The sequence below is a fragment of the Podarcis bocagei genome (genome assembly GCF_964188305.1).
Source record: "Podarcis bocagei genome assembly, chromosome: 1".
In the NCBI taxonomy this organism is placed as follows: domain Eukaryota; kingdom Metazoa; phylum Chordata; class Lepidosauria; order Squamata; family Lacertidae; genus Podarcis; species Podarcis bocagei.
In genome coordinates this window covers 124,658,080-124,901,872 of record NC_138125.1, presented here as the reverse complement: position 1 = coordinate 124,901,872, position 243,793 = coordinate 124,658,080, and the positions used below count along the sequence as shown (strand labels likewise).

At 44.9% G+C, this 243,793-nt stretch overlaps 2 protein-coding genes and 3 long non-coding RNA genes across 8 annotated transcripts in view; 3 read left to right on the top strand and 2 right to left on the bottom strand.

The window, feature by feature from the left end:
- The first annotated feature begins 1,404 nt into the window (after nt 1–1,404).
- Nucleotides 1,405–46,221, top strand: STAT1 (signal transducer and activator of transcription 1). Of its 2 annotated transcripts, none has more exons than XM_081166820.1 (24): nt 1,405–1,523; nt 5,572–5,700; nt 7,573–7,717; nt 9,033–9,131; nt 12,691–12,780; nt 14,020–14,098; nt 16,022–16,113; nt 18,038–18,189; nt 20,938–21,096; nt 21,257–21,349; nt 22,210–22,269; nt 23,307–23,336; nt 23,433–23,523; nt 25,645–25,683; nt 26,922–27,005; nt 27,621–27,719; nt 30,313–30,448; nt 31,930–31,979; nt 33,633–33,727; nt 35,644–35,783; nt 37,940–38,125; nt 39,449–39,521; nt 42,388–42,484; nt 43,588–46,221. In XM_081166820.1, exons 2-24 carry the CDS (start codon nt 5,573–5,575, stop codon nt 43,603–43,605), a joined length of 2,235 nt encoding a protein of 744 aa, XP_081022946.1. In that variant the 5' UTR covers nt 1,405–1,523; nt 5,572; the 3' UTR covers nt 43,606–46,221. The 2 variants fall into 2 exon arrangements, with proteins under 2 accessions (XP_081022946.1, XP_081022945.1); XM_081166819.1 differs by lacking the exon at nt 1,405–1,523 and adding an exon at nt 1,877–1,896.
- A 907-nt stretch (nt 46,222–47,128) lies between these two features.
- On the bottom strand, nt 47,129–124,880 carry GLS (glutaminase). 3 transcript variants are annotated; one of them, XM_081169494.1, is made up of 18 exons: nt 124,481–124,879; nt 115,452–115,548; nt 114,808–114,929; nt 114,044–114,173; nt 112,701–112,780; nt 110,175–110,338; nt 106,384–106,442; nt 98,229–98,261; nt 96,819–96,877; nt 89,708–89,774; nt 88,954–89,004; nt 87,654–87,830; nt 86,585–86,716; nt 85,683–85,775; nt 57,244–57,305; nt 52,802–52,878; nt 52,640–52,703; nt 47,129–49,357 (listed from the first exon to the last, which is right to left on the bottom strand). In XM_081169494.1, the coding sequence occupies exons 1-18, from the start codon at nt 124,789–124,791 to the stop codon at nt 49,201–49,203; spliced, it is 1,935 nt and encodes a 644-aa protein (XP_081025620.1). In that variant the 5' UTR covers nt 124,792–124,879; the 3' UTR covers nt 47,129–49,200. The 3 variants fall into 3 exon arrangements, with proteins under 3 accessions (XP_081025620.1, XP_081025622.1, XP_081025621.1); XM_081169496.1 differs by lacking the exons at nt 47,129–49,357; nt 52,640–52,703; nt 52,802–52,878; nt 57,244–57,305 and adding an exon at nt 80,794–82,340 and having other exon boundaries at nt 124,481–124,880; XM_081169495.1 differs by lacking the exons at nt 47,129–49,357; nt 52,640–52,703; nt 52,802–52,878; nt 57,244–57,305 and adding an exon at nt 84,001–84,367 and having other exon boundaries at nt 124,481–124,880.
- A 43,650-nt stretch (nt 124,881–168,530) lies between these two features.
- On the top strand, nt 168,531–172,572 carry LOC308585204. Its single transcript, XR_014007147.1, has 2 exons — nt 168,531–170,307; nt 170,501–172,572. It is a non-coding gene; the product is annotated as an uncharacterized lncRNA (long non-coding RNA).
- A 45,658-nt stretch (nt 172,573–218,230) lies between these two features.
- LOC308582112 lies at nt 218,231–222,469 on the top strand. Its single transcript, XR_014005494.1, has 3 exons — nt 218,231–218,651; nt 219,939–220,005; nt 222,355–222,469. It is a non-coding gene; the product is annotated as an uncharacterized lncRNA (long non-coding RNA).
- A 19,082-nt stretch (nt 222,470–241,551) lies between these two features.
- Nucleotides 241,552–243,793, bottom strand: part of LOC308582084 — a 2,706-nt gene continuing 464 nt past the window's right edge. Inside the window, exons 1-3 of the long non-coding RNA XR_014005481.1 lie at nt 243,019–243,793; nt 242,500–242,695; nt 241,552–241,741 (exon numbers count right to left, since the gene is read on the bottom strand). The exon at nt 243,019–243,793 is cut by the window's right edge and continues 464 nt beyond it. This is a non-coding gene — a long non-coding RNA (uncharacterized lncRNA). The remainder of the gene's footprint in view (nt 241,742–242,499; nt 242,696–243,018) is intronic.

Genomic DNA, 243,793 nt, shown 5'->3' with positions numbered 1-243,793 from the left:
GGAAACACACAACTGTGAAGACTTGACCTTTGGGGAGGTACGAAACCATAGGGAAGCTTCAAATATTTAAACAGAATCTGTAATCTGATAGGCTTTTAAAAAGGTAAAGGGATCCCTGACCATTAGGTCCAGTCGTGGCCGACTCGGGGGTTGCGGTGCTCATCTCGCTTTATTGGCCGAGGGAGCCGGCGTACAGCTTCCGGGTCATGTGGCCAGCATGACTAAGTCGCTTCTGGCGAACCAGAGCAGCGCACGGAAATGCCGTTTACCTTCCCACCAGAGCAGTACCTATTTATCTACTTGCACTTTTGACGTGCTTTAAAACTGCTAGGTTGGCACCGAACAACAAGAGCTCAGCCTGTTGCGGGGATTCAAACCACCAACCTTCTGATCGGCAAGTCCTAGGCTCCGTGGTTTAACCCACAGCGCCACCCGCGTCCCTTTTACCTGCTTTTACCTGGGAGCTAATCCTATGCAACTGGGAGGGGGGGCTAACTTCAGAGTAGAGCTACAGAGCATTGTGCAGGAAACCCCTTTTTGCTACAGCCTTGGATCTGTAGATTCCACCTAGGACTGGATTGCTAATTATTTTGTGCCAAGCACATGCAAAAATTAGGAAGCCCTCATCGTGCAATCCTCTCAAACTCACTAACCTCGAGGTTTTTGTCCCTGTTGGAACAAACAGAGCCCCTTCTTTGTGCGCTTCTTCCAAGTGAGATCTGGAGGGTGGCAACATAAGAACGGGCCTTTTCTGCAGTGGCTCCCTGTCTATCGAATGCTCTCCCCAGGGACATTCGCCTGGTGCTTTCATTATATATTTTTAGCACCAGGTTAAAACACTCCTGTTCAACCAACCTTTGGCTGATGAATATTCTACAGCATTTTAAATGCATCTGTGGGAAGGGGGAGGGTGTTTTGTTGTTTTTGCTTAATTATTTACTGTGCTTTATCTTGAATTTTATTCTTTGAACTGCCTCTGGGATCTCTTGATGAAGGGTAGTATATATTTAAAAAAAAAAAAGCAGCAGTAGTGTCAAATTCTGTCAAAGAAACATCTGTCAACAGCCCTGAGATATATGTATTGCATTTGATATTTTTAAAATACATAAAAATCCACACCCACACATTATCTTGCCAAGGGGAACAATGCTTTTTATTTATTTTTTTAAAGGGCAAGAATGAGGAGACGGTAGAGAGCGCGCGTTAGCTAGCTTTAGGAAACGTTTGCAAAAAGAACACAGCAAGATCAGAGGACGATAATAGCACGGCCCCTTTGCTAAGCTACAGCTGTGCTTTTGCCGGAGAGGGAGGAGAGCGCAATCGTGGGAACAGCCTTATTATTCAAAGAAGGCGGAACACACTCTCCTGAATGGTTGCTCGCCGAAAGCAACGCCTCGCTGATTGGTCGCGCTACTGCCGCCGCTTGCTATTTCCTAGTCCGGCTTACTTTCGTTTTAGACAGAGTCGGGGAGCATTGGAGGGGGGAATCGGCGCGCGCTCCGGGGCATCTGCAGACCAGCCAGGTAAGCAGAAGGAGCAAGGTGCCGCTTGCTTCCGTAGTTTTGGGCTCTCCAAGAATGCAAGGGAGATAGATGCATGCAAAAAGGGCCAGCCGTCTGCTTGGGCCTTACGGTGATGGACAACTACCTGACATTCAGAAAACATCTTAAGGCGGCCCTATTCAGGGAAGCTTTTAATGTATGATATTTTAGTGTTTTTTGGTTTCTGTGGAAGCCGCCCAGAGTGGCTGGGGAAACCCAGCCAGATGGGCGGGGTACAAATAATAAATTATTATTATTATTATTATTATTATTACGGATTCCCAGGGTCTTCGCGCAAGCGTCTCTCCAACGCCGGGATATAAAATAAGGCTGCGCTCCCCCGATTTATGCGAGAGTAAGGCTGCATCCATTCTAGGCATTGCCTTCCATATATATATATATGTGTGTGTGTGTGTGTCTATACTGTATATATATGTATCTATATATTGGGGAACTGTAGCTTACTCCGCACAGAACTGGAATTCGCAGCGCGCTTAAACTGATAGTGCCAGGATTCTTTTTTTTGGGGGGGGGTGTAAAATATGCATCAAGTGTGCTTTACATTTATGGTGCGAGTGGTTTCGAAGTTTTTTCTCTCCCCCCTCCTGTGCAAATGCACCAGTTACTCAGGAAAAACCTTTTTTTTTGCCATTCAGATTTTTCGTTTTTTCATCATGCCAAGTTCTGTTCGGAAGCAGCTGGACGCGACTTCCAAGTATACGTGGGAGATGGGGCTGGACAGTTGCATTCTTGGAATTTGTCGCAAACCCTTGAGTGTTGCAAGCTTCGCTGGCGATTGCACTTATTTTCCGGAGCCAGAATGCGTAGCCAGGGGCGGGCACCTCCCCCCCCCCCATCAAGTAAATAAATAAAAATATAACAATCTTCCTCCCTGGCAAGTATTTTTCCGTAGAAAACATCAGTGCCTGATTTTGTATAATAATTTTTATTAATTTTTAATCACATTGATCCAAAAGAGCCACATTATCACAATATCAAATTACAATACAATTATTTTAAAAATGGTTTAATTTGGTATTAGAATATTTTAAGGGTGACTTCCCGTGTGTTGGATTTCAGGGTGCAAAGTTCTTATTTCTTTCTGCTTCCATAATCTTGATTATTCTAATGACAGCAGTTCTGATTTTGAACCTTTATTTAGCAGTGCCTGCTTTTGTTACTTATGTATGTGGTATATTATTTTATCCTTCCCTCAAATGTGTGAGCCGTTGTCTGCAGAACATCAAAATTTAGAATACTGACTGACCATCTCTCTTGCTCAGTCTTGCACTACTACTTGGACCATAGAGCGGTCATTCAGTCCCTTGCGGAGCATAAAGACCTGGCTAAGGTCAGAGGTCACAGGGGAGTCTCAGTGGGCTATGCTTACTGAGCGTGCACAGAAAAACTGCATTGGAAAAAAGGAATTTGAGAAGGAAGTGTGAACTGGTTTTCAGCAAATTCAAGAAAACTTGTTTTAGTTCAGGGTTGTTGTTTTTTAAAGGGCGTGTTTTTTGTAATTTTGCAAATTATACCCTTTAACTGCATGAAAGGTACACCCAGATTTTTTTTATTTATTTACCTTCTAGTTGTCAAATGACGTAAGATTTTGACAGATTATTCTGGGGTCAAAAGAAAACAATTTAAAACAGCTGTTGTTGAGACGTTTCATTCTGAATCTGCTAGACAGAGCCAGATAGAAGTCCTGCCCCCTGCCCAACATAAATCCTGGCTACGCCCATGGCAGAATTAAAGCAAAACAAGAGGGAATTGGTTATTAAGGTGCTAAAGATTGGGTTATTTCTCCCTACTTGTCTTGGTCCAGATTGCGATCTGTTTGGGGCCAATGCAGAAATGCACTGAGCATCATCCCGTTCAAATTAAGCATTATTTTGTCCCTCTGATTTCAGTGGGGAACGATTAAAAGCATGCCTGTTAAATCTTGCCCACTGAACCCAGTGGTGTGCGATACTGCTTAACTTAGGGGTTAGATTGCACCTCTTTTCTCCAGTTGCTGAATTAATGTAAGTCACAAGAGGGGGGAGATTTCTGAACTTTTTGCAGGATGTGTCCACATGCCAAACAGTTTGGCAATTGTCCTGTACATTTTACCGTATTTTTCGCCCTATAGGGCGCACTTTTCCCCCTCCAAAAATGAAGGGGAAATCTGGGTGCGTCCTATGGGACGAATGCAGGCTTTTGCTGAAGCTTGGAGAGCGAGAGGGGTCGGTGCGCACCGACCCCTCTCGCTCTCCAGGCTTCGGGAACACATCCGCAGCCTAGGCAGCCCTGCGGGAGGTCCCGCAGGGATGTCTAGGCTGCGGATAGCAGCCTGCCGCCCAGCGCGAGGGGCGCCCTGAAGCAGAGTGCCCCCCGCGCCCGGCAGACATCCGCAGTGTGGGGAGCCTTGCAGGAGTTCCCCGCAAGGTTCCCCACGCTGCGGATAGCAGCCTGCCGCCCAGCGCGAGGGGCACCCTGAAGCAGAGCGTCCCCCGCGCCAGGCAGACATCCGCAGCGTGGGGAGCCTTGCAGGAGTTCCCCGCAGGGCTCCCCACGCTGCGGATAGCAGCCTGCCGCCCCGCGGGGGGGGGGCGCCCTGATGCAGAGCGCCCCTCGCGCGGGGCAGACATCGGCCAGCCCCACAAGCTCGGGGGACAGCAGGAAGGCGCAGCGCCGCCATCCCGCTGTTCCTTGACCTGGTTCTGTTTCCCCGACCTGCTTTTTTTTGGGGGGGGAAATAAAGGAAATTTTCCCCCCCTTTATTTCCCCCCCAAAAAAACTAGGTGCGTCCTATGGGATGGAGCGTCCTATGGGACGAAAAAAAGGTAAATTATTTGTACCTACATGCACTATCCACCTAACCTTATAACAGAAGAATGCTATAAAAGTAAGCCCTGTTGCATTCAGTGCGGCTTACTCCCAGGTAAGTGGGTATAGGATTGCAGCCTAAGTCCTGCTCATCCCCATTTTTCACCCTTACAATTCCTCCACTAGCCTTTTTACTCCCTGTTGCAAAGGCAGAAAAATTGTGCTGTTCGTATAGCATAATAATAATTCATACCCTGCCCATCTGGCCAGGTTTCCCCAGCCGCTCTGGGCGGCTTACAGCACGTATAGAAACATACCGTATTTTTCGCCCCATAAGACGCACCGGCCCATAAGACGCACCTAGATTTTAGGGGGGGAAATGAAGGAAAAAAATTTTATTTCCCCCCCAGGTGCGCTGCGCTACACCAGGAGCTTGGGGCGTGCGGAGCTCAGCGCGCCCCAAGCTTCTGCGTGCCGGCAAGGTCTCCGCTAGCGTGGGAGAGCCGGAGCCTCTCCCAGGGCTAGCGGACCCCTGCGCTAATCCAGAAGCTTGGGGCATGCTGAGGTCAGCGCGCCCCAAGCTTCTGCATGCCGGCAAGCAGTCCGCTGCCGCCCCAAGCCTTGCGCACCCTGCCTTCAGGGCGCCCGACGCTCCGAGAAGCAGGCTGCTATCCGCAGCCTAGGCAACCCTGTGGGACCTCCCACAGGGCTGCCTGGGCGGCGGATATCTTCCTGAAGCCTGGAGAGCGAGAGGGGTCGGTGCGCACCGACCCCTCTCGCTCTTCAAGCTTCAGCGAAAGCCTGCATTCGCCCCATAAGACGCACCCAGATTTTCCCTTCATTTTTGGAGGGGAAAAAGTGCGTCTTATGGGGCGAAAAATACGGTAGTAAGACATTGTATATTAAACATTATAAAATGCAGTGTTGCTTGGCACAGAATTCAAGTTTGCTTTTTAGTACAGCTGGGCCTAAGCTGTACTAATTATTATTATTATTATTATTATTATTATTATTATTATTATTATTTCTGATGGCGCAGCCTTGTGAACACACAAGTTACTGGCTTGCAGGTCTCTGCCTTTTGCTAGCTTCCTAAACTTTTGGTCGCCTGCAGTTCCATTCTGATCACAGAGAAGAGGAAGCTAAAATCTCCACTGAGGTGTGTGATAAGAGAACGTTACGGTAAGTATTCTTAAAAACTGTTCTCCTTTTGATTCTGCAGGATGAGTCAGTGGTATAAACTGCAGCAGTTGGATTCGAAATTCCTGGAGCAAGTGCACCAACTCTATGATGACAGTTTCCCCATGGAGATACGACAGTATCTCGCGCAGTGGCTGGAAGCCCAAGACTGGTGAGAGGCCAACTTGTGTTTGAGATGTCAAATGATAAGATTGTGTTCCAAACTCTGCATGGCCTAATTTGCTCCTGTCAAAACGCTTTAAGAAGTGCCAAAGATAATGTTTGCATAGGAACTAAGTTTTGGTAAAGCAAGTAAACATGTTTTATTGTAAGCCCTTGTTTGGCAACCAGCTTAATGTTGAGATGTAAGCAAGTTGAGCCAACGACATCCTAAGTCTTGTCAACTAAAGTCTTGTCATCCTGTTGAGGATGTTACTTGCACGACATCACGGTACCTGGCAGTGTTTGAAATTAACAGGCTCATTTTGCATCTGGTCCTTGACCACTTGTGACCAAGTGAAAAGTGCCTGACATCTCCACCAGCCAGGAATAATTGGATCTGGACTGTTTTTGCACACTAATACCCCACCCTACCAGTTACGTTTTATCTGCTCAATCGGAATGAAATTCTGGAACGAAATTGCTTTTCCTGAGCAGTAGCAGATATCGTTAAGAAAGAGGTCGGAATAGGCCAATACAGTGGTACCTTGGTCCTCAAACTGAATCCGTTCCGGAAGTCCGTTCCAAAATCAAAGGCACGCATTCCCATAATGCAAAAATGGATTAATCCATTCCAGACTTTTTAAATAAAAAACCTAAAAAAGCAATTTAACCTGAATTTTACTATCTAACGAGACCATTGATCTATAACCAGAGCCAGTGTGGTGTAGTGGTTAAGAGCGGTGGACTCGTAATCTGGTGAACCAGGTTGGATTCCCCGCTCCTCCACATGCAGCTGCTGGGTGACCTTGGGCTAGTCACACTTCTCTGAAGTCTCAGCCCCACTCACCTCACAGAGTGTTTGTTGTGGGGGAGGAAGGGAAAGGAGAATGTTAGCCGCTTTGAGACTCCTTCGGGTAGTGATAAAGCGTTATAACAGGGGTCAGCAACCTTTTTCAGCCATGGGTCGGTCCACCGTCCCTCAGACCATGTGGTAGGCTGGACTATACAGTGGTACTTCAGGTTACATATGCTTCAGGTTACAGACTCCACTAACCCAGAAATAGTGCTTCAGGTTAAGAACTTTGCTTCAGGATGAGAACAGAAATCGTGCTCCAGCGGCACAGCAGCAGCGGGAGGCCCCATTAGCTAAAGTGGTGCTTCAGATTAAGCACAGTTTCAGGTTAAGAACGGGCCTCCGGAATGAATTAAGTACTTAACCAGAGGTACCACTGTATTTTAAAAAAAGGAAAGGAAAAAAGAACGAATTCCTATGCCCTACAAATAACCCAGAGCACGTTCAGCTTCCGAAAAACATTTGCAAGCTGGAACACTTACTTCCAGGTTTGCAGTGTTTGGGTTCCAAGTTGTTTGAGTACCAAGGCGTTTGAGAACCAAGGTACCACTGTATATATGTGAAGTGTCCCTGGATCAAGTGACTTTTCTTCTTCAAGTTCTCAAACTTCTCATCCTAGCTCAAGGTTGTCATCTGAACAAGCCAGATGTTCAACTGAGAATCGATCACAACCAGTCCATCATTTGCAAAGCAAGACTTCAGAGCCGTCTTGCCCCAAAATGGCAACTAGACATTCTGTTTTGGCGACTGCAACCTTGGTTTAAGGAGCCATTTGGCATGTAGCTTCTATATCTTGAGTTTCTGACACTGGTACCTGGTGCTGCTCCAACCCGAAACATAATGGTGGCACACCTGTCTGCTTTATTTGTACCTATTTGATTCTAGCTGCTGTGCAGTATTGTTATTTGGGATTGCTGCTGCAAATAATAAACCAAAATAGGCTGCTGGAGGGGCGGGGGACCTTGCAAGAAGGTTTGTGGAAGGGTAAAAAGGCTGAAAGTCAACATCTTCCATTGCTCCATCTCCCAGGGACCATGCTGCTAGCGATGTTTCACAGGCGACTCTGCTGTTCCATAACCTGCTGTCTCAACTGGATGACCAATACAGCCGCTTCACACAGGAAAACAACTTTTTACTTCAGCACAACATTAGGAAGAGCAAACGTAACCTACAGGTAATGTCCCTGTGAATGAGAAGTATCTCTGTAAAAAAAAAAGTAAAATTATTCACATGGTTTACATACGCTCTTCATTCATGCAAGGATCTCGCCATGATCCTTCCGTTCAGAAGGGCCTTGATAGTGTCCCCAAGTAAATGCTGGATGTTTTCCTGGTCACGTACCAGTGAAACAAATGAGAACAGTCTAAGAACACTGCTAAACCAATTTTATTTATCCAGTCAATCCATCTTCATAGGGTACTCTTGAAATTGTACCTCTGGGACTGGAATAATAATTTTATTATTTATACCCCATCCATCTGGCTGGGTTTCCCCAGACACTCTGGGCAGCTTATGTAGCACATAGAAAAACCTCAAACATTAAAAACCTCTCAATACAGGAGAGGAGTTGGTCCCCTAACAACTCTTAGCATCTGTAACAAACTATAGCTCCCAAAACTCTCTTGGGGGAATGTTTAAAGTGGTATCGTAGTGCTTCAAATGAATGCATGCAATTACCGTATTTTTCGCTCTATAGGATACACCAGCTGATAAGACGCACCTAGTTTTTGGAGGAGGAAAACAAGAAAAAAATATATTCTGAATCCCAGAAGCCAGAACAGCAAGAAGGATCTGGCTTCTGGGATAGCCTCTTGCTGTTCTGGCTTCTGGGGTAGCCGCGCAGCCTGCATTCGCTCCATAAGATGCACACGCATTTTCCCTTATTTTTTAGGAGGGGAAAAGTGCGTCTTATAGAGTGAAAAATACGGTACTTCACAGCCAATAGCTTTGTGTATTACGGTCCAGAAAATTTTAGCATGTCTTCAAATCAAGGGTAACGTTGGCAGATCCCCCCCCCCCTTTTAATGTTTGTTCAACACTTACTGGTCCACAATCTTGGATCTTGTGTGTTGAACTGGCCCCCCAAATTTGGGCTGCTACATAACAGCTGCAGTAGTGAAGTTTATGCATATTGACTCTCTACCTGCAATAAGGTGGCTCTCTGAAGGATGTTGGATACTTGTGATCTGTCTTCAGAAATGCAAAATACTGAGATGAGCATAAATAGGTGCAGATTTTCCCCGGGACTATGGTTTGCCCAGGTGCATGTGTGAATAGGTTCTACTTCTGCTTCTTGGCAGCTCACCTGTTGTGTGGTTGAGTACTCGGCATCTTTTTTTATTTGAGTTTGACGGGACGTCGAAACCTGAGGATGCCCTGCTCAATGTTGTTTAGTTCCTCCTGTTGTTGTTATTTTATAGGCAAATGTAACAAAAAGAGAGAGAAGCTGGGCCAGCTCGCATTAACCTGTTCTTTATGGTGTATTCTAGAACACGTTTGAGGAAGACCCCATGTTCATGGCCATGATGATCTCCAAGTGTCTGCACGAAGAAGAGAAAATCCTCAAGGTGGCTGAGGAAGTAGATAAGGTAACTGTTTTCTCCCTCGCTTTTTTGTCTCTGGGCAAACAGCATCATGTCGTTGAGAGATATCCTCTAGAGCAGTGTTTCCCAACCAGTGTTCCGCGGCACACTAGTGTGCCGCGAGACGTTGCCTGGTGTGCCGCGGGAAAAATTAAAAAATTCGAAAGATAGCTTAATATCCGGAGAGGCGGCCTTCAGGCGAGTTTTAATTTTAATTTTCCTTCTCCCACTTAATGCCCCACGCTCATCCGAGCAGCTTGCAGTCCTCTGTAACCACGGCGACCCGAGGGAGGGGAGGGAACAGGGAAGTCGAGGGCGGTGGCGAGCCGCGATGACGTCAGTGGGCCGCGCCGCCTCGCCCTGGCACGGTGTGAGAGCCCCGGCTAGTGGCGCGAGCTTCGGAATAAGTGGGATCCGCGTGCGCGAGACCGAGATCGCGGGTAAGGAGCTCAGCCCTGGGCAGGAGGAAGCGGGGCCACGCGTGCGGGCCACATCCCCACAGAGAGCGAGCCTCCCCCGGCCCACCACTCCGGGCAGGTCCACTCGCATGAGGGGGCGGTGATGGCGACGGCCGGCAGCTTGCCTGCAATGCCATCCCTCGAGCAGGCGAGGAGCCCGGAGGCTACCAGATGCGAGTCCTCTTTCCCACCCTGCTCGGGAGTCCAGAGCACTTGGTCGCATTCAGGATCTAGAGTGGGGAAGCGGGGCTTGTGTCTGGGCTGGACACATTGGGCTGCCTGTGCCGCTCAACCTGCGGGGAGAAATCAGGGTGGGAGTCACGACCGTGAGGCAGGGCTGCCAAGTGTGGCAGAAGAGGACACGGCCGTCGCACCTGTCCTTAGGTAGGAGCTTCTTCCGTGTCGACCTGCTGCCCTAAAGTCTTGGCTTTTTTCTTGGCTTTTTGGCGGTTGGCACAGAAGGAAGGCAAGGGGGAGGGGAAAAAATTGAAACTTACACTTTCATGCGTCCCTCCCGACGTCACGGGGCTGTAATGGTGGTGTGCCTTGAGATTTTTTTCATGAAACAAGTGTGCCTTTGCCCAAAAAAGGTTGGGAAACACTGCTCTAGAGATCCACAGCGACATTCACACAGCACACCATGTGGAGTGCTGCCTCAACATTATATGCTGAAGCTCAGGGTGGACTTCCAAGAAGATCTCCTTCACTGTCAAGTCTGCTCAGAGCCTGCGATTGTCTTTGGGTGCTTCTGTTGTTGCTAGACCTGGGTGTCATCAAAGTTAAAACAAGTGAATGGCAGAGCCTTCTTAGTGCTGGCACCTCAGCTGTGGAACAATCTCTTTTTTAAAATTACTCTTGGGGTTTTTTAATATTTCATTTTTTAAACAATGTTGTTATACATTCACATCATTTTCAGTTTTTACACTCCCGGGATTACTTAGGTACCTCGGACTTCCCCCTCCCCCACTCCTGATTTCCAATTCCCCTCTATATTTTTTGCATCTAATTACATTTGTCTAATCCATTTTATCTCGTTTTCTACCTTAACTAATATTACATTATAAGTGTTACAGCAATCCTGCTAACGTTTTTAAGTATACACAGTGGCCTTTAAGATATTCTATAAACTTTCCCCACTCTTGACTGAATTTATTGTCATCTTGGTGCCTGATCCTCACGGTCATCTTGGCCATTTCGGCATAGTCCGTCCATCTTGGTTATTCACTCTTCTTTAGTTGAGACTTTCTCTTCCTTTCACATCTGTGCAAGTAGCATTCTTGCGGCTGTTGTCGCCTACATATTCTTTTTTATTCTTTTGTTATTTCGTCTCCTGTTAAAACCCTAGTAAAAAGGCTTCTGGTTTTTTGATAAAATAATAATAATTTATTATTTATACCCCGCCCATCTGGCTGAGTTTCCCCAGCCACTCTGGGCTGCTCACAATCAGTGTTAAAAACAGTACAGCGTTATCTTAAACCTTTTTTTTCAATTCATTGTATCTCATTTCCCAGAAGTCTCTTCCTATTTTACATGTCCTCTACATGTGGTAAAAATAACCTTCTTTACCTTTACACTTCCAACATAAATGGAGGTTTTTGTACATTTTTGCTAGTTTTACTGGAGTCAAATACCAACAGTACATCATTTTCATGTAGCTTTCTTTCAATATACAACAAGCCATAAATTTTAAGTGGAACAATCTCGCTGCAGCCAAGAGAGTCTCACCCAGTGCCTGCTTTAGGACGCAAGTTTTTTTAAAAAAGCCGTATCTGTTTAAATTTCTATCTAAAATCTGTTTTAACTTATTTATTGGTTATGTTTTCTTACCTGCAGTTTAATGTTATTGTTTATAAGCTTTGTAATTGGGCAGCACATGCAATTTTTGGACAAAACTGGCGGCTGTATTTCCAAATATGTTTGCTTTCATGTTGAACCGTAAGTCACCTTCAAGCCACCGTTAAGCTAGATGATACTGAAAATGCAACATTACGTTTTGCATATCTGGTTTTATTTATTTTGCTTAAGCTGCACCCAGTGGTAGGGATCCAACTGGGATTGCAGGAAAGAAGAGTGAGTTTGGTTTCCCCTGCCAGCCCCACTCCCAGAACTGTGATCCTAACAGAAATGGGTTCCTTTCTCTAAAGCTGCTATCTGCTCTGGAAGCAAAGCTACTATTGATGCTGACGACAACTTCCTTTCAAAGGAAATACCCCCCACTTTTAGCATTATGGTTCCAATCCTGATCAGGCACCATGGCTGCGTTAAAAAACATCAGCAAACAAATGCAGTTTCCCATGACGTCCAATTCAGCCCCAATTCCCTTTGAAACCAACGGTACTAACCGCCCCAAGAACATTGTGCCTGAAGCCAGGCGTTCCCTGGAATGCTGGAATTCACAAAGCATTGCAGCGTCCGTAGGACTTTCATTTTTGTAGTCTGCATCTCCTTTCCCTGGAGTCTAAAATCCCGTCAAGACTCCCATATACCTGGGAGTAAGAGATCAAGCGACAGAATAATCTGGCCACATTAAGGAAGTTTTGTCCATGGTATGATTATTTTCCACCTAGTCATTTTGACACTTTGGCGCCCTATTTGCAAAATTTAACAATTCCAAAATACAGACGCGCTTTCACTTTTGCAAGATTGAATTATACTGTACTGCCTTCGGCTGGTACTTGAGGGTCGATTCCACTGGGAAAACGGTTATGTTCCTGTGGAGATGGCAGTATTGAGTCAGTGGCTCACGTGCTTCTGGCATGCACTCTTTATAAAGATTTGAGGAGTGAGGTTATTATTACCCTTCTATTATTCTCCACGCCGGGTTGCTGAAGTGAGATTTACGTTTGAAAACACATGGGTGGGACTGTGTTGATTTGAAAGATTTCTCCAAGTGAGCAGGTGCTCAGTTTGCCCGTCCCTTGTAGAGAATAATTTGTTTTGGGGGTTTAGTTTCTTGTACGTAGCCATGCGGGTGGACAAACTGCAGACCTTCAGATGCTGTCAATCTCTCATCGGTCCCTGCCAGCATGGGCATTGGTCAGGGGTGATGGGTGTTGTAGTCCTTCGTCCCTCCTGCATGTCGTCATGCATTCTCGTTTCCATTCCAGATGCAGATGGGGAATGTGCAGAACACAGTAGTGCTGGGCAGAGTGAAGGAACTGGATGCGAAAGTCAAAAGCGTGAAGGATAATGTCACTGTAAGTATTGAGAGTCCAGGAGTTCTTAAGCTGAAACTTGTTGACGAAAAGCACTTGAAGGCATGCTGAGAGGTGCGAGAGCAAAATACTGGACTTGTCTTTCCTCGCCGCATTTGGACAGGGGTTTGTTCATCTTTGGAGTCGACCAGGGGGCTCTACCTCATCAGTGCTGCTGTAGAGTTTTGTTGTCTGCTTTCTTGCAAGTTTATTTCACTTGGTATCTCACGGGAAGAAACGCAACCACAAATTTTCAACCAAAGAGTGGTTGGGCTATCGCCCTTTCCAGACAGTGTTTTTAGAAACCCACATTATGTTTGTAAGTTGTTTTAATATTTGTTTTTAATGCTGCAACCCACGCTGGTTTCTTGGGGTGAAGGATGGGCAATAATTAAATAAACATACATGTTAAGCCCTACATTGTTTTCAATTTCATTGAAATTGCCTAAACTAGCCTTTCCCAATGCTGGTCCACAAGATATTGCTAGACTATGAGCTTTAGCCCTAGCCAGCTAGATCCTAATGGTAGTTGTCATACCAAATCCATAACCAAGCTTAGGGAAGGTTGATTTAAGCCATGGTTATGGTTGGGAAACCATGGTTTAGAATGAGTGCAGAACCTTTTTGCATCATCATGGTTAAGAGTGGTCCCAGGGATGGTCTGGGAGCATCCGATTCGCTGAAGCCCCATGCCAGATTGGGACCAATGGAAAAACGATGTGTTAAGCATTGCATCTTTGCGGGATTTCTTAACCCAGCACCACCAACAGGTTTTTTTAGTGTCTCAATGCACATTCCACAATCCCTGTACGTTTGGAATCTGAACCAGTGTTAAAGTTAACCAGAGTTAAGTGTGAATGTCTTTACTGTGTCACTGACTATCCTAGATGTCTAAATTGGTTTACTTAGACAAGTCATGACTAAACGGTCTCTCCCTTCGGTCCTTGAAACCTCACTATAATAAGGAGCCAGTATGGTATAGTGGTTCAGGTGTTGGACTAGGAATGGGGAGGCTTGGGTTCAAATCTCTACTCAGACACATCTCACTGGGTGTTCCTGGGCCAGTCAGTCTCTGTCTCTCTTAGCCTAACCTTACCCCTCAGAGTTGTTGCAGAGATAAAAGGGGGTGGGAGGGATAAGCTGAGCTCCCAGGAAGAAAGGTGGGTGGGGCAATTTAAGAATTCTTTGCCATTTCCCCGTGCGTAAGCTTGAATGCCGAAAACGAGGTCATTGCTTTTCCAGGAAATCGAACAGATCATCAAAAATCTGGAGGATGCGCAAGACGAATACGACTTCAAATACAAAACCTTGCAGGTCAGAGGTGAGGAGTTCAGCTTTGCAGGGGTTCAGATCCATAACGGTTCTAGTAAAATGCTTGTACTGCTTTGTTGGGAGTTGTGATTTGAGGGTGAGGCCGGCTTTTCATGCGAAACTTACTATAGAAAAGGTAAAGGGACACAAGTGGCACTGTGGTCTAAACCACTGAGCCTCTTGGGCTTGCTGATCGGAAGGTCGGCGGTTCGAATTCCCATGACAGGGTGAGCTCCCGTTGCTCTGTTCCAGCTCCTGCCAACTTAGCAGTTCAAAAGCACGCCAGTGCAAGTAGCTAAATAGGTACCATTGCGACAGGAAAGTAAATGGTGTTTCTGTGTGCTCTGGTTTCCGTCACGGTGTTCCCTTGTGCTAGAAGATGGCCACATGACCTACCTGTCTGTGGACAAACTTCGGCCTGAAAGTGAGATGAGCGCCGCAACCCCATAGCTGCCTTTGACTGGACTTAACCATCCAGTAGTCCTTTTCTCTCAGTCTTATTTCCTTAAAAGAATTTTTTTTTAGAAAAACCCTTGGGACCATACATTTTCTCTCTGGAGCCAGGCAATTGTTTCCTCAGGGACAGAATGCAGGACTTAACATTATGAAGACGGCCTGAGGCCTTAACAGAAAGGGAAGATTGGCAGATGGGAGAGGAGCTCTTAACCCTTTCTGTATGTGCTGTTTTTCCTTTATAAAAATGCTGGCCTCCGCCATTTAATATTTTTTTATCCTAACAGATCTCTGAAACTGGACATAAACTGGGGGAGGGGGCTGAGGGGCGTGTGTGTGAGAGAGAGAACACACCATACTTGGCTAAGTGCCTCTAGCAAATTACCTCAGCAAATGAAGGTTTGGGGAGGGTCTGCGCAAAACATATGGCTGCCTGAAGTGGGGCGGCAAATGGCGTCTCCTCCATGGGTCCCAGGATGTGGCTGGCTAAGTTTGCTTCAGCACCTGAGACAGAAAATCCCACAAGCTCATCTGCCAGGGAATAATACAGGAATGAATGAAAAAACTTACCGTATTTTTCATCCTATGGGATGCACCACCCCATAGGACGCACCTAGTTTTTTTGGGGGGGGGTTAAAGAAAAAAATATTTATTCCCACCCCATGCGCGGGGGAAGCCCGAGCTTCCCCCAACCCAAGCCCCGAGAACAGCCTGCTATCCGCAAGCCTAGGGAGCCCGGCGGGAAGTCGCGCCGGTCTCCCCAGGCTTGCGGAGAGCTGCGCGAAGCCCGGGCGTGCTCTTCAGCGCACCCCAGGCTTCGGAATGCAGGCAGCTCTGCGCAACCCTTGGGAGACTGGCGCGAAGTCGCGCCGGCCTCCCGAGGGTTGCGCAGAGCTTCCTGAAGCCTGGAGAGCGAGAGGGGTCGGTACGCACCGACCCCTCTCGCTCTCCAGGCTTCAGTGAAAGCCTGCATTCACCCCCATAGGACGCACACACATTTCCCCATCATTTTTGGAGGGAAAAACTGCGTCCTATAGGGCAAAAAATACGGTAACTTTGTTTCCCTCTCATTACACTCTAAATCGGCTGCCTATGAACAGCTTGTGGGTTTGGGAACATTGGTTTTTTGAGATAAGATTCTAAGTCCGCCCTCAAGGGTTTACTCTTCTGTTGAACGACACAATATATATGTGGGCTTTGAGGATGCAATTAGTACCAGTTTCCCTAAGCATCGTTAACAAGGAAGTTGGTCTTAAGACCTTTGTCTATAATGCGCAGGAATAGGTTCCGGATTTTCACAGCACTTCTGCTTTTGAAGGGGACAAAAAAAAAAAAAATCAGAACTCCCCTCTCCTAAATACATTCCAGCTGTTGAACTATATGGTTTTACTTTTCTTTTTAAAAAAGTTCCACAAACTTAAGAGTGTTCTTTAAATGTAATGCCGTAACACAGGAATTCTTCTTTGGTCTGTTTTTGCAGAAAATGAGCCCTGTGGTATGACCCAGCAAGACTTCCTAAAGGAAAAAATGCAGCTCCACACAATGTATCTGCAGCTGGACCTCATGAGACAGGTGATTCTTTGGTGAACTTGTGGAGAGGCATTGTATACCTGTCTAAATTGCTGTTTGCAACTCCCTCCCCCCTCCCTTGGCTTAGCACAGGTGGGGAACTGGCAGGCAGGCAGGTGTTTTCCTTAAGAAACATCTTGACCACTTGTGCTTCATCTCTCCTTGCAAAGTACAGGGAAACTTTGGTTTTTATTCAAGGCCAGGGGTAGCCAACACACAGGACCTTCCAGATGTTGAATATCAGCCCAAACCAGCACATAGCTGTCAACTTACAGATTTGAAAATAAGGGACCAGCAGCCTTGAAAATAAGGGACCAGCAGCCAAAATAAGGGACCTGCAGCCTCACCTGTTCCAGGCACTCCAGTCTTCCTGTCCTCCTGCAGTCTGGTCAAACTCATGCTGGTAGCTTCGAGAACACTGTCCAGCCAACTTTGTAACCAGAGGTTCAACTGAATAGAATCTGAATCACTTGCACCACAAGGCCTATGCAGCCTCAACTTAAGATGGCTCCCCGGCCTGGCTTTGCACTGCAAAGTTTGCAGCAGCACGTGCAACAAAATGGTATCCAGCATTCAAAAAACCTCTCAGCTTGCATTAACTAGCCACACACACAAGGCATGCAAACTCCACCCCCCAGTCGTTCTTAGACTTCTTATTGGGTGAGCAACACAGCCAAGCAACACAGTTGGAGCCTTCCTCCTCCCTGGCCGGCAGGGAGGGAGGGAGAGGAGCTGCTTCCTTTGAAATTTAAGGGACATCATTTAAGGGACATCCATCAATAAGGGACAGCAGCGGAACATGGCGCTGGAATAAGGGACTGTCCCTTCAAATAAGGGACACTTGACAGCTATGAGCCAGCATAGCCCAATGGTCAGGAAATGAAAAGTCCATTACATTGGCTGCTCCAGGCCATGCTTTCAGCGGAGGGAGAAACTCGACAAGCTTTCAGTGGTACCTTGGTTCCCAAACTTAATCCATCCTGGAAGTCCGTTCCAAAACCAAAGCGTTCCAAAACCAAGACGCGTTTTCCCATAGAAACTAATGCAAAACAGATTAATCCGTTTCAGACTTTAAAAACAACCCCTAAAACAGCAATTTACCATGAATTTTACTATCTAACAAGACCATTGATGCATAAAACAAAAGCAATAATCAATGTACTGTACTATAAAATAAATAAGACAGTATTGTAGATGATAAAAATTAATGATGATAGTCATTGTTTGGATGGGGGGCTTTTATCCATTTCCGTAGTCACACAATTGATCAGTAGCTGAACAGCCGCACAGTCACAAAAACAAATTAGCCGAAAAAGCCTCAAAAACAAAAGCGCAAAATAAATAACAAAAGTGCCAAACTTAATCCGTTCCGGAAGTCCGTTTGACTTCCGAAATGTTTGAAAACCAAGGCGTGGCTTCTGATTGGTGCAGGCGCCCTGGAAACAATAGCCAACAGCTGCATCAGATATTTGGCTTCCGAAAAACATTTGAAAACCGGAACACTTACTTCCAGGTTTTCGGTGTTTGGGAACCAAGGTACCACTCTAGTTGGTTCCCTGCACGAACTGAGCATGTGTCCTATTGCACTTCCCAAAGCCTATTACTTCAAACGTTTCTGGATGTGGAGGCATGTTTGGAAATGTGAGCAGCTTTCATGGTCATCGCAAAGTACCCATTTTACAGAAGGAAAGTGCACCCCAAAGGCAAAAAAACACCCCAAAGGCAAAAAGTACCCCAAAGGCAAAAAACCAGAGACCTCAAAGGAGAACCTCTCTGTCCCCAAACATACAACCCTTCTCAACCAATCAAGATATGAGGATGAAGGGACCGGTTTACATATTTAATAAATAATAAATGCTATTGATGTGAGATGATTTTTAGAATTCTAAATGCTCCTACTCATTCCTGAACGGCTCTCTGTCTCTAGGATGTGCTACAGAGAATAGCCAATGCACTGCATGTGTCGGAACACACCCAGAACGCCTTGATTCGAGAGGAGCTGGTGGAATGGAAGCAGCGGCAGCAAATGGCTTGCATTGGAGGGCCGCCCAACGCTTGCTTGGACCAGCTTCAGAACTGGTAGGCCTCTCCTAAGCAAGGCCTTTTGGGGAGGGGTCTGGAAAGAACCGAGCCCTGCAAAAGTTGCTTGAGAATTGTTTGGAGGTTCTAGCAGGGGAGTGCAGCTATCGTATACCCTTGACCGAAGAACGGTACACTCCTTCTATCTGGGATGGTCGTCTTCTTCCACCGAGCGTGTCCTCTTCCACCGTATGTAGAGGCTGCTTTTCCAAAGCTGCTTGGGGAAGCAGGGAGTGTAAATGGGAGCCTTCGCACAGCCTTGAAGCCCCCTTATTGAACCTAAGCAGGTCTGAGTCTGCTCAGTGCCTGGATAGGAGACCACTTTTATTTTATTTTATTTTGAATTTATATTCCCAGAGGTCTCGGGGTGGCTCACAGAAAAGATCACAATACAGTGGTACCTCGCAAGACGAATGCCTCGCAAGACGGAAAACTCGCAAGACGAAAGGGTTTTTGGTTTTTTGAGCTGCTTCGCAAGACGATTTTCCCTATGGGCTTGCTTCGCAAGATGGAAACGTCTTGCAAGTTTGTTTCCTTTTTCTTAACACCGTTAATACAGTTGCGACTTGACTTCGAGAAGCAACTCATAGAACGCGGTGTGGTAGCCTTTTTTGAGGTTTTTAAAGACTTTGGTGATTTTTGAAGCTTTTCCAAAACTTTCCCGACACCGTGCTTCGCAAGACGACAAAACTCGTGGAACGAATTAATTTTATCTTGCGAGGCACCACTGTATATAAAATACAAATAAGAACAATAAGCCAATAACACACAAACACCCCCCCCCCAAAAAAGTGCCACATTTTAAAGGGTATAGGATGTCGCATCAGGTCAACCAGAGGCCTGGTTAAAGAGGAACACTTTTGCCTGGTACCTAAAGGTGTACAGTCATTTTGCGACTGGGATCCGTTCTGGAGCCCTGGACGCTAGACGAAAAGGACGCACGACAAAACGCTGCTCTGCGCGTGTGCAAGCGGCAAATGCAGAAGTAACCCATTCCGGCGAAATGGATGCTTGACGAGGCGGACTCAAAACGAGGTACCACTGTATAATGAAGTGGCCAGGTGAGCTTCCTTGGGGAGAGCGTTCCACAGATGGGGAGCTACCACAGAGAAGGCCCCGTTCTCGTGTGGCCACCCTCTGGACCTCTCAAGGAGAAGGCACACAAAGGAAGGCTTCAGAAGAAGATCTCAGGGTCGGGGTAGGTTCATATGGAAAGAGGCGGTCCTTGAGGTATTGCGGTCTTGAGTTCCGCATTGGAACTGCACAGTGGAAAGAAAGCAGGTTAATACAGGTGACTTGGAGCGGCCAAGACCATAAAACACCGTTCTTGAAAGACCTACACTGGCTCCCAGTACGTTTCTGAGCACAATTCAAAGTGTTGGTGCTGACCTTGAAAGCCCTCAACGGCCTCAGTCCAGTATACCTGAAGGAGCGTCTCCACCTCCATCGTTCAGCCAGAACACTGAGGTCCAGCGCCGAGGGCCTTCTGGCGGTTCCCTCACTGCGAGAAGCCAAGTTACAGGGAACCAAGCAGAGGGCCTTCTCAGTTGTGGCACCCGCCCTGTGGAACGCCTTCCCACCAGATGTCAAAGATAAAAATAACTACCAAACTTTTAGAAGACATCTAAAGGCAGCCCTGTTTAGGGAAGCTTTTAATGTTTAATAGGTTATTGTATTTTAGTGTTTTGTTGGAAGCCGCCCAGAGTGGCTGGGGGGACCCAGTCAGATGGGCGGGGTATAAATAAATTATTATTATTATTATTATTATTATTATTATTATTATTATTATTATTATTATTATTATTATTATTCAGTAAATGTTTCCTGCAGATTCTGCTCCTCTGTGCTTGGCAACATCCACTGGTCCAAACACTGCGTTCTCTCTGCTCCACACCGTGGGAGGCATTAACTAAGGAAGACAAGGGCAATGTCTTCCCTTTTCTCTCAAGGCCAGTTTCCCCCCTCCTGCCTTCTCAGTGTTCAGAAGCAGCATGTTTGTTGGTCTCCCCTGACAGGAAGGCAAAACAGGTTCCTGAGCTCCCTCAGAGATTGGCTTTCCCCCCCTCTGTCCATTGGCTTTGCTGAGGGATGCAGGTGGCGCTGTGGGTTAAACCACAGAGCCTAGGACTTGCCGATTAGAAGGTCGGCGGTTCGAAGCCCCGTGACGGGGTGAGCTCCCGTTGCTCGGTCCCTGCTCCTGCCAACCTAGCAGTTTGAAAGCACGAAGTGCAAGTAGATAAATAGGTACAGCTCTGGCAGGAGGGTAAACTGCTTTTCCGTGCGCTGCTCTGGTTTGCCAGAAGCGGCTTAGTCATGCTGCCCACATGACCCGGAAGCTGTATGCCGGCTCCCTTGGCCAATAAAGCGAGATGAGCGCTGCAACCCCAGAGTCGGCCGCGACTGGACCTAATGGTCAGGGGTCCCTTTACCTTTATATTGGCTTTGCAGGCCTTGGAGGAATAAGTTTTTCTCTCCCTGCACCCCACACCCCAAGTCTCTGAAGCTGCAAGTTGACGCAGGAGTGTTTTGATCTCAGGTGCTGGGACATGCTGTGCTCCTAAGCTTTGCAGAATGAAAAGCTGTTAAGGTTGGGATATGCAAGCACTGCTTTTCCTTTTCTTTCCTAGACAAAAGAAATTTGTCCGCCCCCCCCCCCCGGTCAAGTAGAGAGTGTTCAAACCTTAACTCTGCTGCGTTCCAGCTGCATTGCTTAGCCCTGTTAAAATATATAACCCTTGTAAATGGTAGGTTTACTACAGTAGCAGAGAGTCTTCAGCAAATTCGCCAGCAGCTTAAAAAGCTGGAGGAGTTGGAACAGAAGTTTACCTACGACACAGACCCCATCCCTCAGCAGAAAAATGGGCTGTATGAACGGACATTAAGCCTCTTCAAGCAACTGATTCAGAGGTAGGCTTGGGGGTTTTCTTTTGGGGTTTTTGGGTCCGTTAAAAATGAACCAAAATATTAAAATAGATTATATTTTTAATGTCGCTCTTTTGTGCCCTTTGCCATAATTCATTCTCTTTTCGAGACAAATTAGAATGCCATTTCTTTATTCCTTGTCCAGTTCCTTCGTGGTAGAAAGACAGCCTTGCATGCCGACCCACTCTCAGAGACCGTTGGTTGTGAAGACTGGAGTGCAATTTACAGTAAAACTCAGGTAATCCCCCCCCCCCAAATGATCCAGATTATTGCTCTTTTAGGTTAAAAACAACCAACCAGCAACACGTTTCAAGGCGGCCATTCCACACCAGTTGTAATGTTACAACTCCAAACCAGGGAGAAAATGGTACCATGTCTTGTCCAAACCACAGAGGAAAATTGTGCCCAAACAAAAGGGCGGTAATTGGAAAAAGTGTCACGTTTCTGTTTGTGGACCAGTTGCAAACTTACAGCTAAGGCAACATATCTGACTACTAATTTCTCACTACCTCTAGTACAGGGGTCAGCAACCTTTTTCAGCAGGGGGCCGGTCCACTACCCCTCAGAACTTGTGGGGGGCCAGACTATATTGGGGGGGGGGATGAACGAATTTCTATGCCCCACAAATAACCCAGAGATGCATTTTAAATCAAAGGACACATTCTACTCATGTAAAAACACGCTGATTCCCAGACCTTCCGTGGGCCGGATTGAGAAGGTGATTGGGCCGGATCCGGCCCCCAGGCCTTAGTTTGCCTACCCATGCTCTAGTAGTTTCTCTATCTGATGAAAAGCCAATTCTACAGAGCACTTGTCAGGTAGTGGTTGATTGAGCCGAACGACATGTGGCTATTCCAGCTATTAACTGGCTTCTGGCAAGTGTGTTCATGACAAAACCAGATGGGGGCTGCTTCTGTAAAATGTTGTGGGCACATGTTGATTTTCAGTATATGAATCGGCTCCCCTGTTGCTGTGTTTGGAAAGGAAGCTTTCTTTGTTGTCTTGAGAACTTGAAGGAAATGCAAGGCTCGTCATGAAGTTAAAGATGGGAGTAATTTCTTCATTAACACGCTAGTGATATATGTCTTGTGCTTCCAGATTACTGGTGAAACTGCAGGAACTGAATTACAAATTGAAGGTGCAAGTTGTATTTGATAAGTAAGTAATGCCTTGCATATGTTATTGACATCCACATCAAAATTTCACTCAAAACTGAAGCATTAGTTATTTACCTTTGCCCTCTTTCTCTACCCATTTAACCGTAGCCACCTTTATTCCAACCAGAAGGAAGCTTCTCTGAAAGCTTTCCACTTTCTAAGAAACATCATGAAGGGTGATAATAATAATAATAATAATAATAATAATAATAATAATAATAATAATAATAAATAAATAATTTATTTATTTATTTATTTATTTATTTATACCCCGCCCATCTGGCTGGGCTTCTTCAGCCACTCTGGACGGCTTCCAAAAAAATATTAAAACACTGTAATACATCAAACATTAAAGGCTTCTCTAAACAGGGCTGCCTTCAGATGTCTTCTAAAAGTCTGGTAGTAGTTGTTCTCTTTGACATCTGGTGGGAGGGCGTTCCACAGGGAGGGCGCCACTACCGAGAAGGCCCTCTGCCTGGTTCCCTGTAACTTGGCTTCTCGCAGTGAGGGAATCGCCAGAAGGCCCTTGGCGCTGGATCTCAGTGTCCATGCTGAACATTGGGGGTGGAGACGCTCCTTCAGGTATACTGGGCTGAGGCCATATAGGGCTTTCAAGGTCAGCACCAACACTTTGAATTGCGCTCAGAAACGTACTGGGAGCCAATGTAGGTCTTTCAAGATTGAAAATAGACAATCTACTAGTGGTTGTAGGGTTGAGTTTGCATCCACACAACCCATTTAAAGCATAACCTGATTCCACCTGTGACAATAGATCCCTGTTGTCCTTCCCCAGCTTTCACACTTTTCCTGATCTCTGTTTAGGACTCTAAAGTAAAAATTCTGGTATGGTTTTCTGCTGACATGTCTTGCTCATCTTTGAAATAGCAGGTCCTGCAGTATATAACATTTGCATGCTGGAGAAGTTTACCACTGCTTAAAACACTCACTAAAAAAACTACAGTAAAATGGATAAATTTGCCATATACATTGTCAGCTCTATATAATGGATCTCCCCTCACTATTTTTATTCCTTTGCAGAGACGTCAACGAGAAGGTTGCTGTTAAAGGGTACGTTGACTTCTTGTGTACGCTACTGCTTGTTCTTCTTGTCACACAGTGAATTGATTAGTCTCAAAAAACTTTTTAAATCTGTTTTCACTGAAGATTTAGAAAATTTAACATCTTGGGGACGAATTCCAAAGTGATGAACATGGAAGAGTCGAATGGAAGCTTGTCAGCAGAATTTAGACATCTGGTGAGGCATATCTTTTTGGCATTCAGATTCTCAAAATATCTTCATAATGTTCTGTCTTCGGCGTCCCCCAAAACGTTCTGTGCTACTGATGTTTGTGTATTGAAGGGATATATATACCATACAGGGACGCAGGTGGCACTGTGGGTTAAACCACAGAGCCTAGGACTTGCCGATCAGAAGGTCAGCAGTTCGAATCCCCGTGATGGGGTGAGCTCCCGTTGCTCGGTCCCTGCTCCTGCCAACCTAGCAGTTTGAAAGCACGTCAAAGTGCAAGTAGATAAATAGGTACCGCTCCGGCGGGAAGGTAAACGGCGTTTCTGTGTGCTTCTCTGGTTCGCCAGAAGGGGCTTAGTCATGCTGGCCACATGTACGCCGGCTCCCTTGGCCAATAAAGCGAGATGAGCGCCGCAACCCCAGAGTCGGCCACGACTGGACCTAATGGTCAGGGGTCCCTTTACCCTTTATATTCCATACAGGCCACAACTAGCAAGTCTGTCACTGTTTTGTATTCACTTCTGCTTTTATTTAACACACACACTTATTTGTGTGTATGCATGTACAATGACATACAACACACAAACACCCCTATTCCTTTTTGTCAGGATTGCTTTCGTAAGAAATCTTCTTGTTCTTTCCTTCTGTGCCAGAGCTTTTCCGTTTATAAGACTAGCTGTTTGTTTATATTTTACAAAAAAAGTAAGTTTAAAATTGGGACTTGTCTTCTACACAGGTAGTGCTGAGGGGTGTTTTCTTAAATTGCAGTCCCCCAAAATAGTCTTATACATGGGGGCATCTTATACACGAAAAAATATGGTAATTTTGAAATACTTACCTGCTTTGGTTTTTTTTAAAATGTGGGTTTTACATGTGCATTAATTCAGTTATACTCTATATTAATGTTGGTACATATCTTATACAGTGGTACCTCCGGCTGCAAACAGGATCTGTTCCAGAGGTCCAGTTGTATCCTGAAGTTTTTGCTACTGGAGGTGCTTCTTCTGCGCATGTGCAGAGGTGGTTTTTTTCCTCGCTTCTGCGCATGCGTGCGTGGCGAAACACTTCTGGGTTTGCCGGTAACGTAACCAGAAGTTTATGTTACCCAAGGTTCCACTGTATAGCACAAACTAATGTTTCTTTACAGACCCATAACTAGGGCTGGGCAATATCTGTTTTTCAAAGTCGTGCTATATCACCAGCTAAACATCGCGTTATATCAATATATCACAATGTCTGAAGTAAGGACGGAGCTATGCGGAGGCATTGGCTGGCTTCATGGTTTTCCCGGATCATGAATTTTACCGGATTGTTGAATATTGCTTTAGTTGATATAAGTTGTTAAAGTTATGTTTTTATTACAGCTTTTTTTTTAATAGGATCAGATTGTTATTAGGCATCTATTTTGTTTTTCAGCTTGTAAATGGCCTTGTGTGTAGTAATATAGAAAGGCAATACAGTGGTACCTCGGGTTACATACGCTTCAGGTTACAGACTCCGCTAACCCAGAAATAGTACCTCGGGTTAAGAACTTTGCTTCAGGATGAGAACAGAAATTGTGCTCCGGCGGCAGCAGGAGGCCCCATTAGCTAAAGTGGTGCTTCAGGTTAAGAGCGGACCTCTGGAATGAATTAAGTACTTAACCCGAGGTATACAAATTAAAAGTGAAATGAAAATATTGGGGGGGGGGGAGACACAATATCACAAATTTCTCTTTCAATGAGAGGGGGAAAGATTTAAAACAAAATCCTTCATGATTCACGTGAAATATAATTGCACAATATTGCTGCCTGTGAGTCTAATGTTGACTAGTTTCATCCAGATCTTCCTTTGGGAGAATCTAGTAAAGGGGTAGTCAAACTGGTGCCCTTCCAGATGTTTATTGAACGAGAAGTCCCATCATCCCTGACCATTGGCCGCACTGGCGGGAGTTGGAATACAAAACAACTAGAGGGCACTAGGTTGGTGAAGTTTGTGTTAGGGTGTTGCTCACCCCTGGCTAGTCAAAATGTGCACCATGGTTTGGCACCTGACACGTTGGTCTTTGAACTGTGTCTTTGATTGGTTAATATACTGAAAAATGAACATAAATTTCACTCACTTTGAGACATTCCTTCGTTCTTACAGCAATTAAAGGAGCAAAAGAATCCGGGAAGAACCAATGAGGTAAGAGGAATCAACACCTATGCCGTTCATTTTGCTTACTCGGTTTTCTTTTAATTTAACAGCGGGTTTTTAATAAGCAGTGGTAGTAGACTACACAAAGGGATACGGGTGGCGCTGTGGTCTAAACCACTGAGCCTTGGGCTTGCCTATCGGAAGGTCAGCGGTTTGAATCCCTGTGATGGGGTGAGCTCCCATTGCTCTGTCCCAGCTCCTGCCAACCTAGCAGTTCAAAAGCACACCAGTGCAAGTAGATAAATAGGTACCGCTCTGGCGGGAAGGTAAACGGCATTTCCATGCGCTCTGGTGTCTGTCAGTGTCCCGTTGCTCCAGAAGCTGTTTAGTCATACTGGCCACATGACCAGGAAAGCTGCCTGCGGACAAACACCGGCTCCCTCAGCCTGAAAAGTGAGATGAGCGCCACACCCCATAGTCGCCTTGGACTAGACTTAATGGTCCTGGGGTCCCTTCCCTTTTTTACCTATTTTACCACACACCATGATCCCCCATAGATTTGAGGTTACTCTTGCTTTAACCTTAGCCTGTAAATGTTAAACCTGATATTGGTTAGAGTGATAATATAATTATATAACTGAAAAAAGTACCAAGGTCTCCCTTGTTAACCTTTCATATAGAAGAGCAGGATTTTTAGCTCAGCATACCAGATATTTTATTTTCCCCATCCTACTGGGCCAGCTTTTGACAGGGGGTGGGGTCACCTTCCTGTTAGGCACCTGATGCAATAATGATGTCAGGTGATTTGACAAGTGGTTGTCCTACCTATATTGGGGGGGGGGGGAGAGATACTGTCCAATGAGGATTGCACAGGAAGTTCAGTCCTTTTAAAAAAAATGGAAATTTCAACACAATAGTTTTATCAAAAATATATTATTTTTCCCTCCATTTTTTTGCCCTCCCCTCCCCCTAAACAAACAAACAACCTCCCACCCCCGGACTTCCCTCAGCTCCTTTCTCTGATTTCTCAACACATATTTCTATCTGCATGTTATAAAATTGTAAAAATCCTCAAGTTGTCTTTCTATATATTACAATAAACAGTTTGTGAATGTTTATTCAAGACCTGCCAAAGAGTCCAGTTCATTTTCAGTCCTATGTTCTGAAGGGTTTGGAGAATCTAACCAGTTCCCTTCTTCCCCAGCGAATGGGATCAGGGGAGTTGTGTAGTGCGACAGATTCCTGTAATTGTTATTTTTTAAATCTGCCTTTTTTCCTATATAAAGGGACCTCTCATTGTAACAGAAGAACTCCATTCTCTCTCTTTTGAGACAACGCTGGAACAGTGGGGCCTCATAATTGATCTAGAGGTAAGTGTGTTAACTACTCAGGACATAAGGCTACGTATGTAGCAAGAGTGGAGTGAATTTTGGGAAAAGTCTTGTCCCAGTCTACCCACGAGCCAAACTGTGAACACAGCCTTGCACTTCCTTCGTTTGTTAGAGTGGCCCAGCCATGCCTCGTTTGCCAAACTGGGAGCAGTTTGCTTTTGTGCTAAAAGCAATTATATGAAGTTTGGCTCGCTCTGCAGTTTTTTTTGTTTTTAAATTCACCAAAGAGCTTTGAGCGTAGAAAAGTGAATCTTCCAACCTTGGCTATACAGGCAATGACCGATTTAGTTGCGTCTGAGCAGGTGCGCATGGCGCCAAACCAGGAAGCAGCCCCAAAATGTCACAGATGTCATGAAAGGCGACATGCGCATGGTCCACCGATGCGCTTGGGGGTCTGGAATGCAACCCCCCGCGCAAAACGAGGATTGCCTGTCATATCTTCCTGTGTCAAAATTTCCAGCCATGTTTTGCTAATTGTAATGACGTGATGCTGCTGCCTATAAGAATTTGGTACTGTGTCTCCCCTTAATTTCCGTGCCTTTGACCATCTTGGAAGCGTTTGCTCAATTTTTCCCTGTCACCTTCGCTTGCCAGACCACCTCCCTTCCCATTGTTGTGATCTCCAATGTCAGCCAGCTGCCGAGCGGATGGGCTTCCATCTTGTGGTACAACATGCTGACAAATGAGCCCAGGGTGAGTATCCTGGCATCCTTTTTTAAGTGCAGGATTTGGGTGGGTGAGTGGATATTGAAACAGTTGAAAGAATACTCTTTATTAAAGCAAGCCCCATTATTTTGTTCATCGATTTATAGTCGTACCTTTGTTTTCAAACAGCTTAGTTCTCGAACGTTTTGGCTCCCAAACACTGCAAACCCGGAAATGAGTGTTCCGGTTTGCTAACTGTTTTTCGAAGCCGAACGTCCGACGTGGCTTCTGATTGGCTGCAAGAAGCTCCTGCAGCCAATCAGAATCCGCGCTTTGGTTTTCGAATGCTTTGGAAGTCGAACAGAATCCGTTTTGGAAGGTACGACTGTATTTATTAAATTTATATCCTGCTCCTCGAAGAACCTAGAGTAGCAAAACTTCTGAAAGAAAGCAATCACGCTCTCACAGCCAAAGAGCATTGTAACTTACCAAAGTCAATAATAGTACATGGCACAAAAGGAAAACGATTGTGACAGAGGAGGAAGCAAGCTCTGGTTTTGAAGGCTCTGTTTATGAAGGCTGATAATCCAGCATTGGTCATATATATGCACAGACCCATTGACCATAAGTTCAACACAAGACCCATTGAACATGGACATAAGTTATTTCAGTGAGTTTACCCTGAGTATGGCCCATGTTGGAGATCATTTCTTGGAACAACCATTTGGAATGAAAACTGTTTAAGGAGAAAGGAGCTAAAAGCGGCTGGCTCTTCAGCTTGTGGTTTTGCAATATTAAATAGCTCATGTAAAATGGTACCTTTTAAAAACGTAATTGGAAAGCTCCATTCAGTGATGTTTTCTTCAGTTACGTCCGCTGAAGACCTGATTGGACACTTGATTTTTTTGGAATTGCTTTTATGACCGTTGCGTAAACATTAGCATTGTTCGAACTCTTTTATACATGGCATTTTGGGGAGAAAAAGCAGCATTTTTCCTCTTGATTCAAATTGTACAAGGGCAGTGCTATTCTCTGTGTAAGAAGAAATCACTTGCTTTGCTGATGTTGATCATATTTCACTTTAAAAAACACACACCAGCTGCTTCCCGTGTAAAATTAAAAATGGGCATGAGAACATGCAAATGGATTGTAGAGTTGTCAACAAAAGGAAATGGAAGAATGTGGACAAAATGTAGACAGGAGAAACTGCACACAACAGTCACCGAGAAAGCTTAAGGATTATAGTTAAATCCATAGCCATTTTTAAAAAATAACATTTTTGAAAACAAGCAACAAGTCGCAACTACAAAATTGCAGGAAATTTTATTGGCCCTCCCCCTCACTCCAGCTAAAATAAACAATTATTGTTAGAGTTTCCATGTAGGTTGTCTGGAAATCCAAAGACCATTTTAAAGCAGTGTTCCCCAACCTTGGGCCTCCAGCTGCTTTTGGACTACAATTCCCATCATCCTTGACCACTGGTCTTGCTAGCGAGGGATGATGGGAGTTGTAGTCCAAAAACAGCTGGAGGCCCAAGGTTGGGGAACACTGTTTTAAAGGATGCGCCCTGGTCTGCCTCCTGTTTCCTTTTGAAATAGTAATGCTTTCTGTTGCATTGAAAGCCACCCTCCTCCTCAAAATGATTCCACCTTTCAGGAGTATATGTCTTGTTGAATGGGAAGATAAAAAAAGGTTTTTTTCTGAGGAGGTTGAAGCTCCCTGATAGGGATGTAAAAACTCCCCACATGGGTGTTTAGGCCTAGCCTTGTGAGAGCCAATATGGTGCAGTACAGTGGTACCTCGGGTTGCAGACTCTTTGGGTTACGTGTTTTCAGGTTACGGATGCGCCGAAACCCGAAAGTACCGGAACAGGTTACTTCCGGGTTTCGGCGCATGCGCAGAATCACATCACGCGTGCGCAGACGCGGTGCTGCGGGTTGTGAACGTGCCTCCCGCATGGATCATGTTCGCAATCTGAGGTTCTACTGTACTTAGTATTTCAAAATAAGGGGTGGGTCAAGACACAGGTTAAAAACGCTATAAATAAGTCAGAAATTAAATCATTGCAATGAAAGAAAAAAAATGCCTATGTAAAAATCCATATAAACTATTTTGCTCTCTGGCACCATCTGGTGTTGGATATTTATAACACAATCAAACGTATTACAGTGGTACCTCGGGTTAAGTACTTAATTCGTTCCGGAGGTCTGTACTTAACCGGAAACTGTTCTTAACCTGAAGCACCACTTTAGCTAATGGGGCCTCCTGCTGCTGCCGCTGCGCCGCCGGAGCACAATTTCTGTTCTCAACCTGAAGCAAAGTTCTTAACCTGAAACACTATTTCTGGGTTAGCAGAGTCTGTAACCTGAAGCGTATGTAACCTGAGGTACCACTGTAATGTGACGAAATGTAGCTGAGTCCTAGGACCAAGGAGACTGGTTCAAATCTCCACTCTACCAATGGCTGACCAGTCATCATGTCTCAAGTTTCTCTTACCAAGCAAGGTTATGAGAATAAAATGGGAGAAATTTCTATGACACTTGGGCTCCTTTGGAAGAAAGGTGGGATGATATTCCTCTAAATTAAATGAAAGTCAGTAAGCAGTGGCTCAGGTTCTAAATGCTATCCTTTTCCTCTCAAGAATTTGTCCTTCTTTCTGAACGCGCCGTGTGCAAGATGGTCGCAGCTTTCCGAAGTGCTGAGTTGGCAGTTTTCTTCTGTCACAAAGAGGGGACTCAACGCAGAGCAACTGAGCATGATAGGAGAAAAGTTGCTTCGTAAGTGACGTTCGAAAATGTTGCTTGCACTGTCAACCTCCTTTAAAAAAAAATGCATGCACCTTCCCACCAGGTTTAATTAGAGGTTATGCCATTTCTTTTGCTGGATATTTTATATCCATCTTTTCTGCCGCACAAGGCATAACAGTTTTATTTCTTATCAGTTAGGAGGGAGAGAGAAAACAAAGCAGGAGACAAGGTAGAATTGAATTGAATTGAATTTATTATTTATACCCCGCCCATCTGACTGGGTTTCCCCAGCCACTCTGGGCGGCTTCCAACAGAGTATTAAAATACAGTGGTCTGTTAAACATGAAAAGCTTCCCTAAAGAGGGCTGCCTTTAGATGTCTTCTAAAAGTCTGTTACAGTGGTACCTCAGGTTAAGTACTTAATTCGTTCTGGAGGTCTGTACTTAACCTTAAACTGTTCTTAACCTGAAGCACCACTTTAGCTAATGGGGCCTCCCGCTGCCGCCAGCGCACGCTTTCTGTTCTCATCCTGAATCAAAGTTCTTAACCTGAAGCACTATTTCTGGATTAGCGGAGTATGTAACCCGAAGCGTATGTAACCCGAGGTACCACTGTAGTTGTTTTTCTCTTTGACATCTGGTGGGAGGGTGTTCCGCAGGGCGGGCGCCACTACCGAGAAGGCCCTCTGCCTGGTTCCCTGTAACTTGGCTTCTCGCAGTGAGGGAACCGCCAGAAGGCCCTTGGCGCTGGACCTTAGTGTCCGGGCTAAATGATGGGGGTGGAGATGCTCCTTCAGATATACTGGACCGAGGCCGTTTAGGGCTTTAAAGGTCAGCACCAACACATTGAATTGTGCTTGGAAACGTACTGCAAATTATCTGCAAATTAACTGTAAAGTATCGGTTCGGCTCAGCTACCCCCTGGGAAGCTGTCAAGTCCCCACCTTTTCGCTCACCCATATATTGTCTTTTTGAAACACTCACCACAATGTTATTTCGATACTGGTACTCAACGATATGGCGATTTATCACACAGCCCCTACTGTGGACCACCTGGCTGAAACTTGCCCAGTTATGTAGCTCCTGCCCTAAAGAAATTGTGAGCTATTCACTCTTAGAATCTGTTTGAAATTGGAAGTATTTCTGGGTTTATTATTATTATTATCATTATTTCACAAACATCACATTTGTCAAAAGCGAGAGGGAAGCAAAATCTGCTGACTTGATCAGAATATAATTGGGGAGGGTAGCATCCTGATTTCTCAGTTACTGGGAAATTCCTAAGGCCTTAGCACGGCAGTGTAGATGAGAATATGGCATTTTCCAATCAACAGGGTTTTTCTTTTCTTTCCTGGGAGTCCTCCCTCTCCCTTTGCCCTTGGGATTTAATTTCAGTCATTTGTGTTCTTGTAGGGTAAGATTCTATCTCCAATGTTACATGTGATACAGATATATTAGCCTAACATAATTACTATCTGTAGAGTAACGTGGCAATAACTTGTTTCCCTTTAGCGAACGGATGCACTGCAGACGGCACTATTACTTGGGTGAGGTTCTGTAAGGTAGGATATTTCCTTTTTTTTCTTTTTCTAAAGGGGCCAGAGTCCAACCACTGCTGGATCCATTGATAACCAGTTGGTTGCCTAAGTCGGAGACAAACCATAGCATTATAAGGGAGTTTAAGGTGGCGTAATAAATTGATGGCAACCATTAAGCTAAAGTTCTGTGAAGATTGCCAAAGGAGGGAGTCAGGCTGCGCCCTGACCAAAGGCCTGGTGGAACAGCTCTGTCTTGCAGGCCCCGCAGAAAGATGTCAAGTCCCGCAGGGCCCTAGTCTTTTGTGACAGAGCGTGCCACCAGATTGGAGCCGCAGCCGTGATAAAGGCCTTTGTTCGTCATCTCAAAAAAGTTTTTTGGGTGTGTGATTTTTTGAGCCACTGCAGAAACCTGAAAAACAGAGCCTGAACTGTCATTTTTAAAAACTTGGGGGGCGGGGCGGGGAGGAGCTGTTGTTTGCTAAAACAGCTCACCTCAGGTCTTATAATCTTGCATTCTCTCCAGTTGCCAGCAGAGGGTACTAAATAGAACAGAAAACACGTCAGTGTGCTGAGCATCATTTTGTTGTGGTTGTAGTTTTACTGATGCAGTGAGCACCAGGGTGGGGGGAGATTGGGCCGAGGGGGGAGCACCCAAGAGAGGAGTCTTGTATTTTCGGAAAAACAGACTGTCTTGAGTGCACAACCATAGGCAACATCATATTGCTGAACAGTAGGAGTCTCTCTCTCTCTCTCTCTCTCTCACACACACACACACACACACACACACACACACACCCTCCTGATACAGGGAAGTGCACAGCGTACACTGCATGTTTGGACTGTGTGGTTTCGGTCATTTTCAAGAGAAAGGCACATGTGCAAAGTGCAATCTCTTTTGGTGCACAGTTGCCTTCTATGAATCATCTTGCTCCAAACACCTTTTACTAGCTTTCACCAGGCTTGTTCATAGGTTACACTGAGTACAAGTCGCAGACTGTGTGCATGTACAAGTGTTTGTGTTGGCTGGTTTTTAAAAATATATATGGTAATTATTTTTATTTTTATTATTTATATCCCACCCGTCTGGCTAGGTTTCCCCAGCCACTCTGGGCGGCTTCCAGCAGAATATAGAAACATAATTGAATGTCAAGCGTTAAAAACTTCCCGATACAAGGGTTGCCTTCAGATGTCTTCTAAAAGTCAGATAGTTGTTTATTTCCTTGACATCTGATGGGAGGGCATTCCACAGGGTGGGTGCCACTACTGAGAAGGCCCTCTGCCTGCTTCCCTGTAACCTCACATCTTGCAATGAGGGAACTGCTAGAAGGCGCTCAGAGCTGGACCTCAGTGTCTGGGCTGAATGATGAGGGTGGAGAAACTCTTTATGGAGCAGTAGCTCAACTATTGGGCACACAAGTTTCACACTCATTGAATGCAATGTGTGAACACCCTTACGCACAATAGCATAGAGGTGGCCTTGAGACTTGTAAGACAGTTGGAATGCATGTGGGAACATGAATGAATGGAACACAAAATCAGAAGACCCAAGAACAGCTGTGAGGAAAAAAATTAATGAGAAGAGCACTACTGATATAACGGATACTCTTAACGTACGAGTTGTGGTTAGCTGAAGTAGCAACTTCTAACGCGCTGTTCTTTTGTTTCCTTCAATTTCAGGAAAACATAAATGACAAAAACGTTCCCTTCTGGTTGTGGATTGAAGGCATCCTTGAACTCATTAAGAAACATCTTCTCGCCCTCTGGAATGATGGGTAAGAATTTCAGAGGCTTCTAGAGGGCAGTGGATGGCCTTGGAATCCTAAATAAAACCACGTCTGGAATTAATAATTATAATTATAAATTTATTATTTATACCCCCCCCCCGCCCACCTGGCTGGGTTTCCCCAGCCACTCTGGGCGGCTTCCAACAAAAGATTAAAAATACATGAAAACATCAGTTAAATAACATTAAAGGTGTTCCAGTTGGAATTGGGCATCTTACAATGCAGTCTTTATGCATCTACTCCAATATAAGCGTAATTGAATTCATGGGATTTTATTCCCAGGACCCTTGTCTTCCCCCTTGAAATCAGTGGTGTTCAAACAATGCTTAGCTTTGCCCCCACCAAAAAGAGAGAGACCATTTTGCATATGGAATAGTCTTGGGGGCACGAGGAGAGAGAGAAACACAATGAAGGAGATTTCAGTTTTAAGGTAAGAAGGTTTACGGCAAGGATGGGGATCTGTCGCTATGCAGATGTTGTTGGAATTCAGCTCCTCCCTGCCCCCGCCAGAATGACAGACAGTCAGAGATTTTTGGGAGTTGCAGTTCAGCAATATCTGGAAGGCCACAGTTTCCCTGCTCCTGGTTTAGGGACTGTTGTCAGAACGGCAGCTCAAAGACCCATTAAAACGCAGTTTAAATGGCTTATTATATATCTGTTGGTAGGCTCCAAACAACAGCAGTCTAATTAATTGTGTAAACAGTAATTGCTCAGACCGTCAAACGATAGGCAGTGCTGAATGTGTGCCCGTTTCTCAAAACAGAACTTTAATAGCCCTGAAATTGCCTTTTTTTTAATGGAGCAGTATAAAGTATATGTGGGGAAGAAGCTGGGGGATAAATAGACCTCTAGAGAGCTATTGTAGCTTGTTATCCACAGCATAGCAAACAGGTTTATTGAGAACATAAAAGCGTTTTTATGGATTGCCTTGGTTATGAAAAAGCAAGTAATGTAAAGAGACGGATAGCTGCGACCTGCAAATATTTGCAGAATATTTGAGAGCTTCTAAACTGTGAAAGGGACGCGGGTGGCGCTGTGGGTTAAACCACAGAGCCTAGGACTTGCTGATCAGAAGGTCGGCGGTTCGAATCCCCGCGACGGGGTGAGCTCCTGTTCCTCGGTCCCTGCTCCTGCCAACCTAGTAGTTCGAAAGCATGTCAGAGTGCAAGTAGATAAATAGGTACTGCTCCGGCGGGAAGGTAAACGGCGTTTCTGTGGGCTGCTCTGGTTCGCCAGAAGCGGCTTAGTCATGCTGGCCACATGACCCGGAAGCTGTACGCCGGCTGCCTCAGCCAATAAAGCGAGATGAGCGCTGCAACCCCAGAGTCGGCCACGACTGGACCTAATGGTCAGGGGCCCCTTTACCTTTTCTTTAAACTGGGAAAAGGTTCTGTCTTGACCCCTCCCCTCCAAATTAAGGTGAAGGAAATGAGGAACAATTAGCAAGTCGCATCCCTGATTTATAATGCAACTTTTGATTTTATGGTCAGTGAAGGTGGGTATTTTCTTACTTAATAGTAAAACCCAACTTTCACTGCAATGATTCTCCTAAATCTATACTGCTGCCATGATGGGGGTGGAGACGCTCCTTTGGGTATACTGGGCCGAGGTTGTTTAGGACTTCAAACGTCAGCACCAGCTCTTTGAATTGTGCTCGGAAACGTACTGGAAATACTCATTTGTAAGCCATTTTGGCAGTTGTGAGCGGATAGGACTTTACCATAAATTGGTGCGCTCTGGATGTTGCTGGACTTTGACGTCCATCAGCCCTATTCGTTGGTGTGTGAGAAGAGTTGGGAATCTCTAGACAATACCTTCAGGGCCCCAGGTTGACTTACTACAAGGCCTAAGGCCTGTCACAAATGTTTTTGTGCATCTGTGCTCTTCTCTTTTTGACTTTTCAGAAGCATCATAGGCTTCATAAGCAAAGAACGAGAACGTTGCTTGCTCAAGAATAAGCCCACCGGTACCTTCCTCCTGAGGTTCAGTGAAAGTAGTCGAGAAGGAGCCATCACTTTTACCTGGGCAGAAGGCCCACAAAATGGTAGGCAAACACTCAAAAAGAACGCTCATTTTGTGTTCAAGGGCTTAATTTTTTTAAAATACGTTAATTATTATTATTTTTTAAAAACCCATCCATTGCATATTTTTTTGTGGCAGCACATATACAGTGGTACCTCTGGTTACATACGCTTCAGGTTACATACGCTTCAGGTTACACACTCCGCTAACCCAGAAATAGTGCTTCAGGTTAAGAACTTTGCTTCAGGATAAGAACAGAAATCGGGCTCCAGCGGCGTGGTGGCAGCAGGAGGCCCCATTAGCTAAAGTGGTGCTTCAGGTTAAGAACAGTTTCAGGTTAAGAACGCACCTCCGGAACAAATTAAGTACTTAACCCAAGGTACCACTGTACTACAATTGGAATGATACAGAGTAGATTAGCATGGTCCCCGCACAAGGATGACACGCAAATTCATGAAGTGTTCAATTTTTTTAAATGTTGTGCATGTGCCATTCTTCCAAGTTTTTCATCTGATACCTGCATACAAGGAATGCTAGAATTCTTAAAAGCATCTTCACGTGGAACACTACCAAGATTGATATAAGAATTCCACACTGTGGATATTACCAGTATAAGAACTGAATAGATTGTATTTCCTGATTAATCTGCTGGACTTTAATTTATCATATTATGTTTCGTTTATATGATATGTTGGTCTATAGAACCATATATTTTGATATGAAATGTTGAATCACATTTTAAAAGAACTTATATAGTTACAGTATTTTTCGCCCTATAGGACGCACCTTTTCCCCTCCAAAAATGAAGGGGAAATGTGTGTGCGTCCTATGGGGTGAATACAGGCTTTTGCTGAAGCCTGGTGAGCAATAGGGGTCGGTGCGCACCAATCCCTCTCCAGGCTTCAGAAGGCTCTACGCAGCCCTAGGGAGCCCGGCGTGAAGCCGGTTGCGCAGAGCTGCCTGCGCTCCCAGGCTCCGCGCAACCCCCCGGAGCCTGGCGCGAAGCCGCGCCGGGCTCCCGAAGGTTGCGCAGAGCTGCCTGCGCTCCCGGGATCGGCGCAGCTCCTCGCAACCCCCCCGGAGTGATGCCGAAGCTGCGCTCAGCTCCTGTTCTGGGGTCGGGGGAAGCTCGGGCTTCCCCCGCCCCCAGCCGCGCAAGCTCCCAGAGCGATGCCAAAGCTGCGCTCAACTTCGGCATCGCTCTGGCTCCTGTTCTGGGGTCGGGGGAAGCTCAGACTTTCCCCGACCCCAGCACCCAGAACAGGAGCCAGCTCGGGCATCCCCTGCCCCAGGCCCGTGCCTGGGTGTGTGTGTGGGGGGGAAATAATTCCCCCCCAATCTAGGTGCGTCCTATGGGCCGGTGCGTCCTATAGGGCGAAAAATACGGTATATACAGCCTGTATATTTTTCTGTGTTGTTATTTTTTTGTGGCAGCAAATCCTCCCATGTTTGTTGGAGCCTTGCTCTCCCAGCACAGTTGTTTTTTGAATTGGGCCTCCTACACAATAATAATGCTTATCGCTAAGCTATGGAAATTTCCTCTTGCACCCCAATTTCTCAAAAATAAAAAATTGGAATGTGCCTTCCTTTGAAACAAGTCTCTTGCTTCCTGTTTTCCTCTTGGCATAATTGTGGGAAAGGGAGTCCAGGCAGGGATTTTGAGAGAAACGAGAGAATGGAGAAAAACATGGAAGGAGAAGCTGTGGTTGTTTTTCTGACTGCTGTGTAATTGGAATTTATAAGATTATGGAACGCAGAAATTACATAAATCGTCAAACCATTCATTCTAGCACGCGGGGGGGGGGATGGGCACATAAATTATATAATTTGACATTTGAAAGATTGGCATTATCAATTATAATTTTGTATTGGCTTTCATTTTCATTGTAATTGAAAACTAATAAAAAAAAATTTAAAAAATGGAAGCTGAAGTTGGCAACTTCTTAAGAGCCTTCCTCCTTTTAACTCTGAGGGAAAGCTCCTCACCTGCTAAATTTCTCTTCTGTTACAGACTTGGGTGGTGGTGAATGGCAACCCTAATGTGAAGGATAAACAGTAGATAGCAGCTTTCTGAGTTCTGTTAGCTTCTTAGCAGGCCAAGTGTGTTGAAAGCTGAGTTTCTGATCTTGCTTTTAATTCTTGTCTCTCTCCACCCCCACTCCCCTGGCTACGTACCAGATAATTTATGTCACTCAGTGGAACCCTACACAAAGAAGGAACTCTCCGCGGTTAGCCTGCCCGATATTATCCGCAGCTACAAGGTGATGGCGGCTGAGAATATTCCGGAAAACCCCCTGAAATTTCTTTATCCAGATATTCCCAAAGACAATGCCTTTGGAAAATACTACTCCAGGCCCAAAGAGAGTGAGTACTTTTCCTTTGAAACAAAAACCTGTGTGGTCAGTTCCATGAAGCATCAGTAGCTGAATTTGTAGTGGTGAAAGGCCATGTTCTTTAAAAAAACCAAAAACAATTCCCTCTCATTGCACACAAAATTGGGAGTGCCACCCCATCTTTTTTCCCTGGACCTCAAACAGGGATGGCACTTGTGGGGGACAGGGGGAAGCTGTAAGGAAAATAGCAGGGAATAGCAGCAAGTGGGTGATTTGAAATGTAGTCTTGTCCATTGCTTTTTCCAGTGCTTTTTTTCTTTAAAAAAATGTTTTCCTACTCATATTGAAATACTGCCCCTCAATGAGGCCAGACTTGGATTCACAAAATGTTTATGGGTATGTGTGTCCCCCCCAGAAAAATAGCACTGGCTTTCCCCCCCAGTTCTAGACCTGACGATGCACGTTTTGACAATTCTGGGTGCATCCACTGCGATGTCATAGTCGCCAATATGGACAGAATTGTTACAGGCTTGGAATTCCGACATCAGTGTTTTCAATCGGCACAAGTGTTTCATCTTGCCGGGCAGAACAACCCCACCTCTTCCCCCCACCCACCTCGTGCCGTTGTGGAGGGTCTCTCTTAGCCCCACCCCAAGCCAATTGGGTACAGAGGGTGGGGGAGCCCCATTGTACGAGCGGAAGTCCTTGCTGGGGGCTTCCGCTGGCAAGTCTTGTTCGAGGAAACCCAACCGTTGTCTTTACATTAAAGTGAAGTCCCAAGAAAAGTAGGGAGTGCTTTTGTAGTATTTTAATATTATGTTAGGGATGCGGGTGGCGCTGTGGGTTAAACCACAGAGCCTAGGACTTGCCGATCAGAAGGTTGCCGGTTCGAATCCCCACGATGGGGTGAGCTCCTGTTCCTCGGTCCCTGCTCCTGCCAACCTAGCAGTTCAAAAGCACGTCAAAGTGCAAGTAGATAAATAGGTACCGCTCCGGCGGGAAGGTAAACGGCGTTTCTGTGCACTGCTCTGGTTCGCCAGAAGCGGCTTGTCATGCTGGCCACATGACCCGGAAGCTGTACGGCCAATAAAGCGAGATGAGCGCCGCAACCCCCAGAGTCAGCCATGACTGGACCTAATGGTCAGGGGTCCCTTTACTAATATTCTGTTGGAAGCCACCCAGAGTGGCTGGGGAAACCCAGCCAGATGAGCGGGGTATAAATAATAATGTTGTTGTTGTTATACTAGGGGTTGGAATATCTGCACGGCCCTCCGGAAGTTGGCCGTTTTTGGCTGGATGAACCAGCCGTAGTTACTAAAACGGTTTTGTATGTGTTTTTCTTTCATCATTTTAGCCGCAGAACCCATGGATGTGGACGGCGGAGGAAAAGGATACATCAAAACTGAATTAATCTCTGTGTCTGAAGTGTGAGTTTGCTGAGAAGACAGCTGAATGTACTTTAAAAAAAGAAACCTGTGATAGATGCTAAGAAGTGAAATTCCTGTGTTGTAATTACAGGGTAGAACACTCCCCACCCCCACCACCCCACATACACACACACACCTTCCTTGCTGCTTTTGCAGTGCGGACCTTCATAGTGACCTCTGGGGTACCAGCACAGCTGAACTATATAACCTGTTCATGCCTAGGCTGACTCCAGAAGCCCCTCCCAAACACATCTTGCCTTCCAAACACATCACCACTTCGTGATGCACTGCACACTCGGGGGGCGGAAAAACCTCACGCACAAAGAAATGTCAAAATAAAATGTTAATTTTGGATATTGGTATAATGTGCTTCTTTGGCGGTACTTAATTTGGGATGGACAATCAGATTTCCCCAGGGCTTTTTTTGTTTGTTGTTTTGTTTTGTTTTTGGAAGGGGGGCAAAGGGTTACGACTCCTGGGTTGTCAGCTGGCAAGGGGATGCAGCTGGGGGTGGGGGGAGTCTAAAGGGAAGGGACTCGGAGCCTGGGCTGAGCCCACAGGTGGTTCTGCACAAAGGAGCAGCAATGCTTTAGGCAGGCAACTTCCTAAGTGGGGGGAGAAACCTGGTTTCTGTTTTCTCCGTGCCCCCTTCTGCTTGTCCCACCACTCAGATCATTCTTTCCTTTGCTAAATCTCTTTGTGGTCTCCCTGCCCACTGTCTGCATTCCTCTGGTCCCCCTTCCTCCATAAATCCCAATTGCACCCTCTATTCCCTAGCTGCCCCCTGTCTTTCCCACTGGAACACTCAACACCTCCCCCCACAAAACCCAGTTTGCTCCTTCAGTTAGTGTGTTTCAATATTCTGATTTAAAACTTGCCCCTTGTGTGTGTGAAGTAGATGGATGGATAGATACAGTGGTGCCCCGCAAGACGAATGCCTCGCAAGACGGAAAACTCGCTAGACGAAAGAGTTTTCCGTTTTGGAGGTGCTTCGCAAAACAAATCTCCTATGGGCTTGCTTCGCAAGACGACAATGTCTTGCGAGTTCCTGCTGGTTTTTTCCCCTCCCCCCTTTTTCTAAGCCGCTAAGCCGCTTATCAGCTGATCCGATCAGCAGATAAGCCGCTAATAGCGCTAATCCGCTAATCCGTCAATGGGCTTGCTTTGCAAGACGAAAAAACCGCTAGACGAAGAGAATCACAGAACGGATTCTTTTCGTCTTGCGAGGCACCACTGTAGATAGATAAGATTGTTCCCCACCCATTTGACTCTCTCTAAACAAATTAGATTGTAAGCCTAGAAGGCAGGGACACTTGTCTTGTTGTATGTGTTTTGATACAGTTCCCAGTTCTTTAATGCTAATAAAGTATATAGGCTCCTTCTCTATCCTAGAGAGCCCTTTTATCAGTTTCCAGCTATATAATTGAGAACACAGTATGCCACTGTAAGTTAAATAATATTCCAGACTTCTCTCTTGTTCATCCATCGGGGAGCAGGCTCCATCAGCTTTGTAGCCACTCCCCCTGGAATGACATCATCAACCATATATGGGTAAATGGGTGGAGCTATAGCTTAGCAGTAGCTTTGCAATCAGACCTCTGGTGTCTCCTTGTAGGTGTGGGAATCCCTGGAAAACCACTACCAGTCAGTGTAGATAATATTTCTCTTAACTAACCATATTTTTTTTAAAGGTGTTGTCCAATTAACCAGGATTGCCTTTTAAAATTGATTTAAAGGGTTTTTAATTAAAGTTTGCAGCCCTAATTTTTAATGTCACACTGGCCCAGCCTCCCAAAGTGTCCTAACAAATAGGCAGATCTGGTAAAGTCATTGTTTTTAGAAGAAGAAGAAGAAGAAGAAGAAGAAGAAGAAGAAGAAGAAGAAGAAGAAGAAGAAGAAGAAGAAGAATAATAGGACTTCCGGGGGCGGCGCGAACGACAATGGCGGTCTCCTTCTCGCTGTGAAGGGGAAGCTCCGCAGAAACGGGTCATCCGCTACGGCGAAGCAGAGACCCACACCAGAAAACCACAGGCAGAGTTAGCCTGTGGCCGTGGGACTCGGCGGGCACCATCAGCGCCCCCCAAAACGTTGAAGGAAAAGGTGCTTCTTTGTGAATAGGAACAGGTCAAAGATGTGTGCTGCTTAAAGTTGGGAGGGTTGCCTCTGTATATTCTTTCCAGTATGCTGCTTTTTCTGTGTGCAGCATGTAGGATATTCAAACACACGATCTCTTCCTGCCCCTCTGAATTCGTGCGCTAGCTCCTTACCGGGCTGCTTATATTTAACTGTGCATGCCTGAGCATGGATTGCATGCGCCGTGTATCAAATAGGATCCGCCTCCGAAGGTGTGGCTATCCTAACTTAACGCTTGCATTGCCAGTTAGGCCTCTGTGTACAGGGATGACTCCCCACTTGGGTCTGGTTCCAGTTTGGCTCCTGTATTGGCAAGGGTAATGCTGGACTTCTATGCTGGGGGGGGGTGCTGTTAAAATTCTACTGTGCTGTTTGAGGCGATCCGATTGTCTTAGCAGGGCAAGAAGGGTCCGCTGTTGGGCTTACCTTGCTTTTGGGCAACTCTTAATGGTTTCGAGCACTTTAAATTAACAGTTTGGCCAGAGGTATCCTCTACTGCAGGGGTGAGGAGAACCAGTCTCCCTCCAGATGCTGTTAGATCTGACTCCCATCAGTCACACCCAGTTTGGCCTTTTGCTGGGGAAGGTGGGCACTGATCTCCCAACATCTGCTCGGCGTCTGGTTCCCCAACCTTGCTGATACCAGGACTAGTGATTCCCTGGTTGCTCCCAGCTCATTAGAAACAGTCACGTTCTTGTTGTTTTCTTCCCGCTCCCTCTTTCTTATCTTGCAGCCACCCCTCCAAACTGCAGAGCACGGATAACCTCTTGCCAATGTCCCCGGAAGAGTTTGACGAGGTCAAACGAGCGATAGGCTCTGCAGACATGATGGTGAGTAAACCACAAAGCCCGGGGGCTTCTGAAGCCTTGCTTATCTGTCGGGCACGCTTTTGTCATGGATGCAAGAAATTCACATAGTGCCGCCATCCCCGAGAGACTTAGCATAATCTTAAATAATATAATAACAATAATTTATTATTTATACCCCGCCCATCTGGCTGGGTTTCCCCAGCCACTCTGGGCGGCTTCCAACTGAATATTAAAAACAATACAGTGGTACCTTGGGTTAAGTACTTAATTCGTTCCAGAGGTCCGTTCTTAACCTGAAACTGTTCTTAACCTGAAGCACCAATTTAGCTAATGGGGCCTCCTGCTGCCGCCGCGCCACCGGAGCCCGATTTCTGTTCTTATTCTGAAGCAAAGTTCTTAACCTGAAGCACTATTTCTGGGTTAGCAGAGTCTGTAACCTGAAACGTATGTAACCCAAGGTACCACTGTACATCATCAGACATTAAAAACTTCCCTAAGCAGGGCCGCCTTCAGTTGTCTTTTGAAAGTAAAATAGTTGTAAAAGTAAAAAAATAGTGCAAGTAGATAAATTGGTACTGCTCTGGTGGGAAGGTAAATGGCGTTTTCATGCACTGCTCTGGTTCGCCAGAAGTGGCTTAGTCAGCCGGAAGTGGCTGTATGCCGGCTCCCTCGGCCAGTAAAGCGAGATAAGCGCCGCAATCCCAGAGTCGATCACGACTGGACCTAATGGTCAGGGGTCCCTTTACCTTTACCTTACTCAAAGCCAGCCGGTGCAATTTATAGCAATCCCAATTTTAACCCTGGTCTCCTGTTAAGAGACACCGTTTTTTGGTGTGTGAGGGGGGAGTGATGATGAAGTGGAAAATAGGCCATTGTGCAGACTCGGCTTTGCCCCACTGCTTTTCAAGTTAATGCAGGGCACTGTATCTGCTTCCATCTCTCCAAGCAGCCTCCTTTAAATAATAGTGAATAAGCTGGTGCACAGGCCATGGGACTCAAGAGCTGCTCTTCAGCTGGTTAAAAGCGGATTTGTAGGATGAAGCATTCCACCAAAAGTGTAGAATGTTAAGTGTCATTCGTCATTGTCACTTGGGTAACCTGTCTTTTTTTCTTTTCTTTTCCAGCTATGTCCAGATTATTGAACATAAGGGCTGGCTGGCTAGGCCTGCATCAAGACTTAGCCACTTGTGAGTTGAGGACCTATAATGGCTGTAGAATCCATATTATGCAGTTCTGGTTTCTGAGCACTGCAGTGCCTTATGTATTGCTGCTGTACTGCTTTGTTTGCCGAAATCGCAGCTTTAAAAAGTTAAAAGGGTTTGTTCTTTTGTTACGAAAATAGTGGTTTAGGCTAGTGATCCAGGGCATAACTTATTTTCCAGCAACTTGTTTGTGTCTGTCGGTTGGTGTGTGCTTATGGCGATTTGGTTTTATTAACTTTGCATGCATTCCTAGCTTGTTCCCTGTGAAATGGAATGTTCTTTTAAAAACAAAGAACCAAGAACGTTCAAATTGGAAGCCTAGATTTTCTGCAGAAATCAAATCTGGTTTTGTTGCTGTGTCAGAGAGAGGCAAAATGCATACAAATCAGGACTCCTTGGTGGGGTACCGTTAACCACATTTCTGACTAACTGGAGTCCTAGTTGTGTCTCTTTCAAAGTACAGTCATACCTCGGGTTGAATGTGCTTCGGGATGAGCACGTTTGAGTGGCGCTCCGCGGCAACCCGGAAGTAACGGAGCGCGTTACTTCCGGGTTTCGCCGCATGAGCAGACGCTCAAAATGATGTCACACGCAGAAGCGGCGAAAAGCAACATGTGTACAGACGCGCTGTCGCTAGTTACGTTTGCTTCTAGATGCGAACGGGGCTCCGGAATGGATCCCGTTCACATCTAGAGGTACCACCGTACACCCCCTGTTCCATGGGGTGTAGCTTGACGTAAGCATTGTACCCCAAGTACACAGCACTTGTGCCTATTCTAACACTTGCAATTCCATTTTGGCCTACAGGAAAGCTAAGTGAAAGTGTGTGGGAACAAGATCATTCACCAAATGCAGAGCACTGGGGTGGCAGGGAGTCCCCCGGGAACTTTCAAGATCCTGAGGGATATCTCAGTTGGTAGAGCATGAGACTTACTACCGAGGTCATGGGTTCAAGCCCTCATGTTGGGCAAAAGGTTCCAGCACTGCCGGGGGGGGGGGCGGGTTGGACCTGATAGCGCTGGGGGATGCTGCCAACTGTACGATTCTATCAGAATACATGAAGATACTAGAGGAAATGTTTACTTTTCTGCACTACCAGCTCATTTTCCCCTGTAGGATTTCAAATGATGGTTCGCAAAAGAAAATTGCTTCTTCCTGTCTTAATTGTGTATTGTTGTGTCATTAAAACAAAACTGAACAGGTGGATCAGGATTTGCAGCTAAGAGTTACTGCAGAGTTCAGCAACAGGATCACGGTTGTTGCTGTGTCCAGTTTTAAAGAGCAGAATTCTCTATTATATAACTGATTATCTTTTCCTAAATACAGGAACGCTTTAATGACTTAATGCTGAAAGCATTTACAGGGCAGAGGCAGGTAATAGTTCCAGCTCTCGTAACTCATCTGGTGGTGGAGTCAGTTTTTACCAGGAGTGCCCCCCAAAATAATATGCCCATTCTGTAGGGTTCTATCCAGTAAGCCGCTTTTATTGCAATCAAGTGGTATATAGATTTTGTTACAGGCACACTCTGCGTATCAGAGCCATTCAGTAAAAGGATGAATTTGCAAAATAAGCAGCATTGCTAGAAGTGTGGGGGGAGGGGTTCCCCTATTCCTGCCGTGATAACCTTTTAATGATCCCATGTATTTTGCATTCTGTGTTGGCAGACCATAAATGACACAGAAAGTTTGAAGACTGTAAATAAGTGGCAGTGCCTAATAACACGTGTGTAATTGTGGCACACCTTCGGTGTGTTTGGTTGCTAATGGAATACAGTGGAACCTCTGGTTAAGTACTTAATTCGTTCTGGAGGTCCTGAAACTGTTCTTAACCTGAAGCACCACTTTAGCTAATGGGGCCTTCTGCTGCTGCCGCACGATTTCTGTTCTCACCCTGAAGCAAAGTTCTTAACCCGAGGTACTATTTCTGGTTTAGCGGAGTCTGTAACCTGAAGCGTATGTAACCCGAGGTACCACTGTAATGGTTTCCCATGGTGTGCCTTTTTGTTAAAAGGGAATTGCTTTCTGGAGTGAGTCTAGATTGTGGAGGGAATTAAGAGACTGATTCTGTTGCATAGGCTGTTTAGTGGCTAAGGCTTGTGTGTCTCACTTCAGCTCCAGAAATATTAGTTCTACAGCTCCTCTATACAACCCTAAAAGCAGTACGATCCTCTTAAGCAAATTAGAGTCCCAGCAGTGCACATTTCACAATACACAAGTTCAGACTTGACTCCCCCCCCCCCCATCACTCAGCAAATGTGTTTTGTAAAGCTACTATAGAAAGTAAGTATGAAAAGTTTAATTAATATGCTTCCACTGAGAACACACAGGCATAGATGGGGGGAAGAAAAAGCAAACCACCTTTGTTTTTTTGTAAGCATGTTTATTATGTTGTAAAATGCAACACCACTGAATTTGGTAATCCTGAAAATAAATCTTACGTTCAGAAGTGGTACAGCTCAAGTATATTAAGTTTAGATTCAGTTTATGGGGAAACTGTCAAGAGGCAAATACAATCATCATAGTTTCTCCTCTACAATAAAGAATGTCAAATGTCAAGCCCAGGTATTTTACTCATTGGGTCACTACAAACAGTCACTGGTAGTTCTGCTATGAAACTAAAAAGGACATTCGTCCAGCACAACACATCCACACAAAAAATGGGATAGCGGATTCTAGGACTATTGCAGGAGCCATTTATGTACGAAGCATAAAACTGACTTAATTCTATAGGCTGTGATGAACAAGTATAGACTGCTTAGACTTTAAAACTGAGTGTGTTCTTCAAGCAAAAAAAGCCTTTTTGGTAAACAAAAAACATGTTAGCAACAGAAAACAGAACTAAAGGACAGTGTATTTATAAATAAACCCACATGTAAATGAACTGCCTCCAGTGGGCCACAATTACTTTACAAATTGCAACTTCCTCTTGTAATGAGGAAAAGCTAGAACTACCTTCGAAGAGGCTGGTACAGTGGTGCCCCGCAAGACGAAATTAATTCGTTCCGCAAGTTTTGTCGTCTAGCGAATTTTTCGTCTTGCGAATCACGAAATCCCATAGGAATGCATTGAAAATCAATTAATGCGTTCCTATGGTCAAAAAAAGTCCAAACAAAGCCAAATTTGGTACAACAACAGTTTATTAACTGCTCTTTAAAGTCACACATACTGTAAAGAGCAGTTCAAAAATTGAAGGGAAAATAAATTAACTTTATAAACAAAACATGTCTTTGTTTTTAGACAAAGGAAACAAAGTCGCGAGACATTTTCGTCTTGCGAAGCAAGCCCATAGGGAAATTCGTCTTGCGAGGCAAATCGAAAACGGAAAAACCTTTCGTCTAGCGAGTTTTTTGTCTTGCGAGGCATTCGTCTTGCGAGGTACCACTGTACTAAAATAGTTGCTATCTACTAGCAGGGTGGAAATACTAATGTTAATCTCAAAACTATTTGAGGGGAAATGGCTTTCATTTGCTAAAAGCTTTTTTTTTTCCTTTGCAGTATTACAATTTGATTAAATAGTGATAACTATAGACTACTGAAATGTCAAAAGGATAAATTTGAATACTTTAAGGAAATACATGTAGAATATGATCCGTTTTGGAGAAAAGAACAGCTATGACTCTAGGCCCGGCAAATGGACTTTTATACTTTCAGTCTTCGCAGAATATTGCTAAGCACTCCTGAGGAATTGCAGTAAACCCTGTCCTCAATTTGGCTCAAAGAACATTAGTGGAGGGGTGTGGCACAGAGCCCAGTGGATGGCATTTAGGAAAATAAAGCATGTGGAGTTCTTGAAAGAAACTCCTAAAACCTGTGAACAAATAGGATATTCTCCCAGTAATGAGAGGTTTGCTAAAATGTGCAACTTCCATCTTTTATTTTTGGAATCCACTTTTAAGCCTCACTTGTTACGCAGGACCTGTTTTGGATCCTCACGCCCATACCATGTGTTTTTCTGTGCGTCTCCTTTCCTCCTCCTGGCTTTACTATCTACTCTTCCTTGTTATACAACAAAAATAACAGAAAATGGTGGCTATGATTCTGGTGCAATCCACCTTCATATGGCCTGCAACCCAGTTCTGATCCACTGCTTATTATAAGGTAAAATCTCAGGCCTATCTCTTCATATGCTCAGTCTCAAACCCCTCGTCTTTCTATGGTGTAAGCATTTCCTTAAGGATGCAAATCATTCTACTTCAGTCATTGTTTCCTTCAACAAAACCCAGTCCACTCTCTAGTAATGGCTCAGCTGATCTTCCACAGGAGGGGTAGCAACATCAACACCACATGGAATCCTTATTTCAAGTTCATAGGTATTTAATATAGCTCCTACCTTTATAAAATGCCATTTGTTTGCATCTAGATTGATTCTGACATGATGAGCGTCCATAATAACAACATCACCATTACCTGCTTTGGTCAGGTCCCTTAAACAAGTTGCACATAGCATGAGTGTCACCAAGTTGAGAGTGGAGGTTAGTTGGAAGTACCCTTCTGACACCATTGTTGCAATTATTTCCCCTGGCGTGAGACCAGCCCCCACATCATCTTTATCCACAAATAATTTGAATTTAGATTTACACACTATAAAATGCCAGGTTTTCTATTTATACCTGCAAGTCCTTGACTGGAATAAAGCATTTGTCACTGCTAAATAAAGAATACAAGGAGGAAACACTTGCCATCAGTTATAGTCCAATGTGGTATGTATACGACAATTTGGTGAAAACAAAAAGTGTTGAAAAGAACCAGCGGCTGCCAAAGGACTGAAGAGTATTTCAGCAGCCCGACACAAGGATAAAGCAGATTTGATAGAAATATCTAAGATCTTGTGGTTATCGAATTACATTCCTCTATATCTTTTGGTCAAACAAACCTTAGAACAGATTCCCTGATAAAAACGCTATTTGAATAAAAAGTTAAGCCTAGACCACTGACCCCAGTCAACAATCTATACTTCTGAGAATTTACATGATGTAAACAAGTATCATGGGAAATTAAAAACACAAATACGTAAGTGCAGATTTTAGCTTGACACACACAGACTAAATCCACATCCAAACGAAATCCACGTCAGCAACAAATCTTGAAAATCTAGCAAGACCACATTGACACTTGTGTGTGGCCCAGTTCCACTCAGGCACACTTCCCAGACGGCGTCAATTAATAATTTTTTTAACAAAAATAAATGCAGAAGGGGGGGGGAGTTCTTGACCATGGAGTGAAGCATCACAGAAAACAGAAAAATAAATTAAGTAGTGCACAAAGCCAACAGCAGCTAATATTTCTTTTTCTCTATCGGTTATAAGTAGCACGAGGTAATATTGCTCACATCATGAATGGAGACTTGGAAGTTTTGTTTTTCTGAAAGAGAAACTAGACTTGTCTGTGCGCAATGAAGAAAGCTCTTGTAACACTGAAACAAAGGTACATCACTATCCAATAGAAACACACACGCTCTTCATAATCATTTTTTCCACAATTAGATCAGTAATCTCAATTCCTCGGATCTAGCGGGGGGGGGGGGGGGAAAGAGGGTTATAGTAAGCCGTCGAGGTTCTTCTGCACAGTTTGGTTTTCCTTTCCACTGCCAGAATCGTCCGGAGGCGTGTACTGGACCTGATATTCTTGAAGAATTTTAAATACATCATGATGTCCAAAGTGCAAAGCTTCATCCATAGGTGTGTTGTTCCATCTGCAGGAGCAAAAACATTCAGGTTGACGAAGAAGATGTGGGTATCAAAATATTTCGGAAGCTCTTGCCATATTTGTAAAACCGACCCCCTTTTCACCCAAGTTTGGAGCAGCTTTTTAGAATTAAAATAACCCAGAGAAGCAGGCTGATAAAGTGACTTGCCCAAGGTCAGCCAGAATGTTAAGCGAGGAGTTAAAATGGGGATAGTGAGTTTCTCTTTTTCCAAGTGAAAAGGCAGGGAGATGGTGTGTCGGGTTCCACCCAACATTGTGGGTGCCCGGCGCACGTGTGTGACATCAGCATGTGACATCACACATCGTCGCCGCAGCAGGAGGCATCAATAGGTGTCTTTAAATCACAAACATTTAATGAAAGCAGCGGGCAACACGTCTGCCTGCTTGCAGAACAAAAATCTGCTTGTGCAATGGCACTGAAAATTTCTCTTAACTCCCCCCCCCCTTGTGCACCCTAAAAACTGCTCAAGAGGGTCCCTCCAACCTTCTGGAGCAGAATCGGGGGGAACCACACGAGGGAGGAAATCCTGCCGCAACCTCGCCCAATAAACCTAATTGCTTTTTAATGTACGGTGATGGTTATGGCGAGGAACGCAGCAGGGAATACAGGGTTCAGGCACGACTGACTACCATGGAAGAAAACCCATGCAACGTGAATGGTTGTGCCATCATCACAGTTCCCAATCCGTAGGCAGGCTGCATGTTTCTCTCCTCCACAGGAACCCGTTGCAATCGGCAGAAGAAGCTCAAAGCATCTGAAGCAACCTTGAGGGCCTCAGGTTTGTTTTCTGTAAACAAGGGACTCCGCTAACAAGCCCATTTCATTCTACCGGAGAAAGTTCCGCATGGGGTTACGTCAAAAGCAGTAAAACCGAAGGTGAAACTCGAAGTGAAGTTGATTATAAGCAATAAAATCATAGATGGCCTGAGTATGGATATATGTCTCAGACCTTTCAACAGCAGGACATTCCAAATACCGTACTTTTCTCTCTATAACATGCAGATTTTTTTCTCCCAAAAAGGAAGGGGAAATGTCTGTGCGTGTTATTGAGCGAATGTGTGGTCCCTGGAGCCGACTGGCACGAGTGCAGGGGCAAAAATCAAATCGTGCCTGAATAGAGGAAGCTGTTGCTTTCCTGCATTCTGCCTCTGGGTCTTACTGCCCACCCTCTTCTGTTTCGGTTGCTGTTTGCTCAAACGGAACAAAGAGCACCTCCCCTCCCCTCCAGGCAAGCAGAGGGGAAAGGAAAGGATCGCGCCCTTCCTTCTAATTCCTCTCCGTGCTCCGGTGCTGCTGCGTCCAGGGAAGCATTTTAGGGACTCGCAGGCAGCCGGAAAACATGCAGGTGGGAGAGAGAGAGAGGGCTGGGTGGGTGGGGGAAAACTTTTGCCTTCCTTTCCTCCCTCCCGTTAAACCCCTCTCCTGCATTCTTAGCCACCTTCTTCTCTGCACACCCCTCTCGGTGCTCCTTGTCCCTTCTGTGTTTTTCCTTCCCTTCCCACTTAAAACGTGGTTACAAAGCATGGATCCACATGGATCCTCAGGATCTTTGCATTGGGTCACCCCAAATTCGCCATCAGATCACATAGCATGTCCATCGCTACAGTCTGCACCAAAAAAATCACACACCCACTGTTGCCTGGGGCTGCAATGGTGCAAAAACGTGGTTACAAAGCATGGATCCACATGGATCCTCAGGATTTTTGCATTGGGTCACCCCAAATTCACCATCAGATCACATGTCTGTGGCCACAGCATGAGGCAAAAAAATGATACATCCACTGTTTCATTCAGAATTTCCCCCCCCCTTGTTTTCCTCCTCTAAAAACGATGTGCGTGTTATGGTCAGGTGTGTGTTATAGAGCGAAAAATACGGTACTTGGTCTCACTCACAGTCTGACCTGTGCACAGAATCCTAAGAGCTGGAAAGGACCCCAGGGTCATCCAGTCTAACCCGCAAACAATGCAGGAATGGTTCGATGTGCCAAAGCTCGTTGAATTAAATAGGCTTAAGGACATCTGACATTGCACAAGACCAGGCCAGGAGTCTGTTAGTTTGTACAGGGAAGCATGTTGAGAAAATGTAAAAAAAATTGGAGCACAATGTCTACTTTAGGCTCGGGTGGCCCGGAATGCCTTCCATCAGCTTTGGCTGGTGGTCCAGCTATGCCCCTATCTGAACAAGGATAGCCTAACTACTGTTGTCTATGCTCTGGTAACATCAAGGTTAGATTACTGCAATGTTGTTATATGTAGGGCTGCCTCCGAAGATTCAGAAACTTCAGCTGGTGCAGAATTCAATGGCCAGGTTGTTCACTGGAACAAGAAGGTTTGAGCATATTACACCGATCCTGATCCGACTGCAATGGCTACCAGTTAGTTTCTGGGCCCAATTCAAAGTGCTGGTTTTGACCCATAAAGCCTTAAATGGCTCAGGGCCGCAATACCTCAAGGATCGCCTCTTTCCATGTTTCTATGTGGACCCTGAGACCATCTTCTAAGGCCCTTTGTGTGTCTCCTTGAGAGGTCCAGAGGGTGGCAACTCGAGAACGGGCCTTCTCTGCAGTGGCTCCCTGTCTATGGAATGCTCTCCCCAAGGAAGTTCGCCTGGTGCCTTCATTACACACCTTTAGGCACCAGGCAGAAAGGTTCCTTTTTAACCAGGCCTTTGGTTGATCTGTTTGACATTCTGTGCCCTTTAAATGTGGCTCTTTTCTGGGGATATTATTGGGTGGTTGTTTTTATTCTGATTATATATGTTGTGATCTTTTCTGTGAACCGCTCTGAGACCTTTGGGTATAGGGTGGTATAGAAACTCTAAATAATAATAATAATAATAAATATAATAATAATAATAATAATAATAATAATAATAATAATAATAATAATAATAAATATAATAATAATAATAATATAATATATATGATTATATATGTTGTGATCTTTTCTGTAAACCACCCTGAGACATTTGGGTATAGGGTGGTATAGAAACTCTAATAATAATAATAATATTTCACTGCCTTGATTCCCTCCCAAGCACATGTAGACTAGGCATATTCTGTAACTAAGCCCAGAACCCTTCCTCCCGACTTCCCTAATAGCAGAATCAGCAGCCGCCTGGCTTGCATATAGAGAATTCTCATTACGTTCCCCATAAAATACCCCCTTTTCAGCACACAAATTCCTCGGAGAACAGCGCCCACGAAGCCAGCGCTGCCGTAATTTAATTGCGAATACTCCCCTGTATGTTCAAGTGCAGATGCTCACCTGTCTTTGGGGAAAGGATTCACTTTGCAGGCTTCCAGCAAAAATTTAACTACCTCCACGTGACCTACAAAACACAAGGAGGAGGATAATTTTATGCACTCGTTATATTAAACGGCGCTAAAATGTTAACAAGAAATGCCGGAGATTATTCACTGCCACAACCTTCCGCAGCCGCTACGTGCAACGCTGTCCGGGAATCGTAGTCTCTCTGCTCCATATCCATGCCTGACAAAGCAAACCTGAAATAAATAAAATTATTATTAAAACTTGAGAGGGTAATGGGGGGAGAGGATAAAAAGCTCAGTCCCAAATAATGCAGAACCAAGCATCTAGTGTTTCCTAAGCCTTGGATAAGAGGAAAGCTCAAAAATTAGAAGTTCAAAATATATTGATTGGTATCTAAAGCTTTCCATATGCTGATGGAAGAACTTTGTCAGCGAAATGGGAGGAAGGCCATTTTGGGCAATTCCCCCTCTGCCCTCTTCCCAAATCTGTTCCGCAAAGTGTTGGTGGCTCTGTCTGGAGGCAGATTCAGGAGGGCTGAAGGGGGACTCACCCAAAAATGCCTCTCTTCCTCATTTCACTGACTGAGTCCTTTCATTAGAAAATCGAACACTGGTCCTGAAAGACCTACATTGGCTCCCAGTAAATTTCTGAGAATAATTCAAAGTGCTGATACTGACCTAAACCAGGCACCCCCAAACTCGGCCCTCCAGATGTTTTGGGACTACAACTCCCATCATCCCTGACCACTGGTCCTGTTAGCTAGGGATGATGGGAGCTGTAGACCCAAAACATCTGGAGGGCCGAGTTTGGGGATGCCTGCCCTAAACGGCCTTGGCCCAGTATACCTGAAGGAACATCTCCATCCCTGTCATCCAGCCTGGACACTGAAGTCCAGCTCTGAGGGTCTTCTGCTGGTTCCCTCACTGCGAGAAGTGAAGCTACAGAGGGCCTTCTCAGTAGTGGTGCCCTCCCTGTGGAACGCCCACCCATCAGATGTCAAGGAGAGAAAGAGCTACGCAACCTTTAGAAGACATCTGAAGGCAGCCCTGTATAGGGAAGTTTTTAATGTTTAATTACAGTAATTTTCCTTCTATAAGATACACCCATGTATAAGACACCCCCTATTTGGGGGGACTCCATTTTAAGAAAATGGGGGGAGATGGCCCCCGTGTATAAGACGCCCCCAAATTTTGGACATTATTTTTTAGGGGAAAAACCTAGTCTTATACACGGAAAAATACGGTATGTTTTGGTATATGCTGGAAGCTGCCCAGAGTGGCTTCAGCACCCCAGTCAGATGGGCTGGTTACAAATAAAACAATTTATTATTATTATTATTATTATTATTATTATTATTATTATTATAGCATTGGGCACCACCCACTGACCTGGTTTGCACTTAATGCTAAACCCATTATTTATTAAACCATGATTTAAGCGTTGTGTGAACCCAATTTAGCGGCTTAACTCATTCTGGTTGAATTCACTCATTAACTAAGGCTTGTAGTTGCTTTATAAGCCTTTGCTAACATTAATCATAGCTTAGTGTTATGTGCAAACCTAGACCTCCTGCTCAACTATAGTTAAATGTGGCTAGCAGCATTTGAGCAGGGCTGGCTCGAATAAAGAGTGGGAAGTAGGGGAATTTGAACCTCTCTCAAGGCTCAGCTGCTGGTGTTTTTAACTACACTGGTACCTTGGGTTACAGATGCTTCAGGTTACAGACTCCGCTAACCCAGAAATAGTACCTCGGGTTAAGAACTTTGCTTCAGGATGAGAACAGAAATCACGCAGTGGCGGCGCAGTGGCAGCAGGAGGCCCCATTAGCTAAAGTGGTGCTTCAGGTTAAGAACAGTTTCAGGTTAAGAACGGACCTCCAGAACAAAATAAGTTCTTAACCAGAGGTATCACTGTATTCTTCGATATAATAAAGTTAGGTTTAAGTGTTCATCTGCCAGACACCACAGCTTTAACTATGGTTAGTGTTTGCCAGGCCTTAGCTAACCGGGCCATTAACTGGGGAATGTGTTTTAGTCATCCAAATTGTAATGCGTTTGCTAGGAGGCTCTGTGTGAAGAGCTTTCCTTTCCGGTCATTCTGAAAAGCCTTGGTTCCCCCCTTTGCATTCAAGCACTGTCCTGGCTTGTAAAACAAAATACCGTATTTTTCGCTCTATGACGCACCAGACCACAAGACACACCTAGTTTTTGGAGGAGGAAAACAAGAAAAAATAATATTCTGAATCTCAGAAGCCAGAACAGCAAGAGGGATTGTTGCACAGTGAAAGCAGCAATCCCTCTTGCTGTTCTGGCTTCTGGGATAGCTGCGCAGCCTGCATTCACTCCATAAGACGCACACACATTTCCCCTTACTTTTTAGGAGGGAAAAAGTGAGTCTTATAGAGCAAAAAATACGGTAACATCAGAGCAGCCATTGGTTCTGCATATACACTAGAAAGGCTGGAATGTTTCAAAACAAAGGCAAAAAAAATTAAAAGACGAGCAGAGGGCATGTAATCTCGCTCCTGTAATATTTTCACCACGGCTCTGGAAGCTTTAATCACTTGCTCTGCAGAATTAATTGATGAAAGCTTTAATTGGTATGCTTTTTAAAACCCGCAATTGTACTAGCTTTGTGGAACAGGTTACTGGCATTCCCAACAGTATTCATTGAAAATAATGGAGCACAAACAGGGTTGTGGGGAGTGTGCATCTCAATCGCAATATTAGGTATTAAAAAATAATTTATATTGCCAGCGGTCACATGCACACAATGCACTTAAATCACATTTATACCATATATAAATGCCCCCCCCCCTTTTTTCTTGGGAGGCTCGAAGGGAAGTGTGAAACATGGCTAAGCGACACCTGGAAACTTTCCTCTCAATCTTATCCCCTGAAACCTTGAAACTATGTACACTGATAGTTCTCTAGGTAAGTCAGGTCAACTTCAAAGGAACCGACTGGTGCTCAGTGCCAAAGTCATGGCTCACCGGAAATAATCCAAGGAACCTTAGATTACCCCTCGCAAAGCGACAATTCCCAGTGCCCTTAAACTACCGTTTGCAGGATTATTCCCTGGGGGGAAGACATGTGCTCTGGCTGTATGGGGCAGATGTGGCCACTCTCCAGCCAGAATTTATATTTATTTTTTATTTTATTTATTTATTTTTAATTTCTATAAATATTTAAATCAATCAATCAATAAAACTCAATGGGTGTCCATCAATATGCAGATGATACCCAGCTCTATCTCTCTTTCAAATCAAAACCAGTGAAGGCGGTGAAGGTCCTGTGTGAGTGTCTGGAGGCAGCTGGAGGATGGATGGTGGCTAATAGATTGAGGCTGAATCCTGACAAGACAAGTACTGTTTTGGGGGGACAGGGGGTGGGCTGGTGTGGAGGACTCCCTGGTCCTGAATGGGGTAACTGTGCCCCTGAAGGACCAGGTACGCAGCCTGGGAGTCATTTTGGACTCACAGCTGTCCATGGAGGCGCAGGTCAATTCTGTATCCAGGGCAGCTGTCTACCAGCTCCACCTGGTACGCAGGCTGAGACCCTACCTGCCCGCGGACTGTCTCGCCAGAGTGGTGCATGCTCTAGTTATCTCCCGCTTGGACTACTGCAATGCGCTCTACATGGGGCTACCTTTGAGGGTGACCCAGAAACTGCAACTAATCCAGAATGAGGCAGCTAGATTGGTGACTGGGGGCGGCCGCCGAGACCATATAACACCGGTCTTGAAAGACCTACATTGGCTCTCAGTACGTTTCCGAGCACAATTCAAAGTGTTGACCTTTAAAGCCCTAAACGGCCTCGGCCCAGTATACCTGAAGAAGCGTCTCCACCCCCATCATTCTGCCCGGATGCTGAGGTCCAGCTCCGAGGGCCTTCTGGCGGTTCCCTCATTGCGAGAAGCAAAGCTACAGGGAACCAGGCAGAGGGCCTTCTTGGTAGTGGCGCCCGCCCTGTGAAACGCCCTCCCATCAGATGTCAAAGAGATAAACTACCTGACATTCAGAAGACATCTGAAGGCAGCCCTGTTCAGGGAAGTTTTTAATGTATGACATATTAGTGTATTTTTGGTCTTTGTGGAAGCCGCCCAGAGTGGGGTACAAATAAATAATAATAATAATAATAATAATAATAATAATAATAATAATAATTATTATTATTATTATTATTATTATTATTATTATTATTATTATTTATCATTATTATTATTATTATTTATCACTGGTTCCCCACAGGAAACATGATTATTAAGGAACCATGTAGTAATCGAATCCTCTTTCCACCTTGAATAGACTGTCTCCGGAATATAAGACTATTATTGTTGAAATGGATCTTCCATCACTCACAGTGTCTCTGAACACGGCCCGGCCAGGTTTAATATATACATTATATAGGATTGCCATACGTCCGGGATTCCAATGACGGAATTAGTGTCTGGGGGATTTTTTTTGGAAAATTTGCAAAATGTCCGCGTTTTTGAAACTAAAAAAAAACACGCTCAGATTTTTACTTCTTGAAATATGGCTACCCTATATGGCATACACATTTCACATAATGCAGCACAAAGCAAAATATGGATTTTACCTTCGTAGTGCAGACACATCACCAGTGTAGGCAGCAAACAGGAGATTTATGACAGATTTCACCTGTAATGGAGAAGGGAAAGGGAGAGGGATTTATAATGGGTTTTTTTTTCTTTCTATTTTCCTGGGAGGTTCAGAAGGGAGTATAAAAACATGCTAACAGCTGCAAACTTTCATGTCAGCCTTATCAACAGCAACTTGGCCTCTGTATAAATTTCTAGTTCTGGACAACTTCAAAGCTATTAAACCGGTGGAACACAGCCAAAGTTGTCACTTGGAAAGGTTAGCAGCTGATATCTGAGAAAGGCTGTGTTTAAAAGTGAGGTAGGAGAGCAAAAGCAAAACAAAAAAGTAACTTCTGGCAACCAATCCGCCAATTTGGTTTCAGATAGTACATGGGTAGTCGAGTCTACGAAGGCCAGGACACAAATTTCCACAGCCCTCTAGTAGCTCATCTACCAGAAGTAATGTATTTAGCATTAACTCTGGAAGTATATGGGTCGCAGGTGGCGCTGTGGGTTAAACCACAGAGCCTAGGACTTGCCGATCAGAAGGTTGGCGGTTCGAATCCCCGCGACAGGGTGAGCTCCCGTTGCTCAGTCCCTGCACCTGCCAACCTAGCAGTTCGAAAGCACGTCAAAGTGCAAGTAGATAAATAGGTACCGCTCCGGCGGGAAGGTAAATGGCATTTCCTTCCCGGGAAGGTAAACAGCATTTCCGTGCGCTTCTCTGGTTCGCCAGAAGCGGCTTAGTCATGCTGGCCACATGACCTGGAAGCTGTACGCCGGCTCCCTCGGCCAGTAAAGCGAGATGAGCGCCGCAACCCCAGAGTCGGCCACGACTGGACCTAATGATCAGGGGTCCCTTTACCTTTACCTTTTACTGAAAGTATATACTCAATTCTGACCACAATGTATATTGTGCTCTAGGAGGCTTAGTTTGGTCTAAATTTGTGTCCCAGGCTTTTTTGACTCATCTATCCATATACTATCTGAAACCAAAGGGGTACACTGGTTGCCAAATATATTGCCAGAAATATATTGGCATTATAACCCTAACCCTACCCCACTACAATGTCAGGTAACCAAAATACTATTTAAAAAGAATATATATTCACATTCGTAGCACATTTATATTTTATGTACATTTTATTATTTAAAGAGACCCAAGAGAGTGGGTGAAAGAAGATAATTAAACATAGGACAGGCAGAAACTATTGGGAGACAGCTTTATACAACAAGCGCTGAGCACACTTTTCAAGCTCTTACTATTTCACATGTTGGACTTAGGCACAGGTTATTTATCCAGTTAATTCAATTTATACCCCTATCCTTCCTCCCAAGGGACCCAGGGCATCAAACATGGCAGCAACCATATTGTTTCCAGTAAGGCGTGACCCATGCAAAGGCTTCTGGGAAACTGCAGCACAGTGCAGGGTCCATTCCAAAGAGGAAGCCTGTGAGTTTTTGACAAGATCTTTCTCTAAGAGTCATCCCACAGAGACCCCAAAACACATAGCCAGCTCCAGCACTATTTGTAGAAGAAATTACAGTGGTACCTCGGGTTACAGACGCTTCAGGTTACAGACTCTGCTAACCCAGAAATAGTACCTCGGGTTAAGAACTTTGCTTCAGGATGAGAACAGAAATCGTGTGGTGGCAGTGGGAGGCCCCATTAGCTAAAGTGGTACCTCAGGTTAAGAACAGTTTCAGGTTAAGAACGGACCACTGGAACGAATTAAGTTCTTAACCAGAGGAACCACTGTACAGTGTGTTCTACTTAAACAGGGATCTCCCAGAACAAATAGTACCCACTCGATCCCTACTTGGGTTCACTACTAGGAACATGCTAGTGGGAAGTGGGCCCCTCCCAGTGACACCACATATACAGAAAAGGGAGTACACACACACACACACACACACACACGGCTTTCAGGCAGTTTGGAACCCTGATCCCTCAAGCATTCCAGAACCTTGATCCCTCAAGCGTTCCAGAACCCTGATACCTCAATGTTCCAGAACCCTGACACCTCAGCATTCCAGAACCCTGACACCTCAGCATTCCAGAACCCTGATACCTCAATGTTCCAGAACCCTGACACCTCAAGCATTCCAGAACCTTGATCCCTCAGCGTTCCAGAACCCTGACACCTCAGCATTCCAGAACCCTGACACCTTAATGTTCCAGAACCCTGACCCCCTCAGTGTTCCAGAACACATGGAAACCTGTATGCAAGGTGGCTCCCTCCCTTCTGACTTTGGTACATGAAGATGCCAGGGGAGAGGAGCTATCCCCACCCTCTCGTTTTCTGTTCCTGCTTCCTCTTTAACCATGAGCAGAACGGCACTTCCCAAGTGGAAGGAAGCAGGATTGGGCCGCAGCTCGTCCCAGACTTTGTCACCTCGTGCAACCCCTGCGCAGGCCTGCCTGCTCACCTCTCAGCCTACCTGCTTGCCTCTATTTGTTGAATTGCCAGCGTGTTATCTTGGCAAAAAGAGATTATCGCCAGCAACTCTCCCCAACAAACAGAACTCAAAGCCAAGGATACGGCGGCAATGATACACTACCCTGGCCTATTTGCAAGACTGACTCAAAATGTGGCAGCTTCCGTCCTTGCGTGGGTAAGGAATAGAGAGTCCTTGACGCTGTTTTGCTTAGATACAGAAGTGGAGGAACTGGCAGAGTAACACGAGAACCACAAGAACGATGAATTCGCAAAAGTTCAAATGTCCCTGCCTGGCTAATCAATTATTAAATTGACTCAAATAACTCTTGGCCAAATAATCCATTTTTTCCCAAGTTTTGGTGATAGTAAGAAAGCAGCTTGGTGGGAGAGCATGTGCCCTGCTTGCAGAAGGGCTCGTGTTAAGTCACCGGCATCCCTAGGTAGGGTTGGGGCAGTCCAATCTGAAAGCCTGTACGCCCGTCAGTATAGAAAACATTGAACTTGGTGGACCGATGATCAGTGTATGCAATAAGGCTGCTTCCAACATTTAAGAGCGAGTTTATACTAAGCCAGAATGATTTCCTAAATCCATTCAACAGTTTGCTGGCATGAGGCATTTTTCTTGCTGCCATCTAAAATAGCACTCATGTTTAAGATTTTTTTTAAAAAAGAGCTGAGACCAAGAAAGCCAAATGGAAGGATGCGAAATACAAGAAGCAGAAACCAATTATATCACATAAACCCGCTTTGCAACTAGTTACCATTTTCTTGGTTTAAACATGATAAGATTTTTTTCAGTCTGCAATCCCTTATGTGTAACTCCTGGCTTCGGGCTCATAGTTTTCAAAAGACAACAGAGGGGCAAGTGTGATTTTCCCTCAAACATTTCCCACTCGAAGGGAACCTTCATAGCAGCTTATGATTTTCTTGATATGGTGCTGGTTTTGACACCAGCACAAAAGAAAAACGTTAAGTTTGTTTTTGTTCTATTTAACCCAGAAACACATCCATTCCATTAGTAAGGCAAGACTACATCTATGTGCTTCGATTTATATATACAGTGGTACCTCAGGTTACAGATGCTTCAAGTTACAGACTCCGCTAACCCGGAAGTAGTACCTCAGGTTAAGAACTTTACCTCAGGATGAGAACAGAAATCGTGCTCTGGCAGCAGCGGGCGGCCCCATTAGCTAAAGTGGTACCTCAAGTAAAGAACAGTTTCAGGTTAAGAACGGACCTCCAGAATGAATTAAGTTCTTAACCCGAGGTACCACTGTATGTATTTGAAAACACATAAGCAATATTCCACCAGCAATATTCTATTAGTCGTGAAGGTAAAGGTTTGAGAACTGCTGTCCTAGAACGGGCAGAGAATTTGTGATTAAGGACTGATTCATCCAACAATCTGTTTCAGACTCCCCAAATGAATCACTCCTAACGTGGCAGTCTAGTTTTCGCTTAAAATGCACATTTTCCTTCTCAGCTCAAAAGGGGGGCAATTCCCTCCTCACCTAGCCTCTGGATTGCTATGCATGCAAAAACAAATTCCTCAAATGAATCAATTTTGCTCAGAGCTTGATTAAATTCCCTGAGATTTTTCTGCCCGAGGTCACTGTGGTTTGATCTACAGATGTCGGAATGGTCTGCTTTCCAGGCAACTCCGTCCCTGCTATCTTTGAGATAGAATCCCACTCCTTTAGATTCCTGATTATTAAATATAGATATTAGAGGCTTTTAAACTTTCCACACGATTACTCTGCGGAATAAAGGAAAGAAAGAACGTAAAAGTTACATTTGTTGAGAAATTCTTCCTTACATCACCACGACAAAAAGCAGGAGAGCAGCATTAATCAAAGATACCACTAAGGCAAAGAATCTCTTGCCAAAATCTAGGTATTAATATTTGCAAAGGTGTTAACCAAATGCCAATCATCTTGGTAAAGGTAAAGGTAAACGGACCCCTGACCATTAGGTCCAGTCGTGACCGACTCTGGGGTTGCGGCACTCATCTCACTTTATTGGCCGAGGGAGCCGGTGTACAGCTTCCAGGTCATGTGGTGAGCATGACTAAGCCGCTTCTGGCGAACCAGAGCAGTGCATGGAAACGTCATTTACCTTCCCACCGGAGCAGTACCAATTTATCTACTTGCACTTTGATGAGCTCTTGAACTGCTAGGTTGGCAGGAGCTGGGACCGAGCAACAGGAGCTCACCCCGTTGCGGGGATTTGAACCGCCAACCTTCTGATCGGCAAGCCCTAGGCTCTGTGGTTTAACCCACAGTGACACCCACGTCCCTAAGATTATACAAAACCAGGTCTATTTCCCCCCAGCCAGAATTGAGTTCCGGCACTTTTGAGATAGGCGCCATTGCCATTCTAAGAGAACGAGGGAGGTGTTCATGGTGAGTTCTGGCAACTCTCTTTCTAGAAAAAATATCACTGTGCTGAACCTATTTTACTCATCCCAACAACTGCAAAACTGCTCAGTAAAATTGACCAAATTTATCTCACTTTCTGAAACCGCACAAACGGAGCACACACACAACACACCCTCCCTGGCTCATTGACGCAAGCAGAACACACACGAGAGCATGGCATTAATAAAACGATCCTGGTGTCAGCACTGCTCAATGGCTTTCCTGGCCTGTTTCCAACAGACCTTCAGGATCTGCAGAGCACTGTAACGGACTTAAATTCTGCGTGTTGCTGTTCAAAGAAACGGTATTAGCAGCAGCCAAGTGGCAGCGTCTTTCGTGTTTACCCTTGGCCCATCTCCAAAGACGTTCAAGATAGTAATCTTTGATTTCAGCTGTGTCACAATCAAAGCAGCATTCTGACCAGTTCACAGGCAGCCTGAGGATCTTACATTGCACCCAAGTGAGCTGTATTAAGGGGGCAAGTATCCAAGAGCAAAATGAGGCAACAGCTGTTGTCCTTGCAGGGCCTCGGCACCTATTGTTAACAGGATGTGCCCCCGTTAATCCGGCTCAAAGTGTGATTAGCGCCGATGTGCAAAAAATAGATTCTGTACTGTCTGAGGTGAGTGTGTTTGTGGTGAACCAGAAACAGTAGCTTACTGGGAGAGCTCTGCATTTGCGATCACAGGTTTTCTCTCTCCTCCTATCAAATAAAAAGGAAAAAGGCAACAAGAAAGATATCTATGCAATGCCTGTGTATGAAAGAATCTGAAAAAATAGCCCCATTTGACATCATGCTAGGTACAGGTTACAAATGGTATCTGGAAACTCAAACAAAGGGCAACACTTAATTTCGCTGAACCATATTAATCAGTGCCACCACACAACCCTTGCCCTATTCAAAACCAAACCAAGCGCCAGGAAAGTGAAAACTGATCAAATCCCATCCCCAGACTTCAAAGCTAAAACGGAACTGCAGTGCTGAACATGGCAGCGAAAACCTCAACGCTACGTTACGAGATGCCCTCCGACAGCATCGAGTCTTGCAGTATACCTGAAGGAGAGTCTCCACTCCTATCGTTCAGCCCAGACACTGAAGTCCAGCTCCGAGGGCTTTCTGGCGGTTCCCTCACTACGAGAAGTGAAGCTACAAGGAACCAGGCAGAGGGCCTTCTCGGTAGTGGCGCCCACCCTGTGGAACGCCCTCCCACCAGATGTCAAGGAAATAAACAACTATCTGACTTTTAGAAGACATCTGAAGGCAGCCCTGTTGAGGGAATTTTTTTATGCTTGATGTTTTATCGTGTTTTTAATATTCTGTTGGGAGCTGCCCAGAGTGGCTGGGGAGGCCCAGCCAGATGGGTGGGGTATAAGTAATAAATTATCATCATCATCATTATTAGTGCAACTGTGAAAAACTTCCACAATAAACCCTGCATGCAGAAATCTTGTATCCGCAAGAAGCCTCAGGGTCATCTCAAAACTGAAACTGGTGTGAGGACAAAGCAAAGAGGACGCCTTCACCCTGGTATGGCTCCCCTTTATTACACACACAGCCCAACTAGACAACAAGAAAAAGCACAACAACTCCGATTTGGCTAATTTGACCCAACAGCACCCCCCCCCTTTACACACAAACAAAACTCACTGCAGTCAACTTTAGGCAACCAATCAACGAAAACATGAATGGAAAGAGAACCTACTTTCCCTGTGACACTGACACACAAACTGCACACACAACACTATGTAAAAGTGTATCCCCCCCCCACTCCTCTTCTCCCCCAAACCCATACTGCCTATAACATTAGGGTCTCACATCGAATGAAACTGACTTGTGGGAAGGACTCTGTGAACTGAAAGCACAGATGCCGTACACTTGTTACCCAAGGAAATCTTAATAAAAGCTTTTAAAAAAATAAATAGGTTGATATGGCGGAAGATAATGCAATGGCACAGAATGAATAAAGAAAGACTACAATATATTCTGCTTTTGACTCTGCCGGCAACAGCACTGATTTTCGTACTGTACAATTTTGCCAAAAATAATTGTGCGCTCTCTCTCTCTGTAATGCACTCAGTCTGGCTATTCTGGTACAGCACCCAGAAAGATGGTCTAAAATTTACTATCCTACCAAAACCATGAAACTCCCCCGTTTTCGGGTGCCACATTATTCTTAATCATGTCACTGCAAGCAAGCAAAGAGGAATACAGTGGTGCCCCGCAAGACGAATGCCTCGCAAGACGGAAAACTCGCTAGACGAAAGAGTTTTCCGTTTTGGAGGTGCTTCGCAAAATGAATTTCCTATGGGCTTGCTTCGCAAGACGACAATGTCTTGTGAGTTCTTGCTGGGTTTTTTTCCTCCCCCCCCCCTTTTCTAAGCCGCTAAGCCGCTTATCAGCTAATCCGATCAGCAGATAAGCCGCTAATAGCGCTAATCCGCTAATCCTTCAATGGGCTTGCTTAGCAAGACGAAAAAACCGCTAGACGAAGAGAATCACAGAACGGATTCTTTTCGTCTTGCAAGGCACCACTGTATCATCAATACCTCAGGAATTGGACAACTCGGGAGATGGTGTTGGACTTTCGGAGGAAGAGAGGAGAACTAGCCCCGCTGTACATCGGAGAGGGCTGTGTGGAGATAGTCTCTTCCTTTAAATTCCTAGGAGTTTATCTCAGTGAAGATCTTACTTGAAAAATAAATACAACCCAGGTGGTTAAGGAAGTCCAACAGAGACTCCGTCTCCTCAGAGTATTGCAGAAGAACAATGTCAATCAACACCTGATGATCTCCTTCTACTAGTCAACAATAGAAAGTGTCCTTTCATACTGCATCACGGTGTGGTATGCTGGTTTGACATCATCTGATAGGAAGTGCCTACAGAGAGTGGTGAATACAGCACAAGATATTATGGGCTGTCCCGTGAATCCGCTGGATGATATAGCAGAAGAACGTTGCCTCATGAGAGTGAGGAAAATTCTCAGGGATGATTCACACCCTGGCCGGCACTTTCTTGATTTCCTGCCCTCAGGCAGAAGATATAGAAGCATGATTAGTCGCACCAACAGGGTAAAGAACAGCTTCTATCCATGGGCTGTTAGGCTGCTGAATGAAAAAATAACAACAGGGCAACTGACTTTCGGGTTTGGCAGGTGTGCATCAGTAAACGAGGAGAATTAAGACTAAGAGAGCTGAGTGGGGGGTGCTCGTGTAATCTCACTGCATACAAGTTGTACAAGTGACAATAAAGTATTTCAATTTCAATTCTTGGGAGAGAGACAGCTCCTGGTTTTTGCCCCCTAGGTGGTGCACAGTCACAATATTGTAGTGTCTGTTAGGTTGTTCGATAGTTCCCCCTCAACCCTCTGCCTCCCTACAAACGCACTGGCATTAACTTCACAATGCTGTTAGGGTAGCTTTTATTTTGGGAGGCCGGCGGCAGCATTAACTCGCAAAGCTGCTTCCAGGGATTTCATTTTGGAACCACAGATGCAGAATTAACTTGAAATGATGCCCACCTAAGCATTTATATTTGCGCGGATACCTCCCCCCGCACCCCCACAAAGTCCCAGCTTGCTCTCGGCCGTTTCAAAAGTCGAGCTGAAAATACAAGAGGAAGGAACCCAGAAAAGAATAGCAGCAGCAGACAACGGATTCAGCGGGAAGCTTTCCCAGCCTTCACTCAAACCGTCTTAATATAGAAATTCGTTATCTACAGAAGTATGCAATTGAGAATTATTAGACAAAAGAGCCGGACTCAACAATAATTTGGATTTCCGAGATCTTCGAAAACCATACTAGGTGTTAGGTTCAGTAAAGTTAGAACGCAAGAGGAGCCAATGACCCACCTAGGGCAGGATCCTGTTCTCAGTTGTGCACTGCTGTGACACCCACAAACCAGACCTGAGCGCAACAACACTCACGACTCCCCATTTGTGTTTCCCAGGAACCTGCATTCAAAGGTAAAGGCACGCTTTCTGACCGTGGAGATAAAAGCAGCCATTCAATGTCCCACTAGAATAGTGGCCATTGTTTTCTGGGTGGAGAAGTGCAAAATGTTCTCTTTAAGAATGTGTCCCTCAACAGACTAACAGGGAACACACAGAGAAAGCCAAGACTATCACCAGGGCAAACAGCTCCTCTGTTCACATATTAGAGGACAGTTTCCTAAACTTGGATTTGCTGCTGCTGTTTTTGGACTACAACTCCCATCATCCCTGACCACTGGTCCTGCTAGCTAGGGACGATGGGAGTTATAGTCCAAAAACAGCTGGAGTCCCAGGTTTGGGAAACCCTGTAAGCTACACTTTCAAGGATCCCCCCGAACAGTCTCCTTCCAGAGCAACATCCCATAAGGCCACCGTTACAAGTTAGTTTCACCCTCCCTGTGCACGAGCCAAAGCACTCCGAATTTATGGGATGTGCGTATGGATTTCACCCACTGTCACTGCATGTAAATATGGATATGCACTGGTTTTCGCTTCTGGGCTTCTCATTGATTTCTGATCCTGTGGGCAATGGCATTTTATTATACCAATAATAAACTATCATCTTCCAAACCAACTACTCTATTCCGAACTTAAAAATGGAAAGCACAATGCTGGTGGACAACAAAAGAGGTTCAAAGACTCTCTCAAGGCAAATCTTAATATTTTTTTTAGTATAAACACCAACAACTGGGAAACACTGGCCTGTGAGCACTCCAGTTGGAGAACAGCCTTTACCAAAGGGACGTGGGTGGCGCTGTGGGTTGAACCACAGAGCCTAGGACTTGCCGATCAGAAGGTCGGCGGTTCGAATCCCCGCGACAGGGTGAGCTCCCGTTGCTCGGTCCCTGCTCCTGCCAACCTAGCAGTTCGAAAGCAAGTCAAAGTGCAAGTAGATCCCGCTCGGCGGGAAGGCAAACGGCGTTTCCGTGCACTGCTCTGGTTCGCCAGAAGTGGCTTAGTCATGCTGGCCACATGACCTGGAAGCTGTACGCCGGCTCCCTCGGCCAATAAAGCGAGATGAGCACCGCAACCCCAGAGTCAGTCACGACTGGACCTAATGGTCAGGGGTCCCTTTACCTTTACATGGGCTTTGAAGATGCTCGAACTCAGGATGAAAGGGACAGATGCGCTAAGAGGAAGGCATGCTTGGCAAACCCTCACCATGATCGACTCCCACCCAGAAACCTATGTCCCCACTGTGGAAGGATGTGTGGAACTAGAACTGGCTTCCACAGTCACTTACGAACTCACTGTTAAAACCATGTTTATGGAAGACAACCTTACTCGGCTACGAGTGATCTCCAAAGAAGAAGAAGATCACATTTTAATATCTGTCTGAAGCCATGACGAAAAATCCTACGTAGCTTTGGACTACTGTCACTGATAAACTCAGGGCTCGCAGAAATTCAGATGGGTGCCATTGCCATCAAATGGCAAGAAGGGAAGCATTCGTGGCGTGTTCCAGCAACTCTTTTTTCTAGAAAAATAGCCCTGGCTATACTGTGGGTTAAACCACAGAGCCTAGGACTAGAAGGTCAGTGGTTCAAATCCCCGCGACGGGGTGAGCTCCCGATGCTCGGTTCCAGCTCCTGCCAACCTAGCAGTTCGAAAGCACGTCAAAGTGCAAGTAGATAAATAGGTACCGCTCTGGCGGGAAGGTAAACAGCGTTTCCGTGTGCTGCTCTGGTTAGCCAGAAGCGGCTTAGTCATGCTGGCCACATGACCCGGAAGCTGTATGCCGGCTCCCTCGGCCAGTAAAGCGAGATGAACGCTGCAACCCCAGAGTCGGTCACAACTGGACCTAATGGTCAGGGGTCCCTTTACCCTTTATCTTTATACTGCCACCCACCTCGGTAACTAAGCTATAAGAAATGACTGCAACTGTCCTGGACAAACGTTTGGAAGCTGTAATTCAAGGTGATGAGGGTCAGCAGGGGTTGACAGCCTGAATTCTGAAAAGATGGAGATAAGGGAAGACTGGGAGAAAAAAGTTTGCCTGAAAATAATGAATTGGCAATTAATGGGCTGGACCAGATCTTACATAGCCAGGAGAGCTTCTTGAGCTCAGCTTTGACAGCTGAAACAGATGGCACTACTGACAACACACACCTTTGGATATCAGATGTATACAAAATACTGGCTGCATTCCCTCCTGACCCGCAAAGATCTTGCGAAAGATCATCCATGCCCTTGTAACCCGCAGATTGGCTGTGGCATTGCACTCTGGCTGCCCTTTCAGATTACCACAGTCCACCTACTCAGAGGAATAGCTTTGCTGTTAGCTTCAGGAGCCAATTCAAAGCACTCAGATTCTGACATTTAAAACCACACAAAGACTGAGGACCAGATACCTCAGAGTGCCACTCCCTTTAAAGAACACACTCGCAAACAGGGAGATGCTTGAACAGTTTTGGGATGAAGGAGGGAATCAAAATATTTAAGGGGTTGGAAGTCTCAAGTATTTTAGGCTTTCTCGGCCAGGAACAAAAAACGGGATAACTCATTGGGGACATGAGAGTGGTTTGTAAAATTGTGCACCGAGGTCTGTGAAACCCTGCGGAAAATGACAGAGAAGCATATGATGAGCAGGATAGATAATAAAGAGAGGTTAGAATTTGGGGTTTCCCAAACTTGGGTTTGCTGCTGCTGTTTTTGGACTACAGTTCCCATCAACCCTGAACACTGGTCCTGCTAGCTAGGGATGATGGGAGTTGTAGTCCAAAAAAAAAGCAAAAAAAAAGCTGGTGACCTGAGTTTGGGAAACCCTGGGTTAGATAAAGAGGTGAGATTTAATTATATATATATATACAGTGGTGCCTCGCAAGACGAAATTAATCCGTTCCGCGAGTCTCTTCGTCTTGCGGTTTTTTCGTCTTGCGAAGCACGGCTATTAGCGGCTTAGCGGCTATTAACGGCTTAGTGGCTATTAACGGCTTAGCGACTTTAAGAAAAAGGAAACAAACTCGCAAGAACTCGCAAGACGTTTCGTATTGCGAAGCAAGCCCATAGGGAAATTCGTCTTGCGGAACGACTGAAAAAACGGAAAACTCTTTCGTCTTGCGCGTTTTTCGTCTTGCGAGGCATTCGTCTTGCGAGGTACCACTGTATCCCTACAAACTAAGAATGTTTCCTACTATGCCTACTGAAAATGCAGACTTAACATTAATCTCCACAAAAATGTTTTTCATGTATATTTTAATCACAAAATATGTATTTAAATGCTACGGGTCACAGTCTACGTAGTGCTAAAGGTTACAAGTATGCAGAACGACTTCTGCTTGGTTGGCGAAACATTCTCTCCTCTCCTCCCCCTGCTCCCCCAAACCTGCTCTGGGTTCCCACCCAAAACCCCCAGAGCAGATTTAGGGGGCCTGCAGGGCACATCTGAGTGGAGGAGAGAGAGGGGCGCAAGTCTTGTTGCGCTTAGCGGACCCGCTTTTGTGTGTGCCAAAAGTTAGTTGAATACCACTCATATTATCTCAGAGCAGGCATTTCTAGACATATTTTATAAGGAGTAGCATTTTTTTTTTTAATAAGCACCCATTTTGGAACATGTTTTGAGTTGAAAACTGTATTGTAAAATTCAGAGAAGGGCAGAACCTGAAGGATAACTACATTCCAGTTTTGACATCAAGATGTGGACTTCTTTAAAAATATGGAAACAGCAAAATTTTCTGTTATGCCCAGTATTAAATGCACTATCATACATAGCACATAGAAGAGAATGAGGTTTTTAAACTGTTTCATATACCTCCACAGAACAAGCCACAGGAAATTGGAGGGGTTAAGCCTGATGATGTTCGGTTGTTCTTGTAAGATCAGAAGAGCCCTGTTAGATGATATCAAATGCCCTTTTAAAATGTGGGTTGTTCTTATGGAAAGAAGGTAATGGAAATTGGAGAATTTGAAAAGGATGGTTTTATTTTTTCTTTTTCTTCGTATGTTTTTGTTTTTCTTTCTTTTTTGTAATTTTGTCTTCTTTTTTGTGTAATTTAAAAAAAATTGTTTCAATAAATATCATATTAAAAAAAAATATGTGGGTTGTTCTTGTTTTTATTATGTGCCATGTAGAATTGTAATTTTATGTTGCGGACTGCCCTGAGACCAGCAGATGTAGGGCGGTGTACAAATTTAAATAATAGTAATAATAATCTGGGTCTCCACCCCCCCCCCAACAAAAAAGAGGTGCCAAAACTCACTGTGAGGCTGTTCCAGTAAGTGTCACACTTTTTTTAAAAAAAGCAACCCCTAAATAGGCGCCAATACTCTCCATGAAGCTGTTCCAGTAAGTGCCACACAGCGACAAGAGAGGTGCTGGTACTGTGTACCTTTGAGTACCCCCTGGAAAAAAGCACTGATAATAATAATGATAAATCAGTCCAGTATTTCGTTCACACAGTGGCCAAGCCTAAAAACAGAAACTGGGCAAACAGCGCTCTTCCTACTTGTTATTGCAAGTGATTTTCAACGCTGTCATCAAGCAAAAAGAAGTGTCAACATGCCTCAGTCCAATGAAAGTACTCGCATGCGAAGCATCATAGTTCCCACTTGCATTTGCTAATTATTTTAATAATTGGTGGCGGGGAGCTTCAATGCAAACTCAGCGATTTGCATCCCGTTTACACAGTGGGAACAAACATATTTTGAATTACCGTACGGATCAAAATAGCTGGCTCCATGGGAAGGCAGTTGCGACGTTCAAAGTGAAAGAGCTTCAGCCGGAATAATCCCTTCATTTTTAACCAATACGTTTGCCACTGGAGCAACTGGTGCACTGATGTAGCCCATGCTACGAAAGGACTGGGCATGCCCGTTTGTATTTCAAAATTTATTGGTAATGCTAATGATGATGAGCTGCGCTTTCTTAGTCGCAATTCAAAAGGATCTGCACTTGCCCTGCCTTGTTATTATATATAGCAATATATTTAACTACTGGCAGTTTTAAGATGCGCTCCTGCCACTAAAAGATTTAGAGCAGAGCACCTCATTCAAAGCACCTAATCTGGAGACTTTGAAAATAGGACTTTCAAATCAACAATTCAAGCCAGGGTTTTTAAAACTGACCTTCAATGGTTCTACCTGCCTTTACTGGACAGAGAATACCCTCCACTCCAGACACGCGAGCAGGTATGTTGGCTATACAGTGGTACCTTGGTTCTAATGCCGAAAACCCAGAAGTGTTCCGGTTTTTGAATGTTTTTCGGAAGCTGAACGTCCGAAGTGGCTGTCGGCTATTGTTTCCAGGGTGCCTGCACCAATCAGAAACTGTGCCTTGGTTTTCAAACATTCCAGAATGGATTAAGTCTGACGCTTTTGTTTTTGCTATTTATTTTGTGTTTTTGTCTTTGAGACTTTTTCAGTTAATTTGTTTTTGTGTCTGTATGGAACCCAGTTCAGCTACTGACTGATTGATTGTGTGACTGCGGAAATGGATAAAAGCCCCCCATCCAAACAATGACTATCATCAGTGCAGGTAAGAAAATAATAATAATTTTAATTTTTATCATCTACAATACTGTCTTGTTTATTTTATAGAACAGTACATTGATGATTGCTTTCATTTTATGGATCAATGTTTTTGTGAGATAGTAAAATTCATGTTAAATTGCTGTTTTAGGGGTTGTTTTTAGAAGTCTGGAACGGATTAATCCGTTTTGCATGACTTTCTATGGGAAAGCGTGCCTTGGTTTTGGAACACTTTGGTTTTGGAACGGACTTCCGGAATGGATTAAGTTTGAGAACCAAGGCACCCCTGTAAGATTTCTATCATCTGAGATGAATGAAAATTTAATATGGGAAACAGTGGGAACACATGGGGAAAGCCACAGGATGTAATGAGCCTTTAAAAAGGAGACCAGAAAATCTACAAGTGTCCTATCAGCCCTTAATGCATTTCTAAACGACGTTAAGTTGGGTTTGGGATTTTGCTTTTAAGGAAATCACACATTCCTCAGCAGGTAAATCTGCTGGTCAAGGGGAAACTGACTAGAAGTCATAAGCAAAGCAGGGAAGCAGGCAGGCTTCTTACCTCAAACGCCTTCTACTTAAATTGCATTCAGGATTTCAAATTGCCCTCTTTTAAAATGAAAGTTATTGATCTCATACCTATGGAGTGGGTTAAGAATCGGTTCTACAGCGGAGGACTATAAAATTGACACATCAGATTACAAGAGGCGAAACTCAATGCACTGGAAGAGGTAAGTGGAAAGGAAGTAGACACCCAAAATATTTGGTTCAGTAAATCTAAATGGAGCAACACATGCAGAGAGTTGATACGATTCGACTACAGGCTGAGATCAAGAAAGTGAACTTTGAAGTATTAAAGTAAGAGAGCTTTCAGAAGAGGCAGAGGAAGGTCAGGAAAGTCTGTAGCCTGAATACAGGAGAAGATAACCCAATTCCCGTCAGTGGCATAAAGGAGAAAAAAGATGTTTCTTGTGAAGTTAACCATGTTAAGGATAAAAGCAGGCACTGCTAGCAAATAAATGGGAAGTATCACTGACATTTGGGTTTAGAGGTCAGAGCCTTTAGCAACATCTATTCAGAAGAAGTAAGAAGAGACCTCAAGATTTAAGTGTACGTTTGAAGGAAAGGAAAATGCATGAATTGAGTTTGGATGTAAATACACAAGCCATGGTTTGGACATCAGGGCTGAACGTTGGGCTCACACTTTCCCTTCTCCCCATAGGAACACTGAATTTATTCCCACAATGAATGGTTTAAGTTTGCCATTGTTTCCAGGTCAGGCAAACTCTAGTTTGTGCAAACCATGTATTGCCTCCAAACCAAAACTAGAATTCCATTTCAAATTCTGCCTTCCACCTCTGGTTTGGGGTAGACAATGGTTTCTCCAAACCGTACCTTACTCGGTTTGGATATAATGGCAAACCATGGTTTCCCTATATGAAGATTAGAAGGTGGGAACCTGAAGGTTGTAAGCAACTGTCAACACTAGCGTGACCCATTAAATCAATGGACTTAAGTTAGTAATGTCCATTTGTTTAAATGGGTCTACTCAAGAGGATGATTTTGTGTGATACAGTCCATGAGAACAGAGAAGGAAGCCTAAGGCTCAGCCCTGAGCGCCAAACCACGGTTTAGCAACCACATCCAAACTGGGCCAAAAAAGTTGACCGTAGTGCAAGCAACAGAGAATGTCCAAGAATTATTGCAAATTTAGAAGGATTCACCATTACATGCACTACCTAAAAAAACCAAGGGAATAAAATTTGTATATTGTGTGTTCTCCTTTGTTCTTCTCTTTCTTCTCACTGTATTGGAAAGAAAGAATAAATGTCTAATTAATATTGAAATCCAAGCATGATGGCATTTAAAATGCTTTTCATCAAGTATCAAAGGATTAAATCCAGGGGAAAGTAAAATAAAAATAAAAATGCTCTCATTTATTAAAAGAGGAGAAGGCATGTTCTTCTCTTGCAGGTAACAAACACATCTTAAAAAGAAACTAAGAACTGTTGAGAATAAAAGTTTGTGTCACATCTACACAGAGAAGACAAAAGTTATTTTTTTAAAAAAGCAGAAGGATATAAGAAAGATGGTAATGGGAGATATATCATCTAGAAATTTTATTATTATAGAAAAATGACACCTGGATGTGTAAATGGGCCCAACATCACTCCAAAAGATTTCTTTAAAATGTGGAAAACTTGGGCAGATTTTCCTGAAAGCAATCAGAAAAAACAAAGAGGGCCCTCTTTAGTTACTAAAGTTTACCACCTCCTTTTACATAAGATTAGGAAAATTTCAAATGCTTAATAATTGGCAGTATTTTAACCCAACAAACGGCTAGATATTATTATTTTCTTACTGCCACATTAAAGAATATACTATTTTGCAACATCAAGTATATATATATTTAACATCAGGTAATTTTTTCTACACCTCTCAAGAAACTAATGAGAAACTAAGTACACAAGAAAGCTGCATGCAGTTAAATAAGTTTTTTTTAAAAAAATCAATGTTAAGACTATTATTTCAGAGAAATTTTTAACAATGAACTAACTACACTGACAAAATAATGGGGGGGGGGATCTTTCAGATCTCAAAAATCCCAAGATCTCAAAGAGTTAAATGGGGAAAGCAGTCTCTGAAGTTCATCATTACAAAATAGAACAAACTTGTCTTCCAAACGGGGTAAATAATAAATCATGCCATTCCTACGTTCTCTGGTTTTGATTTAACGTGTGATCCTGTTAAGATTCTGCACATGCAGTCGACACGGAGCATCCTTGATGACTAAGGAAGGCATATAACGTCCAAAATTCCTTTACTGTTAAGCACAAGGAAACTGTGGAATGCTGTGAACCATGTGATCACTGAAGCAGTCTTTTGTCTGGTGCCTATGTTTGATATGTGGGTCTATTTACTCAATTTTACTTGCAAAGGTTTTACACAATTGCTGCCTCCTATTCACATCTAAGGTCTTCTTCTGATCCCAGGTGAATCTGGACAGTGTTTCCAGGGTGGCAGCTGAACTTTCAAAAGGATCTTTGTCTAGTGTCGGGAACTGCCATTCCTGGGGACAATGCAACAAATGCCCTTGCGTGTGACACTTTTAGCACACCTATGCAAACATTATCAGCCAGGGGAGTGTTTCCCCCCCCAAAAGATACACTTGTTGAAAAGCTCAGAATTTCCTAGTCCAATCTAACGCAAGCAAAGGGACGTTCACCAAAGCCAATAATTAAATGTTTTTTAAAAGTGTTATTAGATGGAATTTTTTGAACTTTTCCGAAGCAAAAATAATAAACAATGCAGATCAGCAACTTTCTGACGAGTTAAAAAAACAAGACCAAAAACCCACAACACAACACTAAGAAACAGTATTTGAAAACCTGTTCAAAACCAAGGTGAGAGCCCAGTAGGCAACTTTTGTTTTGTTTTTTGCTTTTGTATAATATTTTAAGAAATATTGTTTAGAACCAGATTTCAGCATTTGGGGATCAGTTGAAAATCCCTAGAAGTTCTCAATGCACGATAATAACTTTTGAAGCCACCAGTTATAAAAGATGAAATCAATTTAGCTATTTTGAAATTTGGTAAATCGTGCATTGAAGTGGTAAATCTCTAAGATTGGCTGGACTTTCATCCAAATTGTATATAGCCTGCTTGACTGTTTTATTCAATCCTTTAACCAATAGTATAATTAAAATTACAAGGACAGGCATCTTACCTGTTAGCATGGGAAGGAACACAGATTTATAACTGGAGAAAACCGTGCCACACCAGACTTACGTTGTTCGAGATCTGTGCATCAGGTTTTCAAAGTTATGGACATCTTGACAGCTGAATTAAAACTCTTAAATATATTCATGGATGTCAAACAGAATTTACTAAGGGACAGAATATAACAGGTGTGATTGTGAACTTTAAATGGAAACTGTAGTATTGCTACAGAATTGTGTGAAAAGGTCTAACTGAACTATGAAATATCAAATTTATTTTGATGCAAGAATCTGTGAAATAAAATGAATGATTGGATGGCTGTCTTTAAAAAGTGGTAAAAAGCAGAAATGTTTTAACTGAATGTTGATGTTTAACTTGGAAATAATGCCCAAATCTTTGTTTTAATTCACTATTGAAGTAAAATGATTCTGTACTACTTTGTTTGTTTCTTCACACTAGAGTGGTTTTAGTAATCTGGGTTTTATTGACAAATATGAAATGAAAAATGGGACGCGGGTGGCACTGTGGTCTAAACCACTGAGCCTAGGGCTTGCCGATCAAAAGGTTGGCAGATCGAATCCCCGCAACGGGGTGAGCTCACATTGCTCGGTCTCAGCTCCTGCCCACCTAGCAGTTCGAAAGCACGTCAAAGTGCAAGTAGATAAATAGATACCGCTCCGTCGGGAAGGTAAATGGCGTTTCCGTGCGCTGCTCTGGTTTCGCCAGAAGCGGCTTAGTCATGCTGGCCACATGATCCGGAAAAACTGTCTGCAGAGCGGACAAACACCAGCTCCCTTGGCCTGTAAAGCGAGATGAGCGCTGCAACCCCAGAGTCGTCCGTGACTGGACTTAACTGTCAGGGATCCCTTTACCTTTATGAAATGAAAGCCTTCCAAACTACTCAGTTTTTAACCAGTTGCCAAGTCCACATAGGTATCTGTGCTAAGACATCTAGAATAACTGTTTGTGCAATATTGGTCTGCAGCTGGATGTTTCAGGGACAGAAAAAATGAATAAACCTTGCACCCGCAAACTTCAGAGAATCAGCTGAAACGCGAGTACCGCATATCAACTCAAAAATAATGCTCACTAACCACAATTGTCAGGTATAGGGATTAAATCAGACTTGAAATAATACGCTCAAGGGATAAGAATGAATTTAGTGTGAAGATGATCCAGTGAAGTACTATGCTGAGTATCTGTTAGCTCAGCTGGTAGAGCATGAGGCTCTTAATCTCAGGGTTGTGGGTTCAAGCCCCACATTGGGCAAGAGATTCCTGCATAGCAAGGGGTTGGAATGGATGACCCTTGGGGTCCCTTTCTTCTTTTCTGCAAGGCACAAAGTTGGCTTCGCAGCACTAACAGCCGCAACGAACTTGTAAAATACCGAGCAAATGTGGCAATATTTTTTAAAGGATATTGCTCCAAAATGGGGCAGGAATATTGGGAAGCAACCTCTATTCTCAGGTGCAGATCTAGAGACCAGAAATAAAAATAGATGTTGCATGACAAGCCGAGGATTACCTAGCTTAGTATGCCGTAAATCTACGTTCGAGTTAAGCTGGAGTACTAGGATTTGAGATGATTTAATGCTGTTTGGACTTTAGTTTCTCCTGCTTGTGCCTTACATATGACTTTGATAATAATTAACCTTAAATAAGGAAAGTGAGCTTTCGGCATCCTCCTAAGGAAGCTAGCATGAAAGGAGGACTGGACAGGAACACCTGACAAGCATCTTTATTACTTGAAGTATACACAGCTTTTGGACCAGATTCAGGGGCAGAGGGGATCTGCATGACAAAGCTGGTCCCATCATTTAAGGGAAGCCTGTGGATTTGGGATCACCCCAACCACAGAGATCAGTCCACTTGGTTCTTATACCCTGGTTCTTTAAACAGATCTACTAGCACCCAAACAGTGACAGGTTGCATTTTGTTTACCTAACAAGTTTCGCAGGACATTTTCAACCACCAAATCTACAAATACTTCAAATAATGGTACAGTGAATTCTTCACGGCAGAGAATACGAGTCACCTAGCAAACTGTGTTTCCCTCTACTGATTTTGGATCCCCTATAGATGGGACACAAAGATTGAAGGCTACTTTTTTGTATATGATAATCTGACACTTTACTGGGAAGAGACTTTAGATTTAATATTTGTTTCAGATAAACTGCTCGTTATTAAAACCACATACAGAGGTTTTAATGTTGCTCAGTAAAATAATTAAAAATAAACATAACCAAGCACACACTGTGTATCATATGTTATAGCACAATCCTATAGTCGTACCTTGGTTGTCGAACGCCCTGGAATTCGTACGTTTTGGCTCCCAAATGCCGCAAACCCGGAAGTGAGTGTTCCAGTTTGTGAACGTTCTTTTGGAACCTGAACATCCGACGGTGCTTCCGCGGCTTCTGATTGGCTGCAGGAGCTTCCTGCAGCCAAACAGAAGCCGCATTTGGTTTTCGAACGTTTTGGAAGTCAAACGGACTTCCGGAACAGATTCTGTTCGACTTCCAAGGTACGACTATACATGCTTACTCAGCAATATGTCCTACAGACTTCAGCAGGGCTTATTCCCTAGTAAGTGGGTATAGAATTGGAATCCCAATGGCATGTACAGTGGTACCTCTGGTTACGAACTTAATTCATTCCAGAGGTCCGTTCTTAAGCTGAAACAGTTCTTATCCTGAGGGCAAAGTTTGCAACCAGGAGCAGCTACTTCCAGGTTAGCGGAGCTCGTAACCAGAAGCGTTCACAACCAGAGGTACCATTGTATTATCAAGACCTGGGGAAAAAGCACAAACAACAGTATTTCCAAGAAGTGTGCATGTTGTTTTGCCTTCCTTGTATTTCCTTGCCATTTCCTTTTACCATTTCCTTTGGCTTCCTTTCCATTCTATACATTTTGCATTATTAGTAGTTAGTCACAATAACCAAATCTATAAAGATGCAGCAAGGTGCACAAGATTAAACCCAGGAGAAACCAGTCATTTCTGAATGCAGTTAGCTGTGTCTAACTGTGGCCAATGATTTCAGCGAACTATTTTTTTTTAAAAAAAAAAAAAACTCAATTGGCATCTACAGTCACAATCCACAGAATTATGTGCACGCATGTGCATGCACAAAGGCAGAAAAGCTTCTCGAAAATGATTTTGCACAGCAACCCTACCTGCCAAAAGGGCATTTTTTTTGGCTGTTGGGAGCTGCTTTGATAAAAAATAGCAAAGGAAATGTTCATCTGTGTGATCAGTTCTTGCCTACACAAGCATACAGCTTGTAAAGGATATAACATAAGGTATTAGACTAATTAGACACTTGTTTAAGCTCAAAACTGCATGACCTAGTAAGTAAGCATCATTATATATGTTACATAATCCAAAGTGCCAGGTGCATGAATGTATGGCATTTCTGATAATTTGCAGGGAGGGGTGAGAATCACCTGTTTTTGCCAACTGGTCCTAACTAGCCTTCCACCCACCACCACCCCAAAGATTTTTCAAACACTCAGGAGTGCTTCTTCAGTTAGCACAATGTTCTACATCAGAAATGTGGGTGGTGGCAGCAAATACGGCATGTCGCCGTTTGGATTCAAGCCAACACGTTCACAAAACATAAAATGTTCACAAAACATAAAATGTTGGATTCAAGCCAACATGCTCACAAAACATAAAATGTTCACAAAACGTAAAATGTTGGATTCAAGCCAACATGCTCACAAAACAAAAAATATGTTGTTCTAACAAAAATTGCAGGACTAGACAACAAACAAGAGCTGTTATGCAAAAAAGTTAAAATTACAACTTTAAAATGGAACTAAAAGCTGGCTAGAGCTTATACTGAACTCTCAATACTTCAAATTTATACAGAATGCTATTTTGATGTAAGCACAGGAGATTATGGAAAGTGTTTTTTATTCCTAGTTTCAAATCATGGATCTAGTTGCTATTGAAAAGGAACAAAAAAAATACAAACTGAGCAGCTCAAAATAAAATTTATTATAATACAAAAGTGTATGTGCTGGAGATACATAAATAGCATACAGTGGAAATGAAAAGAATGGGACACATGACATATCACTTCAACTGAAGCAAAAGCATACAACACATGCCAAAGCAAAATCTAAATGCATTTACATTTCCAAAGGAGCATTAATGATGCCAACAAAAAAAAGGAAAAGGGAAAAGAAATACGACAAGTAAAATGCTTGAATATCAAGAACTGTTATTGCCGTGAACACAAAAGTACATTGAGCTTTATTAAGAATATTTAGACAAAAGCATGCTAATATTCTATCAGCTTTTAATAACATATTCATGATCTTGCTCATCTGACAAATTCCCCGCTGGAATGTAGCCACTGCTCTGTTTAACCAGACCCACTAATAAGCTGAGTTCACATTCTTTTTCTTAAAGTCATGTGGAGCATTTTCATACACGAGGTGCTTCAGATGGTGTTGAACTTGAATGCAAAACCTACATTCGCCAGAATGTTCATTCATATTACATTTTCTTTTGCAGAGATGCTCACATGGCTGGTTTTGTTTCACTTTCTGTGAACGCTGGGCTTGTCGTTACACACAAATCAGAAATAAATTTCAAATAATGAACGCTGGTCAAAGCAAAGCAGCTGGTTTAGCCAGCCAGAGTTTAAAAATTTTAAATCAAGGTCTCCATTTCATACTTTATGACAAGCCGGGATTAATAGAAAGTGAAATCAAATGCTGTAGAGGAGAACACACAAACCTGAGGCATGAGCTTGTTTCAGCTCATGCACATAGCAGCGAGGCATGTATGAAAGGTTTTGGACAGTTGAGGTTGCTCATTCATATTGGTCCAGTCATTATGGATTACATCCAAAGAAGTCATCTCTTTTGCACAAGTCCCTTCTCTCTTCCTATGTCATTTCCCCACAACCCCTCCAAACTCTGGAGTATTGCAGAGAGGAGAGGGAGGGGAACTTTCATTGCACAAACAGAAATTATTGCACGGACAGGACAACTTTGTGGAGTACAACCATAAGTTAGTAAAGGAAAGAGTTTAAATTGCTTTCAACTCAAACGCATTGAACCAATTATAGGGGCATGCGAAGGACACCAAAAGGACGCCAAAGACCAGCAAATATTTTGTAATTAACTGAAACCAACAGCCCAGACAAGTCGTAACAGCGCTGATGGGTCAGGGAAGTGTCACCTCCATCACAAAGTGTACTTCAAAGAAGCTGAAACCCATTCTCTGAGCATCACTTTCCATACCACATAAATAAATGTTTTAATGGACTCCCATGAGCCATCCTCCGGGCTAAACCTTGTGTAGGCTCAACTTTCTGAAAGTGTGAGGCCAATATACCCAAGAAAACGGGGAGAAAAATATGGACAGGAGTGGAGGATTACACAGGATAACACAAGTCCATGCTTCATCCTCTCTCCTCAGGAAGCATGCAGTGCAACAGAAATTTAAAGAGGACAGAATTGTTGTTGTTGTTGTTGTTGTTGTTATTATTATTATTATTATTATTATTATTATTATTATTATTATTATTATTATTATTAATTGCCACTCTCCGTTTTAGAGCAAGCCATCACAAGGCAGCTTATAACAGATGTGTAAACATAAAACAGTTGAATGCAAAAAAACAACAACAAACAACCACCCCATAACAGCAGAAAATAAAATTATAGGCAGCCAGCAATATAGGGGGCAATCAAGAAGCCCAGCAGTATAAAAAACACCATCAGAGTTTGCTTAAAGACCTCAAGGGAAGGGGCCAAGCAGAATTCTCAGGAAAGGGAATTCTTTGAATACGGGGGCCGCTACTGACAAGGCCTTGTCCCTGATACTCACTGACCTTGATCAGCCTTAGTGGTAGGCCAGGAAGCAGGACCTGTGAGATCAATCTTAGGACCCAGGGAGATTCATGTAAGATATAGGAGGTCCTTCAAATAACATTTGAACTAAGCTTCAAAACAAATGGATAACCAATGTAAAATTGGTATAACGAACCACCTAGCCCCTACAAGCATTCTAGTGGCTGAATTTTGCACCAGCTGAAGATACCAGATTGTCTTCAGTAGGCCACCCTACCAATAGGAATGTGACGAGCTTGCACCGTAACACCTTCCAGTCCAAATACAATTATTCAGGTCATCCCAATCACAACAATACGGGAGACTCTGAGTGCCACATTCCACTCTCCCAACAGTTGTGCTGATTTATCATTCCGGACCCCATAGAATTTTTGCATGCTTTTTGGTTTAGGTTTATTTCATCTCCCGTGCTCTTCTTTTTAAAGCTTTAAGAGCACATCCCTGGCTTAGTGCATGGTCCTCTTTATTGCTGCTCAAGTTCATCAGTCACTGCATCTCCCATACAATGAAGACACCCATATTTGTCTGAGAGGTTGTTTGGATATTTTCCTTCCTTGGGATCAACTGCTGGTGGGTCTTCAGATTGCAACTCTCTCCTCTTTTAGAGAAGATTTCATGTTCAGAAAAATGCAGGGGCCTCCTAATTCATTTGGGAGGATGGCAGATACACAAAACACCCATCCCTTAATTACAGATGCCGCCTCGCTCCCTTGCACTCCATTCCCACTCAAAGGTTTGAATGTCCCTTAACTAGGACAGGGAAAGCATTATTTCACTCTTGTGTGATTCACCAACATGTTTTAAACTCACAAAGACAGACTTCAATACTCCAGATCTCCTAACAGTTTAGGAATAATCAATGTGCATTAAAAAGTTAGCCAGTGATTACATTGAGAAGTACCGTACAAAATCAGACTCGCATCCACTTAATCCAGCATTCTTTTCAGGAATCCCAGTAGCCCAAAGGCGCTAAGTAGTACCCAAGTGGATCATGGTCTACTTTCTTCATGGCTGGTTCTAGATCAAAGATGTAGGTTGCTTCCACACTAACCCTTTCCTCTGGGGTGGACATCTCTTGTTCATTCAATTTTTGCAAGGAATCGGCACAACGCTGCTGTTAAATCATTGCAATCTAGTGTTTTGTGTTATCCTTCTGTGCTTTCCCCAGACCTGATTTGTTGTGGGGGTTTTGCTGTAAAATGCAATTGCAGCAACATCCTGTCAGTTGTGTACGAGCAATTCACTATTAGGACTTCTTAGGGGAACGGTACCTTTCACGTGAAAGCTTCCTGTTTGCAGGTTCAGGCCGTTTTATTGCTTCCCCAAGTCAGCACGTAGGGATAAACTGCCCTTTATTTAACCCCCCCCCCATTTTAAGGGAGAGGTAGTGCTGGATACCTAATCTCCTCTCAGGACCATTGTTGTACTTACTGGGAGGGAGAGGTGGTGGTGAGGTTAGTGTTTTCAGGTACACTGCCAGAACCAATCCTGTACTGGAACTGGTGCACTCACAAAGTGCTGACCCCTGACCTCTTTTCACAGAAAGCACAGCAATGTCACTGACTGCACTTCTGTCCCCCACAAAAGGGAGTGGGGGAGGAAAGAGGTGTTGCTTTCCATTATTACTTTTAATCCCCTCTTTTATTTCATTATAGTGAAGCAGCACTGACTTAAATTGACACATGCCAGGAACAGAAGCTGACTAAATAAGGGGTAGTTCACTCTTTCAGCCACAAGGATCACAGAAGCAATGAAGCAGGTTGAGCTTCTGAACAGGAAGCTTTTAATTAACATTAGAAAGGGCATTTGTTGAATGTAAATTTCCTGTGAGCAGGCATTCTAAGAAGATATTGGTCAAGGGGAAACAGGGTTGCTAATTACATAGGAAGTTGACTTTTATGAAGTCAGACTACCAGCTCACCCACCTCACTACAGCCAAACTTTACAGTGACTGGCAACAGCTCTCTATGAGTTTCATACAAAAGCTCCAGATCTACCTGGAGGTGCCAGGATTTGAACCTGGCCCGTTCTGCATGTAAAAATGTGCAGACTACCACAAAGTTCCTTCCCCTTGCTATGTTAAAACTGGAGGTTCTGAAAAGCGTTTAATACCACTTTCAGCGAACGACAGAAAAGCAATGCCTCCGTGTGTTAAAGGGCTCTCAAATGTGAAACGCTTTCTTTCTTATTGCACCTATTGTTATTTATTTCTTGCAGAATCTAGAGTAATATATATGTTATAATATATATGGAGTGTATGTCTCTCAGCCATTGGTTCTATCATTTTTCAGAAGTCAAAGGCACAACGCAAGCATGGTTTCCTAATATGCTGCTATTAGAAGATTAACTTGAACTTATCAATACTATTCTATACTTTGGTATATTTCAATTTTCAATATATTTAAGAATTGTTTAAACTAGGTTTCTACATATTGTTACATAACGACTGATACAAAGAATCCTATCACCTCCATTCATTTTCAGCCTTTTCCAATGTTGCACAAGTTGAATGAATGACTTTGCATATATTTGCTTGAACTGAAAGCAAATGAACCTGCTTCCAAATGTTTAGGATTAAGATACTAAAAGACAGAGAGAGAAAAAAAATCTAATGGAGGATTTATTTAACAGTCTGTTAAAATCCAAGCAAATTGTGACAACAGTAAAATTTATCCACTTATAAAAAATATATGATCCGGGTATTACTTTTTCTATATCTATTGTTCCAATTTTCTTTTGTAGCCAATATACCTTTGTGTTTTGCTGCACTGCAAATTTTCTGTATTTTTGTTTTTTAATACCCCATGAAATTTCCTTTTGAATTCATTCCTTAAGCATGATACAATTGCAAGTATAGGCCACACACATTCTCGTGCTTTATTTCCGCTTGCTTTCTGAAAAAGTGATTAAAAGGAATCTGCATAAAACCAGATACTAATCTTTGGTATCTCGGAGCAGTTATTTACAAAACACTGAAAACAAAACTAGCTTCTCTGGAACTGTGCGATCTAGAAAAACGGGAGCATGTTTATAGATGAAAACCAACTCTCTCTGAAACTAGAGCCCATTTCTTTAGTTTTGCTCTCCTCGACCTTCCATTCTATACACTACAGTGGTGGAGATGTCCTCGTTTGCCTCGGGTGACACTTTTTTCCACACAGTCTCTTTTAATGCAAGTTCGTGCTGAAGGCTCTCATAGTCCAGCGGTCCATAGGAATGCTAGTTGTTCAAGCAACACACATTATTTGTTAGATTACCGGTGGGAGGGAAACATTCTAGCATTATTGATATTTAGCAATTAGCGTTAAGCCAGCTGTTAGCACTGACTTTCCGCTACCTCTTGACATGGTTATGCATTCAGTTTTGAGACAGTTAAGGGGATTTCTGCAATGCAGAAGGTGGAGGGGGAAGGAAGGCAAGAGCCACTCCTCCAACCAGCTTCATTCACTATACGGGAAGTTGGGGATATTCAGAAGGCCCAATCCTTGGATTCAGGGGTTCACTTTCCTTCTTCAGCTATCCCCTCCCCACAAGGCTTCACACACTGCTGCTCCCCTGAACTTGGAGCTGCAGATGGGCAGAGGGTCATTCCCACAATAGCATGGCGATCCTAGCCATGGGTCTGTTTGACCTGGCCAAAAATCGTAGTCCCTCCCCCCCCCATATCAAAACTGTGCCCCCAAAGTACTCTGTGAGACATAAGAGCTATAGCCAGAAGAGGAAGATTGCATAAGCGTCTCTCCAAGCCATCCGGTATAGTTAGGAGAAAAACTAAATGGGAAGCTTCCTTCCTTTTTCTAGCAATTCTTAATGCAGCCAACAGAGCACCAGACACTGCAAAAGGCAGTTCACAACTGCTACCCTGAGCACCAAGAATAACAAAGGGGTTTCTTCGCATCTATACTGCAAACATGTACACGGAGACTTGACTATACAGTGGTACCCCGGTTGTCGAACGTAACCTGTTCCAGAAGACCGTTCGCCTTCCAAAACGTTTGACAACTGAGGTGGCAAAAGGTGGCCGGCAAATTCAACTGAGAAAATTGAGAAACACGCCTCGGAAGCCGTTTGACTTCTGAGGCGCGTTTGAAAACAGAAGCATTCACTTCTGGGTTTTCGGTGTTTGAAAATTGAAATGTTCGGCTTCTGAGACACTCGGAAACCAAGGTACCACTATGCTTTGGAAGGCATGCCAATGTTGCTCCATAGTTAATTGGCCCAAGATGACCTTAGATCTTTCTATAAATGACGGCCTTGCTTGAGGCTGGCTTGAATATACTAAACCAAACCAAGGCATGCTAAAAGCAACAGCAAAACCTAGTGTGCTACCAGGTGCCAAGTTACTAAGAGAGTAGGCAAAATGGCAAAAACACAACATCTGGCATTAAGCTCCACTTATGGCAATTAGGTAAACTGAACTTGAACCATTAGAATTTACATATTGATGCAATACATGTCATTGATCGATCTTATTTTGGAAAAGGAGAAACCTAGTAAATACACACTAATAACCTGAAATACCTTTCCTACTTACCCGCTGATCACCACCTTCCCTGCGAGGATCAAGCTTCTTCGCAAAGTGCCTCAAATTATCGTAATTATGGAAATTGCACAAAGATACCAGTTCCTGCAATGGTCAGAACATCACATCATTCTATGTGCAGACCAGCAAAGTTTATAAGTTTCGGTGCTTTACACATCTAGTCTGTTATTATCCTATTATATAGCTAACTGGAGCCCATTAGAAAAGCTCACTGGCTGATACGAATTTTGCAATAATAATAATCTAAAATTGGTTTGAAATATTGTTGAAACTTATGGATTCGTAGGTGAATAGAAAGCAAAGAACCAGCATTTTTGGCAGCCAACAATATGTGAACTGCTAGACTGAAACAGATAAGTGCATTTTGGAAGACTTTTTTTCACCTGCAAAATGTACTTCCTCTTTGAAGTGCATCTTAAAGTTGCAGATTTAGCATCATTTTGTTTAACAGGTAGTCTCAGTGACATCATGATATAACACTGACCAGTTGCTTTTTGGAGCTCTATTATTCAGAAGACAGCTGGCTCTTTTCTCAAAATACCATGCAAATTGCAGCCAAATGGGGCAAGGAACAAACAGTAACAAGCCGGATGAGATGGGTGTGGCTCTGTCAAACATCTGGGAGCCCTGAATATCTTTCACATTGAAATAATGTACACGCCTTAGTATCTGGCTCAGCCCTAACATGAAACACCATTCATGCTGGAATCTGAAAAAGGGTTTTCCAGATGACATTTTCCAAGCACTTGCAAAAATTCTGCAGAGCAAGTACAGCTTTGCCTGCCCATCTGTTAGATTATGACGAAATTAGAGGTGGGAATGAAAACGGAAAGTCTACTAAAATTCTGATGCAAACCAAAGAAAATATGCAAGTGAGAAGGCTTGCTGCTTACGTGACAAAAGTGTATCCCCTTAACGCTGTTGCCCATCTTGTCCAGAGGAGGGGACCAGCACATCATGCCCATAACATTGGGAACAACCAGCAGAATGCCACCAGCAACCCCTGATTTTGCAGGAAGACCAACCTAGATTAAAGGGAACAGCAGGAAGGCTTACATTTAAGAATTTAAAATATATTTAAAATTTAAGGACTTAACAGATATCAGAACTTAGTCCCAAAGAGAGCTTTTCATGATCGACTTATTGGTGTCAACTCATGTCCTAGGTATTATTTCGTTGGTGAACTCATACAGGTAAGCTCGGAGTTTGCCATTATCACAGACACAACTTGGGCCTCCAAAAGACGAAGTGCCTTTGACTAGCTGTAGCTATGACCACTGCTGGATAGGGACAGTATTACTATGGTGACCTAGGCTGCCTTAACCTCCTGGTTGAGCTACTGTGCTGTGTTGTTACATGTGAAACAGTCTCCAAAGACTGACTGGAAGCTTCAATTCAGAACATCAACTAGAACAGTTCATTAAGACCACGATCACACCTGCTTTTAAAAGAATTTCATGATAGAATTGGACCCTGAAACAAACAGGCAAAGTCCTAAACAGTTTGAGATTCAATATCAGTGTCCCCATACTCTTAATTCCAACACCCTTGTCAGAGTGCGCCTGCCATCAGAAGGGAAGCAGCTGCCAACCAGGTATGTAATGACTTCCCTATGGATGTTTGCTTGGTGTCAACTTCGCTGAACTTTTTGTTCTCACCTACTTATTTTATTTATTTAAATAACATTCTGCTGGGTTTGTTTTTTTTATTTACTTGCTATTTGAACTACAGCTTTTACCGTTAGCTTTGTTTGATTGAGTTGTATTTTCAACTTTGTGTCTTGTCACTTTATATTGTTATGAACTGAATCAGTTTTGACGGAAGGCAGCATATAAACATTTTAGATAAAATAACATTAAGTAAAAGCTTAAAATTGCTACTTTAGAGAGTGAATGATACCGCTTAGCCTAAATGTTTCCTATTGACGCGTCTACTAAATGCTAGTTTGAAAATGCTACTTACGTGGAAGGCAAACTGTCCTGAGAAGTCATACATGCCACAGGAGTGCATTAAACTTAGAGTGTTCCGAACGGCTTCTGGGCTCAGTACCCTCTCACCAGTGATTGGGCAAAACCCTCCATTAGCCAATGTTGCTGCCATTACACTGGCCGATTCGCAAGTCACTTCTATGGAGCACAGCTTAAGAAAGGTGGGGAGTGAGAGTAGGAACAGTTACAAACTATGACACACAAGTGGTATACTGCGTAAGTAAACAGATTAAAAGACTGCCTTACAAAAACTAGATCCAGCTATAGACTGCAGCATATGGAATCAGCTGTCAGCAGATTAGGGAGGAAAGCCAAAGAGCTGCGCGCCTTCCATTCCATTTGTCTGCAGTCGGCGCTTTCACGGGATGATGCTGCAGCGACCCCCTTCTCCGCTTCTGGGTCCCTCTGCTGTGGAAGCGCCGACTGCAGGCAAACGGAATGGCAGGCGCACGGCTCTCTGGGCTCCCTGGCTCCAGCTGCCCGCCTGAGTTGCTGAGCCCGCCCCGCTCTGGGAAGGAGGCAGGATGGCAACGGAAGGAATGGGGAGCCCGGCTATGGCAACCAGGACGATCGATCCGAAGGAAGCAGTAGGCAAAGCACAGGGCTTGTGGCACACTGCTCTGGGCTGCAGGCGGCTCCCTCATTTGCCACCACCACCGGGCTGAGCTCCGCGCTCGCTCGCTCTCTCTCGAGCTGGTGCTTTGCGCCAGATGGGAGGAGGCACACCTCTCGAGGCTGGGAGAGCAGAGCGCGCCGAGAGGCTGGGGCGAGGGAGCCTGGCATGCGGTGTGGGGAGAAAGCACTGGGTCCCTCTGCTGCTGCTGCTGCCGCTGCACTGAGCAAAGGAAGACTGTGCCAACAAAACGGAAGTGCACACCCGAACGGAGTACGTTCGCAATCTAAAAAATAATATGCAAACCAGAACACTCATTTCCGGTTTTGAAGTGTTCATAATCCAAAACGTTTGTTGGCTAGGCTGTTTGTAACCTGAGGTACCACTGTAATAGGAATCCACTGCTAAGATAACTTACTCTAACTTCCATAGACTAAAGCTACAATAACAATTTAAAGAGAGTTTGATAGCATCTGATATTGGGGTACGGCATTTTTATTGTCTTTCTGAAATATGCAAAAGTAAGTTAGTTAAGTATTGCAGTATAGTTAACTGTTGACCCCAATTTTGAGATTTTTGTCAACCTTACACTTGCCCAATTGTTTCTGTAGCTTTTTACATTTCCCTTTCAGGATTATAAAAATGAAGTTCAGATAATTACCTGGAAGTAGAAGTCCAATATGCCAACCATATCTGTGCCTTCTGGAAAACACTAGAAAAAATAGCAGAGGATTTTAGTACACAAGCTAGGCCATGAGGTTTCACAGATATGGAGGTGGTATCATGACTTCACAGCCAAAAGCCATTTAGAGGTAGTTTCTGCTGACAGAACAGGCTGTTTGTGCCTTCATATTTGTAGAGGAATAGGTACATCTGACAAGAATGCGGAAGTGCAAGTGACTTATATTTATTGCTGTTTATCAGATATGCAAGAGCCACTTTGGACACCATCTTGTGGGAAAGTGGCATACAAATAAACAAGTCTGTTAGGTGTGCTTCCAGACAGCAGAAACTGCTGTTTTAACCTTGCATGCACCCTTTGGTTTAATCACCATTATATCCTATACTCATTATGCATATAGTCACACCTTGGCTCCCTCCAAAACGCCTGTTTTGGAACGTTTCGGCTCCCAAACACCAAAAACCTGGAAATAACTGCTCCTGTTTTTGAACAATTTTTGGAAGCCGAATGGCTTCCGGCGATTTTTTTTTCCTTTCTTTTTTCCTCCATTGACTTTGCCGACTGCGCTTTGATCCTCGGTTGTCGAACGTTTCGGAAGTCGAGCTGTCTTCCGGAACAGATTACGTTTGACAACCGAGGTTTGGCTGTATTTGAAAGGCTGTTCTGTGGTAGTTTGCTTAGTACATAGCCTGAAAAGTGAAGAAACTGGTGGCTATGTAATCCTCCAACATACCTTTTTCTCTTTCAGATAGTAACCTATTGCAAAGTTTCGATCACCACTCTCTCTTTCAGACTGGAACCTAGTGTGAGGAAATACGAAAATGCACCATAAGACCAGGACACTTATTAACAGTACTGAACGCTTCTGACTAGGATACAACTTTTTAAAAAACAACATAATATTTATTTAGCAAGATAGAACTAATTTCTGTATGCTGAAAACATTTTGTTAATGTTGATAGTTCTGCTACCTTCTTTAAGAGAGAGGCTTAAGTGGCTACATCAGCTGTTGCCGACTCATGGGTGCCTCTCCCGTGGTGTCTGTGAAAGGTTTTTGTCTTTAATCCCTTAAAAAGCCACAATGCATATGAGACTACTGAGCATAGTGATGGTTGGTGTACACGACTTTTTTCCACTGATGAGGAGGAGGGGAAGCACGCCCGTGCCTTTTTGTGGGCCTGTCTTTTTTTCCTTTTCTTTTGGATGTGGCAGCCCCCAGGAAATTTTAAAAAATCCAAATGTGCCTGTCCACTGGCCCAAAAAATGTTAGCTACCCAATCTACAGGTTTAGCAAGACACAAGCTTAGTTTAAAAACAAATTAGTGTCATAGGGCATTACTGGCCAAAACAACAACAAAGGCTGCCTATTGAGCATTTCTCCAGGACTTCCGGGTTAGCGCCATCGGCAATGGTGGAGTTCCTCTGACCGGGAGGAACCCGCTCCGTGAAAATCGGGTCTTGCCGTGGCGGCGAAGGTGGAGACCCTTTAAAAATCCCAGGCGGAGGAAGCCTGGGAACATGGGATTCGGCTGACACCAGGAGTGCCTCCCCTACTTGCAGGGAAACCCCTTTTTGGGGATCCGAAGCGACGTGGGGTGAGCAGCGCGGTGTTTTAAATCGACTGCTACTTTTACGGAGTGAAGCCTCACAGCCGTTGCCGGAGAGCGCTGACTTTTTCCTGTGGACAATTGGACTCTAAACAAATACCCGTGAGTAAAACGGAAAATTGGATTAAGAAACATTTTAATTTGGCACTGAAGCGGGAAGGTTCTAAACAGGAAGTCCGCCTTCCGCTTTTTGTAAATAGACTGAAGCAAAAATTTGCAAGCTAAAGTCTGGAAAATCGCATATAAAGGACTAAATTTCCTTCAGTTATAACCATCAAAACCCCTTTTGGAAGCAGGAGAAAAGGGGGGAATTTTGATTGTTCAAGCCTGCAGGAGAGAGAGTAAAGAAAGATAAATTTCCACCGTCTCAAACCTGGGAACGGGGTGCCAGAGACAGAAATTCTTGGGGAAGTTCATTGACTGTGAATGGAACTTTTTTTGACAGATAGTTAAAAAAAAGAGAAACAAACTGATTCCAATGTTGCCTTTTGCAATCAAAAGATACAAAATATATGAAAAATGAAAGTAATTTTCTTTTGTTGGACCTGTTTACAAAAGATGGATACAAATAGAAACTGTCTCCTCTAGAGGGAGCTTGTTAAATTGTTGCTGGAGGCGATCTGGGGATTTTACAGCTGCAAGATTAGGATCGTGAGACTAGACTCTGGCCTTGAATAAAAATGTGTTTAGAAGAAGTTTTGGTGCTTGCTTTTTGCAAGACAAGCGCTTTGTTGGAGCAGATGCATGAGAAGATGGACTTGATGACTGTTGCAGTCAAAAACTTTGGACAAACGGCGAATACCCATATAGAAACCATCCAGGAACCAACTCAGGAACTTGTTTTGACAGGGCAAGTGCAAGTGCAGAAGATAATGGAGGAGGTCGCTGTTGAACCTCAAGTAACACAAATGGAGAGACCCGAGGCCCTGCAGGAGCATAAGCCGCTGTTCTTGAAGATTGAATCTGGAGTGGGCCAGGGGGGGTCTGGAGTTGTGGGGGCTTTTAATTTTGGAGGGTCTTTGACACATGCTTTTAAATACTTTTTGGACTACAGTGCTGAGTGTGGGGAATGGGACTGTGGGGAATGGGCTGATCTGCTGAGGGGAGATGGAGATATCTTTGGGTCGGAGTCTCCCCAAGTCCTATTCCTCAATGAGAAAGGAAAGAAACTAAGAAAAAGATCAACAGAAGACAAGGTAAAGTGCAGGTATAAACAAGAAGAAGATCTGCAGAAGGGGCATGGAAGAGACTGAAGAGCCTCGGACACAAGAGCACCAGGTTGATGGACTAGATGGAATGGACAGTAAGGACTGACATAACCCGAGACCAGGAAGAAGAGACGTTGGATGAAGATTGGAAGAAAGTTTTTTTTTTAAAAAAAAATTATTTTGAGAATTAGTGTAAAACTAATGAGTATTAGGAAAAATGTTGGAATGAAACTATTTGGCTTTAGTAGAAATGATATAAGGAGTTATGTATAAATAAATATTAAGTTTTAAGCTTTAAGGTATTTTATGGTAAGATAAGGTTAAACTAAATTAAGGTAAATTGAATGACAGAACATAGTGAAAGATAGCAAGGATTTGCTGAGTGAATTAATATGTTAGACCGTTAAGATAAATTACTTAACAAAAATTGAGAAAGATGGAAAGAATTTGCTGGAAAAATTAACTAAACTAGAATACAAAAAGGGAGGTGTGAGGAGGTCGAGGAAACAAGCAAATGAAAGATAAAGATATGGAGTATTGGATGTGTGTTTTTTATTGTTGTATTGTTGTATTGGTTTTTATGTTTTTTATTTTCCTTTTTATGTATCGAAATGTATGTCTTGTTGAATTTTTTGTTGTTTTCCTTTTTTCTTTTTTCTGTAATTTCTAAACCTCTAATAAATATCTTTATATAAAAAAGAGCATTCTCCATTGTCTGATTTGAATAAATTTTCAGTAAAACTGCAAATTATTAAATAAGGAAACTAGAAAGGGTTGTAAAATACGGTCAGTGCAAACCTAAACATGTCTATACAGAAGTAACTTGTACTAAGTGCAATGGGGCCCACTCCCAGGAAAGGGGAAGTGTTACAGATGCAACAAGCAATTCTTAGTTTTGCAGCAAAAAACAAACAATTTCTAAACTATAGAAGGATTCCATGATTGTGTTTCATTGCATATTAAGGTGCCATGGTCTGATCACTACGCTCTGAAAGCCAGGATTGACTTTCCACCCCCACCCTGCTTAGGTGGCGAGCCAATTTGGGCTCGCCCGCAGAGGCTGATGGACCCTGAGAGATTCCGCCAAGCCTTGCGGGACCTTGCTCCCCCTGGCGACTCATTGACAGAGCTTGTTGAGGACTGGAATGCCCAGCTCCTGGCAGCCATCGATGAGATCGCACCTAAGCGCCCTCTGCGACCCCGCAGAAACCGGGCTCCCTGGTTTACCGAGGAGCTCCGGAAAATGAAGCGGGACCTCAGACGGCTAGAGCGAGTATGGCGGGGTGCCCGTGACGGAGCCTCAAGAACATCTTATAGGGCTTTTATGAAAACCTACGAGATGGCGGTGAAGGCTGCTAAGAAGTCATACTTCTCGGCCTCCATTGCATCCGCTAGCTCTCGCCCAGCGCAATTATTTAGTATAATCAGATCTTTAACGTCCCTTGAGGGACAGCCAAATTTAAATAACAAATTGACACACGGCTGTGAGGCATTTGCGAGCTTTTTTGCGGAGAAGGTCTTGTCGCTCCGCCATGACCTCCCTGCCAATTTGGATACAATAAAGGAACTGGAGGCCCCTCGACTGTCCTCGGGTCCAGTATTGGACCACTTCGACCAGATATCCCCAGCCGATGTGGACAGACTCCTCCGAGCTGGAAAGCCCACCACCTGTCCTCTCGACCCGTGCCCGTCTTGGCTGATTAGAGCGTGTCCAGACGAGGTGCGGGCCCTCCTGGGGGATATCATCAATTTGTCCCTTGGCACGGGGACATTCCCAGGGGAACTGAAGGAGGCAGTGGTGCGCCCGCTCTTAAAGAAAACATCATTAGATCCTTTAGATCTATCCAATTACCGCCCAGTTTCGAATCTTCCGTTCCTGGGTAAGGTGATTGAGAGAGCGGTTGCTGAACAGCTTGGTGGGTTTCTGGATGAAACATCGGCTCTGGATCCATTCCAGTCCGGCTTCCGTGCTGGTCATGGGACCGAGACGGCTCTGGTCGCCCTAACAGATGACCTTCGTAGACAGCTGGATCGAGGCGGGTCGGGGCTGCTGATTCTTCTAGATCTATCAGCAGCTTTCGACATGGTCGATCACGAACTTCTGGACCACCGCCTTGCCGACGTGGGGATCCAGGGCACAGTCCTTCAATGGCTGCGCTCGTTTCTCTCTGGTCGGGGACAGAGGGTGGCGCTTGGGGGGGAATTGTCATCGCGCCACTCCTTGGTGTGTGGAGTACCTCAGGGTGCGATACTCTCCCCGATGCTTTTCAACATCTTTATGCGCCCCCTCGCCCAGCTTGTTCGGAGTTTTGGGCTGGGTTGTCATCAGTATGCCGATGACACCCAACTCTATCTGTTGATGGATGGCCATCCTGACTCGGCCCCAGACACACTGACCAGATGTTTGGAAGCTGTGGCTGGATGGTTACGTGGGAGCCGGTTGAAGCTAAATCCTTCGAAGACAGAGGTCCTGTGGCTGGGACGGGGCGATATGGGATTGGGGGGGCAACTCCCATCTCTTGCGGGGGCGCAATTAGTGCCAGCACCGTCCGTTAAGAGTTTGGGTGTAATCTTCGACACCTCCCTTTCCATGGAGGCGCAGATTGCAGCTATAACAAAGGCGGCATTTTTCCATCTCCGCCAAGCTAAGCAGTTGGCTCCTTACCTCTCTCGCCCTGACCTAGCCACTGTGATCCACGCGACGGTCACCTCCAGACTGGATTATTGTAACTCGCTCTACGTGGGGCTGCCCTTGAGACTGACCCAGAAACTCCAGCGGGTGCAGAATGCTGCAGCGAGACTCCTTACGAGGTCTTCGCTGCGAGATCACATTCACCCGGTGCTATACCAGCTGCACTGGCTCCCGGTGGAGTACAGGATCAGGTTTAAGGTGCTGGTTTTAACCTTTAAAGCCCTATATGGCCTAGGACCCTCGTACCTACGGGACCGCCTCTCCTGGTATGCCCCACAGAGAAACCTACGGTCTTCAAATAAAAACATCTTGAAGGTCCCAGGCCTCAGAGAGGTTAGGCTGGCCTCAACTAGAGCCAGGGCTTTTTCGGCTGTGGCTCCGATCTGGTGGAACGCTCTGTCACAAGAGACCAGGGCCTTGCGGGACTTGACATCTTTCCGCAGGGCCTGCAAGACAGAGCTGTTCCACCAGGCCTTTGGCCAGGGCACAGCCTGACTCCCTCCCTCGACAATCTTCGCAGAGCTCTGGCCCAATGGTTGCCAGTGGCTTGAATTAATTAATTTTTATAATGAATGATTTTAGAATGTTGTTTATGTTGTACTTTTGTACTGTTTTATTGTTGTTAGCCGCCCTGAGCCCGGCTTCGGCTGGGGAGGGCGGGATATAAATAAAATTTATTATTATTATTATTATTATATATCGGATGAGCAAGGGAGTGGCAACCTGCAGTTCCCATATAATGTAGCTCAGTGGGTACAGCATGAGACTCTTAATCTCAGGATTGTGGGTTTGAGTCCCATGTTGGGCAAAAGATTCCAGCATTGCAGGGGGTTGGACTAAATGGCCCTCGTGTTCCTTTCCAACTCTGATCATGCACCTTTCTATGAACTTTGAAGCTAGGCCAGGCTTTAACTGGTACAGCAGGCTGCTTCCTGGCAAGCGATCAATGGATGTCAATTCTACCAGCACTCTAGAATCTGCACTGGCTTCATGTTGCTTTTGAAACACAGTTCAAGGTGCTACCTCCCTCCATAACTTTTGCAAAGCTATTAACAGTTCGGTTTGAGCATCTCCAAAGCAGTCTGTTCCTTGAGCCAGACCACATAACATCATGAGTCAAGTATAGACTGCAAAAGACACAGGGAAGCATTCACTCAGGGGTGGCTGAACTACAGCAATCCAGCTCTTTCCGTAGAAGATGCTCTAATGCCAAAACATCTTTCAGCAGCTTTTAAGATCTGTTTATTCTGGTTGACTTTTGTTGGCTGAAGCGAAGGCAATGAAACAATGGAATTTTAGAATGCCCTCTTTTTTTTCAAGCATCCTGAGCGTATTTTAATCAGGATTTCATAATCTTATTTGCTAGTGGCAATGTCCTTCTGCTGTCCAGCGAACACTCCCTGTGCTTTCGCAAAATGTCCTGCTCGTGGCAAAAACTCTTTCTCCTTTCATCCTCAAAAATGCTTTCCCTCCTGGCACGTTGAGCTGCTGAGAAAAACACACCAGCCGCTGCATCCAGCAAAACCTGATGGAAAAAGGAACAGTACTGCCTGCCTTTTTCATGGAGAAAAGGGGTGGTGGTGGTCTCTTTCCCTTTCTGCTCAGTTATTGCAGAGGGAACCTTCCACCCAACTCTGCAGCTGAAAAACCACCTATTTCCCTCCACAATAATATGGAAAGAACTAGTTTTTGTACTGCAGTTGGGCATGCCCTGCTACTGCTCCCCCCCAAAAAAAACAACCCTAAAAAAAGAAAAAGAAATACATTTTCTTCTCTCAAGAGAGCTTGGAAGAAGTGGAGTTTTGGAGGCGGCAACAGTAGTGAGGCACTGCTGGTGTTTTCCCCAAAAGCCAAACTTACAAAGGAGAAACTGCCTCCCTGGGCCTTTGCAGGAATCACATCTCCTTTTCCTTAAGTGCTACAGGACTCAGAAAAGGGAGTGCTTGGTGAGAACAAGCATAAATAATGCTCCATTTGAATAAACCAACACTTGTTTGAACTACAGTGGAACCTCGGTTTTCGAGGGTCTCCGAAGCCGAACATTTCCGTTTTCAGACACCGAAAACCCGGAAGCAATTGCTTTCGTTTTTGAACATGCCTTGGAAACTGAACGGCTTCCACTGAGGGTTTTTCAATTTTCTCCATTGAAATTGCCGACTGCCCATTGTGACTTGGTTTTTGAATGTTTCGGAAGTTGAACGGTCTTCCGGAACGGATTACGTTCGAAAACTGAGGTTCCAATGTACTTACTACCTAACTTATGGTAACAGAACTAAGTATAGACGTAAGAAGAAACTGGGTAAAGAGGAAATTTTTAAAACTAAAAAACATACTTACGTGGCATTACTAAACCCAACATATTCATTTCCAGCCATCTTATTCATGAACTGCATCACCTATTAAAGAAGCATCACAATGTTTTCAGAATGTACAGTATCCCCATACGCCTAGGATTCAACATTCATTGGCCTGGTTCAGATGAAATATGAAACCTTGGTTTTGAATCACAAGAACAAGCCTTAGGTTTATGCACTTCCACTCCTCCTTCAGCACAGCCATGAGATTGGGAGCTTCCACTTCTGTGGTCTAGAAGACGCCACAGTTTACTATGTTATGTCCCATTGAGGGACTCAGGTTAATTTAACTGATTGTTTAATGAAACAAGACAAGATCAAAGTAGGGTTTATTATCTGGCTTATTTCAATAAACCATAGTGTAAAGTAACTACAGTTTTGGTCCAGATTAGATGTAAACTGTGGTTATTTTAAACCAGGAAACAAATGCTTCCATTTCCTCCTTGGACTGAAAGATGAAAGGGCAGTGTGTGCCTCCAAGGACTGTCCCTATAATGCTGAACAATGGCCTAGCATTTTGTGAGAGCTGGGCTGTTAAGCTGCACAAACAATACTTAGGTGTTTCAATGTTTTTGCTGTTTTCGCCAGTGTTAGAGGAATCGGTTGGTTGCTCGAGAGCAATCAGGCAATATGCCTCAATAGTCTGTTCTAAAGCTTTCTTATTGGTAGTAAAAAACTTTAGAATGCAGAGAGCCTCTAATTCCGTGTCTTGCTCATTCACTGGCAGAATCTGAGAGTGGGCGGTGCTTAAATCTTCCCCAGCAGAGTAGTTTCTTGACCCCCAGTCTGCGCCTCCCCTCTCTGTGTGGAAGCGTACTGCGCAAGGACGGCTTGCGTAAAGGACGACCTCCCTCCTCCCCGCTTTGCTCAGGCAAGGTGTCCTGGCATCGCCTTGCCTCCTCCGAGCCCTGCATCTCCTCTCCACTAGAGGCGTGGCTTCCTTCCTCCGCTGAGGAAGTGCTGCTTCCCACGATCTTTGGGGGCTCTCTGTAATCCATTCGGCTTTTCCCCTCTTGCCCCTGAGCCGATGGCAGTTCCCTGACAGCCAACTATTCAAGTTTATTGATGTTTGGCATGTTTTGGAACTGAAGTTCCTTCTTCAGCAGCAATGTAGACTTTCAGAAATTGAAAATAATACAAAAAGGAAAGAAACTGATTCTCGAAAGCACCAACTATGAAAAGTTTATCATAGCTTGGTGTGTTTCAGAACCCAAGTTCATTCTACAGGAGCAAGATTATGGCTTTTCTTTTCTTTTGCTTAAATTAGACTCTGAATGCCAGTTCACAGATCAGAAATGAAGGGGGAAAAGCAAATACCAAAATAAAATCTTACCCTACAGTTTCAAACTCAACTATGTGAAATAATTTTTTTAAGGTTTGATGGTTCACTTACATAGTCAAATTTCTCAGCATTATTTGCTCCTTGCTGAAAGGAAAGAAGACATATTTACAAAGTTTGTTAATACAAGAGAAGTTTTAATTCTAATTTAACTTAGTTTAAAGAAAATAATTCATAATAATCTATAACTACTTAAATATTTAATATTAAACTATTGTTTTATTTATTAGTCTAAATACCTAAAGTTAGATTACTAAATTGTTTATATCAAACTTAAGAACACTACAGAAAGTTTCAATTTTTGAAAATTACTAAGGTGAGGAAACAGAGATGAACACTGAATAAGGCTAGCTTTATTTTAAGTGCTCTACTCAATTATGAATTAGTGCCTTGGAAATTCACTTATAGTTTATTGTAATCAGTGGATACATCAATGTTCCATTCTTGTAGTCCAAGACTTTATTTTACATTATGCTGGATACTAGAATGTTCAGTGCTATTTTATTTAGGGGCCAGTGACGGTTGTACGTAAACTATCGAGTAGAAGATGAGAGTTACCACTGCTATAAGGGCAACTGCATGAAAAAGTCTAGCAATAACCAAAGAGCCCTGCTGGGAACTTCCATTTGTGCATCCCTTCCGCCACTTGTTAAGCTGCTGTCAAAACTGAGGAAATGACTCCAAAACAGCACGAACAGCAACTGGGGAAAGTATCAAGGATGCCCTGATGCACACATGGGAAATTCTGGGTATGTGCATAAGCATCTTTACACCCCAGCCATAAATTCCAAAGTTTTATAGGTAAACATCTTACAGTATAACAGAAATTGCAGTAGCAGATATACTGTCCAAATGCAGTTCAAAAGATGCCTGGATTTTATTAACTGGCGAACATTTTAAAATATCCAGTTAAGCATCAGTGGGACTCAAAGGACAGAGCACAATTCTTATGCTTCTCTTCCTCTACCTTGACACAGCCTCTATTTCAGCATTATACCCTTGCTTAGAAACTCAAGGAACTATATAAAGGCAATTGACACTGTTATGTTTTCATGCTTGCTATATGATATAGCAAGTGTAAAGCCTGCAATCATCAATGCCTGGGTGTATATGTCTAGGAACCCTGGCCCAAGCTGTTACTCTGCGTAAATTATATTGGGAGCAAAGAGAACTTGCTGCCCGAAAAGGGAAAGCCTCTCTGTACAGATCTCCATTCACTCTACTCTGGGTTGTGGCCACAGAATCAAGTTCTTGCTACAGGTACTTGATATGTGGATATTTAAAATGGGTATTTCCTTTTGTCAAAAAAACAGAACTTTTTTTTTAAAACCGTGCTGTCTTTTTCCATATGTAGTCTCTTATTTTCAAGAATATCCCTGGTTGCCAGCTCAAAATTTAAAAAATAAACACTATGGAAACACAGTTATAAACCGCTATGGAGGTAGGGTATTTTAAATAAGGCAGATTTACCATATTTGATGGGAATGCGGCGGTATAGGATAAAGGAGCATTGTCCTTATCCTGAACAACAGTCTAGCAACTGTATCTGTGTGTCCAAAGGACTAACTTGACAGGCAATTTCTAAGAGATTTGTTGTGAATACCATTTTACCAACAGACCGTCTCCAGAACTAAATGTGGCTGGGAATCTATTGTTAAGCATCAGGATGGGTGAATGCATATTGCATAAGTTTATTTTTTATTATTATAAATATACTTAATAAATTTTAAAAACAGACTGTCACAAATTAATAGGCATTACTTAATGCCTCAGAAACATCGGGTTAATATGTTATATAGTTCTGTTATCTAAAAGCACTACCTCAAATCAATCCAAAAAACATTACTTGCACTATGTTTAATATAGGGGAAAGAAAAAAAAAACCTGAATCCTGTATGTACCAGAATTCTACTCATGAAATGCATAAAGCCAGCCTCATTTCCCATTCTACAAGTGGATTAGGGTGTTGCAGATAATCTGTGAAGCCACACGCACCAGCTCATCTAGTGATGTGCAGTCATACACGTATGATCACCAGCTGAAAGAATACCACACTGTTGTGTCAAAAGTTATGCACCAATAAAGTAAAAATACTGCTACCCATAGTCAATGACTATTTAAGAAATACGCTAAAAAGGTTAAGCATTGTGTTGAAAGGCATTAGAAAAACAAGCTTTTTAAAAAGTGTAACTCCAAATCTGTTCAATGAAAAAATAATTAAAAGAAGAAATTACCAACTTCATTGAACTGTTGCAGTTGTCAAAATATTCCATAGATCCTAATGCTGTAAAATATGTAACAACATTTAAACCACAAAAACCTTTTAAATGCACAGTGAATGTTGCTTTGGGAAAGTGGGTCAGCATTAGTTACGGGATGCCGTACTGGTCATTGTCGTTAAGGTTAAGGCAGTTAAAAACTGAAACAAGTTTTGCATTTCTCCCCCATATTACAGGGTAAGGAGAAAGATGCTTAATGCCAAAAGTACAGAAAGGATTGGTTCTCTCCCCGCACCCGACCTTAACTGCAAAAAAACAAAGGAGCATCTTCATATGTTTGATACTATTAGCAGAGTAAACATAGCAAAACAATGGTGTCTGAGCAAACTTATTTCAGCATTTATCAAATTCAGGGTTTCCCTGCCTTTAGCTCCCCCCAAAAAAACACCTGACACACACAAAAAAACACTCTTTCACAGCACCTTCTAGATACCAGTTTAAGCACATTGATTAAAAAGTAAGCATCTTTAAAAAGCAAAACCCTAAACTTGGATTTAGCTTGTACTGCATGAACTATTCGTTAAAATGGGACTCTTAATGCATGTTCTTAACACTGCCAGTTTTTCCCATTTCTTTTACAGATTAAAGGAGGCAAAAGCTGTAGGTAAAGTCAACCAGAAATGAGGCACCAAGTATGTGAGAGTTGCTTTCCCCCCTGGCAATTTTGAAAATATTTTCCCCGGCAACTTTAAGATGGAACACAGAGCAGTTCTTTGTTCTCTCCAAATTTTATTTTGACTTCAGTCTAATTTTCCACTTTGTGGAGTCTCAAGTTTTATAGATATGAAGTTTTACAAGCAGTTCATCTGTCTACAAACGTACCATGCAATAATTTCACAAACATAATATATACATATACACACTTGCCGTGTGCATGCTTGAATGTATATTTATGTGTATATGCACACTTTTGTGTATATACAATGAACGTCTATGAACACAAAGTAGTTTTAGACTCAGACAATCCAATGACACACCATTCATGCAAGTTTTTAAAAGAACATTTACATATCCATATTAAATTAGAGGATAGGCTCTCATTTTATTTATTTGTATTATAATTGCATCAGCATGCAATAGGATCTCAGCAATACTTATATTTTTCTTATAGCTCTCAGTTTTGAGGTACCACCTCACCATGTTTAATTCTGTGCTTAATACTGCTACTTGACTTTTATTATGCAAGCTTATGTGGTTCTTCCTCCAAAGGCTGATTATGCAACTATGTACTTGCAAGGAATAGCACCTGTGCAACAGAACTTACCCCACCTCCCTCTGCAACATCCCCAGGGTTGAAAGAATCCCCCAGAACAGATTGTTTTTTTGGGGGGGCGGTGGTGTCAGAATACTTAAGATACTTAAGATATCCTGATTCAAAGTTCCAGAATTATTCAAATAAATATCTATAAACCACATGCTCACTGGAGTTGCGTGAAACCCATAAGTTCAATGTCAGGAAAATAACTATCAGTAAAATCAACACCATATGCATACGGTTTTCCCAAACAGTGGCACAGAAGAGAACTTTCAGTGTGCAAATTGGAAGTCACAGATAATTTGTCCCACTGATTTCAAAGGGTCTGCTCAAAATATGACTTTGTCTGGATCTAGCCTCTGATCAGGGATTGACTGAATGATTTGAGAGCATATCTAAACACAAACAAGATCAATTCTTGTACTATATTTATCACTAGTAATAAATTTATGGCTAGAATTTTAATATGTAAACTCAATTTGTAATTGTTGCTCACAAGTTACATTTAAACCTTCGAATGGACCATATTGTTTAATAATCTTTTGCTTTGTTTGTGTTTTACATCTGACCAGCACTTCTAGCCTAGCTTGAATTGGAACCTAGGAGACCCTGGATTAAGTAAGTCTCACCTCAGAAATGGACATACTGGGGAGCCTTGGTCAATTCACTCAGTGGGACTACTTCTATAAAATTGGAATAAAGGATTGTCAAGATGAAAGAGACAACCTCAAACAGCAGAAGTGTTGTATTAATTAATATTTTCATAAACAACAACAACAATAATAATAATTTTTATTTATACCCCGCCCTCCCCAGCCAAGGCCGGGCACAGAGCGGCTTACAGACCATGAATTGGAAAACTAAGCAAGTTACTATTAGTATTTTTTTCAGATATATATAAAATTTTGAAGAACCTACAGGAAAAGACAATTATCATGTCTGAGTAAGCAGGAGGGAGGGAATGGGAAATGTGATCTATGTTTAAAGAAATAAAGCTGTTTCTGTACATATATCCATTTAGCTGCAGGATTACTAAACTGATATAATCAGCTGAAACACAGGACAAAAGGCTGAATATATTCAGAAGCTATAGGGTATGAAGAGCAGAGTTGTCGTATAACATTTATAGGGATGAGCCTGCAAGAACTGCTAGCTTTCATTACATCTAGTACAACTTCTATGCAGATAGAGGTTAGTTCAGTTCTCAACCATTTTCATAAGTAAATGGGTTCCAATCTGAGACTTAGGTAGCCCTAGTCAGTTTAATCACTAGGAATATGTCCACACAAACATTACTTAACTCCAATTATTCCAATGGGTCTATTCCAGGTATTACTTTGTTGGCTCTCATGAAACTGCAAAGACGTTCAGATACAGCAGTTTATTTAAGACTCGTGTATCTTTTAACTAGAGCTTGGGATTCCCACATAAGGGGATTTTTGTATTTAGAATTTAGGAAAAGAGAATAGCTTTCATTAATTAAATTGTGCACTTGCCAGGGGGCGGGGAAAGGTAGTAACACCAAACTGTAAAATTGTAACGTGTATGTATAAATTTCAACCATAGTCAGAACGGCAAGGTCTGACCAAAGGAAGAATTCACCTCATGTTATGGTGGTGCACACCAGAAAATGGGTGAAAAGGAGCAATCATTGTTATTGAATTCTCCGCTCACCTATGTACATGATTATAACTAGATGACCTCTAGATGACCTCTCTCTCGTAACAGTGGTCATGCGGTATGTTGCATGAGAATTAAAATCTTTTGAATTCTAATGCCAATCATTCACCTATGTCCTACATCACAGACTTGGAGCTGTAAATACACTATTATTCAGCAGGTTGACATAGCAAGCATCTCTCATTCATTAAGGCTTTTATGCACAGCTCCTGACATACAGCTGCCACTATGCAAGATCCAAAACTGTATAGTAGCACTTTGAGAAGCAACAGACCAGAGTATGCGCAAGAACAAGAAACCTTACGTCACTAAGAACGGCTTTCTTAGGCCATATCAGAGATCTATTTAGCCCAGCAATCTCCCCAGTAGTGGCCAACAAAAACCCGGCACATCTTTACTGCACACTCAATACAGCTGCATCTAAGTACAGTACAAAGTGAGTTTAATTTTAATGGAGATGTTTATCACTGGCCCAATTTGTACATGACATCAAACCATAGTTTAAAACAAACTATGGCTTTATGTTAGCATGCTAGTGCTCAAACGGTTCCTGCAATGCTCCTATCCAACTCCCGCAGCTACGACATCACAGCCAACGTAAGTCTGGCTTGTTGCACTCTTTGAACCCAGACCCTCAAAATCATGGCTTAATATCAGTGGTGGCCATTGACTGCTCTAGAAAATAACTTTACTTTACTTTCTCTTACGTATCATACTTTAGGAGTCAGTGACTAATATGCTTTAACCACTCAAGCTAAAGGAGCTTCTATAACTTTCCTTATATACAGGAAAGGACTTGGGTACAACTCAGCATCATGAAAGGCAGTAGTAAACAAAATATGCTAACCAGTTAGAACTATTGCCCTATTGAATATACAATTGTGAAAAACAACATGTAATAAGGTACACATTTAAGAGACGCAACAAATGAATTCCCAAGGTTTTGCACCCTCTTTAACAAAACAGATTACATCTTTGGACTGTAGCTTTAAACAGCCATTTGCCTTGCCACTCTGTACTAGACCAGGCAGATAAATTTTAGTATTCTATGATCTTGAGCTAACAAATGCTCAGAATTCACGTATGAAGCTACTCTAATTCTATACATAGGCATTAGAAGTAGGTCTCATTGAAGACAGCAAGGCTTATTTCCAAGCAAACATACCATTAGCCTGTGGTTGTGAATGTTACTAAGTGTGAGCTTACAATTAACTCAGAATGATAGGGAAAATATTTCTAAATTAAAACCAAGTATTAAAAACCCAGTGCTGATCCCTAAGTTTTCATAGTCACTCAATTTTTATAAGTAGTAGATAGGTAGCCGTGTTGGTCTGCCATAGTCAAAATAAAAAAATTCCTTCCAGTAGCACCTTAAAGACCAACTAAGTTAGTTCTTGGTATGAGCTTTCGTGTGCATGAAGAAGTGTGCATGAACACGAAAGCTCATACCAAGAACTAACTTAGTTGGTCTTTAAGGTGCTACTGGAAGGAATTTTTTTATTTCAATTTTTATAAAATAGCTTCCCAGTAGATGTATCACAAAAAATGTCTTACAATCACTTTAAACAGATGATGCAATATGGTGATTTATGTCTGCTGGACATGCAAATATACTACATGCAAAGTTTCAATGCAATCCAGTACTGGCTACAAAAGTTGCTATAGTGTTCTTGTAATGATATCACGATTGCATGCAGTAAAAACTAAAACTGCAGAATATTACAACAGCCTGAAACCTACACTGTTGTGATAGAAAAACACATTTTAGACTAATTACAGTGGAACTTATTTCCAGGAAAGTTTGCACTTTGGATTTTACCCTACAGTACTTTTTAACAGGCTGTACTGTGGCAATAATTACAGTCAAGTATTTGATGTATTGTATATTGCTTATTCTAACCCACTGTCAAAATGAATTTCAAAGTTATTTAAACCTACAGAGAAAAGTTAAACATGAATAAATTTACCTGTCATACTTAAGGCCATTTTCCTTCACCTATAGCTATTAAAGATAAATGTTTTAAGCAGGATTTTATTTTATTTTATTCAATATAACGAAAAGCAGAAAATCATCAGCCAAGACTGAAGTAGCCTCTCATATCTAAAAGTCTGAAAACAAATTAATGTATGTTAAGATGTAATCAACAGCATAGGTTGTCCATTTTTAAGGCTACTAGGGGAGTGAAATGTTGATTAGCTTTCACTTATTTCTAGAGAGCCACTGCTTCCAGTATAAGTTTTTAATTCTTACAGATATCTCATCACACTAAATGAGCAATTAAGGCATATTAATGATGTAAACACCCAAAGTATGTTAATACTTGTAAATATAATGAACAATTCTGACATTCAAAATATACACTTGATGCAGAAACAATTTTTGTTTTAAATCCTCTAGAAGAGCATCACTGCAACAAAAGCTAAAATATGTAAGAAACAATTTAAACTGTATATTAAAACTGATGTACAAGTTCTCATTTAACAGACTTTAAAATGAGTTGCATGTTTCACAGAATCCATAAAATCTCAAGTAGAAGGTGTTATGCTTATCTAATATTCCTTCCATTTTAATATAATTCAGGCCACAAATCTAGAGAAGCATGTGTTACTCTGAAAAAAGTAGGAGCCCATCTTTAACCCAACCTATTTCAAACAGCAGTTTGGAATCCAGCAAATTTAAAGAAGGAGGGAGAAGAGAGAAATAACACACCAGGAGCATTTCCCCTTAAAATTATTTCATACCATACCTCAGAACTGGTTTTTGAACATACAGGGTAGGGTTTAGTTTCAGAAAACTAACAAGGAAAACAGTTACTTTCACACATACCCCTCTAGATTCAAATATTCTTGCATATTTGCCCGCATGCTTGTGTGGACTACAAACTGCAATTCAAATTAAAATTTTCATTGTCCGTGCAATATCTAACATTGCACAACACAGCTTTCCACAAAAATGTTAATAATGCACTTCAGAAAATTTGTGTAAACATTTTACCTTGATCAAGGAAGTGATCACAATTGCTCCAGCATTCACCATAGGATTGTGAGGTTTGTCTGCAAAACAAAAGTTATTCAGTCATGTACATTCACTTCCCAAGGAATTAAATTAACAAAACGTGTGTGAAAACCAGCACAATCTATTCTCTTCTCCATCAATCAACTTTCCACATGTAGTCAGGATTCCCTACTGCATAAGTGGACTAAATTCCAAACCAGAATGAAATGCAATAGACAGCTCTTACATGCCAGAGATAATGGCACATGCATTCACTTCATCTAAAAAGAAGTAACTCTGCACTGAGAAACAGTAGAAATAAACGTTTTCAATTAAACTAAATGAAGCAAACTTTTTTTTAAAAAAAATTGATTAACATATACAAACTTATTAACATGGGGCTTTATTCACCTAATGAACCCTGTCCTAGTACTTCCACTTCTGCAAAGGGCTCCCCCCTCCCCCCCAAAAAATAAGCTCAGTGGGAAGGGTCCAGGAGAACCCCCAGAATGTACTGGGAGAGATAATTCAGTCTGGCAAGCTGATATGCTTGCGCAGACAGATTTGGAAATCTCAACACTGAATTAGTTTTGTTCTGTTTACTACACCCCATTTATGTTTCAGCTATAAATTCTACACGCAGAAAAGGGAGTTGTTACTGAACTAGAACATCTTGGCTACAGGACCTAGTGGTGTAAGGGTATCCAATAAAATATGCTGTAAAATATATGCAAGGAGAAAACAGGTAAAAAAAAATAGTTCAGTCCTAAAAACAAATGTTAGTAATTTTTTAAAAAGTCTTACGGTGAGGTGAAATTACCTCAGCTGTTTTCAACATTCAGCGATGATTATCCATACTGTTAAGATGACACTGTGATATAGGAAAACTAGTGGACTATATTTAGGATAGTCAATGAAAGTGCATGCGCTCTACTCCTAATGAAATATTGAGTTGGCACATAGCAGTAACTTTTAGACACAACAGTTGGCGCATCCTGCCTGTGGAAACAACTGCTGATACTCACACACTTGGAACTGTGCCAAGGACATTACAGTATCCTAGTTCTGATGTATTAAGAGCTTAGTAATCACCATCAAGAAGTTAATGGCCTGGAATTCAAGGCTAAATACACCTACAAGTGAACGAAGTTACTTATGCTCCTAGGCTAATGATTCCCACAGATGGGTCCAAAAAGAGCAAAGAGGGCAAAAAAGGAAATTAACAGACAGCCTATGGAACCAGCAGACCTCTGGACCAAGTTTCTTCTCCCCCCCCCTTTCAAATCCTTTATTATTTTATTCACATAATATACATTCTTTACAACAAACAACTCCAAAATAAAGCCAAGTTTCTTTTTAATGTCTCAACAAAAAGTAGCATCAGTTACATCTCAGACTACCAAGGGGACTTTTCTGTATCAGTATTTGCTGATGCTTAATTAAAGTTCTGTCTTTCAAACCTATATTCTCTATTCAAAGTATAAACCAGCACAAATCCTTAACGTACAGAGCTGTTCAAATGCTCCACATTAATTGTTAAATTAAGAACTTTCCAGAGTCTCTACGACATCTGTGAGCATTAATAAAACTATATTAAAATACAAAAAGAGCTAGACAGGCTAATTTTATGACTAAATATCTATCTTTTAGCAGTGGCTTTAAGTCAAAAATGTGTGCTGTATTTCTAAATTACAAGCATTTCCTTTCAGATAAACAAACACATGAAATCTATTCCTCGGCAGAAAGATCACATGGTCTTCAACTGCCATCTCTTAATTATCATTGTATTAAAAATTAATTTGGTGTCATGGCAACCGAGAGGTGTCTTCTCTCACCAAGCAAAGATACTGGGAGTATGCAGGTTTTTCACTAATAAACCCAGTCTTTCATTCCTCAGCTAGATGAGTCACCAGAATGTAATTTCACCTTTCAACATATTTAGTGACAGCTTATGCAAAAAGCCACACAGAGGGAGAGATCCAACATCACAGCAAAGGACGCAACTGTCCCCTCCCCAATTTGCCCCAACCCTCCAGAGCAAATCTGGGAAGCATGTGGGGTATTGCAGGGGAAAGGAGAGAAAAAAGGAAGTTCTGTTCATACAAGCAATAGTCGGTTGAACAGGTGGGGCGCCACAGTTAGGTATCACCCAGAAAACATGCAATTTTTTAAAAAAGACTTTTACTTAAGAGCAATTTATTAACTCTTATCAAATGATGAGCAACAAAGCAGCAGTCAACTCCCACCAACCACACCCTAAAACCCTAATGTCACATCCCATGCTGTTCTAAAGGGCCCCCTGCCCCCAGAAGAGGTCTTAGGGGTTTGCAGCGGGAAAGGGGGCAGTAAAGCCCTGTGGCATGGGCAAAGTTTGGCAGACTAATGTTCACATAAAGGATTTTTTTTCTCCACACAAAACATTCCCAAGTGCACCATAGGTACAATGCGGTGTTTACAACCACAGCACATGGGAGACCATATATAGTCAAGGATATCACATAAACTGACAGCACAATATACACAACTCCCACTGATGTTAGGTTACCAATAGTATTACTTTCTATAATGGAGAAGACAGACAAACAATGTCCCTCATTATCTTATCACCATAAATCAGAAGGATGGAAGGAGTTTCACTCAACAACAGCAACGGCTAATCTTCCAGCCTACAGGTCACATTCACGTTGGCAATCTGCCACCCTTCCAAGGACTGCAGTGGTGAGCATGACCAAAGTATGTACATCACAGATACATTTTCTTTTGTTCATGCAGTCATGCGCTCATACTTAAATGCATATGATCGCATGCACAGAAGCACACAGCCCTCTCACATAGCACTCTAATTCTGTCCCTCCCCCAACATGATAGGGCAGAGAGGAAATGCTGTCCTCTGCTCTTTCAAGACAGAGTTCCCTTTCCTGTCCTGAAGGGGAAAGCCTTGTGAATTTGAGCACCAAAAGGTTGATTGAGATTGGAGAATCTTTCAAAGATGGTCACTACTTCTTGATCTACTGACCAGAAATCTGCTGGTAGCCATAACCATGAGCATGTACCTATGAATGACAACAGATCAGGCAGCTGCATGGGTGAACTCCTAAGTATGCAAGCTTGGTTTTTCTGTAACACTGCTGCTTCACTTTGGGGTCACTAAGAATAGCAGGGTCCAGGATGAGGAGATGCAAAGGGTAACAGTTGTCCCATCTGTATGAACTATAAGGCTGGCCCAGAAACCAGTGTGTTTACTTGGCATTAATCATGCCCGCAATTCTAGAGCAGGAGCGATTAACCCACACATTTGAAGAGAAGAGAAAGGTTAAGCACGGGGGGGGGGGATCATCACAGCACTGGACTGGATAGTGAAGTTCTTTATACCTTTTCTCTCACCCTGGTGCTATAATCCTTTCCCCACAACCCAACTCTGGTATGGAACACACCAAATGAGTATGTGGAACAATGCAAACACCACAATTTCCCCAGGAAAATATCTAGCTAAAGTATGCACTCAAGTTTCTTTGTTTTACACAGTCTGCTACCCAAGCACTCTGGCAAACACATCTGAATATGCACAACATCTTCTCATTCACTCTCCTTAAACCATAAAACGACATTAGTTGCAATTGTTTCTAAAACCAGAAAAAAGATCTGCCCAAGCAATTTCATAGAACAGGCAAAGGGAGGAGGCACTCCAGTTCATTCTTCCCTTATACTCACTTCTCCATCTTCCTCCATTCCTCACTGTTCTTATAAGATAGAATATTGGGAAATGGCACATACATATACAGCTAACTTACCATCTTCATTGAGGAACAATTTGTTGAATCTTAGTCCACTAGGCTCTTTACCAACATATCTGTGTACATAGTCCGTGCCAAGGTCATTAACAGCAATAGCATACTTCAAAGGCTTTACACAGGACTGAAGACAAAATGGAACTTTGGTATCTCCAACAGAATGCCTGAGAGACAAATAACATATTAGTAACTGTGCATTTCAACTTAAGGGGAAAATAAAATTGTCACACTAGGTTTGAGAAATAGCTATAATCCTGGGGAAAGGGACTTTTGAAGCGGGTTCTATTATTTTTGTTCCGTTTATATGATGCATCAGGCTGGAATATAGGTTTATTATTATTATCATTATTTCACTACTATCCTAGTTTGTTTTGGTGGGAAAGGTAAACAATTAAAATATATATGCAAAAATTGCCAGTTAAAATATTCAACTGTACGGTTCTTTAAGTGTTGCAACAATAATAATGAAGCATGAATAACTGGCTCCCCCTGGAACCTCTAAGAAAACAGTATTGGCTACAATACAGTATTGACTACAATTGGGCTGAGGGGAAGAGGAGGTTTTAACTTTCCCATTCTCACACATCAAGGGCGAGGGGAGAAGAAGAGCGTTTGTGTTTCTGTGGTTGTGGGTGGGGGACTATATGTCTGTTTATCCCACATCTCTAAGGAAAATCCTGCAAAAATACAGCAGCTACAATATGTGGCAGGGTACGTAAACAGGAAGGTTATAAATTGCACAGGCATTTCTTCCAAAGACAAGCCATAGTTTAACCTTGCCCTCAGCAGTTTCCTGTTCAGGCTTAAAAGATGAGCGCAAACCATAGTTTACAGACTTTGATGAAACAGCATCAGACGAAGAGCTACAATGCAAGAGTAGAGAGGGGGAGTATGAAATCTTTAACAATGAGAATCATAATAAGGTGTTGATGCAAGTTTTCATCTGTTTGACTCTATTGATATTTTAACTTAATGCAAGTTTCTTGCTGATTTCATCTTTTTTGTAAACTGCTCTGAGGGTGTGTCTTTTTTAACAATCAGCGTAAAAAATCAAGAAATAAATAAATAACATCTGCATGGGCCAGGGCACATAAAGCAGGGGTGGTTAACCAGTGGACCGCCACATGTTGTTGGATTTTAACTTCCATCAGCCTCAGCCAGCATAGTCAATGTTGCTGGGAGTTGTAGTCCAATGATTAGCTTCCCCCCAGACACACACCTGGAAGCGAACTGAGCTTTTATTTAGTCATGCCAGGGAGATTTACTAAGCTTCATTTTTGTGGACTAACTCAGGAAACTGAGCTCTGAAGGCTGGAAACCTTTCCCTCAATTAGATCCTATGGCCTGGCCTCAAGCCAGAAAAACAACTATTTGGGGCTTCCTGCACTTCCCTGTGAGAAGTGCTGTGTGTCCAGTATTTTAATTAAAAGATTAAAAACAAATGCGACACAACTGTTAAAAATCTGATATATAGTAATGAAAATGAAACCAAAATCAAAACTAAGTATATCATTTTAGTTCAACTCTGCTTTATCTGATTCTCAACACATCCTCAGAGGAAGTGTTACACTTAAAATGCGTCAAGACCTCGGTATTTTCATTGTTTGTAGATTTCTAACCTGTTGGCTTGGATCAGAGAAACAGGCAATTTCCTCATTATTTTCAAAGATACTTGCATAAAAATCTCGTAACCAGAACACATACACCAAAATGGTGTAGAATAAATTCCAAATATATATATTAGCTTCAATTGTACAAGCCACAACCTACCAAAGTCACATCTCTCATTGGTTTTAATAGCCAAGGATCTCACCTTAATTAGTTAGAGGCTAGCTATGAAGTAGCATTACTGTATAGATCAGGGGTTGACAAGGTTTACCTTGCCTGGGCTGGTTCACTCCAGCAGAGATCCCTCCGTGGGCTCTGTGAGCACGCGTGGCTGCGATTTCTGGTGTCTGCGTCGACGCAATTTCTGGTGTCTTTGTCTGTGCAGACACTATTTTTGACATCTGCGTCTGCACAGACACAATTTTCGGCATCTGAGCATGCACAGACGCGATTTCCAGCACCGCATGTGGACTCGCTGAGCGGGCAGCTCGTGGGCCGCTTAAACGACCCCTGTGGGCCGCTTGTGGCCCATGGGCCTTAGGTTGCCTACCCCTGGTATAGATAATCTGGATAACTACCCACCCTCAAACTGAGCAAAACTGCAAAGTCTTAACACTACTTCAGAAATATTCTCAGAAAAGTGCTTAGGCAAACTGCTACTGATATGACTACCAAAAATTCTTCTATATATTAGGAAGAAACTAGAAACCAGATCACACAGAATGCTAAGCCAAATCATGCTAAGCAAACATCAGTCCAGACAAGCCATGAGCTGTAACCAACGATTGTTCTTGCTAGCTACTTGTGGTTTGTCTTCTTCATACAAATTGCAAGCCCAGGTTTAGACACAATGCGTACTGCTTCTATCACCTATAGCTGAAATTGGGACAGTTAAGATATTTAAGAATTGTACCTTACCTCTGTCCATCAACTGTACAAACAGAAACTGCCCACAAGTCAGGACTGAATTTAGCCAGTTGTGGAATATAGTCAGCAACCTATCCAAAATGAGATTAATAATGTCAATTTCAGAATATCACACTGCATTACTACAAGTGTCTTGAGGAAAAGTACAACTAAAAAAAAATGCTAGAGAGATAAATAAAACTAAGTTCAAACCCAAACTGCCCCAAACAACAAGTGTACAGTGAAGGTTCTTTGATAAAACTTTCAAGGGTGTTTAATCACACAGCCTTTGACAGGAGCTTACTTGAATTAACATGTTTAAGGGTAAAGGTAAAGGGACCCGACCATTAGGTCCAGTTGTGGCCAACTCTGGGGTTGCGCCCCTCATCTTGCTTTATTGGCCGAGGGAGCCGGCGTACAGCTTCCGGGTCATGTGGCCAGCAGGACTAAGCCGCTTCTGATGAACCAGAGCAACGCACGGAAATGTCATTTACCTTCCCGCTGGAGTGGTACCTATTGATCTACTTGCACTTTGACGTGCTTTCGAACTGCTAGGTTGGCAGCAGCAGGGACCGAGCAACGGGAGCTCACCCCGTCATGGGGATTCGAACCGCCGACCTTCTGATCAGCAAGTCCTAGGCTCTGTGGTTTAACCCACAGCACCACCCGCGTCCCTATACAATCCCTTCCCTCGCATGTTTACCACAGGCCAAAATAATGTATCCATCAATTATTGTGCCAAACCAACAAAAGTTGCTTACAAATACCATTGGCTTGGAGCCCATGACAAACTGTTAAATGATTTTCTGCTGCTTGGGTGTTTTGTTTTTTGTTTTTTTGTACCACTGCTATTTTTACAGCATCTTGTGTTTTAATTTGGAAGTAGTAGCAAATATACTTCTAAATGAAGAAAGACAACCAAAAATATCTAAAACTGAAAAGAAACAAGGAATTCACACCTTGCACTGATTCTGAAATCAGGAATTCCAGTGGCCACTCTTTACTCAAAGTATTCTTCAAGGCACATAAAAAGCAAAGGTTGGCCCATAAGGGGGAGGACCCCAGCTGGGCAATCTCTTTATTAGGACCAAAATATCTATACTAGTCACAACACACAACAAGCTTTTGCATTCTCTAGAGTTCTTCATCAGGCAAAATGTTTTCCAGCTTGCACTCCATGCTTTGTGAAACAACTCACCAGAAGAGCTCTGGGAAACTCAGAAGCTTGTCACATTTTTGTGACTTTTTGGTTGGTCCTAATAAAAGTATTGCCCAACTGCGGAATAAGGAGGGGTTTTTTCTTAAAAGTACATGAAAACATACTAACACAACAAATATTTCATATGAACACTTACCGTTCCTCCAGACTGTGTTTTAGCATTTTCATACAGTTCATCAATGTGAGAAGTAAATGACACAAAATCTGGAATGACAAACTTTCGTCTGAAAGCCTGAGTAAGCAAGACAATATTGCTTTGGACACACCTATGAAACATGAAAAAAAAATATGAGTGAAAATCTCAATTATGTTCATTATCATACAGTACACGTGAAGGCCGAAGTAAGCTCACTCATACATGCTAGAGCAAAAGCAAGGGCTTAGTAGTAACTAGACAGTATAGTGTTTTTCCATTACATGCCAAGTAAGAGTTCAAATGTCTAAATATTTATAGTTATTAAATTATGGAAGCTCCCCTCCCAGAACTAGTTGCTTTGAGGTGAGATCATCAGGACTGTGTTGCAGGGGTGGGGAACATTAAGTGCTCTCTTTACAGACCTGATCAGTCCACATTCCTGTAGCCGCCATTAAATTTTAAAAATTGTGACATGTTAATTGTAATCAAGCAGGAGTGGCCTTAATAGCTTGGACAAGGGACAAAGGTTATATGTTAATAAGGTAACATTATGGTACAAGTGTTTTAAAATCTTTTCATTCTTCAGCACATATTTCCACTACACTGCCAGCAAAATGAAGCAAATTTTGTCAACCTGTTTTTCTAGGAATATTGTTAGTTTGCCTCACTCATGTTCCCCCCCTCCCATCACACTATTTTCATATCAATAAGCTGAATGTGGCAAATTTTAAGTTTTTGTTTTAGATTAATAAATAGGTATTTACTTTTTAAAGAGATCTTTATCAAGCATGACACCATCTGATGTTGTTTGAAGAGTCAATCTTAGCATATCCATGCATTCTTTCAGTCTTGGGTCAGATGTACGTAAACCTGTTGATTTCAGGGCCTGTAAAAAAGGAGTAAAGGAGTAGAACATTAGAAATATTTCCTGTTCTAAAAATTGACTCAGATAATATGCTATCCTGGTATCAAGCACCATCTGATCTCATTTTCCAACACAATGCAACTGACAGCTGACAGACACATTCAGAGTACCTGTAGTTCTGTTTTTCGATACCTTGCCATAAGCACATTTAGAAGATTTATAACAGTGTACCCTCAGTTTTACTACAAGAGTAAGTAGATTATATCATAGACGGACATATTTAGAGAGTTAAATGTATGGAATGTTCATCTTTAATAACCATCCTATCAACACACTGAGTTGTTGTGAGGATAAAATGAGGAGGGGTACATCATATTTGTCACCATCAGCTCCCTGAAGGAAAGGTGAGGTAGAAATGTAATGAAGAATAAAATTGACCTCTAGCAACCTTGAGCCATGCACTGCTTTTCAAAAGTTACCAAAAAAGTATTAAACTGTACTATTTACCATATAGTTTATTTAAAACAAAACAAAAAAGCTTACCGTGATGAATTTGTGAACTGGTATTTTTTCTTGCCCTTCTGCAATAGTATAGAACAGCAAATCCTCCAAACTAGGCAAAAGACCTTGCTTTATCTTACTGAGAAGAAACAATACATGGAAAGGGTGAGAAACAACAACAAAATTCTAGGCCACTGATACTCTTATCATTTCACCACTGAAACACATCTGACCACTATTTGGGTAATTATATGCCCACCTGCTAGCACAAACATTCGACTGACAATTTTATTAAGCTATCATATCTAACTAGGAACAGGCATTTTACTGCTTTCATAAGCAACTTCTGCTGCTTAGTTCATTTACATTTTACAGTATTACTTATATATTAAATATCTATTCCACCCTTCCTCCCAAAGGATCCTAAGGTAGAAAAGTATGATTTCAAGCTAAGAAAATGTACATGTCAGAAAGCTATAAAGTATAGCTGAATATAATGCATACTTTCTCCCATAATAATAGATTCTCTAACTATGAAAAACTTAAAACAATGTGTGGAACAGAACTAGGTATTCAGATATTTCCCTAGTGCAGAAGGGCTATGGTAAAACACATTATGAAACTGTAAATTAGTGTAACCCATTAATGTTTATTGTAAGCTTTATGTTTCGTGTGGCATGTACAAGTCTCCTAAAATATGCACATACTTTGATTATAGTATTTTAAGAATGCTAGTGTTCAAAATTCAAAATATTAAGCATTAGTTTTGTGAAATATTATGTTTTTGAAAAAGTATATAGACTGCATATCATTCACAGCTGTTGCAGTTAAATCAAGCAGACTAGCCCAATATTTAGCTTTGAAAGTAACCCAGCCGAGAAAACAAACATGGCAAACGTTCAATTTTCATACAGAAAATACCTTAAATGGACTATTATTGTACAAAGCTTATCAGTTAAACTGCAGTATAAGCTTTTTCTCCCCCTATTTCCCAGGTCAATACTGTTATATAATGTTTGTTCAACCTAAGAGCAGTGTTTTAGCATCATTAAATACTTAGAAAAACACATATTCAGCATATGCCAAAAAGAGCTAAGATATAAAGTGGGCATGGTATTGTCACAGTTATCTTTACTATATGCAAGTGAATGTTTCTTATCTGCAAAGTTTAAACCTGAAAAATGCATAGAAAGCTAATTTGAAGGCAAAACGCGTTAAGAGTCACTGTGTTGCAAACATGGTGCTGCCCTTCAAATGCTTGGTACAAGACCATACAGTGAATTTGAAACCTGTTACTGAATCTCAGTTCTCCGTTTGCAAAATGGAAATGTTAGTGACCTAGTCATTATCCTAAAACCAATTCTGGACTGATCAAGTATGTTTGATTTATGTTTGGTAAACAAGTCAAGGGGCGAGGGGAAAGAAAACGCCACAGTACTTTTAAACAGTGTTGGTAGCACCCAATCATGTCCCTTTCCACAGTTTTTTGATCCAACGGAGGCTTCCATTAGCTAAAAGGATAGAGGCCACTTTTTGTTGGGTCCCTCAGTAGCTCCCGCTACCCTTCCAATCTGGTCCAGAGGGTTGTGAGACTTTTCGTAATAGCCTGGCAGTTAGCATATGGGGGTGCAGGAAGGGTGGGGGGACTTGCAAAAATACCACCTTCCACCTTTTAGCTCACAAAGTCGTGGTAGATCACGGTCTTTCAACAGTGAGGAGACTCAACTGGATACAACAGACTCCTCCCGCAGCAGCTAAAAGAAATTTCTCATTGGTGGGAGTGTCACTATATTCTCAAGTATCATAGCACATTCAAAATGTTGTGTGGACGTTTTTTTACCAGGATACGTCTAAGTCTTTTAACAGTATAAACTTCCATTCTACTTTTTAGATTTTATGGGGGGAGGCGGGGAATAATGACAACTGTATTCATTTTATCATGCGTTATAATCAGCTGAAAATGAAAATCACAAGTTTCATTTTCGATTCCACAAGTTTGGAATGGGTACTAAACCAATCAAATTACTCAGTCTTAGCTGATTATGTTACTAATTACATTTTTAGAAATGTACAATTCAGTTAAATTACTTTTTCCTTTGCATATTTTCCAATCTCCAGATTACTTCCCACAAGGGTATTCTTAGAGTGAAGCAGGAGAAAGCCTCACTCTTTTTAATAGTCAAAACTGTAACGAGAACAGTAGTCTCTTTCTTCCAAAATGTCATTCAGTGCAATCACATACTCAGTCAAGTCACATACTTCTTTCATTTTATATGCACTAACTACATAACCTATAAACTTCTATGTTTTGTACTACAGCTTAGTCCCCAAAAGTTTTGGGTCCCGAACGCAGCAAAGTGACTGTTCTGGTTTGCGAACTATTTTTGGTAGCCGAACGTCCAAAGGGGCTTCCACAGCCTCCTGCAGCCAATCAGAAGCCGCACTTTGGTTTCCGAACATTTTGGAAGTCGAACGGACTTCCAGAATGGATTCTGTTCAACTTCCAAGGTACGACTGTACATAGTTTTCTATGTATGAGTTTGTTGCTCTCATTAGGCAAATAAATGAAAAGATGCAATTTAAGACATAAGAAAAGCTCTGTATAAGAATCTGTTTGTTTTTCAGAATCTTAAAAGAATATAGGCGACGACCATTTTAGGCGCATCCAATTGACAAGTGATCGCCAACGCACAGGTCTTTTTAGATCCAAAGAGGGCAGACTGGGGGCAGAATGGGGGCATGGCATAACAGGGTGGGGTGTATTTGTGCACACTCCGCCAATGAGCATATAATACAATCGCCACCTGGTATTATAAAGCCTTCTAATGTAAAAGCATGGCATAAAGCAGGAGTGGCTAGGCTTTTTTTCCATGAAGGATCTCACAGAAGTAAAAAAGATCCTGTCTATGTTCTGTCTAACCCATGACTAAGCAGAGATGACTCATCGGATGGACTCTGATGACATAAAGCTGAAAAACTTAATGGGGCCTCCTGACTCCAGTGCTAACACAGGCACAAACCCACAAACATCTCTGGAGAAGTGACCTTACACCAATCTGAAGCTGTGGATGAGTTTGCCAACACACCTGGGACAACTTTCTCACTTGTGGAATCTAAAGGGGAGGTCAAACTACTTCCAGTCCCTGGGAATGCTGGCTTCCAATGGTGCAGCCACCAGCAGCCACCCACTAAGGGGCCGTGTGCCTCAAGGACCATATGAACCAGGCCCCTCAAAAATGAAAGCAGAGACTGTTGAAGACTGAGGTAACAAGTTGCAGCTGCTGCCTACCCTGACTGACCCTGTGCTACAGACCCCTACCTCTTGAAAATCTGCCTACCTTTGGACTGCTCTGCTGTGTTTGCCCTCGGCTTTACTTCATGACCTTGGTGTTGGACCACACCTTATCAGACTGCCTCACCATGCTTATCCTCAGCTTCTCCTTAAGACACCGTGTTTCTGGACTGCCCTGATATAGAACTGCTACCGTAACTCTTCAGATTTTGGTCATTTCCCTAGCCTGGGGATCTAACTTCCCCACCCAAATACAGTGGTACCTTGGTTTGCATACGTTTTGAATTACAAACACATCAAACCTGGAAGTGTGTGTCCCGGTTTCCAACCTTTTTTTGGATTACAACCTTTTTTTATTATTACAAACAATATTTTTGGAGGCCCCATTGATGAAAGCGCGACTTGGGTTACAACCTGTTTTGGTTTACAAATGGACCTCCGGAACGGATTATGGTTGTAAACCAAGGTACCACTGTATAGTCTCTTTTAGATAGCGCTTTAACATATTTGGTAACAAAAAGTTACAGTTTAAAACAGAATGCTCTTTTATATAGTACCAGACACATAAGTAGCACTCTATAAATAAACATTTAAGAAACAAACAAATCTGAAATGGTAACAATTACAAAGGCATACTGAAAACCTTTTGGGAGTCAAATGGACTCCCAGAACGGATTAAGTTCAAGAACCAAGGTTCCACTGTATGTAATTATATCTTCTCAAGCTAAATATATTTGGGAAATATCTATATATTTAATCCATGCTAAATTTTGCATTTTAAGAATTTGCAGTGCATTTTTTTCTTTGCAGTGCAATTTACACAATGCACATGCTATTGAATTCCTATGAAAATAGTTAAAAGTATTCCAATAACAATATTTTCCAATGAAAGTTTAAAAAACAAAGTACATTATACAGTACAGGAAACTTTCCAGCTTTATTTTCCTACAGAAAAAAATATGTTTCATAAGCTGATTAGAAACAACAAATGGATGGAAGTAACAAATAATGAATGCCAATTGAATGCATTCATTAAATTTGAATGCATTCAAAAAACTTAGAATTTTTTAAAATTCTAAAGTTTGGCATTATTATAATGGACTAGCTCTATGGCTTACTGGAACCATAAGGGATCCTAGAAAGAAGTTCATGACCACTTTGTTCCTCCATGGTATTTTTTACTCCCACACCACACTAAGTTAAGTCAAAGGCTCATGGCAACTATGCACTGTAGTCAAAATTCCTACCCCAACCACTAATTTGCTACTTTTAGCTACTGGAAACACTTCTAAAGTATTTATGGATCAGGGAATAGGGATTCAACCTGTGTTGGATGGGGTAACACTCCCGTTGAAGACTCAGGTTCGAACTCTGGATGTAATTCTGGATTCTGCCCCAAACCTGGCCATTGTTAGAAACTCAGATATATAAGATAAATGCCAAATGGCTCCTTAAACCAAGGTTACAGTCACCAAATGGGATATCTAGCTGCCATTCTGGGGCAAGACGGCTCTAAAGTCTTATTTTTCAAATTATGGACTATTACTGATTATGGGTTAAGCATGTGACTTGTTCAGATGACAACCTTGAGCTAGGTTAAGAACTTTGAGAACTTTAACCTGGGACAGTCCACATACACAAGAAATGTGGCCAAGAAACTTTAAGGTGGTTATGCAATTAACTGCATGCAAAGGGCTAACTGTAATGCATGGACGTAATATTCAAAATAGTATCTAGAAGCATCTCACCAGGTTTAGTCTATTCGACAGCTTCATTGGTTACCTGATGTGGATAACAGCATGACATGCCAAGCCAAACTATGACTTACTGAGACCACACACACATGCAGGCTTCCAGAGAGACGATAGCAGCTGCTTTTCTCCTCCTAGGTCCTTTTTGCTTCTGTGTCACACTGTGCTAAACTCTGGTTTAGCACGTAGCCTGAACTGGGAGTCATGGCTAAGCACTTTTCTCACTAACTGCAAGCTGCAGCAGAGACAGCTGGTTCCTTCTCCCATTCCATCACACTGTATGTGTAGAAGGTGAACGTATGAGGTGGGAAGCCTACTCTATATATGCAGGCTCACACATTATTTAAAACTCTGTGTTCACTAGCAATAACACATGCAGAACAGGCTACTCACTTCCAGACTTTCTCCGACACATGGAGTTTATTGGGGCTGGAGTCAATGAAAACAGCCCTTCTTACCTCCACACAATTCTCACTGCAAAAGCAACTTAAATTTCAGCTACAAATCCCATGCTAAAGTATTTATATTCCACCATCAACAAATCCAAAAACTAATGAAGTTAATTGATTTTAGTGTTACTTAATTCCTTTTAAGTTGCAGAGCCTGGTGTCTTTGCAGAATGTCTGCTGAGAGTCTTTTTTTCATCATGAAACAAGGCAACGTATGTGTGGTTCCCAGGCAGTATCCCAACCAGGCCCTAACCAGTTAAACTAGCTTAGCTTCTGCAGGGAAATAGCCTCATATCCTTTCAGGTCTGTAGTGGCATGAACTTGAACCATGGGCACCATACAACTGTCTGCTTACATTATTTTCCTGACCCCTAAAAGCTCCATATAGACCCCTGCTGGTTTCAAGGTATATAGTTGACAACAGTTATATGGTGATAGGAGGGAAAGCACTTTAACATTTTACCCTCAAGCCATTTCCCCATTCAAAATCACCCTCTAGTTGTTTTTCCATGAAGAAGAAAAAATACAACCTGCATATTTTCTCATGGTGGGATTCAAAAGTGAAAATATCTAGAGGGTGGGGATAAATAAGCAGCCCCTTCCTATGCCCATCCTCATAACTTCCAGGCTGCTTTTGGTTTTGAGTTGGGAGAAAACACAAACAACAATGCATAACTATTGTGGGCCTCAGTCTCAGAACTTTTCTTGATATTTCCATTGTTATTCCAGATGAAAGTGAGCAGTTTAGAAAATGGTACCAATGAATGTTTTAAAACAGTCTTTGCCAATCTGGTGCCTTTCAGATGTTTTCAACTATACCATGAGCCCAGGCCAGCAGGAGGGCACCAGCTTGGCAGAGACTGTTCTAAAGACTGCATACTACTCTACAGTACTATAATAGCTTCTGATCCACTTTTTTTTAAAGGGAATGTAAAATTATATTTCATGGAAATAAAAAAGACAAAAAAGTTTTTTACTTTAAATTTATTCAGCTAAGAGAACATATTTTATCCAGTGTGAGATAACAGTAAGCCTTAATCTGAGTAACAATTATTTATAGCAGGCAGATTTTGTTCACTTTTGACAATAATGCACAGCAAATATGGAAAATGTGCTGCCCAACTAGCACTGTAGTACTAAAGTTAAGAGCAAACACCAAGATCTCTGGTTTTGCATACTTTCCTCAAAGCCATAACTGCCAGAAACCAATGCAGTCTCTGGACATAAAACTTAAATTTTATTATCTTTTCATTAATCCTGCCCCATGCCTGCTATAATCTCAAAGCAGTTTCATCTACATACCAGCCAATGATGCAAATGACAACAAACGGTAGCTAGTTCTGATAGAGATATTGCACACTATCTTGGCCAAAGTTTTAAAGGTGATCTCTAGCACTGCCTACTTGTGTTACCAAAACCAGCTTTTAAAATTAAATTATTTTACTTACAACCTTGAGATACTAGCCAATACAAAATATTCTGTATGACCAATTGTCACTGGTCTAGGGGGGGGGGGGAGTGAGAAAATTTGCATCAAACTTGATAATTCAATTTCTTCATGCAGCCAACATTATCTTTACTGAAAAACTAGTTATTTATCACAGTGCCTTGATAGACAGAAAAATATAAAAAACTTTTGTGGCACTTAAAGACTAACAATGCTATTCATTCTAAGATGTGTATCCACTTATCTATTTTGCCAACATTGAAGGGATGACTAATTCAACTAGAATATTCTTCACAAGCTATATGCAACAACTCAGATGTTTCATTGTTAAAGATAAATGTTTCATCTTACGCTATCTGTAACATTCAGTTCTTGATGCTGGGAACTTGCAAGGGTCAAGAAAACTGATCCAAGAAGGGTAAAGGATGACACAGCAGCCAGTGTAGCATTTCAGGGACAAATTTCTCTGAATTCATCCACTCTTCCATTCTGCACAGTGACAAAGCTTTGCATTGGGAAGGGAGCAGTATAATACCGCTAATCGCTGCCTGATCAAATCTGAATAATACATTGCCAATGCTACATATAAGTAATCACTTTTATACACACATTCCTTCATCCAACACACCCAGCAGAACAGCAGTTCCCATTATTTTGTAAACATATGACAAAAGAAGCTGCCTTACACCAAAGCCAGGCCACTGCTCATCTAGCTCAGTACCATCAACACTGTGGTCCTCCAGGGTTTCTGGCAAGAGACCTTCACAACTCTCTCTAGAAATGACAGAAATTGAAACCTGGGACTTTTTGCATGCAAAGTATGTGATCTGTCACCGGGCTACAACCCTTTCTCAAAGGGGAAGATGGTAGATCATGCTTCTATAGCTACAAACCTGAACACGTTTCTTAGACAGTAAGCTACACCAAATGTAATGATGCTTACTTCCAAGTAAACATACACAGGGTTGTGCTGTCAGTCACCTTGTGGCTGTAGCTAACAGGCTTTAACGCCACAACCAGCTACCACAAATGAACAGCATTTCTCATGTGGATTCATAGAATCAGATTTGGAAGGGACCCAGAGGGGTCATCTAGCCCAACCCCCTGCAATGCAAGAGTCTCAGCAGCAGTGTCTAATGTTTAAAATCAAAGGTGCCAGACTTCAAGCTTAACAGGAAGCCACCTGAGTGCCTGGCTTGGGGCCCCACTTCTTTGGAGCCCTTAGATGAGTGGAGCGCTCACCAAAATTTTATTCAGCAATGAGGAGGAGCCAGCAGGTGCTTAGAGGCATCTTCCAACCACATGACTTGAAGTTTTCCGAAACCAAGCCCTTGGGTCAGGGCAGTGCACGCCCCAAAACCCAGGGAGTGCGAGAGTGGCTCCCAATTCCCGTGGGGAAACTAAACGTCAAGAGGAATATGGACCCGGGCAGGGGAAACTAAACTTATCCATACACACAAAGCAAAAGGACACATGCTTCAGCTTGGGTCTCACACTCCTAGAAAAACCTGTAGGTACCAATTTTGGAAGGTTTGAAGAACCTTAAGTGGTTAGATCCTTTTTAACTCAGTACATAACTCTATACCTTATCTTCATGGTGTTGTTAACTATAACAACGTGCAGCACTATTTAGAAAATTAGGGAAACCATGGAGGGATTTTTTAGGGGGGGGGAGGGTTGGAGAGCCCGAAGTTAAATAATTGCAAATTGGAAAATGCTGTTGTAACTTCTTCCCCCACCCTCCTCCCGGAAATACATAAATGAGAACTTATTCAAAAGGGGGGGGGGGTAAAGATCCTAAATGTGTGGGTAGAGAAACGCAGGACTGCCTCCATCCTGACGTGCAAGGCGGCGGGCGTCCTGTCACGTGTCAAAGGCAAGGAGGAAGCCGAGCAACAGCATCCTCCCCGCGTGGCCGAAATATATAAATAAAAACTTATTATTATTTTTGAAGATCCTAAGTGCGTGGGGAGGGGAACACGGGACTGCCCCATGCTGACGTGCAAGGCGGCGGGCGCCCTGTCACGTGTCAAAGGCAGGGAGGAAACCGAGGCACCTCCCTTGCAGCCGGTTGGCATCCTCCTCCTCCTCCCCGCGTGGCCTGGCATCCCCTCTCCGCCACCCGCACTCACTTGTCGCCCATGCCGCCGGCTTCGGCGCCGTGGCTGTTGTTGGCGCCGGGCTTCTCCGCCGAGGGCGCCGCCTGCTGCTGCTGCTGCTGAGGCGCCGGAGGGCCCTTTCCCGGCTCGTCCAGAATCCCCTCCGAGCGGGTGCATAAGGAGCGGGCGGCGCCGCTAGGCAGGCGGCAACCGGCGGCGGCGGCGGGATGGAGCCGCCTCAGTAACGGGCGGCGGCAGCAGCCAGGCCCGCCAACGACCGCGGCTCCGCTCTGGCTGAGCCTCAGCAGGTCCCTCAGCAGCGCGGGGCTCCGGAGCCGCATCATCCTCTCTCTCCCTTCAGCTGCCGAGCGGGAAGGAAAGTGCCTCAGCCAGCCGCCGACCCGACGTCCCCGCTTCTCTCACACGCCCCGGCGGGGCCCGCCTCAGGGCGCGCGCCGCCGATTGGGCGGCGGCCGCCGTCACCGCCCGACGCTGTCGGAGGCCATTGGCTCAGCCCGCTGCACGTCAATCCTCCGAAAGCGGCCCAAGGCCCGACGCCGCCTCCTCCCCACTTCAAGGGGAGGCTGGAAGATGTGGCGCACTTGGAGCTGGGCCTGCAGAGCGAGGAGGGGAAAGGAGGGAGCGGCGGGCTGTGAGGCGAGATAGCCGAAGTCGAGCCAACTCCGAGGCTGCTTCCAGCCGACTCTTCCAGCCCTCAGAGATTTCGGGGTGTTTCCCCTGCTCTCCCCCCAAGCCACAACTAACACTTCTCACGTTGTTGTTTTGTTTCAATAAACGCCCTTGGGCCTGAGGGGAAGGGAAATATTCGATAGGATTCCTGGCTCTCCCCACCACCACCAGCAAATGATGGGAGAAAAAAATAGCTTTTCATGCGGGAATGGGGCAACAGGGGCGTCAAACCAAGAAAACAGGAGAAGAGGACCTGACAGCTAGGTCACTAGTCCCTGGTGAGGCGGGCTGCAATCTCCCCACCTCCCAAACCGTTAGGTTTTTTTTTTTTCCATAGCTGAGCGATTCCTAAACTCTTGGGCGGTCACTCCTCCCTCCACAAATTGACTATATTCCTGGGACAGAGCCATTGCTTAGTTTGTTACGAATGCACAATAACTGAGGTGGAGATTTTAAAAAGCAAGGGCAGCCGAAGTGGCTCCCTCCAAATATTGCAGTGGGTTGGACTGGATGACCCTTGGGGTACCCTTTCCAACTCTACAATTCTATTAAAGGTTGCGGGTTGCCGCAATCGGGACGCCACCACGCTGTCTAGCCAGCCCCTTCGCAAAAAGGATTTGTGGTGGCAGCAGCTTTCCAGAGCTTGCACCCCAACAATACGTTAGTCCTGGATGATATGCTGGTTTTGAAGTAATGCAAAATAATAATAAAAAACCGTTTTTTCGTCGGTGCATGATTGGATTGGATTTCATTTGCATCCCAGAAACAGGGATCGCCCAAGACTGACGTATAATGTGTGTGAGAGAGAAAATCAGAGAAAAAAGAAGGATCAATAGCTTGCCCAGAGGCCTAAGTAGGAAGCTAAGGGGGGGGGGGTCGGCCAGCAGGACTAGTGGGCAGGAAAACTTGTGTGGGCAGGAGGCAGACGCTCGAAAGAGCACGTAGGATTTGCTTGTGATTAGATTCCTGGGCATTTTAGCCCAGATGTCTTATTGCAAGTTCAACGTCATCATGCTCGGTTTTCCCTCTTCATCCCTCAAGCTCAGACATATTTGGCATTCTACTTTTTTAAAAAAAACTGGTTACAGTTTCCCTTTCTGGAAGTTTGCACAAACCCCAGGCGCTTTGGTCGAGTAACTGACACGAGCAGAAAGGGAAAAAGGCAGAAGATCTCTGAACCCCAACGGCGTCGTTTTCTTATTAATATCTTATTTGAAAACGGAAGTTTTGAGTTAAGAAGGAGAGAGAGTTTGGATCGACGCCGATAGAGAGGGATACAAAAAGCCGGCGGGGGGGTGCATTTAAAAATGCTTATGCATTTAAATACATACATTTAAATGTGCATTTTAATACATATGCATTTAAAATGCATTTCAATGCACATGCATTTAAAATGCATTTCAATGCACATGCATTTAAAATGCATTTTGACGCACATGCATTTAAAAATGCATAGGCAGCAACATTTTGGAACCTTTCCAAATTTTCCGTGGGATTTCGCTAAAATAGACATGTTCTGTCATGAAATGAAGAAGTGCCTTTCTCTTTTTCGTTAGCGAAAGGGAAACAGTCGGCCTCATGGCAATAAAATGACTGTTTAGCGCCTTTTAGCAGGGCTTAGTATCAGAAACAGTTAAAGTGTTCCTGAAGGTGTTGATCTGAGCACGTATTACATATGTAGCACTTTCTATTCCTGATTCATTTAAAATGTGTTAGGAATGGAGGGAACAGCTGTAAGTAATGTCACGCTGTAGTTACCATGGATACAAGTTACTTTTCATGACATACCAAATGTGCTGCCACCTTCTGGGGGAAAGGAGGAACCCACATTTACATTCATAGCGATATATATATATATATATATATATATATATATATATATATATATAGACACACAGCAGTAATTTATAACACAATCCTTAAGCAATTAGCAATTAATACATTTTGATCGAAATCACTTCAACACCCAAACTACTGAAAATATGAGGGGTTTAAAAAAAGGGCTGTGGCAATTTATAGATGATCCAGGCATTTATAGTTCTCTGAGGTCCATATTCTTTAAATACTGTATACAAAACCCTTCTCCTGACTATATACCATATGTCATCTCTCTCTAATTAGTATATCTCATCTTTCATAGTTCTCTGGTTAGTATGGGAGTAGTTTAACAATTTGGGGGTATAACGGATAGCCTGGTTTTGTAGTGGAAATGTAAAAATGTGGCATTTTAATGCCCTTCTAGTGATTAAGATGTCTTAGGCTATACATATTCCAGTTTTCAAGTATCTGATTTCTTTGGAAATCTCTACAACTTTATAGGGCTCACATATCTTTATATCCATACCACGATTCTGTGCCCTATAGCTTATGAACAGTAAATCCTTCCTACTCTATGACTCCTCGCAAATTATCATTTGTTGATAGTTACATTTTTATCTCTATAGTGCAAAGGAAACTTTGCTAATTCCTTTGTAGAAAACCTTCTCTGGGAAGAAGGCAGCAGAGGGTTTTTTTCCAGTTCAGGCAAATCCATCAACAAATGTTTGAGGGGAACTATAAATCAGCACATCAGACCTGCAGGACCAATATTATATAAGGAGCAGAAACTAAGGATTATCTTGAAAGTGACATGGAATTTTTTTACAATGCTATTTTAAGCAGTTTGGCTGGTTGCATCACATTTAATGTAGAAAAATAGCTTTCTGAACAGAAAAGCTAAAGATTCAGACACATAAATCCTGATTTCTAGAAGCAAATCATTTTCCTCTCGGGAAACTTGACTCTAACTGGATTCAGCACATACCGTATATATGTGAATAAAGGCAGAATACCCACTGGGCACATAATACCAACACAAAAGGTTGTTTTCAGCTCTCCATACTGAAAATAATATGTATTTTATTCTGGCACCAATTACAATTATTTGTCATTCCAACTCAAATGGGAATAGTTCCTATTCAACAGATTCCCTGGAGGAGAAGGAACAGAAGTATAAACAGTAACTATGGTAATTTTAACCTGGAAAACATGTAAAAGGCAAACAGTTGGAGAACAGCGATCTGATAGCCAGATTGCAATATGATAGATGAAGGGAGAGATTAAGAGATCATATGATAAAACGAGGAAATTAGATATTATATAACATCATTTGTGCATTTTCCATTGCAAAATGATTTCAGAGGCGCTAGACAAATGAAGGTTCTCTACCAGGGACAGCTGCAGATTTCCATGGGCCTGCAGAACTCCTGCCCCGTCATGTTATGGGGTCTCCCCACTGCAAGTGGGTCCAGTTGCCTTCACACATCCTCCCAACTTCCTCCGTCCTTGACCCAGGAAGCTGCTGGGATGGGCCAGAGAACATTAAAGATTCATCATTTCAGCACTCTTTCCACAACAATGATCAGTCAGGTGGTTCTGGGAAGATCATACTAATACGTGAAGATGGTCCAAGATAACCCTAGCACACATCATTTCCCTCTGTAGTTGTTGTTGTTGTTGAAAACATATTTACTGAAGTGTTTTTCACATAAGTATAACAACCATATGGGACGCGGGTGGCGCTGTGGGTAAAACCTCAGTGCCTAGGACTTGCAGATCGCATGGTCGGCGGTTCGAATCCCCGTGGCGGGGTGAGCTCCGGTCTTTCGGTCCCAGCTCCTGCCCACCTAGCAGTTCGAAAGCACACTCAAGTGCAAGTAGATAAATAGGTACCGCTTTATAGCGGGAAGGTAAACGGCGTTTCCGTGTGCTACACTGGTGCTGGCTCGCCAGAGCAGCTTTGTCACGCTGGCCACGTGACCTGGAAGTGTCTCCGGACAGCGCTGGCCCCGGCCTCTTAAGTGAGATGGGCGCACAACCCTAGAGTCTGACAAGACTGGCCCGTACGGGCAGGGGTACCTCTACCTTATAACAACCATAAGCAAAAGCAAAACACAGAAACAAAAGCACATATGGAAATCAGGAATTAAGTATGCTTCTTTCTTTTACAACCGGGTGCACGGAAGAAAAAGAAATTGATGTCCTCATTAGACAAGCCATTTGGTCTGAAGGACTGAAGGTACAAAACGACATGTTCCTTCTTGGTTTGTGAAAGGTATAAAACACCAGTTTGCAGCAAAGGAGTCTTTTTTTATTCTTGCCGCTTGCCAGATGCTAGCATTGCATTAGCTTTTTCGCTAGGGCTGTTTCCCACACCTTATTGTACCACCTGTCCCAGGTGAGCCCCTTTAGGTCTCTCAGTGTTGGGCTCTCAATGTTCTGGCTGCTATAAGGAGATATCCCACTTATTTCTATTAGTAGCACATTGATTTGGTCCTATATACAGATATAATTAGGGACACAGGTGGCACTGTGGGTTAAACCACAGAGCCTAGGACTTGCCGATCAGAAGGTCGGTGGTTCGAATCCCCGTGACGGGGTGAGTTCCCATTGCTTGGTCCCTGCTCCTGCCAACCAGCAGTTTGAAAGCACGTCAAAGTGCAAGTAGATAAATAGGTACCGCTCTGGCGGGAAGGTAAACGCCGTTTCCGTGCGCTGCTCTGGTTCACCAGAAGAGGCTTAGTCATGCTGGCCACATGACCTGGAAGCTGTACGCCGGCTCCCTTGGCCAATAAAGCGAGATGAGTGCTGCAACCCCAGAGTCGGCCACGACTGGACCTAATGGTCAGGGGTCCCTTTACCTTTACCTTACAGATATAATAATGCTAACTCCAATGTTGCTACTATTCCCGAGTTTGCTTCTTCATTAATTTCTATGAAACCCATCATTTCCCTCTGTTCTACCTTCTTTTTCATCATTTTGATTTTGTTTTGTCTCCTGCTTTCATTTATTTGTTTTAAGAATGTACAAACAAACCGCCATCCATCCATCCATCCATTCAAGAAAAAAAGACTCTGTAGAGGCACACAAAGCAATGTAGAACTGCAAAAATTACAAAAGTGTTATGCATCCACAGTACGATACGTTAAAAATTTACCCGATTTCTAACCTGCACTGCATAGTTCAAACCTCCTGCCTGTTCTTTAGACCCCCTTTCATCTTTTAAATCTTTCTTTGATGCCAGCTGTAATCACTCCTACTTTGGGAAAGAAAAAAAAACTTCTGTTGAGCCTTCTCATCTCCATTGCCTTTCTTCGCTAAATCTTCTGAAATAGCTTTATTTTACAGTGGTACCTCGGGTTAAGTACTTAATTCATTCCGGAGGTCCGTACTTAACCTGAAACTGTTCTTAACCTGAAGCACCACTTTAGCTAATGGGGCCTCCTGCTGCTGCTGCTGCACCGCTGGAGCACAATTTCTGTTCTCATCCTGAAGCAAAGTTCTTAACCTGAAGCACTATTTCTGCGTTAGCAGAGTCTGTAACCTGAAGCGTATGTAACCTGAAGCGTATGTAACCCGAGGTACCACTGTACTGATTTTATTTTTCTATCTAATCAAATGCTTTCATTTCTGAATCTTTCTTCTATTTCTTTGTGAGCTTTCTAGTCTTTTGCCACCTTCATATGACTTTTGGTTTCTGCCACCTTGTTCCTCTGTACTTGCCTTCTCATCTGTCCAGCTGTTCCTATTGTCTTTCCACTAATCAACATTTTTCTTCTTCGTTTCCTTACTCTATTGGCGTTCTCAGGATTCCAAATACTTTTTAAAACTCACCCTTTCTCTCTCTCTGTTGCCAATGGCACGACTCATATGTTCTTTTGTTATTATCACTTTCACGTTAACATTTCAAAAATTATTTTGGGGGCCCGAGATCAGACCCCATCTTCAGTCCCACCCCCCTCTTTCTCCTTGTTGGCTCCATTTCTTTTTGGACAATATTTTGCTTCCTTAAGTTGAATTTCTCTGAGCGTCTTTCTCTCTCTTTTTCAGCTTCTTCCTGAGTTCCTTCCATTTCCAGTTCTGTATGTCGCACACCAGAAATCTTGACCTTGTGTTTTTCACTGCATCTTCAGGCACGTTTTTGATTACACCATTGTGCTTATTAATATTCATTAAAGTTTTTAATGTTTGATATTTTACTGTGTTTTTATATGTGCTGCAAGCCACCCAGAGAGGCCAGGGAAACCCAGCCATGTGAGCAAGGTATAAATTTTTGTTGTTGTTTAGTCGTTTAGTCATGTCCGACTCTTCGTGACCCCATGGACCAGAGCACGCCAGGCACTCCTGTCTTCCACTGCCTCCTGCAGTTTGGTCAAACTCATGTTAGTAGCTTCGAGAACACTGTCCAACCAGCTCATCCTCTGTTGTCCCCTTCTCCTTGTGCCCTCCATCTTTCCCAACATCAGGGTCTTTTCAAGGGAGTCTTCTCTTCTCATGAGGTGGCCAAAGTATTGGAGCCTCAGCTTCACGATCTGTCCTTCCAGTGAGCACTCAGGGCTGATTTCCTTAAGAATGGATAGGTTTGATCTTCTTGCAGTCCATGGGACTCTCAAGAGTCTCCTCCAGCACCATAATTCAAAAGCATCTATTCTTCTGCGATCAGCCTTCTTTATGGTCCAGCTCTCACTTCCATACATCACTACTGGGAAAACCATAGCTTTAACTATGGTATTATTATTATTATTATTATTATTATTATTATTATTATTATTATTATTATTATTATTATTATTATTTCTCTGAAGAACCCTGCTGGATCACGCCATGGGTCTATCTAGCCCACCAAACTGTTCTTGCAGTGGCCAATCAGAAGTTTGTGGGAAGTCCAAAAGCAGGACAACAGTGGTCTCCCCATCCAAGTCATACTGCCTCCAACAGTAGAAGCAAAACATAGCCACCATGTCTAATAGTCATTGATAGCCAGTGATCTTCTATGCCTCTTCATTTTCATACCGTCAAGAGGGGCTGGGAGCTGGGGGCACTGTTATACAGTGGTTCCGCTCCTTCCTCCTGGTCTGTGTTCAGAAAGTGGGGGGGGGGATGAGTGTTCAGACCCCTGGGCCCTCACTTGTGGGGTGCCTCAGGGTTCCGTCCGCTCCCCCATGCTTTTTAATATCTATATGAAGCCGCTGGGAGAGATCATCAGGGGGTTTGGGCTGGGTGTTCATCAGTATGCGGATGATACCCAGCTCTACCTCTCCTTTAAATCAGAACCAGTGAAGGCGGTGAAGGTCCTGTGTGACTGTCTGGAGGCAGTTGGTGGCTAACAGATTGAGGTTGAATCCTGACAAGATAGAAGTACTGTTTTGGGGGGACAGGAGGCGGGCAGGCGTGGAGGACTCCCTGGTCCTGAATGGGGTAACTGTGCCCCTGAAGGACCAGGTGCGTAGCCTGGGAGTCATTTTGGACTCACAGCTGTCTATGGAGGTGCAGGTCTATTCTGTGTCCAGGGCAGCTGTTTACCAGCTCCATCTGGTATGCAGGCTGAGACCCTGCCTTCCCGCAGACTGTCTCGCCAGAGTGGTGCATGCTCTAGTTATCTCTCACTTGGATTACTGCAATGCTCTCTATGTGGGGCTACCTTTGAAGGTGACCCGGAAAGTACAACTAATCCAGAACGCAGCAGCTAGACTGGTGACTGGAAGCGGACGCCGAGACCACATAACACCGGCCTTGAAATATCTACATTGGCTCCCAGTATGTTTCTGAGCACAATTCAAAGTGTTGGTGCTGACCTTTAAAGCCCTAAACGGCCACGGTCCAGTATACCTGAAGGAGCGTCTCCACCTCCATTGTTCTGCCCGGAAGCTGAGGTCCAGTGCCGAGGGCCTTCTGGCGGTTACCTGACTGTGAGAAGCCAAGTTACAGGGAACCAGGCAGAGGGCCTTCTCGGTAGTGGCACCCAACCTGTGGAACACCCTTCCACCAGATGTCAAGGAAATAAACAACTACCAGACTTTTAGAAGACATCTGAAGCAGTGGCGTAGCGTGGGTTGTCAGCACCCGGGGCAAGGCAAGTAATTTGCGCCCCCTAACCCGTGGATTTGCAGCCCCTAACCCGTGGATTTGCGCCCCCTAACCCTAACCCCCAGATGTTGCGCCCGGTGCGGCCGGCCCCCCCTGCACCCCCCACGCTACGCCACTGATCTGAAGGCAGCCCTGTTTAGGGAAGCTTTTAATGTTTAATGGACCATTGTGTTTTAATATTTTGTTGGAAGCCGCCCAGAGTGGCTGGGGAAACCCAGCCAGATGGGCGGGGTATAAATGATAAATTATTATAATAAATTCTTATTATTCATAGCTTACTTGCTGATCTTCCTTCATCCCATCCAAAACCACTGGCATCCACTCTATCGCTTAACTTCACTTCTGTTCTGGGGACGCGGGTGGTGCTGTAGTCTAAGCCACTGAGCCCCTTGGGTTTGCCAATTGGAAGGTTGGCGGTTGAAATTCCCACGACGAGGTGAGCTCCTGTTGCTCTGTCCCAGCTCCTGCCAACCTAGCAGTTCAAAAGCACACCAGTGAAAGTAGATAAATAGGTATCGCTGTGGCAGGAAGGTTAACGGTGCTTCTGTGCACTCTGGTGTGATGGCCTGGGATTCCGAGTCTGAGAGCGATCCGGAGGAATCCCAGCCGGCACAGGAGTCCCCGCCTCCAGGGCCGGCTGAACTGGGGCAAGGCCTAGATGCTGAGGAAACTCAAGAGCAGGCACCAGGTGAAGCCATTCTGGCCCCAGAGGTGCTGGAAGACTCAGTGGCCACAGGTGAGCCTCCTCCAGGGCCCAGTAACCCTTCGGCCTCTCCTGATCTGCAGAGGCTTAGGGCAGAGAGGCGAAGGGAACTGGTTGCCCCCAGGAGGAGTGCTCGCCTTAAGGCCAGAGTAGGCGGGGCTCCTGGGGGTCGGGACCGCCCCTGACCTTAGAAGAGGATAAAAGCCCACTCATCCCGGCCCCAGGTTGCGGGAGCAACGTCGTTGTTGGCTTCGGACCTTCCTGTGATCCTGATCCCTGCTCGGCCTCCTGTTCCTGACTAACCGGTACTCCTGTTCCCTGCTCGGCTTCCTGTTCCTGACTATCCAGTGCTCCTGTTCCCTGCTCGGCCTCCTGTTCCCGACCATCTGGTGTTCCTGTTACCTGCTCAGCCTTCTGTTCCAGCGTTCCTGTTCCCCGCCCGTCTCTCTGCATCGGACCTCGCCCCGCTTCGTGTGGACTCTGCTACACTCACGGTACCTTACCCCCGGGACCAGCACAGTTTGCTCCCGCCACACCCGCACTCCCCCTTCGTAGGGGTGCGTTCGGGAAGAGCCAGAGGCCATGGAGGACCAGGCGGCTGCACTGGTGACTTTGGCCCAGGAGAACCAGGCCTTGACCCACACCGTGCAGCAGCTCAGTGACGCGGTCGTGGCACTTCAGCAACGCTTAGAAGCCCTACCGGCTCCTGGGGCCGACGCCCCGGCTCCTGGCAAGTACCCAGTGGCTTTGCCTGAGAAATTTGATGGAGCCCCGGCCAGCTTTCCTATGTTCCTGGCCCAGGCCAAGTTGTATATCCAGGGGCGAGCCCGGAACTTTCCTGACGACCGCACCAAGGTGCACTTTTTGATTAGTTTGTTAAAGGACCAGGCAGCCAAGTGGGCGTTGCCGCTACTCAGGCAAGACTCCCCCTTGCTAGCAGACTATACGGGATTTTGCAATCGTTTGGAGGCCGCGTTCGGCAACCCCCAGAAAGGGAGTCAAGCCAACCGGGCGATTCAGCGTTTGAAACAGGGCAAGTCCACGGTGGCCGCATATACCACGGAGTTTCGGCTGTTGGCACAGGACTTGACCTGGAATGATTCGGCACTGCGGGACCAGTATCTCGAAGGGCTTTCGGACGAGGTACTGGACCAGTTGGCCACAATGGAACGCCCCACCACGCTAGACACTCTCATTCAACGGAGTCTACAAATAGACGACCGGTTGGAGGATCGTCGTCAGGCCCGGGTTCGCCGACACTTCCAGTTCACGGCACCAGCTTTTTCCGGCAGCCCCACGGTCACAACTGATTTAACAGAGGAACCTATGCAGCTTGGGGCAGTGCGGCCACGCCTTTCCCCCGCAGAGAAGGCGCGGCGTCGGGAGGGAAATCTCTGTCTTTACTGTGGCGGAAGTGGACACTTCGCTCGGTCTTGCCCTGAGAAACGCCAGCCGCAGGGAAACCGCCAACCCCAGTAGCTGATGGCCCTAGCTACCGGGGGTCCCAAACCGCACAGAATGGGGCCGCACCAATTGAATTACAACACCTTATGGTTCCGGTACATCTATACCCTCCAGGAGGGCCATGGATTCTTACCCATGCGCTGGTGGATTCGGGCGCAACCCGCTCTTATATGGACGCTGCTTTTGCTGCCCAGCATCGGGTGCCACTTCGGAACAAGCCAGAACCGGTGCAGGTGGAGGCAATCGACGGACGGCCCCTGCGTTCGGGTGCCATCACTCAGGAGACCCAGCCCCTGGTCCTGTGCCTCCAGCAGCACCGTGAGATGCGAACTCTGGATATTGCCTCCATGCCCCGGTTCCCCCTGGTGCTTGGGATGGACTGGCTGGAGGCTCACAATGTGCGGATTGACTGGGTCAAACGGACTGTACACTTCCCAGACCCCAGTTCTCCTGCTGAGACTGAGATGCTAGCAGCTGCGCCCACTGAGGAGGTTGCGGCAACGCTCCCCGCTGAATACCGGGACTATCACGACGTGTTTGAGGAACGGGGGGCAGACCAGCTGCCGCCGCATCGGTCCTTTGACTGTGGCATAGACCTCCAGCCCGGAGCGCCTCTACCGGTGAGTCGCTTATACTCGTTAACCGAGCCAGAGCGCGAGGCTTTACAGGACTTCTTGCGCAAGAACCTGGAGCGTGGGTTCATTAGGCCTTCTACCTCGCCCACTGCTGCGCCAGTGCTCTTTGTTAAAAAGAAATGTGGGGAACTCCGCCTTTGCCATGATTACCGGGCCCTGAACAAAATCACCATCCCGGACCGGTACCCTTTGCCCCTTATTTCGGAGTTACTGGAGCGGGTGCAAGGGGCGCAGGTGTTCACCAAGCTAGACCTCCGGGGTGCCTACAATTTGATTCGGATCCGCGCCGGGGACGAGTGGAAGACTGCATTTGGGACCCGGTACGGACAGTTCGAATACCTGGTTATGCCCTTTGGTTTGTGCAACGCGCCTGCTGTGTTCCAACGGTACATCAACCACGTGTTCCAGGACTTGCTAGACAAGTACGTGGTGGTGTACTTGGATGACATTCTGGTTTACTCCCGTGACCCGGCGTGCCACGAAGGCCATGTCCGGACCGTGCTGCAGCGCTTGCGCGAGCATCGTCTGTACGCAAAGCTCAGCAAGTGCGAGTTTCATCAGCGGTCAGTGGACTTCCTGGGTCACCGACTCTCACCAGGTGGGGTGCAGATGGATCCTGGGAAGGTGGCAGCGGTTCGAGAATGGGCGGCACCTCGGAACCGCAAGGACCTACAGCGTTTCCTGGGGTTCGCCAACTATTACCGGACCTTCATTGCGGACTATGCTCACCGCACCACCCCGTTGACCCGACTACTGCGCCCCAAGACGTCGTTTTCCTGGGACAAGGAGGCGGAGGAGGCGTTTCAAGGGTTGAAGGCCTGTTTCCAGAGAGCGCCAATCTTGCAACATCCGGATCCTTCTCGACCCTTTGTGGTAGAGACTGACGCCTCCAGTACGGCTCTCGGTGCCGTCTTGTCTCAGCAGCACGGACCGGAAGCGCCACTTTTACCCTGCGCCTTCTATTCCCGCCAGCTCCTCCCAGCGGAGCGTAACTATACCGTGTGGGAGCAGGAACTACTGGCCATCAAGGTGGCCTTTGAGGTTTGGCGCCATCATCTTGAAGGAGCACGACACCCGGTGGAGGTGAGAACCGACCACCGGAACCTGGAATACCTCCAGACCACCCGCAAGCTGAACCAAAGACAGATCCGGTGGGCGTTGTTCTTTTCCCGGTTCCAGTTTCGGATCCGCTACATCCCTAGCTCTCAGAATCAGAAGGCGGATGCCCTGTCCTGGAAACCTGAAGACAACGCAGACATGGTACAGCAAGCAGAACCCACCACGATCCTACCTCCGGCTGCATTCCTGGCCACCCAGGAGGCGCAGCCACTGCAGGTTCGGGTGCGGGAACAGCAGCGGGTCAACGCTTGGGCCCAGGATCGTCTCCGGGAGCTGGCTGAAGGGTCCAGTCCACAATATCCGGGGCTGGTCCTGCATCAGGGCCTGCTGCTGCACCACGGTCGTCTGTACATCCCGCCAGGGCCTCTACGGCTGGAGGTTCTCCGGATGGCCCATGATGCCCCAGCAGCGGGGCACTTTGGACGGTATCGGACCACCCATTTGGTCAGTCGGGAGTTTTGGTGGCCCCGCCTGAAGGCTGACGTGGCTCGCTACGTTGCTGGTTGTGATGTCTGCCGTCGCGCCAAGGGTCCTACCGGGCGACCCCCCGGCCTACTTCAGCCATTGCCAGTTCCACCGCGCCCTTGGCACACGGTTTCGTTGGACTTTGTAGTGGACTTACCCTCGTCTCGTGGCTGTACCTGCCTTCTGGTTTTCTCCGACCATTTCACCAAGATGGTACACTGCGCTCCCTGTCCATCTGTACCCACAGCCAAGGAAACTGCGCAGCTGTACCTTCAGCATGTCTTCCGCCTGCATGGACTACCTGAGCGCGTGGTGTCCGACCGGGGCGTTCAGTTCACATCCCGGTTCTGGCGAGCATTACACCAGACCCTCGGGACAGAGGTCTGCCTCTTGTCAGCCTACCACCCACAGACCGATGGCCAGACGGAACGGGCGAACGCGGTGCTAGAGCAGTACCTCCGGTGTTACTGCAGCTACCAGCAGGATGACTGGGTCGACCACCTGGCATTGGCGGAGTTCGCCTATAACAACGCGGTGAATGCGTCCACCCAGCAGACCCCGTTCCAGGCCAGCTATGGTTATCATCCACGGCTGTTTCCAGAGGTGCTGCCGGCATCCGCGGTCCCGGCAGTGACGGAGTGGCTTCAAGAGCTCCAGTCCCAGCAACAGCTTTTGGTGGAGCAACTGCACCAGGCCAAGGAAGCGTACAAAGCCCAGGCCGACCGCCACCGCCAGGTGGGGCCGGAACTTCGCGTCGGTGACCTGGTTTGGCTCTCCACTCGCCATCTCCACCCTTCTCGACCTTCGCGGAAGCTGGACGCCCGGTTCACCGGCCCGTTCCCTATCGTGAACCAGGTCTCGCCTGTGGCATTCCGTCTCCGGTTGCCAGCACACCTGAAGGTTCACCCGGTATTCCACAGGTCCCTTCTGAGTCCGGTGGCCCCACCCGACGAGTTCCACCCGAACCGTCCCCGACCGCAGCCAGTTTTGGTGCAGGGAGAGCCTGAGTACGAGGTGGAACGCATTCTGGACTCCCGATACCGCAGGGGAAGGCTGCAGTATCTCATTGACTGGAAGGGATATGGGCCAGAGGACCGTTCCTGGGAACCAGCAGCCAACGTCCACGCGCCTGCCTGCATCCGAGAGTTTCATGCGGCATACCCCAGCAAGCCGGGTCCGGACCCTCAAGTGAGGGGGGGCCTGGGAGGGGGGATGGTGTGATGGCCTGGGATTCCGAGTCTGAGAGCGATCTGGAGGAATCCCAGCCGGCACAGGAGTCCCCGCCTCCAGGGCCGGCTGAACTGGGGCAAGGCCTAGATGCTGAGGAAACTCAAGAGCAGGCACCAGGTGAAGCCATTCTGGCCCCAGAGGTGCTGGAAGACTCAGTGGCCACAGGTGAGCCTCCTCCAGGGCCCAGTAACCCTTCGGCCTCTCCTGATCTGCAGAGGCTTAGGGCAGAGAGGCGAAGGGAACTGGTTGCCCCCAGGAGGAGTGCTCGCCTTAAGGCCAGAGTAGGCGGGGCTCCTGGGGGTCGGGACCGCCCCTGACCTTAGAAGAGGATAAAAGCCCACTCATCCCGGCCCCAGGTTGCGGGAGCAACGTCGTTGTTGGCTTCGGACCTTCCTGTGATCCTGATCCCTGCTCGGCCTCCTGTTCCTGACTAACCGGTACTCCTGTTCCCTGCTCGGCTTCCTGTTCCTGACTATCCAGTACTCCTGTTCCCTGCTCGGCCTCCTGTTCCCGACCATCCGGTGTTCCTGTTACCTGCTCAGCCTTCTGTTCCAGCGTTCCTGTTCCCCGCCCGTCTCTCTGCATCGGACCTCGCCCCGCTTCGTGTGGACTCTGCTACACTCACGGTACCTTACCCCCGGGACCAGCACATCTGGTTTCCATCACAGTGTTCCGTTGCACTAGAAGCGGTTTAGTCATGGTGTCCACATGATCCGGAAAGCTGTCTGCGGACAAATACCGGCTCTCTTGGACTCTCTTGGCACCCCATAGTTGCCTTTGACTGGAATTAACCGTCTAGTGGTCCTTTACCTTTTTTTACCTACTTCTATTTCGATAGGTAGGACTATGCATCACCTCTATTTTTTTCTTTTCTCTTTGTGTTTTTTCTCTAGTTGGGTTCATTTAATTTTTCCCATTTTAAAAAAATTAATGCTTGCCCTCTGTTCCTCCTATTTTTCTCCTCTAAATTCCGCTTTATACTTCTTCCAGAGCTCTGCGTTCCTCTAGTACGAATAGCACGAGGCGGACTAATGACACATCTGCTGTCTCACGCCTCTGTCCAATTTCTTTGGCACAGTCATATCTGTGGAATCTGTTGCCTCCAGATATTTGCATGACTCAGTCCCTCCCAGATATCTCTTTTCATGCACTTTTCCCTAATTAACAGAGATATGTTAACTGAGTCTCACTTCCTCCATAGTCTCTCCTTACATCCTTCCTCTTTCCTTTTCCTCGTGTGCCATGTTTATTTAAATTGTAACCCCGTGGACAGAGTTTTAGTGTTGTTTAGGTCAGAGTGTTTGATATTGTACAGTGCCTCCTTGAATTGTTTCGTTTTGCATTCTTTAATCTTTATTTTCATTGGCCAACTCGCATAGTTCTGCATACCTAAGAATGCATACCACAGTCAACAGCTCCATATTGCTTCACATAGATTGGCATTCAACCACCTCTGATTCTGGCAATATATACAAGTCAGACTGCAACAAAACGTTGCAGAGTATCATCACCACCTAGAAGGAGTGCACTACTATTCAAAATGCAGCATACAAGCTTTCAAATGACTGTGCAATATGAGGCTTTACTGCTCAGGACACGGGTAGAAGAGAAACCATTTGAATTTCCAAAACAATGTGCAAAGCAAAACACAACCATCCTTTTAAAATCTGCACTTTTCTGCATTTTGCAAAGCACTTCTCTGTCCGGGTAATATGTACGAGTGCATATCCTAGGGTAAATGCACATATTAGTGAAAACAGCATGCAAAAATGCATTGCATTGGGCAAAATTGCTTTTGCACAAAAAAGTGTGTATTAGGCAAAATTGCATAAATTGATAAAATTGTGCTAAAGTGGTGATGAATTTTCACACCACTTAAGTGGAAATGTAGGTGGAGATGTGAAGAACTGAATTCAGGATTGGAAAACTGAGAAGGCGAGAGAAACCAAAACTGGTGGATCGGCTCCGCCACCACCTCAGGCCCAAAGGGGAGGCAATCATCTATCTTTGGCAGGCAGGCTAGTAATCTGGTGGCCTCTTCACTGCTAGGCTTTCCTGATTTAGTGGAGGCAACATGCTTGGGAATACAATATGATCCTGTGGTATCTGATGAGCCATGCAAGGAGAATTATGGAATATGGCGTGACTGTCTCAGCTGAAACTTCCTGCCACCCCTTTCTCTGATCTGCAGTCATGGTGGACACAAGGAACCAGCATGACATGAAATTAGTACCTTTACTTAGGCAGAATCCACAGTTCTTGGAAGCACCTTAAGTGTGCCTTTGCTATTGTTATCAGCATTGCAAAACTCCAAAAAAAAATATTAACTTCCGTCAGCAAGAGATATGGGAGGGGGAAACCCCAACCCCATAATCCAAGCTACATCCTATCCAGCTAGTTCTCTTTGAAAAAGTAAAAAAAATGTTGATGGTGGTGTAACTCTTGGATCAACAGATCTGCACACGTGTCCAATCGTTTGGACAAGTTCTTGTTTGACATTGATACATTTATCTTATCAACTTGACCTACGCTGATATACAGCACTCCTGGGCCAATTTATGTTTGTATATACACAAGGAGATTGCACCTGGTTAGCTAACATTGGTCTGGAGAACGAGCTGGCTATGTGGGCAAAGGCTTGCAAACGATGTGTCGCCATCCCCTCTTTCCAAAGCTCTGGCCCTGGTTTTGCTACCACTGCCACATCAACATGAACATTTAAGTTGCACGTCTTTCCTCAAAGAACTCTAGGAACTATAGTTTGTTAAGGGTGCTGGGAGGAGTAAACAGCAGTTCCTGGGTGCTGTGGGAGAAGTCACGGGCTTGAAATGTGCTCAGGATATAAGATGTGTAACTCAGTTAGCAGATACACAACCTTGCTTATGATTCTATGCAAAAAAATTAATTAGAGAAGTGTGCACTGGTGAGCAGGCATGAAATATAGCATGGGGAATCTATAGTCCTCTAGATCAAGACTAGGCATCCTCAGGCTCAGGGGATGGACATCTGTGACTGGCTTTCAGAACTCTTCCCAGGCCACTAGCTTCATCCCTCAGGTGTTTTCGACTGGTTGGAATACCGTATTTTTCGCTCCATAAGACACACCAGACCATAAGGCGCTCCTAGTTTTTGGAGGAGGAAAACAAGAAAAAAAATATTTTGAATCCCAGAAGCCAGAACAGAAGAGGGATCTGGCTTCTGGGATCACCTCTGGCTGTTCTGGCTTCTGGGATAGTCGCTGAAGCCCCTTCAGGGCAGCAGGATGAAGGCTCCCCCGCCCGGAAGAGGCTGCGCGCGGCTAAGGCAGAAGCCAGGACAGCAAGTGGGGCTCCGTTCCTGTCCTGAGGGAGAGCTGCGCAGCGCCCCTTCAGCAAAGCGGGAGGAGGAACAGAAGGGCTCTGTTCCTCCTCCCGCTTCACTGAAGGGGCACTGCGCAGCTCTCCCTCTCTGCGCTCCATAAGACTCACTCACATTTCCCCTTACTTTTTAGGAGGAAAAAAGTGTGTATTATGGAGCGAAAAATACGGTATGTCCCTGAACACTGATAATGCCTCTTGCTTGCTTTGGAGAATCGGATTCCTCCCACGGTGGCAGTCATGAAGCAGAGAAACGATAAAAGCTCTTACCATGCAATTTATTCAATAATTCACAGAGAGCGACAAAGGAATGCCGTCTTCCCTAAATAATGGCATTGCTCCAAGTAAAGTCCCACCCTCCTTTCGTCTCCCCTATTCTACGTCACTCCTGCATTGGCTAATCTGAGCTTTCTGCCTCTGAGCTCTCTGTTCTACTGTTCTACTACCCGCAATGCATGCCTGGTCCTTGGGGGTGGTGGGTTAGGAATGCTCTCCAAAGAGACCGAGTCTGTCAGCTGTCTCTCCCCTGGTGCTTCTTCTTCTTCTTGCTGTTCCTCTTCCAATATTTCAAAGGTTCTCCCCTCTGCAGCTTCTGAACCATGCCCTTCTGCAAACCACTGTTCTAAATCTATACTGTCCTCCTGTCCTCGGGAAGGTTCAGGAGAAGGGGGTGGTGGTCCCCACCATCCCTCCTCAATCCAGCCCATGACATCTGCCATCAAGGTAACATCTGCAATTGTTGCTCCACCCACTGGGCAGAAAGAAATGCATCTGAAGAATCATAGAATTATAGAGTTGGAAGGGACCAGGAATCTGCAATGTCCCCTGTGCCCCCATGCTCTGGATCAGAGTTCTTCAACCTTTAAGTCCCTAGGTGTTGCTGGACTACAACTCCCATCATCCCTAACAATTGACTAAGTTGGAGTTGTAGCCTGACGAAATTTGACAGCCCAAGATGATGATGATGATGATGATGATGATGATGATGATGATGATGATTATTATTATTATTATTATTAATATAATACCGTATTTTTTGCTCTATAGGACGCACCCGACCATAGGACCAACCTTGTTTTAGAGGGGAAGAACAAGGGGGGGAAATCTCCCCCTCCCTGTGCAGCGCCCCTTCAGCGAAGCGGGAGGAGAAACGGAGCCCCTTCCATTTCTCTTCCCGCTTCGCTGAAGGGGCGCTGCGCAGCTTTCCCTCTCTGCTGAAGTCAGGAGAGTCTTGCTCTCCTGGCTTCAGCAAAAGGGACCTGAAGCCTCCGGAGCGCAGCAGGAACTCGTGCTGCGCTCCAGAGGCTTCAGACGGCTATGCCTGAAGCCTGGAGAAAGAGAGGGGTCTGTGCGCACCAACCCCTCTCGGTCTCCAGGCTTCAGCGAAAGCAACGCGAAGCCTCCAGAGCACAGAGGGAGTGCTCCCTCCGCGCTTCGGAGGCTTTGTGTTGCTATTGCTGAAGCCAAGGAGCCTGCATTCACTCCATAGGATGCACACACATTTCCCCTTAATTTTTGGAGGGGGAAAAGTGTGTCCTATAGAGCGAAAAATACGGTATTTATACCCCACCCATCTGGATGAGTTCCCCCAGCCACTCTGGGCGGCTCCCAATCAAGTGTTAAAAACAATACAGCATTAAATATTAAAAACTTCCCTAAATAGGGCTGCCTTCAGATGTCTTTTAAAAATAAGGTAGCTGCTTATTTCCTTGACATTTGATGGGAGGGTGTTCCACAGGGTGGGCACCACTACTGAGAAGGCCTTCTGTCTGGTTCCCTGTAACCTCACTTCTCACAATGAGGGAACTGCCAGAAGGCCCTCAGCGCTGAACCTCAGTGTGTGGGCTGAGCAATGGAGGTGGAGACGCTCATTCAGGTATATTGGGCCGAGGCCGTTTAGGGCTTTAAAGGTCAGCACCAACACTTTGAATTGTGCTCAGAAACGTACTGGGAGCCAATGCAGATCTCTCAGAACCGGTGTTATGTGGTCCCGGCGGCCCCTCCCAGTCACCAGTCTAGCTACCGCATTCTGGATTAATTGCAGTTTCTGGGTCACCTTCAAAGGTAGCCCCACGTAGAGTGCATTGCAGTAGTCCAAGATTGAAGAACTCTGCCCAAGACATTTGACTCCAATTCCTGCCAGCTGTGGAGCTGTAATCTAACAGCTTCTGGAGGGTCACAGAGTAACCTTCGAGAGTAACGAAAACCCATCGGAGCCAACTCATATGGGCTGAGGTCCCTTTGGCCACCCCAAATATGTACCGTATTTTTTGTTCTATAACACGCACCAGACCATAGCACGCACGTAGTTTTTAGAGGAGGAAAACAAGAAAAAAATATTCTAAATGAAATAGTGGATATATGATTTTTGTGGTTCATGCTGTAGCCACAAAATGACCTGACAGTGAGTTGGGAGTAGCCCAATGCAAGAATCCTGAGGATCCATGTGGATCCATGCTTTGTAACCATGGAGGAGGGAAGGAAGGGGAATCATGGATCCACTGCTCACGACTGCAGCAGATCCCTCCCGCCACCCGCAGGCATTTGCTCTATAACACGCACAGACATTTCCCCTTACTTTCTAGGAGGAAAAAAGTGAGTGTTATGGTGCAAAAAATACAGTAATCGATTATGCAGGTGAGGCTTAACTGGGGCCCCTCAATATTTCATTCAAGTTGACACCCCTCATTAAGCCTAACGATCTCCTACCTTTCTTCTCTTTTTAAGGCCCTTGCACAGTACAGCTGAGTCACAGAGGAAAATACTGGCAGATTGCTACCCCAACAAAACAAGCTGTTCTTTGCTTCAACACTTAAAAACACTATTTTAGTCAAATTATAACCTGCCTGTTCTCTGAGGAGCTCAAGGCAGTGCATGTGCTTTGCCTCCGTAAATTTACCTCACAACAAACCTGTGAGGTAGCTTATGCTGAGAAGAGGGGGAGAAATGACTGGCCAAAGGTCATTCAGTAAGTCCATTCCAACTCTACAATTCTATGATTATATGAATCTGGGTCTCCAGTCACTCACAACCAACTTTTCTGTCTTGAGGATGCTGTCACGTTTTGTTCCTCAAGCGTACAATCTCTGTTCCCATATGCGCAAATAGTTGAGCTGTATGCTCATACACTGATTCACATGTAATTTCAGTGACTTTACATTCTGTGTCCCTGCGTACACAATAGCTCAGCTATACAGTGGTGCCCCGCAAGACGAATGCCTCGCAAGACGAAAAACTTGCTAGACGAAAGGGTTTTGCGGTTTTTGAGCTGCTTCGCAAGACGAATTTCCCTATGGGCTTGCAAGTTTGTTTCCTTTTTCTTAACACCCTTAATACAGTTGCGACTTGGCTTCGAGGAGCAACTCATAGAACGCGGTGTGGTAGCCTTTTTTGAGGTTTTTGGCGATTTTTGAAGCTTTTCCAAAACTTTTCCGACACCACGCTTCGCAAGACGAAAAATTCGCTAGACGAAAAAACTCGCGGAACGAATTAATTTCGTCTTGCGAGGCACCACTGTACAATTCAACAAGTGTACATGAAGGGCTGCCATATGTCCAGAATTTCCAGACATAGCCATGATTTGGCTCTCGGAAACACCGTCCAGGCAGGAATTGTCAAAATGTCCAGGGAAAGCCGCTTCTGGCGAACCAGAGCAGTGCATAGAAACGCTGTTTACCTTCCCGCCGGAGTGGTACCTAAATAGTTGCACTTTTTGGTGTGCTTTTGAACTGCTAGGTTGGCAGGAGCAGGGACTGAGCAATGGGAGCTCACCCCGTCGCGGGGATTCAAACCGCCAACCTTCTGATTGGCAAGTCCTAGGCTCTGTGGTTTAACCCACAGTGCCACCCGCGTCCCTTGCCGCAGCAGTACCTATTTATCTACTTGCACTGGCATGCTTTTGAACTGCTAGGTTGGCAGGAGCTGAGACAGAGCAACGGAAGCTCACCCCATCACGGGGATTCAACCCCCCGACCTTTTGATTGGCATGCCCAAGAGGCTCAGTGGTTTAGACCACAGCGCCACCCGCACCCACAAGGGTGTAGTACATGTTCTTGATGCTATTTCTGTTGTCTGATCTTTGACTGCAATAAGGATCGATTGCATCAATTGACCCTTTCACACAAACACTTGCAAATGTGTAGAGACAGCTTGTACCTGTGTTCAATGTGTGAACAAGCCTACTGCCATCTATTCATGGTGGTGTTCCTATGTTATCATCTACTTTAAATGGACACTCCCGGATGATGTACTGATTTTATTTTTACTGGCACTCCCAGCATGTTCAGTCTTCTGCGCCTTTCCTGTCTGGTTGCTAAACACATTCACTTCCATTAATTTCTGCCTGTTTTGCCTGCTGTCTCTTATCAGTGCTTCCACAGCCATGGCAACAGTTCCGCTAACAACCATTGACTGAGCTATGGGCATTTGCTTCCTGCAAAGGAAGCGAATAGTGATTATACTACCCGACCATTTCCACCTGCTGATAGTGGTAGCTGCAACTAACCAGTGTTTATTGCCCTTTAGGAAACTAGGGTTGTTTGTCTAGAGCAGTGTTTCCCAACCGGTGTTCCGCGGCACACTAGTGTGCCGCGAGAGATTGCCTGGTGTGCCGTGGGAGGGAGGCGGGCGAGTCGGGCGGCGAGAGGCGGGGCGGCGGCGGAGAGGATCCGCGTCGAGCCGGGGGCGGCTCCGCGGTGGTGGTGCCGAGGTTTCTCTCTCCATTCTCCCCTCACACACACACACAGGAAATAACACAGGATCAGCTGACAGGACCTGGCCAATGGGGCGGCGGCGGGGCAGCGCGCGCAAAAGGGAGGAGCGCGAGACAGCGGACGAGGAGGAGGCCGGCATGTCCGGGCAGCAGCAGCAGCAACAGCAGCAGCAACTCCCGGCGACGGCTCCTCAAGCCCCGGGCAACCCTACTCCCTCACCGGCCTCGGCCGCCCTCCTGCTCCACCCGCCGCCGCCTCCCCCGCCGCCGCCCCCTCCTCCGCCCGCTATCGCCGCCACCACCACAACAGCCGCCGCCGCCTCAGCTGGGCCCATGCCTGCCGGGAGCGGCGGTGGCAGCAGCAGCAGCAGCAGCGCCCCGGGTTAGCGGAGTCTGTAACCTGAAGCGTATGTAACCCGAGGTACCACTGTACTTCCAAGTCAGCGTGCAAGGGATTGCAGGACCGGCGGACTTGGCGGTGGGGGTGGTTGCTGGAGCCTTGTCTGTCCTTTCAGCCCCGCACCCACCGCAGACCCCTTCCTATGCCACTGGTAGCTAGGCGAGGCGGGGGGCACTGGGCGCCACACCTCGGCGCCTGCAGCGTGCCTGAGCCATGCGTCTGCGGGCGAACTGCCCGCAAGCTCCGCTCTGGCCTCTGCCCACCGCCTCAGCCTCCCTACAGCTGAGGGGGAGGCTGCAGCGAGGCTCCACGCAGCGCGCCCTGCCATGGCTCGCCCCCATGGCACTCGCCCCTGGTTGCAGGACGCGCGCGCCGCCCCGGGCCCCTGAGCGGCTAGCTGCGCCGCTGCGCTGAGCGCAAGGGATACGTCCTCTCCGAGTTCGGCGTCCTCTTCGTGGGCAGCGCGAACCGCATCTCCAGCTTCGGGTGGAACTTTGGCCAGGTAGGGGGAAGCCTTTGGGCGGGGGGGGGGCTGGAGACCGGGGTGGGGAGGGGTTAGGAGAGACACTACCGGCGCTGTCCAGAAATGCCCAGAGCAACTGGAGCTCAGCTACGCGCACACATGCGCCCTCCAAATCCCGTTTCCCACCCCTTTCTCAAAAGAAGAGAGAAAAAATGGGTCCTGGGTGTGAAACCAAAGGACCTTTCCAGCTCCTCCTCAATTCCAGGTGTGGATGGCAATGCCTCGTGTCTCCTCCCCCGCGACCAGAGCACACTTCCTAGGCTGGTTGGACGGTCCCTGGGGGTCTTCGGGTTGCCATATTTTGAAGAGCAAAAAACAGGACACATTTGTCGACTTCTGCTTTTAGCTATGGATCAGTGGCCTAGCGTGGGGGGTGCAGGGGGGGCCGGCCACACCGGGCGCAACATCTGGGGGTTAGTGTTAGGGGGCGCAAATCCACGGGTTAGGGGGCGCAAATTACTTGCATTGCCCCGGGTGCTGACAACCCACGCTACGCCACTGCGGCCCTGAACGAGCAGGAGAAGGAGCTCAAGTGACGCTGCGCGCTGACGTCACGGGGCTGTAATGGTGGTGTGCCTCGAGATTTTTTTCATCAAACAAGTGTGCCTTTGCCCAAAAAAGGTTGGGAAACACTGGTCTAGAGAATAAAAGTAAAGTAGCAGCAGTGTGGCAAAGCTTCTGCTCTAACCTCAGACCCTCCAAGTGTCTCTGTTTTCCAGGGAGAATCCTGGATTTACAGAAGCTGTCCAGGTTTCTGTTTTGACCCTGGAATGTCCCGCTTTTCCTTAGGACGTCCCTCTTTTCATCAGAGAAAGGTTGGAGGGTATGGAGTTATGCAACCCCCGAGCCAAGGAGATGAATAAATATACAACCTTTAGAAGGCATCTGAAGGCAGCCATGTATAGGGGAGTTTTTCAATGTTTAAAGTTTTATTATGTTTTTATATATGTTGGAAGCGGCCCAGAGTAGCTGGGGCAACCCAGACAGATAGGTGAGGTATAAATATTACTATTATTATTATTGAATAGGATGTTTTCACCAGAGAAATGTTGGAGGGTATGAATAAAATAAATAAAATGAATAAAATATTGAATAAATATTGAATAAATTTTATTCAGTAAATAAAATATTATTTTAATAATATTGAATAAAATATTAGGGAGTCCAGGCAAGCCCTGCCTGCATAATTGATCACAGATGTGGCACATGCACACCATTTGAATAGCAATATTTCAGGGGTGACCCCCTTGACTATTTTATTGGGGGGGATGATTTTTAAATGTTTAATGTTTTGTTATGTTTCTATATATGTTGGAAGCTGCCTAGAGTGGCTGGGGCAACCCAATCAGATGAGTGGGGTATAAATATTATTATTATTATTATTATTATTATTATTATTATTATTATTATTATTATTATTGTCATACCTAGGAAGTCAAACAGAATCCGTTCCAGAAGTCCGTTTGACTTCTAAAATGTTCAGGAACCAAGGTGCAGCTTCCGATTGGCTGCAGAAAGCTCCTGCAGCCAATCGAAGTTCGGGTTCCAAATAACGTTCGCAAACTGGAACAATCACTTCCAGATTTGCTGTGTTCAGGAGCCAAAATGTTTGTCTCACAAGGCGTTCGACTTCCGAGGTACGACTGTATTATTATTATTATTATTATTATTATTATTATTATTATTATTATTAAACAGGATGTCCCTATTTTCATCGGAGAAATGTCGGAGGGTATATAACATTCAAATCTGATTCATCCATTTCATTAAAAACCCAGTTAGAGAGTCTTACTGAAGGAGTCAAAGGACTGCATAGTGCCCAAAAGGCAATTAATTAATGCATCTTGGGGAAGGAGAAGGGAGGGGATGAGGCTAAAGTCTCAAAAGGGGTGGGGTATCAGTCATCTTTTACTTTGATGAGAGCTACATATACTATGTTCGTTAAATATTACTCACAAGGCTCACGCAAGAGTGATAGAGAGGTCTTGTGTGATACCTCTATGTTATTGATTTTCATTTTTCACAAGCTGAAATTACAGGGTGGTATCCAACCACCCTCCTCTAAGCAGACTTATTGAAATACATGGATTTAAGTTATTTAAGTACGCGCTGTGTGGTGGTGTTGAGAGAACCTTTCCTCCACACTGGGCTGTTGAAATTTGGACTTGCCGCCAAAAACAAAATGGCTAGTTTCTGCTCCGGCGAGGAACAAACTGAAGTAGGGGCATGGCAATGGAGACCACCCACCAAAATATCACCACATATGTGACAAACTACTCCAAAAATCATAGAGCTGGAAGAGACCCCAGGGGTCATCTAGTCCAACCCCCTGCAATGCAGGGATCTCAGCTAAAGTATCCAATACAGTGGTACCTCGGGTTACATATGCTTCAGGTTACAGACTCCGCTAACTCAGAAATAGTACCTCGGGTTAAGAACTTTGCTTCAGGATGAGAACAGACATCGTGCTCTGGCAGCAGCAGGAGGCCCCATTAACTAAAGTGGTGCTTCAGGTTAAGAACAGTTTCAGGTTAAGAACGGACCTCCGGAACGAATTAAGTACTTAATCCGATGTAACACTGTAAAGATGGCCACCCAACCTCTGCTAATGGGTGTGTGTCTGTGTTTTGAGAGAGAGAGAGAGAGAGAGAGAGAGAGAGAGAGAGAGAGAGAGAGAGACTGGCGTTTTGGTGATGTGGTTTCTGTAAAACCCTGTGTCCATGAATCGCCTCACCTTTTTCAATTTATGTTTTGCAGACATAAGATAAAGGCAATGGGAAATCAATGTGTTGCTCTCCAGAAATTGGAACTACAACTCCTATCATCCTTGAACATTGGCCATTCTGGTCAGGACTGAGAATGGCTGCTTGTTGGAGCAGACTGTTTTAGCTTTAATGGGCCAGTAGTTTGACAGGGACGCGGGTGGCGCTGTGGGTTAAACCACAGAGCCTAGGACTTGCCGATCAGAAGGTCAGCAGTTCGAATCCCTTCCTGCCAACCAGCAGTTTGAAAGCACCTCAAAGTGCAAGTAGATAAATAGGTGCTGCTCCGACGGGAAGGTAAACGGTGTTTCCGTGCGCTGCTCTGGTTCGCCAGAAGCGGCTTAGTCATGCTGGCCACATGACCTGGAAGCTGTACACCGGCTCCCTCGGCCAATAAAGCAAGATGAGCGCTGCAACCCTAGAGTCAGTCACGACTGGACCTAATGGTCAGGGGTCCCTTTACCTTTTAGTCTGACAGTATATGACAGTTCCTAATATCTAGCAGCAAGAACTCTGTGGTATAAGGCTGGCAGGGAGCACGTGCCTGTGAGCTTGATCTTTTGTTCTTGAATTTCTCATTTCATCTGTTCAACAGAAGTCTTACAATTCCAGAATGCTGAGCTTTTAGAAATGTGTCGGGCATCAAGAGACGTGCAGCAAAATTGCTTGCACTGGCACTGCAGGAAAACATCTATGAAAATCAACAAAAATAATCCCTTTAACAAAAGCCATGTAACTTGGCTTTTCTTCTGGTATCCATTTTTGTTTGGAAAGCTCCCCCTCCCCCCCAATACGTGAACCTCGTGTCTAATAAAGGATTTTGTTTCTTCTGTATAGGGGAAATTTTATCTCATGTTTCTAGTTTTTGACAGCATGCTTACCTGAAACATCACACAATGTTCCCTTGCAGTATAAGGTCATTCACCTGTGTTTGAACAAGATTCTAATCTTCCGAACCGTTCCTAAGCATGAAAATTCCGGTGATGACTGAAGGTTTATGACATTGACCGAGTTATAGGAAGGAGAAATAGTCAGGCCTGTCCCGATTAATAATTGACAATGCCACATAATTATTTTATTACAAAGGTACTACACATGCTCCATGCCGTGAGAGGGCATATGCTATAATAACAGGCAGAGGTAGAGACGCATGCTTTAACACTGATGGAAATAGTTTTCCTGCTGTAAAAGTAACTGCCCATCCTATAACAGATTCCCACCCCCATAATAACTTTGCTTTCTACGGAAATCAGCCAGTTTGAGCTTGCTGATCATAAGGTCAGCGGTTCGAATCCCTGCAACGGGGTGAGCTCCCGTTGTTCTGTCCCAGCTCCTGCCAACCTAGCAGTTCGAAAGTATGCCAGTGCAAGTAGATAAATAGGTACTGCTGTGATGGGAAGGTAAACAGTGTTTCCGTGCGCTCTGGTTTCTGTCACAGTGTCCCGTTGTGCCAGAAGCGGTTTAGTCATGCTGGCCACATGACCCAGAAAGCTGTCTGTGGACAAATGCCGGCTCCCTTGGTCTTGAAAGCGCCACACCCCATAGTCAAATTCAACTCGACTTAACCATTGAGGGGTCCTTTACGTTTACCCCATCTACAGAAATGAACAGGCAATGGGGACCTGTGGAAATCCTCACTGCTCCCTATAGGTAAAGGTTTAATAACTTTTCTTGTGTATTTGAATTAAGAAAAGCAATCACCTTGGAATGCTTCAAATGTGCCCAGGCCATTTGGTCTCAAATGTCACATGTCTCTCACTGTTTCCCTGGCAAGCAGACTTTTGTCAGGCTGTTGACATTCCTTCCTTTATCTCAAGTCCCTTGCTTCTTCTTTCTTCCAGGAAGTTTCAAGCATAGATGGTTTTACACTCTGGTCCTAACTCATGATGAACTTAGAATAACAACCTGGAGGGTCATTTGTGCCACACATGATCTATGCTACAAAGAGCATAATGGGTGTAGACATATAATAGACAGAGGTGCTGTTGTTTAGTCGTTTAGTCGTGTCCGACTCTTCGTGACCCCATGGACCAGAGCACGCCAGGCACTCCTGTCTTCCACTGCCTCCCGCAGTTTAGTCAAACTCATGCTGGTAGCTTCGAGAACACTGTCCAACCATCTCGTCCTCTGTCGTCCCTTTCTCCTTGTGCCCTCCATCTTTCCCAACACCAGGGTCTTTTCCAGGGAGTCTTCTCTTCTCATGAAGTGGCCAAAGTATTGGAGCCTCAGCTTCAGGATCTGTCCTTCCAGTGAGCACTCAGGGCTGATTTCCTGATAAAAGACAGAGGTAGATGCATGCTATTTTCCTAAGGAAAAGCAGGACATTCTGGGATCAAATCAGAAACCAGGACGGCTTCTGTAAATCTGGGACTGTCCCTGGAAAATAGGGACACTTGGAGGGCCAGCATAAGTAGAACTACCCTAAAAGCTGAAGATGGAGGGCAGTACAGTTGTACCTTGGATCCCGAACGCCTTGTGTGTCGAACATTTTGGCTCCCGAACGCCTCAAACCCGGAAGTGTGTGTTCTGGTTTGCGAACGTTCTTTGGAACCCGAACATCCTCTTCGGCTTCCAATTGGCTGCAGGAGCTTCCTGCAGCCAATCAGCAGTCATGACTTGGTTTCCAAACATTTTGGAAGTCAAACAGACTTCCGGAACTGATTCCATTCGACTTCTGAGGCACCACTGTATATTAATTTCAACAACAACAACATAGACCATCTTGACTTGTAGCCATTCATAGCCCTATCCTCTCATAGTACAAGCCTATGCATATTTACTCTGAAGTAAGACCTACTGAGTTCAATGAGATTTTACTCTTATGGTAAGTGGATTTTGGATTGCAGCCTTGTGTAAAGATAGAGCAATATTATGGGGCCTGTGTAAAACAGCTCAGAGTGAATTACAAGCTCAATGGATTTTAAGTAGCAAATTGTCACCTTGAATTTTATACTACAGGGAAGTGGTCAAATATTAACAGTATCTGTTTGAGCTCCCTGGAACTTGAATTTAACAAGATGAAACTATTTCTCCAAATGTTCTTCGCCTTCCACCCAACCAAGCAGTTACGACGGATAACCTTTGTGTGCAGACTTCATTTATGAAACCAGCCTGCTTATTCCAGTTAGGATCAGCAGCTACTTAACCTTCAGGTCTTATCTCCAACTGAAGAGCAACGGCTCATAAATTTTTCAAAAAGGAAGATATAAGAACGTTAAAACAAACTTCCTAGAAGGCTTGGTCGAAAGAAAATGTCACAAATCTAAATCTAAAAGAGATGTGGAGACCAGTGCCAAACAGTATATTGTGGGTGAACATGACTTAGCGATCATAAAATCTAATTTGGGCAGAGTTCACGAGCAGCTTACCATTAACATGTTGAGGAACATGTTCATTTTCCTACGCAACTTTTAGAAGACATCCGAAGGCAGCCCCGTATCAGGAAGTTTTTAATGTTTGCCATTTTATTAGGTTTTTATATTTTACTGGAGTAGCTGGGGAAACCCAGCCAGATTGGTGGGGTTTAAAGAATAACATCATATCATCATCAATTAGTTTTTGATGTATTTGGCATATTCCTGTTGATCTTGGTACACAATTTATTAATATAACTTTTTAAAAAAACTAAAAAAACAAACCTTTCATGTCCCGTACCCCCCCCCCCCCGCAAAATGGAAGTCATTTGGCAACCGATTTAAATGACAGCTCAGGGGAGGGACATTTTAAAAAACTGTCAGCTAATCAGAACTTCTCTGATAGCAGTTTGGTATAGATCTGGTCCCCCCGAATCTATAACAATATCCACATACACAAGCGCCTACTCCATAGTTTGAACCACAGCTGCTGAAAGGTTTGCTTTTACTTTCATTTTAATTGTTTATTTATAACTTGCCCTGGGGGAAAACCCGCAGTTTTCTTTTCTCCCAAGTCACTGAAGTGTAGTTTACTGTTGTTAGCCACTCCGAGCCTGGCTTTGGCTGGGGAGGGTGGGATATAAATAAAATTTTATTTTATTTTTTATTATTATTATTATTATTAGTAGTAGTAGTAGTAAAAGCTTGAGATTTCTCCTTTGTAGATGGAACTGCTGTCAGTGAACTGAATGACCTTAAGTGATATATTGGCTACATCAGGTGTAACCCATAAATGGAACACAAGATACAGAAAAGTCATGCATCGCGATGCCCAGAGATTGGCTCCAAGCGACAGCTCCATAGGTCATATAGCTCACATATCGTCCCGTGACTGTGCCTTGCAAGCTCTCCACATAACTCTGGCCAGTCCTGTCCTGGACAATAGACGGTCTTCCCCAGTGCCCTTTTATATCCGAGTTCACACTTTGAAACTATTGATGCAGCCACGTGCCCAAACATGCCTGCTTGATAAATGGCATAGTGATAGCTTTATGAGAGCAATATGGGTCAAAGCCCAAAATATGTTTGCTTTGCAAGAGATATGTAGCAGAGAGAGGAAGTCCCGGCAAGAGGGCAGCAAGCAGCTGTTTACCACTGAACCATAAAGGTCATGTGAGGAGAACAAAATTAATACTCTGACTAGCTGTGACCTAACCGGCGTTTGTGTGACACAGAGAGAAAGAAACTAGCTCACAAGTGCATGCACAGAGACCCACACAGGGAGAGAGAGCCTTGCTAACTCTCTCTCACAAAGGTCTAATGTTATGTCATATTGTTCTTTGTTGTTGTTGTTTAGTCGTTTAGTCGTGTCCGACTCTTTGTGACCCCATGGACCAGAGCACGTCAGGCACTCCTGTCTTCCACTGCCTCCCGCAGTTTCGTCAAACTCATGCTGGTAGCTTCCTCAGTAGCATGTTGGATGCCTTCCAACCTGAGGGGCTCATCTTCCAGCGTCATAACTTTTATATGCCTGTTGTCTTTGTCCATGGAGTTTTCTTGGGAGGGATACTGGAGTGGCTTTCCGGTTCCTGCTCCAGGTGGATCACGTTTGGTCAAAACTCTCCACTATGACCTGTCCATCTTGGGCATAGTTCATAGCTTCTCTGAGTTATTCAAGCCCCTTCGCCACGGCAAGGCAGTGATCCATGAAGGGGCATATTGTTCTTACCCTAACAGAAAACTATAAGGGGGAGGAGTCCACTGCCATTAGCTGTGACAGGAAAGGCTGAAATGTGTCATAGGTGGAATGTAGACACATATATAGAAAATGCTGTGAAAATGCTTTAAAAAAATTTTTTGGGGGGAAATATGTTGAATTTGCCATAAGCTCCCCATTGCCATCTAGTGCCACATTTGTATAATGTACTTAAAACGTTATATTTGCATATGTGGTGGGAATGTAGAGAAGTTAAAAAATTTGGGGAAATGATATATAATTAATTGGAAAAAAATGTTTAAAATGACATTTGTAAAAAACAACAACCAGAAGCATATTTGTTAGGGATTGTAGGACAAGACCTGCAAAGAAAAGCAAAGAATTTATTTATGTATGCGATAACAGCGGCGAGAGTCTTGATAGCACAAGGATGGAAGAATGAGGAAATCCCAAAGAAAGAACAGTAGCAAGAAAAATTGATGAGCTATGCAGAGTTGGCTAAATTGACATACAAACTGCCTGATAACGACAACTGTGACTTTAAGGAAGAATGGGAACTTTTTACAATTTACCTAAAAAAGAATAAAATGAACTGGACTCCTTGGCAGGTTTTGAATAAACATACACAAATTTAGATAAGGTAAGGATATGTATAATTTTATAAAATGCAGAGAATAATATGTGTAGAGAAATCAGAGAGAGGAGCTGAGGGAAGTCCTTGGGGGGGGATTGAAGGGGGAACGGGGAAGGGGGGGAATAACGTATCTGATTAGATGGTTTGATAATTTGTTATGTTGAAATTGCTTAATAATTTTTTTTTAAAAAAAAACACCATTATATTTGCAGCTGTATAGCGGAGTATAGGGATGTGGGTGGCGCTGTGGTCTAAACCACGGAGCCTCTTGGGCTTGATGATCGGAAGGTCGGTGGTTTGAATCCCCGCGACGGAGTGAGCTCCTGTTGCTCTGTCCCAGCTCCTGCCAACCTAGCCGTTCAAAAGCACACCAGTGCAAGTAGATAAATAGGTATTTCTTCTTCTCTGGCTGACAGATTGCTCTGGGCCAAAGTGCACATGACGATGGAGAGCTCTCTCTCTTCTTTTTCTCCAAACAGAAACCACCGGACGGTTAGGAGAATCTGGATCGGGACCACTGGGGTTTAAGACCATCCATTCAAACACTTGGGGACAAGTGTTTGTTATGCTGAAATTGCTTAATAATTTTTTATTAAAAAAACCCATTACATTTGCAGCTTTATAGTGGAGTATAGGGATGCGGGTGGCGCTGTGGTCTAAACCACAGAGCCTCTTGGGCTTGATGATCGGAAGGCCGGTGGTTTGAATCCCCACGATGGAGTGAGCTCCTGTTGCTCTGTCCCAGCTCCTGCCAACCTAGCAGTTCGAAAGCACACCAGTGCAAGTAGATAAATAGGTACTACTGCGGGGGGAAGGTAAACAGCGTTTCCATGCACTCTGGCTTCTGTCACGGTGTCCCGTTGTGCCAGAAGCGGTCCTTAACGTTGTGCCAGAAACGGTCCTTAATGTTCACGTCAGCCTATTGCCAAGTGAATTGTTTGGGGCGCAAAACACCTAGAGAGGTGGGAGTGAAAGGGGGGGAGGTAGGACGAAAACTCACGGGAGAAGAGAGTTTCATACATCCGCAGTATAAGGCCTTCAGGGACGTGTTCTGCGAGAAGAAGGCAGATAGGTTACTCCCACACTGACCTTATGACTGCAAAATAGACCTGGTTCCAGGGCCCAAATACCCACCAGTCGTCTCTACTTCATGTTGGAGGCGGAGTTAGCCAAGCTGAGGGAGTGCTTGTGGAAGAATTTGGCAAGGGGTTTTATCCGGCCAACGAAGGCGCCAGGAGGAGCCCCAGTCTTTTGGGTAAATAAGAAGGACACCCCTGTAGTCATCATGGACTACAGAAAGACCAACCAACTCATGATTCTCAGTGGGTATCCCTTGCCACATATTGGGGATCTGCTAGAGAGGTTGAGATCAGTGAAAATTTTCATTAAGCTGGACCTGAGTGGGGCCTACAATCTGATACATGTGAGGCAAGGCGATGAGTGGAAGACGGCCTTTAATACCAGATATGTGACTTTTGAGTGTCTAGTGATGCTGTTTGGGTTGCAGTCGGACACTGCCACCTTCCAGGCCTTCATAAACCATGTCTTGGCAGGCTTGCTGGACAGGAATGTGCTAGCTTACCTCGACGATATTTTGATCAACTTGGAGAGCCTTGATGAGCACATGCAACATGTAAAGGAGGTGTTGCGACGACTGCAGGTGCACAGGCTCTACACCAAGTTGTGGAAGTGCCAGTTGCAAGTGAGAGAAGTGGATTTTTTGGGATAGTGTCGCCTGACGGGGTATACATGGATCCTGCGAAGGTGAAGGCGGTGTTGGGAGTGGCAGAAGCCCAAGATGAAGAAGGATCTGAAGAGGTTCTTGGTCTTCGCTAACTATTACCGGAAGTTCGTGCCCAGCTACTCACAACTCACTGCACCCCTCACGGACTGCTTCAAGGGCAAGAAGCTGTTTGCCTGGACAGAGGAGGCACAGCGCACATTCGGCAAGCTCAAGGAGATGTTCACAGCAGAGGAGCATCTGCACCGCGCAGATCCATCTCGACCGGTGGTGGTGGAGATGGATGCTTCTGAAAGGGCAGTAATAATAATAATAATAATAATTTATTATTTATACCCCGCCCATCCGGCTGGGCCTCCCCAGCCACTCTGGGCGGCTTCCATAAAACCCCAAAATACAGTAAAATATCACATGTTAAAAACTTCCCTGAACAGGGCTGCCTTAAGATGTCTTCTGAATGTCAGGTAGTTGTTTATCGCTTTGACATCTGCTGGAAGGGCATTCCACAGGGCGGGCGCCACTACCGAGAAGGCCCTCTGCCTGGTTCCCTGTAGCTTTGCTTCTCGCAATGAGGGAACCGCCAGAAGGCCCTCGGCGCTGGACCTCAGCGTCCGGGCAGAATGATGGGGTTGGAGACGCTTCAGGAAGACAGCCATGGCGACTTGAAGCCATGCGCATCCCACTCTCAGAAGCTGAACGCATCGGAACAGAACTACACCATTTGGGAGAGAGAACTGCTGGCTATAAAGGAAGCCTTCAGAACATGGAGGCACTTCCTAGAAGGAGCACAACACCAAGTGGAGGCGAGTATGGATCACAAGAACTTGGAATATTGGCAGACCGTGAGACAACTAAACTAGAGACAAATCAGATGGGCACAGTTTTTTGCCCATTTCAATTTTCACATACAATATGTGCCGGGGCATTTGAACCAGAGGGCGGGTGCCTTGTCCAGGAAACCAGAATACATGGAGGGAGAACAGAAACAAGAGTTGAAACACATTCTGAAGCCAGAACAGTTGCGACTGGCGGCGGCGACTGTAGTTTGAGTGGAGGAGTTTAAGCAGCAAACAGAAGGAGATGCATTCACGCAGAAGAAACTGGCGGTGATACAGAGCGTTGAGAACAACGTTGAAGGATTTGCTGAAAGGGAAGGCCTCCTGTTTAAGGCAGAGGCGCTCTATGTGCCAGAAGGGGACTTGCAGGCAGAAGTAATGCGGCAGTGTCATTACAACCCAACAGCAGGTCACTTTGGGCAGTATAAGACCGAGGATCAACTAAGGAGGCAGTTTTGATGGCCCAGGGTGACAGAAGAGGCTAACGAGTATGTCAGGGTATTTGTCAACGAGCACAAACGCCTAGGGCAGTGCCAGCAGGACTGCTACAGCCACTTCAAACTCCACAAGGACCTTGGGAGTTGGTCACGATGGACTTTATCACGGACTTGCCACCCCCTCGGAAACAGACAGTGGTCTGGGTGGTGGTGGACTTGTTTATGAAAATGTCACACTTTGTGCCATGTCCAAAGCTGCCGTTAGCACAGGAAAGGGCACAGTTGTTTGTCGACCACATGTTCAAACTGCATGAGTTGCCATTGCGAGTGATTTCGGATAGAGGAACACAATTTACCTCACAATTCTGGAGGAAGCTGATTCAGCTGTTGGAAGTGGAAGTGTGTCTGACCTCAGCGAGGCACCCTCAAACCAACAGGGAATCAGAGAGGACCAACGTGACGCTGCAACAATACCTGCATTCCTACATGAACTACCAACAAGAAGAATGGGTGGACAGATTGGGTCTAGGAGAGCTTGCAAATAACAATGCGGTGCATGCATCTATCCAACAAACACTGTTCCTAGCCAACAACGGAAGACATCCAAGAGTGTTTCCGGAACCGTGGAGCACCTTGTTGGTGCCTGCCACAGAGCAGCTCGTGGGGGAGATGCAGACCTTGCAAGAACTACTGAGGGGGAAACCGAACAAGAAATAAGTGGATGAACGCAGATGACAGGGGGAGGGGATCACAGTGGGGGATAAGGTGTGGTTGTCAACAAAGGACCTGCCGATGAAAGGAAGGTGCAGGAAGTTGGAGGCAAGGTGGATAGGCCCCTTTGAGGTGGCAGAACAGATAAATCCAGTGTCGTTCAAAGTTAGCTGACAACCTCAATGAAGTTATACCTGGTATTCCACAAGGCTCTCTTCTCACTCTACATTCCTGCACACCAGTACCAGGAACCTAAGCAGGCACCTCCTCCCCCAGTTATGGTAGGAGATCAGGAGAAATTTGATGTCTAAAATATTTTAGAATTCAGGTGGTGTAGAAGACAGTTGCAGTATTTAGTGTCCTGGAAAGGTTATGGAACAGAAGAAAACTCTGGGGTACGCAGCCAGGATTTGCACGCCTCAGACTTACAGAGGCAGATCCAATATAGGTACCCCCACATGCCCAAGCGCAGAGGGTGGGGGGAGAGATGAGGACCTTAGTGAGGAATGAGATGAGGAGAGTGATAATGGGTGGGCGCCAGAACCGAGAGAACCCTCCGTAGCAGGCAGCGAGGCTGAGGAGGAGGAGGAAGAGGAAGGGGGGCTTGGAGGAGGGGGTGATGTCAGCTGCATCCCATTGCTGACATAGGGTTTTTATCATAGGCCAAGAAATCAGCCGTCGGCTACTTCACCTGCGGAAGAAAATTTTTGTGAAGAAATCCCTAACCCAGCCGTTTCCACTTCACTAAAAAATGGTACCAAACTGTTGAAAATGCTTCCCTGAAAGGTTTGGCAGTGGAAATGGAAGGGTTTTGATCAATGGCCAAGAAATGAGCCCTCGACAACTTCACCTGCGGAGAAATGTTTTTCTAAAAAAATCCCTAAGGCGCGTGGTCACAATTTCATCAAAAATTGGTCCTTTTCCACTTCACTGAAAAATGGTGCCAAACTGACCCACGGGGTCGGAATATCACAAAAAAATCTGACGTTCTGCAATTCACTCAAAAATGGTGCCAAACTGTTGCAAATGCTCCCCTGAAAGGTTTGGCGGTGAAAACAGAAGGCTTTTTATCCTAGGCTAAGAAATCAGGCCTCTTTTTTTTGAAAAAATCCCTAACACGCGGGGTCAGAATTTCACAAAAAATCTGATGTTCTGCAATTCAATGAAAAATGGTGCCAAACTGCTGTAAATGCTCCCCTGAAAGGTTTGATGGTGAAAACTTTTTATCCTAGGATAGGCTTTTTATCCTAGGCTAAGAAATCAGGCCTCGACGCCATAAGCTGCGGAAATATTTTTTTGGGAAAAAATCCCTAACCCGCAGGGTCAGAATTTCACAAAAAATCTGATGTTATGCAACTCAATGAAAAATGGTGCCAAACTGCTGTAAATGCTCCCCTGAAAGGTTTGGCGGTGAAAACAGAAGGCTTTTTATCCTAGGCTAAGAAATCAGGCCTCGACGCCATAAGCTGTGGAAAATCTTTTTTTGAAAAAATCCCTAACCCTGAGCACAGGCCAGGCCATGCTGTTTTATACCTGCTGCTGGGATTGACAAAGCTGCCTCTGATTGGTTGACAAGGCTGCTGGGATTGACAAAGCTGCCTCTGGTTGGTTGACAAGGCATTCTTTGATTGACAAGGCATCTGACCCTCCCCTTCACCTCATAGCTCACCAATTAACCCATTAACGCATAGCCAAACCAATCAACCCACTTGAAGGATTACTGTTAATCTCTTTTCCTTAGGGTGTCCCTATTTTCAATGGAGAAATGTTGGGGGGTATGGAGTTCTCCAACTCCCGAGCTGTCGGAAGGCAATCCTGTACAGTGAAGGGTTTTGTTTAAAACGTCTAGTGTTTTATTATGTTTTTATACATGATGGATGCCGCCCAGAGTGGCTGGGGCAACCCAGTCCATTGTGTGGGGTATAAAGAATAAAATTATCATTATGGAATGGGGCGTCCCTCTGTGTGTGTGTGTGTGTGTGTGTGTGTGTGTGATGCACTTGGAGGGAAGAGCTGGCTGGAACTCTAAACAGAAGCAGCAGAGTGCGGACTTCCGGGTTAGTGCCATCGGTAATGGCGGAGTTCCTCTGACCAGGAGGAACCCGCTCTGCAAAAATCGGGTCTTGCCACCCCGGCGAAGGCGGAGACCCCTCAAAAATCCCAGGCGGGTGAAGCCTGGGAACATGGGATTCGGCTGACACCAGGAGCGCCTCCCCTACTCGCAGGGAACCCCTTTTTCGGGGCTCTGAAACGACGTGGGGTGAGCAGTGCGGTGTTTTGAATCGACTGCTACTTTTGTGGAGTGAAGCCGCATAGCCGTTGCCGGAGAGCGCTGACTTTTTCCTGTGGACAATTGGACTCTAAAACAAGTACCCGTGAGAAGAAACGAAAAAATTGGATTAAGAAACATGTTAATTTGGCACCGAAGCGGGAAGGTTCAAAACAGAAAGTCCGCCTTCCGCTTTTTGTAAATAGACTGAAGCAAAAGCCTTGTAAGCTAATAGCCTGGGAAGTCGCTTACAAAGGTCGATATTTCCTTCATTTTACAATCACTAAAATCCCCTTGGAAGCAGGAGAAAAGGGGGGGGGGATTTTGACTGTTTAAGCCTGCAGGAGGGAATAAAGAAAGATAAGTTTCCACCGTCTCAAACCTGGGAACGGGGTGTCAGAGACAGAAATTGTCGGAGACGTTCATTGACTGTGAATGGAGCATTTTAACAGATAGCTAAAAGAGAGAGAGAGAGAGAGAGAGAGAGAGAGAGAGAGAGAGAGAGAGAGAGAGAAACAATCTGATTCCATTGTTGCCTTTTGCATTTTAAAGCTACAAAGTATTTGAAAAATGTAAGTAATCTTTTTTTTTGTTGGACTCGCTTTAAAAAGATAGATACAAATAAAAATTGTGTCCTCTAGAGGGAGCTTGTTAAATTGTTGCTGCAGTTTGCCTGGAGACTCTACAGCTGCAAGATTAAGATCATGGGATCAGTCTTTTGACCTTGAATAATAATGTGTCGGGAGAAAGCTTTGGTGCTTGCTCTCTGTAAGACAAATGCTCTGTTGGAGCAGTTGCATGAGAAGGTGGATTTGATGAACAAAAAACTGGATTTGATGACGGCTGTAGGGCAAGAACTAACTCAGGAACCTGTTTTAACTGGGCAAGTACAAGTGCAGAAGACAATGGACAAGGTTGTGGTTGCACCTCAAGCAATACAAATGGAGAGATTTGAGGCCCTGCAGGAGCATAAGCCGTTGGTTTTGAAGATTGAATTTGGAATGGGCCAGGAGAAGTCTGGAGATGAGGAGACTTCTAATTTCGGAGGGACTTTGAAACATGTTGTTAAATATTTTTTGGATTATTCTGACGACTGCGGGGAGTGGGACTCTGGGGAATGGGCTGGTTGGATTAAGGGAGATAACTTTGGTTTGGAATCCCCCAGAGACCTACTCTCCAGTGAGAAAGGAAAGAAATCAGGAAAGAGACCAACAAAAGACAAGGGAAAGTATAAATATAAACAAGATGAAGAAGATCTGCAGAAGGGGCATGGAAGAGACTTAAGAGCCTCGGACATAAGATTACCAGGTTGATGAACTAGATGGAATGGACAGTAAGGTCTGACATAACCCGAGACCAGGGAAGAGACGTTGGATGTACATTGGAAAAAAGTTTATAAAGAAAATTTGTTATATTGGGAATTAGTGTAAATTAATGAATATTGGGGAAAATGTTGGAATGAAACTATGTGGCTTTAGTAGAAATGATATAAGGACTTATGGATAAATAAGTTTTAAGTTTTAAGCTTTAAGGTATTTTTCGGTAAGATAAGGTTAAATAAATTGAGGCAAATTGAATAACAGAATTTGGTGAAAGATGGAAAGGATCTGTCGAGTTAAGTAATAGGTTAGACGGTTAAGATAAATTGTTTAATAAAAAGTTAGAAAGATGGAAAGAATTTGCTGAAACAACTAATTAAGCTAGAATACAAAAAGGGAGGTTTGAGGAGGTCAACGAAACAAGAAAATGAAAGGTAAAGATAGGCAAAAAGGGATTTTTTCTTTTTTGTTGTTGTGATGATGCATTGGTTTTTTATGTATTTTTTCTTTTCCTTTTTTCCTTTTTATGTATTGTGGTGTTGTTTTCTCGTGCTTTTTCTCTTTTCTCTTTTTCTTTCTTTTTGTAATCTTGAAAACATTAATAAATATTATTTCAAAAAAAAAGAAGAAGAAGCAGAACGCACTGCAACATTTGGTTGCAGGTCCCATTTGTGACATACCACAGATGAAGTCCCTACTTTGAAGCATTTACCATATAGAAATCCTCCTCCTCCTTTTGGGCTGACCAGTGTAAAAGCATGAGACAAAAGGAGCTGGAAGGAAAGAGGAAACTTTGCACAATCTGAAAGAGAGTGAAAGAAGGAAAGAGTGGTAAAGGAAATAAAGAAAACAAAAAACCTGAGATTAGGTGGGGGGGGGGAGAAGAAAAGTCAAATCCAGAGGGAAAAGAGAGAGAGAAATTGGGTGGCCTGAGCGCAGGCCAGGCCATGCTGTTTTATACCTACTGCTGGGAGTGACAAAGCTGCCTCTGATTGGTTGACAAGGCTGCTGGGATTGACAAAGCTGCCTCTGGTTGGTTGACAAGGCATTCTTTGATTGACAAGGCATCTGACCCTCCCCTTCACCTCATAGCTCACCAATTAACCCATTAAGCAACACATAGCCAAACCAATCAACCCACTTGAAGGATTACTGTTAATCTCTTTTCCTTAGGGTGTCCCTATTTTCAATGGAGAAATGTTGGGGGGTATGGAGTTCTCCAACTCCTGAGCTGTCTGAAGGCAATCCTGTACAGTGAAGGGTTTTTCTAAAAACGTCTAGTGTTTTATTATGTTTTTATACATGATGGATGCCGCCCAGAGTGGCTGGGGCAACCCAGTCAGTTGTCTGGGGTATGAAGAATAAAATTATCATTATGGAATGGGGTGTCCGTGTGTGTGTGTGTGTGTGTGTGTGTGTGTGTAATGCACTTGGAGGGAAGAGCTGGCTGGAACTCTAAACAGAAGCAGCAGAACGCACTGCAACATTTGGTTGCAGGTCCCATTTGTGACATACCACAGATGAAGTCCCTACTTTGATGCATTTACCATATAGAAATCCTCCTCCTCCTTTTGGGCTGACCAGTGTAAAAGCATGAGACAAAAGGAGCTGGAAGGAAAGAGGAAACTTTGCACAATCTGGAAGAGAGTGAAAGAAGGAAAAAGTGGTAAAGGAAATAAAGAAAACAAAAAAACCCGAGATTGGGGGTGGGGGAAGAAGAAGAAAAGTCAAATCAAGAGGGAAAAGAAAGAGAGAAATTGGGCGGCCTGAGCGCAGGCCAATGGTCATGCTGTTTTATACCTGCTGCTGGGAGTGACAAAGCTGCCTCTGGTTGGTTGACAAGGCTGCTGGGATTGACAAAGCTGCCTCTGGTTGGTTGACAAGTCATTCTTTGATTGACAAGGCATCTGACCCTCCCCTTCACCTCATAGCTCACCAATTAACCCATTAACCAACACATAGCCAAACCAATCAACACACTTGAAGGATTACTGTTAATCTCTTTTCCTACTGGAACTAGCTCCCATGTTTTGTTCCTCTCTAAGGAATCAAGCTCAGCCATGGCATTTAACCATGGCTCAGCATCCTTTGAATCCAAATCCTGGATTTCTTGGAAACTTGAAGGTTCAAATACCTTCTTGGAGCTTTTAACAGCTGCCACTGCTGTTTTAGCAAATTCATCAGCAAATCTCTTTGGAGGTCTACCCTTTGTGGCTCTCAGAGACCTGCGAATTAGCCTTAGGTCTTCAACACTCTCCTCTTCCTTCTTAGGAGAAAAGTGACCTATGGTGAACAAAGGTTCCTCCAATTCTTGATCAGAGCCTTCAGAGGGTCGCACAGAGGCTTTTGCACTCTTGAAATCCTATGAATCATCTGATTCAGTCTCAGACTCAGGATCAGGACCTTCATCAGTGGGTTTGGGTTGTTGCGGCAGCTGTGCCTGTTGTTGCTGCTGCTGTTGCTGTGGCTGTTGCCTATCCTCAGTCTCATCACTGTCATCAGGATAACATTGCGAAATTCCCACATTCTCCCCCCACTTGGCATTGTACTCAACACTTCTTGTGAGCCTAATTGTCTTAGAGTCAGTCATCATTATTCTGTAAGAATTTTTCTGATAACCAAGAAAGATTCCATGCAAACCACGCTTGCCTAACTTGGAGCTTTGTGGTGTGTGAACCCATATGTCAGAACCAAAAATTCTCATGTGTTTGATGTATGGTTTCTTGCTAAACATCTTCTCATAGGGGGTACAACCAATTGCTGATGATAATCTTTGATTGTAAGTGTAAACAAAATATGAGAGAGTTTCGGCCCAATAACTCTCTGGAAGATTGGCATCATGCAGCAAGGTTTTTAACCCTTGAAGCAATGTTTGATTTGCCCTCTCACAAAGTCCATTCTGCCATGGCGAGTGAGGATCAGACAAATCTGACGTTCTGCAATTCACTCAAAAATGGTGCCAAACTGTGGCCAATGCTCCCATGAAAGGTTTGGCGGTGAAAACAGACCGGTTTTTTCCCCTAGGCTAAGAAATCAGGCCTCGACGCCGTAAGCTGCGGAAAATCTTTTTTTGAAAAAATCCCTAACCCGCGGGGTTAGAATTTCACAAAAAATCTGACGTTCTGCAATTCACTCAAAGATGGTGCCAAACTGTGGCAAATGCTCGCCTGAAAGGTTTGGCGGTGAAAACAGAAGGGTGTTTATCCTAGGCTAAGAAATTAGGCCTCGACGCCGTAAGCTGCCAAAAATCTTTTTTTGAAAAAATCCCTAACCCGCGGGGTCAGAATTTCACAAAAAATCTGACGTCCTGCAATTCTGCAAGCAGGTTGGAACTGGTTCAGACATGTAGTAACCTGTCCAAGCCAGTTGGAACTGATGGAAACCAGTTGGAACTGGTCCAGATGGGCTTGAACCGGTCGAAGCTGGTTGGAACCAGTCGAAGCTGGTTAGAACTGGTTTAGACTGGTAGGAACTGGACCAAGCCCGTTTGAACAGGTCCAGGCTGGACAGAACTGGTCCAGACCAGTTGGTACCGGTCATAGACGGTTTGGACCAGTCCAAGCAGGTTGGAACAGGTTCAGACTGGTAGAAACTGGTCTAAGCCGGATGCAACAGGTCCAGACCACTACGAACCAGTCAAATATGGTTTGAACTGTTCCAAGCTGCTCGGAACTGGTTCAGACTGGTAGTAACCGGTCCAAGCTGGTCAGAACTGGTGCAGACCAGTTGGAACCGGTCGAAGCCAGTTTAAACTGGTTTGAGCCAGTCAGATCTGGTCAAGACCGGTTTGAACCAATCCAAGCCGGTTTGAACCAGTCCAAGCCAGTCGGATCGGGTCTAGACCAGTTTGAACCGGTCGAAGCCGCTTGGAACCGCTCGAAGCCGGTTGGAACTGGTTCAGACTTATCGTTATCATTATCGTTATAGATATCCATAACCATAACAATAGTGATAGCGATAGCGATATGCATAACGATATCGATAACGATAAGTTAGCTATAAGTTCACTATTGATATTGATATTGATTTCGATATCATTATCGTTATCGTTTTTTATATCGTTATCATTATCTTTATCTTTAAATGGTCAAAGCCGGTTGGAACCAGTCGAAGTATGTTAGAACTGATTCAGACTGGTAGGAACCAAACCAAGCCGGTTTGAACCTCTCCAAGCTGGTTCAGACTTATCGTTATCGATTTCAGTATTGATATCGTTATCGATAAAGTTATCGATATTCATAACACTCTCAATATCCATAACGATAATGATATCAATATCGATATCGATAATGATAAGTTAGGTATAAGTTCATTATCGATGTCAATGTCAATATCATTATCGTTCTCGATTATCGTTATTGATAATGATAACGATAACTGGTCCAGACCAGCTTGGACCAGTCGAAGCCGGTTGGAACCAGCCAAAGCCAGTTAGAACTGGTTCAGACTGGTAGGAACCGGTTCAAGCCGGTTTGAAGCCAGTTGGAACCGGCCAAGGCTGGTTGGAACTGGTTCAGACGGGTAGGAATCAGACCAAGCCGGTTGGAACCAATCCAAGCTGGTCAGAACTGGTGGAGACCAGTTGGAACTTGACGAAGCTAGTTGGAACCGGTCCAAGCCGGTTGGAACTGGTTCAGGCTTATCGTTATCACTATCATTATTGATATCGATATTGATAACGTTATCTATATTATTACCGTATTTTTCACTCCATAGGGCGCACCTAGTTTTAAAAAAGGGAAACATTGACAGCTATGGGTGTAATGTGTCCAAAGCCCTTACCACATTCTAAAAATCCATCAATATATGGCAATGACAATATTGTAGAAACTATAATGCTGCGGCTAAAGAATGCATTACACACAAAACTGCAGCCAAGCTGATGCATTAGAAAACACCATTAAAATATGGACTATCTCCATGTTTCACAATCTGAAAACATTCTTCTTCTTTCCTGTATTATTATTATTATTATTATTATTATTATTATGCCTAAGCACTCACAGGATACTAAAAACTGAGAACAATGATCACTTTAAACAACAGAACAAAGGAGGAGCTGTTTAGGTTTCAACTACATTGATCCACAAAGAAAACTTTTTTTAAAAAAGATATTTATTAAAGTTTCCAAAGTATTACAAAAAGAAAAAAAGAAAAAGAGAAAATACAAAATAAAAACAGTTAAAAACAATTCAATCTTTCTGTATCTTATCTTTCATTTGCTTGTTTCCCAGACCTCCTCACACCTCCCTTTTTTGTATTCCAGTTCAATTTATTGGTTCAGCAAATCCTTTCCCTCTTTGTTTTTATCCTGATCTTTAATCTTAATATATTATAACTTTAGAATATCACCTGTTAACAATCCATTTTTACATATTCCTAACATTACTGCTAAAAACCACTTAACTTCAATCCAACATCATTCTAACATTCATTAATTTTGCAATATTTCTGTAAATAGTCTTTAAATTTCTTCCAATCTTCTTCCACCGACTCTTCTCCCTGGTCTCCGATTCTGCTGGTAATTTCCGCCAGTTCCATATAGTCCATCACCTTCATCTGCCATTCTTCCAGGGTGGGTAGATCTTGTGTCTTCCAATATTTTGCAATGAGTATTCTTGCTGCTGTTGTTGCATACATAAAAAAAGTTCTGTCCTTCTTTAGCACCCATTGGCTGACCATGCCCAGGAGAAAGGCCTCTGGTTTCTTCAGGAAGGTATATTTAAATACCTTTTTCATTTCATTATATATCATCTCCCAGAAAGCCTTAATCCTTGGGCACGTCCACCAAAGGTGAAAGAATGTACCTTCAGTTTCTTTACATTTCCAACATTTGTTATCGGGCAAATGATAGATTTTTGCAAGCTTGACTGGTGTCATGTACCACCTGTAGATCATTTTCATAATATTCTCTCTTAAGGCATTACATGCCGTAAACTTCATACCTGTGGTCCATAACTGTACCCAGTCAGCCATCATAATGTTATGTCCAACGTCTTGTGCCCATTTAATCATAGCAGATTTCACCATTTCATCCTGAGTATTCCATTTCAGCAGCAAGTTATACATCCTTGACAAAGTCTTAGTTTTGGGATCTAACAGTTCTATTTCCAATTTTGATTTTTCCACCTGGAATCCATTTTTTTTGTCCAAATTGTATGCCTCCATTATTTGATAATAATGAAGTCAGTCTCGCACTTTGTTTTTTAATTTTTCAAAACTCTGCAATTTCAATTTATCTCCCTCTTGTTCCAAAATTTCCCAATATTTCGGCCATTTGGCCTCCATATTGAGTTTTTTCTGAGCCTTCGCTTCCATCGGTGACAACCACCTTGGGGTTTTATTTTCAAGTAGGTCCTTATATCTTATCCAGACATTAAACAATGCTTTCCTGACAATATGGTTTCTAAATGCTTTATGTGCTTTGACCTTATCATACCATAAATATGCATGCCATTCAAATACATTATTAAAACCTTCTAAATCCAAGATGTCTGTGTTTTCAAGAAGCAGCCATTCTTTCAACCAGCAAAAAGTTGCTGATTCATAATAAAGTTTAAGGTCTGGCAGGGCAAATCCACCTCTTTCCTTTGCATCCGTTAGTATTTTAAATTTTATTCTAGGCTTCTTGTCCTGCCAGACAAATCTAGAAATGTCTCTCTGCCACTTCTTGAAACAATCCATTTTATCCAAAATTTGCAATGTTTGAAACAAAAATAACATTCTAGGCAATACATTCATTTTTATCGCAGCAATACGGCCTAGCAGTGAAAGCTTCAAATTTGACCAAATTTCTAAATCTTTTTTCCCTTCCGTCCAGCATTTTTCATAATTGTCTTTAAATAAGTTCCCATTTTTAGCTGTCATGTTAACCCCCAGGTATTTCACTTTCTTAACCACTGTTAAGCCTGTCTCGTTCTGAAACCTCTCTCTCTCAATCGCTGTTAAATTTTTCTCTAAAACCTTTGTTTTTGACTTATTCAGTTTAAATCCTGCAACCTGACCAAATTCTTGAATCAGTTCCAAAACTCTTTGAGTACTAGATTCTGGCTCCTGTAATGTCAATACTAAGTCATCTGCAAATGCTCTCAGTTTGTACTGTTTAGCTCCGACTTGTATACCTTTAACCAACTGGTCCCTTCTAATCATATTCAACAGGACCTCCAGGACCGATATAAAAAGCAATGGGGAAATTGGGCAACCTTGTCGTGTCCCCTTTTCTATCTTAAATTCCTCCGTCACCACATTGTTAACAATTAATTTGGCCTTTTGTTCAGAATAAATTGCACTTATACCATTTCCAAAACCTTCACCTACCCCCATCCCCTGTAAGTTCTTCTTCATAAAACTCCAAGAAATATTGTCAAAAGCTTTCTCCGCATCCACAAATATCAAAACTGCCTTGGTATTAATATTCACTTGTAGTTTTTCTAAAATATTAATTATGTTTCTCAAATTGTCAGACAAGTGTCTACCCGGGAGAAAGCCTGCTTGGTCTTTATGAATCTCCTCCACCAGCACTTTTTTCAATCTTTTGGCCAAAATATCTGCAAAAATTTTATAATCCACATTAAGCAGTGATATGGGGTGGTAGTTCTTAAGCTGAGTCTTTTCAGTCTCTGTTTTCGGTATAAGTGTGATATACGCTTCCTTCCACGACTCTGGTGCCCTTTTCCCTTCCAATATTTCATTACAGACTTCCTTTAAAGGTTGTACTAACCATTCTTTTAAGGATCTGTAATATCTAGAAGTCAGTCCATCTGGTCCTGGAAATTTGCCTAATTGCATATTCTGAATGGCACCTTCTACCTCCTGTTCAGTTATTTTATAATTCAACGTTAATTTACTTTCTTGGGAGATTTTTTGTAATGCATTTATCTTCAAAAATCGATCTATATCAATTTCTTTCTGTGGCCCTTGTGTATATAATTGTTTAAAGTACCTCTGGAAACAGTTTCTAATCTCGGCTGGGTTCTGTATGTTCTTTCCTTCCACTTCTAAATTTATAATAGTGTTTCATTTTTGTCTTTTTTTCATTTGCCAGGCCAACAATTTCCCACATTTGTTAGCTGACTCAAATGTCTTTTGTCTCATTTGTTTAATTTTCCATTCTATTTCCTGATTCATCATTTTCATATATTGTACTTGATATAACTTTATTTCTCTCAAGATCTCTTGCGATTTTGGTTTTGCTCTCAATTTCTTCTCACTTTCCTTTATTTTCTCCAAAATTTTGTCTTTCTTCTCATTTTGGCTTCTCTTCTTTATTGCATTCTGTTGTATCAAGAACCCTCTCATAACCGCTTTGCTTGCGTCCCAGATTACTCTTTTTTCAACATTAGTATTCATGTTTATCTCGAAATAATCTCTCAGGGTTTTTTGGGCCTTCTTAGTCACTTCTTCATCTCTAAATAAGGTGTCATTCATCCTCCATCTGAAAGAGCCAGTTGGTGTTAGTTTCATCTCCATCTTCACAGCATTATGGTTGGAGCAGGTTCTTGGACAAATTTCCACTTTCCTTGTCTTTGGTGCCATTCCTCTAGTTACCCATATTTGGTCAATTCTTGTCCATGTCATTTTGGCTTCAGAAAAGAAGGTTCCCTCTCTTCCCAAGGGATTCTTTGTTCTCCAGATATCAACTAAGTCCAAGTTGTCTGTCATCTCAAAGAATGTTTTCGGTAATCTACCATCCTTGGTGACTACCTGTCTTTGTGCCTTGTCCATATTTGTAGATACCACTCCATTCATATCCCCCATCAAAATCAGATTATAATCCAAATAGTCCATCAAGGTCTCATGCAACTTTTTAAAGAATTCAGATTTCCCCTCATTAGGTGCATAAACTCCTACTATCAGAAATTTCTCTCCTTGTATTTCAATCTCAATTGCCACAAATCTTCCTTGGTCATCTTTAAAGATAAATTTCGGTAATAAACTCTCCTTTGCATAAATCACTTGTTGTTGTTGCTTAGTCGTGTCCGACTCTTCATGACCCCATGGACCAGAGCACGCCAGGCATCTCTGTCCTCCACTACCTCCCGCAGTTTGGTCAAACTCATGCTGGTAACCTCGAAAACACTATCCAACCATCTCGTCCTCTGTCGCCCCCTTCTCCTTGTGCCCTCCATCTTTCCCAGCATCAGTGTCTTCTCCAGGGAGTCTTCTCTTCTCATCAGGTGGCCAAAGTACTCGAGCCTCAGCTTCACAATCTGTCCTTCCAGTGAGCGCATAAATCACTACTCCTCTTTTTTTAACTTTATCCGATGAGATAAACTCCTGACCCAGTCTTTTATTAATCAATACTTTTCTATGTAGCCTTATCACATGTGTTTTCTGTAGACAAATCAAGTCCAATTGTTCCTTTTTTAATAAATGAAAAATTCTTTTCCTTTTCTGGGGGGAGTTAAGACCATTACAATTCCAGCTTAATAGTTGCAGAGCCATGATGTGGTTGCTTTGCTTTTCCTCCAACTGCACCAAGTGTTTGTTCTTGTTCTGTCGGTGGTGTCACTTTCTCTGAACTATGCAGTCCAAAAGATAATTTTTCTATGTCTAGTATTCCTCTTTCCAGTGCTCTTAGCTCTTCTCCAGATTCTTTCTGCAGGTCTTCTCCGTGATCTTTCAAAAATCTTTCTTTGTCGTCCACTGATCTTATCTTTATCTTCCTTCCTTTGAAGCTAAAAGATAGGCCTTGGGGAAATTCCCACCTAAAAACAATTCTGTTACTTCTCAACAGGGCGACCAGATTTCCGTAGTTGGACCTTAGTTCCAAAAGATGTTTCGGAATGTCTTTAAATATCTCCACTCTTGACTGATGTATTTCCAAGGTCTTCTGGAAATGCAGACTCAAGATTTTGTCTCTCTCCTCTTTTGTTCGGAGGGTAATCAAACAGTCTCTCACCTTGTTCTTCTCCCCCCCCCCCTCTTCCAAGCCTCACTATCTTGAATTCTTCCTTCTCCAAATCTGGTTTCCAGAAGTCTGCAAATTCCTGCATAAGAAAGTCAATCAAATTGTCTTTCTCAAGTTCAGGTACAGCCCTGATCCTCAAATTCATTTGTTTCTCCTTCAATTCAATCATAGACAACATTGACCTGTGGTCCTCAAGTTGCCTATATATCGGTGGTATCTTCTCTTCAGCAGCAGCTGCTATCTCCTTTGCTTCTTCAGCTGTCTTTCGGGTCAAAGTAGATTCCTGTAGCAGTTTCTCAGTAGTTTCTGTATTAGTGTTCACCTTCTGTCCCAAATTATTAATGCTTGTAGTGTTTTGATCAATTTTAACTGATGCTTCAGCTACTTGTTTATTTGTTTCAGCCACTTGTTTACTTAGATTTTCCAAAGATTCATTAATTTTAGCTAGTGCCAAAGCTAAAACATCTTCAGATGTCATTCCTTTTGGTTTAGATTGTACAGGTGCAGCCCCTGATGGTACAGAGGGGCCAGATGTTGATGCTCTTCGCTGCAACCCGGTGTCTGTGCGGAAAGATCTACCAGACCTCGTTGTTTTTTCTTGAAGCAACTCTATCTTTTCTTTTCCATCTGCCATAACACTCTAGTTAAAACCCAAGGTCAGTCCCACGGCCAGAGTTTGTTTTAAAGTGGAAAATTCCCCTGGCCCAGTTGTTATTGTAACAGTTTCAAACTTCCTCTAGGGGGACACAGTAGCAGTCAGAACTTGTTACCTTAAAGAAAATAATTTTTTTTATCCCCCAATTCAGAAAATAGACGCCAGTTTCAATTTCACTTAATTCCCAGTTACTTTAAAACCAGGAGAAGCCAGCCAGAAACACTGTATCTCTCTTGCAGAGTTAGCTGTCAAAAAGTACTCTATTTACCAACAGCGCTTTTCACAGTACGGCATTCCTATTGTCCATTGGCAGTCCGTTCCCAGGTTTTAAGCGATGGATTTCAGCTTCCTTTCCTCTCTTTTTTGCAGGAAAATACAGTTCAAACCTTTTCCCCCTCCTCTCCTGCAACTGGGGGGGGGGATCGCTTGTTTGATGTTAGGATTATAATCCTTTTCAAACGTCTTTCAAGGTTTTAGCTTACAGTCTCTTTGCTTTGATCTATTTACAAGAAACGGAAGGCGGACTTCCTGTTTATACCTCCCCACTTTGGTACCGAATCAAGCCTTTTTTTCTTCCTTTATTTCCAATTTTATCCTACTCACGGGTAGTTGCTTTTTATAGCCGAATTGACACAGGAAAAAGTCAGTGCTCTCCGGTAACGGCTGTGTGGCTTCACTCCGCGGAAGAAGCAGTTGACTCACAGCACCGCGCCGCTCGCCCCGCTTCGCTCCGGAGCCCGTAGTTGGGTTCCTTTGCAAATTGGGGGGGCACAAAAGGTGCCCGCTGAGTCCCACGCTCACAGGCTTCACCCGCCTGTGATTTTTGAAGGGTCCCCGCTTCACTGCAGCGGTGCAGACCCGATTCCCGCAGATCTGGTCCCTCAGAGTCAGAGGGAATCCGCCATTACCGAAAGGGGGTATGGTGCTTTAAGTGGTGGATTGGGCCCTCAACTCAGCCATGAAGCTCCCTCTCAGCCTAACCCAGGCTTCCTCAACCTCGGCCCTCCAGATGTTTTGAGACTACAATTCCTATCCTCCCTGACCACTGGTCCTGATAGCTAGGGATCATGGGAGTTGTAGGCCAAAAACATCAGGAGGGCCGAGGGTGAGGAAGCCTAACCCTACCTCACAGGGGTGTTGCGAGGATGAAATTGAGAGGAGAACCATTTACATCACCTTGAGAGGAAAGGTGGGATATAAATAATAAATAGTATGGGTGGATCTACACACGGGGGGGGGGGACGTGCTATAAAAAAGTCAGAAATTAAACCGTTATAACAAAAGGGAAAAAACGCTATGGGAAATTGCGTATAATTTTCTTTTATTCTCTGGCGCCATCTGGTGTTGCATGTTTATAATGCATTCAAAACTGTGTTTCCTTACTAATGTAATGAAGCAGACTGTTCACTAATGGTAGGGTTGCCATATTCCAAGAAGCAAAAATCAGGACACAAAAAGTTGTTGTTATGTACTGAGTTGAATAGGATCCAAAATGCAGGAGTCGGATTGGTCCTAGGACAAGAGGATTCAGACTGCAGCAGTCTGATTGGTCCTAGAACAATAGGATTCAGAATGCAGCAGTCTGATTGGTCCTAGAACAACAGGATTCAGAATGCAGCAGTCTGATTGGTCCACATGAGCCACACAATCCAGCTCCAGGTGGAAGTGAATCCGCAACCTTATTGGCCTACAGGAGAATCCCGGAATTAGCCAATCACGTGGGGCCCATTGTGTAAATAATGTATATAAGGCAGACATTCTGGGGGAACTGGCATTCCTCCTCACCGCTATGAGCAGAATAAAGAGCATGAAATCCACTCTCGACTACGAGTATATTTCAGTTGTTGAGACTTTTTTCTCTTTCGGAAAGTCGTTAAGCTTTTTTGTGCAAAGTTTCAAAAACCCGGACATTTTGCCGATTTCCTGAAATCCCCCCCGGGCGCTATTTCTGTCATTGGCAATCCTAGCTAATGGGGATTTCTGCCTTTAGAAAAGATGGAATTGGTTGTGAATTGGATGGAATTTGGAGGTCTACCCTTTGTGGCTTTTTGTGACCTGCGAATTAGGCGTAGGTCTTCAAAACTCTCCTCTTCCTTCTTAGGAGAAAAGTGACCTATGGTGAACAATGGTTCCTCCAATTCTTCTCATTCAGAGCATTCAGAGGGTCGCAAAGAGGCTTTCGCACTCTTGAAATCCTCTGAATCATCTGATTCAGGACCAGGACCTTCATCAGTGGGTGTGGGTTGTTGCGGCAGCTGTGGCTGTTGCTGCTGCTGCTGCTGTGGCTGTTGCCTATCCTCAGTCTCATCACTGTCATCAGGATAACATTGGAAAATTCCCACATTCTCCCCCCACTTGGCATTGAACTCAACACTTCTTGTGAGCCTAATTGTCTTAGAGTCAGTCATCATTATTCTGTAAGAACCTTTCTGATAACCTAGAAAGATACCATGCAATCCATGCTTGCCTAACTTGGAGCTTTGTGGTGTGTGAACCCACATGTCAGAACCAAAAATTCTCATGTGTTTGATGTAAGGCTTCTTGCCAAACATCTTCTCATAGGAGGTACAACCAATCGCTGAAGATAACCTGCGGTTATAACTGTAAACAAAACAAGAGAGAGATTCGGCCCAATAACTCTCTGGAAGATTTGCATCATGCAGCAAGGTTTTTAACCCTTGAAGCAATGTTTGATTTGCCCTCTCGCAAAGTCCATTCTGCCATGGCGAGCAAGGACTAGACAAATTGTGTTGAATTCCTTTCTCAGTCAGAAAAGCTTCAAACTGCTGAGAAGTGAATTCCCCCCCCCCCCCGCGATCAGTGAAATTTTTTTATCTTCTTACCATGCACATTTTCCAACCAAGCACAGAATTCCTTGAACCTTGGAAAAGCCTCTGATTTCTGCTCGAGATTGTAGACATAAATATACCTAGAAAATACATCAATGAGAACCATGAAGTACCTGTTTCCACCCAAAGAGGGCGATAGTGGACCAACCAAATCAGTATGAACAACCTGGTATGGTTCTGTAGCTTGCCTACTAGACACCTTACCTTTCGCAGCCATTTTCACCTTGTTTGCTGCGCATGCCTTACACTTCATGTGGTACCTGCAGGGTTTAATAGTCATACCTTCAACCAAGGCAGGCATTTTAGATACTGCCTCAAAATGCAAATGACCAAATTTCCTGAGAAAATCATGAATACATCCTGCATGCAAACTTTTGTTAGAACCTGCAATGCAACAAGTTTCTTTTTTTAATTTTAAATGATATTTATTAGAGGTTTAATAGTTACAGAAAAAAGAAAAAAGAGACAATAAAAAATTACAATACATCAAAAATAAAAACAAAAACAAAAAACAATACAACAAAACAATAAGAAAAACAATAACATTTAAAAACACATCCAATATTTCCATATCTTTGCTTTTCATTTACTTGTTTCATCAACCTCCTCACACCTCCCTTTTTTGTATTCTAGTTCAGTTAGCTATTTCAGCAAATCCTTTCCATCTTTCTCAATTTTTGTTCTATAATTTATCTTAGCACAATCTGACCTTAAGTTTTCCACTTTGGCCAATTAACAGTCTATTTTTACTTAATTCTTTATAACATTTCTGCTAATGCCATATAACTTCATTCCAACATCCTTCTAACATTCATTAATTTTGCAATATTTCTGTAAATATACTTTAATTTTTTTCCAATCTTCTTCCACCAACTCTTCTCCCTGGTCTTGGATTCTGCCTGTCATTTCCGCCAATTCCATGTAGTCCATCAGCTTCATCTGCCATTCTTCCCGGGTGGGTAGATCTTGTGTCTTCCAATGCTTTGCGATAAGTATTCTTGCTGCTGTTGTAGCATACATAAAGTTCTATCCTTCTTTGGCACCAATTGGCCGACCATGCCCAGGAGAAAGGCCTCTGGTTTCTTCAGAAAGGTATATTTAAATACCTTTTTTATTTCATTATAGATCATCTCCCAGAAGTTCTTAATCCTTGGGTATGTCTACCAAAAGTGAAAGAATGTGCCTTCAGTCTCATTACATTTCCAGCATTTATTGTCGGGCAAATGGTAGATTTTTGCAAGCTTGACTGGTGTTATGTACCACCTATAAATCATTTTCATTAGATTCTCTTTTAAGGCATTACATGCCATAAACTTCATACCTGTGGTCCATAACTGTTCCCAGTCAGCCATCATAATGTTATGTCCAACATCTTGTGCCCATTTAAACATGGCAGATTTCACCGTTTCATCCTGAGTATTCCATTTCAATAGCAAGTTATACATTCTTGACAAATTCTTAACTTTGGGGTCTAACAATTCTGTTTCCAATTTTGATTTTTCCACCTGGAAACCTAGTTTTTTGTCCAAATTACATGCCTCCATTATTTGATAATAATGGAGCCAGTCTCGCACTCTGTTTTTTTAATTTTTCAAAACTCTGCAGTTTTAATGCAACAAGTTTCATCCTGCACAACATCATCATAATACAAAACAAACAAACAAACGACCAACATATTCAGCATGCAATACATAATTGTTTTTCTTTGTGATGGTGCACTTCTTGTTCTTGAAGGAAACGTCAATTTTCCGTTCATTCAGCTGTGCAACACTGAGTAGATTGTGTGCAGCACCTGGAACGTAGAGAACATCTTGTATCGATAAGTCCAAACTGTGAAGAACAACAGTTCCGTAGCCTTGACTGGGGATCGTGTGGTCATCCGCCTGGTGAATCGCACCTTCCTGCGGTGTAAAAGACATGAACAGTCGCTTGTCATTGCATAAGTGGTGCGTTGCGCCCGAATCCACCACGAAGAAAGATCTAGACGTCTTCTGGACCTTTGCAACCTTTGGAGTGAAGCGTGAGACCATTGCCTTGTGCTGCGTTGTCCTGGACACCGGACCTTTGCCTTTGCCTTTTCCACGTGTTGAGCTTTCACTGTGCTGCTCTGTCTTGGCCTTGGGAAATCTGCATTCCCTCTTCATATGGCCTAGACGTTCACACGAGTAGCATTTCACTGCCTTCAAAGCTTTGGCACCATCTGGTGGTTCCACTGCATTCTGGGATGACGTCTGTGATGACTCCCCCTTACCCATGCAGCTAGCACCTCACCTGTCTGCTTCATTCAGAACAACGGCAGTAAATGGGCTACCGTGAGCTGAGCAGTTGGCTGAACAGCAATCTGAGTGGCAACGGACTCCCAACTTGAACCCAAAGAATGTAGTATCATGAAGGAATACACAGCCTCTGGAAAGGTGAGTCCTCTCTGTTGCAGCTCATGTCTCAGATTCTGCATCTCCATCAGATGTGTACGAACATCTGCACCTTCAGCAAGTGCCATATCATGCAGCTTGGCATAGTAGAACAGAGAAGCACCAGCTTCTGTTCTCAAATGAGAATCTCTTAAAGCGTCCCAAATCTCTCTGGCTGAGGTCTTATTACGCAACAGACAGAGCTCTTATGGGGAGACTATCAATGTAAGAGTTCCCCTTGCTTTTGAATCCTTAGCTCTCCATTCATCTGTCAACGGAGCTGGGGGGGCATCTGTAATAACAGTAAACAGACCCTCTTTTCGCAGAAGAGCCTCTGTGTACAGCACCCTGTTCACGTAATTCTTCTTATTGAGCTTTGGAATCCCAAAAGCATCAGCCAGTCTTGCATTAGCCACCATTGCTGCTTTAAACAAGCTGCGTCTGTATACAGCTGCTTCATTCCAAAAGCACTTTTAAAAGTACTTTCGGTTTTCAAGCCTTTTAGCCTGTGCCACGGCAAACGGCTTTAAAGGTTCAAAGTCCAGCCATAAAGCCATTAATTAGGAGCTGGCAGGCTGCCCGGAGCAATGAGCACATACCTCTCATCAATCTTCTTGACGCGCAGAGCAGATAAGACCGTTCCATCTCTCTGTTCCTCTGCTGGCATTCCGATTCCATTTATCTGGGCCCATAACCAAAAATCTGAAGCTGATACAGGCTTATCTTATCTTGAGCCCAAGCAGAGTAGCCCACACAGCAGAAGGATAAGCAGTATGTGCCACATTCTTAACTTTATTTCCACTCTATGCTGAGAGAATACAAACATGCAGAAGCAACCTGTCTCTCTAACAAAGAAACCGAGAGAACACTGAAAAACAGGAAACCAGTGTACGTCACATCCAGTCTCCCATTCCCGTGGGAATCCAACAGCAACTCTGACTGTGGAATGCAAAACAATGTCTTGTGACTGCAGTTGCTGCTCAGTGAGGGAAATAGAAACCAACATCGGTCAGGTTCAACAAACCACACTTTCTCATCATATAGTCTCCTGACCAGTTCCCTACCTCTCTCCCCCTCCCTCTGCAAAAGTTCCATCAGGCAGTCTTCTGACAGGATTGCTTTAAAAAAATAAATGATGTGCCACCTTGGTGACTATGAACTTGATCAGAAACACACAGGAGAGAGGTGCTTAACCTGTTCCCCTCTGACTATTTTTTAAAATTATTATTAGCTCAGAAGCTATCTCTCAGCATCTTTTCCTCATGGGGCTAGAGACAGTAACTAGTAATAGCTCAGGCACACTCCCCCCTGCAATTCCTCGGCTCAAATTCACACCACACTCAGTTATTTCCATTTTTTAAAATGACACAGCGTTGGTTTGCCACGCAACATCTACTTTAGGGAAAAGAGCGAGTGAGAAGCAGAGCACAAAGATTTTCGGTCCATGTCCTGCTTTGACCTTTAGTTAATCTGCCTAGTGTTCTCTAATAACATGTTTTCATTTTATACAGTAGTAAATAGATCATCTGGGATTAAATTCAATTTTTGTGAAAATAGTAAAGATTCCCACCCCCTGGACCTGAGATCAGCTGTAGTGACCTACATAGGACCAGGAAGAACACACACACACACACACACACACACACACACACACACACAATATTGCATGCACATCTTAAAGGGTACCATGTATTCCTCCCCGCCCCAATACCAGATTTTTCCTGGATAGAGCCTTAACGTTGAAATCTTGTTCTGGCACTGAGCTTTCAAGAGCCGCAACTCAGATTAAGTGCCAACTCTCACACCAGTGATGCCTTCTAAGAACTGATATTATTTATTATTTAGTCATTAAAAAATATTTATATACTGCTATATCATAAAACTATATCAGAGTGGTTTACAACGATATAAAAACGTAAAGCCAAAGAATGAAACCATAAAAAGTTTAAGAAGAAGTTAAAAGCAAAATAAATTAAAAGCAAACATCAACAGACCTTTGTGGGGAAATGTACTCTTAATTGCCTGCATGGGCCTGGCAGAATAAAAAAAAGTTTTCAGCCGCCATTTAAAAGTCATCGCAGAAAGTGCCCTGAAATGCTCCCACTCTTTAAGAAAAAAATATTTTCAAGGTGGCTTACAGATCAAACAACAAATACAGATTAAGACAACAATGACAGTTTTGGATAGCAGAACAAAGCCACACAGGTAAAACTCAGCAAGCGCATGTTGTTTGTGCAAAAAAAGAAAAGAAAAGAAATAATTCCTGGATGCCAAGATCCAAGTTTGGGGAAAGTACTCTTTGGTGAGAGATCCCCAACAGAGATTTAAAAACGGAAAATATGCTGCAAAGTAAAGCATGGAACTATAGGCTGTGAAACCTTTAAAATGTGAGTGAGTTCCAAAATGCCCCCTTAAAAAAATTCTTTTCAGAGTTTCCCTCTTCCTCCAGCATAGGAAAAGATGGCAGATTTGGTAAGTTTAAAAAATGGTTTACTTACAAACTCTTCAAAGGTCAGATTCATGTGCTTCAGGATAATTGCACAGGCAGTAAAATTTAGCTGGCGCAACCATTTCAAACCTCTTCATACATTGAGCATCTCAAACAGGGGGGGGGACGGGGGACGGGACGGGACAAAAGCTTGATTACCTAGTTCCTTCACAGAGGAGGGGAAGTGGACATAGCCAAGCCTGGCAGGACTGCTTACTCTATAGTATTAACGCCTTCATGCATTAATTAGCCTTAAGCATGTTGGTTATATGAAGCTGGTTATCCCACACACATTAAAAAAGATGGACCATTGGCCATTTAGACCTACGTAAGTATCAAAGTCTAAAGTATCAAAGTATCGAAGTATCAAAATAGGGACGCGGGTGGTGCTGTGGGTTAAACCACAGAGCCTAGGACTTGCTGATAAGAAGGTCGGTGGTTCAAATCCCCGCAATGGGGTGAGCTCCCGTTGCTTAGTCCCTGCTCCTGCCCACCTAGCAGTTCGAAAGCATGAAGTGCAAGTAAATAAATAGGTACCGCTCTGGCGGGAAGGTAAACGTCGTTTCCGTGCGCTGCTCTGGTTCACCAGAAGTGGCTTAGTCATGCTGGCCACATGACCCAGAAGCTGTACGCCGGCTCCCTCGGCCAATAAAGTGAGATGAGTGCCGCAACCCCAGAGTTGGTCATGACTGGACCTAATGGTCAGGGGTCCCTTTACCTAATGGTCAAGGGTCCCTTCGTACTTTTATCAAAGTACGAAGCATGCTTTGGCATGCCAAGGGCATGGATTCCATCTTGGAATGGAACAAAGCTTCCCCAGGCAAATGAGTACAGAGACCAAAAGCACATGCCAAATTACTTATTTTAAAGTTGAGTTTTAGATACAGGGCTGGGGGTAGGAATATGGGGAAACCAATGAGTTGGGTTCCTGTGTTTTTCCAGTTACTAAGAAGCACACAGGGGCACTGTGACAATCCTTAACACGAGGTTTAGCTCATGGAAGTGGCCTCTAAAGACATCCTTAAGGACAGGAAAATAACCGCCCCATTATGCATTTTGAGGGGATGTTTCATCTGCAACAGAAAGAAGGGGATGTGTTCTGTATTCTCTTTAACACACACACACACACACACAGAGAGAGAGAGAGAGAGAGAGAGAGAGAGAGAGAGAGGAGTTTCATAATTCCTCCACTGCATGGCAGCAGAGCACCACAGAAAATCAACAGAGATTAATTCAGCTAGCAGTGCTTAAGCGACTTCTTGAAGATGAGAAGTCATACAGGCATTGAATAGACTCCCATAACTTCTGTTCCTGCGTTGTTTGTAACACATACGCAACACACCTTCGGTTTTCTGGCATGGGACCTGAAGTCAGATTACACCCACAGCCCCCTTTCAAGTCAGATATTCGAGGCAGTTTATGTTCACAATGATAAAGAAAGAAGATGAACCATTCTGCCTGAAACCTACTGCTGCTCGGAGTGCGGTGGTGAAGTCAAACAGCACCAAAGTGAATTCTCCAAGGCGCAAGCCCGGGAAGTGTGATCTGGTCTGCCCAGATAACGAGACCTCCCTCTCAGCCTCACTGATGTGGTCCAAAGGAAAGCAGGGCAAAGCGTTCTGGCTTCGGGGACAGCCCGAGAAGCCTCCGGAGTGCAGTGGGGTGCCTTCATCCCACTGTCCTCCGGAGGCTCCATCTCGCTGTTCTGGCTTCTGGGGCAGCCCATGAAGCCTCCGCAGGGCAGCGGGATGAAGGCACCCTGCTGCCCTGCGGAGGCTTTGCACAGCTAACCCCAAGCTAGAACAGCGAGACGGAGCGCTGCGCAGTGCTCCCTCTCCCTGTTCTGGCTTTGGGCTTAGCTGCGCAGCCTGCATTCACTCTATAGGATGCACACACATTTCCCCTTAATTTTTGGAGGGGGAAAAGTGAGTCCTATAGAGCGAAAAATACGGTATATACAACGGAAAAATACAGTATATACAATGGAAGTTCCCAGCAGGCTGTGCTGGAAGTAAACAGACATGTGGCATACAACAACTCCACATGCCTGTTCTAAAGGTGGAACGGAAACTCAATATCCTAACACTGGGAAGGTAAGCGCAATGGCTGGGGTTTTGGCTGGGGGGTGGGGAGGAGGACTACTTGCCCCCCTCACCTCTTCTTCCAGCTCCACCACTCCCCGGCCCACCACAAGTTCTGAGGGACAGTAGACCGGCCTGCTGCTAAAACAATTTGCCGACCCCTGCTCTACAGCATGTGCAGAAAACACCTTCTTGACCGTTGGACTCACTGTTGATCTCGTCTCCTCAATCCACCGGAGCCTGTCTTCCCATTCAGGTGAAGTCCCTGACTCACTAATGGTTTGAGTCCCATTGGATTGGTGGTGGACTCTCCTTCCATGGAGGTTTTTAAGCAGAGGCTGGATGGCCAGCTGTCACGTGCAATTTACTTGAGATTCCTGCATCGCAGGGGGTTGGACTAGATGACCCTAGGGGTCCCTTCCACCTCTACGATTCTATTATTCTATAATTCACTCTGCACCCTCAGACATGAATTAAGGTGGGTGGGGATGAACATCTTGTCACCAGGCAACCCCCCACCTCATTTGATTTAAAACAGCCACTATAGAGCAGTTCAATGTTTAGCCACCTTCCATCAGTATCATGGAATAGTAGTCTCATGCAAAGTAGGTATGCTGTTCACAGATGCCACCCAATGGCATGAAGGGTATTGCAGCACCCTTCTTCAGAGTACAGTAGTGCCTTGAACGTCGAACGGAATCCGTTCCAGAAGTCTGTTTGACTTTCAAAACATTCAAAAACCAAAGCACGGCTTCTGATTGGCTGCAGGAAGTGCCTGCAGCCAATTGGAAGCTGCGGAAGCCCCGTCGGATGTTCGGCTTCCAAAAATAGTTTGCAAACCGGAACAGTTACTTCCAGGTTTGCGGCGTTCAGGAACCAAAACGTCTGAGTACCAACGCATTCGGGATCCAAGGTATGGCTGTATAAGAGTTTCCTGCGTGAGAAAATTTTCTCCACAAAGCATGCTCAGTGTTGCATTCCTCCCTAATAGCAGGGCTTTTTTTCCCCCAGCCAGCATTTTATTGCTCATATCTCCTAATACAATTTTCACATGCAATTTTGCCTAAACATATAAATATTTTCTATGTTTTCCCCCAACATATGGTGGTTTTGTTTTTGGCACATTTTTGGTTAGAGGACTGCACCACAAAATGCAAAGAAGCATCGATTTCGAAGGCTAGCTCTGTTTCAGTTCACATTTCGTTTCAAGACGTTTCGGGAATTAGGTAGGTTTGATGCAAAACTTGGCCTAAGCCAAGCTGAATTTCTGCCCCGTTCCTTTCTAGGATGTAATAATTGTTTTTCCTCTGTCTTTTACATTCTGCCTCTTCTCTTCTCTATTCGATATCTCCGTCCTCCTAGCCAAACGCAGAGAGGAGCCCTGGAGATGTGCAGAGAGATCCAGCAGAGAGGAAGGAACAAGAGACACAGGACTCAAAGCCAGCAATTGAATGTTAATAGATTTTGTGGTTTGGCATGTATTATTCAGATTTGCAATGACAGAATGTCAAGGATGGACTTATGAACAGGTAAGGCCTCTTTCTTGTCTTCTCTTACCATTGTTTCTTGTCTTCTCTTACGTTACACCTAGGAAAAAGCGAAAGGCAACCAAAATCCGAATTAGGAATGGGGGAAAAATATTTATAGTGCTGTTGGATGGGAAGGGTTAGGGTAGTACATGTCGACCCCCACCATAAATTTCTCCCTATATTTGGGATCCTGCTCCTGCCTGCACAGGGTGAGTCTCTGCTCACGTGATCGGTACTTTTTATTTTTGCAGCCACAGATCGTGCCATCAGGGCCCGTGTGCAGTGACTCGCCGTAGCAAACAGTCACAGAGGGAAGGGCCTGACGCAGAGGGCGCCTCACACCAGTTTGAGTATCTGCGTTCACTCGATGGGTTTTCCTTTAGGAGCCTCCTTGTAATTTTTGCTTTCTTTGCTGAATAAAGAAGCTTCACTGCAAGATAGCCTGGCTTCTCTCTCTGTCTCCCTGACCTGCGAATGACATGTCTGCTCTGTGACACTGGCAAGCTGAGATGCTTGTGCCAATGCAACGATCAGAAGAGCACACTAAGTAGAAGAATTGAAGCTTTGCCACCCCACTTGCCATTCCCCGCTCCCCCTCTTTCCCCCGCTTTTCTTCCTAACCTAACACTGTATCCAACACTTTTTATAATAATAATAATAATAATAATAATAATAATAATAATAATAATAATAATAATAAAGTTTCATTTTTAATAGATAAATACAATCCCCCCCCACATAAATTCTTCCTCACATGAGCTGGACGACTTCCCTCCCTTCCCGCCTCATGGTTACCTTAAATTCTTACTAAATCATCGCATTTATTTTTTCCTATTTACCTTACAGTGGTACCTCAAGTTAAGTACTTAATTCGTTCTGGAGGTCCATACTTAACCTGAAACTGTTCTTAACCTGAAGATCATTTTAGCTAATGGGGCCTCCCGCTGCCGCCACGCGATTTCTGTTCTCATCCTGAAGCAAAGTTCTTAACCCGAGGTACTATTTCTGGGTTAGCGGAGTCTGTAACCTGAAGTGTATGCAACCTGAAGCATATGTAACCCAAGGTACCACCGTACTTCCATTCCATTTGTCACATTTTAAATAAATCTAAAAAGGTAGATTCTTCAACCTTAAAAGGTAAAGGTAAAGGACCCCTGATAGTTAAGTCCAGTCACGAACGACTCTGGGGTTGCGGCGCACATCTCGCTTTACTGGCCACGAGAGCCGACGTTTGTCCGCAGACAGTTTTTCTGGGTCATGTGGCCAGCATGACTAAGCCGCTTCTGGCAAACCAGAGAAGCACGGAAACGCCGTTTACCTTCGAACCAGAGCGGTACCTATTTATGTACTTGCACTTTGACGTGCTTTCAAACTGCTAGGTTGGCAGGAGCAGGGACCGAGCAATGGGAGTTCACCCCGTCGCGGGGATTCGAACCGCCGACCTTCCGATCAGCAAGCCCAAGGCTCAGAGGTTTACACCACAGCGCCACCCGCGTCTTCAATCTTACAAGCTCTTAAATAAGTCCTGCTAGTGTTGTTAGTTGTTTACAAATGCCCTTCAGATATTGTATAAATTTACCTCAGTCTTTTTGGAAAGCTTGATTTTGCTGGTTTCGGATTTTCCCGGTCAGCTTCACCAGTTCTGCATATTCTATCATCTTCGTCTGCTACTCTTCAATAGTTGGTAATCCCTGTTGCTTCCATTCTTGGGCTATCAAAGTCCTTGCTGCAGTAGTTGCATACATCAATGATTTTTGGTCTCTCCTAGGTATTTCTTCCCCTACTATATCCAGTAAAAATGCCTCTGGTTTTTTAACGAATGTACTTTGGTACATTTTCTTTAACTCATTATATATCAAATCCCAGAAGATTTTTACTTTACTGCAAGTCCACCACATATGGTAGAAGTTTCCTTCTTTTTCTTTAACCGTATGTGTCAGGGAACTGCCATCGGAGCCAAGAGTGAAGGTAAGGCTCTCCGACGATGCGGGAGAAGGAACCAGCAGAGGGAGAGAAAACACTTCCCTTGGGGAAGGAAATCAGCGTGACACCTGGGAGGAAGGGGAGCAGGGAAGGACTTCGGAGGGAGGGCTCCAGGACTCTTCCACAGAGACCAGCGGGGAGAGTCCAGGACCTCTGCTGGCCACGCCCACTCTGCGCAGAAGACTTCCGCGCAGGGAGTCTAGGCGGAGACTTGGTGTCAAGGAGTTTTTATGTTGGAAGAAGTTCAGGAAACGCCCACTGATGGATTCTGCCAGTGACTGACACAGCCACGGAGTAAAAGCTGTCCAGCCAGGGAAAGGTTTAGCCAGGGAACGTTGCCTAGAGCATCCGCACCCTCTACGCACAAGCAACCCCCAATTCCCTTTACAGTATGCAACATTAGCGTCTCACAACAAATGAAACTGATCTGTAGAATTCACAGTTTGAAAAAAAGAGACAAGGCACGTATTTTTGTAAACTAAGAAATCTTTAAGAAAAATATATTTAAAAAGAAGAAAATAAGAAAAGGACACTGCCGAATTTCCAACTCCTTTGACTCCCCATCCACCCTTCCGTGGATCCACCCTTCCACCTTTGACTGGACTTAACTGTCCAGTAGTCCTTTACCTTTACCTTTTTTTAGCTGCTTAAGCACAATGTGGCATGATTTTCTCCTTGCTACACCTGCTTTATAAGAGGATGGTTTTGTACTAGTAGCTTCAATGTACTATAGCAATCAAGAAATGCAATGATCTGCAACCCTCCGTGGATGTTTTCATTACATTAGTGACTATCAGTTTGATGAGAACCCCTCTTTAATGAATACCTGACAAGGAAATCATTCAAAAGGAACGGTTTGACTTGACAGAAGCGAATTTCATATACTGTTTATGAGGTAAAAATATTCAGCAATTAGACTTAAAAAAAACCCCAGTGGGGTGTCACTATGAACCAATCATTCGAAATTATGAAGATCTCAAATTTTCTTTTAGCGTGGTTCACTAATTTAAAATGTTGGGGGTCAAGGTGGGCCTTATAATAAACTTTCCCCAGCAATATGTTATGAAAATCGTGAGCTCTAGGCTGAGAAAGGCCTACTGCTCAATAAATGAGATATACCATATTTTTTGCACCATAACACTCACTTTTTTCCTCCTAGAAAGTAAGGGGAAATGTCTGTGCGTGTTATGGAGGAAATGCCTACGGGTGGCATGCCTACGGATTTTCCTCCTCTAAAAACTACGTGCGTGTTATGGTCGGGTGCGTGTTATAGAGCGAAAAATACGGTATTTAGAAGGAAGTTAGTAGACTGAATCAGTCTTTTTTTGTTTTTGTTTATATTTTCAAATTTATATATTTCATTAGTTTTACAATCAATTTAACATTTCAAAATTTGACTTGCTTCCCCCTCTTTCTGTGCTTCCTTAAATTCACCCCCCCCCAATTTTCTGCATATCCCAATTCATTTAACTTGCTCATTTCTTTATCTACTGTAAATATATACTCTTATAAAACTGCAGATTACATTAATCCCACTAATGTTTTTATCTGTTTCCAATTTATCTGTAAATATTCAATAAACTATTTCCATTCGTTTATAAAAGTTGGTTATCTTGATTTCTTATTCTTCTGGTAAGTTTCTTCATTTCTGCATATTCCATAAGTTTTTGTATCCATTCTTCCTTTACTGGGACTTCTGGTTCTTTCCAATTTTTGGACAAGCATCATTCTTGCTGCTGTAGTAGTATACATAAATAAATTTCTATACAGTTTTAGGCAGTTATGTCCCTATAATTCCTAAAAGATTGAATTAGCCTTAATGCATATCTCTGCTAACACACCACAGTTTAGCACTGAATATATTTTACTAAACCTCAGATATGCAGATGACACAACCTTGATGGCAGAAAGTGAGGAGGAATTAAAGAACTTTTTAATGAGGGTGAAAGAAATATGGTCTGAAGCTAAACATCAAAAAAACGAAGATCATGGCCACTGGTCCCATCACCTCCTGGCAAATAGAAGGGGAAGAAATGGAGGCAGTGAGAGATTTTACTTTCTTGGGCTCCATGATCACTGCAGATGGTGACAGCAGTCACAAAATTAAAAGACGTCTGCTCCTTGGGAGAAAGGCGATGACATACCTAGACAGCATCTTAAAAAGCAGAGACATCACCTTGCCAACAAAGGTCCATATAGTTAAAGCCATGGCTTTAGTGATGTATGGAAGTGAGAGCTGGACCATAAAAAAGGCTGATTGCCGAAGAATTGATGCTTTTGAATTCTGGTGCTGGAGGAGACTCTTGAGAGTCCCATGGACTGCAAGAAGATCAAACCTATCCATTCTGAAAGAAATCAGCCCTGAGTGCTCACTGGAAGGACAGCTCGTGAAGCTGAGGCTCCAATACTTTGGCCACCTCATGAGAAGAGAAGACTCCCTGGAAAAAACCCTGATGCTGGGAAAGATTGAGGGCACAAGGAGAAGGGGACGACAGAGGACGAGATGGTTAGACAGTGTTCTTGAAGCTACCAGCATGAGTTTGACCAAACTGCAGGAGGCAGTGGAAGACAGGAGTGCCTGGCGTGCTCTGGTCCATTGGGTCACGAAGAGTCAGACACGACTAAACACCTAAACAACAACAACAACATATTTTACTAAATGAATGGGCAGTTTTTCCTATTCAAGTAGTGGGAGAATGCTTTTAAACAGATGCTTCTGTGAAAAGTCTATAGCACTGTTTGCTTGATCAATACTAAGCTCCTGTTTTATTTATGGAAAGAAAGGCCAATGCGATGGGACACCTAACCGTGCGTTTGAGTCGTGTTCCGTAAATGCTGCTTGTTGAAAGGATCAAGTGTCCTTGTTACAGCAAATCCTTCTAAAATCTGCTTCTCTCCGAGTGGAGCTTGTGCACACAGACTGGGAGTGGGGTGGGTGGGGAGTCACAAGCATTGGGAATCCAAATTAAAACTGGATATTAAAGGATGACTCTGTCAGGTCCGAGCATGGCTGATGTCACAGGAGCGATAGGCAAGCTCACCGACCAAATAATCAGAGGTCATCACCGCTATCAGCATGGATTGCCCCCCTGGTTTTGATAGGCTGGGCACCATTCAATAATAAACAAGGGACAAAGGGACGAATAGAGAACAGGGAAGTTCAGCAAGCTCAAAGAAAAAGCTCTGCAGCACTCAGGACAATTCCTGGGCAATGGGCAGCACGCTCCAACAATTTCAACAGCCTTCTCCCCATCAACAACATGGACCATTATGTCTCCTGGCCACCTTTTACTCAACCTGCAAGAAGTTGGTACTGAGTTCCTCCTGAAAATGGCCCAAGGTCCACCTGTGGGTTTGGGAAACACCAAACTCAGTCCTCATAATCTGGGTTTAGATACCTCCATGCAACTACTAACTATGCCTTCCATGGATGCTTAATAATAATAAGGTAAAGGTACCCCTGACCATTAGGTCCAGTCGCGGACGACTCTGGGGTTGCGCACTCATCTCGCTCTATAGGTCGAGGGAGTCAGAGTTTGTCTGCAGACAGCTTCTGGGTCATGTGGCCAGCATGACTAAGCCGCTTGTGGTGAACCAGAGCAGCACACGGAAACACCGTTTACCTTCCCGCCGGAGCAGTACCTATTTATCTACTTTCACTTTTACGTGCTTTCGAACTGCTAGGTGGGCAGGAGCTGGGACCAAGCAACGGGAGCTCACCCCGTTGCGGGGGTTCGAACCGCTAACCTTCCGATCAGCAAGCCCAAGACTCAGTGGTTTAGACCCTGCCCATCTGACTGGGTTTCCCCAGCCACTCTGGGCGGCTCCCAACATAATATTAAACAGAATAAAACATCAAACATTAAAAACAACCCTAAACAGGGCTGCCTTCAGATGTCTTCTAAAAGTCAAATAGTTGTTTATTTCCTTGACATCTGGTGGGAGGCATTCCACAGGGCGGGCGCCACTACTGAGAAGGCCCTCTGCCTGGTTCCCTGTAACTTCACTTCTCACAGTGAGGAAACCGCCAGAAGGCTCTCAGAGCTGGACCTCAGTGGCTGAACGATGGGGGTGGGGACGCTTCTTCAGGTATACTGGGCCAAGGCCATTTAGGGCTTTAAAGTCATCACCAACACTTTGAATTGTGCTCAGAAACGCACTGGGAGCCAGCCAATGTAGATCCTTTAAGATCAGTGTTATATGGTCCCAAAGGCCACAACCCAGTCTAGCAGTCACATTCTAGATTAGTTGTAGTTTCTGGGTCACCTTTAAAGGTAGCCTCACATAGAACACATTGCAGTAGTTCAAGAGGGAGATAACCAGAGCATGCAGCACTCTGGCAAGACAGTCTGTGGGCAGGTAGGGTCTCAGCTAGCGAACCACCAGAAGGCCCTCAGAGCTGGACCTCAGTGTCTGGGCTGAACGATGGGGGAGGAGACGCTCCTTCAGGTATACTGGGCCGAGGCCATTTTGGGCTTTAAAGGTCAGCACCAACACTTTGAATTGCGCTCGGAAACGTACAGGGAGCCAATGTAGGTCTTTCAGGACTGATGTTACATGGTCCAGGAGGCTACTCCCAGTCACCAGTCTAGCTGCCACATTCTGGTTTAATTGTAGTTTCCGAGTCACCTTCAAAGGTAGCCCCATGTACAGCGCATTGCAGTGGCCTAAGTTGAGATTCCTTACTAAGTCTTGGGAGAAAGTGCTGGGCTATACAAACAAGACACTACAGGAAAATGTAAGATTTTCAGAGGTGAATATGCTCTTGAACTACATATCCATTGTATGGAAGTTGACAACAGGACAGCAGAAATGGATTCTATGAGCCCTAATGGTGGCCAAGAGATTGATACCTGTCAGAGCTGCTTGAAGATCCTAGCTCACAGAGGATCACGCTAGCCAGCGATCATTAAGTAAAAGTCTTTATTGAATTACAGTTTCCATTCTCACGCTGCTGCGCGCAAACTCTACGTCTAGTAGCTAGATCGGCGAAGCTCCGTCTGAGTCTCCGCCCCGTGTGCACCAACTTAATATCCTAGCCTTGCTCCACCTTTTCCGCCTGACTGTCCTCCTCTGGGTCCCTCTACCCCCCGGGGCTTCTTCCTTCCGGGATTCTTCTGACGCTGACCCGGACCCTCCTGCCTCCTTGCGCCGGGCTTTAGGACCTGGTTCCCTTTCGGGGCTGCTTACTGCGCCGCCTTCCTCTGCATTTGAACTTGGCGCGCGCGCCCAACCTTCCACCTTCCTCTTAACCGTTTCTTCGCTCCCCGATGGAGGTGTGGCCACTCCTGACTCATGCCCTCCCTCCTGTGGTGAGCTGCCAGCGCTTCCCCCCTGGCTCCCTTCCTCTTCCCTGCTTCCTGGCGGTGACGCTGGTCCCGATTTCCAGCTGCTCCCCCCTGAGTCCCTTCTGGCTCTATCTTCCTGGGGTGCCCCCCTTGCCCTGGCCACTGGTGCTCCTTTCTGTGAATCCTCTGATTCACTGGAAAGACTAGGAGATCTCGGGTCGTCGTCATCACTCATCTTTTCTTCTGCCTCCTCCCCTTCGCTCTCTGTTTCCTCCCTTGCCCGTGCCTCTGCTCCTGAACCCCTGACATCCATCCCCCCCTCGAAGCCCCCCATTCCCCCCTCCCCTCCTTCCGGTGCTGGAGCTGGGGGCTGCTGTTGCAAAGGGACGAACGTCGGATATCGGTCGCTTCCCGTGGCGGGCCTCCATCTGAAGTCTTCCGGTTCTTCCTCCCTGCTCTCGTCGACGACGGTCACCTCCGCTTCCATCTCTGTGCCGCCGTGCTCGAAACCAGGGTCGTCTCCGAAAATGTCCATGTCCGTCTCTCCCTCACTTCCTCCTGGCGGCGTTGCTCGTCCTGAGCATTCCAGCCACTTTCTGCGGAACTGCTCCTCTGGCCTATCGTCCCACCAATACGAGGGTTCTGAGGCGGATCCCGAGGGTGACCCCTCCGGGGAACGGACGTCTCGTGTCGGTTCCTCGTCCGAGTCGAACCCCCGGAACGTGCTGGCCGAAAGCGTGGGCGTGAAAAGCCAGTCGTCGAAAAAGTCTGCTGGCATAGGTCTATGTGGGAAGAGGGCATGAAACTCGTCTTTGAGCAGAGGTTCGTCTAAGGCGTAGCCCGGCACCCAGCTGTTCGCACTGGCCGGGGTGCCCTCCTTGGCGAGAAAGTATTCTACCCCCTCTTCCCCCCATCTGGAGTCCAAAATCTCCGTGACTTCGTTGATGCGCTCCTTCTGTGCCACTCCCGCGTGCCCTGTTCTGTCTCTGGCCGGACTCGGCGCCGTTCCGGGTTCCTGGAACCTGTGCGGTGCCTTGTAGGGAGTGAGCACCGATCTGTGGAATACCGGATGCATCCTGGAACCCTCCGGAAGTGCCAGTCTGAAAGCTACCGGGTTGACCTGCTCTTCGACTTGGTAGGGCCCCAGTTGCTTATGCCCTAGTTTCTTCTTGGCCAACGACCTGGCCGGCACTGCGTGGGCTGCTAACCAAACCCAGTCTCCCACGTGGAGCTCTTCTCCAACCCTTCTGTGCTTGTCTGCTTGTACCTTGTATGCGTGCTTGGCCAGCTCCAGGTGGCGCCTCAGCTGATCGTGGACTTCCTGCAGCTCCGACGCGAACGCATCTGCTGTCTGCGGCTCCCCCTCCCCCATTCTTTCCAGTCCCGGGAAGGTTCTGGGGTGCCTTCCGTTGTTGGCGAAGAACGGCGTGACCCCCGTGGACACGTGCTTCGTGTTGTTGTAGGCGAACTCGGCAAGCGGCAGGTAATCCACCCACGTCGCAGGCTGTTGATTTGCATAACATCTCAGGTACTGCTGCATGATGGCATTGACCCGCTCCGCTTGCCCGTTGGTCTGCGGGTGTCTCGCCGACGCCAGGTTGATCTTGACGTTCAGGAAGCCCATCAGCTTCTGCCAGAAATTCGAGATGAACTGCCGCCCCCGGTCGGACAGAATAGACCGTGGCAGACCGTGAACCTTGAACACGTGGTCTATGAACAGTTTGGCGGTTTGCTCCGCCGTGGCCACCTTAGCACACGGAATGAAATGGGCCATCTTGGAAAACAGGTCCACCACCACCAGCACTGCCGTCTTGCCCCTTGAGCTGGGCAGATCCGTGACAAAGTCCAGGGCCACCCTTTCCCAAGGTTCGACCGGAGTTTGCAGGGGTTCCAACAGTCCGGCCGGCGGTTTGTGCACTGGTTTGGCCCTCTGGCAGGTGTCACACCTCGCCACGTAGTCTGCGACCTCCCCTCTCATTCCAGGCCACCAGAAATCCCTGGCTACTAATTCCACCGTCTTCTCCTTGCCAAAGTGCCCGGCCGTGGGCGCGTCGTGCAGCTGCTGCAGCACCTTGGCTCGAAGTTCGTCTCCCGGCACGTAGATGGCCCCTTTACGGATGAGCAATCCATCTCTTAGCTGGAAACCGTCGGCCGCTGCCTTGCCCCTTTGCACCTCTGCCATCTTTGCTCGTGCGAAGGAGTCCCCCTGCAACGCTCGTCGCACCGCCTCTAGGTCCACGGTCGCCGCGGCGCACGCCCACACTGTCGGTGCGAAGATGTGCATGGCGGCCGCTGGTGTTGCGTCCTCCAGATACTGTGGCTTACGGGAGAGAGCGTCTGCCATGATGTTGGTGTCCCCCGGGACATACTCTATTCGGAAGTCGAAGTTCGCAAAGAACTCAGCCCAACGTATCTGCCTCTGGTTCAGGAACTGTGCCGTGCGCCAGTGCTCTAGATTCTTGTGGTCCGTGCAAACCTGCACCGTGTGCTTGGCGCCGATCAGAAAGTGCCTCCACGCCTTGAACGCTGCGTGAATGGCCAGCAACTCCCTGTCCCATATGGTGTAGTTCTGCTCGGACTTGCTGAGCTTCCTGGAGTAAAACGCTCCCGGTCGCCACACCCCCTGCGGGTCTTTCTGCAGCAGGACCGCCCCCACGGCTCTGTCCGAAGCGTCTGTCTCCACCCTCATCGGCTTGCTGGGGTTGACATGAAGCAGCTGCTCTTCCGACGCGAAGAGACGCTTGAGTGCCTGAAAGGACTGCTCCGCCTGCTCTGTCCAAATGAACTTCTTTTTCTTGGAGCTAAGCGTGTCAGTGATGGCCGCCGTCTGCATCGCGAAGCCCTTGATAAACTTGCGATAGAAGTTCGCAAAGCCGACAAACCGTTGGACCTCCTTCCGGTTGCGCGGGCTCTTCCAATCCAACACCGCTCGAACCTTGGCGCTGTCCATGGCGAGCCCCTTGTCAGACAGCTTGTAGCCCAGAAAATCCACCTCTGTCACGTCGAATTGGCACTTCTCCAGCTTGGCGTAGAGCCTATGTTGCTTTAGCCTGCTCAGCACTTCCTTGACGTGTTTGTCATGCTCCTGCTGCGACTCCGAAAAGATCAGGATGTCATCTAAGAAACAGACGCACGTCTTGTAGAGAAGTCCCGCCAACACGTGATGCATAAATGCTTGAAAAACGTGGGCGCCATTTTGCAATCCAAAAGGCATAACTCTATATTCGTAGGTCCCCAGTGGCGTGAACATGGCTGTCTTCCACTCATCACCCTCCCGCATGCGAATGAGGTTGTACGCCCCCCGCAGGTCCAACTTGGTGAACACTCTGCCCTTCCGTACCTTTGCGAGAAGGTCGTCAATTCGGGGCATGGGGAAGTCCGATGGCCTAGTCACACTGTTCAAAATCCTGTAATCCACTACGAGTCTCTTTTGGGGCGTGTCCCGCTTCTTAACAAAGAATACGGGACTGCCCCCCACTGCCTTGGACTCCCGGATGAAGCCGCGCTGCAAATTATGATCAATGAACTCCTTGAGTTCTTGCAGTTCGTCCTCTGACATGGAATACAGTTTCCCTTTAGGCAGCGCCGCCCCCGGCAGCAGGTCAATTTTGCAGTCATATGGTCTGTGAGGGGGTAGCCTGTCTGCCTCCTTCTCGCAGAAAACTTCCAAAAATTCAGCGTACTTGTGGGGAATCGCTTGCAGCGTGCCGAGCAGCAGCTGTGACTCCTCTTCCTCTCCTTCCTGCCTGGGCACGATGCAGTGTTCAGCACAAAAGGAAGAGCCGAAGGTCAGCTGCCTCTGGTACCAAGCCATCGTTGGGCTGTGCTTGTCCAGCCAACTCATGCCCAATACAACGGGCGTGTCAGATAGTTGAGTGACGTTGAAGCTGATGATTTCTCTGTGATTCCCAAGTCGCATCACCATTGGTGGCGTCTGTTTCACCACTTGCCCCCCGAGCAGCTCCCTGCCATCCACCGTGACAACCTGCAGGGGCAGTGTGGCCGGCAGCAACTGCACAGCGTGCCTGTCTACAAAGTCCTGCCCTATAAAGTCCGCATTGCTGCCTGAGTCAATGGTGAGTGGCACGTCTATGGTGATTCCATTGGGCAGCTGGAGAGATGCTGTGAGCCTCACTACTGGTTTGGGCGGGAGGGGGTTCACGGGCTGTAAAACCTCTGGGGACTGCGTCACTAACACGTCTGGCTGGGCCCCAGTGCCTCTTCCTCCAGCCAGACTGAGTCGTTTCCCTGCTGTGGTCCTCCTTGCTGCGTTGCTGCAGTCACCATTGCTGAGGCTGCAGTGAGCTTGTGGGGCCTCTGGGGACACTCTTTTGCCATATGCCCTGGTTCCTCACAGACGTAACACTTCCTGGTCCCTCTAGGAGGCTTCGCTTTCACTGCTGCCGGTGCTAGGGCTCTGGTTGCTGACTGAGCCCTTGCACCTCCAACCTCCATAGGTTCGGCTCCTCCTCCTGGCGGAGGCGTGGATTGCGCCCGCGCTGCTTCTCTGGGAAGGAAGGAGGGGCCCCCGGCTGGTTCGCGCCCTCCACGCCCTTCGTCCTTGCTCCACGGACGTCCTTCCAGCCTCACCCCCACTGCCAGTGCCCTCTGAACGACCTCCTGGGTGGTTCGGGGTCTCTCCCCCCTCGCGATCTCATCTTTAATCGAGTTGTGCAGCCCCTCCCAAAAGAGGTCTCTTACAGGAGCCGAATCTCTGTCCCATTCCAGGGCACTGACCAAGGCGAAAAAGCGGGCATGGTACTGCCTGACGCTGGCCCTCCCTTGTCTCAGCCCATGCACCTCCTTCCGTGCAAGATCCACGTCAATACTTGATAAAAAGCACCCATCCATCGCTTTAATAAAGGCATCCGCATTCTGGAGCGCCGGATCCTTATCTCTCCATAAATTGCGTAGCCATGCTTTCGCATCCCCATGCAGATGGGACATGATGAACCCCACTCTCTCTTGTTCATCTCTAAAGTCTTTATGCAGCAGTTGCAGTGCGCACAGTACGTCGGCTCTAAAGTTGGGATACTGTTGCAGGTTCCCATCGAAGTGAGAGACTAGCCCGCCTGTCCGTCTCGCCAACCCAATTCCCTCCTGCCGGGGTGTCTGCTTTGTCAGCACGTCTAACCTGACCTGGAGATCCCTGCAGGCGGCAGCTGCCTCCTCCTCTCTCTTCCTGGATGCGAGAACCTCGGCGTTCAGTTGTGCCACTGCTTTTCTGAGGTCCTCTATCTGCTGCTCAGCCGTCATGTCGTCTGCCGTTCGTGAGCTCGCTAGTAGGCACCTGTTTCTCTCCCCTCCTCGAGGCTGTAGATGCCCACAATGGTGTGACGGAGCTTACTGTCAGAGCTGCTTGAAGATCCTAGCTCACAGAGGATCACGCTAGCCAGCGATCATTAAGTAAAAGTCTTTATTGAATTACAGTTTCCATTCTCACGCTGCTGCGCGCAAACTCTACGTCTAGTAGCTAGATCGGCGAAGCTCCGTCTGAGTCTCCGCCCCGTGTGCACCAACTTAATATCCTAGCCTTGCTCCACCTTTTCCGCCTGACTGTCCTCCTCTGGGTCCCTCTACCCCCCGGGGCTTCTTCCTTCCGGGATTCTTCTGACGCTGACCCGGACCCTCCTGCCTCCTTGCGCCGGGCTTTAGGACCTGGTTCCCTTTCGGGGCTGCTTACTGCGCCGCCTTCCTCTGCATTTGAACTTGGCGCGCGCGCCCAACCTTCCACCTTCCTCTTAACCGTTTCTTCGCTCCCCGATGGAGGTGTGGCCACTCCTGACTCATGCCCTCCCTCCTGTGGTGAGCTGCCAGCGCTTCCCCCCTGGCTCCCTTCCTCTTCCCTGCTTCCTGGCGGTGACGCTGGTCCCGATTTCCAGCTGCTCCCCCCTGAGTCCCTTCTGGCTCTATCTTCCTGGGGTGCCCCCCTTGCCCTGGCCACTGGTGCTCCTTTCTGTGAATCCTCTGATTCACTGGAAAGACTAGGAGATCTCGGGTCGTCGTCATCACTCATCTTTTCTTCTGCCTCCTCCCCTTCGCTCTCTGTTTCCTCCCTTGCCCGTGCCTCTGCTCCTGAACCCCTGACAATACCGATGAATTGGAAGAATAGAGATACAATTCCCCTTGATCAATTAGCTCGTTTCCCCGAAATTTAAAAACCAAATATTGTTGGCAGGATCCCTTAGGGAGTTTGCAAAACAATTGTACATGTATTTCATACACTTACATATTTTTCAAGTAAGTGTACAGGAACAGCCAGACGCTGGCAGGAACATGAGTGAGTTTTCCACCATTCTCAACAGGTGGTCTAATGCTATGTGTTCACAGTTGCTGGCACATGACAGTGGTGTTGTCTCTGCCTAGGAGCTCATAGAAAGGGAACTATTTTCATTTCATTCTCTATATGGTAGTGAGATTGAAGTAAGTCGATTCTGCCAGGGTTATATTTCTCAGGCAGAACAAAACAGGGCCATTCAGTTAAGCCGAGTTTGCAGGCTTGCTTATTTACGGATTTGTCTGCTTGCAAAAATTTTATGTCAAGGCATTTCGCAATCTAAAGTGACGGCTTGCAATCTAACAGCTGCAACATAAAAGGAAAAAGGGCTGCGGAGGGAAGAGGGAAAGAAGCAATGGCAGGTACTGTCTTGTCAAATGCAAGGTGGTTCTTTATAAATGAGATTCAGAAGCAATACAAAAGATAAGTGAGTGAGAAGATTAAATATTTTATTCTGAACAGCAAGCAATATATACATACAAAGCAAGCACTTTGAAGCCCTCAAGAAGTGGTGAAGTGACTCCCCTAGGCAGTCGGAGAGCCAGTGTGGTGTAGTGGTTAAGAGCAGTAGTCACGTAATCTGGGGAAATGGGTTCGCGTCTTCGCTCCTCCACATGCAGCTGCTTGGGCCAGTCACACTTCTTTGAAGTCTCTCAGCCCCACTCACCTCACAGAGTGTTTGTTGTGGGGGAGGAAGGGAAAGGAGAATGTTAGCCGCTTTGAGACTCCTGAAGGGTACCACTGTAATGATGATCAGGGCCTTGCAGAGCCAGGTAGAGGCCCGGGCCAGGTAGATAATGTGCCCCCCCTTTTTTTTTTACCTTGGGGGTAACTGAAGTCTTATAAATAAGTAAGTATATAAATAATTTTCACAAAAGTTATGCTGACAAATAATTTTCAAGGCTTGAACCCCCGCTTTTGCGCCTCCGCGTTCGCCCCAGTGTAGCACCCTGCTTGTGGTTAACGCTTAGCTGGAATGAAATATTCAACGCAGCAATAGAGAAATTAAAATAATTATTTATTTGTCAGACAAATAAATGAGAGGCACAGTGGTATATGGTTACCAAGCTCTGGCCTGGCCTCCTGCCATTATGGCCAGCACTTATATTCCCTTAATCCAGCCCCCTTTGCTCCTCCTTTGGCTGCCTCTGTCCAATCAGCCTGGTTGGATTTCCTATTGGCTGATTGCTATATCCAATCCTAAAAGATACACCCATATCCTCCTGTCCTTATAAGGAACACAAAGAGCTATATATTGTTACATCTATAAATGACAAATAAGCAGTAATATATCTTACATGTGTCTCAACAAGGAATCTTAATTACCAGCTCACCTCTTGCCCTCCTTGCCCTATTGCCTTCTAAAACAAATGGTTAATCTTAAATTTTTATCTTAAACATATGTCAAGGATCTTGAGTTTCACATCAACATTGAAAGATATCCTTCATTTGAAGGTTTCTAAACAAATGTCTGACAGCCATATATCAGGACAGCTTGGATGGCGTCTCTTTGTCTAGCAAGAGGGCTGGGCTCGTGTCTGACTTAATTCCAGGATAAATACAACTCTTTACAACTATATGAAATAAGAATCTAGCATTTCTAAATCCTTTGCATAATTATATTTAAGACAATATATTTAATACACAACACAGGTAGCCTCTTAAAAGGAATAAGGTCTTTGTAAAGTAGAAAAGGGAACTCAGTATAAAACAGTTTCAGAAGAAACCTCTTTAGTTTACATCTCCCCCCCCTTCTCCAGCCAGTTGCTTTGTTTCCATTAGCTCTTCCCAACATTTATTGCCCTCAAACTCTCTCAGTTCAGCTTTAAAAAGACTTCCCAAAAAGCCTCTCTTTCTGCCAGCTAGATGCTTCTCCATTTGGTCTTTAACCTTAGAAAGAAGATCTGGCTCATTTTTCTGGGAGGCACATTGGCATTATTTTACTATTTACCAACTATTAATTATGTTTATCTCTGCCTTTTTTATCTTCTATAACATGTAGGGTCAGTGCCTTACTCAGTCTGTAATTTCAGCTTTTACGACTTTGAGAATTGTTTTCTGCTATCAATCAAAAGGGGCCCCTTGTCTAGGAGGAAAAACATTGCCAGTGTTTTCTTAAGCAGCTAGCCTTCTTGCCTGGCATGAAACTTTTGAAAGTCTAAGCTCTCTCTCTTTAATATACAAGTCCTGATCAAACATTAATAAAATGCAGGCTTATGCCTGATGCCTCATTAGTGCATCCCATGCGATTTTAAATATGCTGACCAAGGCCCCCTTTGGAATTGGAGGCCTGGGCCAAATGGCCCATATGGCCCCCCCATCTGTCTGGGCCTCATGATGATTATATTTTTTGTATGCTACCCATCTGACTGCTTGGTTTCCCCAGCCACTCTGGAGAACTCCCAGCAGAATATAAAAAACACAATAAAGCATTCTTCTTATTATATCCCACCCATCTGGCTGGGTTTCCCCAGCCACTCTGGGCAGCTTACAGAGACTCTCCTCCCATTAACCTTATATCATGTGTCCTTGTGTATTCATTCCGCATCGCGGGGGTCGGGTCCTCGAACCACAACATATATTAAAACATATCAAAACATCAAACATTAAAAACATCCCTAAACTTCTAAATCTTTTAAAAGTCAGATAGTTGCTTATTTCCTTTACATCTGATGGGAGGGTGTTCCACAGGGTGGGTGCCACTACCGAGAAGGTCGTCTGCCTGGTTCCCTGTAACCTCACTTCTCGCAGTGAGGAAACCATCAGAAGGCCCTCGGAGCTGGACCTCAGTGTCTGGGCTGAACGATTGGGGTGGAGATGCTCCTTCAGGTATACAGGGCCAAAGCCGTTTAGGGCTTTAAAGGTCAGCACCAACTCTTTGAATTGTGCTCAGAAACGCATTGAGAGCCAATGTAGATCCTTTAATGTCAGTGTTATATGGTCCTGAAGGCCACTCCCAGTCCCCAGTCTAGCAGCCGCATTCTGGATTGGTTGTAGTTTCTGGGTCACCTTCAAAGGTAGCCCCACGTAGAGTGGGTTGCAGTAGTCCAAGCGGGAGATAACCAGAGCATGCACCACTCTGGCGAGACAGTCTGTGGGCAGGTAGGGTCTCAGCCAGCGTACCAGATGGAGCTGGTAGACAGCTGCCCTGGACACAATTGACCTGCACTTCCATGGACAGCCGTGAGTCCAAAATGACTTCTAGGCTGCACACCTGATCCTTCAGGGGCACAGTTACCCCATTCAGGACCAATCATATATCTCAATCATCTAAGATCTGTGGGTAGTCAAGTGTTTGGAGAACTGTATAAATCTTAAAACCTTGTGGGTACACCTAGGTCTTGGCTGGAAGGGAGGTTGTAGTTTTTGCCTGCCCCCCTTGGTGAAGGCTATCTTGTTAAAAGGATCCGGGAAAAGTGGCTTCTGTCCGACACCCAGGTGGGGGCTAGGGCCATAGCACTCCTGCAACAGGAACCTACCGGGGGTACCCCTATTTGATGTAGGTCATAGGCCCCCCTCAAGATGTAGTTTACCCTTAGATGCACTGTCGGCAGACGAGCTGGAGTGGAATACTTTGTGGTTTTTTTGGTTTTTTAAATATTTTTTATTTATGCTTTTAAGATATATACATTTCACTGATTTTACCACAATTTTGACATTTTAAAACTTGACTTCCCCCTCTTTCTGCGCTTCCTTAAATTTATTTTTAATATCTTCTGCATATCCAAATTCACTTAACTTGCTCATTTCTTTATCTTCTTTAAATATATACTCTTATGTAATTGCAGGTTATTACAATAATCCTGCCAGTGTTTTTATCTGTATACAATTTATCTGTACATATTCAATAAAGCATTTCCACTCTTTTATAAAAAGTTTGTTATCTTGATTTCTTATTCTTCCGGTAAGTTTCGCCATTTCTGCATATTCCGTAAGTTTTTGTATCCATTCTTCCTTTGCTGAGACTTCTGCTTCTTTCCATTTTGGGGCAAGTAACAATCTTGCCACTGTAGTAGCATACATGGATAAGTTTCTATACAATTTAGGTAGTTCTGTCCCTATAATTCCCAAGAGAAAGGCTTCTGGGTTTTTTTACAAATGTTATTTTGAACATCTTTTTCATTTCATTGTACATCATTTCCCAGGAAGCCTTAACCTTACTGCAAGACCACCACGTATGATAAAAGGAACCTTCTTTCTCTTTACATTTCCAACACTTATTTGATTTAGTAGAATGGAATAATTTGGCTTCACACAGTATCTGCACCAAACCATTCATATCTGTAACCATTTAAGGTGTGGCCTATTTGAACCCATAAATCTATATGCCGTTGTCTTGTCTGGTTATTCACTCCCTAGGGAACTGTGTGGTCACGGGGTCTTGACATGTCCCTATGTTCATCAGAGAAATGTTGGATGGTATGTTCTTGGGTGTTTGTGAAAGGTGACATCATCATCATCATCATCATCGCCATATTTCAGAGGCTGGCTCTCATAAGTTGACTGCTGTTATCTGAGGAAGAAGAACTCTATTACTACTAATAATACATTTCCTGAAATTCTTGAAATCATAGAATCATAGAATTGGAAGAGATCACAAGGGCCATCGAGTCCAACCCCCTGCCAAGCAGGAAACACCATCAGAGCACTCCTGACATATGGTTGTCAAGCCTCTGCTTAAAGACCTCCAAAGTAGGAGACTCCACCACACTCCTTGGCAGCAAATTCCACTGTCGAACAGCTCTTACTGTCAGGAAGTTCTTCCTAATGTTTAGGTGGAATCTTCTTTCTTGTAGTTTGGCTCCATTGCTCCGTGTCCGCTTCTCTGGAGCAGCAGAAAACAACCTTTCTCCCTCCTCTATGTGACATCCTTTTATATATTGGAACATGGCTATCATATCACCCCTTAACCTCCTCTTCTCCAGGCTAAACATGCCCAGCTCCCTTAGCCGTTCCTCATAAGGCATCGTTTCCAGGCCTTTGACCATTTTGGTTGCCCTCCTCTGGACACGTTTCAGTTTGTCAGTGTCCTTCTTGAATTGTGGTGCCCAGAAATACACGAAGAATGCCAAAATGCAAACTCCTGAACCTCCTTAAAGCCACCCAAATAATATTCTAGCTTAGACTGAGTAGCATCCTTTTCTAGCCGGATAAGGTCATGTCTAATTAAAGTCGCGAGGAATCTCTGAGGACACTTGCCTTTTCACGACTTGCAAAACCTATCTATACTTAGTGTCAGGGAACTGCCATCAGAGCATCAGGTGGTGGAGGGACTCAGGCAGGATGAAAGAGACTCAACTGCTGAAGCAGGGACCAGCAGGGGGAGGAGTGGGTCTCTGAGGGAATGCGAGCAGGAGGGAGGGCTCAGGGAGGCTTCCAGCGAGAACAGTGGTGAGGTATCGGAGTCTCCCATAGGGAGACCCATACCTCGCAGGAAACTGTCACGCCGTGAGTCCAGGAGACGCGTTTCCGTTAAGGAACTTCTTTGCTGGAAACGCTTCCGCAGACAGCCACTGTCGGACTCTACTAGTGACTAGAGCAGACATGTCTGAGGAGCTCCGTCACACACGGAGGTTTGTGGGGGCGCACAAACTCTGAGGGAGCACGTTTTCACGCACAAGCAGTTAATCAAACCCTCACAGCAGTCCGACAGTCTTTGTACGCTGCCTGTGCAAGAGAAGGCATCATGAGCGAACCAACCGGAACCGGAGGAGCAGGGGCTGGAGCTGGTCCAAGCTTGGAAGATAGATACCGAGCGTTGGAGGTTCAACTGGCCCTGCAGACGGCGAGGCTGGAGGAGAGAAGGGCTCAGGATGCAGACAAGAAGGGGAGAGCCACTCAATTCCCCAGAAAGGTACCAGGATTGGTGCAGAAATTTGGGGGGGACCCCAAGGACTACCATGCTTTTAGGACAGAGATGCAATATGCCCTTAATGTGCAGTTCGATGAGTTCCCTGATGAGGAATCGCGAGTTGCTTTTGTAATTGGGCATCTTGAGAAAGGGGCTAGAGACTGGGTTCGACCCCTAATGGCAACGCACAATGACATACTAAAGGACACAATGAAGTTCTTTCGTGCAATGGATATCATGTTTTCCAGCGATATTGAGGAAGGGGTGGTGCGCAGACAGCTAATGGCTTGTAAGCAGGGGAGTCGATCTGTCCGTGAATATTGGACTGAGTTTACCATGCTGATTCACAGACTGAGTTGGGATTTATCGGCGGCACCCGTTCAAATGCTATTTGAAGAAGGTCTTTCTTCGGGGGTGAAAGACGAGCTGGCACGGAGCCCCAGGGCGGAGTCTATGGATCAGCTGACCAAATCTGCGCTGACCATAGGAGCGCGGCAGGAGGCAAGAGCCTTGGAGAGGCGGGAAGGGAGAGGGGAACGTTGGAAGGAGTTCCGCATTCCAGACATTCCTGAGCCAGCTTTCCCGCCGGCAGAGCCGATGGAAATCGGAACAGCGCGCGCGCGCGCATTTTCAAAAACCAGCGAGGGAGCTAAGAAGGAGGGAAAGGGCCCCCGGAAATGCTATCTCTGCCAACAGCCAGGCCACTTTGCCAGAGTCTGCCCCCAGAGGAAGGAATGGCAAGGGATGGTGGGAGCTGTTGAGGGGGGAGAAGAAGGGGGAGCGGAGCAGGTAAAAGCCAACGCCTGGTTGCCACAATTGGGGCACTGCAGCCAGGCCAAAGAGCAGTGAAAGTGCCCGTGCCAGAAGCTCCTCGACCTGCTCTAGTGATTGAAGTGTCGCTAGAGCTGCAGAATGGGCATCCCCTAAAAATAAAGGCGCTATTGGACTCAGGCAGCTCCTGCAATTTTATGAGCAAGGAGTTTGCTGCTGAACACCAGATACAGACCATCCCTTTAAGCAACCCCCTGCAGGTGACCACGATTGATGGCAGGGAGTTGTTGGGAGGAGGAGTCCGCTTGCAGACTGTCCCAATGATAATGAGGGTGGCAAGGCACACAGAACTGATAGCGTTTAATGTGGCCACCCTGGGAGGCGCTCCCATTATTTTGGGAATGAGCTGGCTAGCTCTACATGATCCGCTGGTTGGCTGGCATCAAAGAGTGGTGTCCTTTGGTTCAGCACATTGCCTAGAACACTGCAAAGGGGAGAAGGGTTCAGTAGGGGCCCAAGCCACCCTAGCAGGGACTGAAGTAATGGGGAAGGTGAAGGTACCACCACAGTATGCAGATCTCAGCGACGTGTTCAGCGAGAAGGAAGCTGACCAACTACCACCTCATAGACCCTTTGATTGTCAGATCAATTTACTCCCTGGAGCACAGCTTCCCGTGGGCAAGTTGTATGCCATGTCAGACAGGGAAATGCAGGAGTTGCGAGGGTTCATTGACAAGAACCTGAAGAGAGGCTTCATCAGAGAGTCCAAAGCAGCAGGGGGGAGCCCAGTGTTCTTTGTGGACAAAAAAAATGCGGACAAGCCGAGACTTGTATGTGATTTTAGGCGGCTGAATGCAGTGACTGAACCGGTGGCGTTCCCTATGCCCAGAATTGATGATATTTTGACCATGGTGAGGAAGGGAAAGATTTTCACAAAGCTGGATCTAAGGGGGGCGTACAACCTGATACGCATAAGGAAAGGGGATGAATGGAAAACCACCATGTTTACCCCTTTGGGGGCGTTTGAATACCTCGTTATGCCATTTGGATTACAAGCAGGCTCCGCGTGTTTTCAATCTTTTATGAACCACGTGCTGGGCCCTTTGCTCTACAAGAATTGCGTTGCCTTTCTAGATGATGTGTTGGTGTATTCGGAGAATGAGGAGCAACATGTGAGAGACGTCAGAGAAGTGTTGAGCAGACTGCAAGCCAACAGGCTGTGGGTCAAACTGGAGAAGTGTCGGTTCCATACCAAGGAGGTGGAATTCCTGGGGTACCGCCTGTCAGACAAGGGATTGGCCATGGATCCCGGCAAGGTACAGGCAGTGCTGGAATGGAAAACACCCAAAACCAAGAAGGATGTGCAGAGGTTCCTAGGGTTTGGAAACTTTTATCGTAAGTTCATCCGCAACTTCGCCCATCTGACGGCGCCCATCACTGACTGTCTCAGCAGTAAGAAGAAGTTTGTATGGACGGCGGAGGCGGAGCGAGCGTTTGAGGAACTGAAAAGGGCCTTCGCCTCTGAAGAACAACTTCTGCATGTGGATTTACGAAAGAAGCTAAGGGTTGAAACAGACGCATCTGACAGAGCCATAGGGGCGGTGCTTCGTCTGCAGCCGGGGAAGGAGGAGTCGGAGTGGCGTCCGTGTGCCTTCTTCTCGCGGAAGCTGAACAAATCCGAGAGGAACTACACGGTGTACGACCGAGAACTGCTTGCTATTCATGAGGCGTTCCGGAGATGGAGGCATCTGCTAGTTGGTGCACAACATAAAGTGCAAGTGTGCACGGACCATAAAAATCTAGAGTACTGGAGAACGGCGCGAGTGCTCAACCAAAGGCAGTTGAGATGGGCCCAAGAGTTCTCCAAATTTAACTTTGAGATTTGTTATGTGCCAGGCCCAGAGAATGTTAGGGCGGACGCTCTCTCACGCAAACCTGAATATTTGGAGGGGGAGGGAGCACCCGAAGAAACCCATATCATTCCAGAGGACCGCTGGGTGTGTGGGGCGACTTTGGTGGGGCAAAGGGAATTGGTAGAGGGTACGGTGCAGGATGCATACGCCCAGGGGAAACTCAGGGATCTCAGAGGGGAGGAAGACAAACCCGGTGGTTTTGAGGAGAGAAATGGGGCATTGTATTATAAGGGAGCGTTATATATACCTGAAGGGGAATTGAGGGAGAAAGTACTCAAGCAGCTGCACGATAGCCCCACAGCAGGGCACTTTGGGCAACACAAAACCATGTGGCTGGTTACCAGGGAATTTTGGTGGCCCAAGGTCAGGGAAGATGTGCGGGAGTATGTGAGAGGGTGTGAACAATGCCAAAGAGCCAAGGGGGAGAGGCAGGCGCCGGCTGGTTTATTAGAACCACTGCCCACACCTGAGAGACCGTGGGAAGCAGTGGCAATAGATTTCATGACTGATCTGCCAAGGTCTAGAGGGAAAACAGCCATCATGGTTGTAGTAGACCTGTTAACTAAAATGGCCCACTTCATAGCCTGCTCACATGCGGTTACAGCAGAAGAAACCGCCAAATTGTTTGTAGAGAATGTGTTTAGGTTGCATGGCGCCCCCTTGAGGGTGGTTTCAGACCGAGGGAAACAATTTACTTCCAGGTTCTGGAGGAAGCTCATGAGCTTACTGCATGTAGAGGTTAATTTCTCGACGGCCCGTCATCCTGAAACCAACGGGCAGGCGGAAAGAGCAAATGGGGTTCTCCAACAATATTTGAGGTGTTATGTTAATGACAGAGAGAATGATTGGGTGGAGAAGCTGGCGTTGGCAGAATTTGCCTACAACAATGCAGAGAACGTGTCCACGGGGATGAGCCCCTTTTTGGCTAATCACGGGTGCCATCCCAGAGCCTTCCCAGGGGGGGAGGGGGAGAACTGGAGCGTTCCAGCTGCGGAACAGTTCGTGGAAGAAATGGAAGCGATCCATCGCCAGCTCCAACTCAACTTAAACAGGGCTAAGGAGGAATATAAGAGGCAAGCAGACAAAAACAGAAGGGAAGGTGAAAGCATCAGGGTGGGGGACCAGGTGTGGCTGTCAACCCAAGGGTTGCCATTTAAAGGAGGTTGTAAGAAATTAAGACCCAAAAGGCTGGGTCCGTTTGAAGTCATACAGCAGGTCAATCCAGTGGCTTTCAGGCTCCGGTTACCGAACCACATGAAGCTGCACCCAGTTTTTCACAGGTCGTTGCTGTCACCGTATAGAGGAGACAGTGAGGGGAGGGTCACTAGGGGACCAGCAATGGAGGAGAAGGAACACAGCTACCATGTAGCGGAGATCCTCGATTCCAGGTGGAAGGGAGATCAAGTAGAGTATTTGGTAATGTGGGAAGGGGAACCGGAGTCGGAAAACACCTGGGTTAGGGCAGAGGATGTCAATGACGAGGTTTTAATAGAGACTTTTCATCAGAGGTTCCCACGTAAACCTCAGCCTGTAGCGAGGTTCCGAAGGGAATACTTTGCCACCACCGACGAGGAAGAGGAGTTGGAGGGGTTCCCAGATTCTGAAGAGGAGGAGGATTCAGCTGGCCAGGACGACGATCGATGGAGAGAATTGTTCGAGACGTCAGAAGATGAGGAAGATTCGTTTCGGGGTTTTAGCCCTTCACCTCCCAGGGGGGAGGAATTGGGAGGGGGTGAGGGGGGCCCTGGAGGGGAGGTGGATGTCAGGGAACTGCCATCAGAGCATCAGGTGGTGGAGGGACTCAGGCAGGATGAAAGAGACTCAACTGCTGAAGCAGGGACCAGCAGGGGGAGGAGTGGGTCTCTGAGGGAATGCGAGCAGGAGGGAGGGCTCAGGGAGGCTTCCAGCGAGAACAGTGGTGAGGTATCGGAGTCTCCCATAGGGAGACCCATACCTCGCAGGAAACTGTCACGCCGTGAGTCCAGGAGACGCGTTTCCGTTAAGGAACTTCTTTGCTGGAAACGCTTCCGCAGACAGCCACTGTCGGACTCTACTAGTGACTAGAGCAGACATGTCTGAGGAGCTCCGTCACACACGGAGGTTTGTGGGGGCGCACAAACTCTGAGGGAGCACGTTTTCACGCACAAGCAGCTAATCAAACCCTCACACTTAGCTTCCAACTTTCAGAGGCTTTCTGAAAGACTGCTTACCTGCAGACCCTAAGAGGACTAGATATCTAATTATAATTTCAAAATAAATGGTGTTCCCCCTAGTGCAAGAATCAATCCGGGAGCAATTAAGATTTTGCTGGGGAAATAAAGAATGGACCTGATGAGGAGACAGGCAGGCACAGGAAGAAACCTCTTGACAGGAGAGGAGATTCCCCTCTGAGCAGACGCCTCAAAGTCCTGAAGAATAATCACGACTCAGGAGGAGCAATACTGCCCCAGTGTCAAGGTAGGTGGGTTGCCAAGGTAACAGCATCCCACCTTCCTTTGTGACATCTCTTGCTTCTGGCTTAAAAACCACCAACCACAGATATCCAGTGTGGGTTAGCCAGAGGGAGTCAGGAGGTGATGGAGAGGAGGAGAGATTAGAGAGTTTTATTTGTGTCTACTTTTTACTTCTTTTTTTACTTCTGTACAGTATTTATTTCATTCTTTATTTCATTCTTTATTTTTTGCTTCTGTATTTATTTTAGTCTTTCTTTTATTTATTTTTTTGTTTTTTCCCAATGCAAACCTTCATTGTGTACACTTTTCTTTTTATATACTTTGTGTGTCTATTTTGTGTATGGTTGTTTTAGACAAGAGATTTAGGATTAGGGGGTAGAGGTAGGATTAGGGGTTGGGGTGAAGGTTAAGTGGGCATTCTAGGTAGATTTAGATACCGCAAAGCGGTCATCCAGGAGAAACTTCCAGCATGTTCAAAATGTAAGTAGGATTTCTACTGCTTCTCTTCATATCCTGGAGTGATGACCTGGGACCCCGCTCCCTTGGGAGTGACTAAGTCAGTCAGTCACCTGACTCATTTGCTGAGTCCAGAAAAGATTGAGTGAATAAAAATGAGTGGCAGGCAGTGGCACCGTCTTGTACCCAATACTGAGGGGGCCCAACATTACACACATGCAACGTCACACGTGCAACGTGTGGGTCATGCACATCATCATCATTATTATTATTTATTGAATTTATATACCTCCCTATACCCGGAATTGGGACGCGGGTGGCACTGTGGGTTAAACCACAGAGCCTAGGACTTGCCAATCAGAAGGTCAGCGGTTCGAATCCCCGCGACGGGGTGAGCTCCCGTTGCTCGGTCCCTGCTCCTGCCAACCTAGCAGTTTGAAAGCACATCAAAGTGCAAGTAGATAAATAGGTACCGCTCCAGCGGGAAGGTAAACGGCATTTCTGTGCGCTGCTCTGGTTCGCCAGGAGCGGCTTAGTCATGCTGGCCACATGACCCGGAAGCTATACGCCGGCTCCCTCGGCCAATAATGCGAGATGAGCGCCGCAACCCCAGAGTCGGCCACGACTGGACCTAATGGTCAGGGGTCCCTTTACCTTTACCTATACCCGGAGGTCTCAGGGCGGTTTACAGAATAAAATCAAGATATAAAAGATATAAAACCACAAAATGCATAATAAAAATAAAAACAACAACCCAATAGCCCCCGCCAATAAAAACACATTTTAAAAGGGCATAGGATGTCAATCAGATCAACCAAAGACCTGGTTAAAAAGGAAGGTTTTTGCCTGGCGCCTAAAGGTGTGTAATGAAAGGGCCAAAGGCTTTCACATCTGGCTTCCTCACTAGCCTGATAGGGAATTCTAACAGGCTCACCTCACCCCCGCACCTTAATGCATTTGTCATTTTGCTTAATATACTAAGAAAGATCACGATAACCCCTTGGGGAGCTGGAGGGTTAGGGATTGGGAACCGAGTTGTTCTTATTTGGCAAGGCCGCTAAATCTCCAAACCAAGCCTCTAGTCCTTATTACTACTCAGAGGAGGAGGACACAGATCAAATACCTGACTAAATTCTATTTTCTGAACAGTCGCTTTCCTTGTGAGAGGTGAACCCTAGCCTATACCATTTCCAGGCTGATGAGTGCACAGCTTAATGAATGCCACAAATCCTTATGATTGAATGAAATGCTTCTGATTATTTACATGTTTACTTTAATAAATATGGCTCTGATTAAACAACAGCTCCTGATTGTGAAGCCGAGATGGTTCGTCATTGGCATGCTGCTTTTGAGAAAAATCTGTGCAGCTGCTTGTCGGTACTATTTTCGGCTGTACTGTGTGTGGGGAGCAGAGTAGCTGATCTGGCTATCTGCCTAGAAGGGGCCTTGCAGGTAAAGGAGTGGCTTGGAGGCCTTTAAGGAGTATGAATCACGGCGTGATAATAGAATCTCTTTCTGAATTTATTTTTAAAAAGCTTACAAAAGCACCACTTGCAAAAAAAAACTAGAGCTACTGATAGAATTCAAGCATAATATAAAACCAAATGAAATTTGTCAAACTGGGAGCCCCTTTTTTCTCTTCCCCAACGGAAAAACTTAAAATTAAGCTGGATATTAAAATGCATCTTATTGCCACAGGCAGTTGTAGATCGTCGTTTTGCATTCATAGCATTGCACAGACCAGTAAACCCAGCAAACCCTGGGTACTGGAATGACTCTACCAGTCCACGTTGGCCATTGGATCATTGAACCATGGTGGTGGTGTTTCTCAGAGAAAAATCTTGCTCCCTGCTAATTTGCATCTATGTAGGTCTTTGCCTGCATTCAAGTTTTGAAATGGCTCCTTGGGTATCACTGAGGGGATGGGGAGCTGTTACTGCACTCCAACTGTCAGGGAGCTGATAAGGAGAGCAGGTTGTTCACAGACCAAAGACAGTGAAACCACTTGGCTAACTTGCAGCTAGTTTCCTTATGAAAGAAACAGAACAAAGAACACATGGAGACTTCTAAGCGTTGCTCCTGTCTAGATGAAGCAGTTGCCCAGACTGCCCACTTCCCTCCCTAGCCCTCTGTGTCAGGTCCATCTCTCCATCTACGGTGAGTCCCAAGGGACCCTCTCTGTGTCTGCCTGGCTCTCTGATAAGTGACGTCCAATACAGTCATACCTCATGTTACGTTTGCTTCCGGTTGTGCATTTTCAGGTTGCGTCCCGCGGCAACCTGGAAGTAACGGAATGGGTTACTTCCGGGTTTCGCCACTCGCGCATGTGCAGACGCACAAAATGAAGTAACGTGCATGCGCAGAAGCGGCGAATCACGACCCACGCGTGTGCAGATGCACAGACGCGGGTTTCGTTCTTTTCAGGTTGCGAACGGGCCTCCGGAATGGATCCCGTTCGCAACCAGAGGTACCATCAGGTAGATGTATTGTTTTGGGAGGGGACTGCCTTGCAGGCTGTCAGCAGAGAAGCTGTCAGAGTGGCTCTGCAGTAGCATAGCTGTCAACCGTCCCTTATTTGGTGGGAAACTCCCTTATCCCAGTGCCGTTTCCCGCTGCTGTCCCTTATTGATGATGTCCCTTAAATTTCCCAGGTTTCAAAGGAAGCAGCTCCTCTCCTTCCCTCCCTGCCGGCTGGGAGGCTCCAACTGTGTTGCTTGGCTGCCCGGCCCACCCCCCTCTGGCCTCCTCTCACCAGCCTTGGCCCCTGGGAGCCCCTCCCTGCCGGGACTGGCAGGAGCCTCAGGCCCTACGGCCACCGAACTGAGCGTCTCTGCCTGGAGTCTCCCCTCTGCCCACCGCCACTCCCGCAAGGCCGTACTGCAGCTGCGCTGCCAAAGGACCAGGATGAGATGGGCAGCCTGGCACGGCCTATGAATTGCTGAGGAGACTTGAGAGGAGAGCGAGGGCAACCATAGAGAAACCAGTTCAGAGAGAGGAGGAGGAGGCGGAGGCGTGGGCAGGTGTTCCAAGGGCTAACCATAGAGGGGGAAAGCGGAGGAAGGACCGCAAGCGCTTCTCCCATAGAGTTGTAGTGGTAGACTAGCATAGATGGTCTGATCTGCGGGTTTACTTCAGGCACTATTCCCCCCCCCTTCCTCCCACCCCGCCTGATGGAACTGAGAGCTGCAGATGGAGCCCAAGAGAACATTTACAGAACTGCAGCAGCATCTTCGTAGCTTGGACTTCGTTTTGCGTGAAAAGTGGTTGCTGCTTGTAGTTATTGAATTGCAGTGTTTCATCAGCTGGTGTCTTGAGCAGCAACCTCTGGAAACGAAGGGCTAAAAACCGGCGCTGCTCTCCCAAATTATCTGGTCCCTTTTAACTTAATATTTCAGCTGGCTGACTAAAATCCCTTATTTTGGCTGCTGATCCCTTATTTTCGAGGCTGCTGGTCCCTAATTTTCAAATCTGTAAGTTGACATCTCTGTGCAGTAGAGCTGCCTAGTCTGATTCCTGTCCCTGCCCTGTGCTGGGGCACTTGCCTGTTTCCTTCTCTTCATCATCCTTCAAGCTCCCTGCCTCCAGTAGTTCCCAGATCATCCCCTCCTTTGGGCTGTGGCTGATCCTGCGCCAGGAGCCAGGATCCAATTCCTCTCCCCCTGTGCTTCCCTGGGGGGCTCTTGGTCAGGCGGCTTCCACCACCCCTTCTCAGCCAGCCAGCCCCTGACATCAACTCCCAGCAGCCCACATAATATGACCCTATGGTCAGGGTTGATGGGAACTGTAGTCCAACAACAGATACCCCATCATTGGGCTAAACTAAGAGCGCTAAAAGCAGTTTTGTGGTAGCAAAACAATTGGTTCATCTTCAAACTAAGTATGCAGCGGCACTGGCCATATTGAAATAGATCTGCACCAGCAAAGATTTGTTCAAAAGTCAGTGGTGTGTAGGAATACTTGCATGGTTTAACAAAAGCTGCTCGTTGGGCTTAGAATTTTAATTCTAAAGTCTCTCAGGTTTCCTTTACCGTTCAGCTAGTCAGCCTGAATATCTCTGTGACATCAGAGCAGTTAAGCCAATAACAGCTAAAAGGACAATGGCAGTATTGTGTAAAAGCTGAGGAAACCAATGTTTATATATATGAAGATTCACAGCATTTGGAAACACTGGACAAAGAGAATAGGGCCCCAAAGGAGAACTCAAATAAAGGTCAGTTTTGCTCTTTAACTAGGGGTGGGATGAAATTCTCTTCAGTTCACATCCTCCCCAAGCCACACTTCTCTGAGTTTTGCGATGCAATTCTCTAATAAAAAAAAAGAAATGTGTTCATAAAATGCATACATTTAGGGAAGTGTGCTGAACATGTGTGCATTCTAAAAAATTGCATTCTGTTAGGGAGATGTTGCTTGTCAAGATGTGTATGTGAGGCACAATTGCGTACAGAAATATTCACATCAGGAGAATATCTGCACTAAAGTGTTGACAATTTTTGTGAAGTCTTTCTTTTTTTAGTTAAAAACAAAACCAATGCAGAAAAGTAGCAAATGAAATTTAGCATTGAAAAACCAGGACTCAAAATAGATTCAATAATAATAATAATAATAATAATAATAATAATAATAATAATAATAATAATCCCCTCTGTGACAGGATTGATGGAGATAACTACTGCTAGCCCATAGTCTCAGACTTTTGCTGACATGGATATGTAGCTCTGTTAGAATCCCTGAGCAATTGTCTGGTACCCCCTCCAGGAGCAAAATTTTACCAAGAAAGTGGCATCCATGGGCAGGAAGAAAACAAGACCTTCCGAATTTCTGTTCAAGGTAAAGGGGAAAGGCCTGGTTTTTTTAACGGCGGCAACTTGGTTTTAGCAGCTTACAGAGACGAGGAGAAGAGTGGGCATTTTCATCGCTCCAAATCCATGGGGCATTGGTAGAAAAGTTAGCAGTTGTGAAGCGGCAAACAGCTGCATGGATGGGTATTCAGGAAGGATGATTCAGTGTGACCAGGCAGGGGCGAGAGCTGTGTGAGTAGGACTGGGTACGCACAAGTGGTTGTGGGTGGTTATGACTGAGTATCACCACAGAGGAGCAAATTAGAATGATGTGTCAGAGCAAAAGAAAAGAGACTGTGTGTTATTCGGCAGCAGTTGACTCCTGTGGAGATAGGTACTTGACCCGGCACAGAGACACAAAAGCAGATTTTTAAAATCGAAACCATCATCCAGATTTCTGATGATGTTATTTCCCCATATGTTCTAACCATCGCTCATTATCAAGTGCAGTCCCTATTTTCTGGTTCCTGTCCTTGCTGAATCACTTGCACATAAGAAAGAGACCTGCCAGGTAAGCTCAAAGGCCCGTCTAAGTCCAACTTCCGGTCCTCACAGATGCCATGGGGAAGCCCACAAACAGATGGTCATTTCTTCATCAGAGACAGTACTTTTTAAATTTTTTTTTTAAAAAAAAGGTTTAGGGGTACTCTCATTTTGACTCAAGAAAATCACCATTTTATAGTTCAAATCGGGGGAAATAAATACAGTAAATGGACCAAAGTATAAAGAACATGCTACAAAAGAGGCTTCTGGTGAGACCAGAAGGACATAGCTATGCCTGACAACAAATCCTAATTATTGGATTCTTTTGCCCCATCTTTTTGTGCCTGTCAAACAGCCGTGTCATGATAATATTTTATTCTCTTGTTAATTATGCTGTTTTAAATGTGCATTTTATAGTTTGACTTCACTTAGCAATGTTTTTTTAAAAAAATTGTTTAAGATGTTTGTTGTTGTTGCTAACTTTGTTTGTGTTAAGTATGCATTCTGTAGCTGACCTCCTTTGTAATGTTTTATTTTGAAATCTTTAGGTTAATATTTTAGTTTTCTGTTAATTATATCACTTTGACTGTATACCCTATATTTGACTTTCTTCAGAAATGTTTGATTCAAGATTGCTTTATTGATGTTTTAATAAGTTGTAAACCGCTTTGAGATTTTTCTTAAAAATATAAAGCGGTATAGAAATGTAATAAATAAATAATAATAAATAAATAAGTTACCTCCACATTGCACACTGCTCCGCACATTAAACACTCGCTTTCATCTGAGACTCAGGAAACACCGGGAAATGAAGGAAATGAAGCCGCCATCAGAGATGGTAACAATGAAACTGACCAATCACTGTGCTAGATTCTAACTCCTACTTCACACATTAAACGCTCGCTTCCATCTGAGACTCAGGAAACACTGTGACAGGAAATGAGACCGCCATCGGGGGCAGCAACAGAACTGACAATTCACCACGCTATTCAACGGAACTGATGATTCGCTGTGCTAGAGAAGAAACTTTTAAAAAATAATAATAGTTGCTTCTCCCGTTAGAGTCACAAAATGCTTACGGGCTCATGTACCCCTGCGCCCCCCCCCGAAAAAGCACTGATCAGAGAAATGTTGGGGGGGGACACACCTCTATTTTCATTGAAGAAATGTTGGAGGGTATGGAATAGGGTGTCCCTATTTTCATTGGGAAAGTGTTGGAGTGTATGTTCTTCTTTGGTGGAGGCCTGGTGCCATTTTATTATTTCGCCTCAGGTTCCAAAATGCCTTGGGCCAGCCCTGTCTGTGGACCAGTTGTAGTCTCAAACATCTGGAGGGCATCAGGTTCCCAGACTACAACTCCCATCATCCCACAGGCCATACTTGACTGGGGCTGATGGGACTTGGAGTCCAAAGCTTCTGAAGGGCACCTGGTGAGGGATATTTGCTTTTATTATCAATATCTTGGTGACTTGAATGAGAACAAAAAGACATTTGGCCTTGCAGAGGCTTTCTGAGGGAGAAGAACAACAATGCCACAGTGGGAGGCCTGGGCTGTGAGCGCCTCTGACAAAAACAACACCTAGGCTTACATCGGGAAATCAAAGCTTTTGTGAAAAGGATTTTTTTAAAAAAATTTAAAACCCACATCCGAGGCGAGCAGGCATCGCTTTGGCCCTAGTCCTGCTTACTCACAGGATACATCACAACTTGGAATGAGAACGGGGGCTGGAGACGCTCAGCCTCTGCCGCATTTTAAATAGCTCTGTTCCAGATTGAGCGATCATTGTAATTAAAGTGAAGCCGACTGTCACCCAAATTGAAGCTACCAAATTGCAGGTCTGAGAGGTGATGCAGAAGCAGGTATCCAACTGCCTGGCAATCCAAAGGCATAAATGAAACTTTCGAGTTTGCATCCACTGAGAGCGTCGTCAGGTCGGAATCCGCACAGGGAACGGAAGTGGAGAGGTTCCTGGTAAACTGGGCACAACCATTTTGAAAAAAGAAGCCCAGGAGGCTCAGTGGTTTAGACCACAGCGCCACCCGCGCCCTTTACCCACCGAGCAGTATAGACAGTGAACAGGTAAACGGAGCTGTGATCTGATTCAGGATAAAATGGCTTCCTAAACTCAGAAGGCCTTTTCGTGTGTACCTAAATTAGTTGCATTTCCTAATGCAATTATCTCATTAATGCACATGACTAAATTAGGACGCGGGTGGCACTGTGGATTAAACCACAGAGCCTAGGACTTGCTGATCAGAAGGTTGGTGGGTCGAATCCCCGTGACAGGGTGAGCTCCCGTTGCTCAGTCCCTGCTCCTGCCAACCTAGCAGTTCGAAAGCACATCAAAGTGCAAGTAGATAAATAGGTACCGCTCCAGCGGGAAGGTAAACGGCGTTTCCATGCGCTGCTCTGGTTCGCCAGAAGCGGCTTAGTCATGCTGGCCACATGACCCGGAAGCTGTACACCGGCTCCCTCAGCCAGTAAAGCGAGATGAGCGCCGCAACCCCAGAGTCGGCCACGATTGGACCTAACAGTCAAGGGTCCCTTTACCTTTACCTTAAATTAGGACCATGAATTTCAGTGGGTTTACTCTGAGTAAAACTGGGTTGAAAACTACCCATACTCTGCTCCTCATATACTCTTATACATATGTCTATTTCCACTGTTCTGGTTAGAATCTGATAGTTGTGAGCATTCCCCCCCCCCCCTTAAGAAGGCATTTTATATAGATTTCTATGGGGCAATCAGTTCCAAAATGAACACGGCGATTTATGACAACCAGATCGTAAGCATTTCTTACCACCTACAGCTTTAATTTGTTTATTATACACGCTGTGCTTTTTCGTGTTAATAGGGAGAGTGAGCAGCGCTGCGGCTAATAGTCAACTCAGTTGGTGAGTGTTAACAGCATAGCAGCCAACATGAGACCAGTGAAAACAAGATGTTCGCATGCTCAGAGGAAGCTTAGTTTGCAGAAGTACAAGAGGTAGTTAAACATCTCAAAATTGTACAAAAAAGAGGAAACCCAGCCACATGGGTGGGGTAATAATAATAATAATAATAATAATAATAATAATAATAATAATAAATTGTTGTTGTTATCCAATGCTCAGTAGCCATGGGATGTTGAATGTGAATTGGAAAAGAAAATGTATGTTGTGTTGGGGAAAAGAAAACAACTGGAATGCCTTGCTTCAGCCCCTACGGGTTATATTATCCTGAAGGGTAAGGATGGGAAAATCTGTCAATTTTGGTTCTCTCTGTTTTTCTCCAACCTCAGATTCAGTTCTTTACATTTCTGCAGCAATTTGCAATTTTTAAAAACAATCCTTATAAAATTCTTCAATGTTTTAGAGTGAATTTCTTCTCATAAACACACACACACACACACACACACACATATATATTTGGACTAATGACATTTCTGCAAGCCGTTTCCCCTAACATAATGCTTTTCTGTATGTCATTTTCACACTTTCTCCTAAAACATGCATTTTTGCGAACACTGGCTGGAGAATTCTGCACCGGAAAATTCAGATAAGTGCAAATTTCGAAGCACGGCTGCCTTTTAGTTCGCATATCGTTTCGGAAAGCATAAATCTGATGGATTCAGCTTTAAATGCACACTGAATCACATCTCCCCCCCCTAAGGAGGATATAATTGGCTAGCTTAAACCCAGAATGAGCACCCATGTTGTTGGGTGATGATAAACGCCATTATTTTGTTGCAGGTCCTGATTGCCAAAACTAAGTACTCACAATCACAAAACCTATGTACTTTTGTAGGTCTGATCCTGCCCAATAGAGGGTGTCCTTACACGTATTTTCTTTCCTTGGTGTATATAAGAAGAGCAGGCACACTGACTGCATTCTTGTTCCTAATCCTCATCCAGGATAAGATTCCTGGGAAACAGATTTTGCCAGTGTGCTGCAGGAGTTGTCTTGGTTGCCCGGTGCTGATTGGCTGGTAGCTGTGACGTCACAATCCCCATTGTTCCCATGAACAACCTGCAAGCTATTTTGAAGAAATTCATTCCTGTGTGTGCTTTAAAAAGAGAAAGAACGAACTTTCCCTTGCTTGAACGTACAAATATACTTTCGGCTTGCTTGAAGCATTTTGGGGGTGGGAAGCAGCAAAGCACATTGTTGATGTTTGATGTTTTCTTATTGTTTTTATGTGTGTTGGAAGCTGCCCAGAGTGGCTGAGGCAACCCAGCCAAATGGGTGGGGTGCAAATAAAAATATATATTTATATATATTATTATTATTTCAGAAAGGATTGTCTCCCAGCCCGACGTGGAAATGTCAAGGATTCGAATCTGGGACCATCTTCATGAAAAGTAGGCGCTCTTCAACCAAACAGTGGCCCTTTCTCAAAGTCAGAAACCTTCCTAAGGGCAAACGCTCCATAATGGGTCTGGGAGATGCCAGACCCCTTTAATCCCTGGATCCAGCAAGTGTTAAAAGATAAGCCTGCTAATTATAGTCAAGCTAGACTTGGGGGGTGGAGGGAGTTAGTGGCTTGTTTTTGTTTTTGTTTTGATTATGTATTTTGTCTTTTTTACACTGTGATTTTATCCTGTGAATTGCCTTGAGATCTGCGGGTATAGCGTAATATACAAATGTTAATAATAATAACAATAACAACAATAATAATAATAGACTGAAGAACTGCACTTCTGCTTTCAAGAGGTTTTTTTTTTAGTTTTTCATTACGAAATTGTCAAAGTAAATGTTCTGTCAGTTAGTCAGCAAATGTTACCTCTGTATAAACTGTTACCTTCAGTTATTACATTGATATACATTTTATTTTAAATATATACATTTTATTTTAAATATATACATTTTATTTTAAATATATACATTTTATTTAAAAAATATAAAGAGCCCAATCCAGGCCATGCGAAGCAATTCCCCAAGGCGTTATCCTAAGCATACCTGCCAGGAAAGTGGGTTAGGTTTGCATTTCAATGCAACCCTACCTAATTTGCACTTTGTCGGCAAAAGTTCACAGCTTTTTCGCTTTAAGAAAAGAAGAAGCTATACAAGACCATTTTCAAGTTCTCTTGATTGTTAAATTTATATATATACTGTTAAGCATAAGAACATCTCTATTGTTTCTCTACCAATAGGGTTGTCTGTCACAAACATGTGTGCAATAATGATAAAAAGGTCTATTTTCTGTTCTATTTGCACATGAACCTAAAAGATAGGACATATTACGGTATATTAATGTTGCAATTTCCCCAGAAATCCCCCAAGTAGCCTGAAAAAAATAACCCTTCCAGCATTTCAACAATTTTTACATTCTTAGCGGTGCCCCAGAAAATCTTACAGCTACAATAAGAACATTTCTGCGTCATAGGGGCAGGGCCGAGGAACTGGCATAGTACCACATCTTTTTACAGTGAGTAATTTCAGGTGTTACTTCCAGGGTAGGTTTGTACAGACAAGTGGGTATAACATGTTGTTCCCCACCGGAAGCAATGAGTGATGGACTTTAATGGTGAGAAGGGAACAGATACGAACCACCAAGTACAATATTGATGGGGAAAAGAATCCAATCCATGTAAATTTCGCCTGGGGCTCTGCAGTGAAAATCCTGGCATTGGGCCTCCTTGGTAGAAATGAACTATTCCCATGACTTTGCTTATTGTGGACTGAGGCTTTCTACTGTTTTCTTTCGCAGTTTAGAACCAGATATTAATGATGTGGTAATGGAATTTTCTTAGATACAAAAATCATTCTACACTCATTTCAGGCACCAGCTCTCTCCTCCTGGTTCTCGGCTCTGAACAACTTGTTGCAAAGAATGACTCTCCAGAGAGGTGTAGTTTGACTCTTAAAAGCCAAATGCACCTAAACACCTGATTGTTTTCCTATTTATCGGCTGCTTTTATGGCTGCACTTTTCAAGAATTGCCAGTTTGTTTTCTGTATTCCATTTATCTTCATTTTTGTTCCTTATGAGTTCCCTCGAGCTTAGCGAGGAGGCAGGATATAAATGAATGGATGAATAATGCCGCAGTCCAACTGAAACAGAGTTTGGCTAACCTGAGACCTTCCAGGTGTGCTTGGATTCCTGCTGCCATCACCCCCAGCCAGCAAAGCCAATGACTGGGAGAGCTGTAGCCTGGAAACATCTGAATGGCCGCAGGTTCTCCACCTCTGAGCGAAATGATTTTTGCCCCATGGATTTCGGCATGGGAGAGTGCTTAACTTTCCTTCTGAAGTCAATGGGGGGCTGATGTTTTGATTTGATTGAGTGGAACAAACAAAGAAAGCAATTAAACGGGGGGAACCCTGTCAACACACCCACGTACCTCATTTTTGTCAAGATCTTTCATTTCTTCTGAAGTCCCACATTGATCACATGGCTCGCTGTTCAACGACGGCCTTTCCCCCCTGAAAAACAAATGGAGATCAGCTTGTTTTGAGCTGCATTTTCAAGCAAACGGAACTGCCTCCTCTTGTCGTGCTCGCCGCGCCTCAGAAGAGCATCGCACATAAATGCCGGGAGATTTCTTTTTAAATGAGCTCTTTTAAAACAAAAAACAAAAAAAAAACCAGAAAACAAAAACAAAAAAAAACCAAGCTCTCCATCTGAAAATCATTTGACTATTATAGCCATTTCACTAACTACTTAATTACAGCCATCTATCTACGTCTGTCTCACCCTGACACCCACAGATGCATCCGCCCACAGAGATCTACCCACGCAAACCTCCTCTCTGACTCATGTGACGAATGGTTGTCAAAAAGAAAAGGGAAAACAGAGGAAAGAAAGAAATCCCCCACTCCCTGCCAAACGCAAACACTTTCTTCAAACGTATGCTGTTTCCTTTTTATCTCTTTCCGTGTGTTTCTGTGAGTCATCCGATCGGTCTCTGATCTAAACCCAGGAGACGAGAACCTACATGTACGCGGCAATTGCGTGCATTTGGCTTAGATTACTGGTGGTTGTGCAGCCACCTTAGAAAACGCAAGCAGCTAATATTCTGAAATTCTCACTCCACCCCCATCGAAAGCATAGCCTTTAAGAAGTGCCGTTTTTACTCTGGAAGTTTGTGAAGAAAATATCGGGGTGAGAACTGCCATGAAGCAAGAAAATCTGAAATATAGGTGCACTCTCTCTATACACACACAGATCTCAATAATTACTAGTATTTAAGAACATAAGAACACAATAAGAACTCGCTGGATGGAGTCCACAGCTCAACTCGTCCAGCATTTTGTTCTCACAGTGGCTGACCAAGAACAGCCTTAAAGGTAAAGGTAAAGGGACCCCTGACCATTAGGTCCAGTCGTGACCGACTCTGGGGTTGCGGCGCTCATCTGGCTTTATTGGCCGAGGGAGCCGGGGTACAGCTTCCAGGTCATGTGGCCAGCAGGACTAAGCTGCTTCTGGCAAACCAGAGCAGCGCACGGAAACGCTGTTTACCTTCCTGCCAGAGCGGTACCTATTTATCTACTTGAACTTTGACATGCTTTCAAACTGCTAGGTGGGCAGGAGCAGGGACCGAGCAACGGGAGCTCACCCCATCGCGGGGATTCGAACCACCAACCTTCTGATTGGCAAATCCTAGGCTCTGTGGTTTAACACACCGGCGTCCCACAAGAACAGCCTTATACTCCGTAAATTTGTCCAATTCTCTCTTAAAGCCATCCGAATTTGTGGTCCTAACCAACTACTGTGGGACTGAGTCCCATTGCGTCAGGATGCTGTCAGCGGCTCCCGGCTGGTTGCCCAGGAAAGTATAAAGACAAGGGAAAGTTTCTTACCGTCTTTTATTTCAAACTTTACAGAGAGAGGCTATAGAACCCAGCCTCTTGGATAATGGCGTTGTCTCAAGGGAATCTCCACCCCACCCCCGTCTCTCCTACTTCCTCATTCATCATCATCACCACCTCCTCTACAGGTGCTTCTATGTGCCCACTGTCTTCAAGCTTTTTGCTCTCCTACTTTTAAGGCTTGCCGGGTTCTGGGAGATGGAGGGGTCTGAAATGCTTTCTAATCAGCCATTCAGGTCCTGCCTCCTCCTCTCCCATGATTTCCCAGTTTTTCCCCTCATCTGCCTCTGAACTGTGACCTCCTTCAACCTCCTGTTGAAAATCTAAACTGTCTTCCTCTTCCTCCCCACTGGAAGGGTCAGGATGGGGAGGCAGTCTTCACCGTTCCTCCTCTGCCCAGTCCCTGACACATTGCTTAACTATGCACTGCATGAAATCATACTTTCTTTTATCTGTCCAGAATCTTCCAGCTTCAAGGGATGCCCTTGAGTTCTAGTGTTTCTCTACCCACCCTCTCCATGCCATACCAAATTTTATGAACTTCTGTCAGGTCACGGTTCAAATCCCCGCGACGGGGTGAGCTCCCGTTGCTCAGTCCCTGCTCCTGCCAACCTAGCAGTTCGAAAGCATGAAGTGCAAGTAGATAAATAGGTACCGCTCCAGCGGGAAGGTAAACAGCGTTTCCGTGTGCTGCTCTGGTTCGCCAGAAGCGGCTTAGTCATGCTGGCCACATGACCCGGAAGCTGTACACCGACTCCCTCGGCCAGTAAAGCAAGATGAGCGCCACAACCCCAGAGTCGTCCACGACTGGACCTAAGGGTCAGGGGTCTCTTTACCTTTACCTTACTAAAGAGAAGTTACAACTTAAGTTGACCAGAGTGGTCAGGGCAACTCAGTCAGATGGGTAGGGCACAATAATCGTCGTCGTTGTCGTCGTCATCATCATCATCATCATGAAGGTGACTTACAACATCCCAGTCCTAAGCAGTTTTACGGGGGGGAAAGCAAGTTCCATTAAACCAATATATTACACTGTACTTTTTCCTTTCTCTTTCCCCACTCCTTTTCCCCACTTTTAAAAATTCCTCTCATTTATCACATTATTTCTTTATAAATGAAAATCTTTCAATGAAATATCAATTAAAAAAACCCTGAATGGGATACATGTGAGTTAATATATACATATATCATTAGAATCACAGCGTTTAGAATGTACAGTGGTACCTCTAGTTACGAACTTAATTTGTTTCAGATGTCCGTTCTTAACCTGAAACTGTTCTTAACTAGAGGCATGCTTTCACTAATGGGGCCTCTTGCTGCCACTGCGCTACCAGCACACGATTTCCATTCTCATCCTGGGGCAAAGTTCTCAACTCGAGGTAACTCTTTCAGGTTAGCGGAGTTTGTAACATGAAGCATTTGTAACCTGAGGTGTTTGTAACTCAAGGTACCACTGTACTGGCTTAGTGCTTTTAATTAGGCGTAATTTTCTGGCTTGAAACCCAAGTGGGATTTAAGAATGATGCAATTGTACTGTCAACAGTACATGGTCACTTTGTTGAATAAGCCTGGGCAATTTTTAGACTCATCAAATGGATTGAGGCCCACCAGACAGGGATGGTGGCCCCACTGTTCTTGAGAAAAATCAGTTTTTCTGCCGGCCTGTGAATGCAAAACAAAATTTAAAAGCGTGTGCCAAGGAGTTTCGAGCATTAGGAAGTCACAGAACATGGCCTGTGTGCTGCATTCATTGTGTGCAACAACTCGCAGGTCACAGGTTCTGCAGATCTGCTGTCCAGGCCCACTCACAACACCTAGCAGAGATGGAGACATGCAGGTTCATACCACCTGCTTGGTCCAATAAGGCTCTTTTTTCGGAAAACCTAGAACAACAGTTGCCTGCTAAACACATGCCTGTTAAAAAATATAATGGGTCAAGCAGCCTTGAGAAATTAAAAACACCATGACAGGACCAGATCTGCAGGCTAACAAGCTATTCTGCAACTGCAGAAGTAGGAGGATGAAAACAGAGAATAATTTTGGCAATGGGGCCAGTTAGCATCCAGTCATGATGTACTCAAGGAACTTAAAAACAGAAAATGTAATGCTGGTGGTCAACAAAAGAGGTTTAAAGACTTTCTCGAGGCAAATCTTTAAAAATGTAGTATGAACACCGACAACTGGGAAACACTGGCCTGCGAGCGCTCCAATTGGAGAACAGCCTTTACCAAAGGTGTCATGGGCTTTGAAGATGCTCAAACTCAGGACGCAAGGGAGAAACGTGCTAAGAGGAAGGCTCGCTTGGCAAACCCTCACCATGATCAACTCCCGCCCAGAAACCAATGTCCCTACTGTGGAAGGACGTGTGGATCCAGAATTGGCCTCCACAGTCACTTATGGGCTCACTGTTAAAACTGTGTTCATGGGAGACAATCTTACTTGGCTACAAGTGACTGCCAAAGCAGAAGAAGACTCAAGGCTTTGAGTACAAGTCAAGTAGTTATGGATTTAAAGTTATGTGCGCCATGAGGTCAGTCTTCTCTGCTATGCTGAAATGCATTGCTTTTCTGTTTTAATTACAGATAAATGTGCATATATTCTCCTGCATTATTATATGCAAATGTTGTGCAGATCTCTGCCCTCTGTGGCGCTGTATGTGTGTGGCATTTATTTATATTTATCTTTTGACAATGCATCAGCTTAGCTAGCTTGCTTCCATTTGTCAGGCCTGCCAGGATGAGTCCAACCTACTTGCTTAAATGCACCTCCAAAGCACACCTCCGCCAGCCTCGTACACACTTTCCCCAAGGAGTAAGTCCCATTCAACTAAACAGGACTTACTTCTGGGCATAGGGATGCCCTGTAGGTTTGCTAAGTGCCTAGCATTACACAGTGTTGATGTACTTGATTTATGACCTCATTTATGAATGGGAAATAAGAGGTACCAGCTGGAGGTATCCACACTGCCACTGCATCATTTTCAAAATAATAAGTGTTAGGAGAATCAATAAAAACATCCGAAATTAGACACTTGAGGGCAGGGCCTCCTTTTGCTCCAACAAAAAGAGATGGCAAATGTCTTGCTGGTCTGTAAATAGGCTTGGCATCTCCTGCCAAGTGTGGTATAGTGGTTAAGAGCGATAGACTCGTAATCTGGTGAACTGGGTTCGCTTCCCCTCTCCTCCACATGCAGCTGCTAGGTGACCTTGGGCCAGTCACACTTCCTTGAAGTCTCTCAGCCCCACTCACCTCACAGGGTGTTTGTTGTGGGGGAGGAAGGGAAAGGAGATTGTTAGCCGCTTTGAGACTCCTTTGGGTAGTGATAAAGCGAGATATCAAATCCAAACTCTTCTTCTTCTGCTGCTGCTGGATTCATGTATCAGATGTAGCACGCATGATTAAAGAAATTAAACAGGGCCAGATTAACTGCTAGGCTAATGACCACTACATTCACAAAGCGATTCCCAGCCCCTGCCCCATAAGATCAGATGCACTCATTTCAGTGCATGCAATCTCCACAAAGGCGCATGTTCACCCTAAACTCACTCTCACTACTTCCCCTTCTGCATGGCAGGTGACTGGTGCAGATGAGAGTCCTCTGCAGAACCTACGTGATTCAGGCTCCATATACACTACGTATACACGGAAAGCACATTCAAAGCACGTTCTCTTCCATAAAGCATTCTGAGCACTGAAGTTTACAGCGCACAGAGTTGCAATTCCCAGCAACTCTGAAACAAACCAGAGAACAACATCACCTAGCAAGGCCATTTCAGATTAAAGCTGGTTGGAGTGGGTGGGGGTTTTATTAATTAATTAAAAGATGGGTAACCAGCCTTCTAACTAAAACTTTCCAAGGTGACTAATAAGACATATTATAATGAGCATGAAAACATACTTCAAGGACTGCCTCTTTCCATATGAACCTACCTGGACCCTGAGATCATTTTCTGAGGCCCTTTCTCGTGTGCCTCCTCCACGAGAGGTCTAGAGGGTGGAACACGAGAACGGGGCCTTCTCTGCAGTGGCTCCCCGTCTGTGGAATGCTCTCCCCAGGGCGGTTTGCCTGGCACCTTCATTATACAACTTTAGGCGCCAGGCAAAAACATTCCTCTTTATGCAGGCCTTTGGCTGATTGACATCCAATACCCTTTTAAAATGTGTGTGTGTGTATGTGTAGGGTGTTATTTGGTTGTTTTTGTTTTAATTATGTATTTTGTGTTTGGATATTGTGATTTTATCTTGTGACCCACCTTGAGGCCTGTAGGTATAGGGCAGTATACAAATTTGAAGAAGAAGAAGAAGAAGAAGGAGAAGGAGAAGGAGAAGGAGAAGGAGAAGGAGAAGGAGAAGGAGAAGAAGAAGAAGAAGAAGAAGAAGAAGAAGAAGAAGAAGAAGAAGAAGAAGAAGACTGGATTCTTAAAATGTCTGCCACACTGGGCATAGCACCAGAAGTAAGACAAGGCGCTGTTCCAAGCAACCCAAAAGCACCCAATGCCATAAAAGAAGGAGCCATATAAATGTCCCTAGGTGCCACCACCGAGAAGGTCCTGTTTTGTATCACCACCTAGTATAATTCAGACAGTGAAGCACAAGAAGCAGGGCCATGGAAGAAGATATCCATATATACCGTTGCACACCACCCCCGTTTCCGAGCGGTGCAAGATTCCAGTGGTTCCAGGCATGGTGGAGGGGTTCACAGCATTAACACCCCAAAGGGTCTTCTTTCTCCCATAGCCACAGCCTTGGATTCAAATATAGAGCCAGCATGGCCCTCTCTCCTGCTTGCTACTTTGATTCCAGCTCACATCACTGCAATTTTCAGCTCTAAAACTCTGGCTTTGTCTTACCCACAAGCTGAGTTGGGAAAGGCGGCCCCACCCATTTGCCGTCTTGCACAGAGCCACTTCCTTTGTTCCCCTTAATGGCTCATCGCCCAGCTAACCCCTCACCAGGAGGCTAGCTTGGCTATTCCAAGAATCAGAAGCCTGGATTAAATTCTAACACTTGCCAGATCCAGGGATTAGAAGGGTCTCGGCATATAGGCTAACACCCCTAACAATACGTAGGTTCACATGGGCTCAGGCCATTTAGGGCTTAAAATGTCAAGCCCAGCACTTTAAATTGGGTCTGGAAACCAAGTGGGAGCCGGTGAAATAGTTGCAAAAGTGTTTCCGTACGCATCTGTCAACACCCCAGCGGCCACATGTTGTACCAGCTGCAATTTGTTGGTGCTTTCCAAAGGCAACCCCACACAGAGCACATTGCAGTAGTCTAATCTTGATGTGACTAAGGCTTGATTCACCCCGCTCACTTCTCAGCACTCTCCCACAGCAGAGCAGGTCTGAGTAACGTATGTGGCAGTTGTTTGCAAGATGCGATGTGCTCTCTGAAACGATTCCTTGTGGCTGCTGTTTTGCGATGGATGTGGTTTTTCATTATTTTGTCTGGAGGCACATGTTAGATTTTTAAATGTGGTGTTAATGCTGCTTGATTTGTGGGGGATGGGGATGTGAAACATGTCCACACACACACACACACACACACACACACTTGTGTGGCTGGGCCAGAAAGCTGTTGGATAGGTGCTAAAATCATTACAACCTTGAGAAGACCCCCAGCATGTACAGTGGTACCTCGGGTTACATACGCTTCAGGTTACATACACTTCAGGTTACAGACTCCGCTAACCCAGAAATAGTGCTTCAGGTTAAGAACTTTGCTTCAGGATGAGAACAGAAATCGTGCTCCAGTGGTGCAGCAGGAGGAGGCGGCCCCATTAGCTAAAGTGGTGCTTCAGGTTAAGAACAGTTTCAGGTTAAGTACGGACTTCCGGAACGAATTAAGTACTTAACCTGAGGTACCACTGCATACTAAATCTAGCATTCTCCTTGTCCTGGGTTTATGTCAAACTCCCTGCAACTCGAAAATCCATCTTTTTATATAAGATACAGAAGCAGCCAGCATGTTCAAAGTGAAAGGAAAATCTGGGATACTCTTGGCTTGGCGAGTGTACAGAGTGTGGAATACTCTCCTGGAGAAGACTCCAGAGTAACGAAGTCAGATGGAAAGGAATGGAAGCAAGCCTGTTGCTCACATTCGTGCAGAGACATGCTTGGTGCAAATAAATCTCTGGAGGAGAAATTGTTGGCTTAAAGGCCTGCGTGTCTGTGTCATACATTCTGCGATACAGTGCGAAGCCCTGCTGCCCTTTGGTCCAGCCCTGTCTATGTGTTCATTTTCTTAATTTTTGATTGCTTAAAATGACGCTCTTCACATCAGATTTTTTTAAAAAAAAATAAAGAGGAAGCATTGTTGCAGACACGCTTGCCAAGGAAAACACAATCTGTTTCTGTTCAGGCAGGGTACTTACTGCATGATGCGTCACAGGAAAGGTTCTGTCAGGGTGGAGTGGGATGGTTTATTATTTTAAAACCTCTTTGTAGTCAATGAAGCTTGTGTTTCTAGCATGTACATAAATTGGCCGTGGTATAATTAGCCAGGCTACCGCTGCCGATTAAAACGATAAATCCTTGCAGCGAAGAAGTGTTGAAAGCAAATGAGCGTGTCACATTCTTCTTCTTGGATACAGGGAAGTGAGGAGTTTGTAGAGGACTTAAGTAGACATGAGTTTTAGTTTTTAACTGGTCTGCTTTAACTTGCCACTAACCTTATGGGCAACTCCAGCAAAAGAAAAGGGGGAATGGGCTACACATGGACCACCAGGTAGAGGGCCTTCTCGGTGGTGGCGCCTGCTCTGTCAGACGTCAAGGAAATAAACAACTCCCCGACTTTTAGAAGAAATCTGAAGGCGGCCCTGTTGAGGGAAGCTTTCAGTATTTGATGTTCTATTCTGTTTTTAACCTGTTGGGAGCCACCCAGAGTGGCTATTATTATTATTATTATTATTATTATTATTATTATTATTATCATCATTATTATCATCATCATCATCATCATCATCATCATTAAAATGTCATTCACAGAACACACTGAGTAAACTAAGAGTACCTGTTTTGGATTTTCAATGAGCAAGAGAAGAGTTGTCATGGGCCAGGAGTCAGCTTCACCTGCTGAACAGCAGCCTGAAGAGGGAGAAGGGTGAGTGACTCCAACTGCAGCTGATCAGCCTTCAAGGCCAGGAGGAGGAGACACTGATGAGAACCTTCTGGCTCCAGCCTTCTTAAGCAGAGCTCTCAGCAGCCGTCAGATGCTGGAAACAATGCCTGTAGTTCCGGACTCAACCTTTATGCTCTCTGCTCATCACCTGGACCCTTGGCTCTGTGATCATCTGGATTCCCTGATTTCTGGACTGTATGTGGATTCTGCTCCTAGTCCCTCATGCTCAGCAATGGGACTCGGAATGGCGCTAGGACAAGAGTGGGAAGGTTCATAGCAAGAAGTGGGCCCTTTGAAAAGGACAGGCTGGGACTTAGGCATCTAACATTTTATTTTATTTATAAAAATGCATGCCTTCACTGCAAGCAATGTCAGGGTCCAATAAAACAACACAAGCACACACATTAAATTAAAATCAAACAAACAAACAAGATGAAACAATGCATTTTAGAACTCACAAGGCTGCGCGTACACCATTTCAACCATCCCGTGCCCAGAGAACCCTGGGAATTTGTAGTTTAGCCTTACAGAGCAGCAATTCCCAGCACTCCTAACAAACCAGAGTTCCCAGGATTCCTTGCGGTGGGGTAGAAGCAAACATAAATAACAGCAGAGTTGCACCTTTCATTCACTAACGGTTAATATTTAGCTATTTAGAAAGTGTCAGTTTGCCTGCCATGCCACTCCATGAAAAACAGAAGCGTCACACCCTGTGGTTTTGGCAGCCAACTTTTGAACCGGGCTCTGTAGGTGTGTAGAGTTTTCAATGAGCAGATATTAGCAGGTAATAATGTGAATCGCTATGCTGTGAAAAATGTCAGCTGTCTGTCATCAACAGAAGCCCAGATCAATGGAATTATTAGAATCACTCTATTCTGCCTTGTTCGGACCACACCTGGAGTACTATGTCCGGTTTTCGGTGCCACAATTTAAGAAGGATGTTGACAAGCTGGAACGTGTGCAGAGGAAGGTGATCGAGATGATTGAGGACCTAGAAGCCAAGTCTTATGAGGAGCGGTTGAAGGAGCTGGGTATGTTTAACCTGGAAAAGAGGAGACTGAGAAGGAAAGATGAGAGCCATCTTCAAATATCTGAAGGGCTGTCGCATGGAGCTGGGCACATGCAGTTCCACACCCCTTCTCTCAAAGATGGTCACCAGGGTCTCTTTCTCTCTCTCGCTTTGACAGATTCTGGCACAGCAATCTGAACCTGACCAGGTATTTGCCCTGTGCTGGCTTCACATACCCTCCAACATTTCTCCAATGAAAATAGGGACGTCCCATTCCATAATGATAATTTTACTATTTATACCCCCCATATTGAAGACAGGAGTGCCTGGCGTGCTCTGGTCCATGGGGTCACGAAGAGTCAGACACGACTAAACGACTAAACAACAACAACACCCCATATATTGGACCATCAAGAAGGCTGATCGCCGAAGAATTGATGCTTTTGAATTATGGTGCTGGAGGAGACTCTTGAGAGTCCCATGGACTGCAAGAAGATCAAACCTCTCCATTCTGAAGGAAATCAGCCCTGAGTGCTCACTGGAAGGACAGATCGTGAAGCTGAGGCTCCAATACTTTGGCCACCTCATGAGAAGAGAAGACTCCCTGGAAAAGACCCTGATGTTGGGAAAGATTGAGGGCACAAGGAGAAGGGGACGACAGAGGACGAGATGGTTGGACTGTGTTCTCGAAGCTACCAGCAGGAGCTTGACCAAACTGCGGGAGGCAGTGGAAGACAGAAGTGCCTGGCATGCTCTGGTCCATGGGGTCACGGAGAGTCGGACACGACTAGACAACTAAACAACAACCCCATATATCTTGCTTCCAACATATATAAAAACATAATAAAACATTAAACTTTTTTTTAAAAAAACCACAACAACAAACCCTTCCCTACAGAGGACTGCCTTCAGACGGTACGGGGGTCAGATAACTCATACTCTCCAACATTTCTCCAATGAAAACGACGACTTCCTAAGGAAAAGCAGGACATTCTGGGATCAAATCAGAAACCGGGACGGCTTCTCTAAATCAGGAACTGTCCCTGGAAAACAAGGCCACTTGGAGGGTCTGCCGCCTTTACGAGGGACAAAGGAACCTTGATGGGTTGAAAAAGTCAACAGTGCTGCTCTCCTGTTTCATTTCCCTCTGCAGACTGTCCTGAATAGTGGCGCTTAAAACTGCTGTTGCTTCTTCTCCTGCTGCCCACAAGCATCCATTCAATCTGATATAGCAAGATTCGCTTTGTTTTCTTTTAACCATCAGCATGGGAGATGCGAGTTGCATCATGCTACAGGCCTGTGTGTGTGTGTGTGTTCTTTGAGATTAACCGCTTCCCACCACCAGAGCAGCTTCCCACATGAGATGGAACTAGCGTGGCATACGTGTGTGTGGGTGGTCTTATGGCTGTGAGCATGGGTGGGTGGGTGGGTGGGTGGGAGGCCTTGCAAAACGTGCCAACAGGCATGTGGGAGCAGAGGTTTGCAGCAAGAGGAGATGCCTCATAAACGCGCCTCGGAATCCAGAGCCTGTTCAAGCCCTTGCACAACAGGTTTTTTTGCCTGAGATCTCTTGCCATCGCTTGCTTCACAGCCAAGGAGGGAGGCCAGGGCTGCAGGCTGCAGGGATATGTGGAAATCGAGACATTGTGCTGGGATGGATAAATGAAACGATACAGTCCAACATTTCCCCCACCACCACCACCTCACAGACACAATATCTGTCCCTTGCTACTCCTCTCTGGACAGTCCTGCAAGAAATTAGTTCGGCCAATCTCTCTAAGCAGCATGCTTTGCTGCTACAACAATTGCCTGTGCTTTCCCCACAATGGCAATATTTAGGAATCTGCCTTATACAAACCATCAGTCCATCCAACTCAGTATTGGCCTTGATGCTGAGTGGTTGTGTCAGAGCTGCCCAAGGTCCCAGCTCACAGAGGACCAACGCCAGTTCGTTGTTATATACAAAAGTCTTTATTGAAGTTCAGTTTCAATTACACAGCCGTAGCGTGCAGCTCTACGTCTGAAACTCTAGACCGTTGAAGCTCCGTCTGAATCTCCTCCCCCCAGACACCAGTTTAAGACTCTAGCCTTGCTCCACCTCTTCCTTTGTTCTCTCCGCCTCTAGCTCCACCTGTCAGCTGGGGTCTCGCCCTTCCTAGACTCTTCTGACGCTGAATCCCCTGAGTCTTCTCCCTGCCTCTGGCGGGCTTTAGGACCTGGTTCCCAATCCAGGTTTTCTGCTGTCCCGCGCGCCTGTACATTTGAACTTGGCGCGCGCGCCCAGCCGGCAACCTTCCTCCTGACCGTTACACTGCTCCTGTCACTGCTTCCCCCTTCGGGGAGGCTAGCTGGACCCGACCTCCCCTCCGTTCCCCCACTCTCTGATGGAGGCGTGGTCAGCCCTGACTCATCTTCTCTCCCTGACACATGGGACTCTTCCCCCCCACTACGCTCTGGTGGGGAAGCTGGTCCTGATTTCCAGCTGCTGCTTTGGGAGTCCCCGCTGGCCCCTTGTTTCTGGTGTGTCCCCCCTGGGACCCCCCTCGCCCTGACCATTGGCGCCTCCTTCTGGGAATCTTCTGATTCGCTGGAGAAGCTCATGGAATCTCTCGGGTCACTGCCATATTTCCGTACGCTGCCCTCGGATTCTTCCCCTTCGCTCTCCATTTCCTCTCTCCCCTGTGCCTCTGTTCCTGAACCCCTGACAGGTTGCAACTCTGCAAGGTTTCAGACAGGGAGACCAGGCCCAGACCTACCTGGAGATACTGGAAGTTGCAATATACCTACTGTAATGAGTATGGGTTGCTCGTGAGTAAGTTGCCGCCTCTCCTGGCTATGTTGCCTGGTTAAACCTTTCAGTCTGGGCAGCCCTTCACTTCATGGCTGCCTCAGCCGCTAGCAGAATCCATCAGTGGGCGTTTCTTAAACCTTTTCCAACATAAAAGTTGTTTGACACCCAGTCTCCTCCTACTCTCTCTGCGCGGAAGTCTTCTGCGCAGGGTGGGCATGGGTAGCGGAGGACCCGAGCTCTCCCCGCTGGTGTCCGGTGAAGAGTCCTGGAGCCCTCTCGCTGATTCCCCCATCAGCCCCTCTATATCCCTGGTGTTGCGCTGATTTGCTTCCCCATCTGTTGAGCTGCCTCTCTCCCTGCTGGGCCCTTCTCCAGCATCATTTGAGAGCCTTCCCTCCACCTCTAGCTCCGATGTCAGTTCCCTGACACCTACCAACATTTCTCTGATGAAAATAGGGATGTCTTATCTCATAACAATAGGGACGCGGGTGGCGCTGTGTGTTAAACCACAGAGCCTAGGACTTGCCGATCAGAAGGTCGGCGGTTTGAATCCCCGCGACGGGGTGAGCTCCCGTTGCTCGGTCCCTGCTCCTGCCAACCTAGCAGTTCAAAAGCATGTCAAAGTGCAAGTAGATAAACAGGTACCACTCCGGTGGGAAGGTAAACGGCGTTTCCGTTCCCTGCTCTGCTTCGCCAGAAGTGGCTTAGTCATGCTGGCCACATGACCCGGAAGCTGTACGCCGGCTCCCTTGGCCAGTAAAGTGAGATGAGCGCCACAACCCCAGAGTCGGCCACGACTGGACCTAATGGTCAGGGGTCCCTTTACCTTTATTTCATAACAACAACAACAACAACAACAACTGTATGAAACTGTATGGATTTGGACAGAGTGACAGAGCGGGGGGCTTTAGTGAAAATTGTATGTACGTTGATCTGAATGTTTCCAGTTTGTACAGGAAGTCTTATAATCATGGGAGGGGGGCAATTTGGAGCATCCTAATACGTTCAGGCTTGTAGTTGGAGGCAGTGCAGAGGAAACTCTGATGCAGCCCCGGGGAAAACATGATGGCACTTACTGGCTTCAGATATTCTCCAATTTGTGCTTCTTTTCCTCAACCACACCCTTCAGCACCATGTGGTTTGTGCACATGAAGAGAAACTGAAATAAACGAATCTTTCTCTCTTAACAAAATCCTACCTGTGACCTTACAACTGTAAAACAAGAGCAAACAAACAAAAACAGTTCAGTGCCAGGTTCATTTGCACGGAGCTATGTTGGGGGAAGGTGTGCAAGGAAGACAAAGTTATTTTGCAGCGGAGGAATGACTACTCTTATTATCTTTTGGAGCAGTCAACACTTTAGGCATCCTGGTATCACATTCCAAAGGACCGCTGTTTCATAATTGCCCCCCGGAGCTGCCTGCGTAAGTATTTATGAGTCAGGTTCAAATGGAGATGGCTCATGCAGCAACCAAGCAGGGGGGAGGTTTTTTTTTACTTCCGTTCTCACTTTGCCAGGTCTAGGCTGGCGTAGTTGAGGGGCTTGAGGACTGAGCCCCTTGGAGGGAGAGGTCAGGCATTGGATCCAGCAGATTCAAAGCCTCTGGCTCCCTGCCACCCAAACCCTCATTGTTCAGTTTTCTGATGCTGCCACCAGCGGGGGAATAGCCAGCGATAGCTTTCCACCTGTCTGAGCACAGCTGGGTTTCTTTTGGTCCAACAGAGGCACCAGTGTGTCATCCTGATCCCCTCTAGCCATCAGCAGCAGAGGGTTTAGGATCGTTCTCTTACGAGTATCATCCTTTAGGCTGGCAAAGCAATTTCTTGGAATGCTTGTTGCAATCGGCAAGAGTAGCTGAAACACATATAAAAATGTGAACTTTGCATTTATCGCTCTGATTAGTCCTATAGTGTGCAAGGTATCACACAGCAAGCAACACAGGTCAGCAAAGCGATCAAGGGTCTGGAAACTAAGCCTCATGAGGAACACTAGAAGGAGTTGGGTATGTTTGGCCTGGAAAAGAGGAGACTGAGAGGAGATATGATAGCCATCTTCAAATATCTTAAGGGCTGTGTTATGTACTAAGCTTGGATCCTAGAACAATAGGCAAGTAGGATCCTAGAATGCAACAACTGATTGGCCTGCAGGAAAAAACCAATCAGGCTCCAGGAGGAAGTTAATCAGCCTATTAGGCTGGTAGGATCCTAGAATGCAACAACTGATTGGCCTGCAGGAAAAAACCAATCAGGCTCCAGGAGGAAGTTAATCAGCCTATTAGGCTGGTAGGATCCTAGAATGCAACAACTGATTGGCCTGCAGGAAAAGACCAATCAGGCTCCAGGAGGGAAGCAGAATCAGCCAATCAGACGGGACTCATTGTGTAAATATTGTATACAAAAGCCTGAGGTTTGGGGGGCAATTCAATCACTGTTTCACAAGCTGCAATAAAGAGCATGAAATCACTACAGGACTCCGAGTATATTTCAGGCTGTCACATGTGTTACGGTAAAATCTGGGTGCGGGGCTACTCTGCCACCCAGCTCGTCGGACTAGGTCCGCGGGTCCCTGCGGAAGAAAATGAGCTCAGCCGGAGACAGGAGCAAACTGGAGAAGATCCAAGTTTATTGCGCAACAGGTTCAAGACGAGATTGAACAGCGAGAAAGGGGTGACATGAACTTTTGAAATTTCCCTCCATGTCCCAGAATACAGTGCAAAATACATCCCAGCTACATCATGAATACATTAAGAAGAGGTTGGGTTACACAGATTACATCATGAATACATTAAGAAGAGGTTGGGTCACACAGGATTAACATATGGAGGAGGGAGGGGGGAATATGCAGAGCTGGAGATATGCGCAGATAAGCACATCCTGAGTACCTGACGAGAAGACAATGGTCCATGTATGCATGGTCTGCCACCTGGCCTTGCCCGGAGGAAAGGCTTGGCAGAGTGATTTGACAGGATTAGGGTCTTGACACCTTGCTTGAGGAATTATGGAGGACAGGAGAGGTGTCATGGAGTCCTAGAGAAATTGAGCAAATTGGCACGTTGATTTTCTATGAATTTTATAGATTTTAGTCCCTTTTGACATTGACAATGGGAAATAAATGGATATATTGTAGCGAAGAAGGAGGTGAAGAAGACATGCCCCCCCCCTTCCGTATCACATGGAAGAGGGAGCATGTTTGTTTTCTCCTGCTCTTGAGGGTAGGACTCGAGGCAAGGCTTCAAGTTACAAGAAAGGAGATTCCAACCAAACATCAAGAAAAGATTTCCAACAGTAAGAGCTGTTGGACATTGGAACAGTCTCCCTCTGGAGGTTGTGATCTCTCCTTCCTTGGAGGTTCTTAAGCAGAGGTTGGATAGCCGTCTGTCCTGGATGCTTTAGCTGAGATTCCTGCATTGCAGGGGTTGGACTAGATGACCCTTGGATTCCTTCCAACCCCATGATTCTATAATCCAGGCAGATCTATCTCCTTGCTCCTTTCAGTTTGTAGTGGCTCTCTACAAACAGCCAACAGTTAAAATAAACCACCAAGCTGGGTTGTGAACCACATTAGGAAACCACTTGCCCTTGGCAGTGATGGGGCTGGGTGTGGCCACAGATAACAAAGGATCGCAAGGGAAGTTATGATTACAGAGTCTTACCCCGGCAGCCCTTTGGGAGATGGGGGAAATAATTGCTCAGAGGGAGATGATTTATTCATTACCCAACTTGTTTATGAGAAATACAGATCAAACTAATGCAGGAAACCAAAACCTAAATTCAAAGCCTAGGGCAGCTATGTTCAATAGAAAATTGCCAAAGGCCAGCTCACATGTAAGATATGTTTAATTGGGCCATAGAAGTAATTGACTGCGTTACTGCCAAAGATAAATACTTCCGTTCCTTGGAGACTTGCCAAATCTTCCAAGTATCATTTAGAATTGACTGCTGTTGTGCCTCTCGCTCTCTCAAGCTGAGCTGTCTTTCAATGGCTTGAGTAAAAGCAGGGGATAGTCCAACCTCTTCTTACATCCGCCTCCGCTCGCGTCCATTTCACCCAACGTCCACGGCAAACCCGGAAGTAACTGGCAGGTTTGCTACCATTCGCGCATGTGCAGGAGCGGCCATCGCTGTTCGTGCATGCACAGAAGCAGCGATCGCCCTACCTATTTATCTACTTGCGGTACCTATTTATCTACTTGCACTTTGACGTGCTTTCAGACTGCTAAGTTGGCAGGAGCTGGGACCGAGCAACGGGAGCTCACCCCATCGCAGGGATTCGAACCGCTGACCTTCCAATCGGCAAGCCCTAGTCTCTGTGGTTTAGACCACAGGGCCATCCACATCCCTGCTGTCCTATAGACAACGTTAAAAAAGAAGGGAAAGAGGCATATTATCTGAAGGGAGCCCTGTTTAGCAAAGTTTTTAATGTTTGATGTTTTATCATGTTTTTAATATTCTGTTGGGAGCTGCCCAGAGTGCTAATAATAATAATAATAATAATAATAATAATAATAATAATAATAATATATGCTCAGATCCCTTGGACCACCCACAACAATACCTGAGATTGCCACCAAAGTTCACCAAAGCAAAAAGTGTGTGTGTGTGTGTGTGTGTAAAAGAAAGAGGGATGGAGGGTGAAATATTTTCACATAATCATCAAATCTTAGAGTTGGAAGGGACCCAGAGGGTCATCTAGTCCCAACCCCTTGAGATTGAGGAATCTCAGCTAAAGCATCCATGACAGATGGCCGTCCAACCTCTGCTTAAAAACCTCAAAGGAAGGGGATTTTTCTGGACTAGTGATATTTCCCAGCGGAAGGGATTCCACACAATTCTAGTCCTTAATATGAATGCATTAGCTGCATACTATTACCCAGTCGCGAGTTCCCGACAGTCAGCCTGTAAACCATATTCTGAATCAATTGCAGTTTCTGAGTAGATTCAAAGGCAGCCCCGTCTATTTTTATTATTTATTAAATTTCTATGCCACCCTCCATCTGAGGATCATGGGGTGGTTTACAATAGAATATACCACATTTCACCTACAGGGTATTCAGACGCAGATAACAGAGTCCTGGCTATTGGACTGACCCTTTGAAGGGCGCTTGCAAATGGACTGGCACTCACCTTTCCCCTGGTAGAAAGTGCTCTGCATGGGGACTCAGGATGGGCACCAAAAAGGGCGGGGGGTCAATGAGGGTCAGTTGGGGGTGTGATAACTCTTTGGGGTGCAGCAGAAATGTAGGTGTCAAAGGGGCAGCACACGCTCCAACATTCCTCAGATGAAAACATCCCTATTTTCATCTGAGGATTGTTGGAGTGTATGCTAACATGGTCTGAAATATTTGAGGGAGGGCAGGTGAGGGGAACAGGCCTCCCTAAATGGCATCCCTGGTTTAAAGCTTATAAGGGCAGTACCTACAGTAAGTCGTCTTCTTCTTCTTCTTCTTCTTCTTCTTCTTCTTCTTCTTCTTCTTCTTCTTCTTCTTCTTCTTCTTCTTCTTCCTTGGCAATCACTCGTAGCCGAGAAAGATTGTCTTCCATAAACACAGTTTTAACAGTGAGTCCGTAAGTGACTGTGGAGGCCAATTCTGGATCCACACATCCTTCCACAGTGGGGACATTGGTTTCTGGGTGGGAGTTGATCGTGGTGAGGGTTTGCCAAATGTTCCTTCCTCTTAGCATGTTTCTCCTTTTCGTCCTGAGTTTGAGCGTCTTCAAAGCCCATGGCACCTTTGGTAAAGGCTGTTCTCCAACTGGAGTGCTCGCAGGCCAGTGTTTCCCAGTTGTCAATGTTTATATTACTTTTTTTTAGATTTGCCTTGACAGAGTCTTTAAACCTCTTTTGTTGACCACCAGCATTATGCTTTCCATTTTTAAGTTCAGAATAGAGTACAGTGGCACCTCAGGTTAAGAACTTAATTCGTTCTGGAGGTCCATTCTTAACCTGAAACTGATCTTAACCTGAGGTACCACTTTAGCTAATGGGGCCTCCCGTTGCCACCGCACCACCACCACACGATTTCTGTTCTCATCCTGAAGCAAATTTCTCAACCCGAGGTACTATTTCTGGGTTAGCTGAGTCTGTAACCTGAAGCGTCTGTAACCCGAGGTACCACTGTAGTTGCTTTGGAATACGATAGCCAGGCATCCGCACAACATGACCAGTCCAACGAAGTTGATGTTGAATAATCATTGCTTCAACACTGGTAATCTTTGCTTCTTTCAGTACACTGGCATTAGTTCGCCTGTCTTCCCAAGTGATGTGTAAATTTTTTCGGAGACACAGTTGATGGAGTTGGAGATGGCGCTTATAAGTGGTCCACATTTCACAAGCAGACAGTAAGGTTGGTAGTACAATAGCTTTGTAAACAAGCATTTTGGTTTCCCTGCAAATGTCCCAGGCCTCAAACACTACAGTAAATGCTCCCACATGGCTGCCCCACTGTAATCGAAGGCAGCTCCAAACACATTTCACAGGGCTGAGGCCTGCTTCTCCATCTGCTTTGGGAAAATACATTGCCAGCTAAATTCATTTATGCAGCGCTTGCTAGCACCGTATGTGGTGCTAAAATTCAATGCTTTACCGTAAGGTTTCTTGTTGACTGTGTAAGAAGAAAACACAAATCTCTTTACAAAAACAAAGTGTGCCCTGATGGTAGGGGAACAGGAAGACTCGGCCACCTGTTGCAATCTTTTGTTGATTTAATCTTTGGTGCTAATTTAAAAGGTTTTGGGCTTGAATTCATGGCTTTTCTCTAGCCTTGACACTTCACACAGGTCCTCACCATCTGTTGAGCTGGAGCCATCCGTTTTATGGAATTAGTAGGTTTAAACATGAGATAGCACGTATGCTGAGAAGGAGAATGGCTAAGCAGCAGAATGGCGCACAGTACCAAATTGCTCAGAACTTGGGTGCATCATTAAAATGCCATTCCTAGAGCACACAATGGGTAAACTAAGAGTACCCATTTTGACGAGTTCGTCAAAGCATCTCTGACACATTGGGCAATAGCTATAGGACATAATATAGATTTTAATCCCTGGGGAAAATGTTGGAAGAGCGATCTCTTCTTGGCAGGGGGTTGGACTCGGTGGCCCTTGTGGTCTCTTCCAACTCTATGATTCTATGATTCTATGATCTGAAGTTTACAGCATGTTATTTCTTGAAGGACAACTACTTTAAAATGATTTACAGATGGTATTTAACTCCGAGTTAAAGGCTTGCTAAAAAGTATAAGTCCAAATCAGATGTGCTGGAAATGTAATCAGGTTGAGGGTACATTTTATCATATGTGATGGACTTGTAAAAGGGTAAAAGAGTATTGGGAAATGATATATAATGAATTGAAAAAAATGTTTAAAAGTACCTGTCAGAGCTGCTTGAAGATCCTAGCTCACAGAGGATCACGCTAGCCAGCGATCATTAAGTAAAAGTCTTTATTGAATTGCAGTTTCCATTCTCACGCTGCTGCGCGCAACTCTACGTCTAGTAGCTAGATCGGCGAAGCTCCGTCTGAGTCTCCGCCCCTTGTGCACCAACTTAATATCCTAGCCCTGCTCCACCTTTTCCGCCTGACTGTCCTCCTCTGGGTCCCTCTACCCCCCGGGGTTTCTTCCTTCCTGGATTCTTCTGACGCTGACCCGGACCCTCCTGCCTCCTTGCGCCGGGCTTTAGGACCTGGTTCCCTTTCCGGGCTGCTTACTGCGCCGCCTTCCTCTGCATTTGAACTTGGCGCGCGCGCCCAACCTTCCACTTTCCTCTTAACCGTTTCTTCGCTCCCCGATGGAGGTGTGGCCACTCCTGACTCATGCCCTCCCTCCTGTGGTGAGCTGCCAGCGCTTGCTCCCTGGCTCCCTTCTTCTTCCCTGCTCCCTGGCGGTGACGCTGGTCCCGATTTCCAACTGCTCTCCCCTGAGTCCCCTCTGGCTCTATCTTCCTGGGGTGCCCCCCTAGACTCCCCCCTTGCCCTGGCCACTGGTGCTCCTTTCTGTGAATCCTCTGATTCACTGGAAAGACTAGGAGATCTCGGGTCGTCGTCATCACTCATCTTTTCTTCTGCCTCCTCCCCTTCGCTCTCTGTTTCCTCCCTTGGCCTTGCCTCTGCTCCTAAATCCCTGACAGTACCTTTCCAAAAATCCCCACACCAGAGTCCTTTTTGTTGGGGATAATTCAGACAGAAATTCCCAGGTGTCAAAAAAGGCTATTTATGTATGCCACTTCTGCAGCCCATATTTTGTTAGCCCAAAAATGGAAAGCAAGCTAAGTCCCAACGAAAGAAGAATGGCAACTTAAACTGATGGAATATGCGCAGCTTGCAGACCTATCATATAGAACAAGAGAACAAGAAGAACATACGTTTAAAGATGATTGGAAAATGTTTACTGAATATATACGTGAAAATTCTGCACATTTAAAAACGCTGGTAGCATTAAGATAAATTCAACAGTGTACGGTAAATAAGTTTTGATGGATGTAACAATGGAATACTGAATGGTTTCGTTCATGTAAAATATGCAGGGATGTGCGCAAAATGAACCATGGAAAGAGAAGAAGGGAAGTCATGAGTACTTTAAGGTTGTTTAAATGAATGCTCTAACTTATAAAACAGAAAATTTAATTTAAAAGTATATATACTAAGAGTACCCGTTTTGGATTTTCAATGAGCAAGAGGAGAGTGAAGAGTTGTCATAGGCCAGGAGTCAGCTTCACCTGCTGAACAGCAGCCTGAAGGGGGAGAAGGGGAAGTGACTCCAACTGCAGCTGATCAGCCTTCAAGGCCAGGAGGAGGAGACACTGATGAGAACCTTCTGGCTTCAGCCTTCTTAAGCAGAGCTCTCAGCAGCCGTCAGATACTGGAAACAATGCCTGTGGTTCCGGACTCTACCTTTCTGCTCTCTGCTCATCACCTGGACCCTTGGCTCTGTGATCATCTGGATTCCCTGATTTCTGGACTGTATGTGGATTCTGCTCCTAGTCCCTCATACTCAGCAACGGGACTGGGGATGGAGCTAGGACAAGAGTGGGAAGGTTCATAGCAAGAAGCGGACCCTTTGAAAAGGACAGACTAGGACTGAGGCGTTTAACATTTTATTTTATTTATAAAAATGTATGCCCCACCTTTCACTGCAAGCAATGTCAGGGTCCAATAAAACAACACAAGCACACACATTAAATTAAAATCAAACAAACAAGATGAAACAATGCATTTTCAAACTCACTAGGCTGCGTATACACCATTTCAACCATCCCGTGCCCAGAGAACCCTGGGAATTGTAGTTTAGCCTTATAGAGCAACCATTCCCAGCACTCTTAACAAACCAGAGTTCCCAGGATTCCTTGAGGAGAGGTTTAACCACACCGTGAAAATGTCGCAGAAGGCCTGTAAATGCCGTTTTGGTAGTCAATATAACCCCAGGAC

Bases quoted from the DNA above. Each gene is read 5' to 3' on its own strand.
- STAT1 (XM_081166819.1), top strand. The intron at 21,350-22,209 runs GTAATCCCCCCC...TTGTGCTTCCAG, and splicing joins CAATTTACAGTAAAACTCAG to ATTACTGGTGAAACTGCAGG. The intron at 23,524-25,644 runs GTGAGGCATATC...TCGTTCTTACAG, and splicing joins CAGCAGAATTTAGACATCTG to CAATTAAAGGAGCAAAAGAA.
- GLS (XM_081169494.1), bottom strand. From the start codon at position 124,791: ATGATGCGGCTCCGGAGCCCCGCGCTGCTGAGGGACCTGCTGAGGCTC. The intron at 89,775-96,818 runs GTAAGTATGTTT...TCCTCACACTAG, and splicing joins GTTGGGTTTAGTAATGCCAC to GTTCCAGTCTGAAAGAGAGA. The intron at 52,704-52,801 runs GTTGTGGCAGTG...TGTGTTTTGTAG, and splicing joins GCACGTAGCGGCTGCGGAAG to GTCACGTGGAGGTAGTTAAA.